Source organism: Lutjanus erythropterus, chromosome 7 (assembly GCF_056507025.1).
Source record: "Lutjanus erythropterus isolate fLutEry1 chromosome 7, fLutEry1.hap2, whole genome shotgun sequence".
Lineage (NCBI taxonomy): Eukaryota > Metazoa > Chordata > Actinopteri > Lutjaniformes > Lutjanidae > Lutjanus > Lutjanus erythropterus.
In genome coordinates, this window is record NC_139323.1 from 34,874,292 (window position 1) to 35,162,649 (window position 288,358).

Consider the following 288,358-nt stretch of genomic DNA (forward strand, 5'->3'; position numbering starts at 1 on the left):
TCCAGTGTAAACAGGGCTTAAAGCTGCTACATGGATCTTTCATGCTGTGTTGATTGTGGTAGAGCTGCAACAATTCATTGATATTTCATCAATTATTAAGTTAATCGCTAATTATTCTGGTAATTGATTAATCGGTTGGATTAATTTTTCAAGAGAAAAGGTATAACTCTGATTTCAGCTTCTTAAATGTTAACATTTTCTGCTCTATCTTTGCTCATCTCTGACAGTAAACCTTATATCTGGGTTGTGGGCAAAACAAGACATCTGAGGATGTCATCTTGGGCTTTGGGAAACAATGACTGACATTTTTCCCAATTTTACAGCATTTTAAAACACAATTAATTGATTAATCAAGAATGCTTGACTATGAAAATAACTATTAATTGCAGCCCTAGAATTTTCCCACAATAAAAACCACAAAATCTCAAAAATAAAATTATCTAAATAAAATTTTCCTCCTCTTCTTTTTAACATTCCAACTTACTACTTTGTTTGCTTATGTCAGTCATACAGAGGCATCAGCGATAAACCAGGACCGTTTGACCAGTTAAAAACTCATTATAGTAGCTCTACGCAAAAGGAAGGAAACTGATGAGTTAAAGATCACGCCCAGTTTCGCTGATTTAAAAAAAAAAAACATCTAACATGTGGCTTCCTTCACTTGAACTTCCCCTTTCCTTCACTTCAGCATTATTGATGCCGGTTTAATGTTTGAATGAAGATGGCTGGTTGGCTAAAATAAAAATTCAGCACCCGGCACCACTCCCACACAGTCTGTCTCTTTGTCTGACTACCACTCTTTGCTTGGCTGCCTCTGACCAACTATCTGCCTGATTGCACTCTCTCTCTGCCCATCAGATCAGTGCTGCTCACAGCCGGGGAGAGGGGAGGTGTGAAAAGCTCATGCAGAGAGAGCAACCCCAGGAAATGCCAGCCAAAGAATGACTGAAACAAGGAAAGTGTGGCGTGCGTGTGTGACTGATTGTGTGTGTGTGTGTGTGTGTGTGTGTGTGTTATGTGTCACTCCCTTCTCTCTGCCTGTCTGATTCTCCTCACATGAATGGATAAGACCTTCGGCCCGACAGTGTTATAATGGCATGAATATCAAAACCTTGTTGTTTCAGTCAAAGTGGGACCGCTATAAATATGCTGCAACTCCCATCAAAATGCACACACACACACACACACACACACGGTCCAAATATAGACCACATTTACATTAAGTGTAACAGTTGCACCTGGACATGAAATCCATTTTAAGACGTGTGCACACACCTGCCATGATATCACTGGAGTGGTTGTCCCAAGTCAGGATGCACTTGGGCAGCATGCGAGGAACATGGCGATGTAGTCATTTCAACACTTTAATCATAGATGTTTCAACACTTAAATGCTGTAGCAGAGGAAATGGAGAGCCTTGCCCTCTGTGAATGATATTAAGCATTAATGGGTAAGAAAAACACTCCACACACACACACACACACACACACACACACACACACACACACACACACACACACACACACACACACACACACACACACACACACTCCAGTGGCTCCTGAGAGGAACAGTTCTGCAGCTTTATCAACCCTGAAATGGGAAGTGGTTTGTGGTATTAAAAAGGAATACGTGACTGTGGCGAGGAAGCAGAGGCGGGTGGGGTGTCGGTCGGGAAGATGAGAGAGAAAAGGATGGTCCAGTGGGCAAACAGGGTCTCTGTAATCCTAATTAACCCTCCCCTGTAACATGATTTGAGTCCGGAGATGAGCCTCCCTTTGGACAAAGATGGAGAACAAAGCAGGCAGACTGCTGGACGCATCACTCCAAGAGGAGACATGAATAATCACAAGCTATAAACAAAATGCTCACGACTGTTTTAAGTGTACTTTCTTTCAATTCCCTGCATAAGTCAAGTACCTCACATCCCCCAAACAATAAAAATGCTGCTGAAGAACTTGCCTACATCCAAAAGAATCCATCAACAGAAGACACAGAAGATTCAAGTGTCCAAAAAATGTTTTCTGAAAGACTCTGGGACAATTTCAATCTCCAAAATTATACAGTCTTTTGCAGATCCTCCACCATGCTGCAAAAGCCTGCTTTGAAAAAGGCAACGCTATCAAGTTAGCCACCTAGCTACAGCGTCAGCCTCATCTTGGAGTCTAGCGCTGGCCTTCAGGGAGGCCTGAGGCAGTGTTTCTCAAAGTTTGCTCCACTACACTGTGTACCATCACAGAAATGATTAGGATCTCTGGCAGTAAAGTATACCAAGAACAGAGAAATTATTAGGCTCTCCAAGTACTACCACTGTTACTGATGTTAAAATACAGCGGTGTAGGCCAACCCTTTTCAGCTGCAGACAGCTCATACAAGAGACAGGTTTTTAACTAATAAGATAATGTATTAGTACCATCACAGGTTTGCTTGTAACAAATCATGGATGATGAAAATATTACAGGAAAGACAACTTATTCTAAATTATGTTTTAGCAATCTCATAGTTGAACTATTTTCATTTGAAACATTGAATTTAATTATATGTTTTTAGACTAATTCATTTAATTTTTAAAAATCTTAGGAGATTCCTCAGTGTACCACTAGAGGCTGCTCAAGTCCCACCAGTGGTATTCGTACCACGCTTTGAGAATCCAGGGCCTAGGGCCTATAATGACAAGCATGCCCAGTTTCCCAGTTACACCGGTGAAAATGCCAGAAGCCATGGTCAGGATTTCACCTGACGGAGGTGAAAGCAACGGCTTCACAGTAAAACTCAGTGCGCAACAGTCTTGAGGTCTCACCGCAACTCAGTGCTGAGATTTTGAGTATTCCAACCTTAAAAAGTATCAGCAATAGTAAAACTGCGTTTCACACTGTGACGGCTTCGTGTAGTCTGTGGATCACATGCAAGTCGAACCGCGGGGGGCTTATCCGTACAGACCATGGATCCGTTCCACCACTAATTATAGCAGTAGGGTTACGCATGATAATAAGGGAGGGACTGACTGAGTGTTAACTGCAGCTCGAGTCCACGTCGCAAACTCAGGTACCCATTTAAAATGCATGCTTGTTTGAGGAGTGATGCTGCAGGTTGGACCATCAAAGTGCGACCACAGGTGAAGACGCGGCGCTGCTGCATGATTCACAGCATTGTGATGAGCTGCAGCCATTATGTTTCTGCATGTTTAATTATGTGTGAATAATGTTACTGAACTGTGTGGGTACCTCCCACTGTGGGTCCCTGTGTAGCCAGTCCCTGTGCTTTCACATCTGGCTGGAGCTTTGAAGTGGCAGGTGTGCCATCTACATGCCACACACACACACACACACACACACACACACACACACACACACACACACAGATATATACACACTACCACCATGCTGGCGAGCGAGAGAGAGACATAGCTCTTTGTTGGCAAGTACAAAGAACATACACATTGTCGTTTTGGTGTTCAGGGACTGTTTTTGATACAGCATAATCAGATTCACACATCTTAGGTTACCGAGGCTTTAATGAACAAAAGAAAACAGGTTTAAAACCTGCGTGGTTGTCAGGCATAAGTCATCCGGGATAAGCGTCAACTTGACTCGAGTCTCTCTACTCGTGTGTGAAAGACCTGATCTAACACGATTTCCCCTCCCAGTGGCACGGCAGAATTGTATTTGACATAAAAAAAATAAAGATGGAATTTGTGCACATGCAAGCACTCCCACACACATGCAAAAGTGCCTTGAAATTATGTGCAGGTGAGCCAAAGCCACAGTAGGATAAGGCAAAGAATTACAGAAAAGTCATTGTCAGTTGTCTGGTGTGTGAGTATTCCACACGGGCTCGCGTGCATCACCAGGCACGTCTTGTTTTGGAGGCTGCAATGAGCCAAAAAGTTTGACAAAACTACCGGGCTAAAGAGAACTCTTTTCTCTGTCTCTGGGGATGCATAAATGTGATCCCTCAAAAGATTTTGCAACCTAATATGTGGATTTTTCCAGCAGCATGTGTCGTGTTTTTAATCCCCAGTTTATCTTGCATTGCAGGGACACAGTGAAGAAAAATAATACAGCAGACAAACTGTAAAAAACGACATCTGTCAAATCATTTTGGGGCCTCTAACCACTGGTGGAAGAAGCACTCAGTGAGATCTTTTGTAAAAACTACAAAACACCACTGTAAAAAAATACTCTGACCAATTCAAATAAAACTTCTGCATTTAAAATGGAATTTAAATAAAAGTAAAGAATTACTATCAGCTAAATTTACATGAAGTATCAGAGGTAACAGTACTGATTTTGCAGAAACCTGGATCCTATGGCTGAAATTAAAGGGATAGTTCACCCCAAAAAATGGTATTGCAACTGAAATATCCCTAACTGGATCAATACCAAACTGAATCCAAAGCCTGTGCATTGAATCAATCTGGGAAATCTGGATCAGTACTCGGACCTCGTTGCCACCGCTGTAGGAGGAGGAGTAGGCGCTGTGGTCATGGCTCCTGTTGCTCTGCGGGCCACAGGTTTCACCTTAGTGGGAACAGCAGCAGGGTCCATTACTGCTCAAATGATGTTGGCTGCTGCAGGAGCCAACAGAGGAGGAGTGGCAGCAGGAAGTGCTGTGGCTGTTTTGCAGACAGCAGATGCAGCTGGTCTGTCAGGAGCCGCCACTGCAGCTGTGGCCGGAGTTGGAGGAGCAGTGGGATGGCTGGCTAGCTTCATCCCCAGAAAATCATGGAAAACAAAGATAAATGTACTGTTTGACTTTTGTAGCATTACAAAGTAATGCCAGTCATTTCCTCTTTCTTCCACTCTGCTTAAAAAAGGAATCTATTTTTGCATCAAATCTACACAGAACAGATCGAGCAAACATGGAGTCAGACACAGAAAACACCAGGCAGAATCCGACCAATTTTCAAAATAGAAGTCCTTGTGCAGACTCCAATCATAAGAAGAGACAAAAAAAGGACAATATTTAAATATGTAGCCTAATTATCCATTGCAGAAGCACAAAAAGCAAGGAAAGAGGACCAGAAGAACAAAATCTCAAACATAATCAGGCAGGTAAAATACTCTGCTGCTGAAACGCTGCTGGTGGTGGAGGACTGATCAAAACTGTACCCAGTGAAATCATCATGTAAGAGACGTATGGATCAATAAATACGTGATAAAAACACTAAAACATCAATTTTTTAATTCAGGGAAACTTTAATGGTAAACCATCAATGCCTAAACAGCATTTCACTGTTATAGCTAGTAAAGGTGGAGCGAATTTTAAATACTTAATATACAGAAAGTTATAGTTAAACCACCTACAGTTTTTATACGTCATGTACAAAAGAATGTGGCGAGGGATTGTGGAGGCTGCCTCTTACACCTGAACCCAATCCAAGCATTTAGAGCAGACTAGGACTAGGAGGTATAAAAAGAGGTGGGTATCATTCAAAAATTGTCAATACTGGCGATTCCTTGACTTTGATACCAGTTCCTGAGCGATACTTCTTTCAATACCAATTTTAGAAAATACATCTTAAGAAAATGAAACTTACATTACAGATTACAAATCTTTAGTTTCATTTTTTGGCTCCTTTTAACACACTCAAAGCAGTTTAATAGCATAAATATATTTACTGTTTTAACTCTTTAGTTCTATGTTTCAGCACCTTAACATTTTTCAGGCAAAGCAGTTTTACAACTTAAACAATAAACCACAAGTTGGAGATTTACTCTCAAGGTATCGAAATTTGGTGTTGAATTTCAAGGCATTTTTTCCATACTGGATAGGGCCAAATATCCACCCCTAAGTATAAACGGCAAACCTATATAGATATTCTTAAGTAAAAAGTAGATTACTGGCTCAAAAATATACCTAAGTAAAGAGTAGAAGCTTAAAAAAGAATCAAACAAACACTTTTACTTGTGTGTATTACTTGTAATTCATTATTATCCACCCCTGGTAGTAATTAAGTATGGTACTTAAGTAGATGAGTTACTTTCCAGCACTGTGTGTGATTCACCTCTAGGCCATATGACAAGCGATGACTTATAAATAACCTTATAACAGTGATATAAGGTTTTAGGGTAGCCCTGATCCTGAACACACACACAGAAAACTCTCAGAAGCAATCCTGGTTTAAAAATAACCACAGTCTAATTAGTTTTCTGCTTTGCTTTGTGTGTGTGCTTGCGTGTGTGTGTGTGTGTGTGTGTGTGTGTGTGAGAGAGAGAGAGAGAGAGGGAGAGAGAGAGGGCAGGATGGGGCTGCAGCGACAGAGTAATTAAGAGAAACAAGTCTTTGATCTTAATGAGGTTTTTCTACACTCGTCAATGAGTGAGGGGATGTGTATATGTGTGAGAGGGTGTGTGTGTGTTCATACTTTCTTAAAAAAAATAAATAAATAAAAGTCCCCCAAAAATAACCCCCTCTGAAATGAAAAGTAAACTCCAATTCTATTCATAACAGCAGGGGGGAGTTTTATCTTCTGTCTGCTCTGGTGACTTTCTGCCTTTTGGTCACAGACTACATGTCACTTCTTTGAAATAACAGATTTAGGTCATTCTGGAAAAAAAGAAAAGAAAGAAAAAGACATTTCCTGCGTCAGTTTTTCTTCTAAACTTTGTGACTAATTGACTGGAAGATAATTTGAATGCTGAACAGTGGCAGCAGGAGTCCACTCCATTCAGCGGTGAGATTGATGCATCTGAACAACACCAACAAACATGGCCCGCAATCACTCTAGAGGGGGTGCTCCACTGAGAACATCATTACAGACTCTGTGTTGTCTGCTAAATCAAAGTAGCTTCCCCGGCTTTGATAAAAGAGCGCGGCGCCGACCGGGGTGGGAGTTTGCCGCTGGGTTACCCAGATGAGAATCGTCCGATGAGCAACAGAGACGTGTCTGTTTTCTTGCCCCACTCAGATTAAACAAAAAAAAAAAGAGGAAATTAAACGTAGAAAAAGGTTTTACATGGTCATTGTGGAAATCACAGGGCTGAGAAACAAAGTGATATCAAACAGAATAAAATAAGACTGACAATATACTGCACAATTTTATAGTGTATCTGGCCAGAACATAATTAGCTCACTATTCATTTACAAAGGCCTTTATCACAACAGTCACAGACGACTTTATGTGAGGAGACAGAAAGAGGTTTTATACATCAAACTCATCAATAATCAATCACTGAAAGAAATTATGCAATACAGTCCTCCAAAACAAGTAAGGGACCGTGAACAGCTTCGCGTCGGGGTCCTGTCGGGATTTATTTCACATTATGTCATGTCTTTAGGGCGGGGCAATTTGTCGACATGATCAACGTCAGTGTTTGTGAAAATACGTTGATTTGCATGTCGTGCGATAAGGCGTCACCATGAACTGCTACGACCGGGCAGAGCATGAATTCACCCGGAGCGCAAGCGGCAGAGAGCAAGACTCGCCATTATCATCTGAAGTGTGGTCATATTTTAGACAGAGATGCAACAGTTTGGCTCTCATGACTTATCACGGCGGGACAAACTGCTCTGCACAAGTAGTGGAAGTTTAGCATCGAGCGACCTGTCCTCCTCCTGCAGCTACAGCAGCATCACCCTGTTGACTTTGTGTCAGCACCCAAACACAATATATGAGGATTATCAACACATGGAACATATTTTTGTTAGCAGAGGTCAATTAAGATAGATTTTCTAGATGTTTCTTTATCACCCGTGTCATTTTCTCAGCGACTTAGGAGACAGAAATGACCAAAATGTGTAGTTCATGAAGGGCTGACAGTGATTATTGATTAAAGTAACATGCATCACAAATCCTTTTGAATTTAAGGTTCAGTATTTTCTGATCAGGCATCTGATAAGGAATCTATTAAACAGGGTGGAAGTTAGCCAAACTTTAAAGTATGCCACAATTATCATTATTCTAAAATGCTTTATGTGTCTACTTTTCAGGATTACGATTGAATAAAATATTTAAATATTAATGAGAAGTTCTTGATATGTATTTTCGGTAAATTAATTCATATAGAATTGAATAATAACAAAAATGTGGTTAGATTAATCAATAAATTAATCAATACATTAACTATTTAAAAAATAACTGTCAGGTGTAGCCCTGCATGTCTTTGTTAAATACGTTCATCATGATGGATTTTGTAATTATGTAGTTTGTAGTAATGTGACGTTTCCTCCATCCCAGACACAAAAGAGGTGCTCCACCTGAGACAAGTGTGGTTTGGAGGGTTTTATAACCCACTCATCCATAAGGCTGACTGGTTTGGAATGACACTCAATGTGAGAGTGGGAAGGGGACGGGAGTGTAGGTCAGACTGGTCTGATAGTCCCAAATGGGGGACAGAACATGCCTCAATGAAAGGGCAACACTGGAAACATCCGAATCATTACCGTACCGGCAATATAATTAAGTCAAATGCATCAAATGTTGAATGAATTAGAAATCATCCAGATCAGATTTCTAATATTTATCATTAAGAATTAGTATATAGAAAGATGGTGTGGGAGTATCTCACAGTGTTGCTCATATAGAGCCATCCAGGCCATGTGCTGTTTTGCACACATACACTTACTTTCTGAGCTGCTGCCGCCCCGAGTGACAAACGCTGGATCTAAACATTTGTTTGTTAACAAGAAAACTCCACCAGGCACCTTTAAGATTTGGTTCGGTTTGAACTTGAATAGGTAACAGTTTGGATTAAAATGACAACTTTGTTAAAGTTAAGGGACTTTTGTTGCCACGGTTACAATGATAAACATGTGGTTAAGGTTAAGTCCTATGTTTCGTTGACTTGTCCATCCACCGCAACCTCCCACGACTTCCTCCTTTGCTTCCATCTAAGTTAATACAACTTCTAGACGACTTCGTAACTTAAGCGTAAATATATGTGTTGTTTTGGGCGACTTGTTGAGATGAATGATGCCGTCTTTCTTCATGGGAGGACAGTCTTGAGACATAGCAAGCCTAGCAAAACCTCAAATAATCAGTGTGTGAAATGGAAATTCTCCAGGAAAAAAACATTAACTGGGGGGGGAAAAAAAGGTAAAGAATTATGGTTTAAATGGCCGTTTTAACTGAAGGAACTCTTCCAGGAACCCTTTAAGGAACTCGGGAACTTGAGTGCAGGAATCTAGATCTAAATATAGCCAAGCTTGTGTCCCAGTACTTTCAGATGGCCTAGAAAACATCAGTGGAGTTTGATCACACTTGTTTAATTTTTGGAAACAACAAAACTTATAAAGGAAAGCAGGATAAACATACCATGCAAACAAATTAAACACTCTAGCATATAGACCTGCAACGATTAATAAGGTATGAATTGATGGTAAAATGTACCGACTATTTTTCACTCCTCTGTGTTAGTAAACTGATATCTTTGGGTTGGGCACAAAACATTTGAGGACGTCACCTTGGACTTTAGGAAACATGGATCAACATTTTTATGAACCAAACAACTAACTGATTAATTGAGAAAGTGACTGACAGATGAACTGATAACGAAAATAACTGTTAGAGGAAAGACTTGAAAAACAGGATGAAGCACTGATCAACAAGTTTCACCACTTTTTGACAACTACTGGGAAATTGATCAGCAGAATAATCGATAATGAAGATAATCCTTACTTGCAGCTCTACTAGCATATAGCCCACACACATCTGCTAGACTCTGACAGTTTTCTGAGTCAAAAGCAGAACTCTGCCAACAGTTTAAAACAGTTCACAGTGAATTTATTCATGAAATGTGAGTGAAGAAGTTTAGAGAGCTTGTCCAGAGTTTTATGGTGGAGCAGGGCAGGCTAAGCAAGCTGAGCTGGCAGCAGGTAGACAGTCTGACAAGACCCTGAAAGAGGCAAGCGGACAGAGATCCCAGGGAGGCAATGAACCCGAGGCTCAGGTAAACACAAGTCCAGACAGGAATCAAAGAGCACGAGGAAATTCTGAACTGACCTAAAGATTTTGGGCATAGCGTTAGCTCCAAACTGAACGATCTGGCGAAGACTAGAGAGAAGCGCTGCGGTATTTATACTCCAGGAGTTGTATGAGTGGAAGAGCCGCAGGTGTGCAGGTAAATTAGCAGCAGGAGTGAGAGCGCCACTCCCACGAACACACAGAGCGGACAAATAAGAGACGCGGTGGACGGGTAAACAGAGGAATGAAGCAGAGGCCTAACCAGGGACAGGGATTCAAATTACATTAAATTTCTAGTGATACAGCCTTATGATGACACATCCTCATACCGACACAACAGAAATGGCTCATTGCCACTGCAGTGCTTCCCACAAATAGGCAGTCCGCCCAGGGAAAATAATGGCCGCCCAAATAAATTTGGCAAACATTTAGCACATCGAGAATCCTTGATCGATTAATTATGCCTGGTAAAGGAGGGAGTCTCCTGTTTAATGTGTATGTCTACTTACATAGTTATTAAGTGACATTAAACACATTGTTTGCATTGTAAGACAGTTGCAGTTTGGTTAGGTTTAGGCAAAAAGACACAAAAAGATTGTGGGTAGGGTTAAAATAACAAGGTTAAGTTTGTAACATAAGTCTGGTGATTGATGTTGTGTACACAGCAAGACTTACGTAACTTCAAACTTCAAATTACTCAATGTTGACTTTTGGTTTCACACAGGACTCGAACAGTGGTCTTAGGTGAAAGTCCTGTGTTTGTTTGAGGCATCCATCAACCGTCCTCTCCACTACAGGTCACCACCTAACAATAAACATAAATATGGGTTGTAAAAAGTGGCTTGCACAGATGACCTAGAAACCCGTTTTCCTGGTAAGTACAGGCTGCACATTCTGTTTACCATTGGTGTCACCAAACTAACCAGCACTGAAGACTTAAGGACTATAACTCCGATGTGTCCAGCCGTAAGATTGAAATACACTGGCACATAGTAAAGTGCCTTCAAGAGTGCCTTTCCAGCAGAGAAAATGTGTAAAGTGCCATCCAGGGTGGCTTTCCAGAGGACAAAACATTGTAAAGTGCCCTGTGGTGTGGTCCAGTGTCCGAGACAACATGATAAAGTGCCATCTTGGATGCCCTTTTGGTAGACAAAATGTGATCAAGTGTGACTTTACTGACCTACTGCGTATAGCCGGTGCCCTTTCGTTTGCCCCTGCCCCTCAGACAGCCTGAGTCCACCACTGGCTTCAAAAGAGTGTCATAAACCCCAATGTTGATCTGAAAACTACAGCACATGCAGGGAAACTCATTCTGATTGTTCTCTGCACAGTGATGCACTTCGGTGTTCAGAAAAGCACTTACACACAGATTCTGAAAAACTTGATAAACACATTAAAATACTCTGTGAAAAGCAGAGATGTCACCGCGCAAACGAACAAATGTTTCTCACTTTCTGAAAACTTGACCTTTTTAGAGAGCAGTCTGTTTTGTGTTTGTGGGACGCAGACGATAGGTGTCTTAATCAAACCGGAGCATTTGGTCCGGGCTGCCTCTGACAGCTTCAGACAGTTTCTCATTACTGAGCTGGCATTTAGCATTTAGTCATTTTAACATTCAGTTCCACTCTTTGTCTGCTGACTCAGAGCACAGTCTGTACCCTGCTACTCTAAAACACACCCGAACACTCTCTACAGTGGGACATTAACGAGGTTTGAAAACACTTAATGGAACCATAAAAGCTGACTAATAGACTGATTAGGGGTGATAAAGAGAACCACACATAGATGTAAAGATGGAGTGAATGTGATGGAGGTTTTTTTGCTTCAGCTGTTTGGTTAATTTATTGTGTTCAGCACAGTTTTCAGTATTCATACATGTATACAGACACTTACTGCTGTGAAAACCCTGCATTCACACTGCAAGCAGGATGGATCAGCAAGCCACTGGAAAACCAGAGCTGAGTAACTGAACTTGGCCAGCATAATGATGATAAACAAACTTGTCAGAAGCCAAACAAACAGTTGGCCACAACTGAACTTCTCTGAGTCAATGGGCCGTCAACAGCCAATCAAATTCTCACACTTCTTTGTACTCCCATCACAGTAATTTTGTTTCACGAACAATGGTGGATACGAAATGGAAGAGAAGCTGATTGCAACCATTCAAAGCTTCCCAGTTCTCCGCTTCTTTGATTTGAAAGGCTACAGGAGTAAAATGATGCTTGGAGGACGGCTGCATCAATCATTGAGGTCAGTGTTAACGGGCAACTCGAGCATGATGGAAAATTTCGCTCATTTCTGGCTTCGTCCACCAGCTTTGCTTCATGTTCCAGCGCGTACTCTACAGTAGATCACATTTTGAGATATCTTCCAATTTTTGTATGTTTTTTTTCCCAATATCAATAATATTTTAAAATACTGCCAAGGATTATTCATCTGAAGGAGGTGATGTGGCAACACATTCTCATCCCAGCTTGTTAAAATCAAACACTGCTTTGTTACATCCCTCAACACTTGCAGAAAGCCTTTTTAACACAAGGTTAATGCTGCGAAATGGTCGCAGTTTGGGTGGGTTGAGGCACCAAAACCACCTGGTTAGATTTAGGAAAAAACATCTTGTTTTGCATTAAAATAAGTACGTTAAAAGGACAGTTCACCCCTAAATACATAGCGTTCCCCTGGCTTGTACGGCTATTTATCTATGTGGATTTTTTTTCTTTTTTGGTGTAAGTTGCAGAGTTTTGGAGATATCAGCTGTAGAGATGTCTGCCTTCACTCCAATAAAATGAGACTGAAGGGCACTTGTTTGTGGTGCTCAAAGCACCATATTTGAAAATTTCAAAATCAGTGTTTCTTTCCAAAAACCGTGACCCTGTTACTCAAAATAATCCATACACCTTGTTGTGAGCAGTTTCATGTAAGAACTACTTTCTTTCTGCCGAAAACCTACCAGAACTACTTAACTTTTCTTGTAGAAAGAAACTAGTGATTAGTAACCCTACAGATTAATAATATTCACCACAAATACAGTTTTTACACTGTGAACATCAGGTAAATCTAGTCCAGTCAACACTTTCAGCCCAAAACACACGCTCAGATACATTAACAAACCCTCGAAAACCAAACAAAAACAACCATATGATGTATACACTTCCACTTATATTTGCTTAGTACAATACTCACATGACACACTGACAGAAAGCTGAGATTTTTGTGATTCCACTTACAATAAATGCCCAGATACAGTCAGAGGATCCGTTAGAGTCAGCATGACAAGCCAGCAAATTTCAACAGTGAAGAAACTTAATATGTGTCGTCTTCAAGGCCCTCCCAGTGAGCCAAATGTTGATCAAAACTGACAAAAACTCTCTGTTTTTAATCCCAAAGGACCAGTTGATAAAATTCAGTGACAAATTCAGTCCAAAACATGTTTCCCATCAAAAAATCCACACATACTGCAAAAAACAAGCCGGCAGAAGTTAAAATCATCTACTTCGATCGTCTTTCTCTCGACACTCTTCACAGACGCCATTACCGCACCGTCATCTCCCCGCCGCAGTCTGACCTTTTGATTGACATCTCACTTGAGCCAATAGGAGGCTGCAGTGACCCTTACAGAGCTCACAATAACCAAAGAGAGTCTGAGTTGAAACAAAGAGTCTGCCTCCCCTCTCCCAGAGCCAATCAGCACGGACTTTGGCTGACTGGTACTTTGTATAGCCAATGAAACCCCCCAGTAATAAATAATGATATATAATAATAATAACAGAGACACATAAACCGCCTCAATAACCAACCAAAAGCAGGTAAGTTGAGCAAAAGTCCTGAGTCCTACTGATAGTCAACTGTTGTTAGCTAACATTTTACACAATATATTAATATAATATGAAAGACAAACAAACAGGTCCACCACTGAAATGGCATTTTACGATTGTGTCAACAAGGATTTACAAAACTATGATAAATGTACGCTGATTACAACGGTTGATGTTGTAATGTTTGTAAGCAACAAACCCATCTATATGCACGTTCGTTTCTAACAAGGGTTAAAGCAATATACTGTATTTATGCCTCAGTTTCTCTCTCTCTTAGGGTCTCCTAATTACTTTTTTTTTTTCCAGAAAATGCTTGCTCATACTGCGCATATTTATTCTGCAATATTAATTTTCTAGGGTATTGTTATCACATTTGAAATGGGACTAGGTAAGGCCAAATGCTTTGGTCTCATATGCTTTAGTCTCTTTGTGTTTTCCAGCTTATAAGTCACAGTTTTAATCATCTGCAGGCATATTTTTTACACACACATGCACACAGGCAGAAGAAATAAAATAAATAAAAAAAACTTCTAATTTAGTGCGTTAAAACATCTATTACTCAATACCAGTTGCCACAGTGATTCTGACTGCTGCGGAAAAACTTCAATTACCTTTTAAAAGAGACTAAGATGATGTATGTTTTCCATGTGGTTCAAGAACAGCTTTCAGTTTACTTTGTGTACAACTGTGACGGACATTTCTTTGCGTGATATGCATACATGGAATCCGTTAAGTGTAAATCCACCATGAAGTCACCCACTGGTTTCTGGCTGTCGTCATTTTATTTTTGTGTCAGAAGTAGCCGTATTTCAAGAGGACGGATGCATTGCTACACCTCTATCCTGGTTGTAAGCAACTGAGAACTGAAGACACGCCTTGTAACATCCCTGTTAGGGAGACTCAGATGGAGAGAAACTCACTGAGGCAAGATTTAGATCAAAAATACAAAGTCTTTACTGACGGTTCAAAAGATCATACAGAAGACAGCAGTCCAAAAAAAAAAAAGAAAAAAAAGACAAACACAAATGGAGTTGGCAAAAATCCAAAAACCAAGGAAACTAAACGCAAACACGAGGAATAAATACTAGAAAGCAGTGAACACAAGAAGGAACATAAGCTGCATTCTGCTCCACATTGTACATAAACAGTATATTCCCTATACTCCCTGCCTCCTGCTCAGGGAGCGTCAGTGAAGAGAACTTCCCTTGACAATTTTCATTTATGAACCAGCACAGACATCATTCCTATTCCTGTTATTTATAGGCAGACTAGTATTATGTAATATTTATATTCTGTCACCCTTGATAATTATGACAGGTAATGTTGGTTACAGGTTCAATCAGGAAGACTATCTTATGCTTCATTCATCCCTACCTGTCTTTCTCTCTCTTTGCCCACTTATTCTCAATCCGCTATCCATGGGCGTTCAAATCTTTAAGTCAGCCAATCAGTTTCAGCCACCGTCTCCATCAGCCAATCATCCCGTTGTGTCAAAACTTTAAATCTGTTGTCCTCTCTGCCGCTTTCAGCTGTCATTCCTGCATGGAAATATTGCAAACTTTCTCCACCCCATTCACTTCCAGTTAATCTAATTCGGTTGCTAGTTGCTTGTCAACTTCCTGCAAAGTCAAGACCTGTTGTTCAGTTACACAATTCACAGTTCACTTTGAAATGAGCATTTTTTTTGTTCCCAACAGTTTGTAATCTTACGCTTGATATATTAGTCTTAGGACCAATGAATTTTTAATCTGTTAACAAGCATATCTTTTGTGGCTGATAATAATAATAATAATAAATGCCAGTTTAAATGCATAAAATAAGAAAAACACTTCATTGTTGAGACACTAGTCTTCTGTATTTGGCGCTGGCTCTTTAACAGCATTTGTTTTCACCCACAATGCAGCATGGTGGAGGGAAGTGATGTGCGGCTGCTCTGATTCAGCAAGAGAGGTGAGTCCTACAAAATAACACAGGAAATATGCACAAAAAAAAGACAGAAGGTTACAGCTGTAGTAGCGTATTATTAAACACAAGGCCATCCCCTGAAGGATACTCTAATATAATAATAATAATTTAACATAATGAACTTCATGCTGTATTGAAGAAAACTTGAATCTAGCAACTGAACCCATTAAGTCATTAGAAAACTGCTCACTGAGGTGATAAATCAAGTGAGAAGCAGGGTCATTTTCTCTTAAGATTACATGTAGACTTCTCTGTGCAGCCACTGGAGTCGCCCCCTGCTGGCCATTAGAAAGAATACAGGTTTGAGGCACTTCTTCACACACAGTCTATGGGTTTGTAGCCAGTGTCTTGTTTTGGTTTCAGTTTGATGTTAACATACAGTGAACTTAACCTATTCAAATAAAAGGGGACTCCACTGTTTATGCACTTAAAGGTCAGTCCACTCATCATGCAGTGTACCACGCAGCCTGAGAAAACAGTCGTGGGCTGAAATGTCTTCAGCGGCTCTTAGGTCTGACAAAATTAAGTGGTATTTCAGACCGGAAAAAATGCAACAGGCTGTTGGCATGTTGTCTCAAGCAACCATGAGAAGATGAGATATAATCCAGGAAGTCCCAAGTAACCGTAAGAAGAATATTTGTTAAAAAGTTTGAACACCATGGCTTATGAAGATACCTCCCCTATATAAATATCAATGTCATAGTTTAAAAAAAAAAAGAAAAACAAAGATCGTGTAAGTCATCAAAGATGTAAAACTAAGCTGTAAAATAAATAAAAATGTACAATTTATATAGAAATTTGTTTCCAAGTTTATATGTATTACTTGATCCACAGTGTTATAAATTTTTAGAGATCTTTTTAGATGTTTTTTTGAATAATGTCCATGACTGGCCCACATTGCACCCTGCTGGATGTTTTATTGGAAAAAGTTGAGCCAGATTCAACTTTTTTGCCAGATGACCTTGCATTTTTTGCCCAAACTCTGCATTTGCAGCCTCGCTGTGTCAATGGACTGGCCTCATTCAAATGAACAAAGAGACTTTTAATGTGTTGTTAGAGCTATCAACAAGGTTGTCTCAGCCTTTCTGTTTTAAAATCAGGTGGTTTGAAAGATGTGGAAATGTACTGGAGATGAAGATTTTCCATTTGTTGTATCATGGCCAGGATTTCTAGCACTTCATGCATATTAGGGACTAAAACTCAAGATACCGCTGTCTTTGCTGCTTCACTCTTGACCATTCTTGACCAGAGAAATCAATAAAACAGTAAGCAGAAATAAAACTTCCCTCGTTCTCTCACCTTGCCTCTTGCAGTGCTCTGACATGAGCATATTAATGACTGTTCTCTCTGAACCTTCTTTTAAAAAGTTTAAATCTATGGTCTGACAGCACTGTGATGATAGTTGGCGAAACAATCTCACCACAAGGTCCATTTTAAAGCTGTTCTCAGATGGAGATTTTCTATTTTTCATTGACTTGTAGATGTTCATATTTACATTTTTTCCTCTGAAAAATAAAAATGGAAATTTAAACGACTGGTGTTTAGGATTCAGTGGTGTACAGCAGTGAGCTTTCACACACAACACCTCCAGTTATCTTCAACTTCCATGCATGCAGGAGAATCTATGGTGGTCATGAAACTGCAAAAATATAAAAAGCTGAATCTTGAGCCAGTGTTTTGTTTGTTCACTCTGGACTATACAAGAAACATGCCGATGCAACACAATGGCCTCTGTGGAAGACGACCTGCGCCCTCTGGATATATAAATGGGTCATTCTAATGAAAACACACTTATGAATATTCAATTTCTTGCCACATTCTGCCAATAAATCCCTGTAAATCTCACACACTGGACCTTTAAACATTTACACTTGCAAACTGCATCTGTTGATGAAGATAATTTGATATGATCAAAAGCTCCAGTGGCTAATGAACGGACCGCGTTGTGAGACTGTTTTCTAAACTGCTGTTTCCAAGGTCAAGACAGTCCTTTCACACAATCATGCAAACTGCAAATGCCAGAACAAAATTACAAGCCAGCGGTGTCCAAACATGCACCGCCGACGTGCACTCTACTCCCGTCCCAAAACTACAGCAGCTAATTTCTCCTCTGGTTGACCAGCTGGAATGAAAACCAGTACAAATATAATCTGTCCAACTCTGATCTGCCCCTGCTTCCAGATCTCACAGTGACTCGCTGAAGGGGAGAACAATCCCCTGTAGCCCTGTTGTTGGTAACCCCTGCCTCTCTCAGGTGCAATAATTTGGAAAATCCCTCAGTATTAAGACTGTTTACTTGCCAGGTAATGGGACTTTTAAATGACTACCACATCCTACCTGTACTGCACACCCCGTAGCTTCACAACACAGTATCAGGAGATTATCCCCTGGCGTACAGTGAATCCTTATCTTTACGTTGCAGTCGGGATTATTTCGCTTGCCGTTTTGGAGGCAGTAGGAGAGGAGACTTGGTGATGTAATGAAAGCTCAAGCCATCAAATTAAAAAAAAAAAAAAAAAAAATAGGCCCGGACACCTACTGGAACTCTATATTATCAAATTGCTCTGCGGTACATGCAAGTTAGCTGCAATAACATTCAGCAGATTTATTTCTTTTGTAGTCACAGCAGCACATGACTCAGAAAACTGGCACAACACGACTAGCACTGAATTCCTGAGCCAAGAAATGCCTCTGCCATGGCAGCACATCAGGTACCACAGGTGACACAGAGACGTCCTGTTAATTTCCACAGCAGCAACAGTTATGTGCCAGCCAAACACACACTGAATCAACTTGAATTGAAAAGACTGTTTCAATCCGATATGCATAACATGCGCAGGGGAATTAGCGTATTTATCAACTTCTGTGTGCACATGTGCATTCTTGTGTGTATATGTGTGTGTGTTGCACAGAGGGATGCTTGACTCCCAATAGATGTCATTATTTTCCACTTTCAAGCTCTCATCTCAGCATGAGTGCGGAGGTATTTTTATTATTCTGTCTGTGTTATTTTGTGTGTGTGGCTGTGCTTGTGCATGCACATGTGGATGAGCGTGTGGTTCAGGCAGGGAGGGAGGGAGGCTTGCGTGTTTTTGTGTGCGTTCGCGTGTGGGTGTGTGCTTTCACAAAATGTTTGCCTCTCAAAAAGTTCCAGACACTTTCCCGTGCTATCTGGTTAGCTGAAAAGTGCGGAAAATCTCATTTCCTACTAAAATTTCTGCAACAAAGACGCCATGGTGCATCAAGTGTCACAGTGTCGAGGGAATCGGTTCAAGTCACTGGCACAAATACAATCTTTCATCTCGTTCAGGAGCAAGCTTTTGAATTAACTCTGTATGTGGCGTGACTGCGTATCAGGCTGGCAGGCGCAGGGCTCATGTGCTTGAGAGTGGGATGGGATTCACCCTGAGAGGAAAGAGATGACACGATCAATTACATCAGCAAAAAGCTTGCAGAAGGTGTTAAAAAGTGCTTTTGTGAGAGCTGCACCTGGATAAAGGCAGCTGAGTGTTGCTGTGTTGCTGACAGCAGTGTCTGATCAGCACCATGGACAGCACCCTGCTCACTGCACCACTTCACCTCACCCACAGTCATCTCCTTTTTGACCGATTCATCAATGTAGATTAATTAAGTAAAAAGTGAAACGGACCTGCAGTCTTCACAGGCAAAACCCATCTGCATGCTGGACCCAGCCCGATGCAGATCTGCTGCTCCTGTTGCTCAAATGGTGTAAGTCTAACAAGTGGAGGAAAGTCAGTGGAGCTGTCAGTTCTAATGCAAAAAATCTGGCAGAGTAGAAGGAGTGTTACCATGAGTCAAAGCCCATTGAGTCCAGCTGTGATGTATTGAGTCAGGCCAGTGGCTTGTCAAAAGCCATATATCAACAACATCTAGAAACACTGCCAACGTCTGTGGGCCCGAACTCGTCTGAGATGGACTGACGGAGAGTGGAAAAGTGTGCTGTGGTCTGATGAGTCCACATTTCAGATTGTTTTCAGAAATCATGGACGTTGTGTCCTCCAGGCTTAAGAGGAAAAAAGTTGTCCAGACTGTTACCGGCACTACCTTCAAACGCCAGCATCTGTGATGATATGGGGGTGTGTTGGAGCCCATGGCATCATGGGTAACTGCCACATTTGCAAAGGCCCAGTCAATGCTTGCAACTAATGAAAGGTACATACAGTCACTGGAGCAACATATGCTGCCATCCAGACGATGTCTTCCTCAGAGACGTCCCTGCTTACTTCAGCAAGACAACGCCAAGACACATTCTGCACGTTCCAACAGTGTGGCTTCATAGTAAAATTAATTCAGGTACTAGACTGACCTGCCTGCAGTCCAGACCTGTCTTCTATTGAAAATGCGTGGTCCATTATAAAGCGCAAAATATGACAAACTGAGGCCCCAGATCGTTGAGCACCTGAAGTCAAATATCAAGTAAGAATGAGACAGAATTTCACTTTCAAAACTTCAAAATTAGTTTCCACAATTCTTCTATGCTGACTGAGTGTTGTGAAAAGAAAAGCTGATGTAACACAGTGGTAAACATGCCCCTTTTGTGGAACATGTTGCAGGCATTAAATTCAGAATAAGTTATGTTTACAGACAAACAAACAAAATGAATCAGTTTGAACATTAAATTTCTTGTCTTTGTACTGTATTCAATTGAATATACTTCAAATACGATTTGCAAATTATTGCATTCTGTTTTTATTTCCATTTTATGGAGCATCCCAATTATTTTGGAATTAGGTTTGTTAATAAACATGGATATTAAGCATGCAGCAGAAAAATGTACTGATGGTTTAACCAATTAAATATTTTCAATTAAAGTTCTTTAAGTTTATTGCTAAAGTCGACATTTGATTATTATGTGTCGGCTGAGACTCCACAATGAGGATTGAACAGACACTCACAATCCACTGTAGAAAAAACTTTTTTTTTACTAAAAAAAACTTTAAAAACTGCATTACTGCCTACAGCTGAAAAGAGAAAATGTTTTAGACTTTTTTGAAACCTTCTTTTACTTTCTAAGGCCTGTCATTTAGAAAACGGAATTCAGTGCTTATCAAGACCTGCAGATGCCTTATATAAAATTACAATTATCTGTCCTTGTTATCACGACAAGGAAAGGAGAGCCGTTTAACTGGAGGCCTTCATGTCTCACTCAGAGGAGTTTACTGAAGCTCAATCAAGGAGAATAGAGGAGCAACAAAAAGTGGATTTCTGTGTAACTGCCTCTTAATTCTGAGGATGCCCTCCTGTCGAGGAACATTTAGCATCAACATCAGAAACTATGCTTTTCAAAATCATGTTTGCAATTTGCATGAAATAAAGTGTCCTTCTATGCCCATGAGTTCCCTGGGTTATGGAGACACCATTACACTGTAAAAAAAGTCATTTGGAAATTTAGTGGATTCAACTAATCTTTTCTCAAAACACCAAAATCAACAGATTCTCAGTGGAGGATCAGTAAACAGTGCAAAAAACTGTAAGTGATGAGTCACAATAAGCATATATCTGAGTGGGGGCTGGGAGAGGCGGGTGATTAGAGTGTGGAGTCGGCAAATGTTTTTTTTTTTGTTGGGCAGGTGTTAGTGGTGATTGGTCGGTGACTGCCATATATGTCACCTGCCTCCAGATCAACCAATAGCAAAAAATTGTGCATTGCAAGTTTTTAGAAAAGCTGTCGTGAAATCAGGCATTTTAGGCTGCAACAAACCCCACAAAAGCCTGCGAAATCCTGGAGGGACCTACTAGCCCTGAGGAGGAATATTCCTTTGCACATCAGATTTTACTTAATGGCAACAAATCAAATTTGGTGGAAACATAGCCAATTTCTTCCAAACGCACCACGCTCTGTCTTTTCTGTCTGTTTTAATTTGACTCAGCGCCTTGATAACTTCATAGTTTGTACTGAGAATCATTCCTGCTCTCTGGCACATAAATTAAATGAAATAAAACTGTACTTTCATTTCAGTTAAAGTCAAATCAAATGAATGAGGTTCCCCGCTATTCACAGCCTTCTTAATGTTTATGAGCAGGCCGGTGTTGAGCTCGGTCTATTAAAACACACCCAATGAGTTGTTAAGATTTTTATATAGCTCTCTGCATCACCTTTCACAGTATTTCCCAGGGGAGCAGTGCGCTGAGTTGAACTGACTCTCACAAACCTCTTCTCAACTACGTCACAGTTTAAAAGTTGTTATTTCACTTCACTGTTTATCTGCAGAAATCTTAATCATCAGGAAACATACCGATGGGTAAAGCCTTTTCACCCTCTCCTCACTCTGCAATCTATCCGTCTCTGTCCTCTCCTCCTTCGTTGTAAAAACTGTGACTAATTTGCTGCTGAATAACTCCCCGCAGCACCGAGAGAGATAGAAAGAGACAGACAGAGAGAGACAAAGAGACACTGGGAGGGCAGACAGATGAAGAGAGCAGTCAGTGGAGAGAAAGGTAGAAAAGTGAGACAAAAGAGAAATAGAGAGGCAGGCACAGAGAGATGGATAATGAGGACAGACAGCAGAATATTTCACCACTGGAATATTTCACACTTCACATAATATTTCATTCTTACCGTCAGATTCCCGGGTTTGAGATTCTACCCAGGGCAGACAGATTGACAGACTATTTTTCATCAGCCGTGCGTTTCCTCCCCTGCTCCTGCAACTGTGAACCTCTCCCTAAATGACTGCCATAAATCCTCCGCAAATCCACATACATTTCTGCCATATTTCTGGTGACAGCTGATTATTTCTGCAGCGGTTAATGTGTGTGTTCACAACTACAGTGTATTAATCTAAGTAACATAATCAAATCGATGGAGCCATCATTGCTGCATGGGTGTGTGTTGACTCAGAACAAGAGGTTGTTTAGAAATCAAAATAGGTTTCCTGACCTGACCTGAGAAAACTTAAAGAGTCCCTCTTGATTTATGAAATGATATATTTTAAATATATGATGTGAATTTTTATGTGGCTCTGGCTGAATTGACCATTCGTAACAGTTAGGCTACATGTCAATCTTTCCATTCTCACAGTTTACAGTGATAACAGTGGCAGATTTACCAAAAATATTCTTAAAAACTATTTTTAAAACAACAGGTATTTTACACAGACAGGTGTAGACAAAAATAGGCCACTCTTTTTCAGCTGATGACCACCAAATTTCCGGTTGAACTGACAACTGTCGCTAGCAGATAGTATCAGCTGTAGCTAGCTAGCTAATTATGCTAATGTTAGCTATATGAAACAGTTAAAAACGCTGTCTCTGGCTGACTCTTCATCTTAAGAATACTTCTGATACCAGGTTAAGACTGAAGCTAAAGCTACAAGGTAAAAGTCTCAACCGTTAATGAGCCATGTAGGAGATGTAGGCTAACGCTAAATAAAGAAAAAGCATTGTTTTCATATTGCATTGGGCTAGCTGCAGCTAGTTAGCTCTGGTACTGAAAAGCTAAATGTAAGATTAGACATTTCTGTCTAAAAACCCTGTTTGCTTACATGGTTTTTGTGTTTAACATTGCAAGAGAAAAGTAATTTCACTATCAATTTGACGGCTGAAATGACAAATGTTGCTAGCAGATTTTATCAGCTGTGGCTAGCTAGATGACTAGGATAATGTTAGCTACATGATTTGGTTGAAAAAGCTTTCTCTGGCTCAACTTGTTAATGTTTTGCAGCTGACTCGTTATAGGAAATCTTAAAAATATGCTCAATATTGTGTTTAAGGACTGAAGTTAAAGCTACAAGCAAATTCCAAAGAATGATTCGTGTGTAGGCTGATGCTAAAAAAGAAAAAGCATTGTTTTTGTATTGCTGTTGGCTTATTGCAGCTAGTTAGCTCTGCTGCGGTTTAGGCAACATCATGTGCCTCAAGATGAAAACCACGTGACACAAGTAACGTTATGTACAACAACTTATTGTAATATTTTGCTTTTCATGTACGACACCCATCCACCCAGTCATCTGTCCACCCCACCTCCTCGATACGTGGACTTCTCCCTTTTTATACTATGTTAAAATTCTGGTGCAGGTGGGCTAACACTGAAGTAAACTTCAACTTTGATACTTACACATACTTCAGATTCACTTCACTTCAGTTGCCCATGGGCCGTGACAAAGCATTCATATTTGATGAGCTGGGAATGAGACTAGCCTGGACAATAAATTACTGTAAATATTGTAAATTTGACCTTAGTGCTTCCTCTTGGGTTTCTGTAACTAATTATATGTACGATAAAGTATTATTATCTAAATTATTTTTTATTATAAAAAGTACAGTCCAGACCTGCTCCATATGAGACATTCATTGGGATAATTTCTGTTTCTACTGCAGAAACATGGAGGACCTGCCTCTGTAGATAAACTGCTCATTCTAAGGCAACAAAAAGAAAACAGTTTTTATTTTCAGGTGATTAAACACTAATGAAAACATTAGTGTTTGCATGACTATTATATTCCATTTCCTTTACCTTTACACACCTTTACATGCGGCATATTTCTCATACCCATCAGATATATTAGGATTCAAAAACTCTGTCACCTAATGGGATAGTCAGAAAAGTGAAACATATGTCTGACTCGCAGAAATCCATCCCAGAAATCATAAATAACAAAGTGAGATGATTATCATGATGAGCGGCTTGTCTGGTTTGACCTTTGACCCTCATTCTACCCTGAGGCCAAAGAATCCCCTGAGTCTTCATTATACTGTGCTGAAAGAGCAGAATTAAGAATTACTGTCTATATTAAATGTGATGTAGTCTTCTAAGTGCAGTGCTGTGTTTCATCCTTCACCCCCTCTGTTCCTGTGGAGAGGTGAGCAGAGCCTCATGGCAGAGTGCAGACCTCATCATGCTTTAATCCACTGCTGAAAAATGTGACAAAGAATATCGTTGCATGAAAAGGCAGCTGCTCCTCTACACTCTTACAGCTAAAGCTGCTAACTAGAACCATAAAGGGAGAACCATTCTTGGTTCCTGGAAGAACCTTATAGTATAAAGGTTCCACCTGGAATGCTTTAAGGGAGTTCTACCTAGAACTCAACATAAAGGGTTACACCTAAACCCATCTGTGAAACGTTTCACCCTTCTATGGTGTAATGGTTCCACCTAGAACTCTATCCAGGGGTTCCATCCAGAACCTTTCCACCATTTAAGAGTGCTAACAAGAACCTGCACTAAGGGAACATTTTTTATATTCCAAGGGTTTTATCTGAAACCAACCCAGCGGGTTCTACCAAGAACCTTTTTTGTTCCAAGGGTTTTATTCACAACCCATCAAGCAGGTTCTATCAAGAACCTCCTATATTCTACACACTCAGGGGGTCCAACACAGAATGTTTTTTAGAAGGGTTTTATCTAGAACACAATCAAGGGGTTCTACAGAGAATAGTTTATATTCCAAGGGTTTTATCTGAAACCAACCCAGCAGGTTCTACCAAGAACCTTTTTTGTTCCAAGGGTTTTATTCACAACCCATCAAGCAGGTTCTATCAAGAACCTCCTATATTCTACACACTCAGGGGGTCCAACACAGAATGTTTTTAGAAGGGTTTTATCTAGAACACAATCAGGGGGTTCTACAGAGAATATTTTATATTCTGAGGGTTTTATTTAGAACACACTCAGGGGGTCCAACACAGAACGCTTTTATATTCTGAGGGTTTTATCTAGAACACGGTCAAGGGGTTCTACAGAGACCATTTTTGTATTCCAAGCATTTTCATCTAGAACACATCTAGGGAGTTCTACCGAGAACCCTTTTATAATATGGTAAAGAACCCTTGATGAAAGAGTTTCTAAGGATTTCAATAATCAATTAGGAACAACTTCTTCCAAAAACAGTTCTTTGGATAAAAAGGGTCCTTAATGGAACCCTCAAAAAAAAAATCCATGAAAAACCCTGTCTTCAAAAGGGGTTCTTCAGAAGCAAGTTGTTCTGGGCAGAACCTTGGGAAGAACCCTTTTGGAACCCTAATTTCTAAGAGGGTAGATGTACTTGAAAATGTAGGTGCTGTTTAAACACTGGTCATACTGTGTGTGATATCCTTGTATAATTACAGTAAACAGACGACACCACGGTGGAGATGATTGGTAATCTGAGCCTCGCACCAGTGATGCTGTCACCACTAATGTTTCTCTAAATTAAGACCATATTTCCCAAAACCCAATAAACTTTAAATCTTTTTAACAGGAAGCAACACTTCCTCTCAATTAAGAAGATGTTGCCTCTTCAGACAAATATTCTCTCTTTCTGCTTTACTTAAGAGGATAAACAGCTAGAAAGTGATTTTCCATCTGTCTTTCACTCCTTCTACCATCTGCCTTTGTGAGAAACTCTGAAGCGTTTGTTTGTGCTGGAGGAACATTAATCTCTTTCTAGTTTGTGTCATAAAGCAATCCAGCACATCTCTAGTCAAATTCGACCCTTTGGCACAAAATGCAAAATATAGCATTCGCAATCTTCCTGAACATGTTCTCATTCATTTACGGTAAAAAATATCGCAGGTAGCCAGACAGATTCAGACCGCTCGCAGCTGAATGTTGGTGCGCTCGTCTGTGCTCTGGCATCAGAGCACCAAATGTTGGCCGGCTCTGGCCCATACATGGCTGCCAGATCTGGCCAAGATGTTGGGGTGCAGAGTTGGGCTGGGAAACGGTTAGCAGCACTCAGCCTGGTGTCAACACCTGGAAGAGGACTGATGAACCTGGGACGTTTCTGGCATGTAATCTGTCTTGAGTCTGGCAACCGGACATGCAGGATTTAGGTTGCAGTTGGACATTTTTGGCTACCTGAAAGTGAAAAGCTACATGTGTCCAGTGGAAATTAAACTGCATGTTTTTTTTCCTGCTGTTCTGTAAATCGCTGTTCTGTTACGCCCACAGAGTGCAAGATGACTTAAGAGGTGACAGATTTTAGAAAGGGAATTTATTCTGAAAGAGTAAATTTAAAAAAAAAAAATCTCTGGCTTTACTGATCCTGGTGTTAACTGCCAACTCAGGTGGAACAAATCAAATAATTTAAATATATAATATATACCCATATAAAACATATAGACTAAAATATATATATATATATATATATATATATATATATATATATATGTATATATATATATATATATATATATATATATATATATATATATATATATATATATATATATATATATATATATATATACATATATATATATGTGTGTGTATATATATATATATATATATATATATATATATATATATATATATATACACATTAAAATATTACATTAAAATCTTCCAAACACAGGCATAATTATGTATTCATAAAACCTTAACATAAAAAAATCACAAGTCAACTCGTTATTTCATCACACCTAAAATAAACAGCACACAGCCTGGTTCACAACAATCATGTTGGAGGTTTTGTGTGAACAGAGAGGCAAACCACACACATTTTTCGGGAGTGCCATAAATTATACTTATTTTGGGAAAATGTATGTGGTATGATTAAAGACATTCTCAGATATCCATGCAAAGTTATGTACCGTGGTACAGATGATTATGACATCGATAATGTTGGCTATTTAACTAAAATATTATTGATAAAGAGCAAGAAGGTGATACCAAGAAATTGGTACAAACAGATCTCCCTATGATAGAGCTCTGGCTTGAAATTATGAGAGAGATTTATACTTTGGAAAAAAATAGTATTTGCTCAGGCTGAGAGAAAATGTCTATTTGTAAATGGAAGAAATGGAGGACAAAGTTGAAAACATGCACTTACTGATATATAAACCTCAAGATATTGGACTTGTGTACACCCTTCTACGCCAGACACTTATAACCATGGCTTTTATGGGTTTTTTTTGTCAGTTAAAAAGTCTGAAGTTGCCCACTGTCTGTGGTTGAACGTTCAAGCAAAAACCCAACAAACATTTAAGTTAAAAAAAAAAAAAAAAAAAAAAACCTCACACAAATACTGTTTACAGTATTGTACTGTAAACATGCAAAATAAAGTCCATTATTTCATTATTTATAATTCTAAATAATGAAACTATTATATATACATTTCCTGTGTCACATTTTTACATAAATGAGTCTGAAAGCTTGTTGATTCTCTGTCTGTGTAGACAGAGAACTTATTTTCATACCAATAATAATAATATTATTATTTCAAACCATGCTGACAAACAGCTGTGCAGACTGCTACACGACAGAGCCCAAATTAGTGATTCTGCTAATGTCTACCTCTATTTAACTTAAAAACACAAACTTTGATCGGCCACAACATCAAAACCACAGACAGGTAAAATCAATAACACTGAATATCTCATTACAGTGCAACCTTTCAAAATGTAGACATGAAATAGAGTAGAATATCTTAACTTTTATCACACATTTTGAACGTTGGAATGACAAGAAAACATAGGGCAACAAATCAATTTGTTGATTTGATTGTTGTAATTGATTTGTTGCAATTTATAGTCATTGATAGGTCCTCTTTACTAAGTGCACAAACAAACAGTTGTTTGTGAAAAGCAACAAGTGAAAAACAAATACTCTTCTGCTTTGAACTGAATTTGTGGTGTTTCAGGGGGAAAGCTGCCCCACTTATAATCTCATTCATATTAGTTTCACATTTTCTCCATTAGCTTTGTTGTATGAAACCCTGGAATGAAGATGAGAAGGAAAGACATTGTTCATGTTTGTTTATTTATTCTGTAAGCCTTCAGTTGTTTACACATCTCATCAGTGAAGTCTGTTAAATGACATGTGTTCAATGAGTTCATGTACAGATTCACACAGTTTGTTTGAGCAGAATCTCAGCTACGTACAAGAAACAATGGATGGTCTCCTCATTTTGATTACGATAATTACAGTTTTATATCTCATAATTCCTCATTTGCAATGTCATTTGGACAACTAAAAAACATGACGTGGTGTTTTCAGCAGTTGTGCAGACCTCACTTTTAACACGAGGGTGATAATCATATATCATGTTTGGGTGCTGACAGAAAGTAAACAGGATGCTGCTGCTGCTGCAGAAAGAGGACAGGTCGCTTGGTGCTTCACTTCCAGCACTCGTGCAGACCAGTTTGTACCACTGAGAGAAATCACGTCCAGTTTGTGGAGCTGAAGACAGCCAATCTGTTGAGTCTCTGTCTAAAATACTCCCGCACTTTAGCTGATTGTGGCGAGGCTTGTAGGCTTGAGCCTTCACAACAATGTGCTGATGCATGATATACAAATTGATGTATTTTCATAATCAATGACGTCGATTACAGCAATCGCCGCAGCCCTAGATCTCTGTGCAGTGAAAAAAATGCCACAATAATCAACTCTCAGCAACAACAGAATTGAACTAACTGTCCCTTAACTGACTCCTGTATACTTGAGTTTACAGAACTCAGCAGTGGCTCCATAATCAAAAAGTCCAAGTCCAGCATAGAGAGGCTGAGTGAACGTGGTCTGGACTCTGTGGAGGGGAGTCACGGTTTCAGAGATGCTGTAGAAGGACAGAATACCTGCACTGTGATCCAGGTACACTCCGACTCTGGAGGTCTGAGGACCTGAGACAGGAGTATGGTGACCATTGTGAAAAAACTTAAAACTGATTTGTCATTGAATCCAAACTAATAGTCAAATGAGAACCCTGCTCTAGTGATGTTCTTGTAAGCGACTGCTACACTAACTGCTCTCCCTCCCCGCTCCACCTACCAGTAACAACGTCCAGTCAGACTCTCTCTACTCAGGACCTGAGAAAAACAAATAAACCTGTTTAGGTGACTAGAATAAGACTGTTGTTGTCTCACATGTTGCTTCTCTGTTCCCCTCAGATAATAACAGATATATCTGTGCTGTGTTTGGATCCAGTGTGATTTCACATGAATGTTTAAGAACTCAGTTCTGGTTGTGACATTAAAACGTCCACTTCAGTCCCTGTCAGTAAGATTTTGTCAGTTTCTCACTCAGAACATTCTGCAGTTTATCTCTGACCCCGGACATAGCGGCTGTCACGTCCTCAAAGTACATCAGAGGATTGATATTGATGCTGGATGAGTCTGTAGATTCCCTGAGTCATAACAGTGAAGTGTAGTTGCGCAGAAACTGGTTGTGATCCTGTGTGTGAGAGCTGCTCCCGCTCAGCGTCTTTCCTCTTCAGCTCAGTGATCTCCTGCTCCAGCTTCTCCTGAAACTCTTTGACTCGACTCAGTTCAGTCTCCTGCTGGGATCTGACCTGCTGCTTCACATCAGAGCATCTTTTCTTGATCAGACGGACCAGCTCAGAGAAGATCTTCTCACTGTCCTCCACTGCTTTATCAGCACAGCAATCGATGGCGTTCACCTGCTGTTGAAGCACCTTCACATCTTTCTCTCTGCCCTGGGTTCTCTGCTGGATGTTGTGTCGACTCAACTCCAGCTCTCTCTGCCTCACAGTCCTTTCTGCTGCTGCTGACACTGTGTTGTGGCCTTTATGTTCATCCTCACAGCAAAGAAAACAGATACACTGCTGATCAGTTTGGCAGAACATCCTCATCACCTTATTGTGAAGAGAGCAGATGTTCTCGTGGAGCTTCCTGGACGGCTCCACCAGATTGTGCTTCTTTAATGGAGCTGCGTCATGGTGAGGCTGGAGGTGTCTCTTACAGTAAGAAGCCAGACAAACCAGATCAGTTTCTTCCCTGTGCAAACGTCACAGGCCACATCTTCAGGTCCAGCATAGCAGTGACTAGCAGGAACAGCTTGGAGTCCAGTTTTCTGCAGTTGCTCCACTAAAGCTGCTAACATGGTGTTTTCCAGCAGTACAGGCCTTGGTCTGAAGGTCTGCCTACACTGAGGGCAGCTGTGGATCCTCTTCACATCCTCTGCATCCCAGTGGGTTTTAATACAGTTCATGCAGTAGCTGTGTCCACAGGGAGTAGCCACCGGATCCTTCAGTAGATCCAGACAGATCGAACAGGAAAAGGTTTCCCAATCCAGCTGAACGCCTTTCTGCGCCATTTCACCTCTCAAAGCCTGTCTCAGTTTCACTTCCTTATAACTGAGACCAGACTGACCTCTGATCAACAGCCTGTGTTTCTGCAGTGAATGGCACCTGTCAGCTAATGCAAATGTTGGATATGCCCATCCGAAGGGGAGGGGACAAGGACATATATGGGCAGAGAGGAGCTCGCTGTGTTTTAGAGCAAGTGGAAGAAGGCGTGCTTATCAAGTGCTGATTCATTCCAGTTGGCTCAGCCTCAGTTGGCTTCTCAGGCTTCACTGCTTGTTCCATATTTCTCTAACTCTTCCTCTAATTCATTCTTCTTCTACTGCTTATTAGCTCACAAACTAAACTGTCATGAAATATTTAAATTGTTGTATCACAGTTTTCCTATATATTTCAGACAGATTTTTTTTATTTGGGGGTGAACTGTCCCTTCAAGTAAAAGTAGCAAAACCACGTTGAAGATCCTCCTGAGCAGTGAATACAGATTGGAGATGCAGTGTTGTGCAATTTAATAAGGTTAGACTGAAAAACCCCTTTGTGCATCAGTCAGTCTTAAAATTAAATGTGGAGCTCAATCCCAGATATCATCTTCTGTGTTTATATCGTTAAATGTAGTGTTGTTGTTGTTTTTTTTATCTCCTGTCTTAACTTTTGTGATCATGAGGTCATGTTGGATGTATACATTTTTTTTCCTGTCTTGATGTTTGTTGTCACCGATGTTGCAGATGGAGCTGCTGTGATGCATACAAATTTCAGACTTGTTCTGACAATAAAAGTATCAATCAGTCCACCCAATATTCCACTACAAGTAAAAGTCCTGCATTCAAAATCACACTTAAGTAAAAGTATGTAAATATTACCAATGAAATAAACTGAGTAAAAATACTTATTCTACAGAAAAACTTGCCCAGATGCACTAATGAGTGTGTTGCACTTCAAACTTAAAATAATTTTAACACCTTTTACACTGTTGGATAGTTTAATCTACAACAATACATTATATTCTGCAAGATTATCATCAACATCCATGGTTTTTAAGAGAGTTAATTTAGCTTAAAGTTACTACAAAGAGTTTTTAAGTGGTTGGGAAACAGTCTCATTTTATCACTGATGCCTCTAAATAACCTACATAAACAAAATCAAAAGAATCTGCAAGAAGATTGCCTGGCTGCCTTTCTGCACAGTTATTCTTAATGCCTGCCAGCTCCTTGAAATCAGATGGAACAAGCCTGTGTTTACATTTAACCAAGATACATACTGTATATTTGGAAACACTACTGCTTTTGTCCACAGGGGCCTCCAAAATCAGCACAATATGAACATTTCTAATATTAGCTTTAAATATCTGGTCTTGGTACTTTAGGCAATTGACTGGAAGTCGAGTTTCTGCATCTGCATTTTATACAGTGTCCCAACTTTTTTAGAGTTGGGTTTGTATAAGAGCACCAGTTGGATAGATTGGAACATCCAAGGGTTTTTAAAGAGTTTATTTAGCTTAGGAAGTAGAAGAATTTTCTCAACCCATGGAGGAACACTTAATCCTTCAGTTTGTCTGAAAAATTCAAATTAAACATCACCAGATTTGGAGATACATGGTTTTCACTGGGCAGGAAATCATGTTGCATGGCAATGAAGTGTAGCACAGAGCTGCAGAACAAAACCGAACAACATGGGAGCTCCGCTGCAACAATCAGTGTGTCTCTAGTCAATCCCTCGGCTGGGCTGGTTAGTATGGAGATTCGGTGCTGGAGGTTAAATAAGGAGAAGACTTTCCTTTCGGGAGAGAGCAGGGCGTCTGCTCTGGCTTCTAACCATGTGAAATATTAACAAGGCCGGGGACTGTACGGCGGCTGCACGGCCCTGGCCTCTGCATACAGTCAAGACACAGAGACGGCATAAAAAGAGACTTTGTTCTAAAGAGGAAGACGATAAAAAAGAGAAGGGGAAGCCACAGAGAAAGGGATCTTTTCGGATAACTCCAAAGGTTGATGTCATTTTGTGGGGGAAAAAAAAGTAGAATGTGATAGAAATCAAGAAGGCTTGTTTGATGACTCAGGCACATGGCTGACACATCCGATGAAGTGTTAAGCAGGTAATCAATCAGTAATTTAAAGCAGATTATAATTTAAAATAACCTTCTGAGCCCTGCTCCATGTGAGTCAGTCTGAGCTCAGCACTGAAACCAACTCTGAAATGATGCAACAGTCCTGCAACTGAGACACACACACAGAAAAATATGCAGAGTATCCTGCTACAGTATGCATCTCTTCTATATTTAATAATTTTCCTAAATCACATGTTGGCGGTGTTGGTCTTATATGAGGGTTTTTAGTAAACCAGAGGCAGACAGTGACTCACTCTTGATGTAGCACAAAGGCTGCCCTCTGAGAAGTTACAATGGTGCTCATATCAGCAAAATTGTTGGCTTTTTTCAGTCGCTGCAAGCAGACACCGGAATTCAGATTTGTACGACATCGAGGTCACTTGACATTTATTTACTGGAAAATGAGAAACAGAAAGAAAGAGATGGGAAGTAACTAAGTACAAATACTGAATACAAAAATTTTTTGGACATCTTCTTACTTTTACTCCCTACACATATGGACTTGTTACTTTAGTTTGTGCATTTTAAGGTTATTATTGATTATTTTTATTTTGCATCATTGTGTGCCACCTTCTCAACGTCAAGACTGATTTGAACCAAAATGGAGGGAAAGTAACACATAATCAAGAGGATTCCTTTGTGTAACAGTCAATGTGTGTCACTCACAACTAACGCACAAAAACGCTTTAAAATCTGCAAGAACAAAAATAACCTAAAAGACGTCAACAAGAAAAAAAAAATGACATGAAAGAGGGAAAATAACATGAAATATATAACAAGGTGAAGACATGAAAGATGCCAACAAGAAAGAAAAACGTAAAAGACGTGACACAGCACAAGATTAACATGATGTAAGACGACAAAAATGACATAAAAGACGTAACAAAATGAAAATAATGTGACAGGACAAAAATCACGTTAATGACAAAAACAAACATGGCAAAAATGATGTAACAAAATGTAATAAATGATGTAATGAACATAATAGATGCCATAAAAGACATAAGATGAAAACAGCTTAAAATATGTAACAAGACAAAACTGACGTAAGACTTAAACCGAAAATTACATTAAAGACGTAATACAAGACCAATACAACATCAAAGACAAAAAACATGATGTAACAAGACAAAAAAGATGTTAAAGACATAAAAAGATGAGGATAAAAATGACGAAACAAAACAAGAACGATGTAACAAGACGAAAACTATGTAACATGACTTTTATGTAATTTCTTGTTTTCATTTGATACGTCTTTTATATCATTTTCGCCATGTTCTGTCTTTTTTGTTTTGTTACTTCATTTTAATTTCGGTCTTTTATGTCATTTTCATTTTAATTTGTGTCATTTTCATCACAATTATCTTGTTACGTATTTTAAGTTGTTTAAAAGATGTAACAAGACGTAACATTGTAAAAGATCGACCAAAGAGAAAATGACATAAAAGACATAATAAAACGACAGTTACGTAACAAAATGTAATGACTTAAATGATGTAACACTCCGAAAATGATGCAAAAGACGCAACAAGACAAAATGCCATAAAAAGACATAAGAAGATGAAAACAACTAAAAATATATAAGAAGACGTAACATAGTTATGATGAAAAACGACTTTAAACTAAAGACAACGCCATAAAAGACATACGCGGAAAATTATGCAACAAGACAAAAATTACGTTGAAGATGTAACAAGACAAAAACGACATGAATGATGTAACAAGATGAAACAGACAGAAAGGGAGACACGACTGCAGAGAAACGCTGAGGTTCAGTTAACTTCGCAAAGAAACAGTCAGTCCTTTAGAGGGCTACTTTTACCTTTTATACATTTCAGAGCCTGTACTTTTTCATTTTTACTTGAGTAAAAAAGTTGAATCAGTCAGCCTTATTTCTACACAAGTATCTGTATTTCTATTTGTGTAAAGAATGTGTGTATTTCTGCCACCTCTGGAGATTAGGAGAGAAATGAAATGCAACAAAGGACATAAATTGGATTTCAATCTGCCATATTTCAAGTTAAACTTTGCCGTGTGCGTCAGTGATTTTTCTTGTTTTTAATCTTGACTCTTCACCAGCCGAGTTGCAACAAAGCATCTAACCACTTAAATATCTAATTCGCCCTGTGGAGGATGCCCAGACGTCTTCAGGGAGCAGGCTTTGACTTGAGAGCAGAAGTATTTTCTGGTACAGGAGGAGACAGGGGCCAAATGAGGAAGGCTGATTGCTATTCTGAAGCACGGCGTTGTGCAGAGAGGAAGACGAGGCCGGCGTGGAGAGAAAATCTGTACATTGACAGAGGAGAAAGAACTGAAGGGTGTGTGTGTGTGTGTGAGACTGTGAAGGGTGGGGTGGGGTGGGGGGTATGGACAGAGATGTAGGCCACAATTACTGTAGAGATTCATTCTCATACTCTCCCTCTCTGTCTCTCTCTCTCTCTCTCACACACACACACACACACACGCACACACGCACACACGCACAGATCGTCACAGAGCCATCCCATCTTTTCAAAGATGATTTAAAAAGAGATTAAAAGAGAGAACCAGATTTCTCCACAGTCCCCCGTTGCTATGGTGATACAACATTGAGTCTCCCCCTCTCTTTTCTCTCTCTCTCTCCCTCCTTCTTATGGTCAAATCATCAAATCAGCATGTAGGTGCACTCCTGAACACAGAGGCAGGCTAACTGCAGGGCGTGTGTGTGTGTGTGTGTGTGTGTGTGTGTGTGCATGTGTGTGTGTGTGCGTTTGTGCATGTGTGTGCATGTATGTGAGACACTCTCGTTATCTTGGCTCACTGCGCCGTCTCCCTCTTGCTGTTGTTGTTGCTTTTATGTGGCGACAATGAGGGAGCCTGAATGAATCAGACCGGTGTGATCTCATGTGAGGGGGCTTCCTCCTCCTCCTCCTCCTCCTCCTCGCACCACTGCTGCTGCGGTCTGGAAACCTTGTATTACCAGAAGGCCTGTTTCTGAAGTGACAACGAACGCCTTACAATCATGGAGTTACGGATCATATCATCATGTAAAGTATATAGAGATATTGGCAGGCTTGGAGAGTAATGGATTACCTGTAACAGGATTATGTAATTAAAATACAAAAAACCCTCATCCTTTTATTGCTCCTCCAGAGTCTATGACCATAACTGTGTCTGTTATACAGTAGAAGAATGGTCTGTTATACAGAAATAACAGACCTTAGAATTCTGTAGTTGGCCAATCAGAATTGAGTATTTAACAAGGTCATATAGTTTATAATAATTTTAAAATGAGGAACAATAGCCAACTATGTATAGTGTACACACAATACAGCCAGTCTTAGAGTTCTAAATTAATTATCATTGCCGCGAGTGAAAAATGCTTTCACTGTGTGGAAATAAATTAATAAACATTTTTTTTCTTTAAATCAGAAAAGAGGAATAACATCACACAGTCACCGCTCTGCCTTCAGGCGTCATCATCCAAGGACTCAACATCTCGTTTTAATAAATAATTAGAGGTGAAACTACCACTAACGTTAGCTACACAAAGCCAGTTAGGTAGATAACCTGTCAATTACTACTACTGAAAAATATTTCCAGTAGGTGGTGATGGCGGTGACAGGGATGGTGTGTGGTTAAAAACACAAGCTCCAGACAAGAATAAGTTTATGGCAGTTTACTTTAAGTTTAAGTATGAATAGCATATTTAACATCATACATTAACATTGAGGTAATCCAACAGTAAAGTTGTGTAGTCAAGTTACATTACTTTATGAACGTTGTGATACTTGGATGAGGTTACTGACTGCATTTTTTCAACAGGAAGCTAATTAGTAATTTCATCAGAATACATTTTTAAAGAAACCCTCCTGACACTGAATATTGGCAAAAATTAAGCCACCCGCAAAATCTTATTTTGTTACGATCCCCTTTGTTTCAGGGTACTTTCTGCCAAAAATCATACTTGTACAACTATTTATGCATTTTAAATACCTCTATATTTGCATTTAGATCATTTTGCCAGAAACATTTTGGGGCCCCTGAGGCCAAACAACACCAAATTGGGATGCTTGCAATCAGCAAGGATACTGATTATTTGTTTTTTGTAGTCTCTATACTCCAGTACCAGCTGTACTTCCTCGCTCTTTCTCATCTCTGCAGTGCCCACACCGTCCCGCCTCCTCTCACTTCCTCACAGTGCTGTCTTCTTGACGTAACTCACTGATTTCCGATACATGTTGTCATGTTATAGGCTTGTCACATTTATTTTTTAATAAAAATTTGTGGTAACAATAATATCAAATATTGATATTTTTCAACATATTGTAGCGAAATGAGAAATTCTGCACTAGCCAAAGATAAAAAAAAAAACCTTCTGCTTCTTTTTAAGTGGCTCAAATGCTACTCATCGTAACTTTGCCTGGAAAAATGCAAACACAGACTCGTTTCATCTGATGTCACAGAATCCGACCCGGTGGCAGATATTAAGAACAACTATAACCGTTTAAAAAGTCCCTGAAGTACACTTAAAATTATATTCATCATATTTATCATAATGGACGTGAAAGCAGTTGAACTTTTCATCTACAGTAACTCTCTGTCACCACAAAAGAAAACAGAACAGACACAAGTCCTGCAACATCAAGTTTGTTTTAAATAATACCTGTTCTCATCATCTTTTTCGGCAAGATGCCAAAACTGAATGGACATTGTTCCTGGAGAGACACATTTCTATTGACTTTTTTCCAAAATGTAATTTGTTTTTTCTCTGCTTTGAGCACCACAGACAAATTCCATTCACATCACGTCTGCTGCAAATAGACAGTGGCACAATCCTCAGCATTGATTATCTCAAAACCTCAACAAAAACAGCTGAAAATGTGTGCGTGGTTGTATTACTAGAACTAAGTGGTAAATATAGTGTTTGAGACTTTGGTTAAATGACTCTTAAAATACTGAAAGTGTTGCATATTGATTTAAAGAGAAAAAAAACAGCAAAGTAACTAACAGAGAAGGCGTAGTGGAAAACAACGGAGATCAATATTTTCAGTCTCTGTTGAAGTGAATATTTAACGCTGCTGATCAGGTGTCGGGTTACTGACGTTCAAACATTCACTGGGTCCAACTGTTTCTGGTACACCATGAGAGATAGAGGTACTAACGGGAACCGTTAAGGGTTCTTCGGCTTGTCCCAATAGGAGAACCCTTTTTGGTTCCAGTTAGAGCCTTCTATAAAGGGTAACACTCAGAACCCTTTCAGAGAGTTCTACCCAGGACCATCCGCAAAAAGGTTTCACCCAGAACTCCCTATGAGAGGTTCTACAGAGAACCCTTCTGTGGCACAATGGTTCCACCCAAAACCCTCAGTGGAGGCTTTATCAAGAACCTTTCTGCCTTCTAACAATGCCAACAAGAACCAACCCAGGAGGTCCTACCAAGAACCGTTTAATATCCCATGGATTTTATAAAGATCGCACTCTCAGGGTTCTACAGAGAACCTTTATATCTTCTGATGGTTTTATCTACAGTACACTCGAAGGGTTCTATGGAGAACATTTTTATATCCCAAGGGTTTCATCCAGAACACACTGAGAAGGTTCTACAGAGAACCTTTTTATATTCCAAGGGTTTTATCCAGAACACACTGAGGAGGTTCTACAGAGAACCTTTTTTATATTTCAATGGTTTTATCTAGAACCCACACAGGGGGTTCTATCAAGAACCTTTTTATACTCTAAGGCTTTTATCTAGTACACACTGAGGCAGTTCTACAGAGAACCTTTTTATATTTTTATAGTTTTATCTAGAATATACCAAGGGGGTTCTATCAAGAACCATTTTTGTACTCCAGGTGTTGTCATGTTGTACACAATGAGGGGGTTCTACAGAAATCCTATTTATAGTCCAAGGGTTTTCAGCTAGAACCCACCCAGGGGGTTCTACAGAGAACCTATTAATTTTGCAAGGGTTTTATCTAGAACACACTCAAGGGGTTCTGCAGAGAACCCTTTCATATTATGGTACAAAAAGCCCTTGATGAAAGAGTTCAAGGATTTTAACAATCCATGAAAAACTCTTCTTCTAAAAAGAGTTCATCTGGATGAAAAAGGGTTCTTAATGAAACCATTTGAACCCTTTCTTAAAAAAAAAAAAAGGGGGTTTTCAGAAGCAAATGGTTCTGGGTAGAACCTCAGGCCTCGAGTAAGAACCCCTATGGAACCCTTATAAGAGTGTACTTGGACTATCAGTGTGCAGCTTTGGTTTTAAAGTAAGTTGTTTGGTTCCATCGTGTTCATACTTTAAAAATATTCCAGCAGAAGAGTCACGCCGTAAAAAATAAGATTAGACTGAACTACTTCCTACAAACACTGAGGGCGTCCTCAGAAAGCAACACAAGTACTGATCCCTGCAGAAGAATCACCGGCTAAATTTAAACTTCACAGGCTGCAGGGCACAAAGGAACAATGGGACGCAGGAAACTGAGGAGGAAGAGGAAGGTAAAGGGGAATAAGGTGGGAGGAAGACAGAGATGGAGAAGGAAAGAGGAAGAGAGAAGTGTGAAAATACAGACAGAGCACAGATAGCATGCTGGTGCTTTGACCTTTGATGCTGATTTAAACTTTAGGTTTTTATTTTGGGCAACTAAAAATACTATCTGTGGGTTTTCATTTTCACAAGAAGACTTTTTCATATCTCTTTAAAGGTTTTCTTACATAAAAGCGTCTTGAAGCATTTCCTTATTAAGATGCCTAAAAATGTTCATATATTTTGTTGAGTTGTGTGCTTACATTTTCCCAGATATTTCCAACACCGTTCAAACGCAGAGATTTCCATCATTTATTCAAGTTAACGGTGTATTTCCTATTATCTGTTGCTAGCTCGTCGCTAATTGCTATAGCTTCTGGGAAGACACTGGATATGTTTGGTAAGTCAAAGAGTGAGGATGTCAGTACACCTGACAAAACATAATGTGAATAAAACTTCAGCGTCAGATAGATTTTCATCAGCTATAGTTTTTGTTTAAAAGTGGAAAAACAACTCCCATGATGCTATGCTACTTCATGATGTCATCAAACTACGCCTTCTGTTATTGTTTTAATGTGAAAGTAACCTAGTGGCAAGGTTTAAAGCAAAATCATTGGTATTTTTTGCAAATGTGCAAATGCTGCACGGCTACCTGAGCTAACTACCTAACTGGAGCTACAGTTAGCAGCATTTTGAGGTTATTTAACAACAACTAAAGCTATCTGTCCATTGGGAAATTCATTTTCTCCATAAAATATGATCTAGTTTTACCAAAATCAGTGACACCATTCTCCCTACTATAAATCAGTGTAAATGATTTTTAAGCAATCTTTTAAAGTAAATGGTTACATAATGTTGCTTTAAATATTAAATAAAATCTTAATTTGAGATAAATCGCTTCACATTAAGAACTGCAATAAAGATGGTAGGTAATTAGCATGGCATTGACCCCAGTAGAAGACAGAGTTGTTTATCTTACCTCTGAATTTACCTCAGGGATGACTTATGAGGGGATATTAAGTTCAGATGAAGTTGAAATAACTGAACATCAAAGTTTGACCCAAATTCTGCCTAAGTTTGCTAAATTTGCTTCAAATTAAGGTGCTCAAAGCAATTCCCAGAAAAATGTTTTAATTTCATCAGGATCTGGTAACATGCTGAAACTAGTCAAAATGCAAGACAGTACTTCCTGAATTAACTATTAATCAACTGTAAAGTAAATTACTTGGAACATTTTTAAATTAATTGTTCAGTCTTTCACTTAAAATGTTAATTCTTCATTCCAAGGCTGACATTCTTGGCACAAAACACCCTGTAGACCTTCCAAAAAAAAAAAAAAAACAACTCCACAAATATAATGCTTCTTCTGGCTTTTAGTGAAACATTTTGTTTCCCCTTATGGTTCAAAAAGTCATTTCTAAGCCTTTTTCTTTACCTTGACAAGAATATACTGTGCTCAATGACAAAACACTGCAGCATGCAATTTTTAAATATTCAATGACAGCACAAACTTGTGTATATATATATAACATATGCTGAGTGAATGGAATGTGATGCAATGTGACCCTGCTGTGAATCACTGGACTGAAGCTCTTACCGTGACATGATGAGGTCACTGTGTCACTGTGGCGGTTCACAGTTCAAAAAAGGCAGGAATGCCATAAACCTCGGTTATTTTTTAAAACGAGGTGTTTACTCCCTGCTGGGGTCGAGAGTCACTCTGTGCAGAAATTTACGGTGCTGTTTGTTGTTGCTGTTTCTGGAATTTCCTTGACTGGTTTAAGACTTCTTCCTCCCTCTACGTCTCCACAGAGGTTCACCCTGCAACTTGCATACATTAGTTTGAATAGGCTGCTTTGAACTTTAAGGGTTTAATTTAGATGAAAGCTGGGGCAATGATACATCTTTACATTGATTTCCTCTTTTAAAAACATTAAACTAATTGGCCTGAGTTGAGGCTGTATTCAAAGAACGAAATGTCAAACTCTGAGAGGCCCAAACTCCAACACTGTTAATCTGGTTGACATTAAACTTTCTGCACACTCATTGTAACACACTCACAGTACTCATTGCAAATTAAAGTTATTAGCCTAATGAAGTGCAATAATAAAATTCAGCATCTTTGTTTCAAACTCAAGACATTGCAGGTCTGATTTAACAAAAGCTCATGAGGATGATGCACAGTGTTCAGTAAAGAGTAACAGTTAAAAGTTACTGTGCAATTAAAGGTCAAAGTTTTCTGACAGCTGACTTAAGTACTGATCTTCGTAATTTTGTATCTATCTAATTTTATTCTGACATATGATTGACGGGGAAAACAATTCCTGAAATCGGTCCAGTACTGAGAGAGACTGTTAAAGCTGCCGGCTGTGAAACAGGTTGCAACGAAAATCTTATAGGCAACTGACCATTTGCCAAGCCACTCCAGCGAACACATAGGAAATGAATTAAAATTTACCTGCCCTAAATTAAGCTGCAAATGTTAGCATGTGTGCTGGTGGAGAATTGAAGTGGGCCGATGACAGCACATCTCTCTGGCTAGCTGTTTTAGGCCTAAGATGACTTAGCTTATCCCTTATCCTGGCTGTCTTCCACTTGCAATGGCGGTCCAGCTGAGTGACCGTCTCAAAGTCTGCATCACTAATCTAATCTAATCTAATCTAGAGTGTACTTCTGCCATCTATCATATACATATATACTTCATATTTCACCATCTGACCTGCATTTGCTGGGGTTTAAGCTAACATTAGCCTCAGTCTTTTAGTATGAACATTATATCATGTATGCAGCTGTTTACAGCTTGTTTAATAGACTTTTACAGGGTTCTCATTTTAAAATGTGTCTGATGAAAACATTAAAAAGTCCACTGGAGATGGACTTCTCAGCTGACTCAAAGAGTTAGCATTAGCTCACATTAGCCACCTACACCTATGAAAACTGCCAGTGAGTGTCACAATTTTAGCCGACAAAATCAACCGCTATCAGCAAAAAATGAGAAGCCGCTTCAATTTACTTCTCTGACCTCATGTTTCAACAATTAGTCCCAATTTTGACGTTAAATCTGCCACAGTTGTAGACAAACAAGGGTCACACTCAGGAGAAGCCACCGTCTTCACTAAACATCATCTGTACAATGCCAGAGTGGCAGGCATAGGAACTGTAACTAAGGAGGGCGGGGCTAAGCAAAGGGTCATTTACAAACTGTCTTAGTACATCCACTAAAAGTGCTCTATTTACTACATTTAAGAAACAATAATGTTATCACTGTAAAACAAACTTTACTCTAACTCAGCAGAAACTAAATAAAACTTGTGGTTCAACTTTCCACCATTCTAACAATTAGCAGCTTCAGTTTGGTCAAAGTAAACTCTCACTCTCACTTGAAAAATACCAAACACCTTCAACACTGCAAACAAACTGTAGCTTTTGCTATAAGTTAAAAAAAAAACATAACAGTTGGGTGCCAGACAGGTTAATAACCACTTTAAAAATAATTAGATTGCCAGAACACAAAACATCAACTCTGATTTTCCTGCAATTAAATTCAAACCAAACAATAATCCACTCCAATAAGGTTAAAGATCAAACACAAAAACTCCCAAAAACAAACATCAACAGAATGTAAATTAAATGTCCACGAATGAAATGAAATGAATGAGGAGTGCAGGCAGTCTTTCCTTCATTTGAATGGGGTGTGTGAGTGTGTATATGTGTGTAGGAGAATGGAGGAAGCATGGAGAGGGTCAAATGGGAGACTTGAGACTTAGCTTTCGAGGACTCGGACCCGACAGACGAGGAATTCTTCTCTGAAAAGAGATGAGGATGAATCTGACCCAGGGATCAACACAGTTCAGTACAGCCGTCCTCAAGTGTCCCAAAAAGTTCATCACATCTAGCCGGTTCTTGGAACTAGTCACTTGATTTACTTTCACAAAACTCTGTTTTTCCTTTTTCTTTTGCACATTTGTCCAGGAGCTGGATATATATGGCTTCTAATCTCCTTATCTACCCTCTCACTCATCACTGTGTTTGTCCTCCATGTTGTCTTTGTTAATTTTCCCTCCTCTCCAGCTCCCAGGTGTGGCCTGATTTAACTCCTCCCTCCCTCCCTCCCTCCCTCCCTCCCTCTTCTGTTCAGGTCAAAAAAGGTTTATTTCGTGCACTTTCTTTTCCTTTCTCCTGCTTTGAATGAAAACCAACTTCTCCCTGTTGAACTTTGCAGACTATAATAAACAAATGATTAACCTTATGCATATTCTGTATACAACTTCAAACCTCACTATTATAATTCCTTTACTTCACATCATCAGATCTGTAGTGTTATGAATTTTAGAAATTAAGCCAAAAGTGTGCTTGAGGTCCCTTGTGAACATGGATGAGTTGTGTCACTTGAACTTCACTGTAAATGCAAACAGTGTTACTTAAATTTAAGAGTGGCTTTAACATAATTTATACAAGCCTTTTAATTTTAGTGGCTCACACTGAGTACTTTTTGCCCTCATACCTGTTTTACTGACTTTTCCCTAATTTTAAGTCGGCTTGACTTGTTAGAATTTACCATGCAGGAATGAGCTATTAAAGAAAATACACTCCATCGATTCAACATCGCACTCAAGGACCTGAGACTTCAGCTTTTTAATTCCATGCATTCGTCTTTCTTGTCAGAAACTGTGCCTACATTACCCACAATGCAATGCGACCACTGACAGATCAGTTGGAAATTTAGCGGCCAATGTAGCCTCGAGTCTCAAGCAGAGACGGCTTCAGGTGTCTGGTAAACTCACTTCTTTCCATCTGCGCACATTCCAGATTTTTTAAATTTCAAACTTCAGCCGCGACTGACGCCGACTCAAGTGACATCACTTGAAGCAGTTTATCAGACTCCGCACAGCTCCCCCTGGAGCCACAAAAGGCTTTATGCACCTTTTTCACATGTGTCGTCGTACTTCTCAAGAGCTGTAAACAGACTTTGATGTGTAAAATCCGTTCTTTACTGTAAGTTTTACGACTCTGCAATTGCAGAGAAGTCTGTATCTTTGAATTCAGCCTTGGAGATTTGCCTCTGAGCCAACACCGCTCAGAGCTAATCTAACCACTGTACCTCCATGCAGTTACTACTGCTCAACCTCACACACACCAGCTCCAGCTTCTCATGCCCAGAGAGGTGACATTCAACGTTCCAGTCTTTCAATTGCCAAGTCCCACAACGCCTGAATCTGTTCCTGATCCTGTTTCCGTGCTTTACAGATGGCAACTCCACAAGGTAGTGATCCTGCGTTGCTTTTCACCTCCAAGTAGCACCGCCAGACTTGGCTCTTGGGCCTCGGTGTGCCTACTGTGAGTGAAGTTGTCTCATGGACCTGGTCAGTGGTGTATTAATGCCACAAAATAATCCTTTCTTTAGTTCTGTAACCCTCAAGTAACAGAGCTCAGAGGCAAACACAGTCATCAGAGCAGGTACTAAAAAGAAGCAACAGAAATTTAACTGAAAATTCAGAAAGGAAGTGGTCAAAAATAACCATAGCGGGCAGAAAAAGAAGGCTGGAAAGCTACGGCAAAGAGGCAACTCATATAATCAGACAAGAAGTAAGTGTTCACTGGAGAGTGCACTGCGGTAATTGACTAATAAGGGGCAGGCATGCATGCTGGAGACTAATCAGGAGAGTGAAGGCAGGAAACATGTTGAGGGCAACTGTTGGACAAGTGGGGGACAGGGTTGAAAATAACAGGAAAACAGGAAATGCCTCTGAAAATTTGACTTTAAACAGTAAAAAATGCACATATGATATCAAAGTTTAGTGTCTCATTAACCATCTCAATAAATCAGAGAAAAACGTTCATAAATATAAAAAAATCCAGTTTAAAAAAACAGCACTTTTTGAGGTTCATACTGCCTCCCACAGCTGTAGGCGTAGCAGATCACACTGATTGAGTCTCAATACAGAAGGTGAGCAATGTCCTGCTGTTGACAGGGGCGGGAGCTAAATGTTCTTCAGCAACCTTTAAAATGGACCACCTAAAAAAAAAATCAATATCAGTTAAGGTACACTAAGATATATTCACAGTTTTTCTCTGTTCAAGAATCCTGTGACAAAAACACCCAAACCCTAAGGACACAGGAGTTGCTGGACAACCTCGATCTGTTAGTTGTTGTTTATGTTATTGTGACTTAGGCTTTTTGATACATGTGGCTGGTTTGAGGGGATACAGTAACGTTACCAAGATAGGTACAGGATGATAAACACATGGCTGGTTCAGGTGGGGACAGGAGGTGTGTAGCAGTCGAGGAGTGACGGCTAAATCGCACCAAGCACGGCTGCATCACGTTACGGCGGTGCCAAGTCAGCCAGAGCTGATTGCAGCCATTCTTCATAATGCTTGTGTAAAATGGCTGCGTCCCAGAAGCATCTCTCTGCTTTGCTCCGCTTCAAATACGTGCCAAGTCTGTTTCTGATGGATGCTGCGTCAGATAGCACAGAGCAGATCGAACGGGCAGGAAGTCAGACACAGAAAAGGCAGGGAAATCCTGTAAATTTTCAAAATAAAAGTGCAGACTCACTGTCATAAAGACAGACAGAAAAGAAAGTATTTAACGAAAGAGGACCTAATCAACAAAATCTGAGCAAGTAAACATAATCAGGCAGGCTGCTGAAATACTTCTGCAGCCGTGCGGTGGCGAAGATGTGCCGTGCTTGGTGGAATCAACCGTTGAGTTCATAACTCAGCAACTTGATTAGTGAGTTTATGTCGTGTTGATAACTCTGCAAGTATTTATTTTTGTGGTTGGTATTAGAAGTTATTCCTGATAATAATTACTGCTTTTTGCCGTTAGCGATTAGTAGGCAGCTTGCTTTGTATTAATATAATGTACTTATGATGACTAGTCGGTTAATGGCTTGAACTATTGGTAGACAAGGAAAATCTTTAGTTTAGGAGGGTGGCCCTACTTACTAATATGCACATACTTCCCTAAATTACATAGTTAGAAGGCTATGTGGAATTAAGTTTCCAGTGGATTAAAGCAAAGACAGTGGATGGAGGATAAAACTCCTCCCCAAGTGAAATATTTGAAGGACATCTAAATCTAAAGAAGTTGAATCAGAACCACTGAAACTGATTTTGGAAAAAATAAAAAAACACATAGGTGGTAACAGCCGATCTTTCTCTCCCATTCAGTCGTTCAGTCAGGGTTTCATCCAAAGACAAAGTCTCTTTATTTTCTTCAACTGTGTTGTTACTGCATGACAACAAAAAACATTTCATTTACAATCGCCTTTCCTTGCTTTTGTCTTGCTGGTAACTGTGTAACTCAGAATGATTCGAGCACAAGAGGTCTCAGTTCAGATCAGTGCAAATCTCTCCAGCACTGTGTCATATTTATTTTAGCGGCCGAGTAGATAGAGATAGCTGCTCCTGACTGCTGCTCAATAATAGATAACCCCTTCGTTCCTTTAAACAACAACAAAAAAAGCTCACTATTCATCGTTTCCTGCAGAGAGCTCTGTGAGGGGAAGATATAGGCGAATGAAAGAGAAAAGAAACAGAGCTGGAGAGAAAAAAAAAAAACAAAAACCAGAAAAAAATCACGTCGCTTCATCTCCAGGAATGAAATCTGGGCAGCAAAATGCCTCACACCAGTGGACCAGTGCTGGAGAGGAGAGAGTCAATTATTTATCCAGGGGGGTTGTTGGGGGAGGAGAGGAAAGACAGATTTGTGTTGGTGAGGTTGTCTGAAGATGACTCACTGTATGTGACACACACACACACATGCTTTCATGAAGAATCTCTTTTTTTGGCTTCTTCCATCTTCTCTCCGTTAACCTCCTTCTGTCAGTCAGTCTTTCCACCGGTGATGAAGTCATGCCACCACGCCTGGTGTTGTGCTCCCCATTAACACGCCTCGCCAGCCTTTGGTCTGTTACCACTGAAAGCCATTAACCCTTGAAGCGCAGGGTTTGGGCGACACGTACGATATCATCCATAAGATATGAGCTCCATTTACCACCTTCGTCTGCCTTTTTTTTTTTCTAAACTCTGAAATGAGACGCAAGCAGCAAGTTAACCGCAAAGATGGGAAGTATCACCTCTAGTGAAGATGAGGATTGGCAACTGGTGCTCTAAAACTGGATGGATGTTGATGGGAACTGTAGAAGTTTTTAATTACCTCAAATGTTGTGTCAGTGATTTGACGCTCACCCTTCATCACGCTCCTCAGCCTCTCAGGGCGCCCTTTAAGCTGGTATTGCACATCCCACGTCTGCAAGTGAGCAAGGCTCTGCTAGGGACATAAATTTCATCATCAGAGGGAGAACATGCAGGCCCTTTGCGGACATCCATGCAAACTCAATTTTGTTGTGACCACGCAGACTAGCCCACTGAAGAATTTGGCGCTCATTGGTCGGTTTCATTTAAAAAAAAAACACACTTGCTCTATAATTTGATAGCAAATATGTCATATGTATAGCTTAATAAAACAACGAGAAGCACTGAAACAGCTGTAAAAAGCTGTGATGAAATTAATATTAGTCTGCGGAAAAGAAGAGAAAGTTACTCCAGGTCACTTTTATTATGAGTAAGTGATCCATAACATTTCTGTTTGCTTCCTGAGTCAATGTTCAGAGTCTCTCAACCACGGGTCCTTTACCGGATAGTCTTTCAAAATAATAAAGAAATTTCCCACACTTTATCCCACACAGTGATGTTGTTGGAACAGACAGAAATAATGTGGCAACTTATATGAGAACTTATATGAAAATATGAATTTATATGTTGTGAAATGTCGTGACCCGGTTAGTCTTTCCTACTGACTCTTCCCTGTGGGAAAACAGCATCTCCAGCGCTGATAGACAAGTAGGTCATGCTGTTTGTTAAGGTTGTGGTATGATTTTGCTCACAGTGTCTTTGTCGTTTCGCACAGTGGTGTTGTAGGTAGTGTTTTTGGCAACTTACATGAGAAAAATCCTTGGATTTATATGTGGAAAATTCGACACCCTGTCAGTCGTCCCTACAGACTCTTTGTTGTAATCCTTCCTGGAAAACAGCCTCCATCTACGGCAGTGAGAGCCGAGGAGGTCCCACTGTTTACTAATGGCAGAAAAAAAAAGAGAGATCCCAATGTTATAATGAACATTTCCAGTTTTGGTTATTGATAACAATTTGAAGTATCTACAAAACAAAACTCAGGACTTTTTTTCACGTTTTAATAGACTGGGAATGGTTTTAAAATGACAAGCGCTTTCAGGCACTATAGTGAAATACAGGTACACAGAACTAGTCGTGGTCTGTGGTCGGTTTTGGAGTGTAATCGAGCCCTAAATGTCTGTATGAGAGGCTGCTAGAAAGCCATTTTGACATGATTACAAACCACTGACATAAATAAAGATGGACACTGTGTCTTCACTTTCTCCCTGTACAAAAATGAAGCCAAAATATCCAGGGTACGAGTGTTGCCATCTTGCTCCGGAGTCTGTGCAGCAGTGGTCAGGGTTGAAGCTGCACTTTCTCTGGGTTTTATTTACAAGTAAAAGCCCTAACCTGGAGTGTGTGGCAAGAGGAACTGGACTGCTTTTCAAGAACAGGGAGGTGGGATATCGTACAGACTAGTGGGCTTGCAAATAGCAGGTGCCCCGAAACAGGCCTCCTGGTCCGTGCTCTTGTGAGTGGCAGGCTCCGTTTTGTTTTGTCAGCTCAGTTTAGGTTGGTGATGGATGGATCCCGGAATATAAGAGCAGGATCTCAATAAATGCGTTTGAGCTGAAAGGCGGCGAAGCTGTCGATGATCTTCGGCGAAGCTTTCCAAAAGCAGGCGTCTCTGTGGTGCTCGTTCAGCTGCTCACACCTGAGCTTCATAATATCATTAAGGCTTGTTCGACATTCGCCTGGACAGTAGACGAGAGCAGGTGGTCGTAGCAGGAGGTGGTGACAAAAAAACAGTAGTTAAGTCAGACAGTTTCCAGCAGCCTTCATGGAGCATAGAGGAAACGATATTCACACCCTGTTTGATCACCTTTAGGCTTCCTGCTGTCTGCAGACCACGTTCATAGCTGATAAAAAGTGTGTTCTGATCTGGTGTCTGACTTGTAAAGGTCTTTGCCCGTTCGACAAATCACATATATAACCCTTATTATTATTATTATTATCAGCCACAAGTTATGTGCTTGTTAACAGATTAAACAACAACATAAGATTAATATAGCCAGCGTTAAATATTACAATTCCATAGAAAATTAAGATTTTATGCAACATGTGATGTTTGTCAAAATTAAGAGCCCATCGGTGCCTTTCAGCTCATCGATCAGGTGACAGTCAGGTGTTTGCAGTCAGTGGCGAGCAACTTCAGCGCCTGGCTCCAAAAACTGCGACCGCCTTGATCTCGTGAGGTTATTGTTGCCCACGTGTGCATGACGTCAGTGCAAGTCGGGATTTACCCGGGCACAAATCTAACCGGCGTGCGTTACGCGCTGATCGCCGCTGATCGATTCTGTGCAGACCTGGCTCATATTGAACGTGCTTAATGAAAACCAGTCCAAATCGCCTGAGGAAAAGAAAAAGAAACAAAAAGAGGAGCAAGTTCCCCAATACTGCATCTGGGAAGTATCTCCGTAAATAAGTCACACATATTTAGGCTACTCCATGTGATCTCCTTTTGATAACTAATGTAATATTTGCTCACTTTCATTCACTGAGCCTCGTCTGGAGCTTTAAAAACCTCTGTTACATGGGGAGTAATCCCCCCCAAAATTGTATACTTTAATTTTTAAAAACAATGAAGTGCACAGTATTTATGTTTGGGACTTTTCAGCTGTGGATTAATACAAATTTGGTCCTGTGGTGAGTTTTTTCAGTGTTTTTTGTGTGTGTGTCTGTGGGATCGCCTCTATATAAATTACAGTACCATGATAGTAAAAGAACACGACACCCAGCGCAAGGGTGTGGCTGATTCTTGCATTTTTAATAATTTTTGCAACCTCTCTGGAGCTCTGGCGCAGAAAAGCTGCATGTATATCAGGCTTTGGCCACAGATGATACAGTATCCATTAATTTGAAAATCTAACAATACAGAATATCAGCGGTATTATCCTTTAATCACAGAGGCGGCAGATCAGTGAAAGCTCATATAATTTATTTATGTTTTACGGTGCAGCTTCATATCATGGTGGAGCTGATCAGCACTTCAGTAAAATATATGTAGAACGTATTTATTACTGTTCACTCGCAGGTCACACTTGATTGTAATCAAATTTCACTTTCCGTCACTTAGCTCCAGTTAATGGTTTTATGTCAATTACACTCCTAACATGTATTCATGGCTCTCATTAGCAATTTGCAATAGTTCCTGTGCTGCTAATCTGTTTCATATGAGTTGATGGGGCTCTCACTGCTCTGAATAATACTCTGCAGCAGACTCCACAGGCTGTCAGGTAATGGATTTCTTTTATTAGCGAATCTAACTTTAAATGTGATTCAATTTAGCCCGCCTCATGGGTTTTCCAGCTTTTGTACGTTTTTAGTCAGCTCAGCTGTGTTAAATGCCTCTGAGGAGAGCTGTATCATTCAAAGTCAATCCTCGCAGGTTGTAAACTTCGCCATTTATCAACAAGGAGTTACAGTCGCAAACATGAGTCATTCACGCATTTAGAAAAAACGGCTCTCCCTCCCACGAATGATTAATTCAGTCTGCTGGCATAAAAGTGGAACTCATTATGGAGTTTTATTACCTTTTTTATTACTTTTCAGAATGCAGTTGTCTCCTATAATCCACTAAGGAATTTATCGTACGGTGTATCAGGTAAGATTTAGATTTAATGTTGCCTCCAGTAGTGAACATCAAACAAAGAATATTGAGCGTTCACATCATTATTATTATTATTATTATTAGGAATATGACCTCTCCAGATATCTGCCACATCCTGAGTAGACTTAAAATTACTTAAAACTTCCATTTGACCATGTCATCCTCAATATCTGATGTCAATACTGGCTATTTTTCCTCATTGTTTGGGGTCCTACAGGCAGAACTGTGATATGTGGAAAATATTTAATATTTAAAACCTTTTTTTGAAATGTTGATGAAGGTGACAAAATAAGGAAATGACTGTAAAGCTTTGTTATTAGGAATATTTCACATTTTAAATTAAGTATTATGTACTATGCATAAACAAATACAAATACCTTTAATTTAACAAAAAGTAATTCATGAAGAAATGTACAGTTTGTTTACATGGTGTAATGTCAGGTTGACGTTACTAGACAGACATGGATATTATTAATAGACAAGAATGATTGATTGTTACACAAATTTGATTATTGATGATCTCTGATTCAATAGTAGTATACAAGGTTTAATAACATGAAGGGCATAAGATTAAATAAAAATTGAATGTTGCTTATGTTCTGCACAAACTTACCTCTGCTTGTCTCCTTCTCCCAGGGTGTTCGGGTAAAAGAATTCCCCAGGGACTCGTACGCCTATTATTAGTTCCCGGAGGGTACCAACAAACGGGTAATGGGTAGAGAGGATTCTGACTGTCCTGTTAGCGTGTAAATATGTCTGTAAATTTTTTTATGGTTATTTATTAGTGTAGTTTTGGGTGTGTAAATATTTATTAAGACTATATTTATTTTTGGTAAGGGTTTTATGTAATATTTATTGTATATGTATGTGTGTGGATAACTGTGATGGTCCTGGTAATGGTATGTGCCACCTGATTAGGGGAGCAGCCAACCTTATAACAGAGGTTCAGTCTGCGTGGGAAGCAGGGGGCCGTAAGGTGTCGGGCAGATCTGTAAACCACGGTGCTGTGTGAAATAAAGGCCTAATAAGATTTCATCCAGGACTCTGTGCTCCTCCTTGCCTCATTGCCTCCTTGACCGCTCACCTCCCGACACACGGTGACATAAATGTTTGGAACCGATCAGTTTGGCAGTCCCTTCAGGAAGCTGTGATGTTTGCGACAGCAACAGTCAACGCAAATCCAACCGATCCCTGTGAATTCTGCACAACCTTGCGTCGCGACTGTGTGTTCAAACGCATATATGCACGTCTCAATGTGCCAACTTAGTGTTTTATTATTAACTATTTTGTTCTTATTCTTATTTTTTTTATTTTGTCACAAGTGCAGAGAACATGCTCAATCAATGCTCCACGCAAAGATTTAGTTTTTTCATGAATAAAGCATATTTTGTTTGAAATTTTTATTTCTAAACCTTTTTGATGAATTTACTTAGAACACTCAGAACAGAGTGCAGTTTTATTCTCACCGGAAAAAAGTGCTTTTGATAAACATTTTACTCGTTCTGCAATTTCATTGCAAAAAAGGCCTAAAACCCTGCAACATGCATCACAAGTTTTTGAAAAAGTTGCCTTGAAGCCAAATATTGTAGGGAGCAACAGTCTCAAGAAACAGCCTGTAAAAATCCTGGAGGGACTGGTTAGACACAGTACCAGAGAGATCTCCCCTTTTTTCTGAGCAAACTGTTATAAAACTCAACAACAGAAATCTGAATAAACATATTTGGGAGGGTAATGCTGCAAAAAACAGTAATGTCAACACCTACCACCGATATACCGTCAAGCAGATAAAAAATCCACAGCGTTCAGACACTTCCTAGCTAATGTTACCGACATCTTGCATGCCAAACAAAACTTAAACCACTAAAAATGGTGCCTGAAAACATCTGGGGCAAGAACGTGACATAGGAGTGAATTTTCATTCCTGTCCCGTCTCAATCTAAGAGCAGTTCAAAAAGAAAATCAATCCTGTCCTGCAGGATTCCCGAAAACATGTAATGCAATAGCTATTTGAGCACTCAAGAACATGTTGTATTTTGTTTATTTAATCTGTCCCAAAATAATGAGCATAATGTTGTATTTTTACTATACTGTATCAGTCCCTGCAGACCTGATGAGGAAACCCCAGCTATTCACTGAGCAGCACATGTTGTCAGTTTGTTTCATTTCCTTCTTTCCCTTGGTGGATGTTGGTTGTTTAACAATGTGTTTTTGTGCATGAATGTGTATCTGGTCTGTGAATTACATATTCAAATGTGTATATTTCTTGTTTATTTCAATTGTAATCAGAAAATGAGGATTAATAACCTAAAAAAATTGGTGAAATGTCGTTCTAAGTCTTGCTAGTTACTTCAGGCTGCTGTTTCAGTTCAATCGAGTGATTTCGAGCTTTTAGATTGTCGATACGCCCTCAGGCTGAGCTTAACTGCATGTTAATTGATTACCAAAGCTGATCGGTTTGATTGATTTGTCTTCTTTATTGACAAACAGTGCATTGTAAATGTAAGACTCAGAAAGTTAACAGCTACAAACTCACACACGCACGATGTACAAACATTTTACTGTACACTGAACAGCACACACACATTATATTACACGCACACACACACGCACACACACACATACAAGGTTGCACAGGCGTTCACATACTCACATTATATTACAGTATTATAATACATTACAGTGGGATGCTCCGACTATATGAGCAGTTAACACCTATAACAGTATTGTAGGTAAACAGAGAAAAGGCAGACTACAGCTGATTACTGAGCTGTTTTTCTTTTTTCAAGAGAAACCATATACATTACACACATACTGAAAAGCATGGCAAGCAATTAGAAAGAAAATAAATAAAATTTAAATAATTAAAAAGCCTTTTCTGCATGTCCAGAGAAGTTTTAATTCAGGTTAGTTTGATGAATCAGTGACTGAACACATGGAACAAAGGTTGGCTGCTAAAATGAGAGAACAAACCCTTCGTTTTTTCGGAGAGAAGACCTTTACTTTCACAGTTTTGGGATAAATGTTCTCCTGAAAACCCACAACAACGCACTGCAGAGGTTTTGGCGGGAAAGTGAAACTTGCCGATGCATCTTTGAGAGATGCGAGATAAAGCGTTTGTGGGAAGAGGCGCATCTAAGACTAAGACGGGTCCTCGACTCGCTTGCCTTTAAACCGTTAGTCAGAGGGAATGCAGAGTGGAAGCAGAGTGAGTTGTACAGAGAGGTTGTGGGCATTAGGAGAAGAAAGAGGACAGCCGGGTAGAGCAGGCAGAGAGAGAGAGACAAAAAGAGAAAGAGTAATCTCTCCACACCCAGCCTCATTTTTATTCAAACGCCAGAGTCGAGCTTTGCCTCTCGCGCCTCAACCCCTCCTCCTTTTTCTCTCTTTTTTCTGTTATCCTTCCCTTCCTCCCGTTGCCCCTTCTATTACCTATTCCCTTTCACTTTTTTTTCATGACTCGCCTCCTCTCATCTCCAGCCTCACCTACAGTATCTATTACACCAGAGCAACAGGAGCCGAGTCGGCCTGGCTTCCAGAAAATAACTGCAATTAAAAGATAAATCCACCCTAAAGCACTTGGAGAAGCCTCTGGTAACACACCCTGCATTCCTGGGGCTATTTGGGGTTTTTCAGCGGCATATTTCTCCCGCTGCAGAGGTTGACTGGTCAATGATGATGTGTCATCATGTTGATATATTTCCAGCACAGTTACAGAACAGTCTGAATGGAGTTTTATATCTAAAGTATCTTTAGTAAATGTCAGATTTTGGTGTGGCTCCCTAAGATTGCTGCCATTTGTACCGCCATTCAGCAATGAGCAGAGAGAAATTCATCTTCTCCATTGGCTGTAATCCCAGGAGACCAGAATGCATCACAGCTGTGGACACAAATATACTCCAAACTGGTCAGGTATTGTATGTGCAGCAAGTTTCCACACAACCCTACAGGATCATGCAACACTTCAAAACAAAATTACCTTCTACTAAACAAGTATTACGAATAGAGGAACTTTAAAACCTTGATCATAGGTGGTTCTTTCCTTTTTGATTCTGTGCTCCAATGACAGCTGAGCAAGCTTAGATCCTCAGTCAACTTTCTCCTTTTCTGTTTCCCGTGCCATGTGATTGGCTCATCTATGCTGAAAACAAAACCAAAATTTTAAAGTTGGTTAAAAGACGCTGCTGGGGCACCTGCATAAGTAACATACATTTACATGTTATGTTAGCTAATGTTAGCAAATCGTTAGCTAATTTCCATCAATCATTAACTAGCTAGTTAGCTAGCACTTTGCTAACATTAGCTCAAGAGTTAGTGATCATTTTGCCAACATTAGCTAACTTAAGATGTGACTTTGTGTGTCGCATTTACAGGGAAAGGAGAAAGTTAAACAAAGTATCAAGTTTGCTCAACTGTTATAGGAGTGTATAACAAAAAGGGGCGGGGCTTATCCAAAAACACTTAAAGCTCTTCCAACTTTGCTATTCTATACTAACCAGCATATTAAAAAAAATCTAAAATACTTAAAAGGTACAGAGTTTTGTTTCTCCTGGGTAGATCATGTTTTTCGCACCCAGTTTTTGTGCACATGATCGTGGGTAAAATGATTCTTAATCCTGCTCATGGTGTCACATTATTCCACTGGTCTACAGTTGGTGATAACGTGCAAAGACACACCACAATGTACCATTAAAAGATAACCAAGGGGAAGACTGATATCAGTTAAACACAGCAGGTTTAGAAATGCTAGAACATAAACTTTGCAACTGCTTTGTAAGGAAGGAAAGACATTCAACATGTTTGTTTCAGCTCAGGGATACAAATAATGAGTTTTGGTGAGTGACACTGAATATAAACAGAAACTCATAAGACCGCTGAGCACCTTTCTGACTTACTTTCAGTTTACTTCCAGAGTGAACACAACACTCCATCCGTACTCAAAACTCGCTGCGATGTAGCATGTAGTGTGGTAAACATTTTCTGTTTAAAAAGTCTACGGTGAGTGGCAGATGCTTCCAAAAAAACAGTCAGGCACGGACTTTTGGATGGATTTTTTTAACATTAGATCCTTCATAAAAAAGAGGAAAAAAAGAGAAATGTTTAAAAGCCTTGATGTCAAAACTCTGCACATGCAATAAAAAGAATTTGAAGTGGAAGATGCGCAGACACATTCAGCACTGATATAATCAGAAAGTGTATTAATAGAGTCTTGTTCAGATTCACAAACAGAGAATTCTCCAAGGTTTTCTTGTGTTCCTCTCTTTTAGGCGCTGGATTTAGGGTGGATTTAACTTTTAATAAGCACATCAGAAAACTAAACATCAAAACAGCTTTCTCCGTGAACTCTTAAAGCACTTCAGCTTGGATTAATCTTTTAAATATAGTGCATGATTTACCAATAAATGATCCCAAATTTATGCAGCAATTAGGACAAACCTCACTTCTGTTGTGTTCCTGAGATTTCCTCTCTGTGGTGTATATCTGTGCTCAAACCAGGATGTGTCATATAAATACAAGTAGATCATTTATGCCTTCATTGTCTCTTCACAAACACTGACACAGGAACATGTGAAATGCCTCTGAAAGCTCACATCTAACCTTGTTAAACAGCAGAAAATAAATCATGACGCAAAGGACAGACACATCACACTTAGCTAAGGATGTTACATAATGTATTAAGATGCCTGCCTGTGTTGATAGCTTTCATTTCTGGGTGACATTTTTTTTTTTTAGGTGGCGTTCAGTATGAGCTTTTAGATACACTCATCGTGTCACTCTTCAGCCAGCGCTGACACTGTTTCCAGAGGCGTCTATTTACAACGAATTATGCCTCTGAACCACAGACACGCTCCCAGTTGATCTCAATACTTCCTGATAAAATGTTCAATAAGCTATCGTTGCCAAGCAACAAATGCAATCCCGGCGAAAAGTGGAAACCGAAATGTTTGGAGGTTTAAAACAATCGCGGACCTCAATGTCACAACGTTCACAAATGAAAGACTTTGGGCCGTCCCAGCAGCAGAGAGCAGCGGTGCGAGACGAACACAAACACAACGTCACGTCAGAGTCATGCAGCAGTAAAAACGTGTCGAAAGCAAACAACCAAACACTTCTGTCATTGTGAGCACGGCTGGCGGCGGACGACAACTAAAATCATGACATCCAATCAGCGCAACAGACTGGTAATCCTCGGTATGCGGGTGCACACGCATGACCAGAGGTTTGGGGCTGAAGGGAGAGCGAGGCTGCTGCTGTTTCACAGCTGGTAATCTGCTCAGCATGGAGATAAAAGAGATCTCCCAGTGCTGCTCCACCAGCGAGCCACAGACTGAGATCAGGCCTTCGTGATACCATATCTTGTAGAGACTAGTGTGACATGATAAAGCTGTTGGCAATTTCCAGAGGTGGGAAGTAACTAACGTTACATAAGTAGATTTTTCATGTGTCTGTACTTTATTTTTCTGACAACTTACTCCCTACATTTTAACACAAGTATCTGTACTCTTTATTTCTTACACTTTCACAACAGGCTTGTTACTTTAGTATTAATGAATTTGAGGGAAATTATTTATAATTTCTATTTTGCACATTGCATGCTGCCTTCCCGACATCAAGAACAATTTCAACCTACATGGATGGAGCAAAAAAATCTGATTTCTAAGTGTAATCATAAGTGCATATCCAGAATGACAGACGCAACGATGATGAAAATGATGGAAAAGGCATAATGATGGAAAAGACGTAACAAGATGTAACAAGATGAAAAAGACGTAACAAGACGAAAAACTGTAAAAGACATGACAAGATGAAAAACTACAAAAAGATGTAACAGGACAAAAAAAAAAAAAAACACCAAAGGACACAAAAAGATGTAACAAGACAAAAAACAACGTAAAAGACAAAACAAGATGAAAAAGATGTAACGACTAAAAACAATATAACAAGATTAAAAAGACAAGACAAGATGAAAAACTACAAAAACGTAACAAAACAAAAGAAAAACACTGTAAAGGACAAAAAAAGGCATAACAACGTGCAAGGTGCAACAAAATGAAACAGACAAGAGAGCGAGACCATTTGTAAAGATACAGCTGACAGAAATGTCTTTCTACGTTTACACTCTGAGTACATTTCAGAGTCTGTACTTTTACACTTTTACTTGAGTAAAGAAGTCAAATTTGTATCTGTACTTCTACTTGAGTAAAGGACGTGTGTATTTCTGCCACTTCTGACAGTTTCCTCCCTAAACCCCCAGCATTTTCCGTTTTACCATGTTTAGTTAGATCGTTTTTTCTTGACATGTCTGAGAAATCAGCCTTTGCCTCGAAAAGGTTGTTTTCCAGAGATGAGAATCTGGATAGGTCACTTCATGTCATTTCATCAGCAAACTGACACAACAGGATTAATCAGTTCTGTCAATTTCAAAATGTGACTGTCAAAACAGACAACGATGACATGTCCGGCAGCCAATGAAGAAAAAAAAAAAAAGAAAAAGGGGTTTACACAAAGGCCCCTGCCTGCCTGCCTGTTGCTGTAGAGTGATGATTACCATCTGGACAGCAGCCATACAGTTTTGACAGAAATGAATTTGTTGCATGTTTCGATGGACAGTACACCAGCGTTGGATTCCCGGTTCGTTCATGCGTTGTATTAACGCCCGACTGGCAGACGGCTTAAGGATCTGCAGCCAAATCACAGGAACATTGGATGAGAATACCTTTTCTGTCTTTTGAGATTCTCTGGCCACTGCTGTGTGTTCACAACAGGTGCGTCTCAGCAGCTGGTAATGACTCAATACCCTCAGTCTCTTAAGCAGTTTTCCCCTCTTTTTTTTCTGTACTTTGAAGCAGTGATGTGTGATCAGGGTATGCAGTGCCTCACCAAAGCTAAAAATAATCCATAATTCATCATATTTATAATTTAAAGGAGAAATTTGTAATATAGTTATTTTAATTTATCATAAAGTGACAAAGTCAAGCCCTCAGAGATGAAGGAAACGTGCTAAATTTAAATATTTGCTTCTCTGATTACGATGCTACAGCCGTGGTGTCCTCCTTTGAAATTTCTATTCTGGTCTATAATAACTGTTGTCTGCCTGTTTCATGTTAATTAGAGTTCAAATTAATGCAGAATGTTTGCAGAATGAGTTCATGTCTGTTTATGAGTCATAAGAAATCATTTAACCATAGACTATATATTAAATAGGATTTCACCTTATTTAATTTGCCGTCTATGGCTCCAGCTGATGCTCCTTTTATGAATTTTATCTTATTTTAAATTGTCATTGTTCAGAATTTGTCTCAAGAAATATTCAGAATAGTTATTTTAAAGTGTAGTCTGCTCCTTCTGCCACAGTTTTTTCATAAAAACTTGCACCTAAACATTGAGTCAGATGCTATCTGTGCCTGGTCATGAATTCAAGTCACTTTTTCAATGTAAACAATTTTTTCAGCATTTTCTTAAATGGCTGTGCCACTGTTAAACTATAGAGCCTTGGTTTTTAATCAACAGTTCATTGGTTTTATGCCGATGACTGTCATTTACATTTTCAAATTCTCCTGTCAAAAGAAGTGTTTTTTTCCTGCAGACACGTGACGAACGCTGCAGGAGTGATGTTGAAATTGTGACGCCCCTGGTAGCGTAAAAGGATGCGTTGACTTCACGTGGATATTATCTGAAGATACTATCTTTTTGTGACTGTCTGACTGTGATTGTGCATCGCTTCGGAGTTCGACCACGTCCTCTCCTGGCTTGCTGCTCGCACTTTTTAGCATGCATAGCTTAACAGCGGCCGTCATCATGGATATTTCTTACTTGAAAGCAAGCTATGCAGGATTTTTCCCCAAAAAACACTGCATAGACTCATACAAAAACAACCCCCCTCAGTCATCATCCATCAAAACCCCACCCTCCGCTTGTACCTTCTTATTTTCTGCATTATTTTGCTGAGCTCGGGACGCTTTACCAAACCAAAATGTCAGTTATACGTCCTGAGACTCAACAATCAGCAATTGCTCTGTTCGATAATGGGAAACCAACACCCTAGGTAAGGCATATTTGTTGATTTACAGCCTAATTATTGTAGACTATATTTTGTCTTTGTGAATGTAGATATTTGCCACATTGATAACACACTGCCTTCCCAGGAAAAAAGATTTCACCGCATGACTCTGCTTTCAAGTATGCAGTCGCCTTGCTCCCAAGCTTAGGAAGACGACTTGTTACACTGCTATGGTTTAGTATTTCTTTATCTGATTTTGTTTCCGTTCTCTGGTCTGTAATTGGCTTTACTCAGAGGGCATTTGTGCTGACTGTAAAACATCATCCATTATGAGTTCCCTCTGAATTAAGTATCTTAAGTAGGCCAGGCTTTGCTAGCGCTCTGCATGGAGGAGTTTATCTTTTCATGGCTGCGTGGAAAGTACAAAAAATAGAACTATGAAATCTTTTTTTGTGTGTGTGTGTGTGTCTGCAGTCCACACTATTTAAAAGTTTGTTCCAGTGATGAGTCAGGCAGAGGAAGATAATCATAGAGAGCTCACAGATACTCCAGTGACAATTAATTGTTTGATGCTGTTGGCAAAAGTGAGAGCAAATGAGCAAATAGGAAATAAACATCCCATATCATAATATGTACAGACTCTTCAATATGAAGATAGATTCAAGTCCCATTTAACTGTTGGCTCTTGTCTGGACTCAAATGGTAGCAATTTTTACCAACACGCTGCACAAAACTGGAGATAATGAAGCCTGCTGCGGGTCTCCAGAAACACTGTTTTAAAGACTTTTTGTCCAGTTCGTGTCCCTTCATATAAATGTCTGTTTCCTCTTCACAGTAGCTTGTTTGTGCGATTTATCCTTACATAAAAACCAGGCCAGGCTGTCCTTGAATCAAACAGTCAAGCTGGTAAAAACTGGTCTGTAGATTTCAGTGATGGAAGTCAAAGTTATCTTGCAGGCAGATTTTGGGTCAGAGGGAAACGGAGGTTTGTGATTGTACCTCTTTATAGTCAGACAGAAAAGTCCAGACACTGTTGTTTTTTTTTCCAGTCACAAATCATGTCTGCCTTGTTTTTCTTCTTGCACTAACCCCGCATTCAATCCCCTCCTAAAAGCATTTAGTTTAAATCGATTTAGGAGGCTAAAAGGTACGAGAGAAAGTCTGTCCAATGACTGAAGGAGGGACCTGGAGACTGTCGAGGCCGTGCAGACACAAAAACGGCCACGCTTAAAAACATGTACAGTGGTTCAGAAAACTGAAGTGTAATGAGGGTAAAACAGAAGAGTAAAGACGACAGCCTGCTCGTTCAGACTGTACACCGGTCAAATATTTCATACTGTATCGCCCCCCCGGCGTCGTTACACGGATTCAGTGGGAGACTGGTCGTCGATGTTGTGCCTCATTAACTGAACGCTGGTCAGGATTTTCTTCTGGTGTCCGGCTAGAGACACGCCGATCCTCTGAAGGTCTCTGGAAAAACACAGAAAAAGGTACGGATTAACACTTTTTCATTCATTGTCCGTAAAAGCTTATCCTTGAAGGATCACGGGGGACTGGAGCCGATCCCGGCTGACATTAGCGGGGGTACACCCTGCCAGTTCATTCACATTCACACCTATGGACAATTTGGAGTCACCAGTTAACCTAAATAATGTTAAACTCCTGCCCCTGCCACAAACTCCCAAATCCCCTGGTTTGGGGATTTGAACTCAGGACCTTCTTGCTGTGAGGCAGCAGTTCTACTCAGTCATTATTCTGTGATAATTTCTCATACATAGAAAAAACACTGACATTTCACATTCTGTGGGCTTTAGTAGCTATTTAAATTTACAGTCTTTTCATAAATGTCCTTCTGAACTGTTTTTCAAGTTAAGTACACTTAATTAATCCCTGTGGGAAAGTCCAGCCTCTTTTGTTTGACCCACAGTGTCGCACACGGGGACCAACAGCAAAATGCTCGCCTATAGCACATTATACACACCGTACAGAAGTAAACAGCACTAAAACTTTCACAATTTCTTACAATAGCAGATGGCGAGAGAGCGAGAAAAGTTGATTAAAAGTCTCATTTCCAAAACGTTCACTTGAAGAGTGAGAACAAACCACGAGCAGAAACTCCAGGTAACGCCAGGTAAACGAAACAGCTACATGAAAGCCACAGTTTGTGGGAAATAGAGGCTTAGAATAAAGAAGCAGGATCACTTGGAAGAAAAGAGGCTTCTTGTTGTTTTGACAGTGGTTCAAATTGTTTCCAGCAATTACAGTTTATCACAAATTTATTCGACAGAGATGAATGAGTGTTTTGTAATGTGCTCATAGCGTTTTACAGCAATGATAAAAAAAAAGAGGAAGACAGGAAGTAAGCCCGGCTGGGAGACGGTTCAGAGAGACAGACAGGCGTACACATGGACCAGCAGTTGGCCAACCATCCGCCCTGCCAGTTGTCCAACAAGACACAGACTTGGCAGGTGAGCAGCGTGACATGTAGGCAGATAGACACAAAATGAGCAGTTAAACGGGTTGACTCACTCGGCTGTGATTTGCGTGACGAGCGGCAAAGAAGTGAAGCCGGAGCCCAGGAAGGAGTCTCGATACTGGGTCATCTTCAGCGCGGCCAGCCAGTCCTCCACAGAGCTCACCATGCTGAGGTCTGGAGCTCCGCGGTCTAACAAGGGATGATGGGAAGGACTGCAGACAGCGGAAGAGACAGGGAAAGAAGAAAGCGTTGTTTCACCGACACACAGAGTTCATGTTTGTGTATGTAAATGAGATTGCGTCTCTCTTCCTCACCCGGGGGCGACGTTATTGGTGCCGGCCTTGAGAGATGCAGGATTGCGTATCATTTTGTCCAACATGCTGACAATATCGGGGAACTTTGGCCGCGCGTTTCTGTCTTTCTGCCAGCAGTCGAGCATCAGCTGGTGCAGCACCACCGGACAGTCCATGGGAGCTGGCAGCCTGAAGTCCTGCTCGATGGCATTAATCACCTGGGACACAATGAGAGAGGGAAGGAGGAAGATGGAAGAAAGGTTTATAAATAGCACAAAATCACTGATCTATTAAATCCAGATGAAACAGCCTTTCAAGTATCTCGCTTCTGTACCTTGACCTATTTCCAAGTAAAACAGGATGGGCAGATGTGACATAACATTGGGAGGAATTTGATTTGAGCGTTGAAAAGTGGACACCATGCATGTGTGTGGCATTAAGGAATTACAACTTCCAAACGCAAGCAGTGTGACTACTATGACTGTTCTGCACACTTGGCGTATTTTTTTTTGAGCCGCCGAAAGTTGAAAAAAAGTTAAACTTTGGGTAAAATGCTGCACTCGTCACTAGAAGTTTTCCCGCCCACAGTGGAAGACGAGCAGGACAAATATCACAAAGATCAACCGTCACATCCTGTACAAGCACTGAACAATGACAACAATGAAAGAGAATTTAATACTATTGGTTTCTTTGTTTGGAGAGACATTTTGTTCACCACGGATCTACAGGTCTGTCCTCTTCCCTTCATCCAGGGCAGGTACTCTACCTTGCGCCGACGTTTCTACATTCAGAATTTGTTAATAACATGAACTGTCTGGGAAATTATGTTCTTTCAACGCGTAAATTAATTCTTACTTCTGCAGATATTCCGTATCATAGCAACCAGAGTGTCTCAGCTGAAAGAAAAAAAAAAACAACCTGCACCTCTAAAGCGCTCTCAGGTGCTCCCAGCCGGGCGTTTTCAGAGGAGTGCCTGCTGTTGTCGGGGGTGGGTGGGGGGGGGGCCTTTGGTGGACACTGCCTCTTAAAGCCTCCATTATGTTCCAGTGTAATGGATTAGGTGGGCAGGGTATAATTTTGAGATTTGATCAAATCATTGAAAGATTTGATGGCTGGAAAGTGGTCTTGATTTTTGGTGAGCACAGAGTCTCTGGAGAACGACTGCGGCACAGGAGTGTTTGCCTCCACCCACACCTCCATCACCCACATTGTTGGAAGAGGAGGCAGAGAAAGAGGAGAAAAATATGAATTCCAGCCACTCAGACTGCAACCATGGCAGTTTTGGAAACGCAAACGCACAAACCAAACACTCACCTGTGATCCATGATATTGTTTCACTAGCTACTACGATCCATAAGTTAATGAGGTTTGATTTGGTTTTATATACATAAAAACAATATATAAATGCAACACTTTTGTTTTTGCTCCCATTCGAGTTGAAGTAAAACATCTAGAAATATATAACCTGTGTTAGTGAGCACTTCTCCTGTGCCAAAATAATCCATCCACCTGACAGGTGTGGCATATACAGATGCAGATTAAATATTATGATCATCACACAGGAAAATCTTGAAAAAAGACATTTATTAGGCTCTGAACTATGGCCATGTCACAGAGAACTACAGATACCATTTTTTTCCCCCAAGAGGGTAAAGTCACGCACCGCCGCACTCTGCCTCTAATTGGCTTATGTTGACATTTTAACCCTAAATCACTCCTTGTGTCTAAACCTAACCAACCCTCTCAACAAGTGCTGGCCAATCAGAGAGAAGAGCAGGTCATGAGTTTGCCCATCTAGGAAAAGGAACATAGATGAGTTGCCTATTTAGACACCCATTAGAAATGAAGCAACATTAGTGTTTATTTTAAGTTGTGTAACAATTTCTCTGTTTTAGGTCCATTTTTGGTCTCCACCAACTCCTGAGGGAAATATTTGGTTCTTTAGCTGCAAAACGTTATACCTTGAATGTTTATTAGGTACTGAGCTATGGCTATTTCACACAGGGCTGCAGATACAATTTTTTTCCCCAGGAGGGCAAAGTCACGACCTGCCCTACACTGCCACTAATTAGCTTATCCTAATATTCTTACCCTATATAATGCATCATGCCTGAACACAATCGTGGATTTTAACAAATCTGTTAAATGAGCAATATGTTGTAAGTGCGCATCTAAAAATTAGTGCTGCAGTCCAGATAGTGAGTTGCAGCCACAGATGCTAAATTAAATAGGTTAAATCCATATTTAATATACAGTTTACGGTTGTTTCCCTCCTGAGTTCAGTGGCTGCCTCTTAGACTCCATTAACACATTGCTCACTTTAACTGTTATAAACGTCTTCTTCTTCTAAAAGATTATTAGTGATTTCTTGTAACTGAAACAGACACAAACTCGACTGATGAACTTTAATTTTAATGGGCAAACAAAAACAGTTATTTTGACACCGCAGCTGTGGTGAGTGAACCGAGTATTTCAACACGTTTCCTTAATCTCTGATGACATATCATGATTATTTATGATCAATTACATTAAATATATCACAGATTTCTGTCCTTTTGTGTGCACCGAAAAAGTCTTTTACTTCAACTCATGAAAAATGGGAGTAAATTTGAAAGTGTTGCATTTATACTTTTGTTGAAAGTATAATGAAAAGTCTAAACTCACATTTGACTGGATAAATTTATGTATACGCCTGCCACTGCAGAAAAGCTTGTTTTTGACATATATTTTAGATACATCAGCAGACAGAGCAACATAAGGGGACAACTTGGAAATGTTTTTTTTTTCCCGTGTGTTTTTAAACAAGCCCACTTTTCTAGCAGGAGAAATGGGAGATAAAATGACAGAGGGAAGAACATATTTTGAAAGAAATGTATTATTGTGGTATGACATCAGTAAATTGCACTCAGCAGGGTGCTGCTCTGTGATGCTCTGGATATCAAAGGGATGAAAGAGGCAAAAATATCCAAAGTTGAGTCCAGCTCTCTCGCTGCTGTTTATTTGACACTTTTTATTTTGCTCTCAGGTTTTTGATTCGTGACTTTCCGTTGGCAGAGAGGAGTTCAGCGGGGAGGGGACGGTCTTTTGTCACGGCGCCTTTGTGATTTTGGCTGATAAGACAGGTGTATTTTTACAGAGGAATGTTGCCTCGTTCAGCTTTATTTAAAACCACACACACACACACAAAAAAAAAAGTTTGGATTAGTTAAGAGGATTCAATTTCCATTTGAGAACATCATCCTGACACAGCCTGCAGTCGCTCGGTACATCCAGATATTCATCACTAAGAAGCAGTGACGCCTGCTGCCGTCTCTGATGTCGAGGCAGGTAGTTTTACAAGAGGAGCGTCTGATTTCATTATGCCGGCGCAGGTAGGGAGGATGATAAGGACCTTCCGAGGTTTCCCAGCGAAAACTTTTAGGCAGGAATTTGGTATTGCAGAGCGGTTGTGCTAAATATGCCAGCATACCTTAGGGTGCAGAATGTAATTATCCTGAACATCACAGGATTGAAAGCTCTTTGACTGAAACAGAAACTAGCTGCTTCGCCACCATAACAAAAAAAAAAAAAAAATAGTGAAAGAATGGAAGTACAGTGATCATTATCACAAATTATTCTGCCCCCTGTGCCCCCCTGTGTGAGAATCATTTTTTTAAATGTCTCCCCAACTGTAATTATGATAGCTGCAATATTCATGTTGTTGTGTAACCTAATGGCTCAGACAAGTGGATTAGAACATGTTGTTCGTTTGTAAAACCTTCAGATAATATCTACCTGTCAGCTATTTTCACACATCACATCCAGTTACAAACATCTTTCTTATGAATGTGTGTTAGATGCCCAGTCAGTATTTTATATATAATGAGGATAACTAATCTAATCTAACTAATCTAACTAATAATGATGAAATATCTATATATTTCTTTTTATATATGTATAAATATTTTCAAGCAGGACGCAAAACAGCAGCCACTTGGTTGCAGTCTTTCTCGTATTACAGCTAAACAGTACATTAAAATATGTTTATGAAGCGTCTGAGGGGAAAAATTGGGCAATGCAGTAACAGAATCTTGATCCGCGTTTGTTCGGTATCTGATCTGAGTTTTGGGAGCTTGAGGCGGATCTGCTGACTGTATGCAATTAGATAGACCCACACCCAATCAGAGCAGCGAAACCATGACTTTTCAAATCTGGGGCAGTGATGCTTCTCTGTCAACAGAACCCACCGAGGCCGGGCGTTATGGCGTTTAACTAATATCTCAGTATTTCCAGGTTATTCTGTGATATATGATGTATATCTTCATATGCACATTTTCTCCAATAACATATCATTAGGGATCAAATATTTTTGACCAAATACCTTAATACTGATGTGCAACAATATTGCAGGGACAACTGCTGGTGCTTTCAGCAATGTGGATAAATGACTAAGTGGTTAAAGGCAAAAAATAGAACACTTTAACTTCACACAGGAACAGTCAATACTAGTTATCAGGATATAACAATATCCAGAATCTAAGGTGATATCTAGTCTTATATCACAATATTGATACAGTATCTATATTTTGGCCAGACATGCAACCCATCCCATATGATGTATGTGACGCTGTATGTGCACATGATGGACATGATGAACTGAATTTTGGACCTGAGAAAGACTAGCCCGTGTCATAGGCATTAGCAAATGAGGACGCTTTTAAATAACTAAATGAATGAAATAAATAAACGGTTACGATATACTAACACAAACTTACAAAGCTTTTGTTATAGATGACAAATTAGTATTTCTGAAACCACTTTACAATAAGACTACCCTTATAAATGGTTCATAACAGTCTATAATAAGGTAATTAATTAGGCTGTAAACAACAAACAACAAAGTAAGCTGCTACCATTTATAACTCAAAATGTCAAAGTGAACAATATTGCTAAGCCTTAGTGTATGAATCTGTTAATTTGATATGTTAATTTGATGCCAAATGAAACTTTTGGACTATTAAGATATGGTTATGGTGGTTCAATGCTGGTAATTTATTTAAAAAAATACCTGAAGAAGCTGGAAGGTTGGCTGATTGAGAAGACAAGGTGAGCACTGAGGCTTACAGGTACAGATGAATGTGGCCTCATTATTTGGCAAGCAACAGGTCACGGCTGTAATTTTTATCTCATGTGTGTTTTTCAGTCCCTCCAGGAAGCTGCAATGTTGCGATCCTAACAACTAACGCAAATTCAACTAATCCTGCAAATTCTGCACAACTTTCTGATTTTGTCCGATCACTGCTGCAACTTTTCCACAAATCTGAACAATCATCGTAGCTTCCCATGAGCTCCACCAATCATAACAGCTCCCCACCCAACTCAGTGTTTTATTACTCACTTTATTTGTTGTTGGGTTTTTTAAAAATTTTTCATGGGTACTGAAAAGAACACCATGTTTGTCCCTGTCACTGTCATTCATCAATGCTCTGTGCACTTTCATTTTTATAATTTTGTGTTTGCTGTTTCAGTTTGAGCTCTGAAAAGATTTTGTTTCTTTGTTGAATACCCCCCAAAGGCACTTCTTCATCTACAAATAAAGCACATTTTGTTATCATTTGTGTAATCCTCAGCCTTATTTTGTTAAGGTTACTTGTAACACGCAGAATAGACTGTGGTTTTATTTTCAATGTAACACGCTACCTTTGATCATTAATGAATTATATAAAAAAAATAATAATCACAGCTTATTTTGCAAGATTAATTTGCTCTTGCTTTTTCATTGCAAAAGATGCCTAGAAACACTGCAACATGCATCCTTTTTTTTTAGAAAAGCTGCCATGAAATCAGGCATTATAGGCCACAACAATCCCACAAAAGTGATTAAAATTAGATTAAAAAAGGGAATGATTAATGATCAATGAAGATAACCTTACTATAAACCAGTCATTCATTCATTATCATTTATAAGTCTTATTTTATGTGGGACTGCATTTTGTGTAAGTTTCAAGAAATCATATAGGAAATGATGAGCTTTAATCTCGTAAACAAACCCTTTATAGCATAATCGTCATGACAACCAGCTGTCAGCATCAACATCAGTCATATTAGTGTCAGTAGTTTGAATGTAACCATAATGAGTAATGGGGAAAAGTACTTGCAAAACTACTATTTCAACTATTTCATTTATGTTTAGATGAAATGTTCTATTTTATTCTAATCTATTTGCTTTCTTGGCCACAGATTAATTTTTCTCTGTACAGTAAATATGGAGCTGCCACCAGCAGCTGGTTAGCTTAACTTAGCACAGAGACCAGTTGTCACACAAGCTTGCCAGGCAAACAGCGCAAACTCCAGGGAATCATGAGCCTGGCATCACCAGAGTAATTTGCTAATTGTGAATGAGCCTGGAACCTCTTAGATCATTTTCGATTTCCCAGGCCTGTTATTATTGTTATTATTAGTAGGGGTGTTGGAGCGATGGTTGTGCATGTCCTTATGCTACACATATGTGAAAGCAAACAGTGGTTAAACAGAAACTATATCTCCAGCCTTAGAGGTGCTGGTAGACAGCTTTAGTTACCTTTGCTGGAACGTGCATCACCTATATAACAGAAATACACTTGTAGGCGCTGGAAGATGAAGCTTGGGTTTTGGATTAAAGAGCAACAGACCTGAAAACAAATGTAGCCGGCACCTGTCTGACATGCAGTCAGATCAGCTGGACGCACCGCTGTGGACCACACTAGGAGGAGCGGAGGTGAGCGGAGACAAGAGTCATGCTATAGAAGGGACTCAAGGCTGCTCATGTCCACTCAGGACGAAATGGGACTCAGGCTGGACAAACGACGGGAAACCAGAGTCTGTTGTGCACCGCACAGAGAACTGCTCCACAGCATCCTGGATCGGGCTGCTGCACCTGAGGGGCGGCTCGTACTCCACGCTGACAGGCAGCGGCGTGCAAGACTCAAGCAGGACGTCGTTGAGATGCCGACTGTATTGTTGTTTACATTAAATTTGACACAAATAAAAAGAAAAATGCACTACAGCTATATACCTGTATGTTTTCATTTTTTTTATTTTGTCGTATATTTTTCCTCTTCTCCATTCTGAGCTGAATTTTGATCTTTTATGTATTTTCTTTTCTTACGTGCAATAAAATAAAAAGTGAATATTCTGTGTAGCGCCTTCTTTAAGAATTTTCCTGCTTTATTTAATTTTTTTTTTTTAAATTTGTCACTAACCATCTCTGACTTTTGTTATCCTTCTATTCCTCCAGGTGTCCTCAGTCTGGTCCCTCCATTCCCCATCTCCTGCTCTTCCTCCTCTCATTATCTTCCTCAGTTTACCTGCCCTGTAGCTCAGCACTCTGCCAGATTTTCCATTGTTCCACTTCCTACCTGTCTTATTTTATGGTCACTGCCAGTTTCTGGACTTCTGCCTGCCAGCTTTTGCTCCCTTGGACTTCCTCTGCCTCTCCATGCTTTGATCATTGACCTAGTAAACGCTGTTTGAACTCCATCTATTCTGCCTGTGATTCAAGCTTTTCAGTCCAAACCTCACCGATCACAGCTGTGTCTGCACTGTGTCTTGAGTTTTGATGCTGCTGCTCTGCTTTTGTTCACATTTTAATGATGGATTTTTCCTTTACCAAAGCAGAGGCACCATAACATTCCTTGAATTAACACTTTACCATGTCCAGCGTTTCCTATAAATTTAAAGTTACAAGCCCGTGTCAGTGTACTTGTAAGCCTAACAGTAAGCTAAGGGAATGCGGCGCTTCGACTACAGTAAATTCAGCGCCGGGGATTTGTCTGCTCGCTGGGTGAACTCTACTTGACCCCGACACACTTCTCAGGCTTTGTGCCGCATAAATTCTCTCTAAGCACCGCTGTCAATCAAAATAGCAGCGAGTGTAGTAAAACATCACAGGTCTCTTTCATGATTAATTCATGTCGAACACAGCACCTGTGGTGGCTCCGCCGACAATTTCACCGTTCCGTGTTCTTTGAAATTTGGCGTGTGTGTGTGTCTTTATGCATGTCAGCTCGCATGTGTGTGGTTTAGGTGTGTGTGTGTGTGTGTGTGTAGCATGTGTGAGTTTAGGGTGTGAGGTTCATGCATAGTTAATGCCCCAGCAGACCCTCGTTAGCTATAGTGGTAACACACACTTTCCTCATCATTATACACTGTCTGTGCCATTATAAAACTGACTCTGTCATTATAGCGACTCTCTGTCATTACTGCTGCATATACGGCGTTTATTGCTCAGGAGCAGCCATAGGGGAATGAGGGGTGAGGCTGCACAGGGGGGAGGTAAGGAGAGACGGCAGGGGGGAGGTGAGAGGCAGAGCGAAGTGTGAAATAAGGGGAAATAGACGGTTAAGGTGATGAAGATGCTAGACGGAAAAATGTTTTATTCCTGCAAGAATGAGGGTTTGATTTAGTTTATTAGTTGGAAATGTTTCTCCTGCAGTTGGATGGGGTTCCACCATTGATTAACACCTAATCAGAGGAACAGAAGAGAACCCCTTTTGATTCCTGGTAGAACCGCTTTGAACCCTTTCAGAGAGTCCTACCAAGGACCCAACACAAAAGGTGGGTCTGGCTTCACACACACACAATCCACTATAGAGGAAAATGGCCCTGCTTTGTTTGCATTTCTTTAAACCAATCATAATCGTCTCGGGCGGCGACGCAGCGACAGTGCTGCTGCAAAATACTGTCGAGGGGGAACTTGTTTTGGTAGAACATTTGTGAATCAGGAGGCGATTAAAATGACTACATCACAGCGAAAGAAAAGGTAACAACCGTTAGCATGTTTACGCTTGGACCATTAGCCGACTAACACCGAACCCTTCTTCTTAATTATTATTTATGGATTATTTGATAGGGACTGATGCAGTATAGATCGACAAACTGATAATCAGCCATCTGATGCAAGTATCATAGTGTCTCTAATGAATGCTAACTTGCAACATTTGTCCCTAGTACAGCTTTTATAAATATGGTAAAAGGATACAACAAAATATCATAAAACTAAATGAAAATGCCTGCAAGCTTGTCAACTTGAGCTGCACTGCAATCACATGTAACACGCCTCACACTCTGTAGTACAAATCAAATGCACCTTTCCAATCTGGCGGTGTATTTAAACTGCTAAAACCTCCCGTCAGTGCATTGCTGTCCTGCAGCAGCATCACTGCCTGTTTATTCACTCCTGCCACCACTCCAACATCCACCTGCAGGCTCTGACAGGGGGTCCAGGATACGTGTTCATCACTCCTCGATATCTCTGTGTAAACAGATTATCTGTGAGGAGTGATGAGATCAGAACCCAGACGCCAAACTCTAACTATGTTCTGCTGCTGCAATAAACATTCTTAAACGTAAGACGTCTGACCGGAATAATTGTAATGTTCAGTGATTCTGGTGCAGGTAGCTTTTTGGTGGAAAAGGTTCCACCTCGAACCCTCTCCCTCTATAAAGAACCTTTCCAGCTTTTAGGGATGCTAACAAGAACCCAGGCAGGGTGTTCTACCACCCAAGGAGTTTTGGATAAAACCTCAACTATCTTTGAAGAACTCTCACTTTCAAAAAGGGTTCTTTGGATGAAAATGGTTCCTAATGGAACCTTTAGTCTTACAAAAAACCTTGATGAACCCATTCTCCAAAAAAAGAAGGAGATGGTTCTGGGTAGAACCTCAGCCCTTCAAGAAGAGCTCTGTTGGAACAAGGGGAAAATGATGTTTTATCTAGAATCCTTCTGGGGTGTTCTATGAAGGAGCCTTTTATATCCCAAATGTTTTTTTGTTTTTTTTATCAAATCCATGCAGGGGGTTCTACATAGAACCCTTTAATGTCATGTTACAAAGAACCCTTGACAAAAGAGTTTGTCAAGGATCTCAACAATCCTTGAAGAACTCTCTCTTTAAAAAGGGGTTATTTGGATAAAAAAAATGGTCCTTAATGGAACCCTTGTCAAACCCTTTCTTCAAAAAAAGGGTTCTTCAGAAGCAAATTGTTCTGACTAGAACCCCAGCCTTTCAACCATTTCAGAACAAGTGGAAAAAAGTTTTTTTCAGAACCGTTTCGGGGTGTTCTATAGAGAAAGCTTTTACATCCCAAAGGTTTTATCTAGAATCCATCTAGAGGTTAAAAAAAAAAACCTTGACAATCCCTTGATGAAAGAGTTCTTCAAGGATCTCAACAATCTTTCTTTCAAAAGGGGCTCTTTGGATGAAAAGGGATCTCAATGGAACCCTTAGTCTTGCAAAGAACACTTGATGATCCCTTTATTTAAAAAAAAAAAGTGTTCTTCAGAAGCAAATGGTTCTGGGTAGAACTTCAACCCCTTTTGGAACCCTCGTTTCAGTGTAATCAGAGAAAGCTTCCCGTGTGGTCCGAGTCAACGAGGTCTAAAGCAGATTAAACATTGCTGGAGAGGAGCTGTGGTCTGAAAAATGTGCTCTTACTGGGGAAAATAAGACAAAACAGCTTATTAAAAATATTTTTTCAGTGATAAACAGCCGCTCAGCAATGTTTCGGAAGATTTTCTGAAGCAACAACATTTATTTTAAAGTTTAAACTCAAGCAAAAATCCAGAGGCTTGTAAAATTCCCAGGCTCCTTTGTGTCAAAGCCATTAAATATATAGTTTCAGAAAGCAAGAATCAGGATTTAGAGCCTCGGTGCTTTGAAGTGGGTTTTAGTGCCAAAACTCTCTATAATCTGTGTATCACATTTCTTCTCGGAATAGGAAACTAAAAATAAAAATGTCAGCAATCCGATCTTCTGGAACCTCCTTTTTAATGTAGTGCATGTGATCCCCTTTAGGTTTAAACATTAAAATTGAATACTCGGCCTGAAGAAAAGATGAGAGAGTCAATTCTATGATGATGTTCTCTTTCACAACAACTTCCAGTGTTAAAGAACACAGAGATGAAAAGAACCTCAAACCTTAATGACATTGTGATGCAAAGATATAAGAAAAAAAATAAGGTGTAGAAATGCTGCTGCAGTGATTATACACTCTTAGAAACAAGGGTTCTAAGAGGGTGCTTGCTAAAGAACCCTTTTATGAAAAAATTTTTTGTCAAGGGTTCTTTGTAGCATACTATAAAAACGTTCTCAGTAGAACCCCTTTGGTTGGTTGTGGTTACAACCACTGAAATACAAAAAGTTTCTTGGGAGAACCCCCTGACTGTGTTCTGGATAAAACCTTTGGAATATAAAAAGGTTCTCAGAAGAAGCTCCTGACTGTATTCCCTGACTGATAAAACCTTTGGAGAACAAAAGATTATTTGGTAGAACCTCCCTGGAGGGTTCTAGATAAAACCCTTGGGATATAATATGGTTTTCAGTAGACCCCACTGACTATGTGTTCTAAATAAAACCCTTGGAAAATAAAAAAGGTTCTTGGTAGAACCCTCCTAGGTGGTTTTAGATAAAAACTATTGGAATGTAAAATGGTACCCAGTAGAAACCCATGAATGTGTACGGTTCTCAGTGGACGCCCTTAAGTGTGTTCTAGATAAAACCCTTGGAATATAAAAAGGCTCTTGGTAGAGTTCCCTTGGTGGGTTCTAGATAAAGCAATTGGAATATAAAACAGATGTAAGCAGAACTCCCTTGGTTGGTTGTAGATTAAAAACCCTAGAATTTAAAAAGGTTCTCAGCAGAACTCCCTGGGTTGGTTCTTGTTAGCACCCTTTGAAGGTTTAAAGTTTCTGGATTGAACCCCCAGAGAGGGTTCTGGATGGAACCATTACACCATAGAGGCGTTCTCAGTAGAACCTCTCATAGGGGGTTCTGGATGAAACAGAGTGTTCTAGGTATAGCCTTTTATGTTGGGTTCTAGGTAGAAGTCTGAGTTTCTCCCAGACACCAAAAAGGGTTCTTCTACGGGAACAAGACAAAGAACCCTTTATAGTTCTAGTTAGCGCCTGTATTTCTCACAGCGTTCTGTAAAGGTAATTGGAATAAAGCTGTCAGGGCTTTAAAATATTCCCAGAAGAAAAGATCAGCTGGAAAACAAAATCCTGAAGCTTTTCGGTCTGACGTTCCCGGGAACAAACATTTCTGTGACACTTAAATTGATGTCCTCATTTTCCACGTGTTTTCCGAGACATGCAGACACCCCGCTGTGAGAGACGGCAAAGGAAACAAACAAGCACACCCTCCCCCCAAACCCGCCCCCCACACACACACCAACCCACCCCCATCCCACACACACACACCCACACACACACACACACACACACACTCCAGAAAGACAGCGTCAAACAAAAAGAGTACAGAACGTACAGAATCTTATACCACTGCAGACATCAGTGTTCACAGACATCAATGAGAACAAAAGAGAACAACTGAGACACTCTGTATATGTCTCTATCACACACACACACACACACACACACACACACACACACACACACATATATATATACAGATGCATGCAGTGACTCACATCTTGGTTGCTCATGTCCCAGTAAGGCCTCTCTCCGTATGACATCACCTCCCAGGTGACGATCCCATAACTCCACACATCAGAGGCCGACGTAAACTTCCTGTAGGCGATCGCCTCCGGAGCCGTCCACCGCACTGGGATTTTACCGCCCTGCGAGGAAGAAAGGCAAAAGGCAAAAGATAAATGACGGAAAGAACGGATTTTCTTTATTGTTCGGATCTTAACGTGCACACTTACATCTTCACCACACGGCGCTAAACAGAGGCTATAGCCGGCTCACACATCTGCCACAGAACGTCGTTAACATAAAGCTGAGGAACGACTATTAATGCAAAGCTCGTGACAATACTAACTAGCACAGTGATGACAACTGTGGAGAATGGAGAAGAAGGTCAACAGCACAGGAAATTTTTGGTAACACTATGTTTGTATAACCCACTTACCGGGGACAAAAACGAGCACCAGCCACCATCAAAATGCTGTTAGAAAATGTAAGAGGCTGTTAGATTTTCTTCACTCACCAGCCAAAAAAACAACAGTTATCTACTGAGTGGCTGGTAAAATTTGAACGTTCACTTGCAATTTGGCCGGAGGACAAAAAAAGTTAATTTTGCACTCTGCTGCTTGCAGAGACTTTACAGAGTACTTGTAACATTTCATGAGCTTATAAGAACAACAGCAACTCCAAAAAAAAAGTTAGGAAATTGTACTCAACATAAATAAAGACAGAACGCAATGAGTTGCAAAAAGTAAATACAGTACAAAGACAATTTAATGTTGAAACTAATACTTTTTCTAGGTTTCTTTTGTTTGTAAATATATATAAATTTGATGCCTGCGACATGTTCCAAAAAACAGGAGCATGTACTGTTACTCAACTACAAGTACTTGTGTTAAATATACTTAAGTAAAAGTACAAAGTATTTGTCGCAAAGACTACTCAGAGTATTAGTTACTTTTAACTGTTGATGTCACAGGCTTGAAATTTTCATGTGTTTTCCTGAACCAACAGTTTAAAATACTAATTTCATCATTAATTTATAAGATATTAAACATTTTTTCCCTCATTTTAATCTTTTTCTCTTGTTTTAAGCAGGGACGTCTCAGCGTATGGCAGCATATGTTGCTCCAAAACCTGTAGGTACCTTTCAGCATTAATGGGGCGTTCACAGATGTGACAGTTACCCATGATGCCACGGGCACTGACAAACCCCCACAGGGTCACAGAAGCTGGATTTTGAAGTCAGAGCTGATAACAGTCTGAACGGTTCTTTCCCCCTGAAGCCCGGAGAACACGACGTCCATGATTTCCGAGAACAATCTGAAATGTGGACTCATCGGACCACGGCACGTTTTTAGAATTTCCATCAGTCCATCTCAGATGAGCAAAGGTCACAGAGATTCAGTGTTGGTTTTTGGCTTTGCCGCTTGATTCTCTGAATCTTTTAATGATATTAAAGATTGTAGATGGTTTCATCTTTCCTCTTGTGTCTTTGTTTGCTTTGCTTCCAGTCTTTTTTCTCACCTTTTTTGATTCTTGATTAACTTCACCTGCCCCTGATTAGCCTCTCTGTGTGTTTAGTCCACGTGTTTTCCCTCTTACAGCTGTCAGGTCGTCTGTGTCTGTTCCCCAGTCCTGTTTCTGTGTTTCCGTCTGTGTTCCTGGTTACCTCTTGGATTATTTTTTGTTGTTATTCTTTGTTGCTGGCCAGCCTTGTTTGCTTTTATTCTTTGTAGGACAAAGTGTGTTCTTGCTTGGACTCCTGAGCGATCTTTTATTATTTCTGTGTTGCCCAGCCTTCTTCTGTTTATGCCTCCATTAAGTCATTAAAGTTTCCTTCGGTTTATTCTATTTTGTCCTGAGTTACATTTGGGTCCACTTTAGAACTGAACTTTAACAGTCTGTGTGTTTAACAGATTATCTATAGCAGGAGTTTCAAGTCCCTGCAGACAAAGCTTGGAGAAAGACACTCTCTTGATTTACTTGCTTGCGTTCAAGTCCTGGATGTCTATGGGATCATTATTATGTAATTTAATCTCATAGCCACTCAACATTTGAGCTAAGATAACCTATTATTGCCATTTGGCATAAAACATTTGTCCAAAAACATTTGTTAATTTTTGAATCTAGGAAAGTGGGGAAAACTCTCTGCAACCAAATCTCACACATTCACAGCACGGGAATTCTGTGTGACTTCCTACGTGATACCTTGCATATAAATAAAGTGCTATTTTTTCACTTCCATTCACTGAGCGACCCTGGAAAGCCTCACTTCCCACTTTGAAAACCTGTTTTAGATGCTTTACCATGTTACAGAGTGAACCCAACCTGTCTCTCTGCAGAGCAGTGAGTTGATAACGTCTCCACCTCTAGGAGAGGGTGAGATTTTTCAGTGAGACTATCAATAGTGCCCTATGTGTCCTGTTTTTTATGGCCTGCCCAAAGTACATAAATCCACTATTAATCCTCCACCCGCTTGTGGCAAGTATTGGATTGTGTTGGTAATCTCACTGAGCCTCTGTCACAATATGTTGACTTTTTCACGCGATCCGACAGACACACTGGTTCGTTCTGACACAGGAAAACCACCCAACACTGTCTCCTGGCTGTTTAATCAACTCACAGGTTTTTTTTTCCTGCTGTTGCCGCTGCGCACGATGTTCTAACTCGTCACACAACAAGTACTGTACACGTCCACATACTGGTAAAAAAAAATACACAATAAAATCGTGCATGAACTGCAGCAGCACACATGTTGTTTACATGCTGAAATGTCCCTGTGGTCTGGTTTATGTTCGACAAATTATAAGAGCTTTAAAAATTTGCATATCTGAACACAAAACTGCAACACACACACAAAACATGGATTATACTGTTGCTCTGCATTATGCAGAGTCTAAGCATGGCTCTGCAGCATCATTAGGGTTTTGGGGAATAAAAAAATATGACACCCTTTTATGGAGGTTGAGGCATTATCAACTCACTGCTCTGCACAGAGACATGTTGGATGAACACTCACAACTTTTTTGTGCCTAGATGTGTCTGTATTCTTTCTGATATGCTGTCTGTCCATGGGGTGTGGCACTTGGACAGTAACTATGGGAACGACAACCCCAGTTCCATAAAAAATAACAGGATGCAATGATTTGCAAATCTCGTATTCAACTGAATATTGTGCAAAGACAAGATATTTAATGTTCAAGCTGATAAACTGAATTTGATGCCTGCAACACGTTTTGAAAAAGTTGGGACAGGGACGATAAAAGACTGGGACAAGTTGTGAAATGCTCAAAATACCTGTCTGGAACATTCGAGAGGTAATCAGGTTAACTGGTAACAGGTGACAGCAACATGATTGGGTATTAAAGGGTCACCACTTTATGAAAAAACTGCATGGGCAAATAGTCCAACAGTTTAAGAACAACATTTCTCAACACAAAACAGGAATTTAGGGATTTCACCATCTTCCGTCCACAATATCATTAAAAGATCTGGAAACGCTCTGGAAAACTGATGTCAGTAAACACAGCTTGTGCGCTGTGTGTGACTTTGCGTGCACTCACCAGTGAGCTGGTGTAGGTGGGGTCGGAGGTGTCCTCCTCCAGGTACCGTGATAAGCCGAAGTCAGACACTTTACACACCAGGTTACTGTTCACCAAGATGTTCCGAGCAGCCAGGTCCCGGTGAACATAGCTCATTTCTGCCAGGTACCTGTAACATCAACAGGATTTATTGTGTGAGCGTGTGTGTTATCCACTGCCAGCTACCTACCTGGGCTACTATAAAAAGGTAATGGGATTTAGTGTGTGTGTGTGTGTGTGTGTGTGTGTGTACCTGCCAGCTACCGCTGATAAAATAGGAATGGGATTTAATGTTTGTGTACATGTACATGTTTGTGTGTTATCACCAGCCAGATACCTGCAGTAAAACACAGATAGGATCTAGTGAGTGTGAGTGTGTTTGTGCGTGCGTGTGCGTGAGTTTCAAGCTGCCGAGCACACAAGTTGCGATGCTCCTAACTTGAATAAATAGAGTTTGTGTTTGTTCATGGCTGTGTGAGAGAGGAAATAGTTTGCAGGATGTGGAGGCGGCACATCTCAAGCTGCTGATGTCTGATTGAGAATAACACATGACGAGACAGTTCTGGACATCGCCACACGAAATCTGTGTGCGTCTGAATTGGTTTTGTTATATAAAAATCTAATTTCACACAACAATCAGTCTGAAAAAGTTTCTGATTCATCTTTATGATGAAAATGGATTTCTGCAGCAGAATTGTGTGTGTGTGTGTGTGTGTGTGTGTGTGTGTGTGTGTGTACCTCATCCCAGACGCGATGCCCCTCAGCATACCAACCAGCTGGATCACTGGGAACTGCCCGTCATTTTGCTGCAAAACCATGAACCATGACAGGATTATTTTTATTTTCTGTTATCAGGCTTTTCACTTTAATTATTTAGAGAAAGTCTAGCAGGTGAAAGGATAAAGTAAATCGGTATGTTGCATAAAATCTCACGACAGAAGCTAAAACAAACAACGTTGTGAGAAAAGAGGTGCTTTTTCAAAAATAAATGATGAAAATGTGGTGGAAATGTGATCAAGATGATGTGATAAAAGAAGCACAGAAACACAGACTCATCATGCTCGTGTTGTGGAAATTTGATGTTTTTTTGTTTTTAAAGCTGCAGTAATCAGTGTGTTTTTGGCATCATTGAACAAAAGTTCCATAATAACCTTTAAGCATAATACAATCACAATTGTTTGAGCGAAAAATTTGACTTCTGCTCCTCCTCTTGGCTGTTTTCAGGCTTTAGAAAATGTAGCCTGTGTCAAAGGGGCAATCGCAGGTTGGTAAGATACTTAATTTTTGAGTGTCATTCCCAAAATGTCAGTATTACACAACCTGGGAATTAAATCCAACTAGGGATGCATGATAAATCATCGTCTGATAATTCTTAGACAAAACGCTCCATAAAAGCCGAGGCACAAAAGGCAAGGATTTTTAAGATGACGTTTTGGCTTTTTAGTCTTCATTTGATAGGTGAGCTGTAGCTGAACAAAACGCAGTAATGTAGAAGAAACAAAGGAGAAAGAGAAAATGAAATCTCAAGATGTTATTATAGTTAGGAAAAGAGAAATTATTCCAGGTAGGCTTTTAATGTTGGATAATTAATGTATATACTGCCCCTGAAGCCAGAAAGAAATCTCAATTATATAACAGACTTGGAGAACTACTTACAGTCGGCTTCAATCTAATTTTACATGGTGATTTTAATACAGTTACATCAGAATATGACAATAGCTGTCCTTTTTGTTTTTTATTGCATTTCTACACTGAAGTTTTCTAAGTGTTTCTATAGACTCTGTCTAGCAGAGTGGTTCTACAAGCAGGTCAGTGCATCATTAGGTGGTTTCAGAGTTACAAGGTTCTGTTAATGTACTGTGAAAACAATAAAGCAATGTACTGATACCAGAAAATGACTGAGCAATTTTCACTTGTAGTTGAGTAATATCTGACTTTGACTCAAGTACTGAGGTCGAGTACTTGGTCCATCACTGGTGCTGTGGACTATCTACTTCCTTAGTGTCAGGTGTGTATAAACTATGGGTTATATGAGCTTTTTTAAAAAATACAAAAATGTGAAATTATCAGTTATCTATAATTAGAAGCAGGTAATTATCGGTTATCAACATCGTCTGATCATCATCCCTACACCCAACAATCACGACCTGAGAATGAGATTCAACAATCAACTATCTTTCTCCAGAATCACTTCCTGCACTTTTAATGAATCCGTCTTCTTTCAATTTCATGGCCCTTTGGTCCTGGGTTAGCATCAAGGAGTCAGTACGTCTCAAAGTGTTTGTTTGATCATTAAACAGTGTCGGACCGCTTTGTCCAACAATTATTCCTAAACCTTCACCCCGACAGACATGCCCACTTCATGCAGCGACTGGTCAGCTGTGCTTTTCTCTGAAGCTGTCTTTTTTTTTATTATGATAATAATAATAATTTTATTCATAGAGGACCTTTAAAAATTGAGTTTACAGAGTGCTTTGACAGACAAGGGAAAAGAGCAGTATACCCTGGAGGCAATATAACACAGAAAGCCAAGAGAATGAGGCCAAACAGAAGCAAGAAAAAATTAAGCTAAAATCAAAGTACAACTAATACACAAGCAAAAAACACTAAAATATAGTAAAAATGAGAGAAAACGTTGGAAGAGATGACACATATAACTTCACTTCAACTGTATTTGAGGAGATACATACAAAGACATGTAGTTCTTTAGAAAGTTAAAGGGTGTAACTTGTGTTTTTTCAAACTGGATCCCATTTCCTCATGTTTTTGTGTCTAAGTGCATCATTGGGAAAATGTGGGTCTTGCTTGAAAGTGCAAGCAGCTTATTCCAGTTGATATATCACTTCTTAGGCAACATAATTATTTTAAACCAAACCATGATCTTTTCCTAAACCTAAAGTCTCAACTACTAATCTTTGTGTCTAAAACTAACTAAATGACGATCAGCCTATTCTGTCATTTAGGTTTATGGATTGCAAACACCCTGCCTCGCTCTCCCCTTCCAAGCCTGTTGGAAAGAATACATTGGATACAGAGCCAGTGTTTGCTGTAGAAACACGGAGGTGCACGCAACATGTCGTACTCTATATCGTGGCTCATCAAGGTAGCAAAAACACAACACATTCTTGTTTTCAGGTGGTTGAAAACACTTTAATTTCTGCTATAATCTGATAACAGGTCACTAAATCTCATGGCTTGTTCACACTAGATGCTTAAGCAGTGTGTGTGTGTGTTGTGTTACCTGCTGATTTTTTTATTTTGCTGCCCATATTAATTAACAGGTTAGTGTCCACAGAGTCTGCATGTGCAGCACTAAAAATACACATTGAGAACGATTTGTCGACACTCTTATTGACATCAGCAACAGGACGCAGCTCACTACAGTTTCATTGCCTACATCTTCGCAAAATGTCACAAACAGGGAAAAAAACTGTATGCAGGGCAATGTTTTTATTCTTTCTCTCTTTTCTCTCCTCTCTCCATTCATCCCTCCCTCTCTGAACAAGGTGAAAAAATTAGAAAACAGCGCGAGCACGTTGCAGCAGTTCGGCCACAGTGCCGTCAAGCGTGTAGTGTGAACAAGCGGTTACACACTGGACCTTTAAAACAGGCTTGTAGAGTTAGGAAAGTTAAGTTAATTAGCCTTTTTTTCCCCCTCTGGGGAACAGTTCAGGAGACCAAAGATGTTTTTAAGCAGGAATAATTAAACAGGTACTGACTGTTTGTCAGGGGCTTTGATGATATTTACTGATGGGCTTTCACTGGCCCAAAGATGTAAAGCCTGTGATATGAAGTACGGTCCATCTTCTAACTGCAGTAATTCCTAATCTGATTATAAAATGTTTGTAGAAAAATGAAACAATTTTATTATACCTGGATTTTTTCAAGTATGTCCTTAATGTGAACAAGCAAACACACAATTCCCAGGCTGAATATAAAAACTCAACAGAAAAAAACACATATTTTCAGGAGTTAGAGGCTTACCGTCGTTGTTGTGAGACATGTTGGTGAAACCCAAAACCTTCGCTTTATTTTGCTATTTTACTCTTTCACCTTTGGGCCAGACAGTTTCTGTCTCATATAAACATCACTGACATCCCCGCTGACATAGCTGCAGTCGAAGGTGTGTGTGTGTGTGTGTGTGTGTGTCTGTGTGTGTCTGTGTGTGTCTGTGTGTGTGTGTGTGTGTCTTTTAATTCACTTTGTGCATCAAACTGCGCCTTTGATGCTCCTCTAGCCTAATCCTCTGCAGGCAAAACCTTCTTCTAGGTACACACGCACACACATTGATCCTCTGGGTCTTGTGCCTGCAAGATGGTCACGCTAGGACAGCAACACCAGAGAGATCGATCATTGTGTGAGTGTGTGTGTGTGTGTGTCTGTGTGCGTATGAGTCAGCGGATGATTTCTGAGTCAAAAGGGGTCACGCTGTGAGAACCAAACATCAAAGAGTTTCTCTTTCTGTCTTTAGAGGCGCCTCGAAAGGAGGGCAGGATCAAAGAGACGGACAGACTGACAGACAGACAGACACGCTGGCAGGATGAGGAGGAAAGAGCACAGGAAGGAGAAGTGCGCAGAAAAGGAAGAGCAGGAGGTTGTTTCTGTCTTTGTGTCTCTTTCTGCAAAAGCTCCCACTCCTCCCCTCTCCATCTGTTTTCTGCTGTGTTTGGACTATATGTGACTTTAGACTTAAGTAAAACGTCCATATAGATACTATAGGCACATACAGAACACAATATGTTTGGGCTTATTGTTCATCGATATGTAATAACATTAAAGCCGTACCGTGCAGCAAAAACACAATGTACAGACTCATATAAAAATAATCCCTCTAAATCATCACTTATGACAAGAGTGTGTGGTGGTGGTGTCTCCATCTGCCCTGATTCTGCCACTGATTCTGCTCTTTTTTTCTCATGTTTTGCTGTTTTTGCGGCCGCTCCGGGTTGCCACCTGTTTGGAAGCAGAGTGTTGCTTCCAGCGTGCAGGTTTTGAGGTCAGAACTATATATAAAAAAAACATAACAACTAACGATTACATTACATTTTCCGTCTCTTTTCATCCGCCCTCTGTCTGTGAGAGCTGCAGGAAGAGTTAGACACACATATACACACACACACACACAGACTGAGGCTCGCTCTCGTTGTATTCACACAAAATTAGCCGTTGTACAGAGGTGTGGGTGTGTGTTTCTTGTGCTTTAGAATGTAATTACTGTGGAACAATCACAAAGTAATGCCTGTTCTTGTGAGTGGTGCTCTTAATTCGTTATCTATACATCTGTCCTTCTCTTTTGTTCATTGCACCAAGGAGGAGGGGCCAACTTTGAATGGTGCATTTACAAACAATGCTTCACTTGGTTATCTGGTCTTTCCCTCCGAGGTGATTCATGTTTGCCTCCTTTTATCTTGGCTTTGCCTCCAGCTGACACCGTAACCATTAGGTCAGCTCAAAGAAGGTCTATTAGTCAGGGTTTGGAACATCTTCTAGAGTTCATGCTCGTCTTTTTTCGGGACGTCATGAGATTCAAGATGCGGTGTCAGTTGTTGTCCACTCTGACACACTATGTGGGATGAAACAATTGATTGTGGGGTTCGACGTCCATTGTCATTCCCAACCTGATCCACTGCCATACATCTGCCAGACAGGGCTATAACTGAGCAGATATTGTGTAGTCTGAACCCGCATTTAGGTTAAGATGTTTCATAGACAACCCAGCTAAGAATCAAAGTACATTGAAGCTGTAGATAATTCTTTCTTGAATGTTATAAAAATGCAGCAGTGTACTTTTAAAACAGCTACATCTGTATTAGTGTGCCGTATTGTACGTGTGAGTTATTTACCCTGAGAAACGAGTCGAGTGCTCCGTTCTCCATGAACTCTGTGATGATCATCGTAGGCCTGCTCTTGGTGACCACGCCCTCCAGTCTGATGATGTTTGGTTGGTCGAACTGGCCCATGATGGAAGCCTCGGACAGGAAGTCCCTCCTCTGCCTCTCGGAGTAGCCGACCTTCAGGGTCTTGATGGCTACGGGAATCTCTTTTTTCCCGACAGGCTTCAGGCGACCTTTGTACACCTCCCCAAACTCACCTGCAGGAGGAGGAAACATCACGGGGATGTTATTGCAGCATTCTGTCTAAAAATCTGAATTATATGGTAAACATCTCAGAAAACAATATCAACATAATCATCCTCATTATCATCTTTTTATTTATTTAAATCCTTGGAAAACACATTGTGAGAGGTGCCTCATCTTCAATGGTACCGAAGTGCAGACATAGAAAAGAAGTACACAACTTAAATCATCTAGATAGGTCAGAGGTTACAGTAAAGGAAGAGTACATGGCTAAAACAGGGTCAAATTAACAATGCTACTAGGTAAAAGAGCATGAATTCGAAGCGAGACAAGTAAATAAATTATTAATCAGAGCAATTAAAATCATAAACAAGAGCAATTACAATCAATAAAATCTGCAGTAAAACTCTGGGATTGTCTCAGCAGCATTAATGCGGACATCTTAAAGGTTTTCTCTGGAGCAAATTGCAGCTATGAGGGGCACAGGAACAGAAAGCAATTTTTTTTACAGTATACTCTGTATACTGCATCCAAAGGTTTTAGCGTGGAGCTGGTCACCTGTCGTGATAATCTAGTACATATTTATTTATTATTAATATTACTTGTATGTGAAAAAAAAACCGTTCATTTTATCTTTTCATAGTTTCTAACCACTTTTAAGTTATGAAGGAGTTGTCTGAGGGAGAATCAAAGTGGGTCGACGATGATGTCTCAGGTGTAAGACGGATTAGTTTAGCTCTTATTCTGGCTCTCTTACTGTGGCGATCGTGGTTCGGCTGGTCTGGCTGGGTGACCCATCTCAAGGTGCACTGATAAAATCCTGTATTTCTGTTATCTATCATGAAGATATACCTGCCGTATTTCACCATCTGATCAATATTTGCCGTGATGTAAGTTAGCTTTAGCCTCAGTCTTCTGGTATTTAATGTTATGTGTCATGTACGCAAAAATTATTTTTTTTCTACAGATGTCTTCTGTCATGTTAGGTAGTTCTTATCACACTGATGTTTGTTCAAGAGTTCATTTTTCTGATAGGTTTGTTCTTAATTATGGAGTTTCATCCTATGATTGACAGCTGAGCTCTATTTGCGATTGATTCAGGCGGCAGTGGGGGCGGGAACTCCAAATGACTCTGGCTCCAAATGACATCAGCAGTGCAAGATGGCAGGACTTGTGTTTGGGATATTTTGGCTTTATTTTTATGCTGTGAGAGGAAGTGGAGGGGGACTGTCCATCTTTATTTACAGTCACTGGTCAGACACTTTAGATAAATTAACAAAACTGATGTGACTTAGCGGGGAAAAACAAGCGAATTGTTGGGGATGATTGTTGTTTTAATGACCCATTGAATTCAGAGCCTGTAAATAAATAATTACATCATAAAAGAGGCTAATAAATAATTGCATTTCAATCACATTTCATGATGTTAAAAGGAAATCAGATGGGCTGTAGCTCATACCATTTGGCTATGATTAATTATTAAAAATCCTCCCTCAATCAAACAAGAAAGAGGACATTGTTCTCTGCAGCAGCTGAGGTCGGCAGTAGTAAGGAGGGGCAGGTGAGGGTGTGGTAAACACATAAACACTCTCTCAGTGATGGGAGATGCCCTCTGCTTCCTCAGTCTCACGCCGACGGCCTTTGAGCCGCTCTGCTCGAGCAGATTGAGGTCGAGGGCTTTGCTCAAGGGCACACTGATGGTGTTTTTGTAGACTGAAAGAACAACGAAAATTGAATCCCCTCAATTGCTCCTCTCGGAGGTGAGAAAAGGTTTGTAGCAGAGGTGGCAAACAAGACATAAGGGACGGTGCCATTATTAGTGTTGAGGTACTTGGCTTTGCACACCACACCTCAACTTTCGTCTCGTGGTTTCAACAAAGGCAGCCAGGCGACCTCATGGATAAAGACACTGTATGAAACACAGAGTTCACAGGTTCAATCCCAGCCTGCAGTTTAATTTGTCTTATGGGCTAAAGCAGTTTCTAACTCTGGTCTCGTGGCCTGTAGCATCCTTAATCTTAATTCAATTTAAGAATGAGAATGTAAGATTAATCTTTTTAGTATTAACTCCATATTTGTGTAACATTTCATAATGATGAAACCATCAGGGTTATTTTTTGTCAGACTTTGAAAAAGCTCCTCAAGCTCCTATAATTGTGTTACTGGCCATGGTGGACATCATAAACGTTAAAGGGATAGTTCAGATTATTTGATGAGAGGTTGTATGGCCTTAATCAGTAGTCAGTACATAGCTATAGTAGATGCAGGGCGTCACAGCTTCACGGCCTGTGGACAGGGTCGGCAACAAAAGCTATTTTAGCCACTTTAAAAAAATCCACCTACAAAATCAATATCAGTTTAAGTGTACACTATATTTAGAACATTTTCAGGGTTTTAGCTTGCCATCAGACAGCCTTTTCCAACAGAAAACTGCCGTTATACATCCCATATATCCTTCTTTCTTCAAACTAACCAAATTCCATGACCGAAATCAGTAATTTTTCCTCAAAGAAAACAGGAGTTGCTGGTCAACCACTGCTGCGATCCGTTATTTTGTGACTTCTGTGCTTTAAAAAAAATGGTTCTGATACACCGAAGTCACACAATAACACAAACAAACTAAACGTTTGAGGTTGCGGTAGATCAGCAACTCCCATGTTCTGTGAGGAAAAATGACTGATTTTACCAATGGAGTTTGGTTGGTTTGGAGAAAGCAATACTTCGCTTATACGGTGGTTTATCATCAGACAAAGCTGCTAGCTACTATAGCTAACACATTAACAATAAATAAGTAGCTCATACAAACCAACTTCAAAATAATCCTTAGTATCCCTTTAAGAAAGGGACAGTGCGCATTTTCAAACAGTTTCTCTTGGAAGATGTTCATGCTGCTGCACTTGGATGTTCACATTAAAAGTGAAAGAAATAGTCTTGTCTAGTAGGGGAGAAAAAAAGAAGAACTACAGAGAGAAGTTCAAACAGTGGCTCCTTTCTCACCTCTGCACAGCTGTGCAGTGGGTGTGAATGTTGGATCATTGATTTTGGAAGGTTACTGAAATGGTTGGACACAGCTTCCCCTAATCCGTTGGAAAAGTGTGGGCGGAGGAGGTTCCCGAAGCTATTCAGCCGTCCAACAAGAACATCTGATGGGAGTAGACCGACCTCTTTGTATACAACTGTTTTTTTTTTTCAGGTATTTTTCTTTGGGAGGAGTAAATCGATGCTAGTGTAAAATTGGTGCAGTACCTCTTTAATCCATACAGTAGGTTCTTCTGTGCTGAAGAATGAGTCTACCTGATAATAATTTATTTATTTCTGGTGTTCTGTAAAGCAGTACTGTTGTGCGATTCAGCAGCTGCTGATTATCATTTATTTCACATTTTAAACTGTATGCAGTGCAGTTAGAAGTGAGATGTTTCCCCCATCAAATCTTATCTTAACCCATCATAGTAAATCTTAATTAATATGATTAGATTTTGTATTATTAATCAGATACAGATACTGCAAAGAAACTGGTATGGAGTAATAAGTACAATATTCACCTCTAAATTGTGGTGATTTACAGCGATTAATTGGCAGAATATGGCAGAAATTCAATGCTAATATAATATAACACTAATATAAGTGTGTTTTCATGAGTGTATAATCACCTGAAAGTAAGAACTGTGGTTTTTTTTGTCACCTTAGAATGTATCTACAGATGGTCACCAAGTTGCACCATCATGTTTCTACAGTAACCCAGAATGGACAAACCAAACACACACATAAGGCCTTTCTTGTTTTGTGCGAGTTTTGCAATCTGAAAACTCACCACTAATGCAGTAAGGCAAAATATGTAACATACGTAACATTTATGCATTAAAGTGTCGAAAAACAACCAGACCTATGTTATATATTTTAAGTTGTGTACTTAAATCATCAAAAATGTGATGGCACCTTTCATTTGGCGTCATATCCCCTTCAACCACTCTTGTTGCTATAACGTCCGGGAAACACAGGAAACCTCAGATGATACATGTTGAGTGAGGAAGGAAGTTAGCAAACTAGCTAGCCAGCCACTCTGCTCAGGCGTGTTGCAATCTGCAAGCTCAATGTTAGATGCCACTAAAATCCTACACACTGATCCTGTAAGTGAAGTACCTCAAAGTCATACTTACTTTTTGACTTGTGAAAACTTTTTGCTCAGCTGATGTATTTACGGAAAGTTTTGTGGATGTTAAACATTTGTGAAGTAAAATCTCCAGGAGGTTCTCTTGTTCTTGTGTTTTTCTTTATGCATTGCTATACATGTTTCTGGGAATCAGCCTTGTTGGTTACAATGTCAAGAACATAAAATGGTTTTAACCTCAAGGCCCTGAACTTGCTCAACGTACAGAAAATTTGCTGCACAGAGACACAGATGTCTTTTGTCAAAATAAATGCAGCCATATGCGGCTTGGGGGACATGAAAATTGAATATCACTTGACTTCAAAATAAAAGTCCTCATCCCTGAGATAAAAATCAGTGTGTGAATAATGGATGAGTGATGGGAATTGGATGACAGGCTGCGTCGTCCTGTCTCACTGTGATCTCTGCTCCACATCTCACTGCTCATTAAAAACTATCTACTGTCAGCGCTGTAAACCGGCAGAAGTAGAGACGGATGGAGGGCAAAATAGGAAGGAGAATGGAGAGAGGACAGAGGAAGGAAGGAGAGATGGAAGGAGGTAAAAATGAAAGAGTGGAAGATGGAAATGAGACATTAGACGTTTAGAAATAAGGATTCCAAAAGGGTTCATCCTGAAGACTAAGGGTTCCATTAAGAACCCTTTTCATCCAGAGATCTCCCTTTGAAAGAACGATTCTCTTCAAGGATTGTTAAAATCCATGAAGAGTTCTTCAACAAAGGTTTTTCAAGGGTTCTTTGTAACGTAACACAAAAGGGTTCTTGATACCCCCTGGGGGCCCTTGTCCACCAGCATGGAACTAGCCTCGTTTTGGTTCAGTCACCTAATTATGAGCTGTTCTGAGCATTTCCACCAAAAAGAAACTGGGTCAGAACCTGTAAAAGTTGGTTCCCAACCAGAACCAAAAAGCAGCAGGTTTTCCTTTAGAACCAAAGTGGGCGTGTCGTATTCTACAGATTGTTGTATATTGGGCAACACCCTCTGTTGATGACATCCCCGAATACAATGGTTCTACACAAAAGTAGTGGAAATGAAGGTTGGCTCATTAGATAGCGCCAAGGTTCTAAGGATTTTGAACAGAACCAGTTCAGGAACCCAGAGCTCAGCCCTTTTCCACCAACCAGCCCAGTTCCAGTTCAAGCACCTAATTTTGAATCGTTTCTGAGCTTTTCCACCAAAAATAATTTGGTTTGGAACCCAAAACGTTTGTTCTTTGTATCATAATAGGTCAGGGTTCTTGATAAAACCCTTGCAATATAAATGAGTTCTCAGTCAAACCCACTGGGCGGGTTCTAGATAAAACCCTTGAAATATAAAAGGGTTTTCAGTTGAACCTCCTGTGTAGATTCTAGGTAAAACTCTTGGAATATAAACTGATTCCTGTAGAACCCTTGTGTGGGTTCTAGGTAAATCCCTTGGAATATAAAAGGGCTTTTGGTAGAACCCCCTGGGTGGGTTCTAGATAAAATTCTTGAAATACAAAAGCGTTTTCAGTTGAACCTCCTGTGTGGATTCCAGGTAAAACCCTTGAAATATAGGGTTCTCAGTACAATCTCCTCTGTGGGTTCTAAATAAAAACTCCCTGGTTAAGTTCTTGTTACCACCTTTAGAGGATGAAAAGGTTCTGCATAGAGAGGGGGTTCTGGGTGTAACGTTACACAATAAAAGGGTTCTCTGTAGAACCTCTCACAGGGGGTTTTGGGGTTTTTTTTTACAGAATGTTCTACGTAAGAATGTACGAACAAACCCATTCAAACGTACGAACATGCATACGAAAGCTTAGAAATGGTTCTACCTGGGGCGATAAAGGGTTCTCCTATGGGGACAAGATGAAGAACCCTTTATGGTTCTAGTTAGCACCTTTATTTCTAAGAGTGTATTGATAATAGGGGAGAGGAGTAAAGGAAATATAGAAGGATAGATGGAGCGGCATGAAAACAGTAATTTTTGTAAGGAGAGGCGTGATCATGTGACATGTCCCTCTTTTTCTAAAATAAAATTGGTCGAGTAGAAGATGGAATAGAAGAAAAATAGAGTGTGAGTAACTTAACTGGCTTGTCAGGTGAGATATTATTGCTCCTCTCTATTGTAAAATGAAGTGTTTCAGGACTTGTCTTCCATCAAATAAAGTGCTTTTTATGAATGACATTTCTTTCAGCGTGGCTGATAGTAATAAGGAAGAAGGAGAAGCGAGGGGTGTTATCACAGAGGGAGAGGAAGAGAGAGTGAGGTGAGATATTTTTACTATCTCCTTGGGGTGCTTTCTTCTTTTATCTTCCCTCTTCAATCTGTTGTTCTGCTTTTTTCCCCCTTGGTTCTTTGTTTTAGCATTTCTCTATACGCAAACAAACTCTAAAACTCCAGAGGGGATGAATCACAGAGAGAGATGGAGATTGGAGGAAGTATCAAAGAAATACAGAAAGAAAAACAAAAAGAGAAAGTCAGAGGAAGAGAGAGAGAGAGAGAGAAGTGGGAACAAAAAAAAGAAAGAGGGGTGGATAAATTTTCACTTTCTATTGCAGCAGAGGAGGAGAGATTCAGACATTTAAAGGGCTCAAAGTCCGGCCACATCTCAATCACCCGGGCTCATTTTTTCCCCTCCTTCTCCGGTGTTTTCATCCCTCCTCCGTCACCTCTGGCTGAGGTGAGAAACCTTCCCCTGAGAGAAATAAAGCGAGAAACGGTGGGGATTACGGAAAGCCTCTCACAGTGGCTCAACAGACCAAAGCCGAAAGCACACACTCGCGGCGGTGAGGGGACTGAATCTAGTTCATGACCTTTATCACCCAGAGCTCCATGGACATTTGGGTTTGATTGGTTTTGGTCCAAAGAAAAAAAAAAGCTAAGAGTTTTCTGGGTAATAGCATTGGGTGTAAAAAAAAACATTCTTTCATCTATTTTGGGTTGAGGTAAGAGACAAAAGTGACTAATGAATCATTAAAGAAACTGGAAACAGGGCTGCACAGTTAACTGAAATATGGCCAAGTGCAATACTCATGGAAAAATGTGTGACCAAACAGCATTATAATGAAGTACTGTAGTGCTGCAGAGATGTCCAAATCTCTGGGACCCCAACAAACGTCACATCATTGTCATATTAGCAGTGGTGGAAAGACCGCTGTAAATTTGTACTCAATTACAAGTAAAAGTACTGCTGTTAGAAATATACTTAAGTAAAAGTATTTGTCTCAAAAACTACTCAGAGTATTAGTTACTTTCAACTGTTGATGTCACATCACGTCTCCAAACTAGGGTTGCAAATTTTGTGTTTTTCTGAACCGATAGTTGAAAACAAACCTATTCAATCATGAATAATTGATAAGACACAAATAAGCTTTTTCTTTTCTTTTTTGTTTTTTTTTCTCATTTTAAGTCAAAGTTTAATTTTCTTTATTCAACAGTTCTCTCCACCAGACAAAACAATGTCAAATGAGGTGCAATTACTGCCATGACTATTGATTAAATATCCATGAATACATTTCTAATTGGTTAACTTGTGAATGGCAATTGATCGATTAATCATCAATCATTAACATCCTTACTCCAAACGTGCTGCCAGCAGCATTTTGTTTTTTGTTTTCATGTTTTCATTGGCCCATTTGTGATCAGATCACCTGATTGGCTACAAAAACGCAGATTAAAGGTTTGGATATTGATTCAAATCGTACTCAGTACTCAACTGTGATTTTGAAAGTAACTAAGTAGATCACATGGTCATCAATACTTGTGTTAGTTTGTGGCCATTAGATTTAATACACATCTGATTAGGATTAAGATTTGACATTTCTTGTGTACTTCCATACATTTGTTGCTGTTTACACCAAAGTTTGTCCACATCTTCGACTCATATAATGGCAAATACATCGAGGTAATTTAATAAAAGGTATTAAATGTATTTTTTATCTTTTTATTGTCATGTAAGATTCGAGTGAATAATTTCCAGTTAGAAACCTGCTGTCTTCACTTAGAGACTATTCTTACTGAGGAGCACAGAGGACTGACAGAGAGATTCAAGTGTTTTTGCAGAAAACTTGATGTCACAATGAAGTTGACCTTTGACCTTTTGGATATAAAATGTCATCACTTCATTATTTTAGTTTATTATGCTGTTATAATTAGTGTATAAATGTTGGAGTTATGCCAAAAACATGTTTTGTGGGGTCACAGTGACCGAAATCCAAAATCTAATCATTCTGGAGTCCAGACGGACATTTGAGCCAAGTTTGAAGAAAACCGGTCAAGACGTTTTTGAGACATTGTGCACACAAGAACGGGACAAACGGACAGGCGGAAAACTCGAAAAACCAAATGTTGTGCCTTCCAGCCCACGGCAGTGCAACAAGAAAGGATAAAAATACATAAACGCAGTGGTTCCCAAACCTTTTCTGGCATGCCCACCTTCAGAGGCTGAAAAAAGTTTACATCCCACACACCAGAATTATTATAAAACACGGACAATAAGTGGGGAAGTAACTGATAAAAAAAAAGATTCAAGTCGAATTTTAGTGAAATAAAGGTCAGCATCAGAAAACTGTTGTTTATTTGCCTGACAAAATCATATTCATTTAACTTTGTTTAACTCTATGCGCCCCCTAATCGAGCCCACCTCTCAGTTTGGGAACATAAAACATTATGTATGAAGTAAAAGAAAGGTTTTAGAATTAGATTTTGACGCAGCTTCTCACTATAAAACAGGGTCAATATGAAGTAATAATGCATGACCTGTTTAACAGGCTTTAATAGTAAATATACACAACTAATTTAGAATGAATATGGAAATAAAACACCAAACAGTTGGCCTCCGGCATGGCCAGTTTAACCTATTAGTGAGACCTGTGGCAGAGATTTTCTGCTGGGATCCTGTTGATCTCTGCCTGCTGAACGACTGGACAAGTGTATCGGCTATTGGCAACTGGCCAAGTCCATTTCCGGTTGGGATTTATTGGCATTTTGACATTTTACTTTACCAATTTAACAGACTGACTGTGAAGAACGAGCGAGAGCCGTCGAGCAGCAGCACAAGGAGGCCGGTAACAGCAGCAGAGAGGCAGCAGTGAAAAACAGCGTATGCAGCCGGAGCATTTTCACATCTTTGGCTCTGAGGAGGGTGATATAATAAGGGTGATAAAACTGATATAAGGCAAGTTTCTGTCTTTGTCCAGCTAAGAAAAGCTTAATTTCCTTGTTAACTTCAAACAAACAAAATAAAACTCACTAAAACTGAGTTCAGAGGATGTACGGTTATATCTTTCTGCATACTACGTTATATAGGTGTAAGAATATTTCCTTTCTTGACATATTGCAAGTTAATTTTGTTTATTTATTTAAGTAAAAAGAGCTAAGAGAGCTTGTGGGATGAAGCAACATCTGCACACATCTCGCAGCTGATAATGGGGTAATATTTTAACTGCTCAACCCTACTGCCGACTTCCTGCTCTGTGTCGTGTTACTTTATGTTCCTATGCATTGTCTTCCAATCAAACACAAAGAGAAAGAGACCCAGAAACAAACCTCTAGGTTGAAACACAACCATGTGAGGTGTGTGGATTAGTTTGTGTTAATTTGATTCAGCACAATTTTTTTAAGGAATAAGTGCCAGGTAAGTGGAATAGAAATTAAAATATTAAATGAGCTTTTTGACACAAGGACTTTAAATGAACCAAAGCACCAACAGACAACTGGCAGTGAACGTGAGGCTTTTGGAGGTTTTTGGAATTCGGCGCTGTAACCTCGCCCCTGGGTGGTATCGAGCTCTCATGAAAAAGATTTCAAAACTTAACGCAGAAATCGTGTCTAATGGCACCTTGTATATGTTATTCATATCTAAATTGGATGCAAACACCCACATTAATCATTACATTAATCTTACACAGCCTTTAAAAATGTACTCGTGACAAGAAATAATCATTTTATTATGTTTTGAAACTTAGCTTGAGGATATTTTTCAGCATTTTGCATTTCCAATAGTTTCTCAAGGCATAGAGCAAATTAAATCGTGAACAGATGTGAGTTTGATCTCAGGAACAACCACAGCCACTGATGTGATAAATACTTACTTTTTAGATTAGAGACTTCACATATCCAAATGTCTTTTTACACATTTTACACACATTTCTCCTGGTTTTATCTGGTGCAGTCGCCGGATGTACACCGCATTTTGTGAACCTATTTATAACCTTGAGAGGAAGATTTTAGCATAAGTTTTACATATTTGTATTTCATGTTTTATGTATTTTATGGTAAGTTATTTATGTATCTCATGCACAAATCTGTGTTCTGTGTTTCACCTGACTTGGATCCCCTTGGGGACAATAAAGCAGAAGTGGGATTCTTGAAGGTATGGCATTGTTTTGGTACTCAGAGTTCAGTGGTAAAATAAGGCACTTGATCGCAGCAGCTGTAAAGTTTTTCCTTATTTTTTTTTGTTTCTCGTTTCCATCTTCTTCATTTTTCCTTTTTACATCCGAGCAGCTGAAAAGCAAAAAGTCTGCTCCCCCTGCACAAATTTCAGAGGATGCTCTGGGACTCTATTTCACATCTAACTTTCTCTATTTGCCAAACATCACACAGCATTTTTACAGTGAGGGCTCAGATAGCCAAAGAGAATGCATGAAGACAGTTTTAATTTATTCCGGTGAAAGTTTTCAGCATGAATAAAACATCCCCCCTGACTTCAAAGGAAAAAAATAAAGCAAAATAATAAATTGGTATTGCGCGTTTCCAGATCTTTTTCATTGACACAAAAGTGTGGTGCAGTTGAAGAAACTGATTAATTTACTCTGGAGTATCTGCTCTTTCAAGTGACAGCTGGTCTCATTAAAGAAACCAAGGTTTACTTTTATAACATTTACTTTTGAAGCGGTTTACAGTAGATATGAACAAGAACTGTGATTTTTTTTTTTTATCTTGTTCCTCAACAGTTCTTGTACAACCCCAGCACCAAAACTGCTGGATGTTGTGTATACGTAAGTAAAATACACTGAATACACTACAAAGACAAGATATTTAAAGTGCAAACTTTAACAAAAAATGTTTTTCTGTAAATATAAAGTCATTATGGAATTGATGCCTGCAACACATTCTCAAAAAGCTGTGACAGGAGCCTGTTTATCACTGTGATACATCGGCTTTTCTTTTAACAACACTCAGTGAATATTTTGGGAACTGAGGACACTTATTGTTCAAGTTTTGAAAGTGAAATTCTTTTCCATTCTTTCTTGATGTACGACGTAAGGTGCTCAACAGTCTGGGGTCTCTGGTGTTTTCAGTTTTTTTTTTGCATCATAATGCACCACACATTTTCAGTGGGAGACAGGTCTGGACTGCAGGCAGGGGCTTCTCTTCCCTGTGAACAATTTCGAGGATGCCCCTTTAATACCCAGTCACCATGCAGCCACCTGTTACCAGTGAACCTGTTCACCTTTTGAATGCTGTTTATTACCCCACAACTGTCCCAGTTTTTTGTTGTCTCTGTCCCAACTTTTCTGAAATGTGTCTTCAGCTCCCAGACACTGACTGTTTTAGTGTTATTATGAGAAAAGGTGATGTAACCCAGTGGTAAACACGTTTTTTTTTTTAACATGTTGCAGGCATCAAATTCAGAATGAGAGCATATGTTACAAAAAACAATAAAGTTTATCAGTTTGAATTTAATACAAGTTAAAAGTCTTTGCTGCAGGGAGACAGAGAGGAAAGGCAAGCCAAGGGTCACAGACGCTGAGTCTATGAAAATCTCTACCTGATCCAATGACTTCCTCTATTTTGACACAGGAGGGGTCGATTTCCTTGGCAAACTCCCGGACGGCCTCGTTGGGGTCCTCGTAGGTGAAGGGGTCGATGTAGATCTTGACCCCCGGTGAGCTGTGGCCTTCGGACAGGGTGGGAAAGGTCACAGTGGGGGTGGGACCGCTGAACATGTCGGGCCTCAGAGTCACCTCTGCGGGAGAAAATAAAGACAGTGCAAATATAAACGCTGTTTTGAGAAGCCTGGTGTATGTAAGCATATATTAGAGTAGAATTTATTTAAAGTTTCAGTAGTACTCGCACCTCCTCCTGTGTTGTACTGCTGCAGCTTGTCACCGTACACACTCTCCTTCAACTGCCTTCTTCTGAACACAAGCAGAGAGATGTGGGAGAAAGAGGCAAGCAGACGGAAATGTAACAAAAAAGTTAAAACGGTGAGAAATTCTAATTGGTTGTCTTCTCTTCAGCTGAGGTAAAATAAACAGTCTCAATGAATGTCAAAAAAAAGTTAGCTTGAGAGAAGAGAAAAGTCTTTCAGGAATTCATTAGTAGTGGGTGTCTTGTTATGGTTCAGTGTTGTCAGCTTTTGTTTCCTGCTTTAATCTGAGGATAGCACCAAAGAAATGCACTCTGTAAGATTTTACTATGTCAACTGATCTTCATAATAGACACATACAGGAGAGAGAGCGAGTCGCTTGCTGTTTCTGGGAGTTTATGGAAGTCACAGAAACTTTCAGAAAGTCCTGATCGTCTTTAAAACCATCGTGAAACCATAACATAGTTGTTCATACATAGAGTCCAAGAATTTTGCTTCCGTTTCCAGTAAATACAAATTTTGTATGAACAACTGTCAAATACAGAGAGCTGGAGAGAAAAACACGACACAGTTTCACATTTTGAAATGTGTCACCTGCCTGTGTGTAGCAGCCTGGCTGAAATAATACCCAATTTCTTTATCTAAAAAGCAAACTATCCAATCAGGTATCGATTTATAATAAAAGTAATCCAACTGCAATTGCATTTATCAGCAGCAGAAAATTAGCATTTGCTCTGTTACTATCCATTTGGACAAGTTATAATTAAGTGTGTGTTTGATAATTAGAGTTATAATAGCCTATGAATCATTCTGAGTTTCTTTTTTATTCTTATTTCTCTGTTTCAGTACCACACACATAGTTAAATGTAGCATAAATCCCCAGTAATATTATTTCTGTCCACCAACTGTGCTGCACTATTGGAAAAAAAAATTTTAATAAAGAAGTTTCAAGTGTCTGAAAATTATTTCAGTCCTGAAATGCAATTTCAGTCCTTAATACAGCCCTTTGTAGATCCTCCGCTATGCTGCTAAAGCCCACCTTGAAAAAGGCAGCGCTGTCAAGCTAGCCACCTGGTAACAGCATCCGTCTCATCTGCTTTGATTAGACTACAGGCAAGATATCGCTGGCCTTTGGGAAGATGCCACCAGAAGCCAACAACAGTTCGAGCCCCCCCACCCTAAAATTTTTAAGAACTAATAAAAAAAGAATTTAAAAGTTTGAGCATTAGTGAAAGAAAGGTCAGCAGGATTTAATCAGCAAACTCTTGTTTATTTCCCTTCCATAGATCATGTCCATTCAACTTTGATTTTCTCTCCTGGTCTTCCAGTGTCCCCCAATGACTGAGCCGGCTTTAACCATTCTCTGCCTAGCGACAACAGCATAAACATCTGATTGGATAACTCTATTTTACAGGTTTCAGGGCAATAATCCTTTCATTTCTGAAGCAAACCTGATAGAAAATTAAGTTAAAATTTGAATTAGCGGAGAATAACCTCAGAATTAAATGAAAGACATCAAATGCAATATATTCAAATATAATATTTGTAATGCTGATATGTTTGCCTTCTGTGACTGAGGTCATACATCAAGTGAGAAGCAGGATCATTGTGCCACAAACTTACAAAAGCAGGAATTTTTTTGCAGCCAGTGGGCATCTGAAGGAATACAGGTTTAAGGCAGTTCCACACTGGCTTCACTTTTCAGACCTGGAGGTCCTGTTCACTTTTTATTCTACAGTCTGTGGCCAACCCCGAACACAGGACCCATGTTCCCATTATGCACCACATAAATCTAGGGAACATAGGACCCTGAGGACAGAGGAATGACCCCTCACAGTGCTTCTCATCAGATATAGTTTGCTCAGTTGTCATGGAGATGATTCTGTTCTTGTCATATGACCACAGTACGGAGCCTGACATGATAACAGATGGTCATATATACATGGTCGGATCTTGATCCTGTTGTCATGTGACTGAGGCTCCACACTGTGGTTGAAAGCTCTGTAAAAAGTTTGGGTTTTTTTGTTACAACAGATCTTTTTTGTCACAGAAAACATCTTGACCTGTCACAGTAGAAAAAGCACATGATGGCTGAATTTCACTCTCAAGGTCCTTGTATTGTGCAGGCTGGCTCATTGTCAAACTGTGGCTCACTGAGACACTTGAACAGAGCAGAGCCGCTCCTAATATTATTAGTAAGCTGGGATTTTACTGCTATGACAAGTCAAAATGTGTACTGTGGAAAAAGACCAAGAAACGGTTCAACACTATCGTTCACATTGATTTTATATCTTATATTTACACATTTTTTAATTAAAATGTATACAGACACATTCCCAGATTTTTAAAAAAGAAAATTTTACTATTTCTTTTCAAATCTAACTCTGTGAAATTGAAGGTTTATTTCAAGCAAACCAGAGTTAGTGATCGCTGGAACAATGGAAGGACTAACAAAGATGGTTTGGATGAGTTTTAGTTTGTTTCTGTCGAGTCTGAATGAATGATGATTTGCGAGGTAAAATTACTGTGTTTGTCATATGGAGTTTTAGAGGAGAGCGATATAACTGGTCTCTGGTTAAACAAAAAGGATCTCACTCTTCGATTAAATTCTCTCTCTCTCTGTAGCTGCAGTTGCCTTCAGGCTGACAGTGAAAGAAATCTCTGTCCAGAAGTCGTTCATAATAAAACTTCTTCTGACCAGTTATTTTTTATTGTTGATTTCTCACATTAGTTATAAACTAGACTGTTACTCTGACTTTAGCTAATGTTATAGCATAATTAGCCAACACAAAGCTAACATGACTGACATGACTGACTCATCATTTCGACTGTAACCTAATGTAATGTTTAAGATTTGACGGCATCTTTTGTGCAAAGGTTTAGTTTAGGATGGTCCTGTAGACCTGGATGTTTGATCTGTCTGTAGGTTTTTGGAGATGGCCTTTCCAACGATGCCGCCCATGTCCTTCTACGATGGCAGGAAGTGGGTGTAACCTGGGTGAAAAAACTTAAAATTGGTTGTATCTCTATAACAGAAGGTTGTAGAGAGATGAGACCAAGCCTCATGTGTTCAGCATACCTTAATTAGGACTGACGGCACCTGGTTTCAAGTCTCTATGACCTTCTGTTCCAGAAATATAGACCAAAATATCCCCCCCATTCAAAGTGAACGGGGAAAATCAAAGAACAAAAATTTTGATGCCAAATCGTTCACCCAGAAAGGTTTTAGGAGCATGTTTCAGGCCCTCTGGGCAGGACTGGTACTTATATCGAGTGGTGCTTTTAATCTTAACTGTGACTTAAAGAAAGGTGCTTTGTGCGACTGGTCCCTGCTGCGCTGGTGTGACATCCAGTGGCAGGAAATGTCATGTTGGACAATTCTGTGTTTAAAACATATGCGACAGTATATAACCTCTGCCAGTCAGGATACTGTTTTGACAGAAACCTGTACGCAGCATGTGTGTGTGTGTGTGTGTGTGTGTGTGTGTATAAGATCCTGTGTGTATGCATGTCTGTGCGTTACCTGGTACAGATGATGGCGATAGCTACCAATGAGACGATACAAACTCCGCCTACTAAAGAGCCTGCAATCAAGGAGAGCTGCTGCCCCAGCTCTGACTTATACTCATCTGCAGAAACACGCACACACACACACACACACACACACACACACACACAATCCAACACACACATATTGAAAAGAGAGAGATTATTTTTAATATTTTTGAAACCCTCTCACATACACACAACTGATCATTTCTGGAAGGGAAAATATACACCTAACAGATTCTCTCTGTCGAACAAACATAATATATTATTTGCAAGTCTCATTTTACATGACTGCAAGCACACACACACACACACACACACACACACACACACACACACACACACACACACACACACACACACACACAAAGTAGGGCAGAATTTAATTACTTCACAGGCAGATTTTCACTCTTGCTCAACCTCTCAGATTCCTGCTCTCAGTCCTGCACTCTCTTTCCTCTCCACCGACACACACACACCTCCACACACTCCATCGACCCACTTACCGTCGGTGAGCGTTTGGAAGAGCATGTCCTTGCTGTAGGCTCCGTAGCCGGCCACAGTGCGGGCCCTCACCTGGACCACGTAGCCGGTCCCCGGCCTCAGACCCTCCAGAACAACACTGGGTGTTTCGCTCTGGACCACTGAACTGTTGAGCACTGACGCCTGGGACTGAGGAGGAGGAGGAGGAGGAGGAGGAGGAGGAGGAGGAGGAAAGAGAGATTAATATGTTTCACAGCCATCCAAGACAGACTGTAATACTTCTTCAGTCGCAGACTAACTGAGACTAAATTTAGTGCTCAGTTTTGGCCTTCAGCTAAGACAAGATTAATTCTTCTGGAGTTCCAGTCCAAACTGAGACATTCACCATTTCCAGACTGTGACACCACAGACACTCTGGCAGGATGGAGAAACTGCAACATCTTGAGTTTATATTCATTTGGGATCTTTGTCACATCGTGCCAGTCTACACCACAGTCTTTATTTTTTACTATTTTCTTACAACACCAAAAAAAGACGGTTCAAATGTTCCACAAATGTTCCGATACCATTTTTTTCCCATCCTGATAACTAAACTGATACTACGTTAAAACATGATTAGAGACATATTTTAAATCCCCTCTTGAAACGCATTTTTATAGACTTGCTTTTATGTGATGTCATTGTTTTATTGTTTTTATTGCTTTTTAATGCTTCTGTTGTTTCAGTTTTATTTATACACATATTTTTCTTATTGCTTTTTAGGTTTTATCTTTTTCTTATTCTTTCATATCATTGTTTTTATTATTTTTATTTATATTGTCATGTATACATTGATGTTGCATGTGTTTTGTTCATCTTGTTGTAACTTTATCTTCATTTAATCTACGTCTTGTTTGGCCGTACTATTGACTGTTGGCTGTTGGCCTGTCAAAGCTCTTTGTAAAACTTTTTAAAAATGTGCCATATTAATAAAGTTATTGTTATCATTAATTATTTTCTAACAGCTGTAAAGTAGTAAAGACATATGGTTGTTGCATGGCCTGGCTCAGGTTAAAGATATGACATACAAGATAACACTTTTAAAAAATCTAAGACTTCTTCTGTGCACATAAAAGGTTAATTTCTCTCAGGTTTCGTTCACAAATTTTGTTCAAAATCTGTGTTAATGAGCACTTCTTCTTTTCCCAAGATAATCCATCCACCTGACACGTGTGGCATACAGAGATGCTGATTAAACAGCAGCTTTATTGCACAGGTTTGCCTTGGACTGGTCACAATACAAGTGAGAGTAAAATAAATAGCACTTTAAAATGTGCAGTTTTATTGTGAAGAAAAAGGCTTTTATTAGACACCAGTTCGCCCAATTTACTAAAGCATTTTTACACTTATTCCTGCTGCTACATTATCTAGTCATGGAAACAGAATTTGGTTTTATTTGCCCATATTAAGATATCTGCCTCCACCATAATACAATGGAGAGGATGTAGTGTGATGCTAAAAACTTAAAAAATGGCATGGGATTTTTTTTTTCAGGAAATGCTGCACCAGTTACTGATTTTATTGTGCTCCTGAAGGAAGGTGCCTGTCAGTCTTGTCTTGTAACCGGCACATTTTTACTGTCCTGTCTCGGTCTCAAACAAAGAGGATCCGGGATTTTTTTTTTTTCAAAAAGACCGATTAAGACCGCAACTGCAGGGACATCACAAAATTTCTTGTGCTTTGTCTGACTAATTTGTTAACATCATTACTGTGGCTGGATGCAAAACTTCCTGCTTCAAATGTAACCAATAACCTGACTCATTTCTAATTTGACGTTTTTGTTACCGTTAACAGCTTTCGCACCTCCTTCACACTCGCTGCAGGAGAGTGAATGTGGGAGACAGGAGAGGAAACTGTAACTGTCTGGGAAGAGATGTCAGCCAGATCTTGTTTAATAAACGTTGGCTACCTAAACCATAAAGAGTTTATTTGCAAAACGGCGTCCAAAAGAGGACACAAAGCAAGGTGTAAATTCCGCAACGCAACACTGAGACGGCCGGGACCACATCAAACTTTTATTGAAGCATAAAGAAAGGTAAACGTAGCCAGGAATAAACTTCTTTGTGTGGGGGGGGAAACAGGCCCTACTGAATTCAGACTGCTACCACAGAAATATATATATGTTCAAAGAATAAAGAAAAAATGTGTAGAAATGCAAAGCGTGTTGATGTTGAAGTTCTATTTGATCATGTTAGAAGACAAAATAATATACGGTACGATGCTCAGAAAGTCGTACTTAGCCATGTTTTAATTTGTAATTTCTGTCATTACCCTGCAACAATGGAAATGAAAGGAATTTGGCTTGTTTTGATCAAGACCTTTGTAGAAATATTGTCGGTCTAGATAATCCAAAGACCTCGGTTTTGAACAGTTTTGATTGGAAGTGTTATCTACTGACTAAGCCGTCCCAATGACAAATGTTAAAAGTTGGTTCTTTAGTGATGCTGGGTCATTGTCTCTAGAAGGACACGTTGCAATTATATTTTGTAAATGTCATTTTTTCAGCACAAGGAGAATTTCATTTACTCGGGTTGTGACGGAGAAAAAGTGAAAAGGGCATAATTCAAAACTTCAGCACAAAAAAAAAAACCCACAAAACTAACTGCAGTGCAAGACACCACTAGGATGGGAAAATAAAGTGTTTTTCTGTAATTCTGCCAATTTTTATCACGCTATTCTCACTTCTGAACCTTACTTCCCCCTCATCCTCCCTTCATTTTGTCCACAACTACTTCATATTTTGCAAAGAAATCTCCTCACTCCTTTCCTCTATAACCTCTTGCTCTTTTCCCACCTCTGTAACCCACTCTTTACTCCATTTCCTTAAAATATAACAAACTGATAATGCAGTTAATTAGCTACTGTCCACAGAGACAGATCAGAGCATTTAGTCTTCCTTCCAACCAGTCCTCTTCCTCCTGAGGTGAATTAGGCATCAGACCTATCAGGCCTATCTCATAAACCCAGGGCTACAACCTTTTACCTCTATCTTTCTATGCTCCGCTCCTTCTATGCTTCCTCTCGCGCCCATTTCTTTCAGATAAAAACGTTTTTTACTGTGGTAAAATCGAAAGGGCCTGGGGGGAACGACAGATATGGTGTGGTGATGGCATGAAAGGAGGGTTGGGGGGCGGGGGAATCCTGCCGAGAGGATGGAAGAGGTGGAGGGGTCGACGGCGGAGCGAAGAGGAGAGGAAGAGAGATGGTGATGGTGATGAGGAGGAGAGTTCAGGAGGGAAAAGAGCGGGAAGAAAGTGAGGGTTGGGGGTGGAAAGAGAGAAGAAGAGGAAGTGAAAAGAAGACATGCACATGAATAAAACAGGGTTAAAGATAACTGATCATAACAAATAGTTTGCCCTTTTATAGCCTTTAACACATTTTCTTACTGCTTGTGTGCATCTTTATTGTTAAATTATTGTATGACATGTCTTGTGTGTTAAACCTGAGTTAATCCAGCACCTTGATGCACTAAATTTAACATTATTAGGCTCTAATTTTTTAAAATGTAGACTACTGATATTCTGAACTAGCCAGAAAATCGCTATCATAATTAGCCCTCTATGGTACAGTTTGGCCTCTGGGTTCCGCAATCCTCATCTTTAATAATGGCGCAATACTTTAAAAAAAGAGGCTGGACCCAAAGGAAACCAGTGGCGGGGTTTTAATTTGTCACATGACTCTCTGGAGGCCATGTTGAACCTATTTTTTGCAGCCTTCCTCACATGGATCATCTCTCACCAGTAACACCGTACTGTTATGGATTCCCACCGTGACATTTTTTGGTCCCGTGTATTTGGTTTATATACTGTTCCAGGCGATAGCGTTTAAAATGTGCCAATAACTATTTTCTTTTATTTGAACTCATAAGCAGTGAGATGATGGCAGCAACACACGCCAGCAAACAGAAAACAACCATTTAAATGTAAAGGTGTTGCTTTAAGGTAATGCCTCCTAAATTTTACCTTTATTTCCTTCAAATTATTTTCTCTGTTTTTTTATAACAAAGATAACATTACAGTTTTTTCTTTTACCACCTGGCATCATAATGCATTTTATAGAGTTAATAATAAACACCCATTCACATTTGATGGTCTTTGGTACTGCTTATGGGTACTTTATTGGGTTGCACTTCATTTTACAGTGCACTAACAAGACATGACAAGGTGCTCTTTTTTGTCAAATTGGACAAAAACTATAAATTATATGTTCTTTATTAGACAGTATTAGACCATTACTAGACTTCTAAGCACAAATTACTCACTAATTAAGTCTGATAAGGGTCTAATACTGTCTAACAAAGAATATTATTTCTAGTTTTCATCTAATTTGACACAAAGTACAGCTTGTTACATCTACTGTAGCAAACCTTTATTGTTACTCTGATATGACATGTCTTTTGTCATTTATAAATATTAATTCTGTGCTAATGCAGTGCTTTGATACACTGCATTTAACATCATTAGGCTCTAATTTCTTGGTAGTAGACTGTTGATATACTGATATACTCCGACCTGCCATAATTAGGACACGACACAAGGACAACTGGAGAGTTTGCAGCATTAAAAGATGGGAGAGAATAAGACAGAGAGTTATATTTGGAAGTGGACATAGAAATGGGGGTATGGTGTCGAGGTGGGGTTTGGATTTGGTGGGGTGTGTGTGTGTGTGTGTGTGTGTGTGTGTGGAGGAGAGGGGGGGTGCTTGCCACAGTGAAAAGGTTAGGGGGCAGCCCATCTGGGAAGGTCTGTTAGCCAGAGATAAGTAGTGCCTCCCTGCGCCATATCAAATTTACTACATTAAAACCTCATTATCTATAGAGTGGCTATGAGGCGAGGAGGGGGTGGAGGAGAAGAAGATGGAGGGAGTGAAGGTGGAGAAATGACAAAGTATCAGAAAAGGAAGTACAGTACAGCTGTCAGGTAAGAAAAACCTGTCCCTTCTCCCTCTCTCCCCAGGCTTATCAAACCGCTCCCTGAGGACTTCTTCACTCGAAGCCATGAGCTAAAATTAGTCACTTTATGTGGTTCGCTCCTCTACAGCGCAAGACAGAGTATTTCTCACTTCTTAAGATGTGTATCAAGGATGAAGAAACAATCAAAGACCAAACTGTCAGCTTTTGACTCTGGATCTTAATTGGCTTCCATGTTAAATAATGTTAAAGCAAAGGCAGCAGCAAATAAGGCCGACTTGCATTAAAGGGGCTGCCCTGATTTTGACAAAGTAAGGGTTTTATCTGTGACTGTCAGACGGCAGCTACAGTGAGTGCAGCTCTTTTCACTCCGTCCTAAACTCGCTCTAATTGCTCTCCGAGAGGGAAAATCTCCGCTTCCTCTTTCTGCTGTTCTCCATCTTTCCCTGGAACTTCACTTTTACCAGAACTGTGAGAAGAAGGGGTGCTGAGGCTGCCGCTGCTGCAGCACCCCCGCCTCTCCAGATATATTTGTGTCGTTGCAGGATTTTGTTCTTTGTCGCATTACATCGCATCTTCTACACTGTCCTGTAGTTTGCACTGACAGGAGAAACATGTAATATATTTACTGTACTAAATCACAAAATGACTCTTTTTAATCAGAAGTTAAAATACTGGCTTCTCTGACAAGGATGCTCCAGCCAGTATGTTCTCCTTTCAGATTCCCACTCTGTTTTGGCCAATCTGCTCGTTTCCTGTTTATTCACTTTGCACAAAGCTTAAATTAATACAGAATGTTCGCCAAATGAGTAAGTGTCTGTTTATGAGTCCTGAAATCTCATTAATAATCTTTTAGAAGGAGAAGATCTTCGTAACGGTTAAAGTAAGCAATACGTTATAAGTTCCTCTCTTTTACCAAACTAAGATGAGCTTTATTAAAAATCGTTAAATTCTCGTGAAACACACTTCATTCCAACTCAACAGAAAAACACGCAAAACTAAGCAAAACCATCTTTGTTAGTCTGTCCGCTCTTTCAACAAGCACCACCTCTGATTTGGTGGAATTAAATTCTTAATTCATGGGTGAAAATACTGCAAAGAGTGTGACTCTGCAGGCTGTTCAACTCTCACTCTTCACCCAGCTCAGCGCACTCATGGTCCAGCCAGTGAGTGTGTACTGTGCTGCTGGATAAGAGCAGCAGCTGCCACTCTGCAGACTATTAGATTAGCAAAATAAAGCTGACAACTATTGCTCCAAACCCAGTCAAAAAAAAAAACATTGTTGGGCAATATATTCGTCCAATCGAGGCAGTAAGGCAGGCAGTCACTGAACTCCTGATCAACTTACAAGTGGATGACTTGTTGTCGCTTGTCATTGTCAAAGTATAATGTTGCGCTTGTGTAGATTTAGTGTCCCTGCAACCTGCAGGCAACCTGCATGAGCTTCAAATCTGGTGAGGATTCAACTATTTGATATACCATCTATGGTTCCAACTGGCTATTTGGACTGCAGTGCACATTTTTGAAATCTAAGGAGTTATATATTTCACCTTTAAGTGTCAGGAATGGCGCTGTTCATGCAGCTAACTTTGCCATTTTCATATTGTCATTTTTGTTTTTAGTTAAGTGATAAAATGTGTTTTTACATGAGCAAATTGTCCTTATTGTGTCACAGTGACTATGGCTTTTACAAAGTATGATCATTCCAACAAATTCCACAATACCTGCAGGAAATGAAAGCTTGGTTAGCGACATTTTCACAGCCTAGCTTCTGCATCTTTTCCTCAGAGTGGATGTTTGCTTTTGTTTATCAGCCAATATAACTTAATGTCACACTGATTACAACCTGTACATGCATAGTATTGCCCACTACTACTTGGCTCGATGTTTGTCTGACTGCTGCGTAACGTTCTCAACACGGTGAGGCTATTTATAAAGTCAGTCTTACATGAACATATGTTGACTAATTTTCAGCAGAACCTGCAAACGTTTCTTCTTTGGTAAACAGATAAAAGGCTTTCGGGTGCACACATTCTCAGGGCATGAATGTATTTCACTAATTGGAGGGGAATTAAAGATTTCTTTGAATCATATTTCATTACAGAAAATCAGTTAAGAGGACAGTTACGACCAAACTTCTGTTACATCAGATGTTAAACGCTGAATCTACATGCGTTGGCCATTTTAATAGTTTCTCAAAATGTGAGTCTGAGACAGGAAAGGGCACAGTTTGAATATAACGTAAAAAATTGCATGGTAATAAAGGCAGGACTGTATATTATTTGATTAAAAAGTATACTTTTGGGTGCAAAGATCATACTGAGCATACTGCACCAGCATACACACAGTATTACTTGAAAATCATCAACATACATAAAGGCAAAGTAGTAATAATCTAATAACTTACATATAATGACAAACAGTTGTGCCAGTGCTGTATTTAGTTTAGTTATAGGATTTATGTATTAGCAAGTAACAGACGCTGAACCAGGAGAAGCAATAACAACTAACAATAAAACGACACACTCAAACACACGACGTCTCTTTTCTTTCTCTTATGCAGCACAGTGAAATTATAGCCATATGTTGTGCTGGGAAATTGGAATCTGAGAGCGAGCCCTCTGGAGTCACGGACTTTAAGACTGTGCTTCAGTGTTTTTTTTATCAAAGGGAATAGATAAGAAACAAAAGAGTTGACAAGAGTCTTGAGCATTTAAAGTTTGCAGCTCTGTTTGTATCTGAGAGCGAGTTATGGAAGCACCAGCTCACTGACAGAACGTATTAAAAAGACAAAATGAGCGCAGAGACTAGCAGTGATATCCCAAAAAATGCCCAAAACTATTTTCTTCAGTTTTATATATATATATAAAAAAAAAAGGATTGGAAGATGGCAGGCAATCAAATGTGGGCTGTGGATGAGGGGGCATGTTGTTCTTTTTGGTGTATCTCACACAATCCCTTGTAGGTACTTTCTTTGCTCTTTGTTTTTAATCTGTCTGCAGCGAGAGTCTATCTGTTTTTGCAGCTGTTGGCTCACCTCCAGAAAAGATGAGGATATTCTCATGTTTGGCTTTGGGTGATAGATATGCTTTTAATTTAACTTTCGGTTTTCAAATGCATTGTGCTTCCCACTGACTGAATTACAAAGAGGACAAGATATGAAGCCACGGTTGGTCCTTTCAGTGGAGTTTTTTTTTCTTTCCTAGAGCAACAGTCTTTGATGGGAAAGCAATCAGGTCCTGCACGTTTCACCCCTGTATCACAGGCTGTCATTGGTGCCCCAGGTTGGACACCGTGTATGCAGGCTAATTTGACCGCTGGACTCTGGCAGTGATGTATTTTGTGCCTTAGTCTCCTGGTACATACAGATTAGGAACTTGCCCACTCCAGAACAGCTGGAAGCTTGATTACTTCAGTCAGACAGCCTCACAGAGCAGAGTTTTGATTTCAGCAGCATCCACTAGCGGATAAATTGGTGCTTTAGTCTTCCTGTCTTTAAGTGATTCAGCTAGGGACATAGAAAGATCTTCCAGAGCTCTCAAGATGTTGACAAACACAGCAGAAAGCGGTGGAGTGACATCTCTTATCATCGCTTTAACGCTTTATTCTCTTTTGCAAAACACTGAAAATGAGTGAAACAGCACTTTCACAAGGGTCGAGAATATTGCTTCTGCTGAGGAAACTGTCGCAGTTAATTTCCATCTTTGATCAAATCTACAAAGGGGCTTCAGCAGTCAAGAAACAACAAAAAATGAATTGAATCGCAGTTAGTCCACTGAATGGGAGTTGATCGCAAAGCTAGAAATACTATTTCAGAGAATGTGAGTGGTTCTCTGCTTGCAGCGACAACACACCTGATCCCAACACCGCCGTGGGCCCACAGGGCTCAGCCTCCATATAACTCTTAAGCCCGACTGATCCACATTAGTCGAGGCCCGACCACTGGATGTCTGCTGGTGAAGTCCCCTCCCCGGAGTCCAGAAGGGAGCACTGGTCTTATTGTTCCAAATGTGGAAACCGCTCCACCATGACAAAGTGGCTTCTCAATTTACCAGTTGATCTACGTTTCAACCCTCACCTATGGTCACAAGCTTTGGGTGACTGAATTGCAGATACAAGTGACCAAAATTAATTTCTTTTACAGATAGCGCACAGACATTTTGGCACCTGGAGTGGAGCTGGTGCCGTTCATAACGAAGGGAGCTAGTTTAGGCGGTTTGGTTGTCTGATAAGGATCCCTCCTGGGCGCCTCCCTTTGGAGGTTCTTCTGAGGACCCTGGGGTGGACCTGAAATACGGTGGAGAGATTATATCCCTTATCTGGCTCGGGAACGCCTCGGGATCCTCCAGGAGGAGGTGAAAGACGTTGCTGGGGAGAGAGAGGAATGTCCGGACTACTTTGACCTGGAGCAACGAAATCTCAGACGAACCAATGGAAGGGAAACGTGGAAAAAGCATGTGCTGCACGGTGCTTCTCACACAGTTCAGGGGCTGTTTTCTTTCTTATTGCAGTGCTCCAGGGTGAGATAGATAAGGTTTCAGCTGAGAACAACTTTTCAGGTCCCAGAGAAGTTTATTTTTGACCCAGAACGGGACTGGTTCTGTGTTGGTGGCCTAAGAGAGACTTGAAGACCACATCAGCAGTGAGCTGAATAAATCTAAGAAACAATCTTGCTCAACAAAATAATACAGCAAAACTAGTGGCTGCAGGCCAAGAACTCTCTAACATTCATCCCCATAGACTCTAGAATCTGTTCAATCATAAACATGAAGGATCTTACAGAGAAAAACACTGCTGATATTATACTTATATACAATGTGCAGTTTAATCTGCAGTGCATCATCAAAATATTTACTAAGTCAAGATGGAAACATTAGTAAACTGTTTGGTCATTTGAAGTTTATCTACATCATTGTCTATAATTGTCTTTTGGAAAACAGTTATGTGAAGAGTCATCTAAACAAGACACACAAGATTTGCATGACTTCTTTGTGGGTTACTCGACCAATTACACAGTTGATTTAATTGGATCTTCCAGAGTCCACAGATCTTAATTAGATTCCATATTGTGTGTCACAGCTTATGAAACTGTGGCGACTCAAACTATTTCATCAGTGGCTCGAGGAAGAAAGACACAAAGCTTTGTTAGATTCAATCCATCAATAAACCTTTCTTTTACAATTTAGCTGCGGCTATGTCGTCTCACAGTTTGACAAGTTCCCACTGTAGCCACTTGTTAATAAATGATGCTCATTTTATGCTGCACGACTATTATCAACAATTGATGTGTGACAGAATAAAGAGTAGCTCCTCCATCACTGTAAAACCCTGTCAGTGTGACGACAGGCTCCATGAAATATGCATTGTGGCTCTAAGATCAATCCAGACTTATTAGGAAATAATATTGTATAAAAGATGATGCATGAAAACCGAACGCTTTAATAGACATTGAGAACAAGTAAGAGCGAAAAGACATAAATAACAGGAACTATAAATCTACGAAAAATGTTGACATGTTTTTGCCCTCGGCTGTCTTTAATTATGTCGTTTCTATGAGGATCATCAGTCTGTCAGCTAATAGTAATAATGTTTTTTTAATGCTAAATGACTATAAATAATTAACAACAATAAGAATATCTCAAGAACTACACCTTACTGAGTGATCATTATTATTTTAGTTGATATTGTGGTGAATGAACACATTCAAACAGAAAAAACACTGTCATGGTGTCACTGTTGTGTGTGCATGTGGCTTGGGTGTGACAGTGTTAATTTTAACCCAAGTGAAAAAGCTCCTTACATTACTTGCAGTACTTAACTGTGCCATCAGGTGCAAAAAACACATTTACAATTAAACTAGCATGCTTTTGACAACCTGTACTATTATGCATATTTACTTTTTTTTCAAGTTTTGGTGGAAATATGCATATTCACTTCCTTTACCAATAGTTAAACGAGTTCATTGCCGCTCCCATGTCTGTGCATTTGCATTCATTATGAAGCTAAAGCCAGGATGATTAACTTAATTTAGCATATAGACTGGAAACAGGAGGAAGCAGCTGTCCAGAGGTAAAACAGCTGCCTAAAGACAACTCTAAAGCTCACTAACTGACACATTATATCATGTAAAAAATACCTGAATAACAACAACAAGTTGCGGCTCTACTGAGTAAGTCTAAACTTGCATGTCTTTCTCAAACAGCCATGAAGATTGCTGGGAAAAAGAACATCACTGTCTTCAGCCTTTATATGAGGAATCTGTGCTCAGAAAGCAACAGAAGATATTAAAAGAGCCAACACACACTCTGAACTCTGAATTTCAGGAGCTGCCTTCAGGCTGGTGGTTAAGAATGCTAAACTGTGGATTAAATTGAACAAGTAACAGTACTTGGATTTGTATTAGGGACCAGAATATTGCAATCTGACCAGGGTTCAAATTACACAGGAGCTTTTGGTGGAGCCCTATTTTGCAGCGCACGCTGCTGCTAAAACACCTCACATGCACGTGCATATGGAAGTGCAGAGCAGTGCAGACAATTGCAGGGTTACAGTGAAAAACATTGTACTGCAGACAGTTAATACTGTCAATAACAACAACAACTGTCACACGCTCAACATGTGACTTTAAGCATAAGTGTATGTTTTTGTGTGTGTGTATGTTGTGTGATGCAGCAGCTTTGAGTGCAAAACAAATAGGGACAATAAATTAGACCCTAACATTCATGCACTATGTGACATATTTTTGTTGTGTTACTTTGTCCAGCATCTGTGTACAAATAATGAAGACTTGTCCATGTAAAAGTGCAGACACACACATCAGGCTTATGAGCTGGAGTATTTGAGAAGCAGTGAGACTGTTGCTGCTCCTCAGTAACAGTCCTGATAATAGATGACTTAGATGAAGTTGATATTGATCCGCCTGTTTTATCAACTCTAATGGATTACTGGCTGTGACCAACACAGCATCACACACACACACACACACACGCACACGCAAAAACTCACGGACATTCATCATCCCACTCTACCTTGTCATAGTATCGTATCTCGTAGTCGAGGATAATTCCGTTGGGCTGTTCGGGCGGTGGCCATGACAACGAGAAACTGCGGCTCGTTGAGCTCACTTGATGCATTATGGGAACCACTGAGGGAGCTGTTAAAAAACACATAGACACACACGCACACAAATACACACAATCAATTAGGCAGTTAAAAGATCCGCTAGCATGCTTAAACACCATGAATATGGAAATATAGAGTGTAATGTAATGACATATTGCCATGGATTATTTACACCCAAAGGAGAAAAATGTTTCCTCATCCAGGCTCATGAAAACAAATTACTGCACTTGTCACTGATGGGGAAACAAGAGTTATGTCTGTAATGCATTTTTACCCATAATTTTAGGAACCAGAAGCTGTTAGCTATAATGTATTTCATGGTTTTGCCTCTGGGATCTTTTTATGAGGCGGTTTTCATCACATTTGTACTTTACTTGATAGCGTACAGTCGAGAGAGGACGGAATCAAGACACGGAGATTGATACTCCACCAGCAACAAGTATCAAATTGATCCAAGTTATATTGAGATAGAGACTGTATACATCTTCAACAGCTGAATATCCTGGGACTGCCATAATCTTCAGTAAATGCTGCGATACCTCATGAGCCACATGCGTCTTCTGTAGTCATAATTTGACAGCGTGAGTGAGCTGTCGCCTGAAAACCTCACAGCCTTTTTTAATATTGCCACAATTGACATTTTACAGGGTTCTCTATATGTCGAGTGAGCTTCATACCCTCAGGGGCCGTGAAGTACGCTAAAACCTATTGCATAATTTAAATGCCCCCCCACCCACCAGTGCAGTCGACCTGAAAATAAATCAGTTTTTGTTGAGTCCTAAAAGATTTCAGGGATAAGAGGGTTTTTTTTTTTTCATCCGGCAGTGGTAACAAATGCGCTCAGAAAGCAGCGGGGTGACAATGGATCATGTTTCGATTAGGAATGAGCCCGGGTCGCCGTGGATGAGGTAAATGATGTGTTTTCCATCAGAGCAAAGCAGCTTTTAAATCTAAATTTGGGTAGCGGTGGAAATATCACTTGTGTCTGTCTCTATAAAGTATTGATGGAGCAGTAACTCCACTCACTTTATAGTCTCTAAGAATTACACTGTCAGAGACCGAGCGAGGGGGATGGAGAGAGGAGGGGAGGGCAAGGAGAGGGGGGATAAAGGCGAGGGGAAGAGAACTGAGGAAGAGGCAGGGGGGACAGAGGAAAACAGGATGAAAGCGGTGGATGTGCAGGAAAAACAGAGAAATATGGAGAAAAGGGGAGACAGAGGGAGAGGGATGACAAGCTTATAACATGTTTTATGAATTAAAAGGGCTGTAGCTCAATTTCCTTTATCCCCCTAGCCAGTATAATCCACTGTGCCCCAGGGTATGCTCACACACACATACATACATGTGGTGCACACACACACACACACACACACACACACACATGGTGCACACACAGCTTTTGCGATCCCAACTCACCAGCCTGATTGGTTGTAATGTTGATTGACAGTTGCTGGGCGGGATAAGGGCTCTTGTTGGAGACTCCGTTGACTGCCTGTAGAGCACAAAGTGTGATGGTCAGCTATTCCACCTTAAAAACAATAGCTTCTGTTGTTAAACCTGTAAAGCTTTCTGTCCTCTTCACAGCACAGATTCAGTTTACACTGTTAATGCAGCAGCAACCCAAAAGTAATTAATTGAACAAATTAAATCAAATTTTATTTATACAGCAGACATCAAACGCAACTTCCAGTGTTTAATTTTAAAGAGCTAAAAAACATGAATACAAAGACACACAAAAATAACACACATAAAAAATAGGAGATGAAATCAACAGTAAAGTGCAAGTAAAAATCAACCAGTTTAGATAAAATATCCACACTGTCCGCTCCAATAGGCCCTTGATTTCAGACACAGATAAACAAAAACTGGCTTTTGATTTTTAGCCAGTGACTGGCAATTCCACCAGCAGGGCTGCCAGGTCTGAATTTTTCCCACAGAACTGCTCTACTTTTTAAAGTTGTCGCAGGATAAATGTGTTGTCCGCTTGTTGGATAGACCCGTTTTTGCGTGCAAATTATGTTAATGACATCTGTAGATACACATCCATGTTTGAAAAGAAATCATTTATTTCTACCTAAATCCTACCAAACTGATTCCAGATCAGCACACACACACAGACGGACCTGGCACACGTCACACGCACGCCCACATAAACACACAAAAATTCGATGTGCCTATGCCGTCCACCAGCTGGTGTTATTGGCCGTTAATCTGCCATTGGACTGGTTTTGTCACACAGAGCTGGCAACCCTGCAGACCAGCTAAAATGACAACTGTTGCTGGCAGACTTTTATTAGCTGATTAAGCTAATGTTAGCTCTACGAGTTGGTTGATTTCAGATCACATGCCCAGTCATATTGTGCACCTACTCAGAAATGTATTCTAAAAAAAATACAAAAATCCAGTTCATTGTATTTTTATATCAAATTCCAATCCAGTTTTTTTCTGTAAAACAAAATATAACACATGGTTACATAAGACAGTTTCAACTAACAATATCATGGGTCTACTTATCAATCAATCTTCACTTTTTAGCGGTGTAAGGCTAATGCTAAGATTCATTAGTTAGCTAGCTAGCAACAGTGTTTGTTTTTGAGTGTTCGCCACCACAAAACTTGCTCTGTTTCCTCATAATACCATGGCTACTGGCCCACGAACAAGAATTTCTTAACGTTAGCTACACGGAGCATCCAGGCCTCCCTGATTAATGTTATAGTACAAAAACACAACCTAATGACTTCTTTCACCAATTTGGATCTGGATCATATTTATGGAGAAAATGCTTTGTGTTTTTCCCTCTGATATCCTGCAGCTGCTCAGCTTCAACTCTGGTTCAGAGCCTCTAAGTGACTAGGACTGAACACAGCCTCCGAGACCAAATGAAAATGTGGTACAAAGTGCAGCTAAGTTACCTGACTCAGCCCCGGGTGCCTGGAACCAAACCGAGCAAGAAAACCAACCACTTTGTGTTCTATGCCTGCTTTAAATTTAAAATAAACCAGGAAAAAATGCAGTAGTAAAATTGGCACAGACTAATAAACCCCACTGCCATTTGAAAGGACTACAAATAAGTCAGTATGCTATATCATTCTTAATATTGCATTAACATGATGGGGCATTGTGGGTGTTTTTCTTGCTCACTGTATGTGTTGCCGGCATATGACGCCGTCCAGCAGGTTTGTTGTGGGAAGTGTCAGTGAGTCTCTCCCAGGTGTGAGAGAAGCACACAGCCACAAAAAAAGTGCTTTATGCTATAAGAGGCATTTAGGTTACTTTATGGCCTCTTCCTGCTTTTTTTTTTCACAGCAAAGTTGGTCCGGGCTGTGAAAAGATATTTACCAGCTACAAGTTGGGCTAAATTAAGATAAAATAACCTAAAAACCCTCGAAGGGAACATGCAATCATATTAATCATGCAGCGACCACACAGCCCATGTATGGGAAGTGTATCAGATAGTCACAGATTTTATGATTTTTTTTATTGAAGCAACAATATATTATATATTTATTGTTTCATGCGTAGAATCATTAGATCTATTTTCTGGTCTTAATTTTGGGCTTATATCAAATTTTATTGTCCTGTTCATACTGTGTGATTTTAAATCTTTTTACTGATGTTTTTGTGTGGAGAGCAGGACGCAACCACTTTGTGGAAACGAGAATCCAAATAATCCAGCTTCTTTCCTCACAAAGGATCAGGTTCTTACCTCTAAGCCAGACATAACCGGCTGAATAGAGACCAGGTGTCAGTTTGCTAGTTAAACTAACTAACTGCTAAAACGTCGGTCAGTAAGTTCAAGCCCATCAAAATGTGCGTGCATGTTTGGTGCGTCGTTTGGTGGGAGGGGCTTAGCAGAAGCAGAGGCTGAAGGTTTTGTGTATGTTCAAAATTGCCTACTACAGCTTTAAAGGGCTAGTCAGTTATGCTTTCACAATATAAACTAAGAATAATTATGAAAAATGTGAGATCAGATTATTCATTCTAAAATAACCCTGTTTGGCTGCTTTGCTTATAAACTTGAAGAAAGACAGAGGTCGGATTTTTCTGTTGTATGTTTGTTTGTTTCTAATGTTTCAAGAGAAACGGCATTTAGAATGAGGACTAACCGATTAGTTTGTCAAACTTAATAATATCTGGTTTGCTGGGGTGTTAAAATGGTCATATCTCAAAGGTAACCCTAGTTTTCTTAAACTCTTGAGAGATTTGTATGTGTTGTTTTGTTCATAGTGCACATTATACAAGCTATTTTTTTTTCATAATGTCACACTGCTTTGTTTAAGATCTGGGTAGGATGAGGGACAAAAAAAAACCCTGGTTAAGGTTAGGGTAAGATCACAGTTTGGGTTAAAATTATCACTGTTGCGAGATCTTTCATGGGTCTGGACTTCCCTTTAACACACGAGAGCCAAAACTGCAGCTGCCAACTTACCATCTTTCTCTTTTTACAACTAAACAGCCTCTTAATCACAAATAGGCGATATATTAACAGAATATTGCTCTATATTTGATCAGCACTGCCTCGGTTGACAACTTGATCTGTGTTTTTTTTTTAGTAGTGTGTGTTCAGACGACACTCTTTTGGATTCTGGATAAAATATTTGCACCACTTTCTAATCTCTTTTTATAGAGTGTATCACTCTCACTATGATGAGTAATCCAAAGACTAACAGACCTGTCATGCAGAGTTACGGTTGCTAAGCTGTGATTGGAAAATCACTGTTCAGGGGAGGAATTTCACAAACAGTCAATTATCAGCAACAATGAGACGGTTTTCATTTCAGCGCAGAAGCTCTGCCAGTGTCTTCTTCAAACAGTCAGGTCTCACCGTCTTTCTCGTCTCACCAACACAAAGATGCAATTAACAGGATCCCAGTGTGTTTTAAAGACCACCTAATTAGCTGTCACATATTGTTTGTCATGGACTCAGTTAATCATTTTGACGGTCGAAACAATGTCTTCAGTCACAGCAAATCATTAGACAAAGGCATAGTAATTAGTGACGCTAGCTTAATGGCTTACTCCAAGCTCTAATTTTATATTGTTTTGTTTGTTTCATCGTCATTTTACCTTTTATTGTGTGTTTTTCCTTCTCTTGAGTTCCTGGAATTCAAAAATATCAGTTTCACCACTGAGTATTTCTATCAAAGACTAATTTTTGCAAGTTAAAGTCTTCAAATGACTTCCAACTTTGCTGCCACTGTTTGGTTTATTGATGTCAGTGTTTTCACTCGGTGTATAATTTAATTCAGGAAAAACACAAAAGACAAATCATGTAGTCCTGGATGGATATTTAGCTCTGTTTTTTAAGGTGGCTGCCTTTAGTAAACACATTAAATTCCAATCAATACTTTCATAATCAACACTTTCATTATCAGGTCAATGTTTTGGTAATTAATTCATACATCACTATCGATCCGTCCGTCCCACGACAGACTGCTTTCAAAATGGATCAACTCCCGGCCACGCTACTGAGCAGATCTGGAAAAGAATAATGTATTATACTCACTACTACTGGGCTGGTGCATTCATATTTGCCGGTACCGAGCCCGGACGAAAGTTGGATGAAAGAAGGGCATCTGGCGAAAAGAGCCTGTGACAAATCAAATATTTTCCCTACTGGGCACAAACCTCATACCTCCATATTTTGACATTTTTATTTTTTTCATAAATCAGGTCTATTGGTCACCCCTTATGTCTCTCTGTGGCTTATAACTGTTGAAAAGTACTAAAAAGAACTACAAACTTTGACTAAGCACCACTCAGTTAGTTTAAAAAACATTTTTCATTTCCTGAAAAGTACCAGTTATGTACATACGAGGGTGACAATATGTGGCTCATAAAAAAAAGTCTGATTCTCGTACCGGATTGGACAGGACCCAGTTTGCAAGCGTCCGCAGTGGACAGATGATCTGCTTTTAAGACTATTCATGGGGAGAAGATGAAAAACAGAACAAGTTGTATTCCTGGAAATACCCTACTTCTTATTAATTAGGTCCATTGGACTTTAATATCAACTTAACAATAAGACTAAGATTTGGCCACATTTGGCAGATTGTAAGAATCCAGGACTGATTTAGGAAAGTACAGTAACACATTCCCTTCCCTTAACAATTACAACTCTAGTCACCTTGAATCTAAACAACCAGCCTTGATGGTGAAGGAAGATTGAAGGGTTCGGTCTTTATAGGCATCATGGCGGCCTTGTGGTCTGAGAGAACATGATATTACAGCATTAAAGCCTCCATGTCAGAAAGCATCTAAGCAACCTCAGTATCCTTGAACATCACAGTGAATCTGGCAGATATTTAACAAGTTAACAACACACTTAGACCCAAGGCTGTTTTTAGCATAGTTTTAGTATATTTTTTAGTTTTAAAGTGTGAAGTAAAACTACTTTTTTGTGGTGCAACTTTGGGGTACTGCCCTGTCGCATCATTTCGCAACCCGGTTAGTCTATAAAATGTCCTATTGGACTGAAAACCCATTTGTTCCACAGCTTATTATCCTAAAAGAAACGCCAGTTTTCTCTGAAAATACACACTGCAGAACTGCAGTTCTCCCTCTTTGTTCTGTGACAAATCTGCAGCGTTTTTGTCCTAAATAGAAACTCTAAAGATGGTCTTTCTAGCCTCACACCGAACGACATTTTACGTGATTTTATCGTCGCAAACAAATTGCCAATGTTGGAATAAAGTTTTACCTCAGCTGGTGCTCATCCCCATCACCTGAGTTGTTATGTATGTTGGGGTTAGTGTGTATTTGTGTGCTTCTTTTCAGGATAATGGAAATTTTGGATGTTGGAATAAATAATGGCATCGTACCCAACTTTGAAATGCATCTTCAGCAAAGTTGGATAATCCCTTTTTTTATTTTATTGTATTTTGTGAAGCGAGACATATGACGTTGCGACAGACTCTGAAACATTAGGAGACATGACAGGGTTAACGCTGATAGTACAGACAGGTATTGGCGGCAACAAGAGGAGAAGGAGAAATGTGTATTGGATAAGGGGGGGAGGCAGTCTGAATTCCTGTGTGTGTGGGTGTGAAGGAACAACAGGGGAGTAATTAAAAACAAAAAAAGGAAACAGTCAAATCAATAGTGAGCAAAAGAAAGAGAACAGCTTGGAAGAAAAGGAAGCTAGTGACGTCCTACATCCAGTCATTTTATTTATTTGTTTCATTATTACTTTTTTCTTCTTTCTTTTGCACTTTTTTCCTGCACCATGCAGATTTTTCGAGTCTTTTGCTGGATACATATGGATACTATATGGGGGGGTTATCCTGTCTCAGCCACCCCCAGGCCCTTGAGGAGGAGGCTGTACCCCGTCACTCTATCACCCACCCTGAGCAGCACCCAGACCCAGTGAGAGGGAGCCTGTTCTGGTGCGGAGAATGATTTTTTTAAATTATTTTTTTAACCAAGTTGGATAATTCTTTAAAATTCGACACTGTGTAAATATCAAACAAACCTGACATGTCAAACCTGTGTCATGGCACTTTATATTGGTCAAGAAAGCTCATTTCTGACTCTTATTTGAAATTGGATGAGCTGCCGTTTCGATCAGGACTTGAAGAGATCCAGTATCTCAATGGGACCTTCCTGGCTAAATAAAGGATCAATAAAAGACGGGAGGATTATCTTGCAGGAAGTGTTTGAGACATTTCGACACAAGTTTCTTTGATACTTTCCGATGCTGTGATTGTGGGTAACTATCTGTGTCCCGTGACCCAAACCCGCTGTTGTGAATCCAAACCAAACTGCAGCTGCCGTCTGTCTGCAAAGAGGCAAGTTAACTTTTTCACACATTAACTGTGTGATGTTCAAAATAAGGAGTTTAATCTCAGTATTCCTTAAAGGGAAAATGTGGTACTTTTCAGTCAGTGTTGATGGTAAATGTAGTCCACTGAAGCGATACATTTCTCAGTGTGGGTTATATTTCAGAGCTCAACTATAAGGAGCAAGGAAAATGCCATGTTGGGCTAATAAATCTAGCAAGCAGTTAAACTATTTAGATATTAGAGGTCCAGTCATTTTTTTTCATGCAAAAAATGGCAGAAAATGCTGTTTTCAGCCTCTCAAATTTGAGGATTTCCCATTTTTCTCTGCTTTACTTGACTTTAATGCAATACTAACATAAAGAAACAATACTTGATGTGTATTTCGATACCACAAAAGTGGTTTGTTTTATTTTTGAAACAACCTTCAAGCCAAATTTTAGGCAGGGCAATAAAGACTGAGCTAATCTGAAATCTTTAATGAGGACTCAGACCTTCTGTCTTTATAGCTTCGGTTCTTTACTGTTGAATATTAAGAGTCGTATTAAAAGTGCATCGATACTTTCACAACCGTACTCTTGTGTTTTATCATAATAAACTGAATATATTTGGGTTCTGGACTGACAAAACAAGACATTTAAAAGCATCACCTTGGACTTGGAAAAGTTGTGACGGGCATTTTTCATTATTTTCGGAGATTTTCGGAGATTTCTGACCCACTTGCCCAACCAGGCAAGTGAAAAAACATTAATATTGAACCCTGTATTGATCAAGAAACTGAGCTCTAATGCTCTCAGTGCCTAACAGGTGTACCAGGAAGTATTGCACATGAGCTTCTGATGCCCAGGCCTGTTGCTGTGTGTCACCATCTGACATATAACTATTACTTTGTTGGCCAGAATATAGAGTTAGGTTACAAAAAAATACTCCTCTCACACACACACCCTGGCTACCCAGAGGCAGAGACCAGAAATTCAAGCTGAAATTGGGGTTATTTCTTCATCAATGTGACATCACTGGTTGGACAACAGATTTTTCAGCAGGAGAACTCAGCTTTCTTGGTCAATATAAAACACACTGAGGAATCCAATGTTACAACATTGACTGAATATCCACATGAAAAGTGGCAAATTGGCCCTTTAACAATGCCGAACAGCGTGCACGCTGAACAGAACTCCTCTCAGAATAAATAAAGCTTCAAAAAGAGCACCTCTCTCTGCTCACTGGACAAACCTGTATCTCGAAGGTGTACGAGGTGTGGGCCCGCAGCTTGCTGATCTCCACCCTCGTTTCCTTTAAGCCTCGCTTGCCCGGGACGAACGCCACGCTGTCGTCGCACGGCTGGCACGCCCGGCGCTCGCTACTGTGGCACCGGCGGCACAAGACGTTGTAGGACAGGTCGTCGCGGTGCCCGGTGTCACGTGGCGGGTGCCACTCCAGCAGCACAGACGTCTGGTTGACGACCGAGACCACGTTGCGAGGAGCCGAGGGGACACCTGGAGGAAGACAACTGGAGGTTAAAAAAAAAAAAAAACACTGACAGAGGAAAAACACAGTTACTGGCCACGCTGACGTACCGCAGATATCAATCAGGTGAATTCAGAATCCGTCATGTAAATCACTCCTCCACACCTGGACGCAATCAAACTTCATTATGGCGAGTGCTCGAGAAAATCATTTGGATTTTTATTGGGAGTGCTTACTAATGGCTTACATATGGATAAATGTTTTCCTATCAAAGGATGTCTGGTATTTTATAGCTCCGCAAGCTGTTGCTTAAGCAGAGCATCGCTGCATGTTTGGAAACATTTCAGCTGATATAATATTAAAGTAACTATCAGGCCAAGAAGTCTCACATTGTTAGTGAAGTAAATGTGTGATGGGAGCGGACCACATCAGATATGTTGGGGCAGAGTATCACTGTCCTCTCAGCCTCCATCTTTATCTGTAAGCATGTCTGACCCATTACTGAGATTAAGTAAAAAACCCAACACATCCTACAGATATTAAAATTTAAACTGGGGCTGCCGAAGGAGTAAATTAACCTTTATTTAAGACAGCGTGTAAGATTTAGGGGAATCTATTGGCAGAACATGGCAGAAATGGAATACAACTTTCACATGCCATGCTTCTAAAGTAGGACTGCAACTGATTATTATTTTCATGATTGATAACTTGTTGATTGTTTTCTCGATTTATCAAATATTTGTCAGAAAATGGCGAAAAATGTCGATCAGTGTTTCCCCAGCCTAAAGAACTTCAGTTTATTGACATAAAGGAGCAGAGAAACAAGAAAATATTCACATTTAAGAAGCTTGAATTTGTAAATTTTTTTTTTCTTAAAAAATGACTCATACTGATCAATACTGATTAACTGACTATCAAAATAGTTGGCAATTAATATAATGTTCAATTCACTGATTATTTGATCGGTGCAGCTCTATTCTGAAGTATATTTTTTGAACACGCTCATAAAGTCACATGATCTGATCATGACGTGACCCATCACCCCCCCTTCAGTGTTTGTCATGACTTAACTAAAACCCAAAACCATGACATAACTTTACTGACATCAATTTGTCAAACAAAAACATTTGTTCCTGCCATTTTGAGGCCGCCTACACGCAAAGATGCCAAGTGTAGCTTCCAGCCGGTACCGCTGGTACAGATGTAGAGAGTCTGGGCTTCAGCCAGCTCTGTTTCTAACAGACAGAAGGTGACCTGACAGTTCAACACCAGCCAGAGAATCTCTTTTGTCTGTCACTCTGCAGTCACTCAGTCAGTCAGTTTTCTCTCTCGCCGGTTCTCTCTCTTCTCTGTCAGCTCATCTCTTTGATCTGAGGAGAAACTCTGGTTTTCGGGGGTGTTATACCGAGCCTTAAACGCACACCCAGAGTTTTCACAAGGTTAAACCTAGCGGGTTCACTTCTCCTTGACTGTTCACACACATCACAAGACTCGCGACGCGCTCCGACACGCCCGAACGACACGCTGGAACAAGAGCGGTTGAAATAAAATGGATCGTATTCAACCCTGGCATATGTTAAATCCCAGAGTCATAAGAAACGTCTGAGATGCCCCTGCGGAATATGTGCATGTGTGTATTTGTCAAACAGACACGCAGAAACACCCACGCTGCAGAATCAAAGTGCTAACAATCAGTAGGGGGTTGAAAATCTAAGTCGCACCATCTTATAAACATTCCTACTGAGAGAGAGGACCCGTCAGAAACTGTGCATTCATAATTATACACACGGGCACATGCAGTGTGTTGACACAGATATTCACTCAATCTTACTTTTCATCTGAATGACACAAATACAAATTATTTTACGCTGTCAGACACTGGCAGAGTTCAGGGCAAATACACATTCAGATAAAAAAACATGCCAGAAAATAGGTGATAAAGACATTTCAAAGGTATAGTTTGTTTTTGTTTGTTTTCAGTGGGGTTGTATGAGGTACTAACCCAAAGTCAATTTAACCTCCTGAGCTTTTGTTGGTATGCATTTTTAATTTTGTCCTAGCTAGTTATACACTCACTGGCCACTTTATTAAGCATAGTTGTTCAACCGTTAGTGCAAATATCTAATCAGCCAATCACACGGCAGCAACAACACATTTAGGCATGTAGACGTGGTCAAGACGACCTGCTGAAGTTCAAACCGAGCATCAGAATGGGGAAGAAAGGTGATTTAAGTGACTTGGCAGCTTGTACACCTTGCTGATACCAGGTTGGACCCCCTTTTGCCTTCAGAGCTGCCTTAATTCTTCACAGCACAGATTCAACAAGGTTCTGGAAACATTCCTCAGAGATTCTGGTCCAGATTAACATGATAGCATCACGCAGCTGCTGCAGATCGTCCATGACGCGCATCTCCCCGTTCCACCACCTCCCAGAGGTGCTCTATTGGATTGAGATCTGGTGAAATGCTGTGAAAATATTCTAAATAAAGAATACATTGAACTTGCATGGATACAGATTGAGAATGAACTTGCTGCCTCTTTTAGGCCAATAGAGGCACATAAAATTGTACCAGGCACCAGGAGACGTAAATCAAAGTTTATAAGATCTCTGTCAGTATAAACAAGGATATTGTTCAATCTCGAACAACATCAATTTGAATAGGAAAGAAAAAATATCCTGTGGGAATCACGGTTGGATCAGAATATTAGGAAAGTCAGTGACTTATATGCGGCAGACACTTTATGATCCTTCCAAGAGTTTAAAGATAATTTTGGTTGAACGGACAAAAGGGAATTTGAGGGACGGCTTCAAATTAGGAGCTGCGTTAAAAGTTTGGGGGTTGTTTTAAGCAGAAGATCTAAACTCAAATATATAAGAGGACATATATATAAAACCACACTGGCTGATGCAGGGCGGTCAGTCAGAAATGCACTCGGCAAATGTCCACACTACAAAATTATAAACAGGTATTATTATACGTAGTTACACAAAGAATGGGGCTTATGGAGGATAATTATTGCTGGAGGTGTTGAAAGGAAGCAGGTTCGTTTGTTCATTTATTGTTCGTTTGTTTCTCCTTTCTGGAAACAAGTCAAACGTATTGGAAAGCGGTCGCATAAACCGGTGCCAGAATCTCCCCGGCTGTGTTTACTAGGAGACGCGTCTGTCCTACCACCAGGTGTATCCAAACAAAAAATTTGGACTAACTTTGGCAGACTTTATTGTGATTGTCAGACAAAGCCTGTTTTTTTTTTAATGAATGGTTAAAGTTAATGACAGACATTGCCTCCCTTGAATAATTAATCACAAGGACTAGTATTTATTAAAGGAAGTTTCATTAAGTTTTTACTGTGCATTTAAGAAACAGAGATAAAGACGCAAAAACATTCCTACCTGCTTAAAGTATTACTTCATTCTACTTTCATTTTCATGTACTTACGTGGTATTTTATGTGATTTACACTTTGTATTAGTCGACTAAACTAGTTGTTTAAACTATTTATTAATATTTCATTCATGCACAGTGTCAGTTAACTGTTTCCTCTAAGGCGTTAGTCGGGGCTGCGGCCCCATCAGACAGCAGCCCCTCTCACCGTACGCCGTAACTGCTTATGCCCCAATCGCTCAACTCTGGATGTTTATATCAGCAAAGTCGGACAGCCGACGGCTCATAAAACCACCGTAGTTTGGCAGTGTTTTAATCTAGAAAATGGAAATAATGTTGAATGTAGACTGTGACAGAATAAAGTGGTAGATAATCACTCGACTGGAGCAACATGTGACCACATTCAGCACAGACAAGGACATAAACCTGCAGCTGCTAGCACTGCTAACGTTAGCCACACTGTGTGTCAGGCTGGCAGCTAACATCAGCTCCGGGTCATTTACCCGCCGACACTGTGAAGCCTTTACTGAGTTGTTGTAGGTTTATGTGAAATATTTGTATTGCACAGTGCAAAGTAGCGTGAATTTCAGCAGCATTTAAAGTACGATTTGGCGATTGTAGACTGTGATTAACGGCTTCAAAAGGCTCTTAATATGCACAGTAATTTTTTGGACAGTGTTTGACATTTTAAATTAATAAATTCTGCTTCCATTTTAACTGCTTTCTGAGCATTTTCTTAGTGTCAGACTAGTCGACTAGTCTCAATTAAATTTTGTTTTTAACCGACATAGAAATTAGTTGCCAGGAACATCCCTACTTTGTGTCCCTTTTGTGTTTGTGCGCTCGTTTTTTCTTTTTTTCCTCTTGTTTCAGACTATCTAATGCCAAGATCTGTTTTTCATGCTGTAATGGAGCAACATTTGCTGCCATCCACGTCTTTTTCAGACACGTCCCTGCTTATTTCAACAAGACACTGCCAAGTTATTGTCTTAGATCGACCCACTGGTGTGGATGTTTGTTTTGGCTGTTGACCCTGTCCACAGCAGCACATTGCTCAGCTTCCTACACTGGTACTCCTGCTGCTTCTCCCAGCTGGGGCCATGCTGACCGCCATCCACTCTAGGTAATACACTGACTTATGGGTAAGTGCTTCACACAGCTCCACTTTAAAAAACAACAACAACAACAACAACCTCTCCCTTTAAATTGACCATTGTGCTGCGACAATAGAAACCGTTTCAGCACTTGAAAGAGTCATCTGTACTGCAGTGTGCAGCCACACTCGCTGCACTGCACTTCTTCACTGTTTTGTAAGCGGCTTATGTAGTAACAATCTGACCTTTACACAAAAATACACTTGCAAAAAACCCACACACATGTACAGGACACACACACACACACGCACGCACACCACCTCCGTACCTACGCGGCCCATGAGGCATGCTTAAGGGATGATTTTCGGTCAGCCAACTATCCACACTGCATGCTCACTCTTCCATTTCGCTGCTGTGATATTTTATATGTGATTGAGTGCAAACCAAATAAAAAATACACCGAAACTCCTTCTTATATTAAAGTTCCATCCTACGGTTTTCTGAGTTTTTCCACTCTTCCTTTTCATTGTTGTTTGAAAAGACTTGTAACTCCATTTGTTTTCGCCCTTGAACTGAGAGCACCAAGGTAATTCACAAGCTGTGTAGGCTGAGTAGGTTGACACCTGACACCTTTTCGCTGGGGAAGTTGATTTTTTTTCTTCTGTCAGCATCAATTTGAGAGTTTGCTGCCACTGTTTGAGGTGAGGCTTTTCATGTGCTCCCTCCGTTGTCAGAATAAGTTAACCCCCTAAATTGTTCCATAGCCACTGTGGCAAAAACCTTTTTTTTTCCTCTCTGTGATAAACTGCAACAGATGATGAGTAGTGACACGCTTTGATTGCAATACAAATGAAAGAATAGAAATAATTACAGATATTTCAGCATGTCCATAATGAGTTTTTAGCGTAAAACATGAAACCTAATCCTACATTACATTAATGAGCGAAAAATCACTTTAAAGGTCGACTCTCTGCATGTTTTAATGGATCATTGTATCAGTTTTGATTATACATCTAAGGCTACCTTCACACCTCGACTGGTGCATCTGACTATTTGGTTTAGTTTGATTTATAAAGACTAAGTGAGGGAGCTATAAATCAAACAGTGGTGAAGACTAAGACACTGTCTGAGTGAAGTACTGCACTGAAGTACAAATCTGAGGTACTTTTTTTTACTTCTATTCCACTACATCTCTGTGGCAAATATTGTATGTTTTACTCCTACATTTGTGTGACACCTTCAGTTACTAGTTACAAGTCTAGAGATTACAATTTTCCATATCCTTCCTATCAAACTAAAACCACATAGGGCTGAGAAATACAGTATATTGATATTATATAAATGTCATGATATGAGACATTATCTTTTAATATTAATAAGCAATTTCGCCCGTCCCTAAAACCTTTATTTTCCCCCAGTCAGGGTGCGGGAAATAAGGATTCTTTAATGCATTGCGATTCTCTCTGGAAAGATTATGAATCAATGCAGAAAAGTTAATCATTAAAAATTAAAACACAATTCTATTTCATGAGACTGGGCTGTACGTTCCTTATGGCGAAACCCATTGGGTGGTGAAACAAAATGGATATAAAAAAAAAAACTGCACTGTGTTTATGTTCTCAGTTTTTGTGGTAGAGGTGAACATGAGCGACTGCAGGTGGATACAGTCCAAATAACTCAGGGAAGCATTTTGGCTTCAATGAAGCTGAAGGGAAAAGGAACATGGACAAGTGCATCCAAGTTTTGTCTAAGTTAATACTAAATTAAACAGAACACGTAATGTTTTAAAAGTAGCAAGTAGTGAGGAAAAAATAAATCATTCATAGAAATCAAAACTTTTGTGACATTAAGATGCATCAATAATTGTTTCATAATCAAAGTGTTTATATAATCTCCCTCTGAATCAGAATCAGATCGCATCATAAGGTGCCAAGAGATTCCCACCCCTAGTCAGCACCAGAAATACTGAGTAATTGTAGCGTCTGATGGAGCCACCCGCCACCAACCAGAGCTGCAGCCCTGGCAGGTTTAGAAAATGAAACTGGCATTTAACTGTTCGACCTGAGCAACGTGTAACCATGTTGAGCACAAGAATGTGGACATTAACTTGCAAGGAGAGCAGGCTGCCGCTGCCAGCACTGCTAATGTTAGCCACACTCTGCAAATGAATATGACATTGTTTATCACCCCTGAGTGTTGTTTTAATGACAAACTAGTTGACTATTCTAAATTTCAATTTCTGTTTAATAGAGAGGGAAATTAGTTATAATGAGCATCCCAAAAAAATAACACATAAGAAGCAGTAAAGCGCTGCAGAATTTGTTTTCCCCATGTGGGTTCAGATAACAGACAGATAACAGTCACCAAAATGGTCCAATCGTCCGTCCGTATGACTTAATTTTCACGACTGTTGGTTAAGAATTAAAAGATAACAAGCTATCAGAATTTTTTCTTGTTCTAGAGGCCATATAAACTCAACTACAGGTGGGAAAGTGACCCAAACTCTGTGAAATTGGATGAATTAATACACTTAAGTCAACACTAAACAAAATTCAAACCCGTAGCCAGAGGTCAAAACCAGTTCTAAGGAGGACAGAGGACTAAAAGCAGTTCTCATAAAATGGTCACCTGTTTTATATTCACTGTCACGTTCACACAACAACACCTGAGAGAAAATCTTTTTTTTTTTTGGTTGTTTTTATGTATTTTTCTAGCAGAATGTTGCAAATTCATTCATGAATGTAAAACAGTGAAATAAAGACCCTCCCATGAATGAAAACAGGGATTTTTTAGCCCTTAAAAAGCATGAATTTGTATCCAGGTCACCAGGACGTGCACACACACACACACACACACACACACACCTACACACACAGACACACAGTTTCACAGTTTGAGACTTGCTGCAGAGACGGTCCAAATGATTCATGTCTCAACCTACTTACACCATCTCTCTGTGGAACTGAGAGGCAGCGTTTTTCAAACTCCGTGCCTCGTCTTGCATAGCAATATAGCCTCTTCAACACACTAAACACATAGTCACTTCAATGGGAAGCCTGAGGAATGTGGCAGTGTTATTACTTACTGCTCCCCAAATCCCCAAACAAGGACGGGAACATTGCGGCACACTCGCTCTGAATGAGGTGCATAAAATTAAGGCTGGGACGATAAATCAAAGCAGATACTGGCCTTTAATTCAATGATGAGATACTGGAATGTCACTGATATGCTGTAAAATGTCAGCTATTGATAACATCAGTCCAAAAATCTGCTTTCACAAACCCGTCTCAGTCACCCTGAGGCATAATCACAGTCATTTACACTCGTGAAAGGTTTACTGAATCTGTATTTTGTGGGTTTTTGTTTTTTTTTTGGGAGAGGGGGTTTGTTTGATGGAGAGAGTCTGACTCACTGGTGCACATATCCTCCGGTTTGTCCATGTCTCCACGGTAATAGCCGTTCCGACAACCACAGAGGGTGGCGGCCTCGATGGTGGAGCGACTGTTGAGCGGACACTGCTGACATAATCCTGCCCCCTGGAAAGACTTGAAGGTGCCCTGAGGGCAGGCTGCAGAGAGAAAGAGGGAGAGGGGAAAAACATAAAAAAAAAAAATACATAAAACTCTGCTTCCTGCACATGAATGAAACACAAATGAGCAATGTTTGTGTGCATTTTTTTGTCATTTGGTAAACTCTGTTTTTGAAAGGCACGGTGGAGTTATTACTGCTAGTGTGAGGCAGACAGAGAACAGAGATGCAAACCTGAGGAGGGAACATTTATGCACATGTTTTAGCAAAATCATCTGTTGAAAAGTTTCTGGAATTCAGTTCATTCATTCATTCATTCACTACACCAGTCCTGAAAATAGAATTTAATAAATCCATGTTAGTATTTATTAAATGATATGCCAGATTTCTATTTAGATCTAAAAGATGCAGAATATTGATTACCATAATACACTTAGTAAAGAAACGTGTGCTTTTATTTTGGAAAAACAAATCCGCTCCTACTTTTCCACTGTTTATTGACCAATTCTTACAGTTTCTACCATTAAAGAGACTATCCTTAGAAAAAAAAAATATCTGGGACATATTGTCAAGAACTCTGGTCCTCACTTTTCTTAATTTTCAAGAGGAGATCAATAATGGACTCAGACATTTCCTGGACCTGGACTTCTACGTCCTTGACCCCTCATGTTACCATGCCATTAATTTTGTCGCTGCTTTTGTTCTTTTCCTTTTTGTTTTGCTTTGTTTTGTTCAGTGCAGTTCTAAGAATACCTTTTAGTTGTTGTTTTTTCCCCTTCTTTTATTTGCTCTTTTGCTTGCTTATCTATTTGTTCTGTTTACTCGGGTGTATCAGGATGGAAGGAAGGGATGAGGGTCATGAGGAAACTCAGTGAACTCTGCTATGAACGTATGTTTACACATCAGTGTTAGTTTATGGTGATAAAACGATGTTAGAGGGGAAAAAAGCACAGAGCAGGATTTTCAGGTGCCAGTGTTTCAAACCTTTTAATGTAGATCAGAATTATCCATAATTCTTTTTAATGATCCCAGATAAAACTGATCGTGTAGGTTCTGTCCTGGTCTGTTTTCAGACAGGATCACTCTGATCCAGATACCACAAGATCGGGAACACAGAATCTAGATTTACAGTCTTTGGATCGACCTCCATCTGTCGGTCAAAGTAACATTTCATTCACACAGACGTGTGAAAATACTGAGGAGAGTTTGCATATTATTCATATTCACTTATCTACATCAAAACATTTATCATTACATACATGGGCCAGAACTGTAGACTGCAGGTGAGAATTCTGTTGCATTTGTTGTTTTCTTGTTGAGTTTGGCTTTTTTTTTTGGTGTTTTAACTGAAAATATTGGCTTATTTTCTAATTGTTCAATTTATAATGGGTTTTCTTTTTGGTGTGATATGTGTTACTTAGGTATGTGAGCACTGAATAAAAGAATGATGTCCTACATGTCTCTACATCCAACTTGAATTCATGCTGAATCTGCTCTTCCAGTGGGATCAGGATCAGGATCATCCTGATTTTTAGCATCAAAACTATCCCAATTTGAATCTTGGAATGTTAAAATACCCAAAAAAGCATTTGATCTGGATTCTGGGTAGGACCTGATTATCAAATCTGTATCAAAGTTATGCAGGATCAGGATAACGTCCCCTCGTTTTGAACTACCAAAGTTTGAGGTTTAATCCTCTCTGGATAATTCTGCTCTAGATTAAAGGTTTTGAAATACTGGCCCCTGGGAGAGCAGCACATTATCTTGTTCAGAGAAGACGCACAAAAACATATTTTGTCCACAAACTCTGATTATCTGTGGTGCAGATTAGGGTTTCATTTCTCTGGCTCCTTTATCTGGGTCACAGATGTTTTTGTCCATAAATATTAATTATCCTTTACGCCATCAAATACATATATGAATTCTTAAAAATGATGTCCCCCTTTATCCAACTTTAATTCGTCCAGGGACGGCGTGTGCCGAACATACAGTACATGCTTGTTATTCGGCTTGTATGAAACTGCATGGAGTTTCATCATTTCCACTGCAGGCTGCTTGGGATGAGACAAGACTAGTGATGGAGGTCATGGATGGACACGAATACAGCAAGAAGGACATTGTTACAAGTCACAAATACTTTGTACAACATGAAATTCATTTGCATTTAGACAAAGACAGTGATTAGGCTAATTTTTGTCCAGTTTTTTTGTTTGTCTTTCTGCAACTTAAACCTGGGGATTACATATTTTTAAGAAAGTAATGAAATGTAATTTCTAAAAACATGTAATTGAAATACTTCTCAATCTCTGGTCATATTTAGCGCACATTAGATCCTTTCTGTGGCACTTAACAGAAGTTTTGAGTCACTTCTGTTGTGCTTCTGTCTCTCCTCCACAGTGTTCAGTAGGCCTGATGAAGGCCCTCTGTTTCATTTAATTAAATGCCAACGCCACAGCAGGTCCTGCATGTGTCCCTCTGCAGCATTAAATTTCAGGAAGTACAGCAGAGTGTGCATTTAATACCCATCTGTTACAAAATAACCTCACAAACGTCCAAGCTTTTAAACGCTTCAAACCAGTCAGTTATAAATCTGCGTGGGGGCAGATCTTCCCAGTTCGTCCCGGGGGAAATCGTCAGGAAATGCAGTAACAGTAACTGAAAGTACTCATCAGCAGGGATAAAACGATTACCAGTTACAAGATACAAACGATGGTAAATTATTATGAAAACTATTTTCTTTCTGTCTCTTTTTTGGTGTTATCTCATGTTTGTGTTAAGATAAGTTTCAGCTGTTTAGTTTGCTCAGGTCCTTGACAAAGACCTGACCTGGTGGTTTCAAACATGTTGGCATTTTAAATGATCCACATGCTTTTTAACGCTTCCTTCCTCGCCTTTACCATCTATCTTTTGGAGCACCTGGACTGCCTTTTTCCTGTTTTCCAAGAGCAGCTGAGACATTGTTCATCTACGTCAGCCGGATACAGAGCTACTACTCATCTTTTAAAAAAAAAAATAAAAAATTCAGATTAACATCACTGTTTCAAATCTTAATTATCATGAAAGCTGTGTTTGATTAAGGCGCAGTTAATACTGTCCATCGTCAACCAAAGTTAGCAACAGTCTCTCAGACGCAGAAGCAAAGTGTGTTTCCTTTACGTTACAGAAAACACTGACCATGTGAAATCTGATTGGCCACCTCACTATCCTCAAGTTTGATTGATCTGACTAGTGAGAGGCGGAGCCTTAGTTTATAAATGTCCACTTTTTTCTTTTTTCTATGTAGCCTACTTTTTTAAAGGGTTAATTTACTTTACTGGTCATTTTACAACATAGTGTTGTGTAATGAGACGTGAGTTGTAGTTGCCTTTATGCTGCTCAAGAAAACAAACACAAGAACATCTACTATACAGTAAATGGGTGAATAAATAATAAATCATAATAATAAAAATGCTGAGAATAGCAGTAGAATGGAGGTACAATTTCTTTTTACGCTTTTTATTGTATTTGTGTGGTGTCTGAACTATTTGTCTTTAAATAAAAAAAAATAAACACAGAAATATAAGAAAAATACTTAAATGTTAGTAATTACAGTAGATATGAGAAATGTTATTTCTCCATGGCATAAGTCAGTGCACTACTTGTACCACCACAGGCAAAAAAAAGTCTGTAAACGCCCCTGAGTGACGTGACGTTTTCCTACAGTTTCACCTCTGTTTGTCACCGTTATTGTTCTTCTTCAGTTTGTCCCTTCACACCAACCCCAGCCTTTACATTCTTATCCCATAATACTACATTTCTGGTACGCCAGTGCTGCAGATACACAGTGTATCTGCATCATCCTCTCTTTTCTCGGCAGAAGCAGTGTTGCATTTTTAATCCTTGACATGCATTTTTAATAACAAGAAAGCTTGACCTTTGCCTGAACATAATGTCAGACATCAGAATCATGGATCGTGGCTTCTTCTGCTTTGGTTAAATGTACAATACATATACATATACATATACATATATATATATATATATATATATATATATATATGTACATATATATATGTTTCAGTGGCTCTTTGAACAAAATGAGCACCGTATGTTAGTAACAGTGCAGCCTCGTCTCTGTTACCTCAAACATCTGTTCTGAATCACAAACACAGGCCAACCTGCTGGGATTATAGTTTTTATTTACATGTATGTGACTTTCATTTTACTTTTTTTCTATCTTTAATCATCAAAAATTTAATCAGGCATGTTCTAATCATATTGTTTGCAGAAAATACAGCACCGTACCAGTGGAAGCAGCTTTCAAAGTAGCTGTAATCATTTTCCAGCCTGAAAACCTCGTAAAACTCCAAAACAACTTTATTTCTCAAGTTTATTTCTTAGTCGATTTCACTGAGTTATGTTAGATTCAACGGTTTATGACCTACAGGGAGTATTTTAGAATTTTATTTTATTTTTTTTACTCCATGTAGATCATAAACCCTTGAATGACTCATTTAAAACCATTGAGAAATAAACATTACGGTGTTATTTATCCAGAAAATTGCCAGCTCCTCCACCTACATGTATTTGTCCACTCGTCAGTCTTGCCAGGACCAATATGGCGGCAGTGACAACGTATCTCAGCGACAATTTGACGCAGTCAGGATTTCGGAAGGGGGGGAATTTGATTCGAACATTTAAAAATGTGCGTGCCATAACCCGACTTGCCGTGTTTTAACCAGCCGGCAGACTAATGAATCCCAGCTCTGTGCCGCTGAAAGCTGAAGATTGATTGATGGATGGATGTCATACGGTTCAAGCTTACATAACCACATGTACAGACAGAAAACACGATTGGAATTTTGATGGAAGAATACAAAGATATTGTTAAATAGGTGCACAGCAAGGATATGATAGAAAAAGGCTAAAGGACATTTTTCATTTCATCTTTACTCTACATGTTTCAAAGCTGGTCAGCGATTAAAGCCTTCAAAGCTTCAATTTGAGCAGAAACACTGTGTGACTGACAGCGAGCACTGATAGATGTGATGACAGAACTCAAAATAAGGTCTTATGTTTAGTTTAAAGAAGTAATATGTGGCGATTTGTTTGCCATAGACGGTATATTACAGGTTGAATCTCTATTTAATGTACTGTTGATCGGTGGAGTGATGCAACGTGGTAATTTGGCAATAACAAGCGAGAACGAGTCGTCCACTGTAAGTTGATCAGCTGTTTATAACTGCCTTTTGTCTGTCAATGCAAAGTTAAGCCTGTTATCTTGAAGATAAAAGCCCACTGCTCTGAAAATACACACTCTGGACTTTGAGTTCAGTGACTGTCTGTCTGTTTCACTGCCCGCCAGACTCTATTAACATATAGCTCAATTTAACCGTTACAGAAATCTACGCCCTCTACAAGATTATTAATGAGTTAATACGACTCATAAATAGACACTAACTCATTCTGCGAAAATCCAGCATTAATTTGCAAATATATTACAGACTTCTCCTTTAAAGCAGAAGAAGAAAATGTCTGATTCAATAAACAAATCAAACGCAACATGTGAATGTATCTCATGTTAAATCAGAGTACTTTGTGTCACAAAAGGACACCTGTTTTTAATTCACACGTGGCATTTCTAAAGTACCTTTTTGGCGAGGGCAACACATTCTGAATTATGACTATGAGTAAAAAAAAACAAAAAACAGAGAGGTGTGAAATGAGAAATTAGACTGAAACGAAAGCTCTGCCAAAAGGCTGAGACAAACCAAATGAGGTTTTTTTAATGTTACTTTTTTACAGTTTTGATTTATCTTTAGCACTTTGTTTTTTCCCTCCCCCGCTGTAATGAATGTTCACTTCATCACCGAGATGCTTTAGATGCCGTAAGACTAAAATGCAAATGTTGCGCAGATTTATGGCGGAAGACGGAGGGGAGTCCATACGAACTGGGGTCCAAATGATAATAAGGAACGAGCAAATGAGACAAAGTGCCAGCAGGTTAAGAACCTCTGAGTGTCACTTAATCAAACGTTAAAAGGTTTAAGGGTCACGCAAGTTCTGTACAAGAGATAAAAAAAAAAAAAGAAAAGCACAAAGATGGGAACAAACAAAGAAACACTCAGGACACAAGATAAAAGAGAAACAAATGGAGAAAGACAGACTGAAGGGAAGTGGAACACAATGAAACTGCTGCTTTTTATTCTTCCCCCTCAATATCACTGTTTCTGCAGTTCTGTTCTATTGTGTTCACTCTGCTGCAGTGCTATATTGTTATATCATGGTTTTGCTGATGCTTTTGTCCTAACCTGATTTGCAGTGGAGGATGCTGTTCTTTGCCCCCGTGTTTTACTGCATATTGCACTGTACGTGAACCGCAGAGCTCGAAGAAACCACTCAGAACTCGGCATGAAGTGTACTTCAGATCATATTGCAGGACTTGATCGAGCTTCTATTAAATGCAAACTATTTTACACATCCCTGGCTCCAAACGGTGGCGTGGAGTAACTTTTTCACCGCGTAGAAATAACATAACATCAGTGAACTGCACACTTCTATAGGCTTAAGTGTTCTCTCCTCACTGTGTGGTGTGAAGAAGGTTGTGAGTCCTGGTTTAGTCCTGTGAGTCATGATTTGATAATCAATTAATTTGCAAGTTTAAGAGTAAAAAAGCTGTGGGCCGCCTCTGTAGCTCAGGGGTTAAGACCATAGACCAGGAATATTTAATTTGCTCTGCCTGGAGGCCATTTTTACAAATTGACAGGAAGCCAGAGGCCAGTTAATAAACAAACACTAATAATATTATTATTTATCGGCAAAAATTATAAATAAAAATTCCGGCACAAGCAGGCAGAACACTGTATAATGTTCTGACTCTTGCTGGCGCCTGACATTTGCAACTTTGCATACAGCAATTGTAATTTGGCAAATTTAACACAGTTAAAAAATTAAATCAGTAACTTAATCCAATTATCACAATATTAAAGTAATGTAACCTGATTACTTTCTATTTTTGGTTCTTCTGGATTACCTCAATACCACATATGTTTGTTTCGCCTAATATGTTTCATGTTCAGTCTTAAGTTTATTAGTCCAGCTGTTCCTTCCCTTGTTCTGCTCAAATGCACGTTTAGATTACTAGCCGTAATTAAGCGTATTTAAATTCACTTGTCACGCCACACACACACACAAAGTTCAGATGGTGTGCATGCACACGTGAACGTAGCTCCAAGGATAGGACCTACAGTGAGGAAGAAGTTAAAAACATGGCGTAAATGGCGTCTGTCAAGACAGCTTGGCATGCTGGGTCTCCAGAAAACTTTTTTTTTCTGTTTGTTTGTTTGAAAACTGGTCACCATTCATTTAAACTGCTTGGGAGATTCTGCAGCGCTGTTTTTCGGTGAAACTCCCGCAGTGTTTTATGGACTACAAAACTAAACCTGACCTTCAGTCGGCATGGCGGTGAGTAGACAATGAGTGAATTTTCATTTTTGGGCGAACTTTCCTTTTAAGAGTGAGCACAAAAGGAGGAGATGGTCTAAGTTTATGTATGTCATCATGATATTTTAGCAGTGATAACAGATCCTGTTAACTCTGCGAGTATTACTTGAATGTTGACCCCTATTCTAAATCATCAGGTTACAACAATCATTAAAGAACTGCCTTCAATAAAGGCATTAATGCCCCCCAAAAATACTTTTTCAAAACTAGTAATTATCTATGAAAGGCTGTGAGACGGTGTTAGAGGCTCTGGTAGAGTTTATATCGAGCTGGATCCAAACGGTTGAAACAGAATGACCAACTAAAGAAGCAATAATCCAGCCCTCGTTTAGAGTCTCCTGCCCTTTAAACCTGTCACATACTGTACGTACTACTTAGGAATATTACAGCCTTCATGCTTTCTCACTGTTTTTTTTTTTTCCCTCAATCTCCATTTGTCGGACTCGCTCTCTTTCCCGTTCTCTCCGTCTGTGTCAGTCCGTCTGTGTTTCTTTATATTCATGGACGTCTACCTTTCTTTGAAGTCATCGCTTCAGGAGCGTCAATGGATTGTGCCTCTTTGTGCGTCTGTGTGTGTGTGTGTGTGTGGCTTGAATAGGCGGATAGACATCTGGCTTGTCAAGGTCATTTATTCAACAACCTTGCTCATACACATGGGGCGTGTCACCATGGCAACGAGTCTTGCTCCCTCTTTCTATTAGTTATCTCAGTATAGTTATCGTTCTCTCTCTCTCTCTCTCTCTCTCTGTCTGTGTCCAGCTGTCTACGGATTTTTAACTACTACCACTGCATATACATGTGTATAGTTTGTGAGCACACTTGTGCAGTCAATTATATATAATATCTTTATGGGAGAAATAGACCAAACTGTTGTCTTGACAACAGCAGGAATCTGATTAAGCGTCATCGTCTGCCTCCATACTGACACACAGCAATTCATTAATCTCAGATAATTTCATTATGAAGTGCCATTTTAATCAAGGTTACATTCAAACGCGTCGATTAACATTTGTTTTTACTGGTACAAGTGTTTAAATTAAATACGTGAGAGCAGTGGTGGAAAGAGTGCTGAATATCTGTACTCAAGTACAAGTGCTGTTACATTACTAAAATATTACTCAGTTACAACTAAAAGTGCTGCAGCAGTTAGAAAACTACAAAAGTATTCTTCTCAAAAACTACTCGAGTATTAGTTATTTTTTAATTGTTGACATTTAATGAATTATCAACAGCAGCATTCAATCAGATCTTCAGTCTAAATGACTCTGCTCTCTGTGGTCATGCTCACCTCTCCAACTTTGTGCACGATAATTGTAAAATCTCACAAGCTCTCCGTTTTGTGTCACCGCATCCAAAGAAACGTTTGGTAGCTAACTGCAATTTAACTGGATGTTTGTTTTTTTTTTAATTTCCGTGAATTTTTGAGCACATCTCCAAGGTCCCCTATGGTTGAGAATAACTGATTTAAATTATCATGATTTAAAAAAAAATGTATGATTCATGCATTTTCTTTACAGAAGTCTTCATAGTTCAACAAATATTTAGATTTTTAAATCTAAAATGGCATTGATTATGTCTTACTATAACTTCTGATAAATATAGAAATCTTCCTCCCGTCAGTCAAAGGCAAATCACCTGCACTCATTAATGATGGAAATCATCTCCCTCTATCAAGTCTGAGCCTACATCTATTTTTGCTCTTTTTATGTTTTATATTTTTTATTAAGCCATTACATTTTCTATTATTTATATCTTACATATTTTGTATATTTTTATTGTATATTAGGCTCTGCATTCTGTGTTAAATGATGCAAATACCTTCTTAAACAACATCTTTCTAACACATTTCTCTTTAGTTGTTTTTTTCACATAACTAAGAAGGGATGCACATGAGTGGGGTCCCCGGTATATTTTCTATCTGGTAAGGGTCCTTCGCTGAGAAAAATTTGTGAACCTCTGACATGGTGTTATGTTCCTAACTTTGTGTGAATAAAATGGACAAAAATGTGAATGCCTTTGAGGATGAACCGGCGCAGCTCATAAGACAGAAAACCATCATTCAAATGGAACGGATGGTGAGAGGAAAAGAGAAAGAAAATGCGGAAGACAGGAGAGACAGAGAGGTAAGTACAGGGAGCTACAGGGAGAGAAATAAAGAGTTAAAACGAGACAAAGAGATAAAAAGATTCATCTTTGGTTTGCCTCTGTGCCTTTAGCCAGCTGTGAGGAGTCACACAGCGACCATGTGGATGACAATTGTCTAAAGTTGGCATACAGGCTCACTGATCAATTATTAAAAACTTGCATGAGAGAGTGTGTGTGTGTGTGTGTGTGTGTGTGTGTGTGTGTGTGTGCGTGTGTGTGTGTGTGTGTGTGTGTAGTAAAAGCCTGCAGGTTTTAAAAACCCTTAGAGCGTTGTCGGGGTCCACAGCAGGGGCAGTTTGTGTGTACTCAGTGGTAGTGCTTACATTTGCAGTGTAGTGCATTTGAAGTAAGGGTCTATTTGAATATTTGTTTAATTTACATCCACACCCACACACACACACACACACACACACACACACACACACACGGTACTTTGATGTTGATCCAGTTTTGCCTGATGGTTTGCACAATATGCTGGTTTGGTGCAAAATAAACACAATTTCTGTGGCCCGACACACACGCGCACACGCACGCACACACTAACACACGCACGCGCGCACAAAGGCAACCATCTGTTCTAATACTGTGTCCGGTTCCCTGCCAAGTTGTCATCAGCTGATTGGCAGAGGAGCACACCGAAAAGACGCCAGCTCAGGGGAGACAGACGGGACATGCTCTGCCCCATGACATCTTAAATCACTGTTTAAGAACAAAAGCTCTGAATAAAACACAAGAGGCAGGTGTGCGTGAACACGGCATCACAGAACCTGTCAGGTCAAGTCGACTAGTCTCTCTGGTCTGCATCCAGTCAGACTTTCCAGTAGGACGGGACAAGATAAACAATATACACTATACAGCGGTAGACCGGCAACTAATTTTGCGAAAAGACACTAAATTTAGAATTTTGTGACTGCTTTATCTTGCCATCAGACAGCCTTTTCCATGGGAAATTGCTGTTATATAAGCCAAACATAAGTTTCCCCAAAGCCACCAAACTCCGTTTCCAAAACAGTCATTTTACCTCGCAGAACACTGGAGTTGCTCATGTTCCGCTGCCTTGATCATTTAATTTGTTTGTGTTATTGTGGGACTTTGGTTTCCTCAAGGGTTGGTTCGGATGCACAGAAGACACGCAACAACACAACATACTACCAGATTGAGGCAGCAACAAACCTGCAAATCCTGTGTCATTTAAGGTAAAATTACAGGTTTTGCCAAAGGAGATTGGTGGCTTCGGAGCAGGTAGTTTGGCCTGATGTAACAGCGGTTTCCTGTGGGAGAAAGATGTTGGACTGCAAGATAAAACGGTGAAAATGTACTTTGGCAAAAACGGTACACTTAAACAGACTGACTGACTGACTTGTTGGGGTCTCCAAACTGGGGGCCTGCCGATCTGTAGGTAATACTCTGACATTAGTACACAGTCACAGCAAAACTACAACATAATGTTCATATGCTGCACTGCTCGACAACTTATTAATAACCCAAACCCAATGCAGAAACAAAAAGACACAGCAGGGTTGGTTAAAACAGCTAAAATCACCACATGCCATTGATTTGGTGTCCAAAGTTGGACAGCTGGATGGGAGAGAGAGCAGGGGTGCCATTGAGGAAATGGTTTCATGCCGGCACAGCTCAACAGCTACAACAACCTTTACGTGTAAAGAGCAGTCGACGATAAACAAAATGAACAAGAAGTCGGTGGTGTGGAAATACTTTGGCTTCATAAAGCCACGCAGTAAATGAGGCAGAAAGCAGACCTGCCAAAACTCCCAGTTTTACAGATTTCCTCCTGTATTAAATGCCATCTCCCAGCACACTACCATTTTGTTGTTTCTCCTGGGAAACTCACTGCAATTGTTTGGACCACGAACTTTATTTTGGGTAATTGTCATACACGGACCGATGAGTTCGGTATGTTTGTTTGTTGTCAACCAGGTTGCCAGATCTTCTATGAAACACAATCTGTACACACAATCGCCAGCACCACCTACATGTTCGACCAATCTGTCGCCACAACCTGGCAACCCACAACCCGAGAAAGAAAAGAAATAAAAAACTCTGGAAAGGGCTGGGCCAATGTTAATTAAAGTTAGGGGTGTAAGGAAATACTGATAACTTTGAGTATTGCAATGTTATGTTTTGTGATACTGTATTGATTTTTAATTAATAGTTTAAATGCAAAGATTCATGGTAGCGGTACATTTTGTGTTGTGTTTAAACCCCTGACGGCTAGATAGCAGGGTTATCTTGAGCCATTTAACTCTGGCACTGCAACAAAATAATGTAAAGTGGTTTGTTCCTTACACTTTGATAGGTTTCCTAAAAGCCTGAAGCCACCAGTGTCACCGGTGATTAGATGCATCCCCTGCAACGAGTATCAAGGCTCTCGGAGAAACACCCCCGCAACAAACTGTAACATTAGTTTGCATTTCCCTCACATTAACGCATCGCATTTGCTGACAAAAGACAAGTGGATTGTACTGATGATCATAATGGGCCAAACATTTCACACTGTGGGATTTATGCTGACAGGAATGATAAAATTTGTTGAGTTTTTTGTAATTATTCTGTTTGCAGCTCAGATAATTCTTGGTCTTGACAGGAAACAGCCCACCATTAAGCCAAAAAGAGGTCTATCTAAAGCCACCAGTCTCCTTTGGAAAGTAATTTTACCTCACAGAACATGGGGTTTGCTGGTCTACAGCTTCCTCGATCTCTGTATGTTTGTGTTATTGTGTGACTTTGGTGAAGCCAAACTATCCTTTCAAGACTTCAAAGTCACACAGTAACACAAAAAAACAAGGCTTCTTCCAGGAGTGCTGATGCTGACTGGCATCTACTATAACCTGATTATGAATGAGTACCTCATACAATACCACCTCAGATAATCCCTGTTATGACCCGGGTCAAGAGGGATTTTGTATTGTCTGGCAACATGTTTGTTCTTGGTTCCCCCTCCATGTCGGAGGGTGGTGCCGTTCTGTTGTCTGCGCTTTTTCCCCAAAGCTGATGATTGGCTCCGAGACTGAGGCCGCCTACGTTAAAAAGGCACCTGGCGGTATCAGCGTCACGCCTCTGTTTCCTGACTCCCAACCAGACTGGGTCACACAGTCCAAACCAGTCCGAACATGCTGCGCTGTTTCGTGAAAGCTGGTGTTGTGATCAACTTGCTGCCCCTTTTCAAAATCTAAATACCTTCTAAAAATGCAGTTTGTTTTACATTTCTCTTTTCTCCTGTTTATATTAGGGAGTCATGTAAGATACCCGTCTTTTTTTTATTTGTTTTTGCAGTTAGGAAAGTTAGTTAATTTATCCCCAGATTGTTTTCTTTTTTTTTTTTTTTGGCCACGCTCACCCTGACGTCTAACTACCAGGTACCTGACAAATAAATCGTTCTTTGTTGGACTTCGCCGTGGCACTGGTCACCTTGGGAATGAGAAAAGAGGGAAGTCACTTTTATGCTGTGCTCAGGTTTTTCCCCCGAACTGGGCATAACATCCCCTTTAACAGGAAGAGTGACTTGATATATATTGTCAAAATGCTCATCAGTACTCAGTGAAAAATATGAAACATAATTGTGATAACATGTTCATACAGATCTGTTTTCTAGTTGGGTTTTCTGAGGGCAACAATTACAAGCTGGATATCTTCCACAGCAAAGAACTGGGTATATAATCATTCTAAATTCCACCTTAATTCCATCTGCAGTGACAATCAAGATTACCGTAGTATTGTCAGACTTAATCACTGTCTCCCACGAGTCGTGTCTGGCTTACCTTTCTACCCAGTCAAATATTATATGAAGAAAAAGTATTTCTGCAAAGAGACACTGACACCAAAGCTTAAGCTGATTTCAATCGCTGCATTTAATGTGTTTCACAGGAGGCAGATAGAATACTATTCATCAGTCTCGTCTTTGCTCTCTATCTCTTTTATCTGTCACAGTTTTTTACCTTTCTGTCCTTGGATTGTCCTTTTTTTTTTTTTAACTTTTTTTTTTACTTCTTGCCAGTCCAGCTCTCCAGAGGGCTCCCCTGTAATTCTTTCTTCCTTCCTTCCTTTCCCTCCTTCTTGTCCCCTCCTTCCTCTCAGATGTCCCTCTATCTCTCTGAGACACTCTGTGACAGTCCAGGACTAATTTTCAGCGGTCTAATCTGGCTGGAACACGCTAAACTAATTAACATGGGCCTCACTTATCATTTCACCATATGTACATACATCACACACACATCCTCACGCTCACACACACACACACACACACACACACACACACATATATATATACCTACACAAAATGGACGAGACTCTCCAGGGAGAATAAAAATGATGGGTACTACTTCTGTGAGGAAATGGGGAAGGAGGCCAGATATAAAAAGGAAGTGAAAGAGGTAGAGATATATGGAACATTGGGGGGAAGAAGAGCTATTTCTGTGCCATGCTCACCCGAGTCTGCTTCTACTAATATTAACATATCGGAGCATCGTGGGCTGCTGCACCCTTGGGCAGAAATACACCAGAAAATGTATACATGCATGTGATTATTCAGCAAGCCACTGCCAGAAATGACATACTTTACTCTCCGGCACACAAAAAAACATTTGCATTTTCTAAAGAATTGAGTCAGTATGCAGCAGTCCAGCTGGTGCCGCTTTGTAGATCAAGCCAGGATGTAGAGAATGAATGAACAACAAAGAGTATTGATATGCACAGACTTTAGTTGAATTGATCATTTCAATACTGTATTTGTAACGCGCAGATTTAAAAGGATTGCTCAGTGTATTTGATGTAGGGTTGAATGAAGAACCATCGATAGTCAGTGTATTACAGAGATCCTGCAATGAACTGCTGTGGATGGGGTCACCAAGAAAAGGCGTTTTAGTCACTTAAAAAAGGTCCATCTAAAAAAGTCAATATCAGTTTAAGTATATGCTATATTTAGATGATTTTCACTGCCTTACTTTGCTGCAAGACAGCCTTTTCCAACAACAAACTGCTGTTATACAAGCTAAATATCATTCTCACCACACCAACCAAACTCCATAGGTAAAATCAGTGATTTCAGCTCAATGAACATGGCAGTTGCTGGTCTTCTGCTGTCTGGATTGGTTAATTTTTCTGTGTTATTGTGTGACTTTGATGAATCCAAACTAACTCTTGAACACTCCAAAGTCACACGGTAACACAAAAAACTAACTGATTGAGGCAGTGGCGTAACAGCATCTCCTGTGTTCTGAAAGGTAAAATTCCTTATTTCACCTGTGGAGTTTGGTTGGTCTGGAGAGAATAATATTTAGCTTATATAACTGCGATTTCCTGTCAGAAAAGACTGACTGCAAAGTAAGGGAGTGAAAATGCTCCAAATATGATGTACACTTAAACTTTTTTTTGGTGGACCAACCACCATCTACTGTAGGTATGGTTATCAATGAGGACCTCAAACAACCACCCTCCAAAGAACTATCCCTATAATATAAAAATTAAGGTAATTTTTTGATCCTACTATACCTGGTAAGATCTTGTTGTAGTATGTTTTTCTCCTGCTGCAGTAGCATGGTTGCTGTAGTTGATTATGAGAAGCATGTTTGCTGGATATTGATTTGCTGTCATACAGGCTTGTTAGCTTTTGCCACAAAACAATGTGAACTGTGTGTGTGCAGCATGCAACAGTGTTTGTAATAGCAAGGTCATGAGAACAGGTTTAAAAGAGATTATTAATTCAGTCTTTATGCTGTGACGCAGTGCAGTATTTGCAGCCGTTTTCATTTTTTCTTCATTTTTTACGAGTGCAGTTTGAACTGGCACAGGCTCATTAATGCACAGATTTACCTCGACACACATTGCCATTGTCTGGTTCATAACCCGCCTTGCAGCTGCAGCTGCCGATGGGTACCATCCACTCTCCATCTCCGTTACAGTAGAGCTTTATGGGCACGTCCACTTCCTCAGCGTTGGGGATGCAGCTTCCCCTAGCGATGACTAACGAGGTGGACTCTGCTCCAGTCAGTGTCTGCACAGAATCAGAATCATAAAAATGTACATGTCAATTTACAACAGCTGGTGAAAAGAGCGCCACAGTTTTAAAGCTATTTTTGGTCTGTACCTCTGGGAAAAAAGCAAAGTTCTGCACTATGCTGGGACATTTCTTGTAGAATACTCTGACAGCCAGAAGGGACATGCAAGCACCCAGATCCTGGAAGGCCAAGTGGAACCCTCTGCCTTTGGACAGCGGCCCGAAACTCCGAACTTCTGTGTTCACCTTCATCAGCCTTCCCCCGAAATCAACCTGGGAGAAACTCTCATCTGCTGCGATGGTGTCCACCTTAGAATGAGGTAGAACAGGACAGGAAAGGCAAAAAAAAAGCAAGAGGAATGAGAAGAGAAAATTAAATTAGGTTCTTCTCTCCTTGTTCTGTCTATGAATGAAAGATTTCACTAAGTAATGTTTGAATCTGCTGTCTAACACTGAATAATGCAATCGTGGCCACATACCATACAATTTTATTACGCTATTATTTGCTATTTCCCCACAGAACCACAATGATGGCACCAGAAGCAATCATAAGGAGATTTCCAACAATTGAATGCTTTACAAATATGCTGAAAGGAGAGAAGTCAAGTCAATTTCATTTATGTAGCGCCAAATCATAACAGAAGTTATGATAGAGCATGTTTTATAAAGGTCTAGAGTCTTCACTACTTCATTTAAAGAGCCCCAACAATTCCCATCATGAGCAAGCACTTGGCGACAACAACAAAGAAAAATGACCTTTCAACAGACAGAAACCAGAAACCTAACCCTAACTATCCAATTATTTATTTAGATTTAAAAGTAGGAAAACTTTCTTGACTCAAAGGAACCACCTTCCAAAATTGCAGATGCATGATTTCTACTGGAGAGCGATGATACAGTGAACATGAGCAGATGTCACATTTTCAGCTTTTTCTCTCTAATAAGCTGATGAGGCTTATCCGTCCCGCAGCACTTAGCACTCATGTTTAACACACAAAATGACAAAAAGCATCACCGAGCCGACGGCCATAACATATGTCAACAGTAGCTGTGTGTTTTCACATCAAAATTAGCACATATGTGTGGGTTTTTTAAACAGTTAAAATGGGTGATTTACTCTTTTTTTTAACCCCTGATGTGTCACGTTCAGTGTCATGAATGTGCAGGAAAAGAGGGTAAACAGTAGAAAGCAGGACAGTACAGTGGATACTTTTTTACTCAACTTCTCTCTTTCAAACTCTAGGCCAGTGTTTCCCAAACTTTTTCTGGCATGCCCCCTTTTCAGAAGCCGAAAAAAGTTTGCATGTTCTCCTCATGTCTGCATGGGTTCTCCCCTGGTACTCCAGCTTCCTCCCACAGTCCAAAGACATGCAGCACAACAGGTTAATCGATAACTGAAACCTGCCTGTAGGTGCGAATGTGAGCGTGAAAGGTTATTTGTCTCTATGTGTCAGCCCTGCAATGAATTTCCGACTTGTCCACTTGTCTCTCACCCAATGTCAGCTGGGATACGTGTCAGCAGAAGACCAACCTCCCTTCTGCACCAAGGCTGACTAATTTCGCACAATGTTGGAGTGCTGCTTGAATAGCGACAGGCAGAATTTGTGGCTGAGATGACAAAGAGCTACAAAAGTTAAAGACAGGGGGACGAGACTTCATAGCATTGCGCCGGAAATGGGATGAAAAGCAACATGTCCACCTGAGTGTCATGCTTCCAGCTGTGACACCACAGTGAGGAAATGCTGCTGGTAAATAAACTCACGACAACACCGGCGTTACCAGGTACACCTGACAAGAAAAGATACGGGCGATGCTGTTCGTTAGATCATATCTAAATTCACCCAAAAGTGTGTGTGCAGGGGCTTCATCGCAGATCCTTCCTTCCTGCAGCTGTCAGACTGTCACCACGTACTCACCAAAACTGACAACTGGTCTTCACCATCATGTTCACCAGATGTGCAGTATTACTACTTACTTACTTCATGTTGTGCAGTATTTCACTCAGGTGAATTTTAATTTCAATGTGCAACAATCAGGTGTATTATCATCATTCTATGTGCAGTATCAATATTTCCTCCATGCACTGGTGTAAATTCATTCAACTGCTGTCTGCTTATATTGTTTATACTGTTCCTACTTTTATATTTCCTCTTACTTATATTTTTGCATTACAGTTTTATTGATGCGTCTTTATATTTTTGCTATCCACACTGCTGTAACACTGAACATGTCTCTGCTGTGGGACTAATAAAAGAATATCTGAATTTTACACCTCTGCACTCTTTGCTCCTCTGTTCAAAGGTTCCACTTTCGGGGTCCGTTACCTTCAGAAAAGGAGCATTGGCCCAGTACTCCACGCCTTTGATGCCCTCTGACACGGTCCTGTCCGTCTCCAGGTAGTACAGGTTGAACGTCTCTTTGCAGGAGCCCAGGACGCTGGGGATGGAGGCGCAGTCGCGCACGGTGAAGCGGATCTCCACGTAGATGCGTTGCGCCGCCCGTCGGTCGATGTAAGTGGTGAGGAGCCAGTTGTTCTGGCTGGGCTCAAACACGTTGCACACCTGGTACGTCCTGATGGTGTTGAGGTTCTCGTCATAACCGCTCACCTCCTCCCACTGGGGAACGTGCGTGTGCGGGTGAGGAAGGGGCAGGGGGTACGGATGAGAGGGGAGAGGAGAAGCTAAAATGATTAATGGGTTTACCAGGACCTGACACAAATTAAACTCTTTCTTTCCCACCCTCCCATTTTGTCTCCTTCTCTCTCCTCCCTCCCCTCCTTCATTCGGTTCTTTTCTCTCCTCCACCTCGTTCTTTTCTGAACAGGGACGACCATTCATCACAATTAGTACCGCTCACCTCAAACACACACACACACAAACACACACACACACAAACACACACAGCAGACCACTGTGACCGGCTGCACTCTGAGACTTAACGGGTCCAAAAAGGTTCTTCCTGAAGGGCTGGGGTTCCACCCAGAGCCATTTACTTCTGAAGAACGCTGTTTTGAGTAAAGGGTTTGTCAAGGGTTCTTTGCAGTAAGAACCTTTTTCACTGAAAGAACCCCTTTGAGAAGAAAGAGTTATTTAAGGACTGATTGATAAATTGATTGTTGGTCAAGGGGTTTTTTGTACCATTAAATAAAAGGGTTCTCAGTAGAACCTCCTGGGTGAGTTCAAGATAAAATGACTGGAATGTAAAAAGGTTCTCTGTAGAACTTCCTCACTGTGTTGTAGATAAAACCCTTGAAATATAAAGATCATATTGGTAGAACCCCCTGGGTGGGTTCTAGAAAAAACTCTTAGAATATAAAAAAGTTCTTTGTAGAACCCCCTCAGTGTGTTGTATATAAAATCTTTAGAATATAAATAAGTTATTAGAATCCCCCTGGGTGGGTTCTAGATACAACCATTGGAATATAAAAAGGTTCCTGATGGAACCCCATTGGTAGGTTCTAGATAGAACCCTTAGAATATAAAGACGTTATCAGTAGAGCTGCCTGGTTGGGTTCTAGATAAAACATATTGGAATCTAAAAAGGTTCTTGGTAAAACCCCTTGGTGGGTTCAAGATAAAGTCATTGGAATATAACAAGGTAGAACCCCCTCATCATATTAAAACCCTTGGAATATAAAGACATTATTGGTAGAACCCCCTTGATGGGTTCTAGATAAAACCCTTAGAATAAAAAGAAGTTATTGGTAGAACCACCTGAGTGGGTTCTAGATAAAAACCTTGGGAATATAAAAAGGCTCTTGGTAGAACACTCTGGTTTAGTGGTTTCTTGTTGGCACCCTTAGAAGGTGAAAAGGGTTCTGGATATAGCCTCCAGAGAGGGTTCTGGGTAGCCATTACACTATAGAGGAGTTCTCTGTAGAACCTCTCAATGGGGCTCTATTACCCAAAAAGGGTTTTCTTATGGGGACAAACCAAAGAACCCTTCATGGTTCTAGTCAGTACCTTTATTTGTAAGAGAGAAGTAACCAAGCCAGCATTTAAAAAAAACAAAGGGAATCCAGAAAGTGATGGGAAAGCCCTGTCTGTTTTATTCTGCTCTGTGTAATTTTATTCTATTCTACTCATTTGTCTATTGTGGACTCTTGTGTGTTCCCCGCCTGTCTGATCTATTGGAACCGATTCTATTCTGCATCAATAGCGGTTAATTGGTGTCACCTTGCAACTGTAATTAAGATTTTGACAGACTCGTTAATGGAGCACTGTAAAGTGTACTCAAACTGCTATCCCCAAGGGTACACACACACACACACACACACACACACACACACACACACACACACACACACACACACACACGTACAGTACACCTTTGCACATTGTTCTTACTCCATTGGCAGGGAACGATATCCAGCCAAGCTCAGCCGTCGCTGTCCTTGTATCCATCACTGTCTCTGTCAGACAAAAAGAGAGACAGACAGAAAGAGAGAGGGAGGTGAGAAGACTGAGCTGCAGGAAGGGGACAGGTATGAGATTAATTAATAGTCAGCTCAGACACCAACTTTGCATAGTGATGCGTGTTATTCATATTCATAAAAGCACGCTTTACACCTTTTCTGCAATGTTTCTCACTCTCTTCTTTTCAACCCCCTGATGATAAAAGTAATAAGTGGCCACAAATGAACCAGATCTCTGATTATGCTAACACATTATAAACACAAGTAACAATGATATGACAACAAAAGTAATCCTATTAAAAAAATGTCTTCATTGTCTACTTTTTTATTTTACTTTGCACACCTGACAACAGTTATATTCAGCAGCTACGGCTGAATGATTTACAAAAAAAAAAAAAAAAAAAATCATTTTGCTTTTATTTTGACAGATATTGTGACTGAGATACGAGTCACTATTTTAGTGGTAATGGTAATTTTTGCATTTTATTTTCACTGAAAAAAAATGTAAAAATGAGGTCTACACCAAACAAGCATGTTCCCTTACATATGGAGAACAGTGCTGCCTTCAGGTGGAACGTGTGAACATGTGATTTCAGTGATGGCTGCTGTCCTGTCGATTGCTATTAGCAGCATTAGCAGTTAACAGAAAGCAGTTAGCAGCATTAGCTGTTAACAAAAATCATTTGCCACCAGTATTGATAGTTACCAACAGAAAACAAGGAGCAACAGAAAGCCATTAACAGTTAGCTTAGCCTTAGCTGTAACTGCTAGCAACAGACAACAGTTAACAGAAGCATCAGCAACTAGCAACAGAAGGCAGTTAGCAGCATTAGCAGTTAACAGTATTAAGCGTTCACAAAAATCAGTTGCCACCAGCATTAACAGTTAGAAGTTAGCAAAAGAAGCCAATCAAAAATCTAGCTTAACAACCACTTTAACAGTGAGCAACAGGCAGCAGTTACCCACAGTTATATCATTTAGCATTAGCAGCAACAAAGGGAAGCTAGCAACAGCATTAGCAGTTAGCAATAAAGAGGCAGTCCCTCCTCTTCTGGGGGGACCTTACATGGGAGAAATTATGCACAGTGGTCAGTGACAAGTCAAGACAATTATTGTCTTTGATCCTGTGCAAGATTAAAAAAATGTAGTTTACAATATGAATTAATGACAAGAATATATTACACGAGAGATAAAATTCATAAGTTTTATCTGAACTCCTCTGATTGATGTGTGTGGACTGGAAATCTATTACATGCAAAACAAAAATAAAATTTTCAGCTCAACTGTGCATTTTTAAATATGCTGAAAAATAAGATATCCTTTGGGACGGCAGATTATGTTCTCTCTCATCTATAAGAAGCTCATTTTAAAACACGGGAAAAAAAACAAACAAAAGACTAAGCTCCTGCTCTACAGATATGGAAAGATTTGATGACATATTATTTGTCCATAGAAAAGACATTGTCTGAGGATAACAACAAAATAAAGCAATTAAATGAGGTTTGGGAACACATATGTTGCTCTATAAGATTGTACTGAATTGATTGATTGTATGGATGGAGTGATGTTTTATGGACTACATATTATGTGTTTAAAGGTAATATTAGTTTTGTTGTTGAAAGACTGTAAGTAAAACCTCATGATCTACAGCATGAAATTAATAAAGATAATTGTACAAAAATTATCTAAATGTAGGTTTTCCAGTGGCTGAGCTAGCTAGCCAGGTAACAACACAAATTTGAAGTTACCAGAAGGCATATTTATTCTCTTACCAGTCTCTCCACTGAACACACAGATAAAATACATTTTATTACACAAAAATCAATACTGTGCTTTAAATTTAAACATACACTGACATATTGCCCACTCTTAAATTTACTTCAAATGTCAAATTGCAGTCCCTTAAAATAATTGTTGCTGAAGTCAGTAATCACATTAATTTAGCATACATTAAATAATAATTACACACAGCTGAAATCAGTGACTCATTACGTAGACAATTCTGTTATGCAAATGTGTGTTGATAGCACACTATCAGGTCTATCTGTTAGAGTTACCTCACGTACTAACCTGACACACTGATTAAATCACAGCTGGGTGACACACTGACACAGTACTGTACATCACAAACCTAATTATGCTTTCTCAGACGGCAGCAAAGGCGTGAAAGCTAAAAATATACTTATATATCGAACAAAACTAGCCCACTTGACAGCAAAAGCCCGGACGGCAACATTCGCTGTAGAACACGTCACCTCATATTATGGACCCTGCTGTGTTAATGGTGAAATATTCCTATGTGAGCAGCTCTAAGAACCATTTCAGGATCTTTCTGTCGAGTACGTGCAAAGCCTGGAAGGCTGGGAGAAAAATACATTAACATGTCCAAGCATGTTACTGTTCAGTCCAGTGAAAGAGACAAAAGAACATGATCGATCAGTTCTCCTGCAGGAGCCCTGATCAAGCTGCTGGGTTTAGAACTGGAGCTGGTCCCCGGCTCTGCACAGCAGCTGTCCACTCCTTCTTGAACTAGGATTGTTTAAATCTCATTGTATAATTGTTTGTGTGACAGTAAACTTGACCTTTACTTCATAATTTAGGATGATAGAGTTAGAATGCACTTTAAATCACATGTTGCTCGTAGTAGCGGAGCAAACGTTCAATCAGACGAAAATCTTAAAGTGTCCATGATGTGCCATTTCTCCTGCAACTTAAGACTGACAAAATAAATATGTTTGGCCAAGAAAACAGATTAATTCTGCCTGACACACTGTCAGGAGAGCATGTCGACATGTCTGGAAAGTAACGCAAAAGTGGAATTAACTGCAAATTCTATATTTGGTAATTACCGCCCACAACATTAAAAGGGTACTTGCCAATTATCAAATAATTAACCATGAAATTTGGGATAATCTGGAGGTAATTTCAAATATATTAATTGGTAATTAACACCTATTTACAATGAAACTGTGCGACCAAACTAACTAATACTCTGAGTAGTTCTTGAGACGACTATTTTCTACCTTTACTTTAAGATTTTCAGTACTCTTTCCAGTACTGACTAATGATAACGTGTATTTGAGGATAACAAGGAGACACTTTGGATAAAGTTTGCATGACCAGATTGATGCTAAAGCTGCTGTGTTTGGCTCTCAGCAGTCAAAACAAGTGGAAAAATTCAAGCAAAAAATAGTGTTTGAGCCACACTAGTGATGTTAGTGATTAATCGATTAATCGCCGTTGAGAAATGTATTTAAAAATGATTAATCGATTATATTGAAATTGCAGTAACTGCCCCTCATTTGGCATTGTCATGTCTGGCGGACGTATTTGTTGAATAAGGAAATGTGGACTGAAAATGAATGAAAGTTGAAAAAAAAAGTGTCATGTGATTTTCAACTACCCGTTAAGGAAAATGCAAAATTTTGCAAACCTAAACCACACAGAGGGCTAAAAAAAAAAAATGTTGTTTTGTGTTTGTGGGTCCATCACAAACTCCTACAGCATCAAATTATGCTTCTGCTCTTGTTAATTTTTAAATATAATTTTTGCTCAGGCGGTTTCTTAGCTCCCTTATGTTACTTGCACGGGAACTTAACTGCTGTTTAACAGCGATGCGGTGCAGCGAGCGGTCACACCGAAGCACTCGAGCCGACATAAGTTCGTTGGCATGCCGACAACACAGACCCCTAACATAAAGGCCTTTGTAATAAAACATGGTGAGAAGATTCGACGACATCGCACCATGAGGCAGCCGCAGGCAAACAACCCCCCTTGATTCTTGACATGCTCTCCTCCTCTCGCACTCTTTCATTCTGTCACCCTGCCTCTCATTATCTCCTCTCCTCCTCCTCACACCCTCCCCACCTTCAGCCTCTCCTTCACTCTACCTCCCCGTCTTTTATCTCCCCCTCTACCTTGGGTGCTTCTCTTTTTTTTTTGTCAGCGAGCTAGCCTAATTACAGCAAGAACCCAGTTTTTCAGCTCTCCCCCGGGAGTGAAGGTCGTTTGGGGAAAATGAAAAGCTTGTCACGCGAAAATGTAGTCGACTATCAAAATCTTGGACCAAAGCTTACTCAAACGGCGACAATTGTCACTATCTAATTTGTAGCTTCAGTGCGTTTAGTGGCATGTTGTCAACAAAGATTTTCAAAAAAAAACGACCTGCTGCAGAATATAGATGCAGTTCATTTCTGCCTTTTGCATATTTTGCCTCTTCAGATGTCTTTGAAGTTTGGGTAAAAAAAAAAAAAAAATTGGTCTAAAAAAGAAAAATGGTAATGCAGAGAGAAATCCACAATGTTGACAGAGGAGATGTTGGAATAGCTCATGTAGTCTTACGAGCTCTACCTTCCAGCAAAGTCTTGCAAGAAGGGATTTGATTCAGGGCTTTAGTTAAAGAACAGAACAATGGCTGTGCACTCTCATGCTCCACCATACCACCATATTTCTACTTCAAAACAGGCTGTTGAAGGCGTATTCCCAGGCAATGTTAGCATACAATACACAAACTTCGCGGGTAATACATTTTGTGAAAATTGATTGCACCATCATGCCCAGGAACTCTTAGAGGACCTCTATGATTCATCATTTCACATTATTACATCCCGCTCACAGCATGAGCATTATGACCATGTGCTGGGAGAGTAATGTGGAAAGGAAAATATCCTTTTTTAAAATATATCCAACTTCTTATTTCATATGGAATGAATATAAATAAATGTAACAATGATCTTTCTCCCTTAATTAGAGCGGCAACTAATGGTAATTTTCCATCAAGTATTTTCCTGATGAATTAATTTTGTTTAACTAGGAGAGAGCCTCACTGAGGTTGAAATCAGCCTCTGGAAACCCAAATCAAACTCAAACCTAGCCTTCTAATTAGGTAACTTAAGGTCTGATGTAAATATAAGCAGTGGTGGACAAAGTACTCGACCCCAGTACTTAGTCAAAGTATAAATACTCCTGGTCAAATACTACTCAACCACAAGTACAACTTCTACTACAATATTACTCTACTTAAAATGAAATTGAAGCCAAGGAGTTCCCCATGTCTGTTAAATTATTGAGATTTCTTTCTGGCTTCAGGAGCAGTACGTACATTAATTATGCAGTATTTTTCACCCTGATAAAAACAATCCAACATAAAAAATCTACCTGGAATTGCATTTTATAAAAGAAAAGACAGCAGCAGCTGACCTCAAAGCTGCGCTTAGCCTAAAAGTAACGAGTAACGACAACTTTCCTGGAGAGTACAATATTTGTCTTTGAAATGTAGTGGAAAGAAAGTCATAAGTTTCCAAAAAAAACAATACTCAAGTAAAGTACAGATACTCAAAAAATGTACTTAAGTACTCAAGTAGATGTACTTCGTTACTGTCCACCACTGCATATAAGTAAGTATCTAAAATGTAGTTTTAATCCAAAGTTGAATTATTGAAAAATTCACAATTAATTTCTCAAAACCCATCATAAAAAGTCCACGTCAGTTGTCAAACTCAAACAGGTGCAACAAAGTGTTGTTGTTCCAGAACATGGGCGTTGCTGGGGTACGACTAAACGAGACGGTAAAAACGCCAAAGTCAAACAATAATTTAAACAAACTAACTGATCAGGGCTGTGGCAGACCAAGAGATCCCATGATCTGCAAGTTAAAATGAATGTTGCTGACTGTGAAGTGAGAATAGATGGCGGCTTCACTTTCCCATCAGAAAAGGTTGTCTGCAAAGTGAAGTGGAAAAAATATTCTAAATATAGCCTACACTTAAACTGATATTGATTTTTTTAGGCGGTTAAAGTGTGTTTTGCTGCTGACCCTGTCCACAGTACAGTACGTTGTTTAGCTTCTTACTTCAGGGAGGGAGGCGTCCATAAAAAAGGTGACCTGCCACACCTACACAGTCTTCAGCAACGGTCCAAAGAGCAAAATGTAGATGCAGCTTTGATATATGTGCATTTTTACTACTTCAAGTCACACTTCCAGTGGTCTTTAACTGCTCTGGTCTTTACAGCAGCACCACATATAACATGAAACACAGAGGTTTCAAATATAGTCCCACCAATATATCAGTCAGCTGGTATTATCGGCTCAATATTGGCCTGTCACTATATCAATCTATATCAGTATTTCTGTACGTGTTGTCTGATATTTACCTTGCCATTTACCAAGAAAACCTTTTTTAACAGAACATAATGCAGATTGTTTTCATTTGTTAGCTTTATAGGCAGCATTTTACGTATATCTGATCCTTTTTTCTTAATTAAGGTTTAATTACTTAAGGTTTTTTTATATATATAATTTTGAACAATCATGTTTATTGCTAATCTTTGCATTTAAGTGTATATTTTATTTCCCATATATTATATTAGGGCTGCAGCTAACAGTTATTCTCATTATTGATTAATCTCTCAACTTTATTTTCTCAATTATTTGATTAGTTGTTTGGTCCATAAAGCATCAGAAAATGGTTAAAAAACGTTCTCTGTTCCCCAAAGCAGAAGGAGTCATGTCAAAGACATTCAGTTTACTGTCTTGGAGGACTAAAGAAACATTTATTTTTTATTACAAAGAAGACTCAAAAAGATTAATTGATTATTGAAATACTTGGTGATTAATTTAGTAGACAATTAATAATCAGTTAATCATTGCAGGTCTACAGACCCACCCTTTTCATACATGAATACAACACCCATGTCTGATGCTTTATGGTCTACATTCTTCAGTAAGAGCCATTAATGTATTTACATTCAGTAGTAGCTTTTTCATTGTCAGTGGCGGACTCCGCCACTGCTGCACTGGATTTTGGGGCTGGCCGATATGGACAAATTAGGGCTGCAACTAATGATTATTTTCATAGTCTGGAATAATTGATCAATAGTTGTTTGATTAAAAAATGTTAGAAAATGTGAAAAATGTCGATCAATGTTTCCCAAAGCCCAAGATGAAGTCCTCAATAATGAGCTCAGTTTACTGTCGTAGAGGAGCAAAGAAATCAGAAAATATTCACATTTAAGACGCTGAACCCAGAGATATTCCACTTGTTGTTCTCTATGACAGCAAATAAGAAACGTTCACAAATCTTCTTTTGATCAACACTAATTGACTAATTGTTTTCATACTTTTTTATCTTTGTACAATAACAAACTACTTGTCCAGAAGTGAAAAAAAACAAAAAAAACAACAGAACCAAATCATAAGGGCGACCAGGCCTTGTGAATCCTCAGTTTCAAAGAGAAGACGTCTACACCGGGCTTATTAGAGTGCATCCACTCATCAGTCTAATTAACAGCGCACAGCACACACCTCTCTGCGCATAATAGGGTATATGCTCCGATCAGCCTAATTACTTTTGACATATTGGAGGCTGTGATCGCAGCGCGCCCACCTCCCCCACAGTGGTGCACCGCCTCAACCAACACACACCAACCACACCACTGAATGAAACCAAAGCCATTTAATGGCAGAGGAAACAGCAGGTAAATCTGCGCGATATTGTAGCCGTCAAAGAGGCTGTTAAATCCTTGTTGTGGCCAACGAGGGAGAGATAAAAGTATTTCTATCACAGACGCCGCTGAATTAGAGGTAATTTTTACCGTTTTTCTGCCTCCCCCCTTTTTCTGAGTGTGTATGTGAGAGAGACGCGTAAGTACAGGTGGTCAAATGGCAAGTAAGGTCAGTTCATTTTATCCTAATTAGCCTGTAGTGTGTTCTCACCACATTACTGCTTAAAGGCACAAATTGTGTGATTTATATGTTTCTGAATGTGTGTGTGTGTGTAATGTATATACTGTATGTGTGTGTGCCTCTGATAGAGGGAAGGGAAGTACGCCTGGGAGCATCACACTTGTGTTTAAAAGAGCACACCAAAATACCACACAGGCGTGCAATCACACACATGCACACACACACACACACACACGACGAACACACGCTAAAAGCCCTCCTGGAGTGAAAGACGTCACGCCGCCCCGCAGAGACGGTTGTTGACCAATCAAGGCGTTGAAGTGGAATGACACTGTATCACGGAAGGACATCTCGGTCAAGAGCATGTACACATTAAGACGCAGATGTGCACTTGCATGAATCAAACGTACGTAGGCTATACATAAACAGAGACACAAACAAAAAAACTCAGGAGAGACACATGGATCAGCTCCTCTTTGAATCCAACCTCACATGCACCCAAAACCAATTATGAGGCAAGAATCTTTCCATGCATGTAACATCTACCTGCAGGAAACTGAGCAGATTTTTGCACGCAGTATAAATTGTAAAAATAGTTCTGCTGATTCTATTTCAATATTTCTGCCAACTGAGGTCCCTAAACAGTATTGGAATTACATAAATTAGACCTGACTGAAAAGCTGAGACTCTGTTGGATTCAATGAGCCTAATAATATTCATCTGCGATGATGTTAGAGCTCTTATTAGCCATTTCATTGTGTCAGATCATTTTTTTAAACTTGACTTCACTGTATAAAATTACCTTTTGTGACCTCCAGCTCTGTCTCCTACAAATTACACTTACATACAACTAATCAACAGAAGGTTTTCATAACATGACATAACATCATGAGGACATGTTGTTAAGTTACTATAGCAGCATGATATGGTCGGGGGGAAAAATCATACTGTGATTATGTGACAGATAATGCAATTCAGGATTTGTGGGAAATCATTTTTGCTTGACAAATTTCATTTTCACTGACAAGAACTATTAAAATCATGATGGTGTGAGATTTGTTGGGGTCTGTACCAAACAAACTTGTTTTTGTTTTTTCACATCTGGAGAAGAAGATCTGCTGAGCAGAGCCTCTCTGCAGAACTACAGTACTTAGTTATAATTGTTTTGTGACATTTTTCCTTTATCATAAAATTTCAGCCTCTGCATTTGGGATACTTTGATACTTTGATTAATTGCACAGCCATATAAGTAACTTATCTGACAAGTCACAAAAATCCCTCTGAACAATGCATTTCATTTGTTTTGCACCAAAACAGGAAATCTAGGAAACTTTTACCAGAGCACATTTTTTGCAGGAGTCTGGACGTGAACCTCAAACTGTGGTTTCATTTGACCACCATCCACACCGACCACCTCCTTCTGTATCCAACAAACGTACTGTTCCAAAGATTCATTGTCTGTTAACATAATCCAGGCCTGGAATTATGTTTTCAGCGCAAAATTATTTTGCAAACCATTTAGTAATATACGGGTAATAGCGGGTTTTTGTCTAGTGTAAAGGGGGCTTTAATGTGGTATTTTGGAGTGGTTTTTGTGTAGTCAAAAATTGTTAAATTGTGCACAAAATCTGTGTAATAAATGCTATAACATAAAAACTGCTACAACAATTTATGAGACATGATAGAGCCTGGAAATGGTCAACATATACTTCAATCATCATGTTCTAAGCCCTTACACACTTTAAAAATGTGAACAAACGCCTAACCAAAACAAATAGTTTATTACAGGTTTATGGTTAGAAAAACTTGACACACTTGCTGAGATGAATCTTAAGTTCATCTGCAGGCTCTCGGCTTTCAGATGATGTATCTGGCATATACTGGTGACCTGCTCTCCCTAAAGTACATGGCAGGGATGAGCAGCTAAACAAAAAGCTGGCTTGGACCATAAGAAAACAGAATGAAAGCAAGTACATACCGTATTATTATCAAGTTTTAGCTCCTGTCAGTAATGGTTTCCAGTATTAGACCCACAGGAGCTCCAGCAGGCTCAGTATTACACTCTAGTGTCTCCAAACTGCTTTTGTCTGCTTCGCAGTTCCCCGCAGCCACACTTTGGCTTGTACACAGCCTGCACAGTCTCACCCAATAATTTCCACATTCAACATCAATCTGAAGCGCTGGCTAATGGGCTGACCCTGTTGTCTTAAAAGAGTGTGCTCAGCAGTTCAAAAACACATTGGATCAGCAAAACATAGACATAACTATGCAACAACAGTAGATTTACACAAGGAGCCGTGGACGTTGTGGACAAAATTACAATTCTGCTACAAAAGTGTGACACCATCATGTCATAAATTAAAGAGGTTGGTTTTGGGGCATTTTCTTTTTTTATCTGCACACCCAGAGTGGAACAAATAGTTGCAATCTGAAAATATACTTAATGGTTAATTATGCTCAAATTACTCAGTTAATAGATGTTCATGGGATCACAAGCAGCTCTGCTGCAAAGGTACTTTAATACACCTGCAGGACATTGCTGCATGGATGGTTAGTCTAATTATACTACATGTTGTAATTTCCATATTTATCCTTTTTTATATTTTTTTTAATTATGTGAAACATCTGATCAAATTCCTGCCTTCATGCACCCATTGTAGTATCAGTGGTATCAGCCTTAATGATACTGTAACTGCTGAGACGTATTCATGAAAATGCTTCTGATCTTGTATAAATCTAGTGCTGAGCTAAAGTGGACGCTGTCAAATTACCTGCAAAATGCAGAGGAAATCAGAGGTGTGTCTTGAAAGAATACAGTTCTCTCAGAACAAAAGTATCTCTTAAAAGGGGAATTTAGTACCGCGCCTCAGGAGGGTCAGTGACTCACAACACACAAATATGAAATGTTTACCATTAAGTCCCGCCACGGTTTCATAATGAACCCAAAAATAGTTTTATACCACTTAAAATAACATAAAAACGTCTCAACGGTTGTGTTTTGTGGCGCTGCCTCAGCAAAACGTCTCAGTCCCAGTATCAGTGTCAGTATCTGATCTATGAATGCTCACACACACACACACACACACACACACACACACACACACACACAAAGGCACTGGAACATTCCCGGCTGCATCCGACACCCCGGGGCATTTTGAGGACACGACATCGTCTGAGGCAGGTGACGTTAACTAACGTTACAGTATCCACTGCAGTTAATCACAATTCAATCATTATGACAGCAAACATAACGTTACTGCAGAAGTTATTATTAATGTTGCACATTAACATAACATTATGTTTTCTAAGCTACCAGTTGCAAGGCTGACATTTAACTATGAGCCAAGAGAAGTAGAAATCAGGTCAGTTTTAGACCCATTTCCCACAATACATTGTGCTGTTAACAAGCTTCACTCTTAGCAGGTACGTTAGTTCAATTTATATGAATTCTTAAGGTTAAAATACCCTCTGCTCCCAGCAGTTTTTATAGTGAAAAGGCTGTTGGACCAAACTCAAATCTAAAAGCAGATGTTTTATGGTCGGGCAATATTTTTTCAAAGTTAAAAACTTCAGTTTCACCATCACTAAGACTCTTTTCTGCTTCACTCTGATCTACAGGCACAACTGGCACACGTCATTTACTCATTTATATTTGATTAAAGCTGCATAATATGGTATAAAAAGCATACTGCAATTACTTTGACATGTAAAGTGACTGCAATATGATTCATGATTAGAGTGAATGATGATTTGTGCATCACAACTTTAATTTGTACTGAAAAAATCATGGTGATATAAAATCTTTTGGGGTTTGCACCAAACAAACATGCTTTGTTATGTCTAGAGAACATGATCTGTAGGCCAGGGCGTCTCTGCACCACTTCTGTAGTTTACTTCAATTTTTTAAGGTTCAAATACAGGCTCTAGTCAAATTTGTGTTTTGACCAGTTGTGAACTGTGTTGAAGTCTGTCTCGTTTACCTTGCATGCAACGTGGTTCTGATTAAATTGTTCATTAGAGCATTAAATTGTTTACAAGAGCACAAAGTTCTCCAAGGTGCATTTAATGTAGCTAACTGCTGTCATTACACTGTAACATAATTTGTATAATTTGTTTACTTTTTCTAGGAGCAGTGTAATAATTGAGAAAAGCTGCATTTTTCCTTTCAACATTATTTTATCAAGTCTCAGCTAAGTTACCTGAGAGTCTTGTTAGGCTGCTCCTGCGTGAGTCGGACTGTTAAGCAGCAGCACGGCGAGCAGTAAGGATGGACAATTGTGCTCTGCTGAAGAGTTAATTGCTTGTCATAACGGAGTTTAAGTGCATGTGAAGATTCACTTTTAGCAGAATCCAGGCAACGAGGTATTTTTGTTTCATTTGTCTGTATCTTACCTTGTGAAATGTTATTTCTTATGTTGTGCATGCTGCTTTTTATGTTAACGGTCTAATTTTATTTTTTCGTTGTGGATTTGGAGAGAAAGCTTCAAATAAACCTGCCTGTGCTTTGAAGGAATTAGATTTTACTTGAAAATTTACCTGAAAATTCATGAATGCAGCTGATAGTAAGGCCCTCCCTGCCTGGTAAATGCCCATGTCTTTCAAACTCCACACCTCTGGTTTATATTGGACGGTTTGTGCTATACATTATTCTTTTTTTAAGCCTTTAAGTGTTTTTCTTAAAGATGTCATATGACTGACATCATACGACTGACGTTGATATGTTAAATTTCTGAAATGCCCTTTTAAAACTTGTGATTAATAACCTTTACACTTGATGTCTCGATGCAAAGAAACTGTCTAAAAATCAAAAGCAAACAATGTCCAACTAACCAGTGTCTTCCCAGAATTGTTAAGACTTACATATCTTTGCATTATTCACCATATTTTCCCATGATCCAGTGGGCTCTGTGACTAGTCCATTAAGTGTTGGACAACAAATCTAATCCGAGTCTCAGGCTTCTGCTGACAACATCTGAAAGAGCCATCGATTCTGCTGTATCACATTTATCAGCCGCTCATCCTCTGCTAACTTTTTCCTGCTAATACTGGTATTAATTTCCGTCTTGATTTCTCCTCCTCTGTGTGCTGCGCAAAACAAATTAGGCACATGGGGCTCTCGGTCCTCGTGTATTAATAGCTAATCTCTGTTTATTTGCTTTCGCACGCTGCAGGGATTTCAGTACTTGGGCACGCCACCATATGTACCAGCGCCGGGAAAGGCCAACCTGACAGTACATTAGTGCCGGTGATGAACAGGAAAAAGGACTCCAAGAAATTAGTTGAACTTTCAGGGGCAACTAAGAGGTTGTTCAAATGAATAAATGATTCCACGTCTCTCTGTTCTTTCCAGTTAAATGTCCTCCTCTGTGCTTTTATTTCATTACTTTAAGGACCTGTGATCTTATTGCTTTCTAATGGCCGTCCATTGGCTTTGTTCCCATTTTCCTTTTTACTAAAGTTGCTGCTTTTTTTTCAGTAAAGGTGTGATTTTGTCAAGAGCACAATCCGGATGATAAAATGCCCCTATGTCAAAGTTCCACTTGAGGTTGCTGAATTGCTCTTTGTGGTCTTCAGCTTTTGCTCTCCGGTTCCAAGCTGCTAAATTAGGTGCTACGCCTCTTAAAGTATTTTGGGTTTCAGCGGCTGTCAGCTCCACTTTTATTTATGCACATTTTTACCAAGAGAGGCAATTCAAGGACTTCCTTCTCTGCTCAAAAAGTAGACTGTGGCACAGAGATGATTCTGAATATAGTTCAGGTGAACAATGAGCAAAGCATCATAATAGAAAACAGAATATTCTTCTTGAGATTATGCAAAAATCAATTGTTAATTGTTCATATGATATAACTGAGTATTATATACAAGGGTTTTATTTCTACATTCATAACTCATATTGACTGATTGATTGATTGATTTATGAACCATACATGCTGTGGCTGTAGATTATGACATAGAAATACAAGTGTTTCACATTCATCTGAATTCACTATAACTAAATATAAGAAAGTGCAGTAATGATGTGATGTTAAAAACAGCTTTTTCCCCTTTGCAGCACTCTGAGCTCCTCAAGGTTAATCCTCTGATCTCTGCACTCATAAGACGGCAACACGTGCCACTGCACCATGCTGATACATGTGACATGTATGATATATGAAGGTGATATTTAGATGTCATTTGTCATGTTCTTGGAATTGTGCTGAAAGAAATTCCACCTGCAGTTTTTTATTGGATTGAACTGAACTTCACTTGAAGCTGCACTTAACAATATTTTTCATTCCTGCAACAAAGGAGCAAATGACTGTTAAGACTCACAAACCCACAGACGACTATCAACCAACTCAGCAGTTCCCCTCAGCTCTGTGGAGCATTTTAGCGTCTTTTGGCTCATTTCTTTTTGTTTTAAGAGCAGCAGCTTAACTCATCATCAAATTTTCCAGCTGCAGCGGACAGCATTTTTCAGCAAGCTTGAATCAGAATCAGGTTTAATGCTAAATGGACAGTAAATATTAATCTACAAGGAATTTACCTCGATGTTTAGGTGCCTAACAAAGACGGATAAAAAGCAATGCTAGAAAATAGAAAAAAATAAGGTAAAAACAGAAAAATATTTGAAATCATGCACAATATCACACTTAAATGAAAGCTGTGCAGATCAGATGCAGCAAAGTGCAACACCCAAAGGTCTTGAAATTGTACTGACCCATATATGACACACTTGTCCAGACAAGCTGCTGTAAACAGGAAATTCTGGATTTTAATCACTAGCAACCTCACAACTTCTGTCCAGCTAAAAGCTAACATGAAACAGCAGACACCTGAAAGCGCCAACAGGACAGAAGAAAGACACTAAACACAAAAACCACTAAGCTACACAGCTTTAGGTAGAAGCTTCAAAAGTATTGGAAGACAGCAGGGTACCCAAAAACTACATGTCCCAGAATGCATCCTGATTCTGTTACCAGTGCACACATTATCTGCCCAGGCATCCAGTAATAATTTATGGGGATGACTTTGACTTGAAATTGAGTGTGACACTGACTGTACACTGAAGTAACGTTACATGTCTGTGAGGCGAGGGCTCAGTGTCAGTTGGGGTTGTCAATAAGGTCAGTTGCCATCAGTAAAAAAATAAATAAATAAAATAAAATAAAATAAAATAAATAAATCTTGTGCTGTGAGGCTTTGGTTCTGATAAAGTGAAGCGAGTGTCCGCGTTGGGAGGGTTCTGTCACAATCTTTTCTGCTCTTTCCCTCAGGGTTCTGGAGGCACACAGGTCCTGCAGGGATGGCAGACTGCAACCAATCACCTTCTTGGCAGAGCAAACGATAAGCCCACTGTACACTACAGTGCCGTTCGGTTCCCAGACTATAGCTTATAGGAGCTTAAAGAGCCAGAAATTTCCCTCAGGAGTTGGTGAAGACCAGACAGAGCCGAAAGGAAGGTGAATATTGTACTTACACTCATCTAGTGACCAGAACCACGACCCCAGATGAATGCTAATGCTGCTCAGCGCCTGCTTGATGTGCAAATAAGCAGCTGTTTCACTAGCATGCTCACAATATCAGCTTTATGGGGTGAAAATATGTCAGTGATGCGTTTACAGCTCTTCCCAAGGAGAGATGGCACCAATCTGAGGGGCCGATATTGATGCGTTCATCGAGTACCGATCTAAATTCCATAATGCCACATGTTTTTATGTGTAAACACTATGCTAAGCAGTGTGAATGAAGAGCTGGAATAGTGCATTTCACTTTTATTCAGCATTTGCATGTAAAAAAAAAAGGAATTGCGTTCCAAATGACTGTGAAACAAACTAGCAGCCTCTCTCATGGTGACTAAACCAGCACAAAAATGACAATTACCAACACAAGCCGCTGTAAACCACCATGTACTGAAGAAACACATTTAGACCTGCGATGAAAAATCAAAAATTAATTGATGTTTAAATGAATTGCCAACAATTTTGATAACTGATTAATCATTTTGAGTAGTTTGTTTTAAGAAGAAATGTCGAAATTCTTTGATTCCTGCTTCCTGTGAATATTTTCTGGTTTCTGGACTCCCTTAAGACAGTAAACTGAATATCTTTAGGTAGTGGACAAAACAAGACATTTAAGGACATCACCTTGGGCTTTGAGTAACAATGATTGACATTTTTCACCATTTTCTGACATTTTTTATATAATAGCAAACTTCTGACATTCTGACATTCAACATAAAATAGCAAACTTCAACTCTCAATGCATCATGCGAAATTATGCAAATGAGCCTATCAGCTGCACATGTGAATGACACAAGCCAGAATGTTACAGCACCCCACAAAGATTAAAGGACACCATTACACAAACTACGCAAGCTTTCCAGACGGAGGTTGAGTTTCAGCAGTTATTTTCTCGATTAATTCATTAGTTCCTTTGTTCTATAAAATGTCAGCAAATCATAAAAAATGTCAGAATTTCATCCTTTAATATTCTCAAATGTCTTGTTTTGTCCATGACCCAAATATATTCAGTTTACTGTCATAATGGAGTAACAAAAACAGAAAATATTCACATTTGGTGGACTTTTTATTCTTAAATAAATTATTAAAAATGATCAATTCATTGTCAAAATAGTTTGGGATTAATCTAATAGGCAATTAATAATTGATAAATCATTGTAGCTCTAAATAATACTGAGATTAACAATCATAAATTACCATAAACATCAAGAAAAAGGAGCACCGGTATTAGTGTCAGAACTGAAAAAAAGTGGATCTTTACATCTCGACCCCCACGTGGCTAAAACATGTAAAATATCTGAGTCAGTCATAACACTGACCCAAAACACCAGCAGCTAGCATGAATAAAGGACTGCTTGGCAACACAGGTTCGACACAGATTTAAAGACATTCATCCATCAGAGGGAAACACATTGTTGACGTTTTCAGGCCAAGTGTGTCCACAAAGCAGTGTGGCCTCACAGCAACAGATCTTTGGGATCAGACGTGTTCACGAGTGTAACCAACGCCGTGAGCTATCAGGTTGTTTTTCTCATTGCTGACAGGCCGTTGTTGTCGTGAATGGGAGCTGAGAGAGGCGTTGAGAGGGCCGCTGTGTTAAAAAGAACAACCGAGCTGTCACACATGAGCACTTATCTGTGTCACAGCTTCTTATTGAAAAAGCATCCCACATAATAAAAAAACACACACACACACACACACACACACACACACACACACACACACTCGGTCTCAGAGTTCGTTTTTTTTTTTCTTTCCTTTATGTCTCTCCCTCATCCTCTGACTTCACCTCTCCTTCTCATTCCCCTCTCGCGTCTGTCGTTAACAGCCTTGACCTAGAAAATTTGTGGTGTCATGATTTCACTTGATGAAAAGAGGACATGCTCGTCACTGTTGGAGAAAATAACGTATCAGCTCGGTCCTACAGAAACCCTCTATCTCAGCTGTTCAGAAACTGCTGTGAAAAGGCTGTAAATCCTCCCCCCCGGTAAACCTCTGCATTTTAATGATTTGCAGCGTTCCTCATTGCTCGTCGGGGAACACTTAGTTTGAAGGGGTGCGTGTAAGACTACCATGACACTGTCATAACCATGTCACGATACCTGTCAGTAAGAGAAGGAGTCTTTATGAATGTTTATGACAGAAGTCATTAGGTTTCATTCAGTTAATTATGTTCATTTTAATGCAAAGCTGACATTGTTTGAGATGTAATTAAGTTTTATTACACTGGCAAATGCTTTTGTAAATAATGAATTAATGAATGAATACTTACAGTTACCTGAATTTAGACAGCAGTTAGCTAGTTTACTTGTTGCTAAAGCAGGCTAACTGCTGTCTACCGTTATCTGTAGTTGGCATCAACTAGCTAGCTTAGTTAGCTGTGGGGCTAGCCACCTAATTAGCTGACTTAGCCCTGGGGTGCAAAGTGCACTGCTGTCGAACTGGCCACCACTGGTCTCAGTTGCTAGCCAAGTGAACAAGCTAACACCAGCTACAGATGGCAGAAGACAGCGGTTATCCTACTTTAGCAACCGCTTTCTTGGACTTGTCAAATGCTTTTGTAATGGTGCATAAAGATGTCATTAAATGTGATAAGGCCAGTTTAACAACAGAGTACAGTTCCAGAATTACTTGATGGCTAGATAGTGGCCACTTTAGTAGGATGACCGTTGTCTGCAGTTATCTGTAGCTTAGCCAGTTAGCCCAGTTAGCCACTGAGACCGGGTGGCCAGTTTGATGACAGGGAATACAGAACTCCTGGCACCCCAGGACAGAGTCAGCTTATTGCTGGCTAGCTCCAACAAGCTAACTACTTGATGCCAGCTGTTAACAGTAGATAGCTGTTAGCCTACTTAAGCAATAAGTAAACTAGCAGCAGGATAGCAGGATAGCCGCTGTCTGCTGTAATCTGTACCTGGTGTTAGCTAGTTAGCTCGATTAGCCACTGAGACCTGATGGTGGTCTGCTTGAAGACAGGAAATAAAGTACTACTGGCACCTTGGGGTTGAGTCAGCTAATTAAGCAGCTAGCTCCACAGCTAACTGAGCTAACTAGCTAACACCAGCTACAAACAGCAGATAGTAGTTACCCACTTTAGCAACAACAAAGTAGCCGCTGTCTGTCATTCAGGTAACTCTGTAAGCTAAATCTCCTTGGTATTGCTCAATCATCAAACTGGCATTATAACATTTAATGACATCTTTATGACAAGTCCAAACCGTACCTCTTTACTTAAGGTCAAGGAAAGTATTTGACACACTTATAATGATCTTATGATAGCCAGTGTCAAACCCAACCACATACGACAGTTTAATGTAATGTTAAAACATAAAGCTAAACAGTTTGGTATATTAGATTGAAGTGGTCATATAAAAAGACATCTTAAACAATGTAAACTTTGCATTAAAAATTCCACAATTGACCAAATGACATTTAATAACAGCCAAACATTCATAAAGACTCCTTCATGTTTGTGACAGGTGTCATAACGTGGTTATGGCAGTGTAATGACAGTTTAATGCACACACACCCCTTAAATAAAGTGCTGTGCTCTTGCCAAAAAAATCAAGGTTGAGAAACTCTGGCGCATTGCTCCTACAATGTTGGATTTCTTTACAATAGCATAGTTTGATGACTTGTCACTAAGACATATTATATGTTAGATAATTCAATACAACACAGTAAAAGCTGTCAACAAAATACATAGTCTTTAAAGAAGCAGGGCAGGTTTGTGGCTTTAAAACACGGAAGATGAATCGCGGTTCTCCAGAATATGATTGCTTGTCAGAGCAGAGGCTTGTCACTATAAATATAACTGCAACATATTGAGTTTTTAGACAACAGGGTGTGCTAGTCACTGTAAAATAAATAAATAATAAACTTATTGTCTTTTAGAAAAATAGGAACGGAACAACAATAAAACCAGAACATATTGGGTTCTTATTTTTAGAACTGAGCAGTGATGAAGCCTGTCTTTCTTTCTCTTTCTCTCCCTGGAAGAAAACTTAACATGAAACTGCCACTACCACAAAAAGACACATGCACGCACACACACACACACGCATGCGCGCTCAGAGACAAGCGCTGTGTGAAGCATCCAGTCTGTCACTGTGGCAGAATCCTTTGTGCCTTTGTGACTAACACAAGGGGGAACAGGCCTCTAACTGACACGCTCTGTTTTTAAAGGAGAGTGACGCCTGTAGACGCCACATTAGACATCGTCACACGCCGGCTCGTTGGTTAAAGTGGATGTTCGGCTTTTCGACAGGGTGCCTAATTCAGCGGGCACGTATGGAGAGGATGATATAGCTTCTACAAGCAAAAGGTTATGTGCTCAGTGTGGAACATATGGTGAATGGGATGGGCAGCCAGTTGCCATCTTTAGTTAAATGTGAATATAAACAGATCAGAGGAGTGGATGGTGGGGTTTGAAGACAATGGGTATACACTGAGCTCGCTTGATTCTTGGTGTCAAGTGCATGAAGACTAATATAGGGAGAGATGTCAGTTGGATGTGACTGGTGCAGATATAGATGGATTTGTAAATGACATTCAGTTTGAAAACATGTCAGCATACAGCCGCAGGCTCAGTGAGTGAAAACCAGGTGACAGATGAAACCGCTGTTGAACTGATAGGTAGAAGATCATTTCATTAATGCTGAAGCGAGACATGCACCAACCTTGATACCTGCCTTATTTAGCAGATTGGGTATCGGTCAACAGTGGTGGAAGAAGTACTCAGATCCTTTAATTAAGTAAAAGAACAAATCTTGCACTGTAAAAGTAGTGCAAGTAAAAGTGCATAAGTATTTTAAAAATGTGTTTGTTCTGCAAAAACGCATTCATACAAGGAAAGATAAACACAGATTTTTTACAGCCTGGCAAACACGACAATTGCATAGCCTGTGCAAGGTGCACACCCACACAAGCCTCGCTCCTAAAGCAAACAGGACAAATCCAAATGCATATACCACAGTCCCAGAGCACGCATAATGGACTACTTTATTGTGATAGTGCACCTTTCTAAGTGGAAGCGATTATAGTGAACTTGGGGGAGAAACGCAGAAACAAAGATTGTTTTTGTTTTTGTTTGGAGGATTCTGCTCTGTGTGTCAGTGAACAGGTTGTTTGAAAAAAACAAAACAAAAAAGAACACAGGCTCTATTTTAGCAAAGTTTCAACATATTTTATCTAGTCAAAATTTGTGCTGATATCTTGACGTTCCCTTTTCCCCTCATCAAAGGAGTCAACAGGAAAGATGAGAGACTTAATTAACGTTGAGAAGAGGCACGTTTTACATTATCCACTGCAGCTTTTTTTATGGGAATGCCCTCAAAAAGAACGAAGTTTGAAAGGAAAGCAGGGGCAGTTGGGAGTTACAAGTAAGTAAACTGTCCTGTAAATATACAGATGCAAAGCTAACGTAAAAAATTATGTTATGTGCTGTGCTGCTACGAACATCGCTCATATTATATCTGGACAAAAATGTATTATGAGGTTATGTGTGCAGTAATACAGAAGAACACATCAGCCCTGCAGGCAACCCAAACTCCTAACAATTTCTATGACAAGATCTATAAAAGTTTGATAAATTATTTATTAGGTATTAATATATTAATAAAGGCATTAATTAGAACTTATGAAGCCTTTTAAAGTATGCCTTATTTGAAAGTAGTACCCCACATTTTCATGTTGACACTAGTTAATGTGAGTCTGAAATAGTTTTTATGTGCTGTAGATAAGCTTGTTTTGTAATAATACATTAAATTCTATAGGCTTCATAATGATCATTTGAACGTTTTGCATGTGAAGTAATACACTACAAAGTAACTAGTTAAGCTATAAAAGAAATGCAGTGGGGTAAAAAAGTGCAAATGAAATGTAATTAAGTAGAAGTTAAAAAGTAGCAGAGAATGGAAATACTCAAGTAAACTACACGTACTTAAGTACAGTGGTTGAGTAAATATACTTACTTGTTTTCCACCACTGTCAGCCAGATATGATATGCAAATGCTTCAATAAATGCATTTGTTATGACCTTTTGTGTTAAACCTGAGGTGTTGACAATGGCATTTACATTTAGTGTTATTACAAAGTGACTCATTATGGTTAAATTGAATATTTTCAACTGTACTTGGTCTCAGGTTTGTGTATTACACACAATACAAACTAATGAAAGAATGCACCAAGTGAACCAAACGTATCCCATGCAATAAAGAAGGGTTATAAAGCCCAGGGAAACAAAAACAGCAATGGTTAGGAACGATACCGGGTATCAGCAGAGATCATGAGGTATAGGTAGGTACAGGTATACAGTATGAACTGGTATCAGGAATGAAAAAATCTGATTGGTGCATCCCCAGCTGAAGTTAACTGTTTGATGTTTATCACATTGCACTGTAATAGTGATAAATGCACCTCTCTGCTGGGGATATAGAGGGGCTGTGATAGGAGTTGAACGCTTTAAGGGTCAAATATAAAGTGAAATTGGTACCTCTGTGATTTAATATTGCACTTCAATACAGTTGGGGAACTCACAAGAGACAGATTAAAAAGGAGTGGTCAATACTGAAGCAGCTGAGGATGAGATATCCAGACTTTTAGTCCCTAGTGTGGGTCAAGCTCCAAGAATGCTGGATCCTGCATTCCCCATAATACAATCAATATTACCCCCCGCTTCCTGAGCTGAACAACCACCTCCTCTTTCTAGTTACCCTGTTCGAAACACAGCAATTAATTTTTTAATGATTAATCAATAACACCCCAAATCCCCAATCATCTCCAAACCCGGCCAGTTATACTCAACACGAGACATCAACCATTTTTGCAGGCTGAATAGTATTCACAATGAGTAAACTGCCTTTAACTGCAAAACCAGTGCAGTTCTCTTAAGACGGAGCCACTAAATCTAAAGTAATTGTCTCCTGTCTGGTTAATATTATTATATATGTTGACTTGTAATGTGATTATAATGCAGTTAACGTCACAACAGCTGTGCATGTAGATGTTGCGGCTGGTAGCTCCTTCAAACATTTCGCTGTTTGTCTCTTTTAATGTGCTAAAACAAGGATCACAGAAACACACTTGTAGGCATTTAAGAAGGAAGCATGGAGCTGGAATTAACTCTTTCTCCGCCATGGACAAGATATCTCGTTATTTAAGACACAACGCTTCCCCAACAAGGAAGAGATATCTCGCCGATTGCTTTTTTCACTGCAAGGCGGTAGGGGACGCTGTGATGGATCATTTGACAAAAAACTGTCACTCAAAGAAGAAGAGAACTGCTGGAGTTCAGCAACAGCAGCAGAAGAAGACGGTGTTATCTCACACCGCGGCCCATGGGAGTCACGCCACAAGGAGTCACGGAGTTAAAGAGCAGCAGACCCTGAGACAATTGATAATGCAGTCCGCATCTTTCAACTACGGCATCTTTCAGCTGGATGCACCGCTGCGGACCACCCCAGAGGAGAGTGGGGATAAGAGCTGGATAAAATGGATGAAATGGGACTAAGCTGAGACCTGCTCCAACACAAAATTGGCAATTATGGTGTTACACTTGACAGGGGGACCATTTCTAATCCGACAGGACGGAAAACGCAAGACCAGTTTTCTGCTTGAATACAGTTCACGCGCTGCAGCATCAGATATAGTTGGACTAGTTAATGATAATTTAAAAAGATCCTGGCGAGATGGATTCTCACAAGATCTCGCAAGTCCAGCTGCCATCTCTGCCACCATTTCTCCCAGGAGTGTTTTGGATGAGCTCTGCACTCCTAATTTAGCACATTAGAGCGCGGTGCACACTTTGCATCTTCATTGTTTTAATCTTTTGAAGTATTTCCACACAAAGCTGGTGTCGGACATTGTGTTGTGTTAGTCTAATTCAGATGGTAGAGCCACAAGTTGCTGCTCTAATTGCATTAATGGTCAGAAGTGTTTAAATTCATGCCCATTTGTGCTTGTTAATTAATTAAAGCTGTGGGTGCACTCAGCCGGTCCCACATAAGAGCAACAAAACACACACTGCGCCTCATCGTGTAAATTAAATATTAACAATAAAATAGCATATGCTGTGGCTTTATTTGTGGTCCTTTTAAATGCAAATTCATTTGTCTGTGGCAGTTTTACAACTGGATTTTTTTTCCTGCTTTGCTTCCATCATTAAGTTTGGGGGGACATAAAACCAATGTCCCCTATATTATTTTATTTTATTTGGTTTTATATTTTTTCCTGTTCTTCTCTGAATTGCTTTTAGCACCTGTTTACATGATGTATGTGTGTGTAGCACGAAGGAACTACAGTACAACTCTCATGTCATTGTACAACCCTGTGTTGTGTAATGATAAGAACTGACCCAGATACCCTGACAATGCACTTCAAATGCACTTGCACTAACATCTGTCACTTTTAATATGACATCTGGAATACACAGTAAATGAGACTACAACTTCAACTCTCATAAAACTCACAAAACTCTGCGACGCAACCAGCAGGGTTTTAAGAATATCAAGAGAATTCCAGTGTTTTCACTGTGTTCGTCTCAGAGCTGCCAGTCAGGAATGAAAGATGACTGAGACATGAAATCAGACGAGGCAGAACTGAGAGCAACATATTGAGGCATTGCAGCTGCAAACGCCAACATTTAATCTCCGAGCCCCGACATCAAAGCCCAAATCCCCAACATTTTTTCAGCAAATCAATCTTAAGTAAATATACTTGCATTTTTATATTTCTGTTGCATTTTGACATGCAAACCGACAATAATTTAGAAACCCACGGGAGTCCATCAAAGTGGGGCTACAAAATGATTTTAGATGCGACTTGCGATCAGAAAAAGCCTAATGGAAGAGGATGCGGTGACTGAAAAGAAGTCAGCTGAAAGGAAATGGGCCACAGTCTGTATTGTGTGTCTAAGTACATCGACACTGCATCTCCAACAGTGACAAGCTCATCCTATTCACAAAGAATACACCCACAGCAGCATTACAGCTTCTTAAGTTTATATAAGTGCATTGAGGAGGCAACGTGGAAAAAATACACATCTCCAGTGTATTGAGGACATTTTCATCCGAGCCCACAATTATATGTATTATTTTTTATGAAGAAACAGATCGGTCTGAATGTGGTCCAGTTCTTCAAATAAGCTTGCTTTTTAGCAAACATCAGACATGGCCAAATAATGCGTTTTAAAAAACACTAGGGCTCCAACTGCAGTTATTACTGCTCAAACAGTCAATAACTTTGGTAATTAGGCTAATTGATTACTCATTTGGTCTGCAAAATGTCACAGAATAGTTTTTAAAAAAGCCCTGGCTGATATTTTTAAATTGCTTTTGCACAACCAAACAAGTCCAAAAAAAGATAACAGTGAATTTTGTAAAAGGGTTACCAATTAATTTTCTGTCCATCAACAAATCAATGAATCAACTAATACTTCAGCTCTGAAAAGACTTTTGATGCCCATATACAGAATCAGTTTTAATGAATCACAGTGGTGCCATTAAGCTGAAATAAATCATACATTTTTACATTAGTGATGTGCTTTTTTATGCTGTAATCCTTTTCATCAGTTGAGATATTTGACTCTTGTCCTGCCAGACTCTGCAAATGTCCACGGACCAACATGGACCTTTGTAGCAAAAGCTAGACTGCAATTCTTGTCCAAGTTAATTAAAGGTCCAGTGTGATTTACAGGGGATCACTGGCATAATATGACAGAAACTGAATATTCATAAGCATTTTTTCATTTATGCAGAAGCACCTGAAGATTTGTTTTGTGTGTTTTTGCTGATTATATCTATACAGGGCATAGATCCCCTTCCAAGGAGGTCGCCATGTTGCGCCACCATGTTTTTACAGGGGCCCAAAACAGAAAAAAACAAACACTGGTTGTAGATACAGCCTTAAAATTGTTCCAATACTCTGATACCGCCTTAAATACTAGTATCATATCGGTGGATGCAGGTGTCCAATGTCATGTCATTCATACATACATATATGTATGTATGTATGTATGTATGTATGTATGTATGTATGTATGTATGTATGTATGTATGTATGTATGTATGTACAGGTGTCAGAATCAGTGTTGAGAAGAAAAAACGGTTTACGGCTTTTCACATTTCGCAGCCAACATAGGTTCTCCTGTTTGGAAGCAGAGAAAGACACGAGGGGCTCCATCTTCCGTCTGGTGCAAAGCGGCACAAGGCGTCTCTTTTTTTATTTTTTTTGACTAACACAGTCATTTTCACGCCCAGCACACACATTGTGACATGCACCCATCTGTGCGCCCATGGGTGTGGTGGTCTTATTATGAGGTGTGATCAGGCACATTGTTATGTTGAGGCAGCAGAAAGTGATCGTGTCATTAATAAACCTGGTCTAAAGTCAGTGGCATTTAACATGACAGGTTTGAGGGGTTTTTTTTTATTTTATTTTTGGATTTTTGTGATTTTGCTATGCCAAAACACACTTACAATTAATTTAGAGTCTCTCCTCACTTTGCACCCAGATCATGCATTGTTTGAATAGCAAAGTGGAGTTGGACACGCCCTAAATGCACTTGTGCCATGCAGTTTAGCCCATGCGCTAAAGATTGTCTAAAAAGGGCCCAAGGTGTTTGTAATCTGCAAGCTCACAACTGGTCCTTTAAAGCTAAAGCATCTTGTTTAATACATTATGATAAGACTACTAAAAGATGACAAACAAAGACCTTTAAATGTTTTTTTTTTTGAGTGCCTATTGTTCCAACAGTCCATTACTTTTGCAACAATGGGCGTGTGTTTCCGGGATAACAGGCTGTAATAAATAATCAATGGGCTTTCAGTCCAATGGGACAGTTTTCGGACTATTGGGGTTTCAGAATAATGAGCGGTCAGAACAACAGCATGGCATCTTTGGCACAAACCACTGTCAGATACATGAATTTCATGCCTTTTGGGTTAGCAGGTTACTTTGATAACTGTATGGTTTGTGAATTAAGGCGACAGAGAGACTAGGTGATTCGGTTTTAAAACTTCCTTTTAGGTTCAGGGAAAAACAACAAGCCTACATGCTCTAAAATTTCAAGAAAAAACAAAGAAATAGCAGGTGTGTTGTTGGTATCCAGCTGAGTGAAATGTCACTGACTGACAAGGTAATTTTGGCATGAATACATTATTTACTTTACTGACATTGTGTACCAGGACGGGCGCCTCCTGACAAGCCAATCAGCATTTTCTAAAATCAAAGCATACTACCAGCCGATGAACCAGTTTTAATCATACACCAACCCCCACCACACAGACACCAGCAGCTCCAGCTTAAAGCAATATTTTGTGAATGAGGTTGTCTAATCTCATTTGTATTCTATTAAAGCAGACCATTAGTCACAGATCTGTTTATCACATGTCAGCATGTGTCTCCGCTTGTCTCCCCGGAGACAGCCAGAGAAAGACAGGAAATGAACAAAGAGAGAAAGAGAGAGATATCAGCTGACCACATGCCACCAAGCCTCCGCTGCATCTCCCCTGACAGTCTCAATCTATCAGCGGGTCAATCTGTTGACAGATGTTCGAGCCTGGAAGACATCCGTTAGCTCGGTGAGACACCTTATGCTAACTCAGAATGTGCAGCATGGCTAAGAGACACATGCTCTCACAGTATGAAGCTTGGTCATGTCAGTGTGGAGCCGCACGCTACCAGACTTGATGCAGACCACAGTGTGAGGGTGGACTGGCTGCTGGCACGACCCCTGAGAGGAGGAAACCTTTACAGAGCATAAGGCAGCACTGGGTTAGAGTTGTTATATTAATACAGATTACTAATGTAGTATGGAGAATATGTAAGGTCAGAATTTCATGCATAAACATTAAGGGACAGCCGCAAAATGGACTGCAACGTATTCCTTTGGGGCAACTGTACCCATTGAAGTACATCCACTAAAAGTGCTTGTTTTTCCACAAACATGCTCAGATTGTAACTGACCATTTGCTAAGCCCCGCCTCCAAACAGCAACTGTCGAATCATAGGTTAGCAACCATAACCAGAGCTGTCAAGCTTTCCATTTCTCTGGACGGTGGCGTCTTGTGACACACGGGAGCACACACGTGAAGAACGGATTCAACTGTCGTCATTCGCTCGGACGTTAGCATGTCTGGCTAACTAACGCTAGCTTGCTGGTTGCAGTAACTTTACCTCAATCCAAACTTGTTTGATACCACCGCATCTCCATTTGTTCTGTGGGAATTTGAGGAGGAGGACGTGGGCTGTTGAAGAAACAAAGTGGGTTGACAACAATGCATCTCACTGTCTCACATCTAAACTAGATTAGTTTAGCTCTTATTCCAGCTGTTTTCTGTAACCGAGGTATGGCTGGTCTGGCTGGGTGACCAGTCTCAAGGTCCGCTACACTAATTTGGTCCCTGCGCTTCCTTTTTCCTCACATTAATGAGTGTATTTCTGTCATCGATCATGTAGATACGCCTGCCATATTTCAAGATCTGACCAATGTTTGCTGTGATGTAAGCTAGCTTTAGCCTCAGTTGTTTAGCATTATTGTTATATCATGTATACAGCTGCAGGGCAACTCCACACATACACTTTCACAAGGTCCTCATTTTAAAATATATCAGATGGATACATTAAAACATCAAACTGGAGACTTCTCAGTTGACTCAGCCAGCTATAGCTTACATTAGCCAGCTACACTAATGAAATCTGTTTTTGAGTCATAATTTTAGCCAACAAAATTCACAGTCATTAGCTAGAAATGAGAATCTGCTTTTGTTTAGTTGTCTAAGGAATCGAAGACCTCGTTTTTTCAACAATTTCTCCCAGTTCCAATGTTAAATCTGCCACCATTATCACCAGTAATTGCATCAATGCACTGGAAGAATGGAAAGCTTGGCAGGCCTAGCAACAGTAACTAAGGAGGTGCTTAGTAAAGGGTCAAATCTAAGTGTCTGACAACATCATGGAGAGAATCCATGTTCTCTCTGTCCTCAAAGCCACACCCAACAGAAACAAAATAAAACTCACCAACACCGTCAGTCTTTGTCAGTCTTTCCGCTGCACCAACTCCCCCAACCCGCAGTCAGATGTGAAACGAAACAGCCCTTTTATTCCCAGGACGTCCAATACTGACATTTTTGGTTGGTAAAGCTTCCTGAGCATGAGAAGATAAGAAAGTACGGCTAGGAGGGGGGGCGTTGTCTCTGGGGATGCTGGCGCTGCCACATTCTTCTGGTGAGTCATGGCTGATGATGAAGAGGGATTCTTTTTGTGTGAGTCTATACTATTATTTTGAATCTATAACATTTTTTGGGGAAAATCCTGCATAGTTTGCTTTTAACTAAATTATTTAAATATCATCACTTCTAGTCCGACAGGTTTTATAAGTCCAGGTTTTAATATCTCTCAAATTTCTGAGATTTCGGCTGCAATACGAGGTAAAAGTGAATTTGTTTGTGGTGCTCGACACAACAAATAACTAATTAGTTAACTGACTTAAAATTAAGCCGCAACCATTTTGATAATCAAATAATCACTTTAAGTCCCTTTTTCAAACCAAAGTTGTCAGATATTTTCTGGTCCCTGATTCTCAAATGTGAAGATCTGTTTTTTTTTTATTAGTCTCAAATGAAAACCTTTGTGTTTTACACTGCTAACTGTTGTTTGTGAGAGATATTCTTCATTTTCTGACATTTTCTCAACAAAACAATCATCAGTTGAATGAGAAAACAACTGATAGTGAAAATAATCATTTCTGCCCTGAATCACTATATTTTTTTGTCTTTATTTAATCTTGAAAATCATTTATGATAAAGAATAATATAAAAAAAAATATGCACAGTCAAATCATAAAGGATTGAACCTTTGCAGACCAATTTTGGCAAAGACTTCCACCTATTATACCTTCATATTTAACATTAATGTAAACATCTCATCATGCCATATATTAAAAAAAAAAAATCTTTAGCATTAACCAGAGATATCAAGATATCTTTAATGTTGTAAATTAACTTGTAAATTAAATTAAACAGGTTTCATGACACCGTAGTTGCAAACAACTCCAAATTAAGTTTGATTGCTGTTCCACACAGTGAAATGGACATTTTTGATTGCTGTATGAAGGGTTTTTTAAAGTACCATTTCAGATCCCCTGTTACTTAATTAAACGCTGAGAGGCCACTTCCAAATAGTTTGGAGAGGTGCTGCAAAATCAAGTGCAGGCACTGAACAGACGTTAAAAAACTCTTAAAAATCCATTTCTCTGTTCAGAAACCCGTCAAATTTGTGCCAGAGAGGTGAAGAGATCAGATTGAGATGGAGGACGTAAATCCAGCGGCCGAGTTCACCAAAAGGTCACCCGTACCGTGACCCGCCACGGCTATTTTCTGAGTCAGTGGGGACGTTTATGTAAATTCTGCATGCAAGCGAAGGTAAACCAAGCATGCCTAAACAATTTCAGCAATGTGAGAGATATGTTTGGCCCCGGAGGAGACCTCTTTGCTCCTTGAGGTAGAAACCCGAGGAGGACCAGTTGCTGAGGGGGGGGTGAGGAAGTAAAGCAGGGTGGAAGGAGAGACAGGGGTTAATATGAGTTCAGTTGAACTCAGAAAAAAGATAGAGTCTGGACGATTAAACGGTCTCAATAGGGGATCATTACAGAGTTGGTGTTGATAAGGATGATAAATTTTGAACGTTTTTACTTGATATGAGAAGATCTAACAGCCTGTCACACAGCAGTCAGTCTGCTGCCTCTCTGCCTCCATGGACACATACTGTATATACAGAGACGCCGCCACATTGGCTTTTGGATCCTACTTCAATGCCATTACCATTTTGGTACCATCAGGACTGGCTTGTAACCAAAACCGGGGGGTTGCAACCTGCTAGTTGCAAGCTAACTTTAACAATTGTTTAGCTGATAACCAGGCTATAGCTTAACCTCTTTAAATAGCGTTACTAGCTAGCTAACATACATCCTAACATAGCAGGATGCCAGAAAATGGCAGCTAAAGTTACCCTGTACAGTATAAATGATTTTCATTCCAGGTAGTTGCCTGAGTCGATGGATGACGCTGATGGACAGTTTGGAAGAGAGAAGAAAAGTGAAGAGCAGTTAAATGATCTGTGTGTGGAGCGGTAGCCTACATTCCTATTATTTTTGTAATGACTTGGAAAAATGTTTAGTTGAAGTGTAATTTTTGCAAAATGTCATTAAATTCACATTTGCAGTGGCCTCTTTTTGTACAGTGTGTGTTTGAATGATCACAGTGAATTACAAAACAATAAGAATTGTTATATAACATACTAGTATTATTTATTATCATCATCATCATTATCATTTAATATCAAATCATACAATATTAAAGTTCCATGGCAGTGAGACAGAACATAACCCAGTTTATGGGTAATATTAAATTAAGTAAAAGAGGCTGGATTGCAAAGCTTTAGAAAGGGACACGATCACACAAAGCCAACGTTCGAAAAGTACAATGCTAGTTTTAGCATTCGGCTAACATTAGTCTTTCCTGTTCAGCCTGAACTGTACATTTACTGTCACACTGACAACTTTAGCCTCTGCAATGGGCATCACCGTCAGACTTAGTCTGCTGCTCATGTTCACTCACATGCAGTATGATTCATGCTTCAGCAAAGTTCAGTAAAGTGTAATTATTAAGGCAGTTGAGGTAAACCTCCATCTCGTGGGGAATGTTGCTTTGTCAACGAAGTAAGAAAAAAATCCATATAGTCACAGCCTTAAGTTTAGTAAAAAAAAAAAAAAAAGCCTGTGGTTTCTTCAGGTTTCTGTTATGAACAGGAGACTCTTCACTCATCACGATAATTAACAATATTGATCGATATGGACAAAATGATCGAGATTGAAATGTTTGCCATATCGTTCAGCTCTAGTGTAGAACTTCAGAAATGACTCAGAGTTTATCTTGTGTCTTTTCTCTCCATCGGTCTCATCCATGTCACTTTGATGGGTGCAACGCTCATCATCTGCACCGTTAAGATGCCGCGTTTGTGTGTGTGAGCGGAAAGCGAGCGCCTTTGTGTGTATATTGGGGTCATCAAAGTCAAGTGTTGGTGTCTAGTCAACCGCATTGCATCGCTTGAGCGCATTTATACACACACAGACACACACACACACAACACACAGTTTGACCCGCTGTCACAGAGATGTGCAGCGTCTCTTCCTGGATCGACCCTGAGGACTGCAACACAACAGCTGCATCCAACTACACTTTTCCTCCTCTTCCCTCCTCCCACCTCGACCTCTGCCCCCGCTCACTGCTGTCTTTTACTGTCGGTGGCTCTGGAAACACAGTCTGTCAGTGTTCAAGAATAAATTGGGTCCCCAACTGACTGTTACTCGTCGCTGTGGCCTTCCTAAGTCTCCTCAATATACAGTTTACTCAGAGGAGCAGTGTCCAGTAAGACAGGTGCACGGTGGACTCTCATCTGACTGGTGCTTTACTATTGAGAGGACATTGCTGCAAAAATAACTGTTAAATATTTTATTACTGTCACCAGCCAGGACAGGATCGTGTTTGTCAGTTAGGTGGCTTTGACAGAATGCATGTTTGACTTTGTTTACAGCTGCTTTATAACTGCATGGTCACTAGTGCAGCTTCTATATCAGATAGATCCCTGAACTGTAATTTTCTTCTTGGCTGCAGTTGGTTCTGATATGTGGTCACAAGATAATTATTTCCATTCTTTTTACACTTGTCAGGCCAGCAGGGTAGTCTTCAGCATCCTGGCAAAAATGACAATGCAAACAAAATAAATGTATTTGCAATCTTTTACAGTTACAGTATGTAATTAAAGTATAGTTACTATTCAAAATGTACCAAAAGTTGCACCCAATTATTCCTTGCTGTTGCTTGGCAGACGTCAGTCCTCCCCTGAGTGCACTCTTCTAAAAATAAAATTTAACAGGCAGTATTAATTATCAGTTTATTTAGTTGTATTTTTGAATTGTCTGATAAGCTTTTATTACATTATATCAGTTTATGGGTTCCATAAACTTGTGAAACAGGATATATTGTAGATGTGGGAAGACTTGTAAAATATAACACCTTTTTTTGTTGGTTTGCTCAGATCCAAATGTTCTGTTCTGTAACCCACCCCCAAGTTTTTAAATTTGAGTTTCCATGTGCTGGACAAACAATTAGTGGACTGTTAATATAAAGTATTTTTTATTATCTTGGTAACAGTGCTTTTGACCACTCATAAAATGTTCTCTTACCAAAGAAAAGAGTAGAAACAAGAAAACATTGGTGGAGCCAAAAAAAAAATCAATGGATATGAACAAAAATCGGAGGACATCTGTTTGTAAATGGCTTCCTGCAGGAGGCCCCATGTGACTTTTATCTCGAGTAAGATTATATTTTTTAAACTCAATGAGCTTTTCAGCAAAAGTTTTAATAAAAAAGAAGTATAACCCGAGTGACTTTAATAAAAAAATATCTGTGCGGAAAGAAAGCCCTGCAATGCAATTAAGCCTCAAAATGTGTTTCACTGTTTGTGCAACATCAGTCATTATCTTCTCACCCTCATGCCAACCGAAGGTCGAGTTTAGTTTTTTATTCCACAAAGCACTGCTGGAGTTTCACTGGAAAATATCGTTGCAGAATCTTCCAAGCAATGGAAGTGAATGGTGACGAGTTTTCAAATGAAAAAAAACATAAAATGCCTCCATACTGCTGGTCAGGCATAATCTAAGTCTCCTAAAGCCTTGATCTGCAGTTCACACATGGTTCAGACTGTGTGCACATATGAACGTGTTTCCAACCTACAGTGAAGATTTAGGCTAAAAACATTGAAAAGTGCTCACCATTAGGGTTGGGCGATTGGACGAATATATCGTCCATCGACGATGGGCTGAACGCATTGCCGATTGCTCATTTTTTGCCCGATTTTTAGGGCGATATTTGTCATTTTATTTTGCGTAATGTAACAGTCTGCAGAGTGACAGCCTCTGCTCTGCACCGCGCTCTCATCCAGCGGTGCACTCACACCCACTCAGCCGACCATGAGTGCACTGAGCTGGGTGAGGAGTGAGAGGAAAACAGCCTGAGTCAGACTCTTTACACTCGTTTCACGTGGTGACTTAAAGATTTCAAGATTTATTTTGACCAAACCAGAGTTGGTGATTGTTGGAAGAGTGAACAGACTAACAAAGACGGTTTTGGCGAGTTTTACATGTTCTTCTGTCGAGTTTGAATGAAATGTGTTTTTCGAGGCGTTAACGAGCCAATTAAAGTCGTCTTAGTTCGGTGACAAAGAGAAAATTGAATTCAGAAGGTGTACAGTTGTATTTCTCTCTTTAAAATGGAAAATAAGTGTGAGAGCACGTAATTTCTAGACACGTTGTGAGTTTATTTTGTCTATTGGACGTATTGAACGTACGCAGCACGTGTAACAGAGTGAATTTGTTCGAATTCGAAAAATCCCCTAACAAGGACTGTGCAGCATCAGGTACGCTCTGCTCAAAGCCACACAGGCTTGCCGACCGTTCCAGTGAAGATTTCACAAAAAACAATCAATACTATACGTTAGTTTGTGTGTGTGTGTGTGTGTGTACTCTGGATAATGCAGGAGGAGTTCAGGCCAGGACCCAAATAAAATATTCATTTTCTCACTCTGGGATGAAGAAATGAGTTAAAGCTCAGCAGTGTCCAGGTGGAGCGGCGGCTCAGAGCACACAGCACATTGTATGTTTGCAGTGTGAATATTGATTCTGGCTCGTGACCAGCAGGATGTTGCATGCCAGCCCCTGGAGTTCCCATCTCTTCTCTCCCATTTCAGATGATCTAAGTCAATACCTTAAAGAATAATAATACAAAAGCGTCAGTATTTTGGCAGATGAATCAATAGTTTAAGACAGAAGACTCACACAGTTGAACATGCAGATAGAAAGAGGCTACTATATTTTTCTTCCTTTGTATTCCGACTGTAAATAATTTAAAGCAGGTTCAACTGAAAAACATAAGTTCTTCTGCTGTCTTAGATTCTGCATGTTGTTATACTGTGATATGGCAGAAGTGCTGTCTTTTCCTGGATTTAAAAGGCGGCATTACAATAAAAAAAAAAAATTTAATATTGGCCCATTTTGTCATTATATCAACATGACTGATGAAATATTTTATGAAAGCACCAAACAGCATTTGGCCAAAAATATTGCGATGTTGGATTCTGTCCACACTGCACAGCCTTTCTTTAATATCGTTATATGTTTGCAATATTTTAGAATTTATGGTATGTTATTTTAGAGAAAATGTGTGCACCAAGACATGTACTGTATACAGCTTTTGACATAATTAATTGATAATTAAAGTTTTTTCTTATGATTAAAGCCACAACAATTAATCAATTATTAAATTAATCGCAAACTATTTTGAGTATTATTGAAAAAAAAAAGGCTAAATTCTCTTATTCCACTTTTTTTAAATGTGTATATATTTTAGTTAATTTACTCCTTTATGAAATTAAAATGAATATCTTTGTGTTGTGGGTGAAACCAGACATTTGAAGACGTCATCTTGGGCTTCAGGAATCACTGATCAACCTTTATCACCATTTTCTGACATTTTATAGGCCAAAAACTATTAATCGTAAAAATAATCAACCATTTAAATTGATTATGGAAACAGCTGTTAGTTGCATTTCTACTTATGATCACGTTTCTTTTGAAATTTAATTTGATGAGTTGAGTGAACTCACAGCAGTGTATTTAAGGAGGTCCAGAACCAAGAACACTTGACTCCAAAGTAGAGCTTTAAAAATTATTAATGAACAACTAAATTGATCACCAACTATTTTGGTAATGCAGTAACTGTTTTGAGTCTTATTTTATTTCAGAAAAAAATAAGCTTGATAATGAAAATAATTGATAGTTGCAGCCTTCAGCCAAAGTCCAGTTGAGTTGATCAGTGTGAGTTTGATTAGTGAGCACAGTCCACATCAGGTGTTAAAACAAACTGAACCAAAACAAGGTGGTGGACTGCTACTGGGATAATTGGATTGACGGGCGTTTATCCAGCATGACAACATAAATAAATATTGTGTAGGTGATGATTCAAGTGCACTCTGGTGTACATGACAACATTTAATGAAGGCGGCACAAACATTTCATGTCAAAAGACACCTCATGTTTTTAGGTTCTTTAGTGGCCTAAATACAAAGAAACAGAAATTTTAAGTTGAATTTCCTTGAAATTGATCAAATTTATTTATTACTGACTGATAATACTGACTAAAGTAACATATTATTTGACAGGTTATGTCAAAGCAAAACATGCTTGATGACAAAACGTGTCAGTATGATAATAATAAGCTGAGTATGTCCGATTTTTAGAAATTTGAAGAACATTTGAAGAGTCAGAACTTTTCTTTGCATCTGTTGCCATAGTGACGTCAGCTCGATTTGGTTCAGTCAGAGCTGCGAATATTAAATCATCCATGTGTGGTCATAAACTACAGAGAACCATCACCACATACAAATTCCTGTATGTTGTCAGTGTGTATATGAGTCCACAGCTTTTTAATTTAAATTCTACAGGAGTCAGAAATTGCCAGGGCAGATTACAAGCCTGCTAACAGCCACTCAAATACTAAGAGCTTGTTAAAATGGCTCCCTGGTGGGAGGGACCTGACACTTATTGGCTCTCCGCTACATATATCAAACTGCAGAAGGCTAACCACTGGGTTCATCGTCTCTCTCTTTATGTCTTTTCCTTGCTTTAACTCATTTTCTATCCTCCTTCATCCCTCTTTTGCTCTCTCCGTCTCTCAGGAGATTTGCTATCAAAACTGCTGTCACGCAGAGTAAAACTGTCAAACTAAAATTGCCCCCGCCGCTCTCCTGCCTGTCTGTTCTGCCCTGCTTTTTGCTTTGCCCCCGTTGCGCTGAATTTCGTAAGGAGAACAAGAGGGAAAATAAATGTTATTCACAAAAAAAAAAAAAGCTTGAAATGTGGGGTCGTGCCACGTGCACAGTTCAAGTGTGTGACATTTTGCCAACAAAAGTCGACACTCAGAGTACACGTGTCAGACCTGAACAATAATCTTTCTTTTTCCTGCGGTCAGTTTCCTTCTGTTCCCGAGCAGAGCGGCTGAATGCCCCACTGCTCCAGCAGAGCAGCTTAGCGGCCAACAGAACAGAAGCCTGTGGCGGTAAAAGGCAGGTGTGGATGAAACCGAGCAAGTGTGAAGCCGGGTATAAAAGAACATTGACGCTTGGTCAACCTACCGTGAGTTGATAAAGTTTAAACTGAAATAGGAACACAGGACTGCGCAGGTAGAGAACTCTACAAGAGTGCACTCAGCAGAGTTCATCTACTGCAGTGCCACCTCAACTGCCAGATACAACCAACCAGATCACCTCCAGTGCCTGAATGTCATTCAAGTTCAGTTTTTCAGGTTTGTAACTGGGGCTCGGTGTTGAGCCTTGATACTGCCTATGGCACCAACCATATTGCTTCAATACTATCGAGCATTCAGTTACGGTCGTTATTAGCAGACCTCACCAATATGGCTGCCGCACAAATACCTTGTCATTCAGCGTCTGTGAGCCAATAAGATCTAATAATGCTGTTGATTGGCTTATACATTGTAGAGGTAAGCAGGAAAAACACCATGTTACTGTTAAGTCTTTCAGCAGCTTTTAATGAATGTGGTATTGAAAGAAATGCCCTTTAGAAACCAAAAATCCTATCCAAACACATGGTTCTGTTTAAAACAAACCAAATTATATGAAAATCACTTCAGTATAAAGCAAGTTACAGTCTTTACTAGCAGACCTCACCAATATGGCGACTGCATAAACACGTAGCAGCGTCAAGCCAATGAGGTACAGTCACGATGGCAGCGAAGGCAACAAAAACAGGAGATCGTAACAGACTGGTTATGGAATTAATCTGCAGATGCTCCAGTTCAAGATGAGACCAAACTTTTCTACTGATGTCAGGTTTTGAGGCTTGACACAGGAAAGACTTGGAAAACAAACAGATGTAAACATACTGGAGCATTATGGACAAAGACAAGAATGTATTATTGAATGACTGAGGTATCAACACGTACTGTTTCTCCATCACAATCCAGATAATGTGGCCTGCAGACTGGCAGGTAAGCTAGGGCTGAACAATTAATCAAAATTTTATGGAAACTGCGATACAGCCTACTGTAATTCTGACATCATTTTAAATTAGCCATTGTTAGCTTGTTGCTAGTTGCTATAACTGCCAGGAGAACATGGGATAAATTCAGATATGTGAGGAAGGAAGTCTGCACACATGATCTAATGTGATGTGAATAAAACTTGAACATGACGAGTCCTGTCAGGTATGACCTCCTCTATAAGTGCCGTCCACTGTGATTGACTCTTTGGCTGACAGCGCCGCGAGCAGCCTGGTAGGAGTGGCGCTCCGTCACGCGCTGGGAATTTATAACTGAACTGAGAACAGGTCATAGGGCTGTGACAATAACCGTATTACCGCAATACCGCAGTCGTGTGATGCCTACCACAGGGTTGAGCTCGCTACTGTCACCACAGCGAATTTTATTTTGAAGGGTTTCTGAATGGGACACGATTGTACTGCAGCCGACATCACACATGCACAGCGTTAGCCTGCTCAGCTTACTTCACTGCTAACATGTCATTTTTCCAGCAGTTGGGGAAACAACAGACAAGACTTTTCTTGGTCTTGAGAAGCTGCAGCGTTCATTAACTGACACACTGTAACCTGTACTGTACATTTACTGTCAAATTGACAGCTTACTGCTAAGTTTAAACTTCCGCTCAGCTATGAGCAGCGCTCTCCCTCTCAGTCGACGGCTCTCTCCTTCTCTTGCGCTGCCCTGTTCCTGAAAGGAGCTACCCTACCTTTAAAACAGTATCCTTCAATACAGCCTAATAAAATGTAATTATTTGAGCTGTCACAGTAAACCACAATCCCACAGGAATACACCGCTTTTTCGCAGTGGTCACAAAAAAAATCATCACAGGATGCACACTTCCACTTCTCTGACTGTGCAGGAATAAGATGTTTTCACATCACAGAGGATGATAAATGCATGAGGCAGACTAAAACATGGAACTAGAGTCAAGTTTGAACTGAAAAAAAGGAAGAAAATCCAATTTGGTTACACCCTACTACAATTATTTCTCCTGTTCATGATGGCAGATGCCATTTGCACCAAGGTTGGAATAGCCAATGTGGCTATTTACACCTGGGTGTATATAGAATAGCACCAAGGTGTTCATAGCCAAAAATACTATTTGCCTATGAACTATTTACACCTGCACTGCAGAGACAAACCATGATCTTACCAAGTAGTGTTGTTGCCTAAACCTCACCAAACTGTGACTGAAAGTAATGAAATCTCTAAGTATGAGGCACCGCCAACATGTGCGTTCGCACCATTGTCAAATTGTTGTTGTCCTGAGTGAACTTCAAACCCCGCTCTCCCACAGGAAAAAGCCCTGTTCTTAACTCATTCATCCACCGCAGCAACTTCTCAATAGCGACTTTGTCGCTCTTTGTATCTAAAATTAGGGGGTTGGTGTTAATAGCCGAATTGCATGTGCCTATTTATACCCAGGTTTAAAAAATAGACACTCCTTTCCTAATGCACGTCCAACGTAAGTGATGGAGGATGAAATCCACAGTCCTCATTCTGTGCAAAAATGTATGAAAAAGTTTATCTGAAGCTAATGGGAGGCTTCAGCAGCACATTTAAGGCTGCTTTAGTACAAAATTATCTCCTTTTGTTCTTATCCTTCCACTGCAGCTCAACAGGGAAACAGTGCTCAGGGAAACACAAAGAGGGAATTTAAAATTGTAACTCTGAAAGACATCGTCTTGATTTGTCTAACTCATATTGCTTCACACAGATATGAATCTTTGAATGCATTTTTCCCCCTGAACGAGTATCAACAGGAGAAATGATTACTGCAAGAAAACCCTTGCTCATATTGGCACCTAACTAATATTTTAAGATTGTAGTGTCACTGTGAATTTAACCTTTAATCCGTTCACTGAAAAGGCAATTGAGACATTAATCGACTATGAAAACAGTTGCAGTCCTAATTTGTTTACATGCAAATCCTGTATCAATTTCCCCCTGATGCATTTTGAGAGCTCGACAACATTTACACAGCTCAAATCAAAACTGATTAAAATTCCTGATGAGGCACTTTTTCCCCCCACAACCTTTTCAAGGTGAAGCAAAATCACTGATGTGCGTTGTCTCACCCATTATGTCCTTTTTCCCTCTTTTCTGTTGCTCCAACAGTGACACAGTCCTTAATATCCAGCATGGCTATCTGTGAGACCATATGTCCACAGCAGGAACCCTGAAGAGGCTGGCAGAGGGCCCACTCTCAACCAGCAAATAAATAATGGGCCATTATGTTCAATCATATGCTGAGCTATAAAGGTCTAAAGCTCAGAGCTGCAGTTTGCAGCATGCAGTGTGGAAGAACAGAACAGAGTAGAGTAGAAAGGTGTACTTTACATACGACATTACTACTATTAATTACTCAGCAGCAAGGTAATTAGTAGGAGTGGGAGAAGAAATATATTCTCTTAAGTATCCTGTTTCTTTTTCTTAAGCAACTCCTGACTCTATGTTGTAAACGCTGAATCGATTTTCTACGTATATGAATAACTAGCACTTAGTTTGTTAGCTCAATGCAGTTAAAATTGAGCTGTATTTATTAATTTAAAATGTTAAACAGTCTGAAAAAAAAAACTGCCATTTGAAGCCGTTAATCACGAATCGTGCTTTAAATGGTGCAGAAATGCACGCTACTTTGTGCTGTGCAATACAAACCTTTCACAACATACAAAACCTGACAACAACTCACTAAATGCTTCAGCTTTTCAGACCAAAAACAATAACAGTGTCAGCGAGTAAATGACCTGGAGCTGATGTCAGCTGCCAGCCCAACACACAGTGTGGCTAACATTAGCAGTGCTAGCAGCAGCTGCTAATAGGATAATCATATATAGTCCACTAATCGCGTGCATTCCCGTTTACAATCACAATTCATGTCAATTCTGATAAATGTATAATCTCAGCCCCAATTATTTACATTTCTCTTTATATTACTCAACCCAGCTCCACCAAAAGATGATTCAAAGCCTCTTTTTCACATGTGAAAACAGAAAACAATGATGTGGTTTCACAATTTGTCAGTCACTTTGGAAGTATTACTATTTCTACTATTCAGTCATTATTAAAATAAGTAAGTTTATTGATTCCTAAACTGTAATTTGAGAGTAGAGAGTGTTAACTGATCAACCAATTTAAAAGAATAAATGTCTACTGAGTAATATGTACCAATTCCAGTTTTACAAATGAAGACTTTCTTCTTGCTGTTTTATAAATTGAATATCTCAGAGAGTAGACTATTTGAAGGTGTCACCTTGGGCTCTAGGAACACGTGAGAGGTACTTTACAATATGTTCTGACATTTTAAAACTCAGCGATTAATCGACAAACAACTGATAGGTTAATGGAAAATGATAGTTGCGGCCTTAATCTAAAATTCAGTCCAGCGTAGACCTCATTATTCTTTGACAGAATTGTGCTATTAATGTAAAAATATAGTTTGTTAAATAATATAGCGATAACTAATAATTTGTATATTGGATACCAGCACTACACATGCATGTAACACCATGTTCCTGAAGAGGAATGACGCCGCTCTGCCATCAACACCACAGGAAAAATAAAGGACAACAATCTGGAGCAACCTCGCCTTCCCTCCATCACTGCTTTGCATTTATAAGCAGTGCATGCACATTACAGATTACAGATTCTCTCATTCCACTTGTTTTCTTCTTCTCTACAGCCAACAAGTAAAGAAGTCATTGAGAGGCCTGAGGTCAAGTTAATTTAAGGTGTGTTTTTATTGGTGAAGTCTACCGCGAGAGCGCAGAGAAATTATTTTGCCTTTGCCTGAAACAAAGGGTAATTGATGCCATTACTTACCTTGCATGTTGAAAAGGAGAATGCAGGAGTGCTCAAAGAGCGTGCCATTGACGTCTGTCTAACATAGCGGTGTATTGATGTGACTCTTTGAGCTGCAAATTAGTTGAAGTGACAGTATAATGGACCCAAGTGAAAGGAAGGCGAGAATTTTAGGTGAAAACAAAGGATTCTTTCATTCCTTTTATGCCCACCAGTGCTCTGTTCTCTCACGGTATCAATTATCGTTCCATATCAGGGAAATATAATCTATTTAGACTGATTTGTTATGCAAATAACCTGAGGAGTTTGGGTGGTGAAGTGTTTTATAATGTGCAAGCCTTCTGCATCTCTCTGCAGCTAAAATCAATTTACGCTTTTAAACGTGTCAGCGGTGGCAGCTGAGGAGGAGACATGGTGAATGGAGTTAAATGTTTGTAAAGATGGTGGTTTTGATGCTGATTGACTGTTGACTGTTGATATGAGCCATAAATTCACGTTCACAGCAGAGACCACTCATCTTGTTCTTCACTTTCTAGATCCTCTCAGAAACAAGCACAGATTTTCCATGTCAGGCTTAAAGCTGCAGTTCTCCTCGACTCTACTGAGAGTTTTACTGCCTTTCAGCTTATTTCAGAGAAACACTCACTGTGTTCTACTGATGTACCAGTTATAAATCAACTGCTTGAAATGGATAACTCTTTTTTTTTTTACTGACCCTGGAGTATCAAGTCAAACAACTGACTCACCCGTCCTACCTGTGTGCTGCAAAAACGAGACAAGACAACATGTCACTCACACTGTTGTGCAACTTTTATATACTTGTGGAAATTTATCAAGTTAATTATCCATGTGAGAAAAGCAGCCACTTTGACACTTTTTTCAACTCAGTACTCGCTCTTCCTGCTCTGAGCTGAAGGTCTCGGGCTGCATGAATCACCCAACAAGTCAATCGGTAACTGTCCATGAATGCTGTTGTCTAAATGTGTGTTTATTTATCTGATCATTGCTACGTGGCGCACAATTAATTTGTCAGCACTAACAATTTAGCACAGTGCTAAATCAAAAGGTAGCTGGCTCAACTGGTGAAAATCTCTCGTGCACGCTCTACGGGTGCAAGGGCTGATGGGGGATTCACCAAGCTGTGGGTGACTGACTTGATTCTCTTTAGAGAGAGACTCACTTGAGTCAGTAAAGTGTTTAACAGAGAGAAAGCTATTTGGTGAACGATACTGAGCATTAGCATGAGACAGATAACAACAGAGCTAAAAGAAGAGTGAAAACTGAACTCAATATTTTTCCCAAAAATGAGACTTTTTCTATCCTGGAAAAAGAAGGATAACTTCAGCTGATCTCTGGTGATTTCAAGCAACACTAAATGCAACAAGAATAATTACACACATATGTGTTCCTAACCTGACCTTTTTGTGTATTATTTTGATCATTATTAAGAGAAAATAACACAATTTGTCCATCAACTTTAGAATTAACTTAAGCTTCACATCCAGCTTGAACTTCGTTTTATCTGCTGTGACTGACAGAATTATGAAATACCAGTTTATTCAGTCTGTGATTTGTCTTCTGAGAATAACAACCTCATGAAAGTGATATTTAGCAAATCTTCATTATAAAAACTAATGAAGTTCATTAAAGTAAGTCATTTGGTGTTTTCGAAGACATTCTATTAAACCAAGTGTTCTACAGCTGCTCCGACGGTGCGAGCCGAAGCTGCGAGTGCGAGGTACCTGCAACAGATGAATCCAATGAGCCAACCGTATTAACTATGGTATTGGTGCAATCACAAGACATTCATAATGTGGTAATGTGTAAATGTTGTGTTTGTTTTGCGTTTGTTGGCTGCTGCGCCACGTCAAACCGAGTCAAGCCAAACCAGCACACGTGTATAGAAAAGGTGTTTACATGTATTAATTTCAGTTGCACAGTACTGCTTTGCTACAGCCAGAAATGTAGACTTGAGACATGACTTGGACAAAATCACAAAAATGAGGACTTCACAGCCAAAAGATGTTTAATTTTCAACTTTCTCGTTTTGAGCTGTAGAATTCTGGAACAATAAAAAATGAATAAGACTGTGTCAGACAAGCCTTGCATAGCCAAGCAGCATGAATATTTAATTATTTGGCTTATGCATTGAAGAGACTGGACCTATCTAGTACTAATACAGCTGTGAATGGAAAATGTTCATATGTGATGTAACTTTAATGGACAGCATCCAGAGACTCAAAAGACAGACTGCGGATGTGGACTTACAAAAGCGCGTACAAACTGGCTACAGCTGCAGATACTGATTAAACAGTTTGAGTTCATGTTGTCCAGATCTGACGCACAAACATCAGAAAGAAACGTGCACTGTGACCCAACCATTTGGTGTGGAGACGCTGCCAAAAATATGCATTAAAAAAAATATATTTTTCCCCGCTAACAGACGTGGCTCATCAGTGATCCGGTGCACCAACAGGTTCTCCCTTTAATATAAGAAAAGGATTGTGGAGTCGTGTGAAAATTCACAGCCAAGGTGTGAAGATTCATAGTTAAGGATATATTTTCACACTAACAGAACTTAATCACATCTCAGTAAACACTGAGCATCTTTTGTCAGAAATTACTTCCTGAACTGGTGAAAACTCTGATATTGAAGACTGATAGCCCAGGGGTGTAGAAAAGCATGGCGTCTAAAACCAGACTGACTGATATGAAATTGCCTCTTGATGCCCGAGTCGCCGTGGGAAATACAGCACCAGAAGCCCCGGACTCCGAGGTAAATATTCCCACAGGTTCCACCTCACGGAAGAAGGAAACCAGATTTATTCTGAAACAATTTGAATGCGACGTGGAAATAAATATTTAATGCTGACGTGAGGCCCTGAGGAGAAATAGACTGGGAAACAGTGGAGTAAAAGCCTCAGGACTGGTGCAAAGGATCTCCTCCCAAGCTCCTAGTTTTCCCCAGTTCAACTATCTGTCTGTCACATTGATAACCTGTCACCAGACGAATATAGAAACCGCATCTTTAAAACATGAGCTGGCAGAGCATGGTGCAGCCTACAGTATGTGTGCATGTGTGTGTGTGTGTGTGGCGGCATTGCAGTGTGTCATCTGCATATCTCTGCGCAAGTGTGTGATGGGTTTCCCAGCGCAGATCATTCTGATCATCATTTGTTGCGCACACAAACGCACGCTGAATGAAGTTACAAATTACAGCTTGTCATGTTAATACCAGCATCTAAAACAGGATCTACAATGTTTAACCTTTAGCATTCCCTCGAGATGACAGATGGGACACGGCAAGTATGTGTTGAGGCTCCAGGGAAAAACGACAGAAATAGTGTATGTGCAGCAGAAGAAATGATACCAGCCATTCTTGAGAACTGGAGCAGATCGTATCTAAAGCTGCAACAGTTAATCGGTTCATCAATTATTAAATTAATCGCCCACTATTTTGACAATCGATTTGAGTCATGTTTTTGAGGGAAAAAATCTGATTCCCAGCTTCCTGAATGTGAATATTTTCTGGTTTCTTTACTCCTCTGTGACAAATAACTGATTATCTTTGGGTTGCGCATGAAACAAGACACTTGAGAACGTCGCCTTGGGCTTTGGGAAACACTGAACCACATTTTTCACCATTTTATAGACCAAATAACTGATCGATTAAGCGAGAAAATAAACAACAGATTAATCGAAAATAATTGATAGCTGCAGCCCTAATGTAATCATTATCCTTAATGGACAGACAGACAAGAATTCACAACTTCAAACAATTAAAAAATGTGCTAAAAGTTGTGTCCCAGATTTCTGTCAACTCTGTTGGATTTTTTACAATATGTATGATTAATTCTAAATCACCATTTTCTGACATTTTAAGGACCACATAACTAATTGGTTAATTCAGAAAATAATCATCAGTAGCAGCCCTATATAACATTATGAGTTTTTGTGTGTCTGGAGTTGACAAACTTCAAGTCCTCTGATTGATGAGTAACAATCAAAACTCCCTCAAAACACAGTTTTGTCCCTGTTCTCAAGAACGTGTGATATACGCAGTGTAATCATATATGAAGTGCACATTTTCCATGTAGCCTCGCTTCTGTGGAGGAGTGAAATCAGGATTTCTGTATTAGGCTCCAACAACAGTCGCAGCTCGTGCATGAAAAAGTCGAAAGAAATTAACTCCTCGACCCGTCGACACTCAACACTGACACAAATCAGCAATTTCAGTGACAGACCCAGCTGCTGACGGGGCGTTTGGTTGAGACACAGATGACTTTGCCACCCCTCCCAAGGCTTGTTCGTGGGATATGTAGCACTTACACCCGACAATATCCGCTGGGTCAGGGTTTGCATTGACTTTCAAAATTACAGGGTCGAACGCTGGATTACACAGCTGCATTTTAGGCTCCCTGAGAAGGTGTAAATCCTCAGGGAAATGTAAAGGTCATCGTATTAGCGCAGCAATTTCAGGCTACACAGATGACAGCAAACAGCTCAAGCCACGATGATGCGTTCCTCATACTTTTGTTCATAATAGCAAACTTTTTCCAGCACTTCTGGCCCACATTTCTGCGTCCTCGCTCTTTCCAAAATCTGAAAGGGCCGTCTGACTTCACACTTTCAAAGAGCTGCTGGTGCTTTTGTAAACAACAGATAGGATCGAGACGAAATTTCAAATGTAGCAGCTTCAGACAAAGCAGGGCTGCTGGGCGAAAAGAAATTTCAAGAGAAACAGAAAAAACACACAGGCAGACAGAGAAAACACTAAAGCGCGACTGACACTGGATCTTTGGGCTGTGAGAAGTTATAATGGCCAATTTTCACCACATATGACATTTTATAGACACATCGTTAGTCAATTAATATATTAAATATTTCTAACTTAAAGCCTAAAACTTAACTATAATAAACATCAAATGAAATTGTGTGTTCTGGACGAGCCTGTTTTATGAACATATAATGAATTTTTGATTATATTAAAAAAAAAAAAAAAACAGCCTGTCACAACTAATTAATCATTATGAATTAATTTACAATTCTAGAAAGCTTGTGTAGTTTGTGTAATGTAACTTGTTTAATGGCGTCTTTCAACTATTGTGGGGTGCTGTAGGATTGTGACATTTACATGTGTAGCTGATACTCCAAGAGATGGCCCCATTTGCATAATTATCCCATGATGCATTGCTGAGCGTTAAAGAGGCGTTGTGGAATTTAAAGAGCAATAAATTCAGATCTTTGTTTGATATAAGATCAGTTTTACTCAATCGATCAAATTCTTAATCACTGATTAATCGATCATCAATTAACTTTTATCATCCTTAGTGCTTTCACAAAATAATGAGACAATGTGATTTTGGTTTAATAATCATCAGTAATATGGATTTAATAACTAAGTAGGTAAAGGCCATGGGTGGAAGTAATTAATTACAAGTTAAGTAAGTAGTAGTAAGTAGTTTTCTAGTAGTACTTGTACTTTTATGAGTACATTTTTGTCTGTACTTTTACTTGTACTTAAGTATGCATTAGAAGATGTAATCTGCTTAGTTACTTTTAAAATCATAGTTGAGTACTGAGTACAATTTGAATTAATATCCAAATCTTTCATTTTAGTAGCCAATCAGGTGATCTGATCACAAACCAATGAAAACAAAGACACACGGACGGAAAACAACACAAAATGCTGCGGCGGCACACATTTGGACTAAGCATGTCCATGATTAATCGTTAATCAATTAATTGCTGTTAAGAATTTAACCAGTTAAAAAAGTACTAATTTCAACTACTGGTTCAGGAAAACGCATAAAATTTGCAACCCTTGTTTGGAGAAATGACATGACATCAACAGATAAAACTAAACGTCTGAGTAGGTTTTTAAAAGAACACTGTACTTTTACTTAAGTGTATTTCTATATCACCAGTACTTTTACTTGTAATTGAGTAATATTTTAAAATGTAACAGTACTTGTACTTGAGTACAGGGTTTATTAGAGCTCTTTCCACCACTGGTAAAGGCTAATAATAGAACAGCTAGAAAAGTCTGTCAATTTCAGAAAATTACATCACTTTACTGTAATGCAGCCTTTAAAACAAGGAAAACACAACACTTTTGCCATATCATGAAATAAAAATACATCCAAAAAACTAAAACCATATCTAGACTCATATCACGATGAACTGCCCAGCCCTGCTGTCGGCCAGAAACAGATTCATCTTCAATTTGTTGTGCCAGCCGATCTGTAAGGAGCTAAAATCAGCCAATAATATCAACCTGGTGCACGTATCAGTCAGGATCAAGGAAAAAAAGTCTGAAAGTTTATAGAGGAGAAGTGTAAATGAGTACACAGAGCGGAGGTAACTGCAGTGACTGTGTCAGCAGTGGCTCTATTTTACACCAACAGACTCAGATCAGCTTATACACCAGTTCATTAGGCACCTACTTACCATGAAAAGGCCACCGTGACCACAAAACAACCCGCCACCCACACTCTACCTATTTGTCTCTCCTCTCCATCTTAACCTCCTACCTCTTTCTCTCACACACTCTCTCTCGCTCACACACACACACACACACACACACACACACACACACACACACACACACACACACTCTCACACACACACACACACACACACACACACTCACAGCGTTCTGTTTAATCAAAATAGACCTGCCCTTCAACACATTTACATGTCTCATAATGGGGGAGACTCACTACGGAGCCCGTCATTACGCGCACCATTAAAACACAGCAGTCGACTAATCTAGCGCTTCCATAAGGGACGGCAGCAGGAGGAGGAGGAGGAGGAGCAGGAGGAGACGTGGTAGAGGACATGGGTATGAAGGCTGAGAGGCGATGCTGCAAGAAGAGAAGGAAAGGAAGCAAAATGAAGGTGAAGAGAGGCAAGGAAGTCATGTTTTAGACCTGGAAAAGAAGACAGGAGAAGAGGAGGAGGCGAAGGAGAAGTGGCAAGGGCAGTTGGAGATGCTTGTGGAGGAAGAGGAGGAGGAGGAACAGAAAGGCTTTAGGGATGCTGGTGGAGGGGGGCAGTAGGTGAGGTGGTAGAAAAAGGAGCATGAGGTCATGCAGGAGGAGGAAGAGGAGTATGTGATTCTTGAGGAAAGCAGCTGCAGCAGGAGATGATGTTTGCAGATAAGAAGCAGGAGCAACAGTAGGATGAATGCATAGGGAGGAGTATCAACACTAAGAGATGCTTGAAAAGGAGGAGCAGGAGGTGATATTTGTGTAAGAACGAGGAGTGATTCGGGAGAAGCTGCAGTAGAAGGAGCAGGATGTCATGGTTGATGAGAAGGAAGGGGAGTAGGTGAATCCTAACAATGAGGAGGAGAAGAGGAGCAAAAGAAGGAGGTGATTCTGTGCAAGAAGCAGGAGCAGCATCAGATGGTGAAGGAGCGGGAGGTGATGTCTGGAGAGAAGCAAAAGGAGAAGCTGTAGGAGAAGCTTGGGGAGGAGTAGGAGAAGGAGAAGGAGGAGAAGTAGGTGATGCATTGTGAAGAGCAGTAAAAGAGGAGTAAAATTTGATGCTCAAAGAGGAGGAGCAGGAGGAGGAGGAAGAACGAGAAGTTAGTTTCAGAGAGATCAGATGGAGAGGAGCAACAGGAGAAACATTAAGCAATGCTGAGGAAGAAGGAGCAGGACGTCAGGGTTGATTAGAAGGAAGAGTATTAGATAAATCTAAAATGAGGAGGAGTAGAGGAGTAACAGGAGGTGATGCTTAGAAAGATGCTCAACAACATGCTGCTGCATGTGAAGACATCTCAGAAGGAGCAGCAGCTAAAGCAGTCAGAAAGGGAGCAGCAAGAGGTGATGCTTGTGGAGGAGTGGGGGCTGATACTGTGCAAGGAGCAGCAGGAGGATCAGATGGTAAAGTAGCAGGAGGAGAGACACAAAGGGAGAAGCAGGAGGTGGTACTTTGGGAGGAGCAGAAGAGGGAACAGAAGAAGTAGGAGGCAAAGCATGGGGAGGAGCAGTAAAATTTGATGTGTTAAAGAGGAGGAGCAGGAGTAGGTGGTATTCTGGAATGATTCTTGGGGAGGTCAGTGGGAGGTGCTTGGAGAGGAGAAACAGGAGAAGCAAAGTAATGGATTCGGAGCAGGATGTCAAAGTTGATGAGAAAGAATAACAGTAGTTGAATTTTAAGAATGAGGAGGAGGAGAAGAGGCGTGGAGAGAAGTAACAGGAGGAGCAGGAAGGAGCCACAGTTCTGTGATGCTTGGTGAGAAATGTCAGGAGGAGCAGCAGCCACAGCCGTCAGAAAGGGAGCAGCAAGAGGAGCAGAGGCTGATTTTGTGTGAGGAGCAGCAGGAGCATCAGTTAGGACAGTAGCAGGAGTTCATGCTTGGTGAGGTGCAGCAAGAGAAGCAGCAGATCATACTTGAGGATGAGGAGAGGGAGTCGGAGCAAGAAGAGTAGGAGGAGTAAAATCTGATGCTCTAAGAGGAGCAGTAGGATGTAATATTTGTGGAAGGACGAGGAGCAGCAGGAGCATTTGATGGTTAAGTAGCAGGAGGTCATATTTTATGAGGTGGAGCAGGAGAATCAGGAGGTGATATTAGGGGAGGAGGAGAAGGAAGAGTGGTAGATGAAGCATGGGGAAGAGCAGGAGAAAAATTTAAGGCAGCAGGACGTAAAACAACAAAGAGGAGTAGGATAATAATTAGAATGAGGAGTAGAAGAGCAGGGGTAGATGCTGGGAGAGGGGCAACAAGAGGAGCAAGGAGGTGATGCTTACAGGAAGAAAAGACAGCAGCTTGGAGAGAAATTTTAGGTGGAGCAATAATGTTTGAAAAGGAGCAGCAGCTACAGCCTTCAGAAACGGAGCAGCAGGAGGTGACGCTTGTGGAGAAGAGGCTGATTCTGTGCCAGGAGGAGCAGCGGGAGCATCGGTTGGTAATGCTTTGGGAAAACTAGCAGGAGGTCATGCTTGGCGAGGTGCAGCAAGAGAAGCAGAAGGTGGAGAGCAGCAAAGGGAGAAGCGGCGGGTGATGCATGGAGGGCGGCAGGAGAAGGAGCAGAAAGAGCAGCGGGACTAAAACCCGATGCTCGGAGAGGAGCAGCAGCAGCAGGTGATGCTGCAGGAGAAGCGGGGGGGCGGGAGGGGGGGGGCAGCGGGAGAAGCAAGAGGTGATGTTTGGGAGGAGCAGGAGGAGGAGAAGTGGGTGGAGGTGGCAGCAGCTACAAGAAGTAAGAGAGCACCTGTGAGCTATAATTATGCTTCACTTTGGTGCTCCAGGTGAGCAGCAGCGTGTGTGTTAATGGAGCAACAGCAGAGGAACGGCAAGCAGAGAACATTAAGCACCTTTAAGTGCAGTAAGATTACAGCTGAATACTGGATATAATTTAGCCTTCAAATATTACATGAAAACACCGTTACAGGCCTGTTCTGTTCTCGATCCCTGGCCCTTTTTAATTTTTCTATGGCCAACACGAGGTTGTGAATCAGCCTGGCATGTGTGAAACATAAACAAAAAACAAAAACACATAATGGAGGCGTGATATATACAGTTTGAGAATAAATTCCGTCGTCCAAAATGACATCAGATCGCTGAAACATTCAACGGTATGTTTAATAATCATAAAGAACTAAAAGAAACATGCATGCATGTTAAACTTGAATCGTGAAAAAGGATCGAGACAAAAGAAAAAATGTCTGGCTCTACCTCAGAGTTACTGCAGGGGGACCGTCAAATTATTGTTTGATAGTTAGTTAGTAGGAGGGGGCACAATTTCAAAATTAAATCGTGAATTGATCAAAACGAGAGAAATCAAATTGTAATCAAAGGTGGAACTGCAGTTGTCCCAGCTTTTTTTTTTTTCTGTACATCCCCGCCTACTTGCAGCATCCAGCGTGTGACTGCAGGAAAAAACAACACAACACACAAAGACAACACCACGTAGCTTTCCGCCCACTATTTCACACTTCATACCATATAGACTATCTTTAAAGAAGAATTTGAAAATGTAAATGACAGTTGTCAGGGCATGATGTGTTGATTTTTACAAATCAGGACTTGATACTCTAATGATGGCATAATAATCAGTACAAAATAAATCAGATTTTTTAAAAATCAAATGGAATTGTGAGCTTAAAACCAAAAGTCATATCAAATCTTGGATTTGGAGAATCATGACACCTTTAACTGATATAAACTGATAAAGCTACATGAGACAACTATCAGCCAATAATATTGGACTACTAATATATCTGATATGTTTGGCTCTTTCAAAACTTAAAATATGTCTGTAAAAGGACACTGATGTGAATCCAGCACATTATTATCAAAGATCAGTCAGCCATTTCATTAAAAACCAAACAACACTGATATTCATGTGAGCTAGCTAGCCTACTAAATCACAGTGCTGCACCTACCCATAACTATCTACGTATTATTGAAAATATTGAGCACTTAGCTGTATTATTACCCAAATGTACAGACACTCTTATGAGCCACATTGGATTGTTTTGCAACTTCTCGAGCAAGAGACTCTGACATACCCTCCGCCTCAGAAACCACTGGCTAAAGTGCAGAAGGCGAGGCTAACGTAGCCACGGCTGTACTACAACTGCTGTTGACTTAGCAGCTGCAGGTGAGTGCAAACGAGAGAAGACCCAGAAATATTCAACACAAATATTCAAGGAAGGCACCTGCTCCACCTCTCCAGCAGCTGAGGGGTCCGTGTCCTGAAAATTGCTGAAGATGAGAGACAGGAGAATATGTGGACGGAACCACTGTGATGTCATTTTCTCATAAGATTCCATGCAAGTTTTTGCAACCAGTGGAGGCACCCCCTGCTGGTTATTAGATAGAATGCAGGTTTAAGGTAATTCTGTAGACCCCAAAGACTCCGTCCACTGACTCTCCTGTCTATGTTGAGGACCCCTGACCCAGATTCACCTGCCCTTCTAGTGAACACCAGCACCACGAGCTGAAACTCAGCACTTCACACCAAAACAATCCAGGCAAGAGGAAGAACACGCATTTTAGATTTTGGGGATGAGCTTTCCCTTTAACCTCCAGTGAGGCACAGTTGCATTCCTTTACTGTCCAAAATCCCACTGCTGAAAGGCAAATAACAAACCCTCACACAAAAACCCCAAACACTGCTTGAGTAGAAAGAAACATAGCTGTCGAGTTTTTCAAATATATATTTGGTGCTTTGAGCACCACAAGTCAAGTACCATCTAGTTCCATTATATTACAGAGAAGGCAGACATCTTTTCTCCAAAACGTGGCAATTCACACCAAAAAAATCTAGATGGATAAATAGCACTACAGGTTATAGATCCTGAAAGTGAAGCCAAAGCATCTTGACCGCCCCCTGGTGGCTGCCGGCAGTACAGGTCATAAATCCTGCCTCCCAATGTTAATAGGGAGGAGATGGGCCAAATTAAAACATCAAAGTACACATAAAATACATTTTTCCCAAAGACTCTGTCATTTCACGTAGATCTAATCATACGGATGTCTGTTCAAGTGTTCATTTTTCTGATCAGGGAACTCGAGAGTGTGGCTCCAACGCTGGCCACAACAGCGCAAACTCCAAATTACGTCATCAATGCAAACATATCCAGGATATTTTGGCTTCAATTTTTCCAGTGTTAGGAGGTAACTGGGAAAAATGTGTATTTTTGATTTTAGGGAGAACCCATTAACCTCCAGTGAGGCACAGTTGCAGTCCTGTACTGCCCAAAATTCCACTGCTAAAAGGCAAATAACTAACCCTCATATTAAACCACAAACACACCCAGCTCTCCCTGACAAACCTGGAAACTTCTTTCGATAAATCTTACAGCAAGGTCTGTGGATTATCTTGAGTAATGGGGTCAGTACCTCTGGAAAAAGACATCGCTGGTGGGTTTTTCAAATGTATTTTTCACAGCCTTGAGCATCACAATCCAAGTTCCATCTAGCTCCATTATATTGGAGAGAAGGCAGACATGTCTACAGCCGATATCTGCAGAACTCTGCAACTCACACCAAAACAGTATAGATGGAAAACACACATAGCACTACAGGCCAGAGGGGAAATATGCAGTTATGATTTTAGGATGAACTGTCCCTTTAACCTAAAATGAGGCATTTGCATTAAACCCCAAACACACCCAGCTCCCTCTGATGGACAAGAAAACTTCCATATTACAGCAAGGACTGTGGATTATCTTGAGAAACCAGGTCATGATTTTTGGAAAAGGACATTGCTGTTGAGTTTTTCCAAATGTTTTATTTCTGCTGCTTTGACCACCGTAATCTGAGTGCCAATTAATCTCAGAGAAGACAGACATGTCTACAGCTGATATCTCCACTCACCAAAACAATCTAGATGGATAAACAGCACTTCAGGGCAGGTGGGGAAATTTGATTTTTTTTTATTTGGGGGTGAACTGTCCCTTTAATCTCCAATGAGGCACTTACATTCCTGTACTGCCCAAAAATCCCACTGCTGAAAGGCAGCTAACTAACCCTCATATTAAAACCCAAACACACCCAGCTCCCCCTGACAAACAAGAAAACTTCAATATCACTTAAAAATCGCAATGGAAGTGAGTTTAAAGTTAAACTGTGAGCATACTTCAAGGTAAAACATCTAAAAAAAAAAAAAAAAAAGAGGTGAGTTGACAGTGCAGCTTTGCTTTAATCACAGTTAGTGCATGAAGTAATTCAAGCCATCACCCTGCATCCTGTGAACAGTGAAAAATGTCCCCTCTTTGCACACCTACCTTCCACTGCGCACACCGAAGTAATCACACAGAGAAGCACCGCAGCCCAAGTAGCCGGGATGGCCAAAATCACTCCCCGCCTGTCCTCTCCCATTATCCGGCTGACAGAAAGAGAAATCCCACAGTAACGCGCTGTATTCCTCTGGTGAACAGTCACATCTCAGCCTTCAGAGTGTGTGTGTTGGTGTGTGTGTGTGTGTGTGAGCTGCACCGGCAGAGTCAGCGGGGACTGAAGCGGGCAGACTGACTGCTGCTGGATCTCCGCTCCTCTCAGCCTCTTCTTTCTCACACCTTTCTGTCCAATCAGGAGACGGTACGGCGGGATCGTAAACCAATCACCCGTTCTTTTCCACCTGACCCAAACTGAAGATTGCCCAATGGTCAGGTCTCCCCCGCCCCGGCGCGCCGGCTGCGCGACTGAACAGCGACACCCAGCGGTCAGAGTGCGACACGGCAGGTGCGCCGATGTTTGAAACGGAGGCTGCTGATCCCCCTCAGGGACACGAACAGGTGTGACCGGCTCGTGCCTCATTAACATGATGGGACTGCATGTGTTGTGGTCTTTTTCAAGAGGCTTTAAGTATGGTGCAATAATAACACGTATAACTAGTTAATAATAAGCAGATTAAAGGGACAGTTCACACCAAAATCAAATCTGTAGTGTTATTTATCCATCTTTGTTGTTTTGGGCTGAGTTGCTGAAAGAGATGTCTGCCTTCTTTTAAATAATAATAATTGATCTATATGGATAGATTAGCTAAAAACCCAACAGCAGTGTCTCTTTACACAAATTATGACCCAGTTATCGGAAGTACAAACAGATTTCATCATCTTTATCTGTATCTGAATTAGAGCTTGAGATCTGAGCCCGATCCCGACGGAACCGATGGGTTTGGGTTGGGCCGTATTTCTCACGTTTCATGGGCTTGCATCGGGTTTGGGCTGTAGTATTACTATTATCATAATCATTATCAGTAGTAGTACCTATTTTTTTCTCCCCAGTTTTGTTGTTGCCAATTCAAATTCCTCCCATGTATTGTCAATGTCACTGCCAAGTCCTGCTGTTTGCTACATAGAGGGAAGCTCGCCAAGAAAACTGTCAGGCTGTAATCGGGTTTGGGCTGAAATATGCTAATGAGGAATGGGTTCGGATCGGGTTCGGACAAAATTATGCTCAACTTTTCAGGCCCAATTAAAGTTCTAATCAGCATTTGTTTGACCAGTACTGAAAGTCACATTAAATCAGGCAAATGTTGTGTTTTATAACCGATAATTAATTTTGAAATAGCCTTTATTGCCACGTCTTTTATTGTACTTTTCATCTCTTTTTGTTTGATTAAACAAAGTTTTATGAAATGAACACCACCACTACTATTCTTATTATTATTATTAGTATACTACTTGTATTATTACTTGGATTTAGATGCATCCTTACCATTTACTTAAGATAATTCTGTTATGAGTAGTTTCATGTCAGAACTTTTTTCTTTCTTCCAAACTACAGCCACCAACCGTATCACCACGCAGAAGGAAGCGTGCATCTACTCATGGATGAAAGGCTCGTGCTCGTGATAGCGCAGAACGTAAATATTAACGACATCCTCATTGACTGACCTGTTACTGCTCAACCATGAATAGACGCACACCTCCTGTGCAGTGATGCAGTGTAGTTAACTGCATTCACTTCATCAGACCTTTTTCACAGCAGCCATATTGATATGATTAGAGTAAAACACAGGGGTTATCAAGGTTCTGTTCCATTCAGGTCAAACTGAATCAAGGGGCTGCTATTGTTGGAAAGACTCTGCTTCACTTAATGGAATGGGACCCCAATTTGTATCATTGGTAGCAAAAGTTTTTTGAATACTTATCATATAGTTTGTCATTGCAAGTCTTTTAAACACATACCAGTCAATAATCATTCTCAAAGCCACAAACTCTGACACTTCTCCAGATTACATTATCTGGATTTTAAGGAGTTATTATCTGAACTCTGACTTTTAGTTGCAAAAGTTAAACACGTGTCTGGTTTCAAACTGAGTTATTGTTCATGTTCACCACCAGCCCCCTAACCTAATGGAACTTACTTAGTTACAGTAAGTTAAGGCACTTCAGTTTGTGCAAATCCTTTATAATAATTATATTTTATCTTACAATTTGTGCTAAAAGACTAAAGTAAGCAGAAAGTACTTCAATAAAGTATGAAAGAAATCTGATACCACAAACCTTTAGACAATGGAAGAAAATTATGAACAAAATAAAATCTATTAAAAAATAAGATTTAATTAATTAAAAATTGCCATCTTGTGGCTTAAAATGTACTTTTTGCATGTAAATTTCATCGAGGCCCTTTTCACAGCATGCATTTTGCTTTACTTGTGCCAGGGCATGGCTGACTGATAAACTTAGACTGGACAGATCCATCTTTAATTACACCTGTGCTTTTCCTGCTGTCTTCTGTGAAATGACGACCTCAGCACAGCTCCATCCATCCATCAAGCTTCAACCTGACAGGTCTAATCTGCTGGGGGAAGTGAAAACACCTGTGCATGTGTGTGTGCACACGTGTGTAGGGTCTTTAATGAAGTAATTTCCTAGTCTGTATTATTAACTTTAACCCTTCAATACCTGTTCCCATCCTTGACTTTAACCTACCTTCTTCCAAGCCCAAAAGTTAAGAAGTAAGTTATTTCAAAGGTTTGCCATGAATCAATTTCCCTTCACGTCATGAATGAACCGGCGCAAAAGCTATTCATTCTGAACAAGCTGACACTTCAGTCCCCAGATCCACTTTGTTTGAACCAATACAACAGCTTTCAGTCACATTACAGGATAGAACCATGAAGAATTAATGTGACGTTACAGAGCTCAAGTTTGAAAAAATGATGCCTGCAATAATTTCGTTCACATACACAAACTACAAGGTGGTCAACACATGAATTGCAGTATTCAAAATAGGGCTGTCCCCTTGACTCAATCATTAGTTGGTGAAAAGAGTCTTCGTCTTAGGTTTTTTTTATTTAATGGAGGCAGGTGGGACAGAGAATACAGCACCTGAAGCGATGTAACGTCACAGCAGTTCTGACCGGCCTGTGGGGTTGAAAACTGCAGGCGAGTTGCAAAAACCTCCAACTTCATTCAAAATTTAGTTACACAAAGAACAGTCAAAGCTCTGCTGCCAAAATAGCATTACATTTGGTGAAGAGCGCATCCTGACTTGGCACTCAATATACTTGTAGAACAATGACTCGGTCCCACCTCTGGTACTCGGTACCGCCAGATGCTCTGAGTCGAGGAACTAGAACTGGTATAAGCCGAGATAAAGTTCATCCCTTGTGGCAATATTATGGAGCAATAAGTGAACGGAAAGAACTCAAAAAAAGTTTTTTGTCCCTCAGCACCAGCTACAGCAACAATCTAAAAGTTTTAATGACAACTGGAGAAAGAAAGCAGAAGACTTCTGAAAAATAAAGCTCGGCTACATTTCAGCCCCTGATGGCCTTGGATCAATTCACTCTTGAAGTTTCTGTCCTGTCTCCTTCATCTCGTGCAACTTCCTCTCTCTGGCACTGTCTGTATAAAAGGGAAAAAAAAACAGCTGCTCAACATCACAACAGCACAGATCATTGCATGGACAGTCCATTTTACAGCCCAGACAGTCCATTTGCAGTCTCTCAACATGATGTTTCACTTGTCAACAGCTGTTATGACGCTACACAATGCACCACTACAACAGTCACCTTTATTCAGTGGCTATTGCAGCTTGTACACATTGACCAGCATCTTAAAGAGTTGTGTATACGTCTGTGTGTAGGTGAGAGCCAAACAAAGAGTGGGAGATGCTTCGTATCTTCAAGCAGCAGTTGGAGGCGTTTCAAATCGTTTAGAAAACACATCAGCAGCAGAGTCTGTTTCTTTTTAAACCTCAGGTGGAGCCCCCAAAATCGATTATAGACCCGGCAGCTGCAACAATTACACTTTGTCTCGAGTTAAGATGCATCTCTTAAATTTGTGCTGCAAAGAACTGTGGAGCCTTTTGTTGAGAGGTAAGTCTCACCTGTGGGAGTCACAAGCGGCGAGTAAACTTTGATTGTGGACAGACAGCTCAAGCAGAGTGCTGAGCGTCGATAAATCATGTCTAGACACAGCCGGGTAAAAACCAACAGCGGGGTGGTGGATGACAATTGTCCTCCCACATCTCAGTGAAATTCAGCTCAGGTTCTACCTTTTACTTCAACATCGTTCACAATCAAAAAACAAGAAACATTTCAGGAAAGACACGTGATGTAGCAAAAGGGTAAATTCAGATGAAATGTGAGCCGTGTACACTGGCAGACTTTTCCATCATTTTTAAAAATAGAAACTTGTAGTGAAGTCTTTGCGCCTGCTGCTCCGTTTCGTTTTGTTGTACGCATCAGAAAAATAAATCATTCATTAGCTTCAGACCCTCTGACTGCTGCAGGATCCCCACATACATCACGAGGCCCTGTTATTCTCCAGCAGGGCCACATGAGGCTTGTCAGTGCCTGTTATAAAGAGATATATGGTTATTTATAGCTGTAGTGCAGCTGGTGGCTTAAGTTTTTCTAGGAAAAGAAAGGAGCTGAGGAGTGAGTCATGGCTGAATCTGGTGGCCACAGAGCATCAGGCACAGACAGTTGGAGGACGAGAGCAACAGGTGCTTGGTTGTACGGATTTCTGGATACACATATGAAAAGCTGTATCAGATGGCCTTTTCCACCAACATAGAAAGTTAGAATTTGGTTCCCAGCTGGAGCAAAACAATAGCAGGCTTTCCTTTGGAACCGAAGTGGGCTCAATTACAATGGTTCTTTGCAAAAAAGGGTGGAAATACTGATCGGTTCACTAGAAAGCACCAAGGTTCCAAGGATCCTGACTGCAGCCAGATCAACAACCAGAGCTAATATGGTGGAGAAGGACCATGAGAGGAACAGAGAGACCTTAAAGGGGCACTCCACTGATTTAGTTCTTTAAAATTCCTCTATAAAGTTGAGGGGTTTGCAAGAGACTTTTGTATAACATCAACAAATCTACAGTCATGCTATAGGCTGTGCTTTAGCTAAATATTAATGAGAAAAGTCACCACTATTTATGTGGAGGTAGACAATTGAAGCATTAAATTCCTCCGTTTGTGCTGTGTTCTCCTGCTGAACGAGCCACGTCGGCAGCGCTCACATGCACCAGAAAGCTTCTGACGCCCACTATTCCTTTGCTGGATGGAAAAAAAAACATATCTAGCACATCCCCTGGCTACCCAGAGGCGGAGACTAGAAATTCAAGCCTGTAGTTCTTCCTTAACACCAACTACACCACTAGATGCAGGAAGAACAAGAGATTTTGCAGCAGGAGAACTCAACATTCTCTGTCAATATACTAACAAACACTGAGGAATTTATGGCTTCAATTGACCCTTCCTAAGTCCCGCCCCTTTTTGCTCTGTGCTCCAATGGCAGTTGAGCAAGCTTGGTACTCACTTTCTCCTTTCCTGAGGGACTTAGATATGCTATGTGCAAAGCTTGACTACGTTGAAAAGAAAACCAAATTCTGAAAGATGTTGCTGTGGGACACAGTACTGTATATTCACATCTTACGTTTTAGCAAACTGCTAGCTTACTAGCAAGCTAATCTACATCATTGTTAGCAACTGTTTTGCCTGATAAAGATGTAGTATAAAACATCGCAAATAAATGTAATATTGCAAGTTAGACAGTGCAGGAGCTCTTTTGCTGTTTTTTGTTTCTCTCATCCCCCTTCTATGCACCTGACGTATTTTTTGTTCTCTAGCATTTTGCTAACATTATCTAACTTCATATGTAACCCTTTATGTGGCTTTTACAGGAGGAAGTTGACTGAGGTACCAAGTTTGTTCAACTGTTATTAGATCACAGAGCGACAAGAGGTCGACGAATGGTCAATTCACTTTGCCATCAACACTGATTGGTCATGCAAATCACGCCTCTATTGTCGCAAAAAAATATCAAAATTGAAGTTGCAGAGTTATCCTGACTTTTAGAGAAATTCCATAAACTCTGGATCACATCATTTTATTTGACCCTAACTGCCTGGTAAACATCTACATCGGTCGCTCTCCCAGTTTGTAATGCATAATTAATCTGATGACATCCCTGTGACGTCATCTGACTTGTTTTCTCAAACTTTAGAAAACTCATTGTGCCTTTTCTTTCACAAGCTTAGCAGTACTTCTCATGACAAGTAAACCAAAATCGGTAAAATAGGTGGCGTGCCCCTTTAAATAAAGACGTCAATTCCAGTGTTGGGCAAGCTACTTGGAAAATGCAGTGAGCCTACAAGTTATTCTACATTAAATGAAGCTGGACTACACTGAAGCTACCCACCAGAGAAATGTAGCAAGCTAAGCTACAATAAAATGATAAGTAGCTTAATCACATCAAAGCTATTTTTTTAAAGTAAAAATAAAGTATCTATGTATCTGTCTGGTTAGTAGTATATTTATTAGCCCCCTTTTGTAGTAGGAGCCGTCTACACAAATATCACATTATTTATTTAAATTCACCACAACAATTTGGTTTTGTAGAGAAGTTTGTAAAAAAAAAAACAAAAAAAAAAAACTGCACAAGTAATATTTCAGAGTAACATAATCCAAAGTTATACTTTTCAGCTTCCCCTGTCTTCTCATTTTTCCTACCTCTTCCTGCCCAAATTCCCTTCACACACAAGCGCGCACACGCACACACAGTTTTATTTTTTTGTTGCCAAGGGACACGTTGCTAGCTTGTGCCATGTTAGCTGTTGGTGTTTGCTGACTGAGTTGTGATGATTAGCTCAGCTAGCGATCGTTGTGTTAACTTCGGGAAATACCTGAATGTGTGTCCTTAAATTTGTGTTGGACATCTTGGATGTTGACAGGAGCTTCCTTTTGTGGTTCCACAGTAAACACCGGAACGTGTAACTGTTCTGTGAGGACTCGATCAGTAACATGAACTTGTTAAAGTTTGGTCATCAAGATTCACGACAAGTACACGTCTCTGCCCCCTCCTCTGCCACTGTCTCCTGCTGCGCGCGCTCCATCTTGCTCCGCTGCGACAATTCGCGTCCATCTTTTTCTGACGCGCATCAGCTGGAGAGCAGGTACGTGACGTCACATGGAAGAGACGCATTTAAGGTTTAGAAATGCGTGGGGAAATGTAGCTCCTGTGGACGCTACCGCGTTATTTGATCACTAAAGTGGCTTCACTACTGAAAAGCTATTTGATGTAGAAAACAGCGACGTTACGTCCACGTTATTGAGAAATGTAACTAGTAACGCCGCTACTGCCCAACACTGGTCAATTCTTGTAAATGGATAAAATCAAAATGTACATGGCAAATCCACTGCTACAATCAAACAGAGTTTAATGAATGAAACGTGTGATTAAATACACAGAGGAATAAAAAAAATCAGCTTAATACACAACCCCAGTGTGTGTCAGTGTGTGTATGTGCAAGAGAATCAGGAGTCCCATAATGTACCAGTATAGTAGTGTAGACTGAAAGAAAGGCATGCCGAGTAAATGATTTATCACCAGGCAGTTGTATACATGTTGTCAGTATTCTGCAGTTATCCTGTACTGTATGTACAAAAACTGAACGTTTCACGAACCGAACTGAAAAACCTTTTTTCTTTTAACATTCTGCAGAACCTGGTGCAAGGGTTGTTGCCAATGTCCAGCGTACTTAGAGCAACGTCTGCTGTCAAAAAAATACAAAAAAAAAAAAAAAAAAGGTGTCGAGTGTAAGAAGTGCTTTGGTTTGACCTACTGTATATCAGCCACTGTGTTGCCTCTAAAACTTCATTTCCATCAGTTATTAACGCAAGTGTGCGTTCAACAAGGAGTCCTCTTTAGCTTCACTGCCTGATGAAACGTTCTCTGTGGAGATTTCTGTGTGAGAATAAAGTTTTCCATCTTCATTCCAGGAAAAAAAAAAAATAAAATAAACTCAGAAGTTAAAGGAACAGTTCAGATTTTCTGAAGTGGGGTTGTATGAGTCTGTGTTATAGTAGATTGCAATCAACACGCCCCCAGTTTGGAGAGGCGACAGGTGTGCTGTTGTGGGAGGCTAAGCAATGTGTTGCTGTTGGTCGGGTCAGCAGCCAAATGTATTCTCAACCTGGGGTTCAGGACCCCATAATTTCTGGGGGTCACCAGATAGTTGTGCTGAAAAGTAAAATGACATATTGTGGCACGCAGCCCGCCTCAAGAAATGTGACATCATCTCATTAATGGTTATAAACCAGCACAAAAATAAATTAGCAACATAAACCAGCATGTTCTGAACATTAACAAAAAGTGCCATTTGCATTTTGTAACATAAAAAAGCAAAGTTAAACTATTCAGTAATACTACTACAGCAATAGGCACATTTTTACATTATTCTACTTGTCCCAGTGATAGACTTTGTCTTAGAATAGATTTTATAGTGTGTATACTGTAATGTACTGTGAGCAGACGGGGTTGGGCTGCTGTCACCAACCTGCTTAATCTGTGGGTTTACAACTTGAAAAGGTCGAGAACCACTGACCTAAAAGAAAGGCCTACCTAAAAACGTCAATATCAGTTTAAGTGTATGCTATATGTAGAATATTTTCACCACTTTACCTTGCTGTCAGACAGCCTTTTTCAACAGGAAACTGCTGTCATATAAGTGAAATGTAGCTCACCGCAAAGCAACCAGACTCCTTTTGCAAAAACAGCAATTTTACCTTTCAGAACATGGAAGTTGCTGGTCTGGCCTCGATCGGTTAGTTTGTTTGTGTTATTGTGTGACTTTGGTGTTTTAAAAGGTTAGTTTGGATTCACCAAAGTCCCACAATGACACAAAGAAAATAACAGCTATAGACAAGTGACTCATTTGGTTGGTTTGGAGAGAGCAGCATTTGGGTTATATAACTGCTGTTTCTCAGTGGAAAATGCTGCCTGACAGCAAGGTAAAGTGGTGACATATATTCTAAATGGAATGTGCGCTTAAACTGATATTGATTTATTTAGGTGAGCCTGTGTTTTGCTGCTGACCCTGTCCACAGCGGTACATTGCTTAGCGTCCTACGCCAGTACTCCTGCTGCCTGCTGACCACCATCTACTGTGGGGAATACACTGAATATTGATTGGAACCTCAAACAACCCCACTTCAAAAAATCCAAACTATCCTTTCATGGAAACTGTTTGTGCTTTGATGACACTGCTTATTTCTTTACAAAGGTGATGAGTTGTTAAAAAAAAGTGACCATTCCCTTTTTTTCTTTTGAAATGTTTGGGTATACAGTCAAAGTGAGGTAAAATCTTGCAATCACAACATCTCGTACATTTCAGGAGTGTGATAGTTTATCTGCAATATTTCAAATAAATGCTACTGAATGTATCTGTTTATGCCAACACACACCAAAACATCTGGACGACTACATCACAGATTATGGGGGGATTCATTGCCAATATTATACTGTACATTCACGGCTCAGTATGGTGCCAGTCTTTTGCTAATGTACACAAACATTTACAACTTACACAATGTTTGTAAAGTAGACAAACCTCAACTTGAGTTAGAAATTGAAATAAAATAAAATAAAAAAAAAGCCTTGTTGAACGCACCACACATCGGGGCACTAAACATTTTTTCACGGAGCTCTGCCACCTGATGACTGGAAACTGGAGCTAAATGGACCTGATTCTTCGCCATCCTCATCTTCTTCCAGCCGTCTTCCTCACAAGAATCCACTGAAACCAGCTCAACAAATCACCACATCAACGAATCACACCCAAGCTACGACGTTAAAACCGAGCAAACAAAATAACGAATATTGTCTCTGTCAGTTTTTGCTCCTCTTGGTCAAACAAAGTGTCCATTCATTCCCCAAAATGTCTTTTTCATTTTTTTTTTGGCAAAGTTAAGGTCCAATCTTTTTCCCCCCACCAAACCCCTTTTTGTCTGTCCCACGGGTCCACCCGAGACTTCAGAGTCTGATTGGAGGCAGCAGCGGTCCATCATCGCTGAAGCAGCAGGATGGCCAACGGGAGCAGGAGTAGGAGGCTACAGAGGCGGGTTTGAGACGTGGCTGCGCCTTTGACTGGAGTGTTGTTTGGCGATTCGGCGTACAATCCCGGTCCTCTCCGAGAACACTGACCGCTCAGACACATCCCACTTCCTGAGCCGCTGATGTCATCACCTGGGGACGTCATGAGAGAGACAAGAAACACTTTTATAATAGGAAATTGTTTATTACTTTATTTTAAAAAAACATGAGAAGGCGATGAGTTGCATGCTGGCTGCCTACATACATACAACGCACTTCAATGAGGCTGATCTATCCCTTTAACAATGGGAATCGAACAATTACATAACCTGCATCTTCATGCGGATGTACAAATGTGTGAAAAGGGAGAAACATATCGGGATGGACGAGGTGTGTTGCATACAAAAAAAAATAAAAACACTTTCAAATACTTCTTACAGCACAAATATTAGAAAAGGACTCACTTGCATCCTGGAAGTCCACGTCATTTCCATCCAGTGCATTTTTCAGCCTGTTGCTCATGATTTTAAGTTGCATGATCTGCTGCCGGATGGTCATGTCTGGCTTTGTGATGTCAAGCTCCACTTCTGGGTTGTTGATCTGATTGGCCAAGCCGTCACCCATAACCTCTGGAAGGTACCTGATTGGAGGAGAGAAGGGTTAGTAGAAGAATGTGTGGCAACTTCATTTGGGCAACATCATCAACAGTGTGCACAGGGAAGGCAGGTAATTGGATGCACCGTCTGTCTATCACATCTAACACAGGCTGACTTCAACCAGTCAGATCAAACTCTTGCCGAAGCCGGTCAGGAGAAGAGCGAAAACAATCTTCTCCGTCGAGAAAAGCCTTCAGTGACGTTCTTTGCTCTTCAGTACTACTGCAGTACCTACACTAACCCTTGACTTTGCTTGAGATGCTTCCATGGATGCTTCTCGCCGTCGTCACGCCTAAAGCCACGCCCACAGCTGCCATTTGTCCCTCCTAGGATGCTGATTTGCTGCACGGCTTTAGGCGCGGACACAGCTGCTTCACATGGTTAAGCGTCAGAGGTGTTACCCGTTAAACAGCGACATGTATATAAACCTCACCACATTAAGAAGGCAGTGCAGTGCAGACCACTTGTGTAACACAACAGGTGCTTCGACATGCCCTTGTTAAATAAATGTTTTGCTACGTCTTGTCAGAGCTGAACGCCCTTCTGGTTTTTCTGGTTTGGGTGTATGGCAGAACAGCTGGTTAATGAAATGGTAATTTTTTTTGAAGCACGGCTCTATTGGAATAATTTGTTTACTTGCAAACACATGCATGCACTCACTCAGTAAATCTGCACAGCTGTGCTCAATCTTGTAAATTAGATGTGGCACTTTGTGCTGACAGCGCGGTCAGCAGATAGCACAAGCAGACAAACGTACTCACACATGCTTTTATTACTGCACTTGTGAGGACCCTCAATGACAAGAGTGCTACACCCGTTTTACACTCCTGTTATATTGTTGGACTCGCAGTGGAAAAAAAAAGTTCAACACTGATGCATTAGAACCAGATTTTTTTGTTCCATCATTTTGCCTCATCAAAACTTGGCACCTGCATTACCCACAATGCAACACAAACAATGACTACTGGAGATTCAGGTGTGTTATGTTGGTAGCTGCTCTAGCGCTCTATACCCAACTTGCAGCCTGTGGGTCAAATCAGGCCCCTGACGGGATGCCAGGTGGTCCTCCAACCATTTTCTAATTCACAAAAAAAGTTTTTCCCAGGAAGAAGGGAGAAATACGTCAGTTTTGTATGATGGAATAAATTAGGCTGTTAGTAACAGAGAGAAGGCTGATCTTTTTGTGATCTCTGTGCAAAGTGCAGCTTTGGCAGAGGCTAATTCTGATCCTATAAACATGTATTTCATAGTAAAAGAGCTTAAATATTCTCTTCATTCTGTCCCTGGTAGTGGCAGATTTTGTTTATGAATCATTCCACATTTCAGTGATTGCATGATGGAAGAGGTCCAGCTATGTTTACTGCTGTATAAACTGTTTCAAATGTTACAACTAAGATACAGTTGTAGACATTAAATACGGTAAAATATCAGATTTATCTGTCAATTTTTGTACCAAGTTACTTAACCTAATTAATGATGTTAATATGTCAGTTAATTTGCAAAAATTAATATCAAAGAAAGACGACTTGTGGGCCTTTTATTGTCTTTATTGTATTCATTTCTATCTGACAAATAATGTTTTAATGTTTGTTTATTGACCGGCTCTGGCTCTGACAGTTTGTAGTCTTCAGCCCCAACTGACACTGAAATCAATATCATAATGTCAATAAGAAGATTTATATCACAATATATAGTAAATATATGTATAATTATATCTAAAAATTGAAAATCCAAATAATTATTTCACATACAACTCTTTACTTTCATTAAAAAAAGTCTTTACTCGATTTTTAATTCTCTAATTTAGTCTAATCTAATGTACAACTTCTGTTTTTAATAATTAATTTGGGCAACAGAATTCATCAATGTCTGTGAAAATTTCATGCAAAGTAAAAATACAATATTTTGGAATTATTGCCCAGCTTTATGCTCATTGTAATCTCAGTCTACCTTCAACCAAGTTTCAAAGAATAACTTCACATCTTTTAATACTTGTCAGGTTCCCACACGAACTTCACTCGTTTGCTTTAATCGTCCCTCATGTTCATAATGGTCATTAAGAAAGCCCTCCCTAGCGTACTTTCAATGAAAGCGTGCTAGGAAGGGCTTTTTATTTGTGTCTTTTTAGTGCACAAATATGAAGCCTAGCAGTCCAAGTTAGATAAATCAAGTGTCTATCTTCCAAAGTTAGTGTTTGTTTAATACGAACTTCCCTTGTTCCAAGACGGTTGATCTTTTTCCCTCATGTCTTCCATTGGAGGTGCATTAGGAAGAGATCTCTTGCTAGAAAGTATTGGAAAGACCTGTTTCGGTGGTTTTATAAGCAAATGAGACAGACTTTCTTTCTACCAGAGATAGAAAATACTTCCTGCACGAAACTGCTCACAACAATGTGTGTGGATTATCTTGAGTAACCAGATCCTGAAAGTCAAAGTTTCGAAACATTAGTCGGAGACTCCTCAGTCCACTGAGATTCTTTGAGCTCAGCAGTCTTTTTTTTTTTTGTCAGACAGTGTGCAGTGTACTTGTGAGGACATTTTGTCCCCCAAAAGTAGCTGCAGAGTGAGCGCTCCTTGACTTCACGCTGCTATTCAGGCTTAAGTCATTACACTGCATCATGTGTTCCTGTCTCTTTGGTGAAGATGTACTACATCTGAATGTCGCTGTCAGCCAATATGACAGTTCAATAAACTGCTGCTTTGAAATAAAGAGGAACAAATAGCTGAATATTCATATTGAACAGCCAAATCTGATTCAAATGAACAAATTTTGAGCCAGGTGCAGCACCAATTTCTGGAGAGAAATATCGATGTTGAGTTCTTCTAATGTATTTTTTGGCACTTTAGGCACCACACAAGCCGTGTGCCAACTAGTCCCATTATAGCGGAGAGAAGACAGACATCTCTATAACTGATATCTCCAAAACTCAGCAACTCACACCAAAACAAAACCCTTTTACTCCCAAAAGTCTCTTTAAAGGACTGTGAAACTGGGAAGTGGAGCAGTCAGTGTCCACGCTTTAAAAAAGTACCTTAATCTAAAGTACGGCCCAAATTATGCTGGATTGTTGGTGCTAATGATGATACTGATATTAGGAGAGAAAAATAACAATATATCAGCCAATATTCTTCTATACCAAATATGACATATACACAAACACACGTGTGTTTTAACCACTTATCTGAAATCAGGTCACAGAGGTAACAGTTCCAACAGGAGACCCCAGACATCCCTTTCCCCGGCTACATTAACCAGCTCTGACTGGGTGTTCTCGAAGCGTTCCCAGGCCAGGGTGGAGATATAATTCCTCCACCTAGTCCTCGGTCTGATCCATGGCCTCCTCCCAGCTGGACGTGTCTGGAACACCTCCCTAAGGAGGCGACCAGGTGGCATCCTTACGAGATGCCTGAACCACCTCCTTTCTACGCAAAGGAGCAGCGGCTCTACTCCGAGTTCCTCACAGATGACTGAGCTTCTCAACCTATCCCTGAGGGAGATGCTAGCCACCCTCCTGAGAAAATTCTGGCCGCTTGTGTTCGCAGTCTCGTTCTTTTGGTCATGACCAACCTTCATGACCCAAGGTGAGAGCAGGAACAAAGACTGAGTGGTAGATCAAGAGCTTTGACTTCTGGCTTAGCTCTCTTTTCGTCAAAGCGAGCTAAATACCGCTCAATTGTCCCCTCACTCGGGAACAAGACCCCAAGACACTTAAACTCCCTCACTTAGGGTACGGACTCATTCCCTACTCAGAGTAGACAATCCTCTGGTTGAATCATGGCCTCAGACTTGGAGATGTTGATCCTCATTCCAGCCGCTTCACACTCGGATGCGAACCGATCCAGTGAACGCTGGAGGTCACAGACCGATGATGCCATCAGAACCACATCATCTGCAAAAAGCAGCTTTGCCACTAAACTGCAAACCCTCACGTTTTTTGCAATGACCTCTTATAAGTGGTCAAAACTTTAATGCAATGGACGCATGGTATTTTACAGTGAAACAATAAACCTTATTGTTTATTTATTGGGCACTGAAAGAGTATTTACAATGATATTAAGAATATGCTACAAATAAAAAAAACAAATAGAGCAGAATATGTCTATATATTTACTTGAATTAAGAAAAAGGATCAAATTTACACAGAATGCTGCCTATAAATCTGACAAATAATTCATTAGGTTCTGTTATGTCTGCATATTGGACTGCATAAATGCAGACAAGATAATATCGGTCGTGCTCTAGTTAAGTTTAAAATTCAAGTTTAAAACTCTTTGTCCTCACAAAGATATAGGTACAAACACACACACACACACGCCATGTGCTTACTGGTGGGATTTAATTTATGTTCTTCAAGCTGCTTAAAATTTTAAACAACCCTATTTAAACTCCGTACTCCAGCCCTACACTCCATCTCCCACTCTGAGAATTTATTACAGTTGTAATTTTTGTGTGTGTGACAGTTATTGAGCTCTCAAGAAATCCACAAGATGTCGCTGTCGAGTTTCAAACAGTTCATCACCGTTATAATTCACTCCGCGCCGCACGGACGCACACAAATTTCATCTTTCCTTAATCTGTCACACACACTCAGCGGTTCATCTATATTTCATGGCCTTTCTCACCTTTTTTCCCTCTTTCACACACACACACATACTCACGCATATACATCTATATTTTATGCCTTTTGACTGTCATATATTTCTGAGTGTTCTGCTCAGCATAAATCTCATCAGTTGGCTGTAATCCAACCACTTTAAAGCGTGTGAGGTTTGCGTTTGTGTGTGAGTTTGTAGGCATGTAGGCAACGTTTCCACATGGTTGAAGAGCGGCTGAAAAATGCGCAGGGCTGTGTGAGTGTGTGTGCTGCGGGGTGTGAATCTCAACGGGCTTCTGAATCGCTGCATGTGGAGGAAATGTCAGCCCAGAACACCTCAGAATAAATTTCCATACACGGCTGTTTTCAGTTTGTCTGAGAAGAAAAAGCTTGTTGCCTCTTTTGTTATGACACAAAAGATGCAAATGGCCTTCAGCATGAAGAGAACTGGCCTGTATCATAGCAACTTTATCAGAAGCTAGCTTTCTCCTCTCCTGCCTTTATTCTCCTCTCTTTCAGCTTTCAAGTGCTAAATAACACAAGTTTCCTTCTTGTGATGCATCGTGTTTACATGATGCTCGGATTCAACTTGTGCTGAACAGTTTTTTCACACCTTGAAAGTGTTTTACTCAACACTCAAGTTTTCTGTTGAAGGATGGAGGAGCAGCTGGTTTAAAATCTTGGTTGCAGGAACATTAAGAACATCAACGGTTCAGTAGTTAAAATCAGAAATGTATAAACACACGATGCATTGATGATTCAGTGTCACAAAGCCCTCCTGAAGTGTAACTGAAAAATGAACAAACATGTTAAATGGAGATAAACTTCAGGGCCCGTATTCACAAACATTCTGAGAATCCTGTCAGACAGATCCAAACTTTTAAACATTTCTAACAAGGAGTGATTTAGAAACGTCTCAGAGCAGAATTCTCTTAATGAGCCTGTTGCTAGTTATGATTCATGCAATTAAAGAATATTATTGGTTGATCCAAAAGAGAATAAAAATGGAAAAAATGCACTCTTAGTGATAATGGGCATTAGGGCTGTAACTAACGATTATGTTCATTTAATTGATTAATAGTTGTTTGTTTTAAAATGTCAGAAAAATTTCCAAAATGTCAATTAGTGTTCCCAAAGCCTAAGACAATGTCCTTAAATGTCTTCTTTTACTTACAACCTAAAGATATTCAGTTTACTGTCATTGAGGAGTAAAGAAACCAAAAATATTCACATTTAAGAAGCTAAAATCAGAGAATGTTGACTTCTTTTATGGCTAATTATGGTTTGTGATTAACTTTTATCTTTTAGGACCTGCTCTTGAATTTAACGGGAAATTCTTAGAAAATGTCACAATTCTTTTTTAATTTTTTTTATCACTAGGAGCAAATCCTCGTATGAGGAATGCTTTGTGAAAACAGCCCCAGATGAAACAGATTCTCAAAATATTCCTGAACAGGTTACAGATGGAGGAGTTTATTTGTTTGGTAATTCCAGCTTTGAAACTGAAGAGCGAATCTTCATTTGACAAAAACCAAAACAATATTTTAATGTTGAGGTTATGAGGTTATATTTCTAATCTAACCTAGAACCAGGCCGTGTTCTGAATCACCTACTAACACCTTCAAAAAATCTCGCTGTTTCAACCCAAACCATATTTCTTCCCCCCTAAATCCAACCAAGAAGAGCTTTCCAGCAGAAAGCCTTGAAGTAAACCTTTTTCTGTATGCTTCCTCCTCACCTGGCTTTCGTCATGCCATTCCAGCATTTATCCTGACCGGCGCCTCCTGCTGCCAGTTTGCTGCACAGTGCCATGGGGAGCTGGACCCAGTACTGCCTCATGTCCCTCAGCTTACTGGACAGATCTGACACCTGAGGACAGAGACAGCTCACTTTGTTTTGCAAGTCACAAATCCTATAGTTTGGGTGCAGAATCACAAAACAAGCCATGATGTTTTATGTTCATCATTAAGCTGAGAATGGATGTGCTTGCAATTATTTTTAATCCTTTGATAACAGGTTCATTTATCTTGTTACCTTGAGAAAACAAAAGGCCAATTTCACAAGAAAAGACAATTTATCATGAGAAAACACTCTGTGTGTGTGTGATGCTGCAGCCTTCTCTTTAAATCACGAGGACTAGTTCTCTCTAACAGAAAGACATGATGCACTGTTTTCCTGTGTTAGACCTTGACTGACGAACAGTCTGATGCATTGATCAATAATGGGTTCATTGATCGGACACTTTCAGCTGAAGTCGGTTGCTACAGTTGTCAAGCAGCCGTCTATGCACGCTGGCATGACACTCCTGAGCTCCGATAAACATTATTAGTAATAAGAGGAAACAACCTTTTGTTTTCTCATAATAACATCTTGACTATCTTCTTATCTCGAGATAAGAAAGCTCCTTGTCTTGAGAAAATGAAATAATTAACTGGTGACCTCGACACAACGGTATAAAAAGTAATAACTGCAAGCACAGCTGTTCTTGACTTCTGTACATGAGAATAGCTTTTTCATGGTTTCAGTCAAAATGTTCACTCTCACCAGATCTTGCAGATCCAGGGTTCTCTTCTAGACACCGTGTCTGCTGTTACTTGCTAATAGTGACAGCAGGGACAACTGGATTTGCAGCAGCCCTCAGTAACTGGTTCCTTTTATTAACATTATTCATATGTTACTGGTTTTTACAACAACCAGAAATGGATAATGAAGAAGACAAAACCACCTCTGCCATATTTAAGTGATGAAGTTGACACGAACTGCACAGGTTCTTGCAGACTTGCTAGACATAATTGTCAAAAGTAACATTACATGAAAAGTAAGTGTAAAAGTAGAAGATTGTGAACTTCTTATGACAGCTCATTCATTCATGCTCATACAGTAGAGAGACACTACCGCAGTAATGGCGGCTTGTTAGATTCCAGTACTTCGTCTGTGGCTTTTGAACCTTTGACCCTTGCTAGAATTAGTTTGCTTACTGCATTGGGAAGTGTTGGTTTACTGTCCTGTTCAGACTTGTGTGTCCATCTATGGGATGACACAAGAGGCCACAGCAGGTGGCTCTGAAAATAAGATGTCTACTGTCCAGGTGCCCCTTAAAAGAATGTGCGAGGCCTGACAACATGACAAGCTGTGACTTGTTCATAAACTCAAACTCTTCTGAGATATTTTTTAACTGACCCTGTCTCAAGAAGCAGGCAGAAAAGAAATATAACAAGTTAATAAATTACAAATCTCAGTGTTTCATGCTAATTTGTTTTCACAGTGCAAACATACTGTAGCCAGGAAGTCATCCATGAAATAAAACATCTTTGTACATCTTCTATGTACATGTACACACCTGCATCTCCAGTCTGAGTCCAGCGGTCGGAGAAGGTTTGTACTCTGATGCAGTCAGGGAGCCGCTCTTCTTCTTCTGCTCATGAGGGGTGGGACTTCCTGTTCCTGGCTCACCTGGAGCTCCACACATCTGGTACACCTACACGCACACAAGCACGCAGATACACATCAGCACAAAGACGTTGCTGAAGCAGCGAATCGCACAGCTGTGGAGATGCGTTGCAACACTTGTAATAACTACAACAATCCACTAGATGTCGCCAGAGACAAGTGTTTTAAACTGAGGCTGTGTTAAAGAACTGATACTTACTTGATTTATTTGAAGGATACATCTATAAAACCACTAAAACTTAGTGGTGAGAGTTTGAAACCATTAACTCTAACTCAGATATCCTCAAAGTAAGCACTCTGAGAGGAAAATAAATCTCTGTGGTTTTGATTATTCCTTAATGATCAAATTCAAACAAAAATCTGATAAAAAGGTCAGACTGAACTGTCAACATGTTAGACTTCATTCCCATATTAATCATATATTCCATTACTATTCATATATGACATTATAATATTCATATTATTGATTGACAGAATCAATCAGCTCGGTGGAGTTGGAGGATTTGAAGGTCTGGGCCAAGGCGAATGAAAAGGTGAAGGTTTTGATAAATAATTCTCGGGGTGCAGGACGGAGACATGAGAGCGAGAGAAGATGAAGTCAAAATGCGTGATGAGACGTCTTACTTTTGCCGTGAAGGTGTTCATGTTTTCCTGCAGGTAGTGAACGGCCTCATAGATTCGGGCGGGGATGGAGGAGAGGACCACATCGAGGCTGGGCTCCATGCTGAAACTAGAAGCCACCTGGATCATCGTGTCTGAACGCAGGAGTGAGCAGAAGAGAAGAGGGGAATTTTTCATAAACTCAGATTGATTTGTCACACAGCAGTCTGGATTAAAAAACTACAGGTCGTCTTATGAGTCAAGTCAAGTCATTTTTTAATTATATAGCATGAAATTTAACAGAAGTCTGTCTCAGGGAAGGTTTCATATAGAGCACGGCTGGAATATCCACTGAAAGCAAGCACGACTAGACTCTTGGGTGGGTCGCCAACTGTTATGACCTGTTATGAGCATTAATATCATCATCAGTAAGTCTGAAAATCTATTCGAGTGTCATAAATCATTTTAAAGTCAGACAAGAATGCAGCTGCAGATTAAAAAAGAAAAATATAAAAAATGATAAACACTAAGCGGACTTCATGCAAGAGCAGTTTTAGTTTCTTAGTCTGAATTTCTCTTCGGAAGAATCTGACCAAACAAGAGCTGCAACGATTGATCAGTTATTATTTAATTATTCAATTAGTTGCAGTTAATCAGTTTGCGTAAGAGTTTGGGTTGCAGGGAAAACGAGACGTTTGAAGATGACATCTTGTGCTTTAAGAAAAACTATGTTACACATTTCTCTTTTTTTCTGATATTTTATAGACCAAACCGTTAATTCATTAAAGAAAAAGACTCTATTAACTGAACAAACTTGTTTCAGCCTCAAGAATGCCACTCGCTCTGCTGCCATTTTTTCTCTGTCTATATCTGGTACTCGACTGTACATATTTTTAAACACCCTTATTTTGTATTATAATCATTTTCTTCTAATTGCTCTGTGTGCTACATTTTTCTGTTCCTGAATAGGAGCATCTGTAATGTGAACAATTTCCCCCCTGGCGCTCATTAAAGTATTTCTGATTCTGATTACTGATTAGCACAGCGGAGGTCTTCTCTTGCTCTTATGTTAATATTTTTCATGAGTTTCACACATTTTTCACACCCTTTTTTCCCTTTTTCAGAACAGTTAACACAGATCTCACAAAAAGACCCCAAACTCTGTTGGATTAACCGCATTAAACAAAAGTAAAACATCTATTCAAAGCTGACAGAATTCACTTGTATGATTATGAATCTTCAATGCGCCTGTCGGAAACTCCTTTGCACAACTCTTAAATCAGCAATCAGTCTATAAAAGGTACCGGCTCTGTGTCGCTGTTTGCAAGAATGGATCAAAGAGGCCAAAGGCACATAAGAAGATTTAGAAGCCACGGCAGAGAGACCGAGGAATTTGGGTTTATATGGTTGGTCCTGCTGTTGTGGTCCAGCTAAAAAGAGCAACATGGAAAAATCTGATGCAGTACAATACTGTGAAATTCTTTACTGGTTCTTTGGTGAAGTTCATGAGCACAAAAAAGACCTGCAAAATGTCTTCTTTTTTTAATTCTTTTACAGGGCAACCAAAAAAAGGTTAAAAGTGCAGACTGCTAATACATCTCATCTCTGTTTGCTATGAACTCTGGTGAACTAATTTCACCAGTTGGAACGAAATCACTGACTTGTCTGTCTACTCCAATTCTCTTACAATTATACAGTCTCTGTTAAATTATTAACCTCAGCGTTGTTGTCGTAACACTATTACTTGTGCATGTGTGAGTGAGCGCAAGTGTATATGTGTGCACTTTTAATATTGTCTGCTTTTTCTTCCTGTTGTTTCTCACTGACTTGTGAAGTGCACAGAGATTCTCTGAGAGATGTGCTTTTTATGCAAATAAATTCAAGTTGTATCACATTGAAGCTGCAAATTTCAGGTCAAATGAATGTTTTTCCTTGTGGAGAAGGCTTATGAGTTGCACGACAGGTCTTGACCAACACTAATTTTCGTTCATACCTCGTTCATACCTAAGAGAAAAATCGTAGTGGAGACAAGGAAAACAAATTTCCCTAAATCAGTCGCATGTGCAACATGAGAAAAAAACTGTTCTTGCATGAGCTCCGATGTCTGTTCCAGGGATCCACTCGTCCACCAACAAGAACATCTGGGTTATCCTCCAGCTTTACTCTGCAGTGTCTGAATCTTACCTATAAGGTTCTGCCACTCGGGGTCCAGGTCGGCTTGGTTGGCCAGGCAGCCCTTCATGACGTTGGAGCAGTAGTTGGAGCAGGGTTTGACGGAGGCGAGGCCGCGACAGTGGGGGCAGTAAACCAGCTTCATCAGGGCCTTCATGCACTCTGGACTCAGAGAGACCTGGAGAGGTCAGACAGGACAGTTAGCACCAGATATTTTGGAATGGGGTTGTATGAGGCATTTATCCATAGTCAGTGTATTACCGACTGTCGATGGCGCTCAACATGCCCCTAGTTTGTGGAGGCAGCAGAAGTACCAGTGCAGGAAACTACATAATGTACTGCTATGGACAGGGTCAGCAAAAAAAAAAAAAGTATTTTAGCCACTATCAGTTAAAGTGTGCACTATACCCACCCTGCCTTCAGACAGCCTTTTCCAGTAAGAAAACAGCTGTGTAACTTTGGTGAATCTGAGCCATTGCTTTAAAACACCAAAGTCACACAACAACACAAACAAACTACATGATCATGGCAGCAGTAGACCAGAAACTCCTGTGTTCTGTGAGGTTAAATGTGCTGATTTTGCCCAACGAGTCTGATGACCATAGAGATAGTGACACAAAAGCTTATATAACAGCAAACATTAAATCGTAAAGGGCCGCGTGACAGCAGGGCAAAGTGGTGAAAATTTTACTTTGATGTCAAACAGCCTGATGGGAAATCGTTCTCTCCAAATTAACCAAACTCCATAGGAGAAATCAGTCATTTTAATAAATTATTTCATGAGCTAATCAGTAATGTGTAAGTGTTTTTTGTGTTATTGTGGGACTTTTGTGAATCTAAATAATCATTTTAAAACAGCAAAGTCACACAATTACACAAGCAAACAGCCATATTGAGGCAGTGGTTGTAGACCAGCAACTCCCTTGTTCTGCAATGTAAAATTTCTGATTTCGCCTATGGAGTTCAGTTGGCTTGGAAAGAGCAATATTTGGCTTATATAACTGTGGTTTCCCATCAGAAAAGGCTGTCTGACTGCAAGGTAAAGCAGTGAATATATTGTAAATATAATGTAAAGTTAAAGTGACATTTTCTTTAAGTGGCTAAGACAGATTTTGGTGCTGACCCCGTCCAAAGCAGTACATTGCTTAGCTTCCTAGAACAGCTGATTCTCCAAACTTGGGCCACAAACTCTCCCTTTAATGCAAGGTATTTTCAGCCTTTATTACAATGTTCTGGGAAATGTCTCAATTTAAAATCTGACTCTGTTAAGTTGCTGTTCAGCTCTGTTTGTACTCCATGGCAGCCATGCAAAGCAGTGTAAACAGTCCAAGGAAAAAAATAAACAGTAGAGGGCGGTGTTGCAACATTTTAAGGGACGTCACCTGAACAAGACAGCTATGATGGCCCTCCTTTTCTTTCTTTATACAGTACAGGGTTTCTGTTACACTGTCAGCTTCTGATTATGTTTGCAAGTCATGAAAGGTGTCCAGTTCCACAGTGGAGTTATTTTACCACTACCCTGCACAGATGTAATGGAGGGACACTTAAAACCAAAGGCAACTCCAAAATGAAGCAAGATTTAAACTACTTGCGTGCATTTTCCTACGAGCCTTCTCACATTTATTTCTGTGCGGCATGAAAACCCCGTCCACAGACTCTTGAAAGTTGCCTGAGTATATAAAATCACTGTCACTGTCAACATGATGTCTGCATTAATTTGTGTCAGCGTTACATTATCGCTGTGCGGTAATGTGGTTTAAGTGCTGACTGACTTAAAAAGTCTGCGCTAATAACAATAATGTAGCTTTGACGAAAATTAATGCAGACATGAGGTTCACTGTGATCCATTACACAGCTCAAGTTAGTTTCAAGAATGAGCTCTGACTATTACATTAATTGGAAAGGAGGAGGAACTAATGCATGCGCGGGACTGTAGGGGAAATGCATTCGAATTTTTATAATGCAGCAGAATATTATGGAAAATGATTAGCTGTGATGTCAAATAATGGATATGTGAGTTGTGGGATAGTTTGGATATTTTGAACTGGGGTTGTATGAGTTACTTATCAATCGTATTTGCTACAGTTGATGCCAGTTGGCACAAACCCAGTTAGGAGAGGCAGAGAGGGGCACCAGCATAGAAGCTAAGCGATGAACTGCTGTGGACAGGGTCAGCAACAAAAGGCACATTAAACCCTTAAAAAAAGATCCATCCAAAAAAAATCAACATCAGTTTATGTGCACACTATATTTAGAATATTGCAGCTGCTTTGCTTTGACATCAGACAGCCTTTTCTGACGGGAAACTGCCGTCATACAAACCAAAAACTGCTCTTTCCAAACAAACCAAACTCCACAGACAAAACATTTTATCTTGCAGAATGCAGGAGTCCCAATCCAAGGCTGCCTTGATCTGTAGGTTTATTTGTGTTATTGTGTGACTTCTGTGAATCTGAACCATCCTTTAAAAACACCAAAGTTACACAATAACACAAACAAACTAACATATTTATGAGGCACAGCAGAACAGCAGCCCTCATGTTCTGCAAGGTAAAATGACTGGTTTTGTTTATGGAGTTTTGTTGGCTTGGAAAGAGCAATATTTGGGTTACATTACGGTGGTTTCCCATCAGAAAAGGCTTTGTGTTTGCATGAAAATATCCTAAATATAGGATGTTTTTGGTGGACCTTCTTTAAAGTGGTTCAAACACCTTTTGTTGCTGACCCCGTCCACAGCAGTGCCCCTCTCTGCATACCGACCACCATCTACTGTAGGTAACACCCTGACTATCAATAACTACCTCATTCAAACCCACTACAAACTATCCCTTTAAACCTAAAAAAATCACTGCTATGGTCCTTTAAATTGCACATTTGTGTTGGAGAGACAGTAAATCTAGCGTGCTTACTTATAGGGGATGAATGAAGACAGAAGTGTGTAAAAAAGTCTTGTTGTGACCATAAAAGCTTGGTCAAACATTAACAAAAGTCTTTTGACAACACAAACACACAGAAGGAAACAATCACACAGTCACATCAGACATCTGAGTGTTGGGAAAAAACTGCTCCGAGAGTTGAAAAAAACATCATCACACCCATAATTTGACATCAGTGTTGTCATCCCTCCAAACGAGAGCTTTGTTCTGATGGCAGAGTCTGACACTTCATTTCTGATGATCTTTGTGTTTTTCATTTTTAGGGTGGAGACATTTTCTCTGACAGCTGGGTGTGACGACCACGCATCCATCATATCTGCTTTCTTGGGAATCAGCCCAACACACACACACACACACACGCACACACACACACACGCACGATTTTCTCTCATCGAGACTGTGACTGTGATTGTTCGTGTCTTAGAGTTTGCGTCCTCAGTTTCTCTCACACCAACTCATCCTGTCTCTCTCTGTCTGCCTCACCGAGTCTCTGTTTGCGCCTCATGTACACACACACACACACACACACACACACACACACACGCACGCGTGTGTGGGTACACTGACCTGTGAGACCTTCCTGACCACCTCTCCGCTGACAATCAGTCCCTGGACAAACGACCTGGCTGTGACAAACGCCCGGATCACCTTTGCCTTCATGTCCCGGGGGATGTCTCCAAATGGCCGCAGCGTCTCCTGTTGCTTAGCAACGCATTCAAGGTAGTCCTCTGACAGCGTGACCTGCCAGACAGAGGTGACAGAGGGGGAAATGTGGCAGAGGTTTGCTATTTTTAAGTATTTCTTTTTGCCTTTATGAAATGCAGCAGCAGCCAGTAATGGAGCTGACAGTAAATGGGACGTGAGAGATGGGAGATGCAACGAAAGTCACAGGCCAGACTCTCCAAGTATCACCATTATGAGCGACGTTAAAATAGAGCAATCAAGTTTAGTTTATCCCCAAAAAGATGACTGTATTGTTGGCTGCTGTCAGCCAGAGTCACACTGCCCTCACAGTGAGGCATCACAGTTTATCTCTAAACTAATCATGGATGACACATGCATGTGCTATGTGCATCAAAGTGATTACGTAGCAGGTCAATACTGAAACAAAAATATAAAAAGAAAGACAAATGCACTATACATCACCTATAAGATGGCCTCACAAAGACAAAAAAGTTGCTCTGTAGGTATGTTTTTTAATGTTATTTCAGAGTTAAAATAAAAACTGATTTGAATTGATGACTCATCCTGCACTCAGGGGCACATCATAAATTTGCATCCAATGAAACTCTGTCTCACTTATGACGCCACCGGGGCATGGAGGGAAAATACATCTGTTCATCAGAGCAGACTGGAGTGTTTCTCTGAGCCTCACTGCACAAAAGCACAACTTTATCACTTAATTCACTGATGTGGGTGAAACTGGATCATATTTTATGCTGGTTTCCCCTCTGATGCCCTCTGGCTGCTCAGCTTCATCTACTGAACAGATAGCTTTAGCAGCTTTCTTGCTGATAAAGTGGCTAACCATGACTGTTGGCTGCAACAGAACTGGGCTCAGCAGCCTCCCAGTGAACACGGCCCTTCACGGGATGAACACAGCCTTCGAGACGTGAGGTCATTTACAGAGTTTCTTGTTGGAAAGATAGCTTTACTTGTTGCTAAAATAAGTAATGTAACCTCCAAGTGCCGTTAGCTCGGTTAGCTGTGGCTCAGCCCCAGGGGTGCCAGGAGCCAAACTGGCAAGAAAACCACCTCGGTACTGGAGCCCATTCCCAGTTTCTTGGCTGTTTTGGTCCCAGTCTGGCCGTGTTCACTGGCAGCTCACAGTCCAGATCAGCTAATATGACCACTCTGCTTCCCACATCCATGCATCACTTTAACTGCCCGGCAGGGGAGCATAACCCACATTCAGTGCTGTTGGCTACTCAATATCTGCAACAAGTCCCTCCATGCTGCCTGTTTTTAAAGGAAACACATAAGCAATAGGCACTGTGGCAGCTGCTTCATGGTAACTTTAAGTGTAATAATAGATGAAAGTGCTGTAAAAAGTGATGTATCTAAAAATGGATTTTTTTTTGTCACATTGAGCAAATATTTATCACATCCTCTTTATGAGCCAGAACAGAAACGAGAGCTGAAGAAATAGAGTTTGGCTTTACTACCACACATTTTTTATTCATTAAATTACACCAGCATCTCATTTAAAATGTGTCTTCTACTTGAGTCTTTACTCACCTCTGCAGGAGAGGAGGTTTTGAAGGTGCGCTCCAGGAGGCGGGACCAGAACTCAGACAGGGTCTCGTCCAGGTTGAGGGCGGAGCCCCGGTAGTACTGTCGCAGGTCGGTGTAGAGGTCTCCGTACAGTCGGGTGTTCTGGGAGTACAGAGGGCCAAGGGGGGACAGAACCTCCTGGAGGGAGCGCTCAGAGCGACTGTGCAGCTCGGTGAAATAGGCTGGAGGAGGAGACAAAGACAAGACAGACGGAGAGGAGTTGACAACCAGAGAAAGAAGAGAGGACGGAGGAGGAAAACAACATTTTATGGGCAATTTGGTAACAGAATCCTGATCTATATTTGATCAGCACTGCCTACTTTAAAAGTTTGTTCAGTTATGTGAGCAATGTGAGTTCAGGTAACACTTTTTCCACTTCCAACTTTATTGAAAAAACATGATGCGTGCATTTGTTTTGGTCTGAGGTGCTGGTGCTCTACAGCGCCCTCTAAAATATATGTCATATATAGATAAAAAAATATTAAATAAAAATAAGCAACTGACAGCATGGTGGTGCAGTGGTTAGCAATGCTGCCTCACGTCAAGAAGGTTCTGAGTTTGAATCCTCCAGCTGGCAGGGGGTCTGGGGAGTTTGTGGCTGAGGCAGGACCTTTCTGCGCAGAGTTTGCTCTTAATCGTGTTCTCCTCGTGTCCGTGTGGGTTCTCTCTGGGTACTCCGGCTTCCTGCCACAGTCTAAAGACATGCAGCTTAAAAGGTTAATTGATAACTCTAAACTGACATGGCGACTCGTCCACGGTGTACCCCACCTCTCGCCCAGTGTCTGCTGGGAAAGTCTCCAGCCCCCCGCCACCCATCAGGATAAGCGGTTAGGGACAATGGATGGACGGATAAAAAGCAACTGAAATACTTCTGTTCAATAAGGGGGAATTTGATCGCTCCTTAGGCCAATCATATAATTGAAAACTGGCTTTGGATTTACTGAACGTAAATTGCCCATTGTTGCCTCCTAAAATATCCAGCTAACCCATGCGGGATCGTAGGGCATCACAATACTGTCATGTGCATGCATTTGTTGTCAGTATAGTTACAGCTGCAATGATTAATTGCATAATCGATTATTAATCTATTGTGAAATTAAGTGCCAACAATCAATTTTGATAATCGATTAATGTAGTATTTTTTAAGAAAAAAATCAACCAATTAATTGACTATGAAAATAATCATTATTTGCAGCCCAGATATAATAGAGAATAACAATGTGTTTAATATTTCTTTTCTTGTGAGACTCTTGATTGCTGAGCATATTTTCCACAGTCTGGACTCTCATTTGCTCTCTTTATATTCTAGCTGATTAGCGCACATGATTTACATTTATTTTACATTTTACTTTGAAATTTCCTTTGCTGCCAGATGGATACAAAGTGATAGAGAGGTCAAACAGAGAGAATAAGGGAGTCAGCTAGTTGATCTCACCAGTATACTGGTCTGGGCTTTTCCCTCGTGGCTTCAAAGACTCTGTACCAGTGCCAGCCCGTCCTAACCACAACCAGATGGGCGGCCACATTACTGCTACTGAGGTGGCCTGCTGGTTTGAGACTAATAATACTGTCCTCCTCCTCCTCCCCCTCTTCCTCGGACTAGTCTTCCTCCTGCTCTGTGTTTCCATTCTTTCTTTTTTCTTTATTTTTATCCATTTTGACTGTTTCTCCTCAGTACTAATGGCACATTTCTCCCTTGCTGCGTTTGTCCGTCTCTGATTGTTAGCTGTGGCACTTGTCCGTCTTTCTTTCTTTATTTTCTTCCTCCTTCCATCCCTCTCTTTCTCTGATGTGCAGTGATCTGCAGACTCGGCTCCTCAGTGGGTCAACTGCTCATTAGCTGAACCAGCCACTGCCCCGGGGGACACCCCTCTGTTTGTGTGTGTGTGTGTGTGTGTGTGTGTGTGTGTGTGTGTGCGTGCCCCTTTGAGATCAGGGGATCGGCTTATCACGTTTCATTGTGTCTGGCTGACTCCGCTCTCATTATAACACCCAGTCAGGGGTCCCCTTGACGCACAGGACACAAACACATCCTGCCTCACATGCACACATGCACACACACAGCCAGTATTGAAGCTGCAGGATTGAGCGCTGCTGTGCACAGTCAGAGCTTGTACCAAACACAAATTCACAAATACACAACATACAAATGTCACACTCCTCTGAGCCCACTGCTGAAGCTTTGGTATTGAGCTCAGCCAGTAATGAGCCTCTATCCCGCAAACACACACACACGTACACACACACCCACACGCTCTCTACTTACTGTCGAAGCTCCTGTGGAGAGCGTTGAAGGCAGCCTGCAGCGACCTGCCGGCTTCTCTGATCAGTCCCTCTGTCTCTCGGGCGCTCAGAGCGGCCAGGTTCTCCTCCATGGTGCTCGTACAACACGTCGGCCCCTGAGGACACATCCTCAGATGTTCACCTGCCGAAGACACAATTAATTACCTTAATTGTTTTATTCAATTAATTCACGTAATTTAATCACTGAATATGTCAACATCTTAATACGTCGAGCCAAACCAAATCAACCACAACACCTGGCTTCAATAAACGGAAGTTAAAGACAGAGATTATAAACGCTACTGGCATGACTTTTTAACAGTGCTGCTGTCAAAAACTGCTCCACCACTCTGGTCCAAACTGAAATATCTCAACAACTGATTATTGGATTGAAAAGAGTTTTTGTACAGACATTCATGTTTCCCTGAGGATAAATTCTGCAGACTTTGGAAATCCCTTTACTTTTCATCTAACGCCACCATGAGCAAAACCACAATTTCACATGCTTGTATCTGAAAAAGAAGTTCATATATAACCTGTAGTTTACGCATACCTAAGGATAAGAAATGCTGAGATGCAGTGAGCAAAGATGGAAGATTTACGACTCAGGCCATCACTATTACATCAACAACAAAAAAGAACAACGACTTCACAAATATACCTTGTATAGATCATTTTAAATTTATGATTCATCCCAAGAATATATGTATATAAACACAATGATGCCTCAAATGTTTTTTTTTTTTAAAAGTTATCAATAAACTTAATTTCCAAAATACCCTCAGGCCACTGAAACAGATTTTTTTTAATAATTTCTAAATAACTACAAAGAAAAAATCATCATGAACATTATTCTCACGTTTATTTTAGAGCTCAAATCGCCACAAGAGTCTGTTTACACCTGGTGTTCACATGCATTCTGGGTGATCAGATCAAAAGTACAGGCATGTATGCAGCCAGGACTCATCGAGGACACGTTGAGATCCACTCGCTCGGATCTCATTCGGGGGCCACGTTTGGCCTCATTCTTCCCGCTGTGTGAGCGCCACGTGTCCTGAGCCACGGTGAAGGACCTCCTACATGTTTTTAAGAAATGTTCAGAAAACAATCTCCAAAGTTCAGCCTGATAACAACTTTATGCAACAGCTTTGTTTTAGTTTTATGACAGTTTTAAAAGAAAGGGTAAACATTTACAGAAAATTTAAAGACCCAGAAAAACAGTTACTAATCTTTCCAGGATCACGACCCTTTAAAACCAACAAATGTCACTTTATACTCTCTTGTGATTCAAATCTATTAGTTCAACCAACGAGGTATTTTTGTTTTGTTTGAATATTTTTTTGAGATAAAAAAGAGCATATTGTTATTGTACAAACTGTACTGTTTTAAATGATCTGAGAGAATAAAATTTCCCCCAAACTGGTGACATGAGGTTTTCGTAAGTCAATGACACATGACCAGGGTTTAACAATGAAGTAATCAGACACGTTTGCACCACACTGCCTACGTGTTAACCCCTCAATAATTTAGCAGTTTGAAAGGAACCAGTATTGATTATGTGCACTTTAACTATGGATGCTGGTGTTCATTATTCCGCTAATACTCATTTACTTTTTCTAAATTACAGTTTGTTTTTCTAATGTCGCTCTGCTACTTTTTGCCTCAGAAAAGGATTTGAGTGCCTCTCACTCACTGCATGAATCATTTATTGTGCTCTTGGAATCCTTTTATATCCAGTTACCAACCAGAAAAGCGCTCTGTACAGTAAATACAGTATTCATGATTTATATATAGCAGCCATGTTTGTTTTTCAGTAATATTCTTTAGGTGCCTGTTTGTAAGGCAACCACAATGACAACCACATTACAATTCATTTTATTCCAGTTTGTTGCATTAATGAATTAATTTTGTTCTTAACCTGTACAGTGTCACAAAAAGTACTGAGATGTTTTGCTTAAAAGTAAAAGTACGAATACCACTTTATAGATATATTCCATCACAAGCAAAAGTCATGCAAAAGTAAAAAGTAAAAGTTCAGAAGTATCAGTAATGTAGGAAGCATTTCAAATGCAACTTTTTATACTGTTGGGTAGTTTTTCTATAACAATGCATCATATTTTACAAACTAATCTTGTGTTTTATATGTAAAATCTAAATCTGAAATGTAACTAGTGACTATAGCTGTGAAATAAATGCAGCAGAGTAAAAAGCACAATACTCGCCTGTGAAATATAGTGGAGTAGCAGTAAAAGGTAGCATAAGTCTATACAGTGAAGTAAAGTATAAGTACCTCAAATATGCACTCACTGTAAATACAATACTTGAGTACTTGTACTTAGTTACATTCCACCACTGCCCTCTCTCTCCTTTCGACACTCAAAATAATGGCAAAAATGCCCCCAAAATAGTTAACGAGGCCAAAAGTGCAGCACAGCAGCTCTGCAGTGATGAATGTTGAGAAAAATAAAATTGGATTTTACCGACTCTTCCTTCCCTCCGGCCAAAAACTAAACCCTGATCATGACACACCCAACCTAAACCTGCTTTCTCCTATTCTTATGGGGATACTCCCACGGGGGAGAGTAAAAATAAAGATATTTTTCACACACACACACACACACACACACACACACACACACACACACACACACACACACACACAGACTTACACCCACCCACACAGACACACCAACCCAGGACCTGTTAAGACGCAAGAGAGCAGTGATGCACACAGCTGTGGGGTACTTACTCACCCTTAACCCTCCCAGACGCGCACACACACACACACACACACACACACACACACACACACACACACACACACACACACACACACACACACACACACACATATCCAGGCTGTCAAGAGACTGATGCTGCAGACGTTGTCTTGGCTGTCTGGCAGAGTCAGTGTGTGCGCACAAGTATGTCTCTGTGTGTGTGTGTGTGTGTGTGTGTGTGTGTGTGTGTGTGTGTGTGTGTGTGGGATGGGGGGTAGAATTTGTCCATGAGGGTAAGTGGAGCAGAAGAGGAGGCGCCTTCATCATTGCTGCACCATGAATCTTTCATTGGCACTGGCTGGTGTGTGTCTGCATGTGTGTGTGTGTGTGTTCACATGCTAGGCACTATGACAAACAATTTTTTTGGGCCAAGTTTTTATTATATTTTCCTTAAGGTTTGCAGGTGCACATCAGCAAATGAACTTTACGACAAACCTGAGAGCCACTTAAACCTCTCTGCCACTGGCTGCCAAACACACACACACACACACGTTGTATCGTACCAGAACCGGCAGGATAATCTACCACACTGTTTGTTTTGTGTCTTAAGCACTACATGAGACATGAGAATATGTTTGATTACTTTAAATACAGGAGATCACCAAGACGCCGGCAGCCTCCACACGTCATTTAGTTTTTGACAATCATGCGTCTGGCTGGGTATCAGCACTCAACACCTTTAAGAAGTGTTTCTCAAACTTTTTTGTGGGGACCTACTTTTTAAAAATGACAAACCATTGCCAGTTCACAACAGGCTTTATCAATAAATCCTGGGACGAGTTAACAGTTCATTGTTTTTATTTCCTCCCATCAGGAAGACAATATAGGGCATTTCAACCCACTGCAGAATGGACATGGAATGGACAAAGATCTCAATTTGTAAAGGAGTAAAGTACAATATGTCCCTCTGAAATGTTGTGGAGTGGAAGTAGAAAGTGGCATGAAAAGAAAAGACTCATGTTCCTCAAACTTGCACTTCAGTGTTTACATAAGTGTCAAAACGAAAAAAGTATACATCATCTTACATACAGACTGTTATGTGTTTTCTCTTGTATGACAAAAATATGATCAACCGTGTGAAGCTTTGTGCTTCAATCAAAGAATTTCAACTGAGATTTCAGCAGCATCAGGAGAAAAATAAGTGAAGCGGCCCAAATTCTGCCTGTGAAGGCTCAAAAATGTTCTAAGAGTGAGCAATCGAGCAGTTGTTGAAGGAAACTGTGGGCAGCTTTAAACACACGGAAGAACACAAAATGCATTTTAATGATTTTAATATCAAGTGTTTTACAGAAAGTTAAAGCAGAGGGTTGTGCATTCAGGTCAGGGTGTTCACTGAGGGTTATCATGGGTAACTGGACTTGTTTAGGTTCCTGAAGACATTTTGCTTCTCATCCAAGAGGCTTCTTCAGTTCCAGGTATTTATGTGGGGTTGTTAACATCTTGAGAGGTGTGTGACTCCTGGACTCCATCAAGTGAACCGTTAGAATCGCCTGAGTAAAGGTGTGAGTGCGTGTCATCGACTTACCCTGCTACCATGTGAGTCCTAAGGTCACGTGAGTGTAGAGGTGTTAATCTCCCTGAGAGTCTTTATTTTTAATTAGTTTTTTATATCACAGTGAAAATGGAGCCACTGTCTCCATATGTATGTCCATCCTCTTCATTTCACCGCGCCTCCTGATTTATCAGTCATCCATCAATATCATCAATATCAACTCATCTCTGCCCGACAAACAGAGACATCAGTGATGGATCACCCCGATTTGTATCAAGAGACACCAAGAAAGAAAGGTGAAACACACTAAACTGGTTCTAGAGTGTGAGCAAGCAAGTGTGTGTGTGTGTGTGTGTGTGTGTGTGTGTGTGTGTGTGTGTGTGTGTGTGCGTGTGTGTGTGTGTGTGTGAGAGAGACAGAGGAGCTGGCAGCCATAGTACAGGAAAAGACACCTTTTACACCACCTTACTTCTTTTCTCACAGTTTTTTACCTTATTATAATATAAGATACAATGAGGGAAAGTGGAATACAAGTCTGGAGCTGAACCTCACACACACACACACACACACACACACACACACACACACACACACACACACACACACACACACCACAGATGAAACACTCACTTCATATTCTGATTATCTTCGTCAAGTGTCAGGTGCAGGTCAGTCAGTCTGAGATGAGACGCTTAACTCATCTGAATATCGTGATCAAAAAAAAAAAAAAAATCTTAGTCACACCTGTGTTCACGATCATTTAAAGTTGGAAAAAAATCTTTTTAAAATGTATCTGTATCCTCACACTTTAGCTGTGAGTTTTCACACGACTCCCACAATCCTGTCAGTCCCAGAGTGAACTACCACATCAGCTTCACGAGTTTATCAGCTCATGTCAACATCCAAGGGAAAATCTTTAATATGTGAAGAGACAGTTCAACCCCAAAATCAAAAACACATATTTTTCCTCTGGCCTGTGGTGCTGTTTATGCAACTACATAGTTTTGGTGTGGGTTGCAGAGTTTTGGAGATGTCTGCCTTCTCTCCAGTATTTCAAGATAATCCAAAAATCTGAAACTCACATTGACAACCTAGATCTCATCTTAAACTCAGATTTGACGCAGTTTGATAAGAAACAGGTCATGAAAAACAAAAACAACTAAAATCTTAACATGAAACACAACTAAAACTGAAAGCTAGCATCATAAAACTATACATATTTGTGGAATTTTTATTGAACACAGAATATGTATTAAATGTATTAAAGAATAGAGACCATGTACATTTTGACTCTGGGCCTCTTTATGAGGAAGGTAGACAAGGACCTGACTCAAGGCCCAATAAAATATCAATTGCAGAGTGTGCAATTTCTGGTGTTATGGGGGATGATATTGTGAAGTAGCATGGGATCATGGGAGTTTTTGTCGTCATTTTTACACAGCCATGATTTCCAATGAACATCGGGATTCAGCAGAAATCATGTTCATCGTCAAGTAATGTATTAAAGTTTTATTTACTTAATGTTTAGTCACTTGTAATTGTTGGAAATATTTAGGATAATGTAAGCACACAACACAACAATGCAAAAAAAGTTACATATTATACTTTAAATGATCTGAATTAAACTAACAAGCAGTGAATATGGGTCTCTGAAGAAGTTACCCAGTTGGTGATCCAGGCTTTGTGCTTTTCTTTACGTAGAAAGCCCTAAAATGTCAATCTGTGAAAATTCAAACTCAGAGGCTTCAAGCTTAGATGCTGTTTCTACAAATCTGTCAAAAAATGTCTTAAGCAACAGCCACAGTATCACAATAGATTACATTTCAAATTTCAGCTTCACTTAAAATCAACATCTCTGACACCTTCTCCTCAAAAATCGAACATAATAACCTAAAGAAGAGACGGGAGGGGAGGTGTGACACACAGGTATCAATCAACGTCAGTGTCACCTCTCTAAAAACATCTTTGAGGGCTTCAGACTGAGGACAGATTCCTCTGTCGGGGTTCAAAACCACACCATCAGCGTCACACATGCAGCTCAGAGACAACAGACGCGGTCTTTTTGGGGGCTCACGCGCGGCAGCTAATGTTAGCATTTTGTTGTTGGTTTGCTTACCAACCCAGACGACGCAGGGCGTTTACCGCAGACACACATGCTTTACTGCATTCCTGGGTTGCCGGGTAATGGAAGCAGCTGGCATCCTGCTATAAAAACTTGCGGTGACAGACTAACACATGTACAAAGAGCAAGCTTGCAAACATGCTAATACACGCAGACAGATGCATTACAGTAGCTGAAAAGGCCGAGATAAGTGCCTTGCTCAAGGGCTTCATGATGGGAAATGGAACGCCTTTGTGGAACCACCTGCACATAGCGAGGGAGTGACGTTATCAGAATGGTACACTCTTATATCTAAAATTGCTAACTAGAGCTACATAGGGTTCTTCAGCTTGTCCTGATGGGAGAACTCTTTTTGGCTCCTGATAGAGCCCTTTATAAAGGTTCCACTTGAAAGCCTTTCACAGTTTTACCTAGAACCCAACACATAGGATTATACATAGAACCATCTCTGAAAGGATCCACCTTTTCCACCAGATTATGCCTGGCTCTTTAACTGGTTCGGTTCAAGGCTTCTTGAGGAACCTTGTTATCTAGCCCACCTTTCCACCACTTTTGAGTGGAACCATTATAGGTGCTGCACAACAACGTGTAGAACATGTCAGCCGGGAACCAACTTTCTGGGTTCTGAACTCATTTATTTTTGGTGAAAATGCTCCAAATGATTCATAAATTAGGAGCTTGAACTGGAAGAGGGCTGGTTCCATGTTGGTGGAAAAGGCCTGCACACGTATGGACCCTTCCCCACTAAATAAACTCTTGTTCTTGAACCTGTTCCGTTCAAAATCCTTCGAACCTGGATGATATCTAGAACCAGCCCACATATCTATCTCGTTTGAGTGGAATCACTATAATCAAGGATGAGGAGAGGATGCTGCACAGCGACCAGCAGAATATGACACGCCCACTTTGGTGCCCAAGGAAAACCTGCTCATTTTTGGGAGGTTCCAGCTGGGAACCAACTTTTCTGGTTCCAAAGTAATTTATTTAGGGGGAAATGCTCCAAATGGTTCCGAATTAGGTGCGTAAACAGGAATAGGGCTGGTTCCATGTTTGTGGAAAAGGCCTATTTCTACAGATTTCTTCTGTTTTTTCTGTAGAAAATCTTTTCTGGAGGTTCTATCCTTTCTATCTTCTAAGGCTGCTAATAAGATCCTGCCCAGGGGGAACTGAATATATATTTTTTAAGGGTTTCACATAATCCTATTGTGGTCAGAGGGTTCTATGAAACAGAACCATGTTGTAGTCTACATATTTAACTATCTATGTTACAATTACCATTATTTAAACAAAGAAAATATCTTTTATTACTCATGCTTTCAACAATCCTTGACAACACCTTTCTACCAAAAAGGATTTTCTTCAGAATCAAATGGTTCTGGGAAGAACCTCAGCACTTCAGACAGAACGATTTTAAAAGTGTAGATACTCCTTTGAAGCAAAGCTTGAAAAGAAAACATACAGGAGAGGAGAGGAGAGGAGAGGAGAGGAGAGGAGAGGAGAGGAGAGGAGAGGAGAGGAGAGGAGAGGCGAGGAGAGGCGGAGGAGAGTAAAATCAGTTTCTATACTGTAGGTGATTTGGTTGCTCACACTGCTTTTGCCCTCAAGCTTCAGCATATATTTAGTTAAGTCCACATCCTGAGGGGCACACACACACACACACACACACACACACACACACACTCTCTGACTTAATAAATTCTCTGGTGCCTAAAGGCCCTGTTCAGATGAGAAAAGCAAGATAGTAAAAGACAATGCAAGATGTTGAGAGAAGGTGACAGACATAAAGAGACAGGGGTTGTGACCAACTGCAATAAAAAGAAAGTAGACTGGAATATAAATTGGTTTTACAGGATTTTTTGTCATTCATTGTTGCGGTTTGACAAGCAGTCTGTGCTGCGTCTCCTTGAGACTTTATATATGTTTCCTACCATCAAGGCCAGAAGATGCTTAAAACAAACTTGTTTGTACAGTTTGTAGTGTTGTAGGCATTAAGGCTGCACAATTAATCACAATATTATCAAATTCACAATATGGCTAAGTGCAACAGCCAAAAAAACAGAAGGAAATTGCAATTATTTGTGCAAGAAAGAGAAATTACTAAGCAGTACTGTAGGGCTGCAAAAGTCTCTTTTAGTTGCATCTAGAGGAAACACTGAATCTACGCGTTATCATGACAACATACGCTAGAAGTGACATTAGACCGCTGCATCAGTGTGCAGCATGTTGTTGTCTCGCTGTCAGACCTGTCTGTCTCCACAGTACTGCATCAGCGTTGTGTGGGGGTGAAGCTCATTTGAACTACTCTATAACTTCACGGTAGTGTTGTCAAAAATATATACTGAGTTGACACACGAAAAACCAAACTGACCCAAATCGAAATAGACTTAATGTTTTTGAGACTTGTCCCGTTTGTCCTCAGTGGGGGATTCAGAGACAGGTTGGCGTTCCAAAAAGCACTTCGTTTGTACTGATGTCTTAAAACTCATAACTACCAGGCCTATTCTAACTCTAATCCGACTGTTTGCCCTCATCTCACCCATCTCATCTATAATGCCCCACCCCATTAGGTGGTGCTAGGTAAGGTAGAGCTTCCTTTAATCATCTCTTTTCCACTTGGACAGGAAAGTCTTAAGTGACATCCAGTACACAGATCTGATTATTTCTCTATTCCACGCAGAGAAAAAGCATAATTTAATGTCTCATTCTGACCTTGAAGCAAGTTTTATCCGTCAAAGAGGCCCTTAAAGAAGTGACGACCAGCAAAACAACTGTTCTCCTGCTCTCTCAAGGCCTAAAATGGAAATTTGTCACCACAAACGTACAGCAGAACGAGCAGAGAAACACGCACACACACAGTTATAAATATGCAGGGCATTAGATTCTGCCCAGCAGTGATAAGATAAACTCCCTCGGGGCTATCAACGAGAAGTGTGATAGTGAGGGTCTGGTTTGATTTCCATTTTATTTACACAGTTTCAAATGGCCAGTGGTGAAGAAAAACTGAAGGGCAGAGGAGGAAAAAGGAACACTGACAGCTGAATTCAATAGGACCTGGTGAAAACACGCCACCAGGACTCGATCTCTCGATGTGCTGCTCCTGCTTGTATTTGTCAACTACTCGCAGTATTGAACAGTTCAGATGTTGTCAGTTGGGGTGTAAGAAAATACTTATACACTTGAGTATCACAGTATTGTTTTGTGATATTGTATTGATTCTTAAAAATTGTGATTTTAACCCACGACTCCTAAATATCAGTGTTGTCATCCATCTGCACTGGTCTGATTTCATAAACAAAGTAAGCTTGTTAACTTAAATTGTATGCATGGTGATGTGTTATTTATACTATCATCATTTTCCTAAGATTAGATGATACAATAGCATATATCACCTTATTTAAAGTATCGCAAAATATTGAATTGTATCACGATATGAGTCATATCACCAGATTCTTGCAAATATACAGCCCTAGCTGGCAATTATTAAATTAACTGACAACTACTTTGATAATTGATTAATTACTTTGAGTATTTTTTTTAAGAAAAAATGTCCAAATTCTCTGATTTCAGCTTCTCAAAAGTGGCTAGTTTCTTATGTTATTTTACTCCTCTGTGACAGTAAAATGCATATTTGACATTTGAGGATGTCACTTTGGGTTTTGGGAAAAACGGTTTGACAGTTTTCACAATTTTCTGCAATTTTATGGACCAGACAACCAATTGATTAAATCACAAACGTCATGTCAGCATCATGCTTGTACGACGACAGTGTTCACGCCACACTGAATCCTCTGGCAGTGGTCAGAGCAGAGAAGTGTTGGCGATCAGAGCACAGGGGATTAAAGTTTAGCAGTAAAGTTGCCTAGTGCAGTAAATGTACAATTTGACTGTGAAAACACTGCAGAAAAAGTCCAAGTAGCCCCAGTTTTTTGCCGGAGCAGAGTGAGCTGTGGAGTACATTCTGCTCCACCTGGATTACAAAAGTGGATAAATACGTATTGAGTGCCTTTTTACTGGGTACCAATCTTGCGTTTACATACATAGTGCCAAAATAAATAGCCTAAATAAACCCTTCTGCTCATGTTTACGCCTGTTGATGCAGTAGGGATGTAAGACAAATGAAGCTGGTGCAGACAGCTGCACCTATGTTTGGTGTCACTGGGAAAACAATCCACTATAACCTCCATTATAAGCATGAATTCAAGCTGTCTGAGAGAAAACTAGACCTTTCCTGCTGCTCCTCCTCTTGTTGGCTGTTTTTAGCTTGTAGAAAATTGTGTCTCATTCTCAGGTTGTGAAATATGTTTTGGGTTCTTGGCTTCTACTGACAGCGTTGGTATCTGACTACCTGGGAATGTGACTCAACAATCAACTGCTTACTGCACCTTTAATCAATAATGTAAATAATCATTAGTTGCAGCCCTGCTTCCTAGAGGGGACCTGATCAGCAGAAAGCGACTTCTGCAGCTCTGTAAGCGATGATGAAACTTGAGAGCGTGCTGCTACAGAAGGGAAAGCGTCTCACCTGATATGAATTTGACGCTGCGGGCAATAAAAGCGTGTTAAAGATAAGACAAAAGAACCAACATCAAGAACAGATCTAGTTTAAAAACCTATCAAAAAATCATTGCCTGCTCAGATTTTAAACATTAATATATCCAGGAAAGGTCACCAGGGCACTTCTTGCTCCTGTCCAATAAAATTCTGCTTCACATTATCATAATCATCATCGCAATCAACCCTGAGTGCTCCTCAGTTCAATCACAGCCTTCTATTTTTGGCCCACTTTCTCCTCTTACATTTTACAAGCACCTCAGGGACTCAAACCGTCAACCTGATGGCCTCAATCTGGTTTCTGTAAACTCCGAGACAAGGATGCATTCAAGGCCAGACCAATTTAAACTCAGATTACCCTGCTAATTATCTGAGGGGTGGTTTATTCACCTCGTTAGACTGGCATGAATCCTGATGAGGTAAATTCTTTAGTATTGATGATGTGGGAGCGTCTGATGTAATATTGACAGAGATTAATTCATTTAGTGGTGGATATTTTACCAAGCAGAGATCACAGTTTCCCACAGACCTCCTGCAGCTAAGTGCCACATTAGAACCGTGCTCTGCTGCAGGCTATTTTGCACTTAATCATTAGTGAATACATTCAATTTGAAACTTGTTTTTGGTTTTGCCTGCAGACATAAAACAGCTTACACTTGTCGCCATGGAGACCACATCAAGACAACATTACTTAGCCATTAATTTCCTCTTCCCATCAAAAGCATCTGGCTGCTGCTCCATTGCCCTTTTTTCCCTGCATTCCTCGTGGCAGGCCCGACATACCTGAGCCCGTCTCGACAAGCAAGAGCCGACCTCGGCGCGTGGGCCGAGCAGGTGAACGGGACATTGTTACAGAAACGTCTTATCGCACATTTAGGGTTTTGTTACAGAAACATGTTTCCTCATTGCAATCCTATCCTAGGAATTTAGCTATGACAGAACACTCCTAACTGAATATTCTCCTAAGTTAAGAATCGTAGACAGCATAAACTCTGACTTATAATCAAAATAACTGCCCAGCATGGCAGCCCCACTGTTGTTTGGTGAGTATAACAGTGACAGTGAAGATATGGAATAACATTAAACCTGAAGTAGTATGACTGAAAGGCTACTCAGATTGTATGATGATGCTTTAAAGGTCCAGTGTATCACCTGGAAATCTGCAAGCTCACCACTAGATGCCTCTAAATCCGACACAATGGTCCTTTAATGGGTATGTATCGACTGCCAAGATGATTAATTTTTAATTTGATTGATGTGCTTTGTCCAGCTCTGGAGAGGCCTACAAGGAGGCATGGGGTTAAATCACAAATGCACTTTTTGAACTAATGTGGACTTCCAGACTGAGGTTGCAGATGTTTAACAGATATATTAACATATATTTAACATATTACATTCTAATGAAGGAGTCTCATGGACGTCCTAAACACAGATACAGGGACGACAAGATGAGTGACGACTGAAGAATCGAGTGTTCAGTTCTGGTTAGGATTTCTTAAGATGTCATGTGAGGTCTGACATAGTTTAGGAATTACATCTTTAATAGGAAGATATTATTTTCCTAGAATTGAAAATTAAAAGGATAGTTTGGATTTTTGAAGTGGGCTTGAATGAGGTACTATCCATAGTCAGTGTATTAGTAGATGTCGGTCAAGTTTGGAGAAGCAGCAGGAGTAGCGGTGCAGGAAGCTAAGCAATGGACTGCTGTGGACAGAGTCAACAGCAATTTTTGCAACCTATAAAGGCTCATCTAAAAAAAAAAAAACAATATCAGTTTAAGTTCATGTTATATTTAGAATATTTTCACTGCAAAACAACCAGGTGTCCACTGGCGATAAGAGAAAACACCACACTGGACGTGCAAAGCTGTCAAAGGACATTTTAGTGAAAACTGCAAGGGACAAATACATTTTTAAACATTTTCCCAGATACTGTTGAGACTTTTAGGGGATCTCATGTGTCAGTCAAGGGGTCCCAGACATTCTCTATTTTGCACCATGTTTTCACCATTTTGCCTCGCCATCGAACACACTTTTGCAACGGAAAAAAATAGCTGATATATAAGGCAAATATCACTCTTGCAGAGCAACTAGACTCCATTGGCAAAAACAGCCATTTTACCCCAGAGAAAAAAAAGAGTTGCTGGTTTACTTCTGCTTTGTTTGGTTAGTTCGTTTGTGTGATGATGTGACACCTCAATAACACCGACAAACTAACTGATCGAGGCAGCTGTAGACCAACAACTCCTGTGCTCTAAGAGGTAAAATTATTGTTTTTGCCAAAGGACTCTGCTTGTGCAAGAGAAGGTGATATTTGGCTTATACTGAATAACGGTTTCCCATCAGGAAAGGCCGTCTCATGACAAGGTAAAGCAGCAAAAATGTTCAAAATATAGCATACACTTAATCTGATATTGTTGGTTTTCGTCTCTACTTTGACGTTCTCACAGCTATCTACTGTCGGTAATAAACTGACTATGGATAAGTACCCCACTTCAAATAATCTGAACTATCCTTTTAAGTGAAGACAGGACAAGTATTTACCAGTTTTCGGTAATGAGGCCTCAGGTATCCTGCCAAGAAGCAAAGAGCTGAAGCAAAATTGCTCAGTAACAGAGTTTGTCATTAAAACTCTTCAGGAGTGACAGACTTTCTGCCTGTCGTTGCAAAGAAAACATCTATAATCTAAAACTTTGCTCAGTCACAATTAACTGAAGCAAAACTCAAATTAAACACCCATTTAGACAAACTTTCATTAATCATGTCAAATCCTTCTATTTGGCACCACACCCAGATTAATCAAAGACAGAACGTTGCTGATACGGCAATTTATTTAAATACTTGACAGCAGCTGTCTGTTTATCACTGTTTGACACTAAGAATTAATTAATTTCTCTTGGCTGTTAGCCTTTTTAGTGTTATGGTGCCATGCTGCTGCCTCGTATGTCAGATATGGGAATAGTTATTGGTTTGGCTGCTGGCTACAGACAGATAATTGGCATTTCCCCTCTGGTAAAAATGCATTTTTAATGTTCATGGGAAGGTTTTTTTTTTTTTTACCTACAAGTTGTTTATCTTTGCTACATGCCATGACAAGCTGTTTATATTGATTTCCATCCAGTATTACTAGCTGGAATTAATTTGCAATTATATATCACACATTTTCCCAAGACAGTGTGTGATAAGATATTAGCTGAAGCTCCCAAATGTGGTGAATTTGAGCTGGACCTACTGTACATGAGCGCAATAAACTGACCTGCTTAGCACTGACCTTAGATTAACTGTGATGAATAACCTCATTTAAATTAAAGCCCTTATCAAACAGGATTATTTCTGCTGATAAATGTAGTTATTATCTCTGTCCTCTGTGTTTTTACTCCGTCTGTTAACAGGAGTGGTTTGACATTTTGTGAAACATGCTTTGCCAAAGTTTTGATGAGGAGATTGAACCCATTCTCATGTCTTTGCATTTAGCAAAGAGTTGGAGGCAATTAGCTTGTTTTGCAAAACAGCTAGCTTGGCTCCCACTAAAACAACTAATTGTCAGTTTTATATGATTGTTTATGGGTGGATTTAACAAATGAGATACATCTTGTTAGGGAACTTAAGAGGTGCTGGAAAGCAGAGCCAGTTGTCTTTATGCTAAGCTACGCTAATCACATCCTGACTCCATACTTTATTTGAAGTGGGGATATATGAGGTACTTGTACATAGTCGGTATATTATCTACAGTAGACAGCGGTTGGCACGCCTTTAGTTTAGAGAAGAAGAGAGGAATACTTTCATGGAAGCAAAGCACAGGAAAAGCAAAAATATCAGTTTAAATGTACACTGTATTTTTTATTGTCCGACAGTGTTTTCTGATGGCAAACCACCATTATATAAGTTGCTGTATTGTTCTTTCCAAAACAACCAGTAAACTGTAATTTTACCGTGCAGAACACCGCCCTGATACTGAAGCACAGGTACCTTAGCAGCTGTACCTGAGGCTGACAGAAAGACTTTTTAACACATGGTTCATGCTGTGAAATGCTGTTAACTACTTCTTTAGAATCGGGCGGGATCAAACAATCCTACTATTTAGAGAAAATTATACTTCAGGACACCTCGAACATGAGTAAATAGTATATCGCAGGTAAGACAGCAATAATACACTTAACGCTTCACTTTCACAATAACACTGTGTTTCTGTCCTTCTTACATCAGGACAACTTTTTGCTCCCTTTTTAATTACTTTAATTACTTTGTCTTTTCTAATTTGTGTCCTCAACACCTCATCTCTTAATTGAAACTACTATATAAGAATAATATACATGTATTTACAGAATAAGACTAATACTGCTAAATGCAAAAGGGCCCATTTCCATCAGACACGCACTGACCCAGACACACACACACACACACACACACACACACACACACACACACACATACACACACACACACACACACACACACACACACACACACACACACACACACACACACACACTTCCCCTTGTGGCCTTGATTAGGTGGATCAGGGTCACCAGACATACAATTAAGAAGATCAGGTCACTGTATTTCATAACACACACACGCACACAAGTCCCTACAATTATATGTATAAGCTTTTATCCACACATGCACACACAAACACACACACAAACACACAAACACACACACACACACACACACACACACACACACACACACACAAACACACACAAAGGTAGGGAGGCATTTAATGTTGCTTTCACTGACGTAATACCCTCAGGCTGTAGGTTACGCTAAATGGAATTTACACATAAGATAATCTCTTGTCTTTAATACAGACACAAACACACACATACCATCGGACTACCTCACACACACTACAGCTTTTAAAATAATATGAGCCATAAAGATATTCACATGTGTCAGACTGCGTGTTGTGCAAAAAATTTCTCTACTTTTACCTGTCGGTCTCTAAGCAGCTCCACCTTAGTTGTCAGAGACACTCTCCACCTCAGGTCCATGTTATCTGTCCCCGTGGTGGCAGTAAGGAGAGGACGCACCAGGGACAATGAGCTGAACAGACTCACTGACAGACCGACAACTTTATATCACATCGCTATACTACACACCTGTGGCGTCTGATAAAAATAATTGCATAAAATCCAAAAGGATGAGTTCAGGAATGTTTCCATTCACATGACGGGTATTGAGTGAAGTACTCTGTTGGTATCAGTATTACTTTAAGGGCACTGGTATTGATACTGGTGTCATAATTTTCTAAAAGATACGTAGTCCTAGTACTGAATAACGAGGCGTTTTTTAATACTCAATAGGATGGAAGCATAAAATTATTTAAGATTGGTATCCAGCTCTAAGCACGTCCAGTAGCAGCTCAGTTTTTGATGGTTCAGAAGCTGTTGAACACCGTGGAACCAAATTAATATTCACAACCATTAAAAAAAAAAAACTGCCAGACTTTGCAATTATAACTTTAATCATAATTAAGCATCTAAATTGCTGAACTTTGCTGATCTGGTTAAAAGTTGTTTTGGTTGCACTTTCTTTAATTGTGAGCAATTAAATACAATTCCTGTACCATGAAAAATACAAGATCGATTTTGTTTTACTTGAGAAACTCCAGTGATGTTTCCAATATCTGAGATTGTCGAGGCATCTAGCAGGTTAAATGAGACGTGTAAATCCAATTACACTCACAGCCACAGTAGGAGCTCCATCACGCTCCTAACCTGCACCAACGCCGCAGACTAATCTGTCTCAGAGGTCGGCCAGTATACACCGGAGCTGAATCAGCACACTGTAAAGCATAACTGAAGTCTCTCAAATGACTAGTTTCCAGATGTTAGACCGTTGCTCAACCTGCTTCAGCTGCTGACAAAGGAAAATTGGAGTTTGACAAACAGCCCTCCTGTTTGGGTGGAGCATCGCTGTTGTCCATTTCAAAGAGTGAAACGGTTACTATGAAAGTACCTGTAGCTGTTGAAGTACTTAATAAACACTTCCCGGCATTTTATAAGATAATTCCACTTTATTACAACATGAGTCATACTTTTGTAGGTGCAGTGACGTGGAAATGCGGCGCCATTGCTAAAAATAAGGCAGGCTGAGCAAGAAAGTTAAGATGTTGAGACAAATGATTAGAGAACTTATTAACCAGACCGTTCAGTTTGCAGAACGACTACCTGGACCCGCAGTATTTGCCGTAGTCGTACAGTCACAGTTTTACTCTACAATGACAGTTTGTTGCACACACTCACTTTTAGTTTCATCTTCAAGTAAAGGTGCTTTAAAGGGATAGTTCACCCAAGAATGACAATTCATCATTATCTACTCACCCTCATGTCGATTGAAGGTCGGGTTTATTTTGTTAGTCTGCAAAACGCTGCTGGAGTTTCACAGCAAAACAGTGCTGCAGAATCTTTCAAACAATGGAAGTGAATGGTGACCAGTTTTCAAACATAAAAATCAACTGGAAAAAAACATAAACTGGCTCCATACTGCTCAGCTGGCATAATCCAGGTCTCCTAAAGTCTCGACATGCCATTTGCACACCATCAACACATGTTTGAAAACTGGTCACCATTCACTTCTATTGTTTGGAAAATTCTGCAACACAGTTTTTCTGTGAAACTCCTGCAGTGTTTTGTGGACCAACAAAATAAACCCAACCTTCAATCGGCACGAGGGTGAGTAGATAATGACTGAATTTTCATTTTTGGATGAACTATCCCTAAATCTGTTGCCCTTTTGGACAATGATGTTGCTGCATTCTCAGATCTCATCAATGAATGTGGTAAGTACAATGTCATTATAACTGATAGAAATGATGAATAAAACAACAAAAACAAAATTGCGAGTACATATTATTTCAAAATACGGGCAAGTGAAAATAAAAAACATATTGCCATCACCCTGTTTTCTCTTGTGTTACTTTAATTTCTCCTAAATTCAGTTTTTATCACTTCTTCTTCCCTTCTTCCATCTCCTTCAATGTCGCTGCCTTGTTCCTTTCACCCACACATCCCTCCTTCTCTTTTTTCTTCCCTCTCTCTCCCGCTGAGATGAAAGTTTCTCATAGGAAGTGACCTCGCACTGTGTTACCGCGGTAACAGTCTGTCTCGTAGTAACTAATCTGACCTCTGACCCTCAGAGCTGTAACGGACAGACACGCATGCACACAGTACAGCGCACGCATACGTGACGCGCGCGCAGCAAAAATCACGCATTGCACAGCGAGCACATTACAGATAAAATGTAAAATCGGTGTTGGAGGACATAACTACAACTCTGACACACACACACACTCACACGCCCTCAGTCTGCCCCGGCGCTGCCATCACACACCACATCAAAGCGGCTTATTGCCAAGCAGTAAAAGTGGCGCAGTGGTTTGAATTTATTCCCTTCAGTCAGACGTTTATTCGCTGCTTCCCTTTCTTAATGAGCGTCTTACAATAACCCTGTCACTTACTGCGGCAAATTACTGCTACCTAAATGAGGGGCTGCTGCTATGTCCGCATGCATGCATGTGCGTGTGTGTATGTGAGTGTGTGAGTGAGAGTGTGTGTGTTTCCATCTAACACTCTCTTCACCATTTAAGGGCACCTGTATGTGATTTAACGTTCCACATGGCCTTCCTCCCAAAGTACACTTTTACCTTTTTACTATCCACCAAAAAGCGGAGCTGTAATGATGAAAGAGGAGCGAGATGGAGGGATGAGAAGGCAATAAAAGGGAAATGAAAGAAGCGGGAGAGGCGGGAGGAGGGGGGGGGGGGGAGTGAAAGATCACCGGTGGAGACAGAGGCAGAAGCAGAGAGAGAAAAATAGGAGAAACTGAGTAAATTATAAAGCTGTAATCTACTTTTAAGTGTCTAATAAATCACCAGTTTATGTCTTTTTTGTGTGATTTTGTGATTTAATGTCACACTGCTCTTCTGTTTTGCTGCTGTACTCACCACTTTCATAATTGATGAATAATTGATTGACACAAAAAATGACTTCCGCTGCAGTTTTGTGACACGTCATCACAATTCTCCCACGGCAAGCAGAGCTATCCGACGCTCCGGTCAAATCAATGAGGCTGCTTGCCTTGCAGCTTATATCAATATTTGCATGTTTTCTGCAAGTATGAGGGATGGTGCAAAATCCTCCCGCGACTGCAGACTGCACTCAGAGAAAAGGTGAAATGATGAGCCGATTAGTCAATATCTTGATGACTGATTCATCTTAAAGGCATAGTTCATGCAAAAATGAGAATTCAGTCGTTATCTACTCATCCTGCTGCTGGAGTTTCACAGGAAAACAACATTGCAGAATCTCCCAAGCAAATCACAAACAGAATACTTTTTGTTTTTTAACTGTTGGTCAGACATAACAAGCAGCAGTTTGTCTACACAGGAGGTGTTTCTGCCACATCATTCAGTTGTTCATCTCCCATTTCACAGAATACGCATCCTTCTATTTTTATCAATACATCAGCCTGCATAGACAACAGAACCACTCACTTATTTGTGCCATATATGTGTTTTGGTGCTTCAAGTCAATTTTCTTCCATCTGACATGTGTAAAGTGATTGTTGGCCTCTGCAGAAACACGGCTGACCTACACTCATTACTGTGCTTGAATGTATCCTGTGACTGAAGACTGTAGCTGCTGCTCTAACAAGCTGCTCAGGATACGCAGCTCTGAAGACGTCGTGTTGGTCTTGGGGAAAATGTGATGGATTTTTTTTCACATTTAAAGAATAATTGACTAATCAATTAATTTAGAAAGGTGGAGGTGATTCAAACGAGTGATAAGATGGTTTCAGTGAAGATGTCCTAACCTGCACGTCGGTGAACGTATGGTTCTGTTTTGGGGAAGTTTCTCGCTGTTTCAACTCCAGCCTGTTTTCTTTAACGCTGACATCCTCAGTGTTTCAGTTTCCTCTACTGTCTCTCCATCTTATATGATCCACAGCACTCTTAAGGAAAGCAGTGAGCTGCTAGGAATTACAAGTAAGTAAACTGTCCCCAACATTAATTAATAATTAAATACATTAATTATGAATATATTAGACACTTATTTGCAGAGGAAGAAATCAGAAGTGGTGCCACTGCAGCATCACTCGTATAATATCTGGACAACTTTTTGCGCTCCTTCCGCTTGAGTTCACCTGCTCGCTATTTGATAGAAGAGGTGGTAATTGAACAGAGGCATGCTAGCAGCTCTGTGAGGCTGTACTTATGCACAGTGGTGTTTGAGCTGAATGCTAACATCAGCACGCCCGAGTTGCCACTGAGTGGCTGAAAATCAAGTTATTTCAGATCCTCTAACACTCCATATTTGCCTTAAGCGCCACCACTTACACTCCTCTGGTGTTACTTATGAAATACTATATATTTTTTCCCAATATGAGCACGTTTAATGAACAAAAACAAACACAAAACACTGAGGAAGATAAAAAGAAATGTGTAAGATTATCAGATTTAAATAAGACATAGCAAAGAAGCAGAGAAAAGGACAGGGAGCTGTAGGCAAGCAGTGTTTTGGGTGAACCTTTCCTTATTTTATACTATTACTGAACCAAAAATACCCCACCACCCCACAGTCCAGCCCTGTCTGCTGCCCAACCTGTGTGTGTGTGTGTGTGTGTGTGTGTGTGTGTGTGTGTGTGTGTGTTCACATGGCACCAACTTTGCCGTATAATACTATAATTCTATGTCATTTCTGGGAGCAGTTAAAGGCTCTTAAACTAACTACTACTTTTACTCCCTTTCACTCACTCAGTCTGTAAAAAAGCACAACACGTGCCAGCTGGTGTGTGTGTGTGTGTGTGTGTGTGTGTGTGTGCCACGCTGAGGAGAATCACTGCCTGACTGTGCACATTTGTGCAAGTATGTGGATAAATCTGGTGGAGGCAAAGGTCAGGGCAGCTATCTTTGCCTGTTGGGATCAGCCCTCGTTACAGCTGACCGTAAACAGGAGATTGTGTTGGCCACAAATCAAAGGAGATTTAAGCATCCCGAGAAATAATGAGAGTTTTAACATGTTGAATGAAAGCGAGAGTCAGACAGACAGAAACAAATATGGAATCGTTCAGTGAGAGTGGGTGTTATTCCCTCGGTGGCAAGGTCAGTGCGTTAGCTGTCACACTGCGAGCTAAGAACCGCGAGCACATAGATTAACAGGCCGGGATTAGCATGAGATTAGACATCAGCCCCTAATCCAACAGCACAGCGTTGTTGATGGGAAGGTGGCACACAAGAGGTGGAAACATGAATGTGAGTGTTTGTGTGGGGGGGTGGGGTGAGGGCGGAGGGTTTCAAAGGGCGCATCAGAGGCAGATTCTCCGTGAATGCTCTTTCTCAGCAGGGAGCATCAAATCCCCGCGGTTTGGGGGAACATTAGGTTACAGCCTGAGGTCAGCCGTTTCCAGGTCAAATCTTCAATGTCAGAACAGCGGAGAAACTGAATGAATTAGAGCTGCGGGCAGAACGGCCACGTGGTTTCTGGACTGAAGCACCAACGGAGCCAGAACACTGACTGAAGCAACGACAGACCTCAGCACAGACACGAGTTTAAAGCCTCTGGAGACGTGGCTTTAAAAAGGAAAACTGCAAATCTGTCTGTATTCCTTCAGAGTAACCTCTTAAAAATAAAGGTGCTGACTAGAACCGTACAAGGTTCTTCAGCCTGCCACCCCCCCATTCTTGGTTCCTGGTGGAACTGTTTAAAAAGGTTCCACTTCTTTACCCAGACCCATCTGTCAAGGGTTTCACGCAGAACCTCCGACGACAGAGAACCTTCCCATGGTGTAATGGTTCTACCCAGATCCCTTTACCGGGTTTCTATCCAAAATCCTTCTACCTTCTAAGCGTACTAACAAGAACCCACCCAGGGGGTTCTGCCAGGAGCCTTTTTATATTTCAAGGGTTTTATCTACAACTCACCCAGGGGGTTCTAAGAACACTTTTAGATTTCAAGGGTTTCATTTACCACACACCCAGGGGGTTCCACAGAGAACCCTGTTCAAGTGTTTTATCTAGAACCCACCAACATAGTTCTGAGAACTCTTTTATATTTCAAGGGTCTTATCTAGAACCCACCCAAGAGTTTTTACCGAGAACCTTTTTGTATTTCAAGGGTTTCATCTAGAATTTAACCTGGGGATTCTACCAAAAACCTTTTATACTACAAGAATTTCATCCACAACCCACCCAAGGAGTTCTACTGAGAACCCAAATGACATGGTTAGAAGGCTACTGTGGATTTGAGTCTCCTGTTTGTTTTTTTTTAGAAACATAATCACTATACCGTAAAAAATGTGTTATTATGGAAAACAATAAGCGTAGATTTTGGAGTGAGAATTTATTTATGATCTGTGAGAACATGAAGCTGGTTCTCCTTATCCTGGATTCAGAACTGTGAATGAATCGCTGCCCACATGTCAGATTATTTTCTGCGACTCAAATAGGTCCGGTTGTGGGGCTTTGTAGGTGGGATTAAGAATGAGGACGTTATCTTCTCGCAGCAGAGCCAGAAAAATGGGATTGGATCAATGGGACTGGATAGAAGAAAAAATATCCCTCTTTCTGAACAGAAAATGGCTAAAATGACCACAATGTGAAATGAAAACAAAATACAGCAATACAGATAATTTTTTCAGGCTCAGTAATTGCATCATTTCAATAAACTGGTCTGAACTGTCCCTTCTGTTTCAGTTTTTTTGGTACCAGGTACTTTTTTCTACTTTGTTTTCCCCTGCAGAAAGTAGGTATCATGGGAAAGTGACACAGCATGAAACTGCTTGGCATCATGTTCAACATGACGACGCAGTAACATCTTTCACTTCTCTACCGTATGTCTGCACTTTGTCAGTCGACCACAGCGTAGTTTTGCAAGAAGCCATTTTTTTAAAATTTGCAGCTGTGGCTTTTAAATCACGATGTTAAGATGGTAGAGGTGCTCAGTGGTCGATGACTGTCAGGCATCGCTGTGGATGACGCCATCATCCATCAGGCCAACTCTGAAGGAAAGGGTAACATTAGGCTAATGCTATGCTAGCTTTGTGCCTTTGTAACGTCGGCTTTGGTGCGATTGTATCCCTCTGAGAAGCTCTATAATCCAGCTTTGAACTGCAGCCTGCTTGTTGAAGACGTGGTAAAATAAATCCATAATTATAAATCCAACACTCAGTGTCTTTGTGATTGTTTATCAGGTTTTCTGTGTTGAAGACAGTTATTGTTGTTAGCACGTTGTTAGCCGCCCACTGAACATTCCATGATGCCTCGAGTGGCGACCAATCACAGGCTGCGTTCCTGTGTCGTTTTGACCTCAAATGCATTGCACAGACCCTTCAAAATAAAATTTGCGGCGACGATGGTAAGGAGCTCAACCCTGCAGTTGGCATCACATGACTGCGGTAATGCGGTTGTTATTGTTATGTTACTGAACCTCAAAGAGCCTGAGTCATTAGTGGTGAACGTGGCGTTTTGAAGAAGACAAATGACATCTGGTGAAACTGAAAAATGTCACCAATGCAATTTGTCACAAACATGTTTGTCAAAGTGAGCTGGGAAGAATCAAATTGTTTACCAGATAATCAATATTTGCTCAGCTGCTGTATACCATGACTTGATCGTTTTGCTGTGACGCCGTCTGACAAGATTCAAATGAAAAGTGAGGAAAATACAAAGCAGCTATTTAAATTTCACAGCGAGCACTTCTTCTTCTGCTTGGGAGTCCTTTCACAGAAATTCATAATTATGTCTCCCATGGTGCCTTTGGGCAAGGACCTGTAAGTACTGTGCAGGAGCTGCGGCACAAAGTGTGGAACATTTGGAAAACTTATATGGATGCTCTGGTGTATCGTCAGGATATGACGCACGCTGTGTCTTCAAAATGTTATGAGCCAAGGAGCAGTTTTTATGCAGTTCGCCACCTCTATCAAATAAACTCCTCTGGCTCTCCCAACGGCAAACTATCTAATAAAGCAGAAATGCCATAAAAATAACAATAAAAAATAACATGAAATAGCCTCTGCGCTGACACTCAGGAGGTCAAAATGATAAAAAAGAGTAAGAAACACTGACTGTATGGCGAACAGGAAAGCTCATAGAAAGAAAAGCACAGCACGCATGCAGAGTGTTTGGATTTTCACAGCAACACGTCTAATTTTAGGCCTCTGTCTGAGTCTCACATACGGAAACACATGAAAACACACACTGCGATGGATTCTCTCGTCAGACGCAGCTTTTAGTCTCAGGTTCCCCATTAACTAACCACACCTCTCGCAACATCCCAGGGGAGTGACAAACAGATGTGAGTGAGTGTGCATGTGAGTGTTAAATCTCATCAAATCACCAGCTTGCTTTTTCCATGAAACAGAACTAACGCTTGGTTTCAGGTGAATGTAACAAGGATTGACATTAAAGGGATAGTTCGGATCATTTGAAATGCAGTTGTATGAGGCACTAATCCACAGTCAGTGAAGGTAGACGGCGGTCAGTGGACTCACAGTTTGGAGAAGCAGATGTGGTGATCTGGTGTGGCAGCAAAAGGTATTTTAGCCACTTTAAATAGGTCAAACTTAGAATATTTTCACCTCTTTACCTTGCCGTCCAGACCGACCAAACTCCATAAGAAAAATCAGTAATTTTACCTCGCAGAATTCAGGAGATGCTTTTATGTCGCTACCTTGATCTGTTAGTTTTTTTCTGTTATTGTGTTATGTGGGGAAACCGAACTCACCTTTTAAAACATCTAAGTCAAACAATAACACTAACTAACTGCCAGATCGAGGCAACGGTAGCCCAGAAACTCCTGTGTCCTGTGAGGTAAAATCACTGATTTTGTCTATATAGTTTGGTTGCTTTGGCGAGAGCAATGTTTGGCTTGCGTAACAGTGTTTTTCAGTCAGAAAAGGTCGTCTGATGGCAACAAAAAGCAGTGAAAATATTCTAGAAATAGCATACACTTAAACTCATTGTGATTTTTTTAGGTGAACCTTTTTTAAGTGGCTAAAATACCTTTTGTTGCTGCTTCTCTTCTGTGCTGAAACTACACTGACAATCGATACGTGTCTCATATAACCGTGTATCAAAAAATCAGAACTGTCCCTTTAAAATCAATCATCTTTTCACTCCACGCACATGTAATGTATCGAGGTTGATCATTGCCCCCTGGTTGCTATTGGAAACCGGTGCCAAATCCGTTTGTCTTTTACGTTGCAGAGCCGTGACAGATACACCTGCCACAGACATCCAGTCACACTAAATGAGATCTGCCACTGATAATACTCTCCACCGCTGATCCTATCACTGCTCCGGGTGTGCATGTGTGCGTGACCTCTGAGTTAGGACAGCGAGTGGGTTTAACACCAACGAAAACATGCTCTGTTGAACCAAAGCGCTGGGTTGCTTTATATTTTCTCCTAAAGAGACCATTCAAGCTATAAAAGGGATAAAAACCCTGCTGGGGGTTGAAGAAAATACTTACAAACTATGTGATTAGCTGTAATTATGTAATGTCTCCCCTGGTGACTGTACAGTACATTGAACAAATGTACAGCCACTCATTTAACACGCTGAGTCTAATTTGACAGCTAAATGTTTTTTCTCGGGGGATTATCTAATGTCTTTTGGTAATTTTCATGTTTTTACTTGACAGATTACATTTCCATTTATTGATTTTTATGCAGCCCGTCAGCAGTCTCAGTCTATATTGGCTGATGAAGCTAAAGCTTTCCATAAATTTCTCAGAGTTGGGGGATACATGTCCACATTTATTAAGTGGCACCACCACATCCACTGCAGACGTCGGGTCAAAAAGACGTCTTCGGAGCAAAGTTACCTACAGTGTTAATTTAAATCAGCGTGTTTTGTGTTGCAGCAGCAGCTTGGACTGTCTAGGAAAAAATTAAAGGGTTGATGCTTGTAGCTGATTTAGAAACACAACTTTTCATCCAATTATATGATATAAAATATACACTCTGTTGCCAGTTTATTAAGTATATATTGAGCTAAAACCAATGCAGTCTAATAAAGAAGTCCTGCAATAAATCCTGTTTAATGAAGGCTGTTTTTTTGTTCATAGACAAGTGTTGATTCAACTTCATGGTTATTTTGGAGGATACAGATAATTTATATCACTGAGGGTAGACGAAATAACAGAAACACTGTGGCACCTTCATGGCAGTAGGACTGTTGTATTAGACTGCATTAGATTTAGTCAGTGTGCTTCATGGACTTAAACTGGGAGTCAGATGAATCTATGAGCTCATGTTTCATTTGCTCTGACAGACACATCTGGCGATCCTCCCATTCAGCCAGACTTTTACCAATCCTGGATCTCTTCAGGCCAGTCACAGCCGTATATCTACAGGGCGGGTTTGATGCGATGACTGACAGGAGACCGTCACCGGTCCAGATTTGAAAAGTCACACGCTGCACATTTCGAGCGCAACACACCATCACACAACTCAGGTAAAGTGTCAAACAAGGCAGTGCTGATCAAATGATCAAATATGCAGTTATAGGGATACCTATTCCTCTGTTTTCAGAGACACATTTTATTGTACTGTTTTGCTATAATTTAGGAATGTTTGTGACAAGGCCACCATTTTTTTTTCCTGCTACAAAACAGACCAAGCACGACCCCAACGTGTGTGTTTCGCTCAGCGCTACGTCACATTTCGTTGCTCTGATTGGTTGCAGGTCTGTCTACTTAGTAGAAACATTTTGTTTTCCACTGATGACACCCCTTGTACACATGTTCACGTTCACCGGATGACACAACGTCGGATTGATAAAAAGTTTGCAGAAAGGTTACCTATGTGTTAATTTAATTTAGCTCTTGTAGCAGCGGCTCGATGTTTCTATGAAAAACTTAAAACACTGATGCTTAACTAAAGCTAGAAGACCTTTGCTTTGCAGATCAGGAGGCTTGTTACATGCTGATGTGTGTGTGTTATGTTATGTCTTTATAAACTTCATAACTTTTCATTCAATTACATGATATTTGCTTCTTGCCTGTTTACACCAAATTAAACTGAATGCATTTAACAGTCCTGCAATAAACCCTTCACCACTCATTAAAGTTATAAAGTTCACTTACACTGACAGATGTTTATGTTGTCCACTCCATTGATATCAATGAGAATATACTTAATTTTTATTCACTGTTTATTTTAGAGAGACATGTAGTATAATCTAATGCTACACACCAACCACTGACTGTGAATTATATTAATAATATGACTGAGAACTGAGAATAATCACTTTCTTACACAATAATATGTCTAAAAAGGTTCATGAAACCTTTTTGAAACAAACAAGAAGAAATAAAAACTACTTGTTTTCCAGTAACCTCTCACGATTATTCTGCTGTATCATATTTTGCAGTAAGGACTTCAACAACAATAACTCCTTGTAATTACCAATTAATACAAATAAGGCTTTCATGGGGGCTTGTAATGCCACACTGTACACTCTCTAATACGTCTGTGTGTAGATAATCCGCTGAGGAGGCTGCACTCGTGTCCTTCCCTGAAATTACAAACCACAATGCATGACAGTTAATATGCAGAGCTGGGAGCGGCGAGCTGAAACGCGGGGTGAACACGCTAAGCCGACACATCTCATCCACTCCTGCCGCCCCTACTCACTGTCATAAGAAGTAGGTAAAAATGCTTCAACTTCAGCTGAAGTGTAAGTGAAGGCCTGTGACTGTGTGGTAAGTTATTACTAAGTATTACTATTATTAAGTAATTTATTCTATTTATCAGATGAAAATAATTGACATATTAACTCAAATTAATGAGGAAAATAATAACACTGCCCTGTTTAACTCTTGCTAACATAAATTAATCAGTAGTAAATAAGTGTAGGGCTGCAAATAATATTTATCATCTCTGCCCATAATTAGCCTCATGCGATTGTTTGCGTGTGTGTGTGTGTGTGTGTGTGTGTGTGTGTGTGTGTGTGTGTGTGTGTGCGCATGAGCAACGGACCCAGAGCTTATAAGCAGCTAATCTCGCACATTACTGAACCCATCAGCTTTATATTTATTGTGCATTTTCAGGACTTTTTGGAAAAACCTATAACTCCATGTTATCGACTGCCGTGGCCACAGATATTATGTTTTTAGATCATCCCGTTCTTGTAAACAAGATAATTTCAAGAACACCTTGAAGGAATTTCTTCAAACGGCACAAATGATCACTTGGACTCAAGAATGAAATGATTAGATTTTGGTGGTAAAATGTCACTGGTCAAAGTCACTGTGACCTCATGTCTGCCCCCATGCCTCTGCTGTCCTTCAGCGTAATGAATGTGCACAGAGGAATCCGGCTGATTGTCCAGTAGTGTTTGAAATTATTCACTATCTGGCACTCATGTGCACATGGAAGCCATTGCTTGATTCCCTGCAGGGATAATCATAATAATTCTGACAAAATATCACACAAATGTCTAATAGGATAGTTACAGTTACTGAGATAAAGTATATAATTAAATTGCAGTTACTATAAAATGTTGGTCACATCCTAATATTCTTTTCAGGTCGCCTGGTGGAGACCTGCAGTCTACTGTGTACACTCTACTAGTTATTCAATTTTTTTATGATAAAAATAATGGACATATCATTTCAAACTGATGACGAAAATGATAATACTGCCCCTTTTAACTCTTTGCTAACACAAATAAATCAGTAGTTAATATGTAGAGCTGCAAAAAATGTTTCATTTCATGACAAATCATTCTGCTGAGCTTGCTTTTTCGTCTGCAAAATGTCAGAAAATAGTGAAAAATTCCCCACAACCAAGTTGTCATACTGTCTATTAATTGCTTGTTTTGTCCAAACAGCAGCTCAAACCCCCAAAATATTTCACTTCTTATCATTAAAAAATTAACAAAAAAATTAAACCAGTAGCAGAAAATTGTTTGCATTTTTGCTTTAAAATGACTTGAATCAATTATTTAAAAATGACTTAAGGATTAATTGTCAGCCTTCTTATTAATTATCTGTCTAATGACCAATCAATTTATCAACCAATCGCTTCAGCCCTAATTGAATGAACATGCTACTTGATTACATTCTCCAGGAGAATCGGCTCAGAAGCTACCAGTATAACCAGTTCTGCACCAGTTCATTTCAATGTAAATGCCTGTTATGCCAATAAATCTCCATCCCGTCAGTTCAGACACACACACACACACACACACACACACACACACACACACGCACAGTGTATAGGGCCCCATGGAGCATATGTATGAAGAGTGTTGACTCATAAAGCCAGCGAGCAACCACCGAGTCCACCACATCACACAAACAGCTCATCTTTTCATTTGGAAAACAGATGGACGCCCGACTCCCAGAGAGGGGTGGGAAAGATGAGAGGAGGGCTGGGAGGAGGAGGAGAAAGTAAAAATAGCGGCTGATAAGAAGGAGGAAGTAAACATTAAAGGGGGAGAGAGAGAGAACAAGGAGAGGAGGTGTGAAATAGAGAGGGGGGGGGAGAAGGAGAGTGGTGGAAGGAATGCAGAGGGAAAAGAAAGCCAGAGGTTATCAAGAAACGATACTGGTTTGTACCATATTGATTTAAGGTGCAAAGATTGATGTTAAGGCATCGAACGGGTTGCACTTTCGCTCCACAGATCCTTTACCTCCCCCACCTACCACTCCTATTTTACGTGATGATCATAGAGATGCAGGGGGGCTGCATGATGCTCGCACTCGCATTCATCAGTTTTACTTGATTATATGTTGGAAATGGAGGAATTTAATCTCTTGGCCCTACCCACAGTCATTCTGGATAATAGCTATGGGTTTATATGTAAAGTGTAAATGTGAATTATTATGTTATAATGGCTGCGTTACACATACACGCCTCTACAAAGGTGATTCTTGCAATGAAAATTTGCAAGTTCACTGGCAAGAAATCTTTGCTAACAGGCCCGACTGCATTTAAACTGTCAAGCTTTATGCAATTTACAGTGGCAGATAGCACTCATTATTCTTATTAATCTGGAAACAATCCTGATGTTGGTCCATAACTGGTCCTTGGTTTCAGAAAACAAAAGCATTTCTAGCTGGTAACTGATATATCATGTAGCTAACATGGCTGAAATAAGGTCTGTGGGCTGAGTCCATCGCCGATTGCTTTTCTGGCCGATTTTTAGGGCAATATTTGTCATTTTATTTTCCTTAATGTAATAGTCTGCAGAGTGACAGCCTCTGCTCTGTACCGCGCTCCCATCCAGTGGTGCAGTACACACCCACTCAGCCGACCATGAGTGCTCTGAGCTGGGTGAGGAGTGAGAGGAAAACAGCCTGCAGACTCAGACTCTTTACACTCTTAAATTAAAGATTTATTTTGACCAAACCAGAGTTGGCGGTTGTTGGAAGAGTGGAAAGACTAGCATAGATGGTTTTGGTGAGTTTTTCGTATTTCTGTCAAGTTTGAATTAACTGTGTTTTCCGAGGAGTTAACGAGCCAGTTAGGGTCGTCTTAGTTTGGTGAAAGAGAGAAACTTGAAGATGTACAGTTGTATTTCTTCATTTAAAATGGAAAACAAGTTTGACAACATGTAATTTCTAGACACTTTGTGAGTTTATTTTGTCTACTGGACACAACGTGAATGTACGCAGCGTGCATAACATCTCCCAGCTCAGACTCAAGAGGAAGGGAGGAGGTCAGGAAGGTGAAGATATCACCAATCGCCAATGGATGGACTAAATGATGATCGTTTGGAAAATTTTAACATATCACCCAACTCTAGTGGAGCATGAGGCCAACTTTGTGTTGGAGCTTCCACGTACGTACATGTCTGGATTGTACGGACCATAGCACAGGTGCAGTAGAAACTTCCTTCAGCCGAGCGGCTGGTTTAGCTTAAACTAGCTTGAACAGGATCAAATTTTCAAGACTTTTCAAATGTTACCAGACTGTATGATTCAAATTCTAATAGTGAAGCAGAAAAAAATATCTGGCACTTTACAGCTACTTCTGTCACAATGTAAGCCTATAGGAAGATGTCTTTTTAGGCCACAGTGCATCATATGACATTTTCATTACAGGGTTTGGCCATTATGCCAAATTGGCTTCAATGCCCAGCGCTCTTCCTGGGGGCTTGGTGTTGGTCTACAAAAATACATCAACCCTGCAGCACTCTGTAGCCTCAGCCTGTTAAGAAATCCAAGCCAAGACTAGCCACAGTAACAGTCAGTTCTACGACATTTAAAAATATTTCTTGTTGCCTGCACAAACACACGGTTTCATAAAAAGCATCAGAAAACAATCAAATATGGAGCACAGGAGCCAGGATTGGTATCAAACCAGTTGCAGCAACGTCCATCCCATGTCTATGAAGGGAAGATGAAGGAGAGATGACAGGCGAGGCAACCAGACCAGAGCCTCCTCCCTCATCCCTCTCATCTTCCCTCTGGTCTCCTCCTCACATCCTCTCCCCTCTCTTCCTCCTCACCTCCATCTCTGTCTGTTTCTCTCTTATGTCGCTGCATCAGACATCATGAAAGATTCACAGCTCTGCTTTTAACAGATCTTGCCAACCAACACCCCCCCCTCCCCACCCCACCCTCCACCCTCACATACACACACAGACACACACAACCCTGCACTCATAGATCTGAGCCTGTCAAGAAAAACAATGCAGAAATGGAAGCAGGAAGAAGACAGAACAAAAGTTATAGGATGGTATAGAGCGATTGTGTGCCTGTGTCTGTCTGTGTGGACTGGGTGTTCAGCGTTCCACTTGGTGTGTGCTGTTAACGCCCGAGTGAGCATGTGATGTGTGACAGATGACGGACAGTATCAATTTCCTCTCTCGCACACATACGTAAGCGCTCATACACATGAGGGTTTCACAGACACTGGAGGCGTAAACATATGAGCCAGCATCAGCAGATGTACAGCAGGTAAACTGTTAAATATTGATGCTAGCTTCCATTCCAACGTATATTTTGTCTTGAGCTTTGTAGTACGGCACAATTCTCATAGGTGATGCAAACTAAAAAATGCATAGAAAAGAAATGCTCTTCAGGCACTATCAGGCAGCCGAAGGAGAGAGGTTGTATTCAGCCTTTATTCAGTCAGGCATAATGGCTGAAATGCTGATTTTTGGCTTGGACAATGTAAACTTTCCTGGACTCACTATGAGTAAAACTGAATATTTTTATTTATATATTTCAATTTGCAAAATGTGAAGTGGAACTGAAAAAATGTGGTGCAGCATTTCTCTCCACTCATTCATTACATAATTGTTAGGCAGCAACAGCTCATGAATCAATAAAAGGTTCCTCGAGTTCAAACTGACATCATCACATTGTTATATTTATAGATTTATTAAAGTCTTGCTTTTTTGTATTTTGGAAAACAATGTTTTGTCAGTTTTTCTTGATAAATTACTTTAAGGATCAGTATGAAGGATTTAGCGGCATCTAGTGGTGAGCTTGCAGATTGCAAACACCTCACCCTCCCCTTCCAAGCTAACCTGCTCTCATCCAAACTCATCACATACTGATGTTTTATTTTGTCTTGAGCGTTGTAGCATGGCACTATTCTCATAGGTGATGCAGACTAAAAAGTGAAATCTTCAGGTCGTCAGTCAGGCACGTTGGCTGAAACACAGATCAGTTTCTTCATCGGGGCAGAAATAACATAAGAGCAATGCAAAGTTCCCTGCAATCACGACGAGCAAAACCGATCGTGCATTTAAACATATTCTATTATTTAAATAAAAAATGCATTTCAATCTGCAAAATCCAAAGTGGCATTGAGAAAATGCAGCACAGAATTTCTCTCCACTCATTCATTACATAATTGTTAGGCAGCAACAGCTCATGAATCAATAAAAGGTTCCTCAGGTTCAAACTGACATCATCACATTGTTTTATATAGGCCTATAAAAATATATTAAATCATTACTTTTGTGAATCTGAGAAAACAGAATGCTTTATCTTTTTCTTAATAAACTACTGTAAGGACCAGTGTGTCGTAGGGTTGGGTGATGTCCACCAAACTGGCATGCGAAGATGGCCACGGTAAAACATCGCTAATGGACGATGACATAATTGGTTTTTGGGTGGAGGGTGGGGGGGTCAGCTGTCCTTTAACGGGAAAGATGACTTGCTCACCAGCTCTCCACTGCAGACACCGCCACCTCCCACTATCGCTCCGACGGCAGCCTCCCAACTGTCTCACTCAGCCAAGAAGTCTCTCCAGTGAAGGGAGCAGGCAGATCAGCTCCGCCTCTCTGTTCACGTCTACAGCACATGTCAGCGACTTAGCTGTGTTCAGTGTCTGTGATATGATACACATCACGGTCACGCCAATGGATGACGTCATCGTCCATCATGACGGCTGGAAGCCACTGACCACCGAGCCCTCTACTAAGATGCAACATATTGATTGTGTGTTTCAGGGAGTGTGTCCCCTCAGAGCTGCCACAGAGTTGTTGCCTAAGTTCTGGGTTTGACATGTGGGGGAGAAAATAAAAAGATGCTGTGGCTGGTTTTTATTGCAGTACATTTCCTTGTTGTGTTTATTGTTGTCCTTTCAAACACAGCTAAGTTACGGACATGTTGTGCAGAGACAAAGAAACTTTTACACCCAGAAGTGATATCATTGTCCATTGTGATGTTTGACTGTTGACATCACCCAACTCTACATCACAATACAGGGGCTATGATTCAATGTATTGTGATACTGTAAGGAAGATATATGTCTATTTTTTTATCTAATGTTAAGAAAGCTGTCATAGTAATAAAACCATACCACCATATGCATAAAATCTGAGTTATAAAAGTTCACTTTTCTATGTAACCAGAAAGGTTAAGATAGAGGACACTGCAATCTTGTGATTAGGGATTTAAACACAACACAAATTGGATGGAGACGTTATTGAAATGACCACCAGCAGCAGCTTTATTTTACCTCTCCCACAAGTCAAAAATGGAACAAGAGTCCTGCCTTGCGGCTACTCTGAGGGGACACGCTACCTCACTTGCGGAGAGCTTTTAAATCACAGCGTTACGATGGTAGATGACTCAGTGGTCGATGACTGACCCTCACCCTCCCCTTCCAAGCCAGCCTGCGACGCGTCACATGGGTGGGTGACACAGCGTCAGTATTTCACAAGTTGGGAATAAACACAGGACGTCCAAGAGTGTAGTAGAAAATGTCCTCTCCAGAGCCATTGTTTGGTTTGTCTGTTCAGGGCTACTGTAAGAACATGGCAGACTCCATGAATGATGTAACGGCTAATTCTACGGTAACGAGAACACAAGTATTGTTATTTTAAGGTATGAATATTCTAATTTCTGCCGTTTTCTCACAATAAATGCACATAAATCTTACAGGCTAGACCTTTAATATGATATGCTTGACAACAATCTTAATTAACACTCTTTATTTTTGTAAAACAGAGAAGTTATATAAGTTAAACAACAGGAATATCTGCTGCTTGTTTCCGCAGTCCTCTCATGGATTTTTTGTATTCTGCACTAATATCACTGAGGTTTCGTGGATGAGTTATTAATTTGGATCAGAGAAACAGAAGGTCATATAATCACACTATGATCCCACTGAGAGTCTGTAAGAATCTCCCGCACTAACAGAAGTTTGAAAAAATAAAAAAGGTTTGACGCTTGGCTGAGGTGGAGAAATTGGTGTATTGATAAAAGTAAAATGTGACAAAGTGCAATAGAAACGGAGAATTAGGGGATTAATCACGATGTACATGAAGCATGTGACTTAAATGTGACTGAAGCTTTCACACCGCCGGAGAGGCGAAAAATTGCACCACATCTGTGTGAACCAATGAGGAGACTGTAAAGGTCCTCAAATCGTTCCATCACACATCGTTTTTGTTTGTTTGAGGTTTGACAGGCCCTTTTTTCTCTTTCATTCCTTCTTTGTGTGAGGTCGTTCAACATCCTCCTGGATCCACATTTTTCACGCATAGTTTATAATTTAAATGTATCCTAAAGTTTGTCATCAAAACTTTGTGCTGCTCTGCTCTCTTCACTCAGCATCTATTGCATGTCTGTCTGTCTTGGAGGAGGAATCCTTCCTCTGTGGCTCTTCTTCAGGTTTCCTCTATTTTCTCCCCGTTGAAAGGGTTTCTGGGGGATTTTTCTTCTTGACCTGAATCGAGGGTCTACAGGGCGGAGGGTGTTGCACACTGTGCAGATTGCGAAGCTCCCTGAGGCTAGTTGTGATTTGCCATTTTGGGGTATATAAATAAATTTGACTTGACTTTTCTAATTGGGTCATCTTGTGGAGTCCTTTCCTCGTGTTCCTGTAATGTCACTTGACAAGGAAACAACTCCCAATATTTGGTACAATAACAATAATGGTATTGATTATTAACGCAGATTATTTTGCATTTTCTATTCCAGATTTTCTTGAATTTTTTGCCACATTTGAAGGAAACTTGCCTACTGAATAATTATTTCTAAACACTGGATACAGTATATCTAAAGTACTGATATTATAGTAGTAAAATTACTGAAAGTGAACTGCAGTTTAGTGATGAAAAGTTCTATCAGTTGATGCTGATTCGCACCCAGTCAGATTTTTTTTTTCCATCTGGAAAGCTTGTTTAGCTTGTGTAATGTAACTTGTGTAATGGTGTCTGTCAACCATGGTAGGGCGCTTTTGGATTTTGACGGTCATATGTGCAGCTGATAGGCTGAGAGACAGCCCTAATTTGCATAATTTCCCATGATGCATTGCCGAAAGTTTAAAGTTTGCTATTGTATGTTTCATAATGCAAATTTTACTTTTGTCGGGGTTTGGAATGTGTTTGCTCAGAACATGGTGGTTTATGGTGGCTGCTGTTGGTTAATGGCATTTTTGCCGGTTTATTGTTACACCATGAGTTTTGTGCATAATGTTGTGTTTACAAAGAGATAACATATGTCATTGTGGAGCTTCGGTGATTTATGGCAATATCAGGCCCCAAGACCGATACTGGATCGGATTGGTCCCATCTCAAACCTAAAGAAAGGACTCTGACATTGTCTAAATGTAAATGAATGCAGGCTCCCTCGTTGACTGAGCCTTGTTAAAGAGTTATTGACCGGTAACCAAACCATGTAATGTATCCTAATCTACAGGTAATCTGACCTAAAACACAGTGGATCATGTGAAACTCTGTCATTCGAACATGCATTCTCCCTGTATGTTCTTTCAAACAAGCAACAACGGACAAATATTCAATATGTAGGCTACATAACACAAACACACACACACACACACACACACAGGCGTCAAAACTCAATACCTCCCAACACAGAATATGAAGCGTGCGGGATATATAGTCTCCCTCTGTTTCTGAGTGTCATTCGATCACATGGGTGTGTGCTGCGCTGCATAGACAATACATGTGTGAATGAAACTAAGTGTCTTCCCTGGAGAGGGTGTTGGCTTTCACTGACTTCTAAACACACACACACACACACACACACACACACACACACAGACACCATAGGAGCTAGTCTTTAACTATTGAGCAGGTAAAGGGTACAATGTGTGAGTTAAAAACGCTTGCAGGTACAAAGACAGACAGGCAGACAGCAGGAAAGACGACTTCCATTCACATGCTGTTAAACCTATAGAACAATAGGTGTCAGCAGGAGTGAGAAGAATAGAGGCTTTTTTAAACCCTGTGCAGGATTTAAGACCATCTGCTTGTCAGACTGCACACTGTCTACTTTATATTTATAATCATTATCATATATACGTGTACATACAGGTTTCACACCCTGTTTATGCCAGGTAATAACATGCATTTCATCTCCAGACTGTCTTCTCTTGCAGATTGACATTTATGACATTATACACTTCATTTTTGAATCTGCACTAAAAATTTCTAAACTGTGTTCCATTAAAAATAAAGTGAAAGAACTGAGCTTGTTTGTTTGGAAGAAACAGGAGAGGCAGATGGAGAGTTTTGATTGCTCGGCTTAAAATACTTTTGCGACAGCTAGGAGTTATTGCATGTCAGTGACGTTTGACTACAGTAGATGCTGGTTGCAGCAGTTGCCAGAATTCACAAATTAAAATCTAAATTTGTTTATCAGAGGGGGAAAAAAATGCCGGCACTCATACTGACAACAGTCCTGACCACAGCTTTGTGATGTGTTACTTATTTTCAATACACTTTTGACACCACGTCACTTATGCATGTGAGTCTGACATGCGTAAGGTGGATGTTGTGTTCGCCAAACTGTCTTATCGACCTGAGAAGTACAGATTGACAGTGTTGGGAAACTACTCTCTAACTGTAGTTTACCAAACTTGAACGAAAAGTCATTAAACTAGCTGGTCAAACTAAAACTGTCTCAAAAAGTAGATCAACTTCATCCAAACGTTGAAGCAATTTATCACAATCTGAGTCTGAAATCTGAAGTGACACTGAGTAAAGTGTAGGTGTGTTTGATGTAGGGACCTGGGCGGGCCAGTCGTCACTCAGGCAGCGTGAGAGGAAAGGGAGCAATTATTGAGATGGAACCAGAAAAATGTTAAATTTCAGGGGAAAATCATAGTATTTGATCTCAAACCAAAGGTGATTTTAATGAGCGATTGTCTCCTTACAACTGTAATGAGCTGTGGCATTGTTATATATTTTATGGCCAAAAAAAAAATGTCAAAAGAATACTATGAATATGTAGTCTGCAGAGGATGTGAGCAGAGCGTGAGCAGGGGAGGGTGGGATGGTGTAGAGCGGCTTTTTTAAAAGCGTTGCGTTATCTCCCACACCGTCCCACTCCAATTTCGCTCGGGTGCCGCTCACACCACAAGTCTGACGGACGCCCAAGTGCCAGAGCTGTCTCTCACTCCTCATCTCCTCGGAGTGTGTCGCTGTTCAGCTTGCTGTCTGCCGTGATCTAAAATCTCCTCACACTTTAGTCAGTATACAGAATGAGCTGAAGAAAGGTGCAGATATTTCCCCTCAGTGGACAATATGTTACTAAAGAAATAAACTATTATTCACAATAGTAATAGTGGAGAAATAAATAGAGACATATGAATAGCGACCTCTTCCTAAAACGCTGCTGGTTCTGTGGTGCTGGAATTTTAAATCTGAAGCCCATAGTGCGCCACAGAAGCTTCAATTGACGTGCGTATATTAAAGCTTTTAGTGCGTTTTTAGTTTTTTAAACTAAAACTGAATTACAATGTAGATTTTCCTTTTTTGGGCGGGATGAAATCTGAGTTGAGTGCGGAGCGATAATGAGCCAGGAAGCGAGGGGGTCAGACAGCTCGGAAATTCTCACTGTTCCACTCTGCTCACATGCTCTGGTAGTTTCTAAAGAGTGTGCAGTCATTTCATTATGAAAAAAATCATGTTGCGATAATAGGAATATTAAAATATCAAAAATTATTTTCATGATAATGTCAATATCATGGTGGAGGAGTTAGTTCCAAAAAGAGGAGCGACTTCAGCAATGCGGACATGGTTTGGTTACAAAGATCAGATGTACAAAACCATTGTAACATGTAAGAAATGCAAGACGGCTGTAACAGCAAAAGTGGGAAATACAACAAACTAATTTCACCACCTCAAGCAGAAGCATCTGGTTGAGTAGGAGGAGAGCCAAAAAATCCAGCGAGGAGAGCTCAACAGTTGTTGTGTGTTCTAAATCAAAAATAATTTTCTTTTTTTTTTGTCATATCATTAAGAATTTTATGTGTTTTTCTCAAACTACAGTATTGAAAGGAGTTATGTTTTGGTACTGAAATGCAGGTGCTGCATTTGAAAGCGGTAACCCCATCCCTAACCACGAGTACCATCCTGTATATTAAGGGATTTGTCACCCAGTGAACTGAAATAACCTTCTCTACCACCCTTGCGCTCTGCAGATAATGCTAATCATGAACTGATCGTGACTGGCAACAGCTGGGTCTTGTCCCAAATCATTAGGCGACTGTTTGTTCCTCCAAGTGTGAGCCTGCGTGAACAGGAAGGCCACGGGGCTGAAACATGCATGCATGTGTTTACTGCAGTTCTGACTGATAGAAGATACATTTGGAAATCAGGCAAGGCTGAATGCTGCGCTGTAATTTGTAAGCAGCTACTTTGTGCTTCTGATGTGGACGTTTTGTCAGTTTTACACAAGTTTCCCTGCAGTAAAATGTGTTTAAGTTTGTATCACGTTTAGTAAAATCCCCCTTGGATTCAAAACATTTTTTTACAAGAGAGATCTGTCAAATGTATCAGCATCAATATGTAGTTACAGCCACATTAAAGGGGTAGTTTGGATTTTTTGAAGTGGGGTTGTATGAGGTACTTGCTAAGCTAAGCTAAGAAATGTACTGCTGTGGAGAGGTTATGTGGCAAAATGTATTTCAGACACCTAAAAAAATCAGCATCAGTTGAAGTGTGCGCTATATTTAGAGTATTTTCACAGATTTATCTTGCAGCCATACAGCCTTTTCTGACAGGAAACTGCTCACATAGCTCTCTTTAAAGCCACCAGACTACTTTGGATTCACCAAGGTCTGTTTTCTGTAAGATACAACTACTATCTTTTACCAAACTAACCTTTTAAAACACCAAAGCAATACAACACCAGCAAACTAACCAATGCAATTACTGATTTGACTTATATAGTGGCATCTCCTGTTGGAAAAAGGAGTCTGACATCAAGCGGTGGAAATATTCTAAACATAGCATACACTTAAACTGATACTGACTTTTTAGTTTGGCCATTTTTTAAGTTTCTAAAATATGTTTTGCTACTGATCGTGTCCACAGCACTGCATTGCTTAGCTTCCTTCACCAGTACTCCTTCTGCTTCTCCAAACTGTGGGCCTGCCATCCACTGTGGGTTACACGTTGACTACTGATAAGTATCTCATATAACCCCACTTCAGAAATTATCTCTTTAAAAGATTACATTCTTACATTCGGAGAAAAAAAATCCAGCTCTCTTATCCTTAAAATCTTCTTATATTCATCCAGCATTATTCTGTCCTTCAGTTTTAGGTCCTTTTATAAGTCCTGACAGGCAACAGGGGCATCAGACCTGAATGTTTTTATACTCAGGTCAGTTTAAACCATTGGTGACAGTGAAAAGAAAAGAAACTAGAGGAGGGCATTCGATAGCATGCAGATCTCCACCAGGCAACTCAAAAAGAATATTTGGTTGTAACCCTTTGTAATCACCAACATTAGCAGGTGATGGCCAAAAGTTATGCCCAAAAACGTTTTTTGTGAGTTCACAGTAACCTTTGACCACCAAAATATAAGCATTTCATCACTGAGGCCAGGCGTTCAAACTATCACATTCACAAGAATAAGACGGAGATGAGGTCACAATGGCCCTGACCTTTTACCAAGCACCAAAAACCAAATCACATCATCTTCGAGCCCAAGTGGTCATTTGTGCCAAGTTTGAGGAAATTCCCTCCAGGCTTTCTCGAGATTAAATGTTCACAAGAATGGCTTAAGCCTGGAGGAGATAATAGAGAGTGGTTACTATTAAGCTCTCATTTATACTGATGCTTGCATCAATATTGGTGAAAGTGCAAACGCTGTAACAATGCAGTTGCAGTATAGCTGGATAATCCAAACAATTAATGTCTCTCCTAATGGCCATAAAGGGACAGAAAAGGCATCCAAATAATTTCTTTCCAGGTGCAAACGCTCATGCACCAAAACTGTGTTTATGTGAAGAATCTCACCCTGGCCAACGCTAACCTCCTCCAGAGTGACACTGACACAGGAGTGCGGAGGAGTCTGTCTCACCCTGAGCGGACAAAGCTAAATTTACCAACCTTGGCTCTCTGAGATGAGAAAGATTGAAGATGCCCCCTGTTGAGGGGAATTCTGCTGCCAGTCGCCATCTTTCTGTTCCTATCTGCTTGTCAGTTTTAATGGGTTCTGGGAAGGAAAAACCCTTGCTCAAATAACTAGAGCAGATCAAGGTCCAAGTGACTGAAGCATTGTGTTTTTCATCTGTCAATAAAAGATGAGTTTTTAATGGAAAGGGAGGGAGAGCGACGTGTCGGGTCTCTCCCCTCGGTCGTCCATGAAGCGCCGACAGAAACCTCGAGCGACTCACGTGCTCTGTCTCTGTCAACCTGCCTCACTGTCTGTCTCTGTTTTCTCTTTTTCTGTCTGTTTCTGTCTCCACCTTTCTTTGCCTCCCTCTCTTGTCTGTCTGTTTGTTGGTCTCTCCGTCACTCACACAGCCACACATACACACGCAGGCATCCAATATTAATAACTCACCCGCCCATACAAGACTATTTTCATTGACACACCATGAAATGACCTTCAGATCGTTCACACCGAGCACATACGCACACCTCAATCTCGCCTCTCTTTCATCTCCTCCTCAGCGAGGCTTTCTGTACATCTTTAGGTGACACAGACACAGAGAGCGACAGATGATTGCCTTAAGCGGAAAACAACTCAATTCTGCAATCCCCGCTTCCACATTTTCCTCCTTCTGCACTTTCGTCAAGGCCAAGACAGTTTAATCAGCACTGGTGAAGAGTGGAGACCAGAGACAGACTCTGATGTGTGATGCCTGGTTGACTGACTGGTCGACGGACTGAATGTTGAGCTGATTGATTAGTTGACTGGCTGCGTAATTGACTGATTGATTAAATGCATGATTGCCTGAATGGCTGGATGGCTGACTGACTGACAGGAGAGGGCACCAGGGCAAAAAAAAACAAAAGATCAGAACAGAACAGAATCATGGACGGTAGAATCAGTGGACGGAGACACGGTGAGGTCACCCACTGGTTTGAGGAATACTGTTTTGAGACCTCAAGTTTGGCGTTACCAGGTCGCCATCTTGGTTTTTTGCAACCAGAGCATGCACAGAACCAATGAACATGTGGAACTAGCGGTTGACATACTGCTACTTGGGCTGTCCTTGGTTTTGGCTCGTTCATTCTGCAGAAAATAACGGTGGCCTGCTTGGTTGCAATTATTCTTGTATTACAACCAAACATTAGAATAATATATGTTTCCGAAAACATTTAAAGCAAGAAATAGGCAATGTAGAAATAGAGTCGTGAGCCATGTTTGATCAACACTGCCTAACTTTACAGTTTGATCTGCATTTTGGGAGGCTCCGCTGGACACATCGGCAGCTGCCTTCTTGAGATCTTTACCTGAAGGTCTTAACGATTTTTCTCATATTGCAACTAGGGCTGTGACGGGGCTTAATTAAAGGAATAGAGCAGACATATAAGCATGTGCAGCTGAAACTGAGGGAGAGCGAGCAGTAGGCGAGCGAAGGTGCTGCCCATAGCAGAGCAGAAACTTATCTTAGCAGCAAGTTGTCAATCTGGATGTATATGTACAGTTCAGGTGTCAGCTAACAAACGCTGCAGCTTCTCAAGACCAAATAAGTCTATAGTGACCTGTTTGGGAAAGTCTGGGTTGACCCCAAAATAAGCTGAGTGGGAAAGGCTAAGCTAATGCTTCCATTAATGCTAGCATTGTACCTTTACAACATCTGCCCTGGTCCCTTTCAGAAGCTTCGTAATTCAGCCTTGAACTGCAGCGTCTTTTTTGGAGACGTGGTAAAATTAATCCATCGTGATAAATCCAACACTGAATGTCTTCTATGACCATTCATCCATTCATGTGACCACCACCAGAGGCTGTGTCCCGGACTTGTCAACCAATCAGATGCTGTGTTCCTAACTTGTCAACCAATCAGAGGCTGCATTCTTGGCTTGTGTGTGACAGCGCTGATCCTTAGGTGTGTTAATAGAACCTTTGATATAAAATTTGTGGTGATGATGGGCGTCTCATGACCCTAACCCCAACTAAATAGTATACAAAATTTCTGTTATTTTAAATGAGAAATAAGCAATGTACTAACAGAATGTTCATCCATATTTGATGAGCGCTGTGTAGTTTGACAGTTTAATCCAAGTTTCATGAGCCCTGTGTGTTGCACTGGACGGACTCACTGAGAATGACTTTTCAATCACACGTTAGCCCCGCCCTCAAGCACGCCCAGCTTTATCGTCAATTTTACTCTGAATGGGACCATAATTTACAAAATGAACATCATGCTGAACAGAAGAAGACATGAAACTAGCGATTGACACCATAAACTCATTAGGAAACGGTTTATTGAGCTCATAAATCCAAGTGAGAATTAGGGTCATTCGCTCATAAAACTTCATACAATCAGACTTCTTTTTGCAACCAGCAGATGCCCCCTGCTGGCCATCAGAAAAAATGCAGGCTTATGACACTTTTCAGCCCCAGAAGCTTCGTCCACTTATTCTGCTGTCAATGACCAGAAAAATCAAATCGGACTCTCTTCTCTGGTTCAACTTTGTTAGAGCAGCTTGTGCAGTGAGCTTGCTGAGCTGTTATTGGATATTGCCCCAGGCTAGCCTAAATTATTAGTTTATGCAAATGACAAAAGAGGCTATTTCAGCATCTATTGAGCCTCTCACACACACACACACACACACACACACACACACACTCCCCACACCTGCAGTCCAGAGCAGAGCAGACAATGAAAAATGCCCCAGAACACATTAGTCTACTACTGCTATTCAACATGGAGTTAAAGCAGCCTGCGCCAGCAGAGAGCAAATTTTCCTCCGTAGTTTGTATTAAAAACTGTTCACACCTGCAGCACAAACCTCAGCAAACAATCATAAATGTCCTGAATAGACCATAATAGCTCCACAAGACACATGGCTTACACCCACCTGCAATTCTGCCCTCAGCAGACAATGAAAATGCCCCAGAAAGGACTGTAACAGAGATGTGAAGGAGGGTCTATAGACTGGGAAACACTTCAGATGGGATGGGTGCATTGCTCAGTGAGGGAAATGGAAAATATGAGTCTATAGACTATGAGAAAAATAAACCAAGATGCACACCTGCCTTTTGGAACAATAAAAGTTAAAGCAACTTAAAACTTGGCTAAATAAGCTTCAGATGCAGGTTTCTTAACAGTCAAACCAATCACAATGCACGAACCAAGCATCATTATGAAAAAGAAAAAACCTAGGACAACAAGGGCTACAACTAATGAATATTTTAAATCAATTTATTGGTTGTTTTACTGATTAATCGATTAGTTGTTTGGTCCATAAAATGTCAGAAAATCATGAAAAATATTGTCCACAACCCAAAGATATTCAGTTTACTGTCACAGATGAGTAAAGAAACCAGAAAATATTCACACTTGAGAAGCTGAAATCAGATAATCTGGACATTTTTTCTTAAAATATTATTCAAAATGATTAATCGTTTTTCAAAATAGATGGCGATTAATTTAATAGTCGACAACTAATCAATTAATCGACTAATTGTTGCAGCACAATAGAGGCACTGCAAATCTATATTTTGCCATAGGAGATTAGAAATCCCCCAAAATAAGATAATTAAAGAAAAAAAAACTCAAAACACATATTATCATTATATGATATTTGAGGCAGCCAGCTTTAACGTTTTAAATCATTATTAGAAAAACTGACTTTATAAGTGGTGGAAAGTGCATGAAATTGTGTTTAATTTTTCTCCAAAAACTCACCGGAGATTTCCGTCTGGGGCACCCCGGCGAGCATGAACCCTTTCCCGGTGTAGAACTGCCGCAGGTCGGTGCAGCTCCTGTCCGCCCCGGCGGTCACCGGGCCCGGAGCCGCAGACAGACACGCCAACAGACAGAGAAGAAGCACCGGGAGACGCATCTTGTGAAGTGTAGTCCTTTTTTTGCAGTCAGTGAAGAAATCCTGAAGGTTTCTGCAGCTCCGAGTGAATCAAACAGGAGTTCTTAGAAGAGGATCCCAGTCTGTCTTCTATGTTTTGTGTCTATTTTTTATTTTTTTTATTTATTTGAAGAGTTTTCAGTCTGTGAGAAGAAGCGGCGTTCACGGGTTCAAACTGCACAGAGCTCCGGTGAACTAACACGCGGACAACCAGGCGAGAGAAGGGGGCAAGTCCTGGGTGTTTCTGCGGGAGAAGAGCTGCGACGCGCGGCTGTAGGTGTCAGGTACACCCCGCTCCTCCTGCTCCTCCTGCTCCTCCTCCTCCTCCTCCTCCTCCTCCTCTTGAGCGCTGCTGGCTGCAGAGATGTGAGACAAAAGAGAGGAAAGCAGAGAGTGTGTGTGTGTGAGTGTGTGTGAGAGCAGGTGTCGCTCAGTCTCCACTCACACACTACCGGTTCATGATTATGGAAATCAGCCGGTTTAAACGCAACAAAAGAGCAAAATCCGTTATTTGAAATGAGGTTTCAGACTGCAAGAGAAGAAGTGCCGGCAAATCCTCCTCTCCAGCCTGTGGGACAATGAGATGTGTGTGTGAGGGAGTGTTGATGCTCGCTCTTTCTCTACCTCTCTTTGTGTGTGTGACCATGTGTGTGTGTTCTGCTGCAGGACCAGGGCTGAACAGCGCCACCTGCAGGTCCAACCAGCAGGACAAAGCGCAGAGGAATAACACTCGAGGGATTCCCCATCAAAAATGTATAGTATTTATTCTCATTAACTGAAAGTGACAGTGTACAGAGTGTGGGACTGTATTGCTTTCATATCCTCAATATGAAGGCTTAAAATGATTATAAATCACAAATAATGAAAAAGTTGTCTACTTTACGAATTCAGATGGGGTTCATGTTTTGAATCCTAAATATCTTTGATTTTTTTTGCATCAGAAAGTTTGCCAGCAAGTATTCTGCAGCCAGAACACTGTGAGCAAATGAACAGATTATGATTATTTCATAAACTAAATTAATTTAGTTTTAAATATGCGGCCTGCTGTGTTGACCTTAAGACCCTGAGAAACAAAAAAAAATCAGGTGTCTATATTGTGTTATTGTATTGATTTTACGCTATTTTAAACATACCTTTAGTCAGTTAAAATAAGCTTTTTAATACAGCATCTTTAAAAGACAGATGGGAAATTATCTATAAAATCAGACAAATACAAGTGTTTTTTTTACTTAACTCATGTTCTATATTTATCCTATTAAGCACGGTCATTTTGCATTTACTCCCTACTTATACAGTTTATATTTCACTCTATATTTAATATTCTATTGTTTTATTTTGTTTTTTATTCCACTTGACTGTGATAGTGGAGAAATCTCTGGCGCAAGAATTTCCTCCAGGAAGTTCTATCTTATCTTATCCTTATCCTACAGTAGAGTTTGAGAGTTTGTCCCAGCGCTGTGGACAAGGTCAGCAGAAAAATGTCTTTCAGCCACCACCTAAAAAAAAAACATCTGTATCAGTTTAAGTGTGTGCTATGTTTAGAATATTTTCACTGCTTTACCTTGCTATCAGACAGCATTTGCTGACTGGAAACTGTCGCTGAATAAACAGCCAGACTACTGTGGCAAAAACATCTCACCTCACAGAAAAGGGGAGTTGCTCATCTGCTGCTTTTCCTCAGTGTGTCTTTTTAGGGGGTAGATGGTAGTGATTCTGTAAGTTTCAGATTGTCAATTTCAAGCTAAAGGGCTCCTGACTGAATTATTCTACGTCCGCACAGTGTTCAGTTGGCCTGCAGCGCTGTAACATCAGTCGAATCTTTCATCACAGACACTTAAACAATAACATCGAGGTCAAGATTTTGAGGCTCCCTTTCTCATGCAAGTAAATTTATGAAATGGGTCATGCAAATGAAATAAATGAAAACAAAATCTGACTCACACAAACGCGCACAAAGCCCCAGACACGCAACGCGTCCGTGCAGGGAGGTCAGCGGCTGGGAGGGATTCGCAGCCTTCCTCCGGGTCAGTTTGGCTCGGCTGGTGGACGTGACCGATGAGCTGTCAGACGCTCTCCATTCTTCACATCCCACGTCCTCCTTAACCGCAGAGCTGGGTCCAGAGGCTGGCCGGGAAAGGTCACCCGCAGCCTCGATATCTGACTGACACCTCAGAGATGCGGCTGAAATTAAACCCAAGTGTAGGTGGAGTTGAATATACTCTAATTACTTTTAAATTGAACATGGCAGAGGAGTGCCAAGGCAATGGTATGGGTACAGTTAAGAGTTAAGGCCTGCTAATTAACAATAATGTAAGCTGTACATTAGCAGATAGAACTAACAATAAAGACACCACTTTACTCTGGGACTGTTTTCCAGGGTTTCTTCAAGAGATAATTCAGATTTATTTGAAATAGAGGTGTTTGAGGTATGTATCTATAGTAAGTGTGTTACAGTAGATGGCGGTCAGCACGCCCCTGGTGTGGAGAAGCAGCAGAAGTATTAGTCTTGGAAGCTAAGCTAATGCACTGCTGTGGACAGGATCCGCAGCAAAATGTATGTTAGCCACCTGAGAAAAGGCCCAACTAAAAAAAAAAACGGCAATCAATTTAAGTGTAGGCGAAGGGCAAAGTACCCAGGAGTACTGGCTGCTGTCATTTGGTGCCCATGTTAATCAACTGGGCAGTTCAGACAGAGCATCTGATATGTCAAGGTCTTTTATTATCATTACACAACACACGGTCGCACAAAATAAAATAAAACTATATATACAGTTATTTACATATATACATAAACATGTAAACCCAGGAAATAATTCTGTAGTACGTTTTGCTTTTGTTGAATGTAAAGATTACAACAAGATGATGATGATGATGATATGATCAGCATCTTCACAGAAGTTCAGTTTTATGATGTAATAGGAATATGATCTGATTCTGATAAATGAAGAAATATGCATCCCATGAGGGCATCCTCGAGTTTCCAAACCAGTTTTTTTCATCCCACATGATGAAATATAAATATCTGCCCTCCACCTCGCCATTTGTGGTTGTGTTTCTTTTTTTTTAATGACATACTTATATGTATGTATGTGCACATATTTTTCAGCATTTGTGACAAAACAAATAGTGAGAGCGGAGTCAAACACAGGCAGGCAGGAAAGAAGCCTCTACTGACAGATCATAATTCATGAGGTTCAGAGATCAGCTCTTCCTGTGATTAAAAAAAGCGCAGAGGAGAAGAACTGCTTGTTAACCAGTGTGGAGAAATGCACTCCTGGTTTGTTCAGACTGAGAACTGACTTGTTGGTACTGATTTTGTCAAAGGATTCTGGCTTTGGAGGGAGCTATATGTTGTATCTAATACCCTCTTCAAAAGATCTGAACTGTCCCTTTTATTCTAAATAATGCAGAATATAATGATATTTTAGAGAACTCTGCGCAGTCTTTTTGTGTTTCAACATGTCAGTGCTCCAGTGCCCGAAGCCAGATCTATAGAGAAACGGTTCTCCTCTTTTGGTGGGGAGGAACCTGTCTGGCCTGCACAGAGGCCTGACCTCCACCCCGTCCAACGCCTTCGGGATGAACGGGCCGGGCCTTATCAGCCAACATCAGCGTTAATGCTCTTTTTGCCGCACAGGGAGCAAATCCCTGCAGCCACGTTCCAAACTCTTGAGGAAAGCTTTCTCGGAAGAGTGGATGATGTTGGAGCAGGATATTAGCATTCTTTGGTTTAAGGATAAGATACTTTGCGTTGGACAACATCATGGCCGTGCCTCTTTTTTGCACAAGAGAAAACCCACAAATTCAATAGATATCAGTGCAATTTAACATGTATTGTTTTAAAGACATGTCTAATAATTATTTCACAGCCTTGTCTGAGTATGAGTATCATCAGAGAAACATGATGATATACATGTTCCAGACCAAAACAACTGTTTTAGTTTGCCCATTTCATGTTAATTAGAGTTTGAACTAATGCTGAATGTTGGCCAAATGAGTTAGTCTCTCTTTGTGAGTTGAAATGAATCATCAATAATATTGTAAAAGGTATAAATGTTTATAGTGGTTAAATTGAGCAGTATGTTAATGGAGTCTGGCAGGGCAGTGAAATCTTCAGCTCCAGAGTGAGTATTTTCAGAGCAGTGGACTTTTGTTTTCAGGATTAACAGGCTTAACTTTACATCGACAGGCAATCAGCAGTTATTAACAGCTGATCATCTTACAGTGGAGGACTTGTCCGCAGTTGTTATTGTCTGATTGCAAAGTTGTGCTCGTCTTGTGCTCTTGCTGTGTTCCTGCAGCCTGTCTGAGCTTCTTTGTGTCTGGAGGGGAGGAGGAAGAGGAGGCAGGGAGGAAACAACTCACTTCAGCCGTAGACTGTATATTAAATAGGTTTTCAATCTATTTAATATACCGTCCCTGGCTCCAGCTCACTGTTTGGACTGCAGTACTCGTTTTTGGAAGCGCAATTGCTACATATTGCTCCTTTAAGGTTGATTGGTCAGCCGTCTTACGCCTTCAGTCGTCCTCCATCCAAGTGGATCAATGATGCAACACAGTGGCCAGACGTTGCTTATCCAATTCTTCCTAGGATTGTCGCCAGCATGATTTATTAACCACACTGACGGTGAACGTTTATGCTTCTTGTGTTCCTCAGACCTCACTCTGAAAGCTTTGGTTGTTTCTAGCTTCACTTTGGTTTCATATCTGAAAGCGTTATTCTTTCTACCAAAAGGGAGCTCGGCTTTGGGACTTCTGACAATAACATATGGGCATAATGTTAAGGTGTCAAAGGGGAATCAGGGCGCTCACCATAAACAGTGATGTTTGACTCTGATCAAAGCGCTTTGTCACATGTCATTTCCCGTCTCTTTTTTCCCTTCATTTCCAGTTATTTCACTACTGTTGACCTGGATATAAAGCCAAGAAAATTCCCCAAAACATGTTGCAATTTTGGCCTGTGTACACTGAACACGATAAATTAGAACTGCAGTTGTCATGTGTACTGGTGAATGTACTGCACAACAAGACAGGGTTAAGCATGAAAAAGCAAAGGTTCAGACTACAGCTGTGACCCAATTTGGGGATTGGATGTTGCGAAGTCATTTTAAGACCAAATAATAGATTGCAGAGGCCCGTTTGAACACAAAGCTTCTAAAAGCAGACAAAACTTTTTGAGGACATGACTAACATATCCTTCCTTTGCAGCCCTCGGTCTCCTGAAATCCCCAGCACACTGGGCAGTAAGAGCTTTTTCACAATGGACATTCTGACTTTACATAATAGCACAGGTTTTATTGATAACATTAACACTGGCTCTGCTGGATTCAAATCGTGACAGTGAACCAGCATGCAAAATACCAGGACCCTGAAACTGAAGCAGCGAAACCAAAACATTAACTGCATCATCTACATCTGTGTCTTTCCTACAGTGACATGTCAACATGTTAAAAAGGTCTTCAGCGCACTCAGCTGGTCCTAATCAACTCGTAAAGTCAGGAATTATCACGTGGCCATGCTGTTATTTTTCCTGGTATTCGATTAAAGTGGTCATTAATCACTGGATTATGAATTACGAAATACTTCAGAGATAAACTCTAAAAAAGTTGACAACTGAAACCAGTTTAATAACACTTGGCCAAGGAGAATGAAACATCAGGAGTCCTGATGTTCCCTTCAATTCTGGCGTTTCGGTCCTTTAGGATAGTCTTTAAATATTCACAGATAAGGTCATGATGAATGAATGACAGATTTGCGTTTATTTATTCTCTTTCCACCTGATGGTCTAGATAACTCGAGATTTGGTGCTAGTCACTTAATTCATGCATTAAATATTTTGGCAGGAAAAAGGTATAGGTAAGCAGTTTTTTTTTTATCGTAATTATTGTTAGAGACATGTCGTTACCATTCTTACCCAACCGTACACCCTTGATGAGAGTAGGGTTAAGTAGGGAGTGGCTGAGTGAAAAATGCAGAGGTGCATGGCATGAAGTGATTTTCCCAAAGACTGTCTAATGCTCTTTCTTTATATGCATTTGGCACACTAGGACCAGGTGTGTCCCATGCTGCTGATTAAGCTCCTAATTGGTCTGCAGCCCTGGAGGCAAAGCACAATAACAAGTCTGTAGTCTGTCACTACAAAGAAACAAATAGAAAAGAAAGGAAAGTATTTACCCTTAATCTAGCATGTTTTTGCCAGCTGTCCATCTTCAATAGAAGATACAACTTTTATAATAAAATGGGATATCGTGGTATTTACCTGAAGACTGCTATTTTCCATTTTGCTGGCTGTTTGAGGACGACTTCCAGGTCAAACACACCATTTGTTTTGGGCCGGACCATCTAATTTTAGAATAACAGGTTGAGCCCCACCTTCAGGTCAACTGAAGGACGCACCTGCACGAGTCACCTCATTCAAAAGATAAATTAGAGCTGCACTTCCACGTAATCCCCGCCCCAGCCCCCACCCAAATACACACATATGCTCGGGTCCATACACACCTATAGTGTAAAGTCAGGGCAAGTGTTAATCCAGCCAATGATTTATCGCCTTGGCAAGCTAAATGCTGTTGGGATTAATGTGTTAAAAGAGACTGGCACATACCAGCCTCTTTAGCCCTCGGGGACAGAGACGTTGTTTTATAGCAGTTAACGAAGGAGAGACATGTCAACTGCCAGCTTCTTTTCATACCTGTCTTCAGATCCAGCAGAAGAATGGCATCTCCCTGCTTCGGAAAAGTATTGATGCAGCCAAATTTTGGATGAGAATCTTTTTAAAAAAGCTTTCACCGTGGAAAAATACAAACACTGATATAATCCACCGTGAATTTAGTCCCACACCGACAAAAAATTGAAGGTGTGATATATTAAATGTCAGATTAAATCACGACTGGAAACTGGTTTGAACTGATATCAGACAAATATTTAGGTCGTTAATTCATACAACAATGTGGATACTGTCTGTGGACGAGAACAAGCGACGTCTCGACTTTCTTTTTGGCACCACGTTTGTGCAGGATTTCAGTGTTGGCCGAGGCGACAGAGTCAATGATCTATTACTGTTTAGTTAGTCAAAGGGTAACCTGGACCTTTCCCATCTTTTTGTATCAAAGTGACTAATGGGGTGGACAGTTTTTGAAACTGATCCAGCATTTTTGTTAAAGCGTAAGATGCGACCTGTAACGTTGGTGACACCGCATCACAGGTGTACAATTATTTATTGGCAAGGGCAGTGGTTCCCAACCTTTATTCCTTGGAGTGCCCCAACACGTATCTAAGAAAAGTTTAGCCCTCCCAGCCTGCACATACGCACTCACATTAAAAGAACAGTGATTCATTATAATTGTAATTATAATCTTAGAACCTTTACCTTTGTCAAATGTCTCGTTTCTAATATAAGTTCAGTATTCTTTTTTTTAGCAACCCAACAGAGTAGCTTAGACACCCATCCCAACCAAAAGAATAATACTGATTCTGTTTATGAGTCATCTCAAAAAAAAGGAAAGAGCCCACATATTAATGCTAAAAATGGCTAAAAACCCACATATCAACACCAAAAATGGTTATGAATGCAGATATCAACATTAAAATGGTTAAAATCATCCATATCAATGTTAAAAATCATTAAAAACCCAGATATCAGTGCTAAAACTCATCAAGAACCTAGATGTCAATGCTAAAAATGGTTAAATACCCAGATGCCAATACTTAAAATTGTCAATAACCTCAATATCAACACTGAAAATTGTGAAGAACCCAGATATAACGCCTAACAATCACAAAGCATCCAAATATCATCGTTAAATATTGTCAAGAACCTCATTATCAATGCTAAAATAGTTTCAAAATCAAGGTATCAATGCTGAAAGTTGTTTTTTATATAAAATTTATACAGACATTTGTATAAGTTGTGATGTTTGTTGATCAATTACTAGGGAATATGTACAATTATTTATTTTCGAGGATACATCTGAAATCAGTGGGGGTGAAAAGAACATTTAATGTGGTTAAAGCAGGAAAGTCAGTTAATCAGTCTTGTGGGTGATTCTTACAGCTGTCCACAGCTGCTTTATACTGTATGAAAAGCTTCTCTTCAGTTCACGAAATCCCTGCAGCACCTGAAGGCAGCAGGACTCTGAGCCTCTGAGGAGAGCCGCGACAGAGCCCAGCGCTGTTACGCACGGCTGCTCACTGTATTTACCTTCATTAAATCGCCTGAAAATGACACCAGGCTGCTACAGTTTCCTATAACCACACAGACCTCCACTTACATCAGACTGGACGGTTCTAACTCGATATTCTGCTTTTTTATGAAGGAGACGACAGGGCTCATGTCTTTTCCAACTTTCTTTCATCCTTGAAACTCGCTGCAGTTCAAACACTGCTGTGTAAAATTAATTACTAAACTATGTGACTATGAGATATATCAGGATTACTGCCAAAATAGTGTCAGTCCAAAGTAATCATCATCAAATCAATTGCTTTAAGCTGCTGAGCTGTGCTTTGTCATGATCAACAGTGACCAGCACAGGTGTTTCAGAGCAATGAAACAAGTGATAGGATGATGTGACTGGTCAGAGACTATTTAATGATCATCACCACACCTGCTGATCTATATCCACCTTCATCCAGCACTTTTACACATTCTGCTGCTGCACACATGAACCAAAATAAGAAGGTATGCATGGAGACATACAGTCCATGTGCCAGACCTGCTATCTTCCACTTTACATTTATTATTCAAACTTCAACTCAGGGGGCAAAATATTAAACTGAGGGTCAGTTTATATTAGTATTTTATAGATAGTTGATGGTTCTCGTAATATATTCACATTAAGTTAGCTAATGTTAGCAAAATACTTGCTAACTAGCTTGCAAATTTACATCAGTCATTAACTATCTCATTAGCTAATGTTTTGCTAGCATTACCTAACTTTGGGGCCCCAGCAACATCTTTTAACCGTCTTCAAAATTTATATTCTTTGAAACATAGATGAGCTGAGCAGCTAGCAAGTACAGAAAACAAGACTGAGCGTCTGCCAGGAACCATGGTTGCTGCTATTTGACCACAGAAGGAAAAGCATTGCAGCCTGTTTTGTGGCTGACAGCTGCAGCAGTCTCGCTCAGTACCGGACCAGTTTCACAAATTGTTGGCCCTGTTAGTGACTTAGATTCTAAAACTTGGGATAGGTAGGGTGCAGGTTGGAGTTACCCTTTAATAAAAAGACCTGTTATACTCAGATCTTGCAGAACATTCGAGCAAGTACATCTTTGCTGCAGAAATAATATGAGGCTAGTCAATCCAGATCAGATACACGTGTGAATTAAGTGCAGGATTGAACCAGTCCAGTCCTCTTTTCTTCCAGTGTCTCCCCATCTGAACTTCCTGCCTTGTTTTATCTTTAGCCTTTAACACACTCTAGAGAATGTTTTAAAACTGTAATGCTCACCATTTTTCAATCTGTTCCCTGTTTGTCATCCATTACACCTTTTTCCCCACATGCACACGCTCTCTCTTACAGACACATCACGGGGTGTCTGTATTTCTAAGTGCATGCTTGTGATGCATCGGAGCATGAAGATGTCAGGGAGAAAAATAATGAAAGACAAAGCAGCTTAGCCTGCTACGACCTGTAGTGTTTTAGTGTAATATTTTTTCTTGTCTAACTCTGTCTCCCTTCAAGTCTGTAAGGCAGAATGACAGGTACTTCCTCTTCAAATGTCTTGGTAGCATCTGTAGTAACAGGACTGAACCATGAACATCAGAGAGCTGCTGTAGACACAACACGCACAATGTGTCTGTCGCAAAGCAAACCTACACACCAATACATGATAAAAAACTGTACACACATCTACAAATAATAAATCACACAGATGATGGAACTTACCTGCCACCTTCAATCCAAACTATCTGTCTCTCAAGATAAGATCTGAGAGCTGAAGCCAATAAACATTGACAGAATGGCATGAGAGTGAATGACTGGCTGGCATCCAGATCAATGTGAACCTGCTTCAACCTGAAAACAGTATGAACTTAATGTTGAAGACGGTTAGTGTGAACGTGAGAGAAGATTTTCAGGGATCATTCAGGACATTCTGGGGACCGTCCCAGCTAGAAATCCTATGTTTCCAGAACAGTCTGAGAATGTTCCCGCTATTATAAAGAACACTGCCTTGGTTCATTCTGGTCACAATGTGAAGTTCTTACAA

At 40.2% G+C, this 288,358-nt stretch overlaps 2 protein-coding genes across 2 annotated transcripts; both read right to left on the reverse strand.

The window, feature by feature from the left end:
- Positions 1–61,303: 61,303 nt before the first annotated feature.
- Positions 61,304–204,701, reverse strand: LOC146324303 (ephrin type-B receptor 1-like). The gene is made up of 20 exons (XM_084723616.1): positions 204,478–204,701; positions 150,504–150,568; positions 148,482–148,772; positions 146,248–146,466; positions 145,974–146,154; positions 130,402–130,557; positions 122,277–122,539; positions 114,682–114,757; positions 113,172–113,296; positions 101,219–101,384; positions 100,687–100,792; positions 97,151–97,212; positions 96,843–97,040; positions 84,704–84,951; positions 79,599–79,666; positions 78,843–78,990; positions 75,279–75,428; positions 62,856–63,052; positions 62,595–62,753; positions 61,304–61,535 (listed from the first exon to the last, which is right to left on the reverse strand). The coding sequence occupies exons 1-20, from the start codon at positions 204,569–204,571 to the stop codon at positions 61,424–61,426; spliced, it is 3,084 nt and encodes a 1,027-aa protein (XP_084579742.1). The 5' UTR covers positions 204,572–204,701; the 3' UTR covers positions 61,304–61,423.
- Positions 204,702–213,822: 9,121 nt separating this feature from the next.
- Positions 213,823–278,148, reverse strand: LOC146324304 (glypican-1-like). Its single transcript, XM_084723617.1, has 10 exons — positions 277,975–278,148; positions 233,475–233,633; positions 231,173–231,390; positions 229,502–229,675; positions 226,011–226,176; positions 223,851–223,981; positions 223,117–223,254; positions 221,515–221,645; positions 214,991–215,166; positions 213,823–214,679 (listed from the first exon to the last, which is right to left on the reverse strand). Exons 1-10 carry the CDS (start codon positions 278,129–278,131, stop codon positions 214,498–214,500), a joined length of 1,632 nt encoding a protein of 543 aa, XP_084579743.1. The 5' UTR covers positions 278,132–278,148; the 3' UTR covers positions 213,823–214,497.
- Positions 278,149–288,358: the final 10,210 nt, after the last annotated feature.

Bases quoted from the DNA above. Each gene is read 5' to 3' on its own strand.
- LOC146324303 (XM_084723616.1), bottom strand. From the start codon at position 204,571: ATGGGAGAGGACAGGCGGGGAGTGATTTTGGCCATCCCGGCTACTTGG. The intron at 84,952-96,842 runs GTAGAGATTTTC...CTCCTCCTGCAG, and splicing joins AGAGGAAGTCATTGGATCAG to GTGAGTTTGGGGAGGTGTAC. The intron at 75,429-78,842 runs GTGAGTGCACGC...TCTTCCTCGCAG, and splicing joins CCACCTACACCAGCTCACTG to GGCGGTAAAATCCCAGTGCG.
- LOC146324304 (XM_084723617.1), bottom strand. From the start codon at position 278,131: ATGCGTCTCCCGGTGCTTCTTCTCTGTCTGTTGGCGTGTCTGTCTGCG. The intron at 233,634-277,974 runs GTGAGTTTTTGG...TGTCTTCGGCAG, and splicing joins GCCCCAGACGGAAATCTCCG to GTGAACATCTGAGGATGTGT. The intron at 223,982-226,010 runs GTAAGATTCAGA...TCCTGCGTTCAG, and splicing joins CGAGTGGCAGAACCTTATAG to ACACGATGATCCAGGTGGCT.